Source organism: Crotalus tigris, unplaced genomic scaffold (assembly GCF_016545835.1).
Source record: "Crotalus tigris isolate CLP2741 ecotype Arizona unplaced genomic scaffold, ASM1654583v1 scf7180000019297.387313, whole genome shotgun sequence".
NCBI classification, from domain to species: domain Eukaryota; kingdom Metazoa; phylum Chordata; class Lepidosauria; order Squamata; family Viperidae; genus Crotalus; species Crotalus tigris.
The window spans coordinates 802-256,026 of NW_024097473.1; the positions used below are offsets into that span (position 1 = coordinate 802).

Here is a 255,225-nt window from a genome sequence, read left to right on the forward strand (position 1 = left end):
GCTTTAACCACTTAAAAATATATTATTTGGTGTGTGTGTGTGTGTGTGTGTGTGTGTGATTTGCCTCTGGGTTGGAGCCAATCCAGATGCTGCTGTCTGATGTAGTGGACTCCCCAGTATGTTAACTCTGCTTTTTGAAATGGACTCTCCTTTATTTCTGTTTCCCAGAAAACCTGGGGGTGGAGGGAGAGAGGAAAGGAGGAAAATGTGGCAAGAGCAGGAAGAAGTGAGAACTTTTTGAGTGCTGTCACCAAGAAAGTCTTTCTGCCTTCTTTTGAATGGTCTGTGTAAAGATAAGCACTTGTCAAATAAGTTATCCAACAAGATGTTTACAACTTGGAAATGTGTCATTTTAAAAGATAACAAGTGAAGAGGGATCCCTGCCACTGCTCCACAACCATATCTTTTTCTTTCCTGAGATAAGGACTTCCATGTTACTGGAACTATCTAACCAGTTACATATGAGTTCTTCACCGAATGCTTTCTTTTGCTGAACTCAGCAACAATGCCTTGATGCCAATTCCTTGTTCTTGTGGATATATCAAGCGTTCATTGTGTTACTAAACTGTAAGTTGGAGAAATCAAGGTTATCCTGTACTCTTGCATCTTATATAAATGAATAAGTGTGGAAATAAAAACAGGTTCCCATAGGTCAACAAGCTTTGTTGCCCTATGAAAGCAGTGTTTTATTATGCAGACTTAGAAAGAAAATTATATGTTTGCAATTCATGATATTCTTCTTGTAATTCTAACATGTTAATCCCAGATTATTATTATTAGTTGGTTACGCTGTCAGCAAGATATTTAATTTGGATTTGGCATTTTTATCTGTATCAAGTTTTTTCTAAGGATTATTATTATTACTTACATAATTAACCTCATTCCCCCCATTTTCAGCTTGCAAGTCAAACGAAAATAAGAGAATTCTGCAGAACAATTAGTCTAAGCAGTAAAATAGGACGATCTATCATTTGGTGGCTGGAAACTATAATTAGTATGTTTGGGTGAGCCAAGTACCACAGCCAGCAGAACAAAGATGCAAAGTGAAAGAGGTTGAATCATATATTGGTAAGGCTAGGATTTCAGAAGGTTTAGATATATTTTAAATTGTACTTTTCATCTAAGGGTTTTGTTAATATTCTGAGGGGGCTCAAAAGAGTCAAAATGGCGGCCATTAGACTGAAGCCCTGCCCATTTGTTTTAAAAAAGGGCAGGGCTTTAATTGTGTGGTGGTGACTCTTAGCTTGACTTTCTGACTTCTCTTAGAACGGATGCTTTGGATATTTTGTGTTTAAAATCTCAAAAGGGCAGAAAACTGTATCATCAATATAAAGATAGTCACATAAGTTAAGCTATTCAGACAAGATGTTTACAACTTGGAAATGTGTCATTTTAAAAGGTAACAACCCCTGATACTTACCACTACTCCACTATCACATGTTTTTTGCCTTGGAGATAAGGACTTGAATGTTATTGGAACTTCTCTACAACTCGCTTCCTCACTTCTTGTAAGACTGAATGCTGCTGCTGCTGCTGCTGCTGGAGTCAGCAACAATGCCTTGATGCCCAAACCCAAAAGCTTCTCTAAAAGAGGCTGATTTGACATCTTTTAAATGTCTGTTTAAATATTGCAAATATGGATACACTTCATATATTTAATAATTTTTTCCTCCTATCACAATTAAAACTAAAATTAAATAGCAGTGCTTGGGACCATACTCACAGCTTTTGAGGAGCTTTAAGTTGTGAATCTCTAATATCAATTCTATACAACTTTAACTAGCAACTTTCGAGGCAATCATTGGCAGATGCACAATGCTTAGTTATTATTTGGGCTTTTATCTTTTATTTTTACATCAATGTACTGCTTTTTAAAATCAGAACGCAAACATGATTCTCCTCCATACCATTTCATTCCTAAACCTGATTTTGGGGTAATCACTCTCTTTTAGTACAACCTACCTCACCAGGTTGTTGTTTTGAGAATAAAAGAAGGGGCATTTCTATGCTAACCATCTTTAAACCCTGAAGGAAAAGTGAATTATAAAGCCAATAAATAAAAATGATAATTTAGTATTAATCAGCTAGAGATACTTTGTGAATCACAGTGAATCTTGTTAATTTGTAGATCAATTCAAGATATTAACTTAAAAATCTCTATTAATCTTGGTTTTAACATATTTAGGTATCTTACTTATTTTGAGATGATTCCTAAGAATTTGATGGAGTTTACTATAAGCCCCTGTGTGGAGAAGTAGTTCTCCTTTTGCAATAATTAGTATGAATGGTTAATTTTCAGTCTGACAAATAGTATGAGGTGGAAATGATATCTAACAACTTTCAATAATTTCCTATAGGCAGTCAGAATGAAGCAATATTATTTCAATAACTATTTGGTGTCTTTTCTTTTAGACTGCTTCCTTATACCCATGTGCACACATGTGTTTTTATGTAAAAAGTTATAGCTTTGAAGATATTCTCCTTTTCATTCAAAAAGTTCACCTTGTTCTTTAAGTGATTTATGAAATCAACATGCAGCTTCATGTTTGGAGCATAAGTGTTCTGTAAACAAGACGCAAAGGTTTCAAATACCAAGTTTCAGTAAAATCAGCTTTCAACAGGAAGCTAAAATGAAAAGAAGACATCATATTCAACCTTCCTCAGTGGCTTTTGAAAAAGAAAAGATGGCCACTAAGGAAATGCCATTCGTACTTATTAAAAACTCATTTCTCTCAACAGGGTACAAGATAGCATGGGAACAGAAAAAAGAAAATGTTTGGGATTTCAGCCTTCCTTTTTTTTCAAGGAGTAATGTTTTGGTCATGATCAGAATGTGTTGTTTGGTTTTTACTTCCCCCCCCCTTATTTTTGATTTTTCTCTACAGCACTAAAGTTCCACTCCTGGTGTGGAACACCCTTCCCCTGTCCTGGGGGATGCCCTATTAACTTTAGTTTCCATCCTTTTATTTGGCTCCAGCTCCTAAGCAGCCCCTCCTGTTTGCTAAGCACAGCAGCTCTTTGTCTGCCAAGCGCTGCCTCTTAAATGCCTTGCCTTGGGCAACTGGGTGCCAATCTTTCATTACCAAGCTTCATCTCATTTCATAGCTTCAGTCTCAAAACGGTTGCAAAAATCTGGCAAAGACTGGATGCCAGGAAAGGGTGATTTTTTAAAAATATTTTTCTATTGTCATATGGAATTTTGCAGACTAGATCTACAAAATCTGTAAATCTACTATTTACCTGGAAAAAAGAACACCCTACATTTAAAATAAACCTTCTCAACCAGGAAGGTTGGACAGAAAAAAAATATCTTTCTTGAATGCTGTAGTCCCAGCTGCTCAAAAATGTAGTAGAGGATTGTTTAGTTAAAGAAAATAAAAAAAATGTTCTGTGACCTGAAATATCCTGGCTGATGTTTCAAGGAAATAGGTGGTGACTACACCTTATCCTAATAAGATAAAATACCCGACTGCTCCTTGGGATGGTTTAAGGATTACAGAAGAACACTATAAATTCTTTTTCTGGGGAATCCAATGGTAAACCAGTAGAGAAATCAAGCTGTGTAGAAACGGGGAAAATGAAAACTTGAACGGGTTTTTCCTAAACAAACTGGCCTCTGCCTCTGGGCTGCCTTTTAAAATCACTTTGCCTGCCTGCATTGTCAGGATTCCAGCAATTTTGCAAGAAGTCACTGGTGAGCAAGTTGAAGCAGTGCACAAAGTATGCAGGGCAATCTGGTGCCAGCCTCATTCTGGGCACGCACCACTGTTAGTGTTCTGCAACTGACAAAACACTTCCTACTAAGGTGAGGTTTAATCTGGGAAATAGAGCTGCTGCGGAGGTGGTGTTTTTTTGGAGGGCTGGTTTTGAAATTCCACCAACTACAGGGGAAGAGTGGAATATGTTGGTGCATGCCTTTTTCTGAGTAAATTGAAGGATAAGAATCAGACTGGCAATCATGTGTTATTTATTTATTTATTTATTTATTTATTTATTTATTTATTTATCAAATTTGTATAGTCTCCCATCTCACCGAAAGTGACACTGTGTCATAGACAACAACAATCAGATTATTAGTCTCCTACTATATTATTCTGGAGGCCAATTTGAGATTTGCTGTCTATGAGAGAAAGGGTCGCTCGGAGAGGGAGATGGGCAGTTTCTAAATAAGATAAACAAACAAACAAACAAATAACTGATGTTCCCCTCTCACCAATTCATTCCCTGTACAGAAGCTGACCAGAGCAGAAGTTGAATAATTTCAGCATGGTAATAAGGCTGCCTTATCAGTAATACTGCTGAACAGAAAAATAATGCAAGGATTGCAAGAGCAATTAAGCATGAATCAGGGTTGCAAGAGCAGGGAGTATGAAGCTTCAACACTTCTCTGCCTGCCTTCTGAGGCAGAAGTTTCTCATTCAGTGTCATAGCTTTTGGGAAAAATCCTCTCAACTCATACACTGACTGAGCTGCTGTGCTATGGAATATTCATGAACATTCAAGGTGAACAGGTCAGGAGTAAGAAGTTGAACATTGCTAGTGGGAGAAAAGTGTTTTGAATTGGCATTTGGAGGAGCTCTGCTCTGACCCTTAATTATAAAAAGATTGCATTGTCTTCTTTATTATTTTTATTCTATTTCTTAAACCAAAAATACTCCAGGTATTATCTTCTTATAACTAGAACAGGATAGATTGTTTTCAGATAGAGCAGTTAAGTGCAGCTTCAAGGAAACTAAACCAAAGAGAGAAGCAACCTAGAATTAAGGAGAAATTTCCTGACAGCTAGAACAATTAATCAGTGGAACAACCTGCCTCCAGAAGCTGTGAATGTTCCAACACTGGAAGTTTTTAAGAAGAGACTGGACAGCCATTTGTCTGAAATGGTATAGGATAAGGTTTCCTGTCTGAGCAGGAGGTTGGACTAGATGACTCCAAGGTCCCTTCCAATTTTATTATTGTTGTTGTTGTTAAAGAAATGCAGAGTTGGGTGTTGGGATTTGTGTTTGTGTGTGTTCATTTAATACAAATAAGCAGTTAGAGGTTTAGGGATCAGATTTGGCACTGAGGCCCAAATTGACAATCTAAGAAATTTCTGAAGTTTTATCTACACCCCATCCAGTTACATATATTCACCCTGAGCTGAATGGGGGTTACAGTTCAAGCCCTAACCTGGTGCCTGGACCCAGAAAGGGTAGAAACAGGCATTAACTCAATCAAAATACAGAGACTGTCAGTTCAGTTTGGTTGGTGCCTAATTTAGTTCTTGATGGGATTGTGTTCTCCCCCCCCCCCAAAAAAAAGCCGAATACAATTTGGGAGCAGGATGCAATCTAGGGACACATGGTTCCTGTTAGAGGAGTGGGGATAGGCAGTGATCAAGAGGAACTTTGCCCAGCTTCAGCTGGCACAGCTGTAATTTGGTCTATCTGGGTTTGCCTTGAAGACTTCTTGGATATTTCAGCATTATATAAAATTCAACTAGCCATGTGCTTACCGGTCAATCTTGGTCTGACCTTATTGCTACAGAAGCTGTGCTGGCTACTAGTCTATTCTAAAATTCAGTCCAAGATGCTAATTTTCATCTGTAGATCCCTACGTAGTTTGAGGCCTAGGTATCTTGAAAGTGGTTATCTCAGAAAAATGCTGTCCAAAATCTTGGCAAACAGAAGAATGAATAAGTGAATCAATGAATGAATGCAGATATCTCCAAAATGAACAATTGCAAACTGATCTGTGAACTTTGCCCTTTGAAAAGATCACCTGTGCAAATATCTGTCTTTCAGTTGCCATAGGTGGTATTTTAATCAGCAAGGAGAACATTCCCTCAATATCTCCCATCTCTAAACTCTGGGCTATATTAATTTGGAATTACGGAAACTGAAGTTTAGTCACTGACAAGGCCAGTGGTGGCAAACCTATGGCACGGGTGCCAGAGGCGGCACTCAGAGCCCTCTCTGTGGGCACGCGCACCATCACCCCAGTCCTAGGCCTTCAGCTTGGTTTTATAAAACCTTTTCGCTTTAGGCCTCTGCCACCATGTGCAAAAAAAAAAAAAAGTTCAATCAGTCAATTTCGACTTCTTGCAGGAAAAAAAAGATCTTGCAAAGTTGGAATTGATTGATTGAACTTTTTAGTCCCACCCAGTCTGCCGTTATCACTGCAGCCACGCCCACCCAATTGGCCACACCCAGCCGATGGACCACACCCACCCGGCACTCGAAAATGCATAAGTGGGTTTTGGGTTGCAGTTTGGGCACTCAGTCTCTAAAAGGTTCGCCATCACTGGACTAGGCCATTAAGTTGAAGAAAACTACTATACCGATTCATGGCTTGTTTACTTTGATGGATGTATTATTTCTAGTATACAAGATCAGTATAGAGAACAATGTCCAAATAGATCACTCCCAACCTTAAAAGAATACTTTCCTTTAAAAGTTCATAAAAGAAGATGCTTGAGTGCAGTTTCTGCCATTGCAAATAAAGATGGCTGAGCAACCTTATTCTTAGTCTGAAAATTAACCTGGGCTTTTGCATATACTTTTTGAATGCTTGAAAATCCCCCCCAAATCAACATATGTGGCAATTGCAGCTATGTAGAACTACTGTATAAGGGGAAAAAATCCTAATTATATCTGGAAACTGACATTGGTTATATTGGCAATAAATCCAATAAAATCTGCCCTGAGGCTAAATTTGAATCATAGACCTCATAACTATAATGTTTAGTCTAATTTTGGATTCCTCTTTTACTCCCTCCCATAGCTTCTCCTGCTTATAATATCTTCTCTAGAGAAAAATTCTGGAGAATTTGAAAGTTTGTCCACTCTTTTACATTTTCTCCATTGGTAGCTGCTAGCACTTGCCCCTCTGATCGTTTTCAAACAATCATGAGCAATGATTCTGCAAGCTTCTCCTTCTACAAGGAAGTTCTTTGCTGGGTACTGTCTCATATCTGGCATATTTTGATGTCCTTTGAAAATGGGGAGAGGATTAACACAGAAGAGATGGCAAGGGTTGCAAACAGAAAGCACGCAGAAGGCCTGTGTGTATGTACATACTTCGTCCATCCTTTCACTGCTTGGAAGAATTTGAGTAGATGCCTTTGCCCAGTTTAATAAATTGGATTGAATTTGCACAAGGCCATAATAACTGTGGCCTTGTGCTGAGCAAAAATGTGTGGGTGAAATTGTGCTTTTTAAGGTAATTATTGAGTCAAGATTGTCTTGTTACCAAACAAATCTAAATGCACAATTAAATGGATGCTTGCTGTAAAATAAGCAGCTGTTGAACTACTGTGGCAGTTGTATAGAGCCAGTTTCACTGCTAACTGTTAAAATATTCACAAGGCCTATATTAGTGCTGCATCATAGCAAATTGCCACGAAGAAGTCTTTGTCCTCCTTTTGGATCATCCACACCCAAAGCTGTGTATATGATTGCAATACTTCAATAATAATAAATTTACTAACATCATTACTTTTTTTTGTATGTCATACGGACATAAGTTACTTGCAAATCTTGTTACAGCTTTGCTAGGAGTGGATAAAGTTTTCATTGTCTCTTTTCTGAATATTTAAAATCTTGTGTTCTTCCTCTCCTTACACTAGGCAAATTTAAAAGATTCACTATTCCCTCATATAAGAACTAAACTCTACCTATCTTTGTTGTTGTTGTTGTTGTTAATTGTGAAGTCGTGTCCGACCCATCGCAACCCCATGGACAACGTTCCTCCAGGTCTTCCTGTCCTCTACCATCTTCTGGAGTCCATTTAAGTTCACACCTACTGCTTCAGTGACTCCATCCAGCCATCTCATTCTCTGTCGTCCCCTTCTTCTATTACCCTCAATCTTTCCCAGCATTAGGCTCTTCTCCAGTGAATCCTTCCTTCTCATTAGGTGGCCAAAGTACTTGAGTTTCAACTTCAGGATCTGGCCTTCTAAAGAGCAGTCGGGGTTGATCTCTTCTAGGACTGACCGGTTTGAACGCCTTGCAGTCCAAGGGACTCACAGGAGTTTTCTCCAGCACCATAGTTCAAAAGCCTCAATTCTTTGTCATTCAGCCTTTCTTATGGTCCAACTTTCACATCCATACATTGCAACTCAGAAAACCATGGTCTTGACTATATGCACTTTTGTTGGCAGGGTGATGTCTATGCTTTTTAGTATGTTGTTTAGATTTGCCATAGCTTTCCTCCTCAGGAGCAAATGTCCTTTAATTTCTTAGCTGCAGTCCCCATCTGAGATGATCTTGGAGCCCAGGAAAATAAAATCTGTCACTACCTCCATTTCTTCCCCATCTATTTGCCAGGAATTGAGAGGGCCAGATGCCATGATTTTGGTTTTCTTAATGTTGAGTTTCAAGCCAACTTTTGCACTCTCCTTCTTAACCCACATCAAGAGGCTCTTTAGTTCCTCTTCACTTTCTGCCATTAGAGTGGTATCTGCATATCTTAGGTTGTTGATATTTCTCCCGGCAATCTTAATTCCAACTTTTGATTCATCTAGCCCTGCCTTTCTCATGATGTGCTCTGCATATAAGTTAAATAGGCAGGGCGAAAGTATACAGCCTTGCTGGACTTCTTTCCCAATTTTGAACCAATCAGTGATTCCGTGTCCAGTCTTCACTGTTGCTTCTTGATCCATATATAGGTTTCTCAAGAGACAAATAAGATGGTCTGGTACTCTCATCTCTTTAAGAACTTGCCACAATTTGTTGTGATCCACACAATCAAAGGCTTTAGCATAGTCAATGAAGCAGAAGTAGATGTTTTTCTGAAACTCCCTAGCTTTCTCCATGATCCAGCTTATGTTGGCAATTTGATCTCTAGTTCCTCTGCCTCTTCGAAATCCTGCCTGTACTTCTGGTAGTTCTTGATCCACATACTGCTGGAGTCTAGCTTGTAGGATTTTAAGCATAACTTTACTAGCATGTGAAATGAGTGCATTGGTGTGATAGTTTGAACATTCTTTGGCATTGCCTTTCTTTGGAATTGGAATGTAAACTGACCTTTTCCAATCCTGTGGCCACTGTTGAGTTTTCCAAATTTGTTGGCAAATTGAGTGTAGCAATTTTACTGCATCGTCTTTTAAGATTTAGAATAGCTCAGCTGGAATACCTCCACTAGCTTTGTCGTTACTCAGATTTCCTAAGGCCCATTTCACTTCACATTCTAGGATGTCTGGCTCAAGGTCAGTGACCACCCCATTGTGGTTATCTGGGACGTTAAGCTCGTTCTTGTATAGTTCTTCTGTGTAGTTTTGCCACCTCTTCTTAATCTCTTCTGCCTCTGTTAGGTCCCTGCCATTTTGGTCCTTTATCATGCCCATCTTTGCATGAAACATTCTCTTCATATCTCCAATTTTCTTGAAGAGATTTCTGGTCCTCCCTATTCTGTTGTTTTCTTCTATTTCTTTGCACTTTTCATTTAAGAAGGTATTCTTATCTCGTCTAGCTATTCTCTGGAATTCTGCATTCAGTTGGGCATATCTTTCTCTTTCTCCTTTGCCTTTCGCTTCCATTCTTTCCTCAGCTATTTGCAAAGCTTCCTCAGATAGCCATTTTGCTTTCTTGCATTTCTTTTTCTTTGGATGGTTTTAGTTGCTACCTCTTGTACAATGTTGCGAACCACCATTCATAGTTCTTCAGGCACTCTGTCTATCAGATCTAATTCCTTAAATTTATTTGTCACCTCTACTGTATATTCATCAGGAATATGATTTAGTTCATACCTGAGTGGCCTAGTGCTTTTCCCTACTTTCTTCAATTTAAGCCTAAATTTTGCAATGAGAAGCTCATGATCTGAGCCACAGTCAGCTCCTGGTCTTGTTTTTATTGATTGTATAGAGCTTCTCCATCTTTGGCTGCAGAGCACATAGTCAATCTGATTTCTGTGTTGACCGTCTGGTGATGTCCATGTGTAGAGCCGTCTCTTGGATTGTTGGAAAAGAGTGTTTGTTATGACCATCGTATTCTCTTGACAAAATTCTATAAGCCTGTGCCCTGCTTCATTTTGTACTCCAAGGCCAAACTTGCCTGTTATTCCAGTTATCTTTTGGCTTCCTACTTTAGCATTCCAATCCCCTATGATGATAAGGACATCGTTTTTTGGTGTTAATTCTATAAGGTGCTGTAGAGCTTCATAGAACTGGTCAATTTCATCCTCTTCAGCACCAGTGGTTGGGGCATAGATTTGGACTACTGTGATATTGAATGGTTTGCTTTGGATTCGAACTGAAATCATTCTGTATCCCAGTATTGCTTTTCCTATTCTTTTATTGACTATGAAGGCTATTCCATTTCTTCTGAGGGATTCTTGCCCGCAGTAGTATACCTGATGGTCATCTGAGTTAAATTTACCCATTCCTGTCCATTTTAGTTCGCTGATTCCTAAGATGTCGATGTTCATCATCTCTTGTTTGACTATGTCTACCTTGCCTTGATTCATGGATCTTACATTCCAGGTTCCTATGGAGAAAAGATCTTTACAGCATCGGACTTTCCTTTCACCACCAGATATATCCACAGCTGAGCATCCTTTCGGCTTTGGCCCAGTCGGTTCATTCTTTCTGGCGCTACTAGTACTAGCCCTCTGCTCTTCCCCAGTAGCATATTGGACACCTTCTGACCTGAGGGGCGCATCTTCCAGCTTCATATCTTTTTGCTTTTTAGTACTGTCCATGGGGTTTTCATGGCAACGATACTGGAGTAATTTGCCATTTCCTTCTCCAGTGGATCACATTTTGTCAGAACTCTCTGCTATGACCTGTCGTCTTGGGTGGCCCTGCACGGCATAGCTCATAGCTTCATTGAGTTACGCAAGCCCCTTCGCCACGACAAGGCAGTAATCCATAAAGGGGCTACCTATCTTACTATATAATTATTAAGGCTAAGGCAACTAAGGAAAATAGGTGTCAGTATAGCTACAGAATGAAGGATTTGGAAAACCTGGTTTGATGGAAGTGAATGGTTCAAAATCCAGGCCATGGTTAGCAAACAAATGTGATCTTGCTACATGCAGTAAAGTATCCATGTTAAAGAAACCTTGTGTGTATGCATGTATATAAAGTGTGTTTTGTTCAGAGGCTTTTGGAAAGCAGCTATACCACTATTCAAAATCCTTATTTACCAGCATACTCACCCCTTTGAAGGAACTGGTCTGCCTTCCCCTCCTGTGCTGGCCCACATCAGCAAGCCAATGAATGAACTGAAGGTGAGCTCTTACTGAATTTTTGGTATTTCTCCCCTCTCCTTTCACCTGAAAGCAGAAGTAGGAACATTCTTTTCAGAGCCAAGAGCAAATACCAAAGTCATGAATCTCAAACTAATGTCTTGGGATTCCCTCCCACCCCCACCCAGACTTTAATTAAAATGATAAAGATATAAACAAGGCCAGGCAAGCCCAATGGCACTTGCCAGATGCTAGTACAGAACATTGCCTGATTTTGAGTAATGCTAACAGTGAACCAGAGTTTTTCTTTTCCAGTGTGGGACAAGATCAATGGGTGAAAAGGAATGTGTACTAGAACAGCAAGAGCTGGTTCCTGTCTTGAAAACAAAATGGGAAGTCCTTCTGGGATAGGCCAATTCTAAGTGCCCCCATGCCCATAAACCCTCAGGGAATCAGGATAGCAGTTTCTTTTTTACAGTCCCCATTCCTCTGTTGTTTGCAAACAGAAAAGAGACATGTTTGAATAACATCAGCCAAAGCAAGGACGGAAGAAAAATAATGCATGGTTTGGGGAGGTATCCATACTCGTTAGCTGGAAATAAACTCCTCTAAGGCACTGCTGGGTTTTCTGTCCTTCATTTTCACTGCTGTTTTATTCTATTGAATGTCTTGATGAGGAAAATCCATTATCCAAAACATTTGGCCTGTGTTTTAGTCCATTTCCCAGTTTGTACAGATTAACTTGAGAAGAATAATCTTTTTAGTTACTGCTCAAATGAATGCCGCAACTATATAACTAATGGGAAATGTTGCATTTTAATATGGCCAAAATATTTGCATCTAATAGGAGAGAAGGAAGAAAGGAAGGAAGGAAGGAAGGAAGGAAGGAAGGAAGGAAGGAAGGAAGGAAGGAAGGAAGGAAGGAAAACAAACAGACAATAGACAGATAACTTTTTGGAATTTTTTAAGTTGCCCAAGGATATTTCAATAACATTTTGAGCCATAAAAAAGGAACAGTTCCTGTTTTATAGTCTGGTAAATATTTTCAAAAGATTGTATTGAAATGCCTAATGAAGCAAACATCCTTGACTTTGTTAAAAAACACTACAGTTTTAGACTGATAATAAAAACATGATTATTGTATCTTCATCAAGGAGCAGCTGTGTAAATTTGAGGTATGTAAACTCTTGGTGCCAGTGTTGACTTTTGCTGCTGTTGTGAACAATCATTCAGGATCAATTATCAGACTGGCATCTGAATGAATGGCTGTTGTAAGGAAGTCTTTGTGTAGGTAAGATAGTATTTCACTAGTACAGAAGACGGACAAATAATCCATAAGTGCTCTTAACCCATTTATTTATTTTTCAAAAAATGACCTATCTAATGTGGAAACGATTATAACGCAGATATCTATAGGGTCACCATATCTTTTTACAGTAGAATTATTTGAAGTAAAAAGGGAGAAGTTTCTGGATCATTACTATGTTATTAATTTGTGTTTGTGTCTATTTTTTGGGGGGGGGAAATGAACAGGTATTTGAAAGTAACAAAAATAAGATAGAGTTTATGAACTTCAGTTATTTTTTTATTAAATAGGGATCTCTTATAGAGTAGATGCTGTGCAAGATTTCAAACACAATAGACCACTTTCATTGATTCTCTTGCCATCTGAGTATCAATTTTAATATGGCTTTCTACAATTCAACTACAACAACCTAGAACTATCATCACACAACTCATCTTCATTATGATTTGAAAATATCCATGCCTGCCATTGCTAGAGTCTAGGACTGTCAAATACAACGATATAATTCCATAAGTGTCTTTATATACAGTAAGTATTGATGGCAACTGTGAAATAAGGTTGTACTATCAAGAGTATGTATTAAGTGTGGATGACTAAAGCAGGTTTTTTGTGGCGATGGAATCAGGAGCGTTTGCATGGTATGGTCAAAAAAGACAAAATGCTGGCCACACTGATACAATTGAAGCTTCTCCTTTTATATGAATGTCACATGTGTGATATATATAAAAATGGGCTGAGTTCCAACTGCATCACTGAAGATACCATCCTGATTTTTTGATCATATCCTGTGGAAACTTTGAGCAAAATGGAGGTACGTTCAGCTTAAAATGAGAGAGAAAATGCTAAGATTCAGAATGTGAAATTTGAGAAAGTTCAAGCAATCACCAACTATGTGAGTCTTTCATAAATAGTGATCTGAACTATCTGTCTTATACATTTGTTGACTTACATGGTGCCATCAGTGCCTATGATGCATTTCAGGTGTACCAGAAAATATATTCCCGGCATTAAATGGACTTGGGAAACAGCAGAACAAGGAAAGGGAAAGGAAGCGAGGAAGAGTAATTAGCAAAGAACAATTGTTTTAGTTGTGAAGGCCTGGACTGAACTAAACCTCAGTGGGAGGCAAGGCTGAATTTGAAGCTAAATAAGATTATGCTTGTGGAGTGCTTGGATTGGAGAATTAATTTGGGCAGGGCAATCAAATATCCCAGAAGGTGGCACTGGAAAACCATAATATTCAATGTCATCTGCCTCATGGATAATTGTCTCACTTGATATACCTTGTATTTTCCTCCCCACCCCCACCCCCAGCACTGAGAGCAAATATCAGAGCGAGAGCCAGGAGGGCAGAACTGCCTCCCTTGTTTGAGAGTTGGGTGGGGCTTCTGAATGTCACTTTACAAGCTTTGTCCCTTCCGCTTCTGTGGGCGAAAGCCCTCTCTCTTCCATTCTGGGGCAGGGGGAGCTGTGCCCATCCTTTCTGCAGTAGCTGGGATTAAGGGTCAAGCATGTTCCTGATATCCATACTGTAGCTAAGAAAGGTAAATAGAAGTATCCATATATGTAATGTTTTGAGTTAAATTTGAGAATTGAGTTGCTTAAACTGTGTAATAACGGTCAACAGGTCACATGGCCAACAAGCCAGATTTTCTGTCTGCGGACTACTTGTTATGCATTTAAGCGGGAGAATATTGTGATCTTATTGGTTGCCGCTTTCTAGGCTGAATGTATAAATAGGGGTGGAGCATGTGCTTGTTTGTTTTGGTTTTGCCTTTGCAATAAAGAGAGTTTTGTTTCACCTGCTGCCTCTTAAATGCCGCATTGAACGGCAAACATAATAATATAGTTACTAGTTGATCTCCACTCAGACAATACTTAGTCTTACATTAGTCTCAGTAATAGTTGACCAAAAGGTCAATGGCAAGGGCAGATCTGTATCTAGGAGAACACAGGAACCTGCTGTAGGTGTAGGTGTAGGTGTAGAGAGAAATCCTGGTCATCTGGATGATGTAAATGAACAGATGATTTTGGCAAACTGGGAGCTGGTTAGGCCTGGGGTGGGTAGGGCCTAATGCAAGACTCTGTTCATAGAGGAGGCATCACAAGGGCCAAAGTTTATACTGAACGCACAGGGATGAAAAAACACATCTTCTGCAACATTAAAAAAGGAGAAGAGGCATGTCTTTGGCCAAGGGGAATGAATGAATAAAAGCAGCATGCCTGCTTAATCGGGTGGATGATTGCATTGTGAATGGATAATGAATTTCCTGTGTGCTCCTGGCATTCAAATCCCCTTCCTTCCCAAACAAAGTTACATCTGTGCCGTCTGCTCCCTCAGGAGAGACCTCTTTATTCTATGGGCAAGTGACATGTGTGCACATGCTGGGGGTCACAGGAGCCCCCGGTTTCTTTCTTCTCTAAAAGGCATCACCCCACCTGGCCTCGTTAAGACCAGGGACTTCACCCTTCGTCCTGCCTGACAACTGCTGTGTAGTGAAAGATTTTAAGGGAATTGGCAGATATCTGATACACAGCCAAGCAGCCCTGCTCAAAGGCTATATTTGATCTGTGCGCCTTTTCTTTTTTGCCATTAGCCCACCTGCTCACTGCAGCTCTTTTTATCAGATTGTTCCTCCAAAAAAGAATCTTATTAATCTTGCAGTGAAGTTCAAGTTACACAGGAGCTATGTGGTGACCTACTCAAGTGAAGACAGGGGCCCGGGATTGTTTTCTTAAGGTTTAAAGTCTCCAGATTAAATTCATATGGATGAGACAGTAGCAGATGAGAGGATGTGAGAAAGGAAGAAAGCAACTGGGCATGGGGATGGGGAGGGCTAGGCAAGACAGAAATACCAAGGAAAATTGTCCCATTGTTTCTCGTGTTAGACCAGCAGCACTTGATATGCTGGAAATCCAATGCCCTTTTATGACATTCTACTTCTGTATTCCACAGCAAAATGTTTTCTCTTCTTAGTTTCTTATTGATAGAAAGACAAATATAGAGAGACCTATTAGACCATGGTTTGACTACCCTCTCTCCCCTTGCTCACTGGAGGAAATTCAAAGGTAATGTTCACTATCCCTCTAGCTCAGGGGTGTCAAACTGCCGGCCTGCGGGCCGGATGCGTCATGCCAAAACTGCGCCCACTCCAGCTCCGGCAATGGGGAAAAAGTCACGATACATCGCGACACGTCACGTGACGTTGCGAGTTTGACACCCCTGCTCTAGCTAATTGTTTCCTTTGTTAAGCCATTATTATTATTATGAAGACAGTTCTCCTAATGGTCAACCAAAATCTATCTTCCTATCATTGGATAAGCAAGTTAATCTGGTTAAATATAATCCTATCCTCTGGAAAATCAAATAACAAGTTAATGACATAATCTTTCATGTATCTGAAGAAGATTATCATGTCTTACTCAATCCTCTCTTTTCCAGGGTTAGCCTTTCCCATTCTTGCTGGTCTACCCTGCACAGTGTTTTTTTTCCAGCTTGTCTCGTTTCAGGTTCTATAAAAGGAGCTTTAGAAAAAGCAGAGGCATTTGCCATCACGATGGGCATGGAAATAATTTTAACATCTCTCCAGACTTTTTCTTTTGTGTCCTAATCTGCTCTTGACTTCACAGAATTGTCTTTTCCTACCTGCTTTCCATTGATGTGTTGCAGAGAATTCTCAATTCTCTTTGCCCCAGGCTATATTCGAGTCACACACTGACTTACTCAATAGTTTTATTAACCCAGTTTGGAAGCCTATTGGGTTCATCAGATTTCCCAGAATGGTGGGAAGAGGGTGGAAAGAGTGAAGCTCTGTAGTGAGATGGTTTTCTATTTTCCTGTTATTGGAGTGTTCTTGACTTACCTTCTTTCAACTCTTCTATATTTCCAGGTAAAAGTGTTTTCCATGCAATGCTCATGAGCAGGCTTAGCTGGCAATTATCCTCTTACTTTCAATTAGAGATGCTGGCTATTCTGACTAGGGACCAGTAACTGAGTCTTACACTTTCCTGCCCTCAAACACTTCTATTTTTCATATTTACCTTTTTAGGGCATTTTATGTATAATCACAGGCTCCCCTTTATTCAGAGGGGCCTCCTTCTTACCTAATTTACCACAGTTGGGTTCCTTCAATCCCCTTTTGCTTTGCTAATGAACTACACAGCAAGCCATTTTTTCTTTTTCGTTTGCTCATCCTTTGGCTCACATGCTGCAGAAATTCTGGAAGGCCCAGGCAGCGCTCAGCACTTCACTTGGCCTTCGCTAAAATGATAAGGAAAAGCTGCAACTTCATTTCCAAATCTGAGCTTAAGGGCTAAACAAGGTCTACTTCTGACGTTGAATGAATAAGGCATGGAGTTTTTTGATTTTATTGCTCTTTCAAGCATTACTAAGGTGACCAACTTTTTTACAATGAAAAGGAGGACACAAATAAATTGAAGAAAAAAATATTGTAAATAAAATAAACATTTTATTCATTGTAACAATAATACAGACAACTTGCATGTGCAAAGTTTGCCATCCGGGTGTTTTGGCCCGCTCAGCAGCAATTCCTATTGGCTTTCGAAAGCCAATAGTGGGAGTAGCACAGCTCATGCAAAAGTTAAAAAAAACACATCAAAAACAGGTGCTGGAAAGCCGTTCTGAGCATTCTATGAGGGAAAAAAAAGCCCTGCAGATTAGTCTTCAAATATCAAAAAGGAGGACATGAAGGAGGACACTTTTTGAGGGAGGACAGAACTTACAAAAGGAGGACTGTCCTCCCTAAAGGAGGACGGTTGGTCACCTTAGCATTACTCAGCTGTGCAATACAAAATTGCATGTGCAGATGTGGCTTTTACTCACTCTTATCATGTTTGGTACTCACTATGCTTGGGTTCAGGTTGCTGTCCCTGACTTATTTTGGTTCAGATTTATGACTTCGATTCTGCTTTCTCCTTGCTGAACTGAGAACTATATTTGACTTGTTCTATCAGCCATTTTATTTTCCCAGATACTCTTAGTTGCAGCATTGTTCTGGAGAATTTTGAGTGCAGATGAGAAATGAATACCAGGGAGATTTCCCCTCCCCTTTTTCCCTTTTGTATCTGCCATCCCATCTGCAGATACAACCCCTGAAAATACCACTAAGTACAGAAAATTCAAGGGGAAAAAAACTAAACTCAATGGTACTGCTATTAGAGCTGTGCAGCATATCTGATTCAGATGCAAAACGATGCTTGAGTGTGTAGGAGTACAAAGAGAGAACCTGTATGCAACTTGTTTTCCCCAGGATGTCATGACTTGAACTCGTTGCAATCCCAGGAAGAGTCCCAAGCTCTGCACTTGTCACTATTCTCAGTAGTACAAATAAAATAAAATAAAAATTGGAAAGGAATGAAGAAAGCTGCCATGATTACCATGATGCCCCCATCAACATGGCAATGAATTTTGTTGCCTTCCTCTAAACACCAGTGAAAAGCTTCTTCTTTAGCAATGAAGTGCAGTGTCAACATTTTGGGGATGATAAATATGCATGATTCTAGCACGTGCAGAGTGCAAGTTTGTACACAGCTCTCCTTCTTCAAGCAGTCAGATTAATTGGAGTATTAAACATTGTTATAAACCTGCACTGATTCCTGTTAGCTTCTTTCGGAAATAGATTTAAGAGAAAAGAACTATGACCTAGATATTGCTCAATTCATACAACATCCTCCATGAATCACCCTCCCCCCCCGCAATGAGGCTACTACTATAGGTATAAACACTGATTAGGTAATTTGAGAACCTGCTTGTTATGTCCCGAGCCTTGCAAACGGCTCGGGCGTTTGCAGGCAGTCCCGGGCAGGTGCAAAGCTGCCCGGGACCAGACAGGCTGTCACCAGCGCCGTGCGCATGCGCGGGTGCTGGCGCGGGAAAAGTAACCCATTTACCCGGGAGTTGCCTATATAAGAGGCTGCGAGGCGTTTGGGCGAGGCTGAAGCCATCTTCCTGTAAGCTGAACGCTGAATAAAAGAAACTGAGAACTCCAGCTGCTTCTCGTGTCTATTTTCCCGCCACGGACTCAACACTGGCGACGAGGTTGGGATGCCTTGCACTACCTGGAAAGGAAAAAGTGTAAGCTTACCCAAGGAGTCCTGAGCGGCGGAAGAGGAACGGCGTCGACTCGGCAGCTGCCTGCCAATCCGGTGCGCATTCGGGGGTAGGCTGGCTGATAGACCCGTCTCCTGAAGATCCGAAGATGGCGAAAATCGGAAGGCTTTCGGAATTCGACGTCTCACATCCAGAGCGGTGGGAGTCCTACGTATCCAGAATGGAGAACTACTTCAAGGCAAACCAAGTGAGGGAAGATAGCTTGAAGGCTGCCACCCTGCTTTGCGTTTGCGGCCAAGACGCCTTCGAAATCGCAGAAAACCTTGCAGCACCTGTCCCAGTAGAGTCTGTAAGCTACGCAGACCTGAAGAAGCTGCTGAAGGAGCACTTCCACCCCAAGGTGTCCGTTATCTCATGGCGCCACACCTTCGAACAGAGGGATCAACGGTCCGGTGAGTCAGCCAAGGAATACATCGCCGCGTTACGGAAGGCCGCCAAGCCCTGCGAGTTCAAGGACCTCGAGGAACGACTGAGGGACCGATTCGTGTGCGGGTTAAGGCATCGAGAGCTACAACAGAGACTTTTCGCTAAGGAAGAATTATCCTTCCAAGACGCCTTAAGGGAAGTCACCACAGAAAAAGCAGCAGGCGGCGCCGTCAAGAACATGCGGCCGATCAGAAGCAGTGCAGAGGGTGCGTCCGTGCACCAGGAAGACGTCCAACGAAACTCCGAGGAGGATCCGGACGAGGAAGTCAACCGTCTACACCCCGCGAAGGAAGGAAACCAGAAGAGAAGCTCTTCGGCTCCGCTCAAGTGCATCGGCTGTGGAGGTCGCCACAGGAGAACCGACTGCAAGTTCCGCTCCGCTACCTGCCGGGCATGCGGCAAACTAGGGCACATTGCAGCTGTGTGTCTGGGCCGACGAAAGGCACAACCCCAAGAAGAACGCCTGAAGGGTACCAGACTCCCCAGCCAGAATAGGGTAGGTTTTTGCGCTTCGCGAAGAAGCATCTGTAGGACAGGCACACACAAGCCCATGAAGAAAAAGCTGTCACTCAACGTGAAGCTACAAGGGGTTCCATTATCTATGGAACTAGACACAGGGTCTGCCCTTTCCATCATTTCATTGCATACATTTAGGAAGATTTGTTCCAGTAGTGGGACTAAGGCCAAGTTAAGGCCTTCTGATATTGTATTAACAGATTTTCAGAACTCAAGAGTGTGTGTTAAGGGGGAGGCCACCCTTAACGTGCAATACAAGAGTTTTGAAGGTCCACTAGACTTGTTAGTAGTAGGGGGTGAAAGAACGAGTCTCATAGGACTCGATTGGTTTGAGGCCCTGGGGATACACGTCACAGGACTCAACAGCTTACAAACACTCGACCTACAGGAAGTCTGCAAGGAATTTGCAGATGTTTTCAGCCCCCAGCTGGGCACATTCAAAGGACCACCTGTGTCCTTAAAGCTAGACCCCACTGTCACTCCCATTAGGATTAAAGCAAGAAGGGTCCCTTTTGCTTTAAAAAGTAAGATTGACACTGAATTAGACAAACTAATCCAACAGGGAATCCTAGAACCTGTTGATTCCAGCCCGTGGGAGACCCCCATTGTCACGCCTCTAAAGGCAAATGGGGACATTCGCATTTGTGCTGATTACAAATGCACACTCAATAAGGCATTGCAGCAACATGCCTATCCTGTTCCTGTGGTCAGTCACATCCTGGCCTCTCTCAAGGGGGGGCGTGTTTTTGCAAAGCTTGACCTAGCTCAAGCATATCAACAGCTGCCTGTTGATGATGATGCTGCCATAGCTCAGACCATTGTGACCCACAGGGGAGCCTTTAAGTAAAAAGGCTACAGTTTGGAGTGAATGTCGCTCCTGGGATTTTCCAAAGCGTAATGGAAAACACACTACGAGGTATACCAGGGGTCTGCCCCTACTTTGACGATGTCTTGATTGCAGGAGACTCCACACACATTCTAGCTGAAAGGCTTAGGGCTGTCCTGTTAAGATTCAGGAAATCAGGCCTCAAGCTCAGAAAAGACAAATGCAAGATTGGGGTGCCTTCTACTGAATTTCTGGGATTCAAAATTGATGCTGCTGGGATTCATCCTGCTGAATCCAAACTAACTGCTATTTTAGAAGCACCCAGGCCAAAGTCTAAGGCCGAACTTCAGGCCTTCTTAGGCCTCCTGAATTTCTACAATTCTTTTCTTCCACATAAAGCTAGTGTAGCTGAGCCTCTTCACAGGCTACTAGACAAACAAGCTGTGTGGCTGTGGTCACAAGCACATGAGGCTTGCTTTAAAGAAGTCAAGGCCTTGCTCACTTCTAACAGTGTTCTTGCACATTTCAACGAGTCTCTTCCTGTGTGCATCGCTTGTGATGCATCCCCCTACGGGGTTGGAGCTGTCCTGAGTCACCTCAGGTCTGATGGAACTCAGGTTCCTATTGCATACTACTCCAGAACACTGTCTTCTGCCGAGCGCAACTACGCTCAGATAGACAGGGAGGCTCTGGCTGTTGTTGCTGGAATTAAAAAATTCCACGATTTTCTATATGGCAGGCATTTCACGGTCTTCACTGACCATAAGCCTCTGCTGGGACTGTTTACCACACGTAAGCAGACTCCCCACATCATTTCCCCTAGAATGCTTAGGTGGTCTATTTTTTTGTCTGCATATGATTTTTCATTACTCCACAAGCCTGGGAAAGAAATGGGCCATGCTGATGGCCTCAGTAGGTTGCCTCTGCCAGTAGTAGAAGCTGACCCCGCGCCAGCTGTCAACATTCTATCAATCCAAGCCTTGCCCGAGCTCCCTCTTAGTGCCAGGGATGTTACCGCTGAAACAGGTACAGATCACACACTTTCACGTGTCCGCTCCTGGGTCCTGTCCGGGTGGCCTGAGCACTGCCCTAGTCCTGAGTTTCAGAGTTTCTGGTCCAAAAGGAACGAACTGTCCCTTTCTCAGGGTTGTCTGCTTTGGGGAAACAGAGTTGTCATTCCCACCTCAATGAGGACTAGGGTCTTAGAATCCCTCCACGAGGGTCATCCTGGCATTGTTCGTATGAAGGCTCTTGCACGAAGCCACTTGTGGTGGCCTGGTTTAGATAAAGATATTGAGGCTAAGGTACACGCATGCCACCTGTGCCAACGATCTCGCCCAGAGATGCCCCAAGCTCCTGTGCATAGATGGGAGGAAACACAGTCCCCATGGTCTAGGGTGCACATTGACTACGCTGGGCCCTTTCAGGGCCAGTTCTTCTTGGTCCTTGTTGACAGCCATTCAAAATGGCTTGAGGTTGTGCCTGTCTCATCCACCACCACTGCAAAGACTATTCAGGTACTGAGGGGGATTTTTGCTGCACACGGGCTGCCAGATGTCATTGTGTCCGACAACGGCCCTCAATTCACCTCCTCCGAATTCCAAGCTTTCTTACAGGCAAACCTGATTCGTCATGCCACGTCTGCGCCTTTTCACCCGTCCACCAACGGTATGGCTGAACGCATGGTGCGCATCGCAAAGGACGCCTTGAAGAGACTCACCTACGGGGACTGGCATCACAGGTTGGCTGACTTTCTCCTTTCTTATCGCACCACACCGTCCACTTCTACAGGGAGAAGTCCAGCTGAACTTCGTTGGGGGCGCCAACTTACTACTAGACTTGACCGGTTGCATCCGGACAGACTGCCTTCATCTACCTCACATCCTAGGGCACCTAGACAACTACTTGTGGGTGCCCCGGTTTGGGCTCGCAATTACGGGCCTGGTCATACATGGGTCCCCGCTTCTGTGTCCAGGATCACAGGTCCTCTCTCCTACGAGGTTGCCCTGGACAACGGTCGTGTCCTGCGTCGGCACATCGACCAACTTCGCTCTAGGCGAGACTTTTCTGCTGAGACTCCTGGGTCTTTTCCAGGGGGGGAGGGGGACCCTTTGGAGCAAAGGGAAGGGCAAGAGCTACTGCCCATCTCCACTGAGGGAGCCACAAACGGCCCGTCCCAAGGTTCTGCAATTGCTCCGAAAAGAAAGTCATGGAGCTTACCCACACAACAGGCACTCACGCCTACTCCAGCCAGGGAGTCACCCCGGGGGCATACTCACTTTCCACACACATCACACAGCACTCCAGCAACGGAGGATACCCGGGGGCATCCCAACAAATCATTCCCTGCAAGAGAGCTGGCACACAATTCCCAAGGTTGGCCTGACCTTACCCCAAATCCTACAGGGGGTCAAACATACACAGAGCTAGTCGAGGAGCCAAGTCCCGACTACAACACCCCTAGCACAAATCAGGGAACACCTGAGTTTTGGGAAAGTACAGAAACCCACACGAGCCCGAGCACAGAATGGGGTTCAGGGAATGGACAGCCTCCTGACAGGTCTTGGACTGACCTAGGAGGTTCTACAGAGACGCCCAGCAGTGGCTATCACTTCAAGGGGCCTGAGGGTCTACAGCTAGGTAGGACAACCAGGTCACAAAGCAACAGAAGCCCTGGCCTGACGAGCCCGGTGGGCAAGCAAGCAGGCCAGGCATCGGGGCACAGTCCTTGGAAGACACCAGGGCACAATAGAGAGAACAGGCTCACGCCTCCCTCCAGTCAGGGAACTTATGCCAGTAACCCAGAGCTAAGAAGGTCACAGAGAGCAAAGAAATCTCCTAAGTACCTAGAAGATTACATAACATTGCTGGCAAGGCAAAAGCCAGTAAACAGTGGGAGCACTGGGGAGCAAATTGTCGTATAAAATAAATGTTGTATGTTGGTAGTAGTTTTAGCCCGGGGGAAAGGGGTGTTATGTCCCGAGCCTTGCAAACGGCTCGGGCGTTTGCAGGCAGTCCCGGGCAGGTGCAAAGCTGCCCGGGACCAGACAGGCTGTCGCCAGCGCCGTGCGCATGCGCGGGTGCTGGCGCGGGAAAAGTAACCCATTTACCCGGGAGTTGCCTATATAAGAGGCTGCGAGGCGTTTGGGCGAGGCTGAAGCCATCTTCCTGTAAGCTGAACGCTGAATAAAAGAAACTGAGAACTCCAGCTGCTTCTCGTGTCTATTTTCCTGCCACGGACTCAACACTGCTCTTAATGGTCTTGAGATGTGGAGATTGTGTTCTGGTAATGGTCTTGTGGAAAACTACATCTAGATCTCAAAACTGCTGAAATAGTAGATATTTGGCCATAAAATTGACTTGCATAGTAGTTCACTTGTGGGCTAAATGTGAAATATTTTCTCTGAGTGTTTATATAAACAGAAAAGCAGCATTTAAATGTAATAATATTAATACCTCTTAAGAAACACCACCTTTGATGCAACTAAAATGAATTCAATACATACATTAGACATAGTTGTTACATCCAGCTGCTTCTAAGATTGGAAGAGTATTGATATTATTTTTATTACAAGTAGTCCTCAACTTACAACAGTTGATTTAGTGACTGTTCAAAGATACAACGGCACTGAAAAAAGTGACCTATGACTGTTTTTCACACTTACAACCATTGCATGTCACGTGATCAGAATTCAGACACTTGGCAACTGACTCATATTTATGACGGTTTCAGTGTCCCAGAGTCACGTGATCCTCTTTTACAACCTTCTGACAAATAAAGTCAATGGGGAAGCCAAATTCACTTGACAACCATGCTACTAACTTAGCAGCTGCATTGATTCACTTAGCAACTGTGGCAAGAAAGGTAAAATGGGGCAAAATGGGGCAAAACTCACTCAACAACTGTCTTGCTTAACAACAGAAATTTTGGGCTCAATTATGGTTGTAAGTCCAGGACTATCTCTATACAAGATGTTTGTAAAATTCATGACATAGCATGAAATATTTTGTAAGGGCAAATATTCTGTATAATATGGGCATTACTAAGGCACAGTTTCAAGACATTATGGAATAGCATAAATTTGGGGTTGCGAAATATTTTTACTCTCTGGCACACATGAACTCACAATATGTCAAGCACAGCTTTGCAAATGTTTGAGTACCAAATAGCTCCATGCACACCTCAAATGTGAGGTGAGAAAATAATGGCAGACTCTTCTCGGTGTGGTAGAAATCTTCTCAATGGAGCTCAAGTGCTTGAATTTCTCTACTTTGGTAGCAGCCACTTCTGGCTCTAAGATAAAAAGTGTGTGTGATCCATATGTCAATTTCTCATGCTCCTATTGCAGCCAACACGAAGTTCTTGTTGATACCATATCGGTCTTATTATAGAACATATCCGTTTCCACATTCCTTGGAGTTCCATGTTAGAAAGCTTCTCTTCCAAGAATATGCTATCTATGATTCCATTCCATTAGTTACCCAAGAGGGAATAATCTAAGCTAATGCAAAAATTCTGGTCTTAAAAAACCCTCATTGTTAGATCATTTGCGCTTTATGGGAAAATAAGGTTAGATGAATGATTAAGCCTTGATTTACCAGATTAAAATTCCTGAAACATTTTTAACCTAACATTGATGTAGAATAGTAATAAAGAATATTAAACAGTGTTAAGAATGGAGTGGACACTTTGAACTAATACTGCATGTTTTAAAATAATTCTTAATTTTACTGATGTTGGCTTATATCCACAGTGGATGACTGAAACTCAGGTTCCTCAATTCAAGTAACAAGTTTTTTTTTGAAGAAGTGTGAATAGTAAGTTATCTATTTGCTGTTCTTTAGATAAGCATCTTGATGATAAAATCAACTTTAACTTAGAAATATTCTTTTTCTTTCCTTCTCCTTTGCCTTTATTATCATCACTTGATGAAGTAATTCATTTTTGGAAAGCATCTTCATTCAGCTCCTGAGAATGGGAATCTAAAGGTTGATGGACATCATTTGCTTACATGTTTTCAATAAAGGAGAATATTTGTAGCTCAAGGTTGAAATGGGGAGGGGGTCCTTGTGCTCTCTGAGCTTGGTTGTTTTCTTGCAGATGTTTCATTACCCAAATTAGATAACAACATCAGTGCTGGATTACATTGAGGATGTTATCTAGTTTGGGTAATGAAATGTCTTGCTATTACAGACTCATACATGGCTTCTATTATAATCTTTTTTTTTTTTTACTTCTACAGCATGGCTGAATTTTACTAAAACTCCAATATCTAAAACTGGAATCTCATTAAAAAGCAACAACAGTGATGTAACAGGAAAACTGGGTATAAAATTAATTACATGGTACCATTGGGTAATCTGGATATTTCAATAATTTGAAACCCTTACTCCTATAGATGTAAATCCTATTCCTATGGATAACTTATGTTTATGTAACATAAAACTGAAGAAAACATATAAAAATGGTTAACAGATCTGCACAAAAATCTGGTTAAAAGTACCCAATCAATCTCAAGTATGGCTTAGGCTGAGAAATAAAGCATTGTTTTAGTTTTAGGATAGGGGGGAAAAGAAGTGGGCTTATTCCATGAGTACTACTAAATATACAGCCTTATTCTCTACATTTAGGATTAGGAAGTAAGAGTAAATGAAACAGAAATGTCTTTATTGGATCAATGTGTCTTGCTTGGGTTCATTTTTATTGTGAATAACAAAATATTCAGTAAATGACAAAAAGGAATTATAGTGAAACAACACAGATAACATGCAAAAATTGTGCTGGTAAAGAGATATCAGCGAATAGATTGTTTAAATCTAGAAATAATCTTCTTTCATCTTCCCCTTATGTCATGCTGAAGCAGAGTCAAGAGCATGGATAAAATACTATTTTCTAGTGTCAATAAAGCCAGATAGACATTGATGGTTATTTGCCCTTTTTCTCAAAGTGCTTTTGAAACTGCTAGAAGACACTGTTCTTAATTCTAATGAGCTTTCCCTTAATTACTGCTCAATTAAAATGCTTTTCTCTCCTCCTCTAATTTTCTTCTCTTTTATATTTTTTGGGGGAAAGTCCCCCATCTCCTTCATTCAGCTTCCAAATCTCTTGTATAGAGATGATAGCATATACCTGCCCCATGGGGGAATTTTTTAAAAAGCGTTATAATAATCATTGGGAAAAAAAGCACTTTTAAATGGAAAAGAACTGGAAAACCTCATTAGTCCTTCAGGCTATAGTTTGCCAAAGCACTTCATAACTGAACGGGGAATTTTTCTTCGTCATATACTCTATCTACGTTTGAATTCCAAACTGTCTGGTGGATAAAAAGTGATTTGGTGGTCAGAGAGGAAAATATGAAAGTGGTACAGTACATTTGGATGATTATAATACCCGATTCATGTTAATTTAGAGTGGATATTGATTTGTACATCAATATATTTTCCTAATGTACATTTCATAAAATGCAGTAATTGGCTGAATGGATGAACCACTATTTTATACTGAACTCCTCCAGTTCAGCTAATATGTCACCTTGACCTGACTCTGAATACTAGACTCAGATTTCTATTTGTGTTTTTTAAAAAACAAACTTATAGACTAATGAGGTCCAATCAATCAATCTTATGGTTCAGTTTGGAATGGCAGCACTCTGAGTCAGAAAGGAGTTTTACCTAAAATTTTTTTTTCACTCATACACAGCATGTAATAACACCATTGGAGGACACCAGACTGGGAAAGGCTGTTCTAAGGCACAAGAAGGGTTTTTATATGAGGTCCATTATGTAAACACAGCAATGGTGTTCTTAATCTAGATAAGGGATTAAATGGAGTATTTATGAAAGATTAAACTTAGTTCAGGATTATGTGGTTCTGGAGCTAGAAATGTCCTTTTTTCCCCACAAGCAACATTTCTAGTCATAATGCAAACAATTAACATTGATGGAGGTGAAGATGTTCTCATCTTTTAAATAAAAAATGAAGGAACAGCACAAAATCTAATGATGATATTCAATGCTTTCATTGGAGTCAGCGATTGCAGATCCTTTTAAACTTATCTATTATTCACTACTCTGACTTCCTACATGCAAAAATAACTCAGTTCTCCTCCAATCTTCCTCTTGATAAAAAGAAAATAAGTATAGAGCAGGTTATAGAATCATTTGCTTAATCATTTGCTAAATATATATATATAAATATAAGTAATATAATATAATATAATATAATATAATATAATATAATATAATATAATATAATATAATATAATATAATATAATATAATATAATATAATATAATATAATAATATACAAAGGAAAAAACAGACCAACCTGCCTGCTCAGGCAGGAAAAACTATACTATTTCGAACAAATGGCTGTCCAGTCTCTTCTTAAAAACTTCCAGTGTTGGAGCCTTCATGGGTTCTGGAGGCAGCTTGTTCCACTGGTTAATTGTTCTAACTGTCAGGAAGTTTCTCCTTAGTTCTAGGTTGCTTCTCTCCTTGATTAGTTTCCATCCATTGCTTCTTGTTTTGCCTTCAGGCACTGTGGAGAATAGCTTGACTCCCTCTTTTTTGTGGCAGCCCCTGAGATACTGGAACACTGCTATCATGTCACCCCTCGCCCTTCTCTTCATTAAACTAGACATACCCAATTCCAGCAACCGTTCCTTATATGTTTTAGCCTCCAGTCACCTAATCATCTTTCTTGCTCTTCTCTGTATTCTCTCTAGAGTCTCAACATCTTTTTTACATTGTGGTGACCAAAACTGGATACAATATTCCAAATGTGGCCTCACCAAGGCATTGTAAAGTGGTATTAACACTTCACGTGATCTTGATTCTATCCCTCTTTTAAGGCAGCCTAGCACTGTGTTGGCTTTTTTGACAGTTACAGCACACTGCTGGTTCATATTTAAGTGATTGTCCACTAGGACTCCGAGATTCCTCTTACAGTTGCTACTATTGAGCAAGGTACACCCTATACTATGCCCATGCATTTGTTTTTTCTTGCCTAAATGTAGAACCTTACTTTTTTCACCATTGAATTTCATTTTGTTAGATAGCGCCCAGTGTTCAAGTCTGTCAAGATCCTTCTGTATCTTAAGCCTGTCTTATGGAGTGTTGCCTATTTCTGCCAGCTTGGTGTCATCTGAAAATTTGATGAGTTCCCCATCTATCCCCTCATCCAAATCATTGATGGAGATGTTGAAGAGCACTGGGCCCAGAACAGAGCCCTGGGACACCCCACTACACACTTCCCTCCATGTAGATGCAGTTCCATTCAGGACCACACACTGAATATGGCTGGTCATCAGCTATGAATCCATCCGGTGGTGATGCTGTCTAACCCACATTTTTCTATCTTATCAAGTAATAGGTTGTGATCTACTTTATCAAATGCCTTACTGGAGTCCAAGTAAATTATATCCACAGCATTCCTCTGGTTCACTAATTTTGTCACTTGGTCAAAGAATGCAATAAGATTTGTCTGGCATGATCTGTTTTTGACAAACCTGTGTTGGCTTTTGATAATGACTTTGTTCATCTCTAAGTGTTCTCTGATTTCTTGCTTGATTATCTTTTCCAGGATCTTCCCAGGTATTGAGGTCAGGCTGATAGGTCTGTAGACTCCTGGATCCATTTTTTTCCTTTTTGAAAATGGGAACTACATCAGCTTTTTTTCGGTCCTCTGGTAGTTCCCCAGTGCTCCAGGATCTTTGAAAGATATAGTTCAGTGGTTCTGAGATCACATCTGCCAGTTCCTTGAGATCCTTGGGGTGTAATCCATCTGGTCCTGGTGATTTGAACTCGTCTAGGTTGGACTGGTGCTCACTTAGCATTTTCTTGCCTATCTTAACTTGTGTTTCTAATCTGTTTTTACCGTACTGTTTTTGATAGGTTGGACTGTTTTTTCCTTTTGTGTAAAGACAGATGCAAAAAATGAGTTAAATAGTTCTGCTTTCTCCCTGTTGCTTGTCACCTTCTTGCCACTTTTTCCCACTAATGGACCAATCATTTCCTTAACTTTTTTCTTGTTTTTTACATGTTGAAAGAAGTTTTTTTTGTTATTTTTGACTTTTGCTACAAGCCTTATTTCATTTTGAGCCTTAGCTTTTCTCACTTCATATTTGCAGCTCAGGCTATTTGCTGATATCATCTGTATCTGTCTGTCTGTCTGTCTGTCTGTCTGTCTGTCTCTATCTATCTATCTATCTATCTATCTATCATATATAAACTAAACCAATTATTTGTAAACTAAATCCTATAAAGCAGGATTTTAAAAACTGAGGGAAAATGCTGTTTTGGGGTATATATCATACACACGTTAGTTGCAAAAGATAAACCTGAAGCAGCCTTTTTGTTAAGTTTTGAAAATCCTAGTTTATCTTCTATCAGCAAGAGGCAGCATTGAGTAAGGCAGCACTGAGTTGCCTAATTATGGGACCCAAATTCATGGGGAGAGAGGAATCAAGCATGAGCAAAAACAACAACAAAAAACATAATTTATCCCATATACAAAATGACTTACCTTCATGATTGAGATATATGCATATATATTGTAATATGATCAGGTTTGGTATTTAAAAGCTTTAGCACCTCTAATTAGCTCAATTTTTATACATTAGACATGCCAAAGATGCTTTCTCATGAGGCAACTGGACTTTCTTGTTTTTCTTTGAAGATGTTTTGCTCCTCATCCAAGAAGCTTCTTCAGCTCTGATTGGATGGTGGGGAATGGAAAGATTTAAATGTTTCCATTCCCCACCATCCAGTCAGAGCTGAAGAAGCTTCTTGGATGAGAAATGAAATGTCTTCAAAGAAAAACAAGAAAGTCTAGATGCCTTGTGAAAAAGCATCTTTGGGATAACTATAACCTGGATGACTGAGAATCTTCATAAGGGTTTTTCTTACACTTGCTTTCTCTGCTACCTTTGATAGACAAAGTCAAAGTAGCCCAGACAGAGTTGAATGGCTTCCACAGGGTGATTGATGGCCACTCTGGCTGCGAGAGTTCCTAAAATAATTCTAACAAATGCTTCCCAATAGCACCTGGCATACAACCAGGAGGCTGCACTAGCATTTCCTAAATTCTAAAAAAATGACTGTCACCACAGATGCCTGGTTTAAATATAACATCATTAAGATGATGGCCTTCAAAAGGTGGGAGAAAAGGAGATTCTTAAAAAATGTGTGTGCACTACCTATGGGATTATATATGCCACATCAACTCAGTCAGATTGGTTCCCATCTAGTACAGTAGGTTTTGATAGAACAAACTATTGGTGTCATCTTTATGGTTTCAATTTCTGCAATCTGAGCTGTTTAGGCCCAAAGCCTAACCAATATTACCATGTGCTATTAAATTTGGTGTAAGGGTATTGGATGACCCACTTTGATGAAAAAAAGAGATATCTGACAAAATATTCATTGTTCATTTTTGAGATGTGCAATTCATTTAGTTGACTGTTTGAAACTATAGAAGTTTATGCTGGGAACTGAAAGAGGAAGCTTGCACTGAAGTACCTCACCCACCCTTCGTGAATATTTGCATACATGATTTAAAGCTCTTCAAACTGCTTTCCAAATAAATCCATTTCCTTGCTGCTAACAAGGACCAAAGGAAAGAGATTTGCCAACCAGAAATGAAGAAAACAAAATCAATTTCCTAAGAGTAACACCAAATCAAACCTGGGCTCCTTCCAGATTGTCTTCAAATGGAACCTTTCTTGCTCAGATAGGATTTCTGCTAACTTTTATATACAGGAAAGAACGCTGCCCACTCTGCCAACTGATTCATTCCAGAGGGGGTGGCCAGCCCTGGAGGGAAATGGGGCACTATTTCAGTACTTGATATAGGAAAGGCAGGTCTTTGGCACTTGGTATCAATGGGATATGTGGGGGGGGGGAGGGAATCTTCTTTTGTGGAACCAAAGCAGATCAAATGGACAACTGAATTTCAGGAATATGAACAAGAAAGCCAAGAAATGGTTAGTCACCTGAGAGATATTTTTTTTTTTTGCCCTTCTCCTGGCTATCTTTGCAGTTACTAGAATCTTATCCTATATGATGTAACATCAGTATAGAATTTTAGAAGAAAAATATATGCCTGTTGCAAGGTTTGTTTAAAAAGATTTCCTGTATCATACTTGGTTGGGCAGCATGATCATGTTTAATAAGACTATAAGAACTCTTCTCTTATAGGTATGTGATTCTGAGTTGAAAAAATATTCTCACTGTCCCAGTTTCCAGCTACAACTCTTCATTGTAACAAGAACATTCATTCGAAGAATTAAAGCAGTGGTTCTCAATCTATGAGTTGCGACCCCATTTGGGGTCGATTGACCATTTCACGGGGGTGGCCAAGCAAGGCTGTCCGCCATTTTTCCCCTTTTCTGGTGGGTGCCTTACCTCCCTTGGGCTGGGCCAGCTGGTGACCCAGCCGGTGATCGGCCTGCTCCGTCTCTGCCGCTTGCCAGCTACGCCGCGGCCGGCACAGGGGGCGGCACCACGCATACGCGGCGCTTCCGGGCAGGGAAAGTCCTCGACTTACGACCGGTTGGGTGGTCCTCGACTTATGACTGGTTTAGTCCTCAACTTATGACCGGTTTAGTCCTCGACTTATGACCGGTTGGGGGTCGCGGCATTAAAAAGGTTGAGAACCACTGAATTAAAGGATCCAATTAATGGCTTCTGTTAAAGTTAACTGTGATATATGCTTAATAACTGGGATGTCTATACACACTGTAGGAATAGTTCCTACAAGGGCTATATTGGTATAAGTCCCATTTATTGCAATAGGTCCTGCCTTGGTTTAATAGTATATGGGAATGACCTTGGGAGAAGAGCCACAGCCAGGGCAACAGTCACATAAGAAGCAGCTTAGCTCTCTGCAGGAAGGTGAATGAACCAAATATCTTAGAAGGGGCACTCCCTAGTTTCTTGGGATGTAAAGGCAAGTGGGGACATATGTATTTTCAGTTTTGCAAGATTCTGCTAATGCAGCCTTATAATAAAATAAAATTAGTCCATCTGGTAATGCCTCCTGTCTGGTCTGTCTTGATAGCATGACACCTGTACAAAAAGATGGATTTAAGATTGCCAAGTATTAAATGAAACTGAGCAGTTTAGCCAATAAACAAGCCAATCAACCAATAAACAAATAATGAAGAAAGTTGATCCCAAACTGCTGCCATTTTCTGGAATTTAAATTCCATTATATTTTGAAAGTTTGATGATCACATACTTTAAAAATTCAAAATCATCTCCATGTCACCAAAACTTATTGTTCCTTTTGCTTCTTCTGAACACTGCTGCCTTGGCTTCTGCTAGCAGAGACCGTCATGGGAACTGTTCCTACAGCAGACTAGGTAAACAAACCAATATAGAACAGATTTACTCCACAGAACAGCTGGGAAGAGAAGCCGTAAGACCAGCCGTGGTGTTGCCATTTACACAAAAATAGCTAATTCGGGACCTCTGTACAACTTATGGGCTCCTGTGAGTTGCTGGCATGGGTTTATTATAGAAGGTGGCTTATAGCTTTTCTGTTTTTAGCATCAGTATAATCTGGATCATGCAGACTCATATCTCAAAGTGAAAGCACACAGAGTAGTCCCTTTGAATTACAACCAGCAAAAGATGGCTCAAGATATATATAAAATCCAAATGGAACCTCCTTCTCCTCCCCAAAATTATTATAGAACCAGAAAGTTCTTTCTATGACTTAGCATAGAAATAGACATGTACTGATTAATAGATTTCTGGATGATTTACAGGTAGGCGGGTGCTTCTGATTTTGAATTGCTTGATGAAATGACAATAACATTTTTCCATCTGTCCCCCCCAAATTAGGCTGAGAAAACTCCTGAAGTGTATGTAGTAGCTTAGATATATTTGTACTTCTGAATGGAGTTCAAACCATGCCTACATTTATAAAGCTTCCAGACTTACATGCATTTAGCTTCACTCTCTACAGTACTACTTTGCATGCAGTTTATTATACTGTGAAGTTTTAATGAAAATAAACTTGCACATGTTTTTAATCTCACATGCATGCTATTGCATAATAGATTATTTTTCATGTGACTCACATAATAGAATCTTCCAGATTAGAGTGCCCAGCCAATGTTTCATCTTATTTTCTAAAACATTTGCAAGAACTATTACTAATTCTATACAGTTTAAAACATTTGATGCAAATGAAGATTTTTTTTTTGCTTTATTGTTTGAGGGGGCATGGCTAATTAATACACTTTTCATCCTCTCATCTTGAAGACTATTACATAAATACCTTTAGAAGGGCAAAAGGCAGCAGTGCTGGATCTCACCTACCATTCTTTTACAAATAATCATGGCTCAGGTGCAAGGGCATCCTCAGAGAGGGGAGTCAAGATGGCAGTCACAACCATACAATCAAGGTCCCTCCCTTTTTACATGTGTCATTATTGTTCATGTGTGTGGCCACCATCCTGACTTTTTGACCCCCTATGGAAACCCCCAATAAATGGCTAAAAAGCTCAGCGCAAATAGATCTGTGGATTGCAGCAGATTAACATTGTGAATCTGTCCATAGTTACAACCACTGGGGGAAATATACAGTAGCAGTAGCAGAGAGTTGGAAAAAATATGGGATAATCAGGTTGAGAAGAAGTTTAACACTGGGGCAGGAAAGTAATTTTGGTTGTCATCCTTATTGTGCAATGGGTCTTAATTCAGTTACATATCAGCTTTATTTCTGACTCCTTCTCCTGAGTAAAGGCCTGGACCTCTGCCCCAAATATATGTTCTGAAGTTCAGGGACCCTTCTTTTCTCAGGCAGATGCTCCCACATCTTGCCACACTTTTTGACCTCATGTGCACCATTTTTTGAAGATCTGCCCTCTACAATGGTAAGTGCTCCTTCCCAAAACCTTCAACCCCACCAAGTCAGATGCTGTTGCAGCAAGATGTCAGGTGAAAGGTGGGCAAGCTTTGTCCCCTGAAGGGCAATAGTAGGAGTTGTGCATGGAGAGAGTCTTTACTACTAGGGCTGGCTTACTTGCTGGGGCTAAATATTAGAGAAAGGATAGGATAAGGCAAAATGCTGAAGAGGGCACTAGAGGAATTGCATGCTTTCCTTGTTCAAATTGTGATTAGGTACTTGAGCATTGAGCCTTTACTCAGAAACAGATATTCTGTATTGTTGTAGGTAACAAAAATATGTAGCCTTCTTTCCCAGCCTTGCTCCTGGATTAGGCTGGTTAGGGATTTCTAACCAGGGCTATTCAAGATACTGGGAAGGAAACTACAGCACAGTCCCAGTTCAGTGTGCTTGCAAGGAAGACAAACTTCAATCCCAGCGAAGGCTCCCTCCTTGTGATTACCACCCCTTTGGAGGGAATCTGTTTGGGGAAAATTACCACATAGGAATGCTTAAGTAAAATCAAATATTATCTATAAAAAGAGGGAGATACAAGGATATTCACAAAGGGGATGAAATTGTTAATACAGAACAGTCAAATAAGAGCCACACTTAGCTGTTGAATGGTATATATGCTCCAGGCCACATTCCAAAATATAATGGGTGAGACCATGGGAAAAACAAAAATTATTTTTGTTTCATTTTAGTTTAAATTTAATTAATATTAAATTCAGTAAATATTACTATTATTATTCTCCAGCCACATATTTAATAAAAAATACACTTTGGTAGCAACATTCAAAGATGTCTGGGCCCACACACAAGTTTTGTTTGTTTGTTTTTTTATGTAACAATAAAACTCAACTAAGATATCATTTAAAATGTTAAGAAAATGATCTGGTTTCTAGCCTTAATGCCAGATCTCATACAATGCAAAGTACAGCCTTTGGACATTTAGTGGATGAACTTTGACCTTTCAACCTTGCTGTTTTTCAACAATTGTCTAGAACAGGGGTATCAAACTGCCGGCCAGCTTAAACAAGATTTGTGAAAATAAGATATATGGTGAATCAATAAGATGACTCTTACGAAAATAACATAAGCTGATAAGAAAAAAATGCTATATATGGACGCTACTTTGGTGATATAAATATAGAAGAAAATGTTTTTATTTAATCATTTAAATATGGAAAATATCAAATATTGGAAATTATATTTGTTTAATGTTGTAGAAGGAGAATACTACTGGGTGAAGAGAAGATCAAGGGAATATATTATTAATTGATATACTAATTATGGAAATATAAAAATTAATTATTATTGTTGATTGTTTATTAACTATTATTAATTGTATATTCTTTTCTAAAAAAATTGTGAACCAAGACAACACGCTGTACACCAGGCACTAAGGTTGTTATTGTAAAAAAACCAATAAAACTTTAAAAAAATAAAAAAAATAAATTAGGCCTCTACTTTCAAGGATTTTCTAATTTGGCAAACAGGTGCTTGTAGTGCTATCAAATCCATAATCACTCCACGGTGAATTCAGTTTGAGCCTTTGAAAATGAGGAACTCCTTTGCATGAGGCACGGGTGAGGCTCGGGGCTGCCGTCGTCCAGCAGGTGCAATGTTAATGTTGTTTTTAATGCTTCAGGCAGTGGTTAACTCAGTCTTTCATGCCTTGGAACCAGTGATTCTGTTGTCACTCCTCAGTCTGAAGGAGGCAGCCAGTGCAGAAGCTGTTCTTAGCTCATGCAGTCTGTTATTAGAGTGGGAAGAGAGAGACCCCCCATCTTAGGGGAATTGGCAAATTCCTGGATTGGATGCTTTAATGGGAGGGGAGCAAGGAGGCGGGAAAATTGCCTGACTGACACCCAGGGGAGGATCTTTTCTCAGGAAAAAAGGATACGTTACTTAATAATCTTGCAAGAAAAACAGAGAAAACAACAACAACAACAAGTAGAAGTAGGGGCAAACCCCAACCAGTGTTTAAAGGGGGCCTTATGAGAAATGGGGGAAGAAGCATTTTTCTTTTCATAACTCAGTAATTTGGGAGAGAGAAAGAAAGTTGTGCAAGATCCTGTTGGGTGGGGAGGATGACTGGAAGAGCTTGCCTGTTTTTCTGATCTGGAGATGTGCATATTGTTTAATTGAGGCTCCAGTGCCACCATGCAGGCCGAGGGAGAGGCTCACAGTAAGTAGTAGCACACTAGTCAGTGAAACCTAAGTCTGAGGCAGCCATGGGGCTTTCTTTATTACCAACCTGGCTGAAATTAGGAGAGAGCTTATTCTCAGGATCCTTCCTTCTGATTTGCCAACGTGACAGGGAGCAGGTTCACTTCCCTCCCCCTACATAATCCTATCAGACCAAAAGAAGCTAGTCCTGCTCCTCCCCAAACAACCCCTTCCCTTGTTGGAAAAAAAGAAGAATGCTCACCATGAAAAAAAGATGGAATGAAATTGACCAGGAACAAGGGAGATCCATACAATTGACCAGGGCAACATTTCTTAAACATTTTTCTTCTCAGTATTCATTCCCACTTTTAAAACTTGTGGAAGAGTCCAAAAGAGCTTTTGTTGTATGGGTTATATTTATGTGTTAAAAATTAAAATGGACGCATTCCCTGCTACTACTGCTTCTCATGTTTGTTTGATGAGATTTTAATACTGCACTATTTTTTCAGCATAAACTGGCAAATAATTTTGATTTCAAGGATCTCTAAGAGGGTCCTGGAGACTCCCCCAGGGATCCCAGAACCACACTTTAAGAAACGCTGCACTAAGGCAAATCCAATTAGGAAACTGTAACCAAGTAACTGAATAATACCTACTTAATGCCCACCACTTCCTTGCTGGCTAACAAGAAACAATAGCTATTTTCAGCATAGTTGCCTCCTCTTAAATTCACAATTTTCCTTAATAATAAAATGCCTCTCCTTGCACAAATTTATTTGATTTTCTCTATATGATCACAAGATCCTGGAAGTAAATCAGACCCCTCCAAATTTCCTATTGTACAATTCAAAATTCTTTTAAAAGTTCTATTGTTCTTTGTTCCTCTCCTTGTAAAGCTGGAACCCACGCTGGAACCTAACCATCACTGAAATGAACAATTTGCTAATGTTGTGTTTAGTTCTGAATTTTCTATGATCTCTCCCTATTTGGCAGGCAGATTATCCTCTATCTTCTATTTGAAAGGTTATCCAGTGAAAATCCCACTTAATGTGTATGAACTAGAAGAAAATTGCTCAGAGTTCTTGAAGTTGGCCATCAATACTTAGTGCATGGAGGCTAGTAAGAAGAACTCAAGTTACCATATTTCCCCTGCTCTCCAGAAATGTACTGTATTTCTGTTAAAATTATAAGCATTGTTTCAGTATGAAAATGTTGGTGGAAAGCGTACTGAGGTCCACCTTCTTTGCCCTGGCAGCCTTCAGAAAAGTTGAGGTGCCACTCTCTAATGGCTCTAATGACAGTCAAAGAATTTCTGGTGGCCAAGCAGATGGGGGAAACAATGAGCTAAATGGTTGGATGCCTCATGCCACCAATTCATTGCTACAACTTTGTGCCATAAAATAAAATTTGAGAAAGATGTTCTGTCAATGTGGAAAATATTTTCTGTTGTTATTTTTTTTTAATTTGGGGACCTTAAGTGTTGGTTAATTCTCTTGGAACTGGGTACCTTACTGGATTTTGTCTGTTTATTAATTTGTCAGTTATTTAAAGATATGTTCATACACATCAGTCCACCAAGGATGAGTAATCTGTTGGTTGCCACAAAAATATAAAGATTTTCTTTTTAAAAAAAATTTAAACACATCAAATGCAAAATTGGCAAGAAAACTATCCAAGCATTTTTTTCATTTTTTTAAAATCTAAGCTAAGATTGATAAGTATCAAGTTGTGACATGCTTTCAAGAAAATGAAGAGAAGAGAGATAATAGTGAACAAAGATGCTTTTGTTTCTGACTAATTAAATACTGCCATGTTTGTCTTTTTACTGACGGTTAAAAGGTCACAAGATGTAGCCAATATTTCAGAGAGACACATTGTGGGCAGGAATGGTGAAGCTGGCTTAGCCATTTACTTTATTGTTATATTTGCCTAGTTTCACCCAGTGTCTACCATTATTTACTCATGTTTATATGTATGTATGTATGTATGTATGTATATATATGTGTAGGTCTTTGGTTGTTCGGGTTTTCTCCCGAACGCGGGAGAAAACCTGAACAACCAAAGACCTACATACAAACACCCGCGAAAATCTCAGAAAACGCACACACACACACACACACACACACACACACACACACACATGGTTAACATTGCAAATAGATGGTCACATCCCTCCCCTTGCTTTGTGATGTCTTTGGTTCCAGGTCCCACATCAGCCAGGCTAAAATCCTGGAATGAAGTCTGAATATTGCCTAACATGTTCTGCAGCTGTTGAAATATTACAGCTTCCCCTGTTGTAAGGTATAATTCTCAGAACTGACTTAGGCATTAATATGTCTCATCCTTTGGTTGTACAAAAGCTTCTATTCAATTTCACAATGCCATTTTTATGTGTAAAATTTCTGCTTAGAGATATGCCTAAACCCACCCTTTCATATCTAATTTGTTTGGAATGATAGGCATGTTCTAACCAAATAATGATAATTTAGGTAGGTGGTATAACTTGTTTCATTATGCAAAAATTTGCCATTTGATGGGGTGGTGAAAAAGAAGAAAAACATTTAATTAGAGTGTATTTTGAAAGAACTTAATTTGATCTTCCAGTGGAAGAAAGAAATGTGGGTCAAAGTGAAGATTAGGATTATATACTCACTAAGAAGAATCCACCCCTTTTTACGGCTTCTTCTTTAAAATGTTGAGGAAATTAGTTTTTGCTAGTGAAAAAAATCCTACTGAAAACCAGTATTAAATTCAACCTAGCTGGATTATTATTTTTATTCAAAAGCTTGATTTTAGTAAATGTTCTTGAATGAGGCCAAACAATTTGAATACTTATTGCCAGTGACAGGTTTGAAGGTAGAATCCTGTGTCCCACTCTCTTCTATCCTCACCTAATTTATAATAAAACCTAGAAGGCAGAAAATAATCATTCAGACAGTTAAAAAAAAGAAAAGATTTAAAACAATATTTAAAACATTTGTAAACACTTGTCACTGAGCACTTTAAAAGGTGAAATAAAGAGATGTGTTATAACTCCTTTCTGAATTACCATGTTGGTTTGGGATTCTGGGAAATGCAGTCTAAGTGCATCTGCTCCAGATCATAAAAGCCACTATTAAAAGAAGAAGAAAAAAATACATGTCAGAGGAGAAAATACTTCCTGATAGGCAGATAACTGTCTTTTATCTGCAGAACTTCAAAAGAAGTAATTATTTACTGAAAAATAACCAGAAATATCATTTCATTTCCTCATTTTTTTATTAGTGCCCTTCCAATTAAATTTTCACTCTTTGTCTTTTTTTGGTTTTTTAATTACTCATTTGTGGCTTTTATAAGTAGTCTTTCAGCTGAGACAAAGTAAAGCAGTGTTACATTCCATGCATGTAGAGGCTTAGTTGCCATTTAATTGTGTGTTCAACCCTGCAATTAAGAAGCAAATGGAAACTGATGCCCTTAAACCATAGAAATTGTAGGGTTCTTGGGAGAAGCCTTGGGCAACTGTACTTTGTATTAAACAGCCTCTGTGTATTGGGAAACATGGTGCTGGGGAAGGAAGGAAGGAAGGAAGGAAGGAAGGAAGGAAGGAAGGAAGGAAGGAAGGAAGGGACGGAGGGAGGGAGGGAGGGAGGGAGGAGAAGGGGAAGGGAAGACCACTGTGTTTGAGACTTTTAGAGTGAGGGTGGGTGAGGGCAGAAATAAAAATGTTACATAAAGTCATGCAAGGCATGAGAAATGTATAGAGAGAAACGTTTGGGTCATCTGTTGAAACTAAATGCAGAAATCACACAGAATGATGGTGCTCAACTTGGAAGACTGAGTGCACTAAGTAACTTTATAGATAATTTACTGCTCAAATCAGAGACACTATTCTGCTGAAAGAAAGATGTCACCCTCCTTTTCATATTTTAGCTTCTTGAATGCATAGAGTGGACCAGATAGACAATTGGTCTCTGAAGCAAATTCAAGCAGGTTAAAAATCTTCCATATCCTGAGTACAATCTAAAGCAGTGTTTCTCAACCTTGACAATTTTAAGGCATGTGGACTTCAACTCCCAGAATTCCACAGCCAGCAATGCTGGCTGTGGAATTCTGGGAGTTGAAGTCCACATGCCTTAAAATTGTCAAGGTTGAGAAACACTGATCTAAAGAGAAGCATATTTAAGATACTATAATTTAGCAAAACAGAGGAAGAAGATGGCCACTGATAGAAGTTCCATTAAGGAAAGAAAAATGGCACATTTAAAAAAAATCACTCTCCTAAGTCCTTCTATTCCTGAGTGTGTGTTGGGGTTTTTTGCAGTCACATTTTACTCATTGCATTACCAAGACTTTCTTGGAGTGTAGCTTAGAACTGTCACAAAGCATTATCTGGCCATTTGGCTGATACAAAACACAGCAATCAGGCTGTTGCCAGGTGAAATCCACTATTGCAGAACAACACTAATTTTACAGTTGCTGTACCAGTTACCAGTATATTTGTTTCAAAATGCTTTTTATCACCTACAGAGTCCTATCTTGCGTGCAAGGTGACCTGTTTTATTAAATATGATTTTGCCTGTTCTGCATGGTTATCTAGAGAGGAATAGCAGGGACACAGGCTTAGAAGAGAAGAGTTCCCCATAGTTCCCACATTACTACTCCCAGTAGTATGTCCTTATTCTCTGTGTTTGGAAAGGCACTGAAAACACATTTTTTAGGTGACAGATTTAGATTTAGAGGACGGATATAACATTGGGCAGTCTTGTTTAGCAATATGATAGTTTAGTGATAGTTTTCTTTATAACATTTATTATTTTAGGTTTACGTTAATGTGTTATTCTATCTTACTGTACACCATCTAGCTCTTGCAAGCATGTACTTTAAAAATGTTGTAATTAAATAAACTGAAAACTGTTCCTGTAAAATATAATCAGATAGCATAAAATCTTTACAGCTTGGAGCTCATGACTACTTTTAGTAACCAAAGCAGCAATTTCTAGCAAAGTTCTCTGGGCAGCTGTTTAATAAATGATGAGGCATTGAGACTCATCTTTAAAAAAGTCTTTTAGTAAATCAATACTTACAGAGGACAAGACATGCCAGTTCAAGCATTCCATCTGAAGGACAGACAGAAGATGAGAATGGAATAAATATGCGTGCTTATGAACTAGAAAATACAGAAATATAGTCTTTAAAAAATGCCAGTCTTTTTTGATGTTCAGATTATATTTCAAGATGTAACATTTTATTTTTGAAATACCAATTTTTAATGTCCAGTTTGTAGTTTGCTGGCAGTTTTGCGAGTACTTGATCTTCATGTGGGTGTTAAATATCAAATTCTCATCAGTCAGAGGTTAGTAATAGGCATTAAATATTAAATAGCATTGCATGTCAGTTCTAAATACTTCTGCATGCTGCCACCAGACCGAAGAAACAGACAGAAGAACAATGTAGCTGCTTAGCTCATAGGAAAATGGGAGCTGAGGAGTGCTGGGAGAATTCAAAGTCAGTGGCAGTCTTCCCTTCTCTGTCCTTTGTACATATGCTATCTGTCTACATGCCAGGTGAGAGAAAAATGGTAAAGAGCAGATCTGCCTGCCACTAGCAGCAAGCCTGAAACTAAACCACATGGAAAAATTAAATATTGAAAACAATATCCAAAAGAAGTGTACAAATGTGAAATCAAAATGCAAACATGGCACTTTGGAAGCTCTTTGCCCAGTAGGTGTATATTCATTGAACAAGTATTAATATAAGTTTTTACAGAAAAAAATATTTGCATGCATCTTTGATGCTAAATTAATTTCAGGTCCCACTAAAGAAGTCATGATTTGGCAATAAAATAACTTAAATCTAACTCCCTTTGCCTTAATTAGCTCGTCACTGAACTTCATGTTTTTTTTTTAAAGAGCCTGGATCTTATTTGAAGGGGTCTATGAATGCATGTGTATTTTTCCTAGATTCAACATTAGCTGGAGAAAGGGCATTGCCACTGAGATCCCTGGACTATTATTTCTTGAAGTATATGCGTTAACTATATTGCATAGTTAATAGTTATAGTTATAATAGTTATGATAACTATATTATCTATTAAAGGGACGTTTAAAAAAGTTTCTAAAGGCTTTTCCATGTGTCTAGTCTGTGTAAAAGTAAATGTAACTGTTCAGATAAATAAAAAGTAAATTTATATGCATTTGACTATTACTTTATTCTGTATCTCCTTAATAGAAGCCAGAAGATGAAGACTGAATACTGGTACTCAATGTTTCCCTTCCCCTCTTTTTTCAACATAAACTTTACTACTGGAAAGACTACACACTTAAGAAAGTGAACAAACAAGATTATGAGATCAATAATTCTGTCTCGAAAATGAGAATCTGCAGAACTGTGATGCTTTTGCAGAACTGGCTTGTCTTCGGTAAGCACTGGTTGAGCCACGGGATATCACAGGAATGGCATCTGAGCTGGTCCTCAGTTTCTGCAAGAAAAAGTATTTGTGATTTGACAGAGCTGTGTGCATTTATTAACCCTTTGTAGGATCTGGGAGAAAACACTGCAGGAGATATTAGAGTAGTCTGAACGTTTTCATTGAAATGATAGGAAGGAACATGCACAGGCTGTCACTGTTACCATGGCTACTATGCTCCATGTTATTAAGCTTGGAAATAAACAACTGTTTAAACCTTAACACTGCCATCTATCTAACACTGACTATAATAGAGGGGCTCCAGGATTCAGATACTTTATACATACACCAAGCTACTTTTTTTTAAATAACTAAGTAAATGCACACATGGTTTATTATGAATCTCTCACCAAAAGCTTTCCCCCATTCTCATTCTACTAGGAAGAAGAAAATGAAATAGTTACAGCTGAGGCCATGGGGTGGCCTTGTCTGCTAAGAATAAAAAGAATGGTTTAATTCTAGATAATGTACAACTGACCAATATCTGTAGGAAGCATTATCTCAGGATCTGAGGTAGCACTGAGCAGAGAGCGATTGCCCAAGAAATGCATTATGGAACAGACCTGGGTATTTGGCTGTCCATAACAAATCCACATGAGATTAATTGGAAAATAGAATTCAAATGTAAATAAGATGTAACATATATTCTTATCAGTAGCCGTAATCGAAGCCATATAATTTGATGCTTTTTATGAAACAGTAAAATTAATATTGAGCAGAATTAAGTTCAGTCTATTCAGTTTCTCATGTCATCCCTTGGGAAAATAAATTGCCCACTCCTGCCATAAAATAGCCAGTTGGAAGTGGCAGAAGAGCCCCCCCCATGTTCACCCAATTGTTTTTTGAAATGGATGGAAGCATGAAGGAGATGGGGGGAATGGGAAAACCCACCAGGCAGGCAGCTGTGCACCAATGGGTATCATATCCTGCAAACAGAACAGTGGCACCAACTTTTGTTGTATAAGAGATCTGAGATTCATACAGTTCACTAGATGACATGACCACTGGCTGTCTCTACCTTGTAGGATTGCTGTGAAAATAAGATGGAGCAAGAGAACCAATATTTGCCACTTACTCTCTAGCATTGGGGTTTTCAAACTTGGCATGTTGGCTGAGGAATTCTGGGAGTTGAAGTCCACAAGTCATAAAAGGGCCAAGTTTGAAGACCCCTGTTCTAACAGAAGGTCACAAGTCAATCGAACACTGCAATGGTGCTTTTCTGTCACAGCTAACCAACTGTCTCAACCTGGGAGGCTGTAAAACCTCTATTCCTTTCCAACCGATTTCCAGTTTTTAAGTCAGCTTTTGCCAATCTGACATCCTCCAGATGTGTTGGGAATGCAATTGTTAGAATTCCTAAGCAACACAGCCACAGTATGGCAAATTCACTGAGGTTGTTACATGATAGTCCTCAACTTGAAGACAGAAAGGATTGTCCAGTCCATATCAAACACTATAAGATGGAACAGAAAGAGTTCTGAAGTATCCCATTTGCAGTTAACATTTGGATGACAGATTGAACAACATTTATGTGTCATGGTTGGGACAATACTGTCTTTGTTTCTGATTGTGTAACTGAGGGTGAGACAACAAGGCTACCTATCTTCTCCAACACCCCCCTGGTCTAAACATCTCTTCCTTAGACATAGAAGGGAAGAAGAATACAAGGTCTTAATGCAGCCAACACAACAAGGCTAAAAGTGCAAGACTCTTCAAGACCCAAGGACTTTTAAGTATGCACAGCTGCATTGTCACTTGCTCCATGGAAGAACTTAGTTGGCTCAGCTCTTAAGCAACATTGTTATGAACTGCTCCAAGTTTTAAACTCCCTTTGGTTGTGCTATTCACAGATTTTCACTGTGCTACCCACTCTGATTACACCTTGCATTTAGGAAATTTGACTTTTGGTCTGATTCCTTTTGCATTATAAACACACATTCTCAATCTGCATTCATTTCTTGAGGAGGCTATTGTTGTGGTTGTACCACATGGTTTACCTTACAGTATTTTACTAAATGTAACCAAATTGCCTTGGTTCACATAACCTTCTGAACCACAATTCACTTTAAGTCATTTCTGCAATAGTATTTTCTAATATCTGCATAGCATCACCGAGTGCTATAGAGCCTGTCCGCAATCATCTGTAGCATGCATGTATGTTAGAAAAGTCAAGATGGCAGCTGCAAATCAAGTCAAAGCCCTGCTCCTTTTTACATGCAGTCATTTATGCATTTGTAGATAGAAGCTTAACTTTTTTTTACTATCCCCATGAACACTTCTGCAGGCAAGAAAAGAATTATCACCAGTCTGATTTTGCTTTCAGTCAACTGCTGTTAATTCCAGCCTCAATGTCTGAGACTTCTCAGACATTGAGGCTGGAATATAGAAAAAGATCCATGGAAAATGCGTATACCTCAGACACTATAACTTGGATGAGATTGCAATTTATATAGCTTTTGAGCACTGATGTTGATCAAGTGGGCAAAATTGTCTGGTAGGTAATTCAGAGTGATCACATTTAAAAAAGAGAAAATGTATTCCCAGAGGGGAGGCCAAAAAAGAAAAGATTTGCATGAAAAAATAGCATACATTGTTTATCTGTTTAGATGCAGTTTTAAACTGTTGGGATTTGTTCAGGCAGTCACCAGGTGTCCATATGTTTAAATGGGCAGGATAAGAGACAAATAAATGGTTGCTAAACCTGTGTGACAATTCTAGCCTAGCCATGTCAGGTGGACAGCACTATCAGTGATGATAACCTGGCAAGATGGTGGATTTACTCATGTTCTCTCATTTTTCCCATGTGACTCTCTCTCCTCACCCCTCACATCCCCCTGTCTGTTTAAAGCTGGCCAGATGCTATTCAAAAGATCACTTGGTTATATACCCTTTGTAGGCTCTGGATCTGTTGCTACCCTGCAGAACATTCCCATGCCAGAAACTTGATCTAGGTGTAACAGAAGCAACCATCAAAAGACCTTGGTGTTTTTTTTTTTTAATCAGTCACTCATTTTGCAAGGGTAGAATAGGAGCAAGCACTGACAAAAGAAATGGTTGAAATGCTTTAGGAAAGATCCTGCTGCCATCATTATTACTTTAAAGAGCAGAAGTTCAGCAACCACCTTGATTCAACTTTTTCCACAGAAAAGAGTACAATCATCTGGGTTATCAAGATGGCTCCTAAATCAATTATACTGTATGCTACTTCAATAAAACTGAGTGTGACATTTTCCCTTTCAGTGCACTGGCTCTGCTTTCCAGCTCACTTAATAATGCATTACCAGAAGCTGAGGCAGCTTGATCTCTGAGCCCAGTAATAACACAGATCGTATCCTCCTGTAAGGAATCAGGTTACTGTCATTTGGGAATCCAACAGATGGAAACTCTGGGATTCTTTCCATGGCATTTCAGCTTTGGAGGTCTCCTACTATAGTAAATTACAAACGTGTCATAATCCTGGTGTAAAACGGTCTGGGGGAGAGTGATGGGGATGGAGAAAGAGGAGGGGAACGGTGAAGTCTGAGGAGTTGGAATAAACTTTGCTGCAGAGATACCCAGCAGGTTTTGAAAACTCATGAGGCAGCAACCATGGTGAAAGAGTTAAGTAGGTTTGAATAGGATCTGGACCTGGCTGAGTGATAGCCTGAGGACTGGATGAGCCCCATGGAAGAAATGTGGTCTAGAAATAGCTTAGGTAAATACACAGTGGAATTTGCAAGAAAATCATAGATCACTGGCCTCGGCGTTTCAATATCTATCATGTTCCTGCCTAGTCTATTTTCCCCATTCCTCCAAGTCAAGATTTTTCATCTCCTTTCCCTTTTCTTGCCTTTCATTATATGCTCCTGTGCACTTCAGCCAACTGAAGGGTTGTCTCAAACCTGCTCGTTGCCTGCTGAACATGGAAATGTTTTGGCAAGAGAAGCAGCGGCACTCAATGTCTGAATATGAGAAATGAAGGGAATGACAACAGATACTCCTCATGGACCAGTCTTGTGATGAACAGTAATTTGTTGCAAGCTCTCCCTGCTCTTGATGTGAGTTTTCCCCTTTTTAAACAAATTTGGAAGTGAGAGTTACTTGTGGCATCTATGTCAAGGAGCTTTGGCAGTAATCTATAAAGTATTGTTGTTTACTTATTCTATTAATTTAACAATATATGATTTTTTTCAACTTTTAAAAGTTTAAAAATGCAAAGCAGGCCAGTGCAAAACAAACTCTTTCTAGCATTACCTGTATTTTGAAGCATAATAATGACTCAGCAGTTTGCCCACCTACCCACAAAAAAGCAAAGGTAGTCCCGGGTAGGGGGGGGGAGTCCTGGGATGGGGTTACTAAAGAGAATAAGAAACATGCTTGGAAATTTACACCCTGCTATTGGAGATAGCCATTTTGTTAGTGGGCATTCCCTAGCAGCCATTTTGTGAGTATAAGTAAATTGTAGTTCCAAAAGGTGCTATATCTATGTTACCACCCACTTCTGGGCCCCTCAAACAGGAATCAGGCCCTTCCCTTCTTTTCAGACTCTGTGAAATACCTCTCTTTTGTCACATCATACAACAGCCACTAAACCATGGTATCTGATGCCCAAATGTCCAAAAAACTTTCTTTGAGCCCATGAGCATTTGCCCAATCCTTGTTTCTGATGGAAACAGTTCATTATCCCCAATAATCAAATAAAAGCAGGAAGGCTCCCCTCTTTTTCCAGCTTTACTGCTCTTGGTTGGAGGCACAAATTAGCCTTTTTTGGATACATGTAAGCCAACTTTTTTTTACACTTTCTTTGATAATTATTTAGGTGCTGTCCCTCTTTGCTCACCCCCTTCCAGGATTCCAGCAGAATCCCTTATCATTTACATTTTGTGTGTGTGTGTGTGTGTGTGCAGGTAATTCTGACCTACGTACATTTTCCAGTCTAAAAAGTCTGTTTTGCCCAATTGTGAACCTGAAAAAATGATATTGTTTCTTTAGGAATTGGGAGCTAGGAGAGAGGTGGTGGCAGTTTGAAAGGTCAGCCAAGACACTTCTTTAGTCTGGCAGAAAAGCAGGAACAATCAGAGTTTCTCTTTCCATCCCCCATTTGTTTGGCCTACTTGGACTAGAAAACCTTCAAGGTCCCTTCCAACTCTATTATTACTATTACTATTACTATCTCACTGATTACTGTAGAACAAATTGGGATAGGGATGAGCAGGAAACTGGGAACCAGCAATATAATATATTGATGGAAAACATAAATTTTGAAAGCACAGTAAAAGGAATTCATACTTTCCAGCTTTAACTCATCCTATTTCCAAATCATCTCTTTTTTATCTTATTATGTACCTAAGGGATCCTCTGAAATTTTTATTGGTAGCTTTCATTGATTTTTCTTGAGCTCACAATCTCTCTGGGATCTCTTGATCTCTCTCTTTTTTTGACATATCTTGTATGCATTGTCTGTTGTTGCATTTGCTTACCACAAACTTGCTTTGTTGCTCAGGGTGCATTGTATAAACAAGAGGGTACTGCAAAAGAATTAGGCATAATAGGGTTGTTTGCATCTATAGTGCAACAACCAGCTGTCTCTTGTCTCTTGTGCTTGCTTGCCTGCAGATCTCCGCCCAGGATCACAGCATTGTCTTGAAGAATAGCTTGCGTAGGAGAGGTTCTCCAAGCCCGTTGGTTCATGCCACATTAGCCAAATTCTGCTAATCTGCTCAGTGTTGAAACTTTGACCAGGTTGTGCTAGTCAAAGTTGCCTCAAGCACACCACATTTTTTGATTTACTCAGCCAGAATTATGCATGATAAGACAGATTTCTGTAAGGTAGAAAAACTACACCACTTCAGAACTCAGATGATGGTTTTAGTGGTGTAACTTTTTTGATTATTGCTCAAAATTTCTTGAAAACAGAGACTTTGGACTTTTCCCCTCAAGTGTAGAAACCCCAGAATCAGGAAACTGCATCTATTGCCAATCAGAAAAACTCTCCTGCTTTCTCCTCCCACCCTGCTGCCCCCAATCTTTATTCTATTTCATGAAATAGATGTTTTTCCCAAAAGAGAAGGTAATTTTGCCGATCTTCTCATGGATGGTGTCTGGTGGCTTTTCGCTGTTACATATTATAAGAGATGACCAAGAATTGATGATGGATGCCCTCTCTTTTCCATATTTCAGATGACTCCCAAGGAAAGGCCTAAGGAGAACAAAACTTTTTTCTACTTGTTCAGAAATTGTGGGCAACAAGGGAGTTATCAGATGATAGAAAGATGTGTAACCAAAAACTAATCTACCACTAGTATTCTTCACAAAGTACTGGAAAAATTTTATAGACATTCCTATTGTAGGATTGTAAGAAAAAATAGCCCTATTGCAAGTAGTCACCAAGGGCCTGTGGTCACTATTGCTCTATTTCACTTTTTGTAGTACCCCAAGGAATGTAGGAATGATGCTTGCAATGTACATAGCACCATGTCATCAGACAAGGACATCTTTGGTACATTTGATATTGATTGCTTCTTTGAAGATCATCCATTACATCTGTGAATACCTTCTATGTTCCATGAAAGTTTAAAATTAAACTTACTACCATGTTTCTCTGAAAGTAAGATCTACCCCCAAAATAAGCCCTAGCTTGATTTTTTGGGGTGGGACTAATATAAACCCTACCCCAAAATAAGCCCTAATTTTTGGGCAAGGCACACACCTAATCAAGCTAGGGTGGGGGTGAGGGTGTGGAGCTGCCCATGTGCCCTGCACCCACTTACCTTGCAGCAAGGCCTCTCCTCGCTGGCCCACTTCTGCGGCTTGGTCCTTGGATGCATAGACCTTCCAGAAAAGCTTTAACTGTGAAATGCTCCACTCTCAGCTGCAGAATGAAGCTGCTCCTTTGGCTGCAGAAATAGGCTGACTGGGCAGGGCTGTTGGTGCCAGAGATGGGTGGAAAAGACACCCCCTCTTGAAAATAAGACCTGGTGCCTCTTTTGGTGCCTCTTCTACAGGAAGTGTCTCTCATTATTGAGAACTGTCTTGAATGCATTTGGGTCAATATAAAAGGGGGAGGGGGAATGACATTGCCATAGATCTATACTACAGGCCACCCACCAAACAGAGGAAATAGATGGACCTTTTATTAATCAGTTAACTAAGGTATGTAGGAAGCACATCACAATTGTAATGGGGGACTTTAACTACCCTGACATCAACTCTGCACCAAGTAGAAGATCAAACAGGTTCCTGACAAACCTAGCAAAGAGTAGAGTCTTTGGACTTATTGGACTTAATTCTCACTAACTGAGATGAAATGATAGAAGGTGTTGAAGCCACAGGAACCTTGGGGTGACCAGGCAAGCACAAGCAATAGAACAAAGTCAGACTATAGTCTTGAACTTTAAGAGAGCTAATTTCAATAAACTTAGAGAGAGCTTGGGTAGAATTCTATGGATGAGAATTTTCAAGGGGAAAACAGCTCAAGAAGCCTGGGAAATTTTGAAAAGTGAGATTATAAAAGCCCAGTCTAGCACAATACTAATGAAGAAGAAAAATAACAGCTGTCAAAAGAAACCAGCATGGCTGCATAAAGAACTCTCTGATAAATTGAAAGACAAAAAAAGGCAAAAAAGTATAAAAAAGTATAACTAAGGCAGAATATCAGCAGATAGCTTGAGCCTGCAAAGATGAAGTGAGGAAAGCTAAGGCTCAAAATGAACTAAGGTGTGTGACAAAAGTCAAAAATAACAAAAAAAAACTTCTTTCAACATGTAAAAAACAAGAAAAAAGTCAAGGAAACGATTGGTCCATTAGTGAGAGAAAGTGCCAAGAAGGTGACAAGCAACAGGGAGAAAGCAGAACTACTTAATTCATTTTTTGCATTCCTTTTTACACAAAGAAAAAAAAACAGTCAAACCTATCAGAAACACAAATTAAAATAGGCAAGAAAATGATAAGCGAGCACCTGTCCACCCTATTGTATTGTATTGCATTGCATTGCATTGCATTGCATTGTCCTGATATCCAAAGTAGATTTCCTACCCCAAATTAGGGAGAATGCTTACTTTCCAACAACCTGAAAATCTGTCCTTGTGTTATTGTGGCATGATTGTAGTTTATTCAATAAACTGAAGATAAGTGATAGTAAATTATGACTGAGAATGGGAACCTAATTCTAACCATTAGAGATGTATAGATGCACTAACAATTTCTTGATCTTTATTTTGGTGTCATGTGCTGCTTTTACAGTTGAGACAGAAATATGAGAATAGGGCTATTTTGAGTCTTACATTAAAAGAAACAAGACAGAGCCTCAGGAATGCAAATGTTTAAAAAACTGGTTTCTGAATGCAATGACATGAAATAACACCAGTGTTATTCTCCTGGAACTTTACTATGTTTGCTTTTTTGTCACAGTTGTTCTACTTCTATTTGCAGGTCTTTATATTTTGTGATTTTCTACAGTTCTTTCTCTTCTACAGTATTCTGCTTTCTCCAGGTACTGCAACACCCATTATCCAGAGTTTTTTGTCTTATTGACAATTGTTAAGTCTGGAGTATTAAGGGCAGGTGCTTGTCTGTTTCAATTCTAAAGTCCCAAAGCACTTTAAATTCTTTATTTTCTATTACACCATCATCATCATCATCATCATCACTACTGCTGCTGCTGCTGCTGCTGCTGCTACTACTACTACTACTACTACTACTACTACTACTACATGAAATCAGAGCTGCCAGTTCTTTAGCTGACGTTGGCCTTCATATATAATGAGTTCTTCCCAAGAATCTAGGATGAAATAATGTATTGGCATAGCATGTGTTCAGACCCAAACAGTAATTGGCCTTTTGTAATTGACAGATAGAAATTTTCTCAATGTACCCTGAGAGATTCATGCAGATTGGCCTTATTTATGCTTTGGGGCTATATTGCCCACTTCCACCTCACTATGCCAAGTCATAGCAAATTCTCCCCATGTCCTCATGATGTTGACTTTCTCTTGGCCCAACCATGGGTGAAGCATTCTTAAATTGTTATTAACAGTATTGGTATTAAAGCAGCACCCCACCCCTCATCCCCATCCAATTTCCTCCAGTGGTTTATAAAACCTATTAGGGCTTGTCACCCATTTCTTAGAAGGAAAGTAAAGTATGCAGAACATTTCATGATCACATAGTTTTTTGCCAAGTCAAGAATGAGTAAAGTGAACTTCAGTTCTATAGAGGGGAAAGAATTTGGAAGCAAAATATTTAAATTACAACATTACCATAGTGTAAATGGAGACCTGTTTGGTGCCTTTGCTAATTTTGATGAAATGAGATAATCATATCTGCTCCTGTCTTTGATTTATTCCTATAATTCATTGTTCCCTAAGTAGATGCCTACTAGATAGGGGCTTCAGACTTACTCCCATCTGAGGCAGATGGGGTTTATGGGAGTTGTAATCCAACACATTTGGAGACTATCTAGACCAGGGAAGTCCACTTCACTGGCAAATATACTCAGTCTGGCCTAGTCAGGGTAGCTGTTACTTCTTTGGGATGCTAAGAGGCATAAAACCTCTGTGTGAAGGCATATTATTGATTTTGATACATCAAATGCTCACTCTCTCAAATGCTATTTGGCTATGGAGACAAATTTTGAACTGAATTGGAGAAAAAGAAACAAAACCCAAACTTTGGAATTTGCTCTTTCTCTGGTTTCTTTTTACTGATATAGCCAGGCTAAAGCAAAAAAAGCTGAGCTCCTAAGTAACCTCTATGCCCCTGCTCAGAATCCAGCCTCTTGGATTCCTCCCAAGAGCAGCCTGATGCTCTTCTCTGGGAATGAGCTAGAAAGATCTTGTGAAGGTGATTTGATGAGAAAAAAGCCTCAGGAATAGTGGCTGACGTGTTTAATTAATTTTTTATTGGTAGCTTAAATATATTTTCTGTCGCTTCTACAGCTCTGAGAATTTCCTATGTGTTATGTCCCGAGCCTTTGCAAACGGCTCGGGCGTTTGCAGGCAGTCCCGGGCAGGTGCAAAGCTGCCCGGGACCAGACAGGCTGTCGCCAGCGCCGTGCGCATGCGCGGGTGCTGGCGCGGGAAAAGTAACCCATTTACCCGGGAGTTGCCTATATAAGAGGCTGTGAGGCGTTTGGCTGAGCTGAAGCCATCTTCCTGTAAGCTGAACGCTGAATAAAAGAACCTGAGAACTCCAGCTGCTTCTCGTGTCTGTTTTCCCGCCAAGGACGCAACACTGGCGACGAAGGTGGGATGCCTTGCACTACCTGGAAAGGAAAAAGTGTAAGCTTACCCAAGGAGTCCTGAGCGGCGGAAGAGGAACGGTGTTGACTCAGCAGCTGCCCGCCAATCCAGTGCGCATTCGGGGGTAGGCTGGCTGATAGACCCGTCTCCTGAAGATCCGAAGATGGCGAAATCGGAAGGCTTGCGGAATTCGACGTCTCACATCCAGAGCGGTGGGAGTCCTACGTATCCAGAATGGAGAACTACTTCAAGGCAAACCAAGTGAGGGAAGATAGCTTGAAGGCTGCCACCCTGCTTTGCGCTTGCGGCCAAGACGCCTTCGAAATCGCAGAAAACCTTGCAGCACCTGTTCCAGTAGAGTCTGTAAGCTACGCAGACCTGAAGAAGCTGCTGAAGGACCACTTCCACCCCAAGGTGTCCGTTATCTCATGGCGCCACACCTTCGAGCAGAGGGATCAACGGTCCGGGGAGTCAGCCAAGGAGTACATCGCCGCGTTACGGAAGGCCGCCAAGCCCTGCGAGTTCAAGGACCTCGAGGAACGACTGAGGGACCGATTCGTGTGCGGGTTGAGGGCATCGAGAGCTACAACAGAGACTTTTCGCAAGGAAGAATTATCTTCCAAGACGCTTTAAGGGAAGCCCACCGCGGAAGAAGCAGCAGGCGGCGCCGTCAAGAACATGCGGCCGATCAGAAGCAGTGCAGAGGGTGCGTCCGTGCACCAAGAAGACGTCCGACGAAACTCCGAGGAGGATCCGGACGAAGAAGTCGACCGTCTACATCCCGCGAAGGGAGAAAATCAGAAGGAAAGCTCTTCAGCTCCGCTCAAGTGCATCGGCTGTGGAGGTCGCCACAGGAGAACCGACTGCAAGTTCCGCTCCGCTACCTGCCGGGCAGGCGGCAAACAAGGGCACATTGCAGCTGTGTGTCTGGGCCGACGAAAGGCACAACCTCAAGACGAACGCCTGAAGGGTACCAGAGTCCCCAGCCAGAATAGGGTAGGTTTTGCGATTGCGTAGAAAACATTTGTAGGGACAGGCAACACCAAGCCCATGAGAAAAGCTTCACCAACGTCGAAGCGACAAGGGGTTCCATATATATGGAACTAGACACAGGGTCTGCCCTTTCCATCATCTCATTGCAACATTTAGAAGATTTGTTCCAGTAGTGGGACTAAGGCAAGTAAGGCTTCTGATTTGTATAAATGATTTTCAGACTCCAAGAGTGGTGTTAAGGATGTGAGGGCCACCCTTAAGTGCAATACAGAGTTTGAAGGTCACTAGACGTGTTAGTGTTAGGGGGTGAAAGAACGAGTCTCATAGGACTCGATTGGTTTGAGGCCCTGGGGATACACGTAACAGGACTCAACAGCTTACAAACACTCGACCTACAGGAAGTCTGCAAGGAATTTGCAGATGTTTTCAGCCCCCAGCTGGGCACATTCAAAGGACCACCTGTGTCCTTAAAGCTAGACCCCACTGTCACTCCCATTAGGATTAAAGCAAGAAGGGTCCCTTTGCTTTAAAAAGTAAGATTGACACTGAATTAGACAAACTAATCCAACAAGGAATCCTAGAACCTGTTGATTCCAGCCCATGGGAGACCCCCATTGTCACGCCTCTAAAGGCAAATGGGGACATTCGCATTTGTGCTGATTACAAATGCACACTCAATAAGGAATTGCAGCAACATGCCTATCCTGTTCCTGTGGTCAGTCACATCCTGGCCTCTCTCAAGGGGGGGGCGTGTTTTTGCAAAGCTTGACCTAGCTCAAGCATATCAACAGCTGCCTGTTGATAATGATGCTGCCATAGCTCAGACTATTGTGACCCACAGGGGAGCCTTTAAAGTAAAAAGGCTGCAGTTTGGAGTGAATGTCGCTCCTGGGATTTTCCAAAGCGTAATGGAAAACACACTACGAGGTATACCAGGGGTCTGCCCCTACTTTGACGATGTCTTGATTGCAGGAGACTCCAAACACATTCTAGCTGAAAGGCTTAGGGCTGTCCTGTTAAGATTCAGGAAATCAGGCCTTAAGCTCAGAAAAGACAAATGCAAGATTGGGGTGCCTTCTACTGAATTTCTGGGATTCAAAATGGATGCTGCTGGGATTCATCCTGCTGAATCCAAACTAACTGCTATTTTAGAAGCACCCAGGCCAAAGTCTAAGGCCGAACTTCAGGCCTTCTTAGGACTCCTGAATTTCTACAATTCTTTTCTTCCACATAAAGCTAGTGTAGCTGAGCCTCTTCACAGGCTACTAGACAAACAAGCTGTGTGGCTGTGGTCACAAGCACATGAGGCTTGCTTTAAAGAAGTCAAGGCCTTGCTCACTTCTAACAGTGTTCTTGCACATTTCAACGAGTCTCTCCCTGTGTGCATCGCTTGTGATGCATCCCCCTACGGGGTCGGAGCTGTCCTGAGTCACCTCAGGTCTGATGGAACTCAGGTTCCTATTGAATACTACTCCAGAACACTGTCTTCTGCCGAGCGCAACTACGCTCAGATAGACAGGGAGGCTCTGGCTGTTGTTGCTGGAATTAAAAAATTCCACGATTTTCTATATGGCAGGCATTTCACGGTCTTCACTGACCATAAGCCTCTGCTGGGACTGTTTACCACATGTAAGCAGACTCCCCACATCATTTCCCCTAGACTGCTTAGGTGGTCTATTTTCTTGTCTGCATATGATTTTTCATTACTCCACAAGCCTGGGAAAGAAATGGGCCATGCTGATGGCCTCAGTAGGTTGCCTCTGCCAGTAGTAGAAGCTGACCCCGCGCCAGATGTCAACATTCTATCAATCCAAGCCTTGCCCGAGCTTCCTCTTAGTGCCAGGGATGTTACCGCTGAAACAGGTACAGATCACACACTTTCACGTGTCCGCTCCTGGGTCCTGTCCGGGTGGCCTGAGCACTGCCCTAGTCCTGAGTTACAGAGTTTCTGGTCCAAAAGGAACGAATTGTCCCTTTCTCAGGGTTGTTTGCTTTGGGGAAACAGAGTTGTCATTCCCACCTCAATGAGGGCTAGGGTCTTAGAATCCCTCCACGAGGGTCATCCTGGCATTGTTCGTATGAAGGCGCTTGCACGCAGCCACGTGTGCAAATTGGCCCTGTCTGCTTTAGATAAGATATTGAGGCTAAGGTGCACGCATGCCACCTCTGCCAACACGATCTCGCCCAGAGATGCCCCAAGCTCCTGTGCATAATGGGAGGAAACACAGTCCCCATGGTCTAGGGTGCACATTGACTACGCTGGGCCCTTTCAGGGCCAGTTCTTCTTGGTCCTTGTTGACAGCCATTCAAAATGGCTTGAGGTTGTGCCTGTCTCGTCCACCACCACTGCAAAGACTATTCAGGTACTGAGGGGGATTTTTGCTGCACACGGGCTGCCAGATGTCATTGTGTCTGACAACGGCCCTCAATTCACCTCCTCCGAATTCCAAGCTTTCTTACAGGCAAACCTGATTCATGCCACATCTGCGCCTTTCCCACCCATCCACCAACGTATGGCTGAACGCATTGGGGCGCATCGCAAAGACGCCTTGAAGACTCACTACGGGACTGGCATCAGGGGCTGACTTTCTCCTTTCTTATCGCACCACACCGTCCACTTTACAGGGGAAGTCCAGCTGAACTTCGTGGGGATAACTTACTACTTTTGACCGGTGCTCCGGACACTGCCTTCATCTACTCATTCCTAGGGCACCTCACTCTTGTGGGTGCCCCGGTTTGCTCGCTGCGGGCTGGTCTACATGGGTCCCCTTCTGTCCAGGATCACTACTCTCCTACAGAGCTGCCTGGACAACGGTGTGTTGCGTCGGCATCGACCAACTCCTCTAGGCTGGATTTTCTGCTGAAACTCTTGGTCTTTGGGGGGGGGGAGGGGGACCCTTTGGAGGCAAAGGGAAGGGCAAGAATACTGCCCATCGCCACTGAGGAGCACAAACGGTCGTCCCAAGGTTCTGCAATTGCTCCGAAAAGGAAGTCTTGGAGCTACCCACACAAGCACTCACCCCTCCCCAGGGTTACCCCGGGGGGCCCACTTTCCACACACAGCACAGCACTCCAGCAACGGAGGGTCCCCGGGCATCCCCCAAATCTCATCCCGCAAGAGAGCTGGCACACAATGCCCAAGGTTGGCCTGACCTTACCCCCAATCCTACAGGGGGTCAAACAAACACAGAGCTAGTCGAGGAACCAAGTCCCGACTACAACAATCCTAGCACAAATCAGGGGACACCTGAGTTTTGGGAGAGTACAGAAACCCACACAAGCCCAAACACAGAATGGGGTTCAGGGAATAGACAGCCTCCTGACAGGGTTGGACTGACCTAGGGGGTTCTACAGAGACGCCCAGCAGTCTATCACTTCAAGGGGCCTGAGGGGCTACAGCTAGGTAGGACAACCAGGTCACAAAGCAACAGAAGCCCTGGCCTGACGAGCCCGGTGGGCAAGCAAGCAGGCCAGGCATCGGGGCACAGTCCTTGGAAGACACCAGGGCACAGTAGAGAGAACAGCTCACGCCTCCCTCCAGTCAGGGGACTTATGCCAGTAACCCAGAGCTAAGAAGGTCACAGAGAGCAAAGAAATCTCCTAAGTACCTAGAAGATTACATAACATTGCTGGCAAGGCAAAAGCCAGTAAACAGTGGGAGCACTGGGGAGCAAATTGTCGTATAAAATAAATGTTGTATGTTGGTAGTAGTTTTAGCCCGGGGGAAAGGGGTGTTATGTCCCGAGCCTTGCAAACGGCTCGGGCGTTTGCAGGCAGTCCCGGGCAGGTGCAAAGCTGCCCGGGACCAGACAGGCTGTCGCCAGCGCCGTGCGCATGCGCGGGTGCTGGCGCGGGAAAAGTAACCCATTTACCCGGGAGTTGCCTATATAAGAGGCTGTGAGGCGTTTGGGCTGAGCTGAAGCCATCTTCCTGTAAGCTGAACGCTGAATAAAAGAACTTGAGAACTCCAGCTGCTTCTCGTGTCTGTTTTCCCGCCAAGGACGCAACACTATGTAAAAGTGCAACATTTGAGATTCAAGTCTTATGGAACACCCAGAATAGAAAGTAGAAGGTTAACAAAAGGTCATGAAGAAATTCTCCTGCAGCAAATTCAATTGATCTGTAGCTCTATTTTAGAATGTGGTCAAAGCCAAACCAGAGATGGTATCATATTGATTGCAGTCAATATGCTCATGTTTAGAAATGTTTTTTTTAGTAGCCATTGCTTATAGTGGGTGCATTGCTACAGCAGGAAAAATTGAAGAGGAACATAGGTTCATAGACTCATAGGGATGAAAGCTACTTTGGAGGTCTTCTACTCCAAGGCAGGAATCTTCAGACCATCACAGACAAATAGCTATCCAACTTCTATTTGAAAGTCTATGGTCAAGGAGTATCCATAACTTCAGGAGGCAAACTGTTCCTCTGCTAAAAGATCTCACAGTCAGGAAATTCCTCCTTGATTTGAGTTTAGCTCTGTCTATGCAAAACTGCCCCCCATTGGTCCTTGTCTTACTTTCAGGAGCTAAGAAGAATGCATCCACATTGACTTCCTCATGGCAGCAATTCAAATATTGGAAGACTGGGGGTAACACATCCATCTTCACTCTAATTGACCTCTCAGCTGCCTTCAATACCATTGCCCATGGGATCCTTCAGGTTCAATTCAGGCAGTTGGGGGTGCTGATTGTCTTCTTTCTTTCAGGGTTGGTTCCATTTGGTGTCGATTGGGAGTGATAGGTCCTGTCTTCAGCCCCTACTATGTAGGACACTGCAGGGTTTAGTACTTTCTCTGCTTTAGTTTAATATCTACATGAAACTGCTGGGTAAGATTAGCCATAGCTATGAGGTGAAGCATCATCAGTATCCTGATCATACCCAGTGTCATATCTCCACCCCTGATGAAGTGATACTACAGTCTTGGTATTGGGAAGCTGTGTGGGTTTAAATAGTGAACAAGTGGTTTTGGGTTTTGGAGCCAGGAGGCTCCAGGAATTTACCATCTTTAGATCTTGGCCCCAGCAAACTCAATGCACAAATTGGGGCAATTGTTTCTTAACTCATGACACATGATCAAATAGCAAATGCCAGTTATGGCTTGGAAAGATTATTGGATTATTGTAATGTGGTCTACATGGAGCTTCCCTTGAAGAGCATGTAGAATGCTTTGGGTGCAGTTATTATTTACTTATTTACTTATTATTTTATTATTTTTACAAACAATCCAAGGCAGTGAACATATCCAATACATCTTCCTCCTCCTGGTTTCCTTAGCAATCTAGCTGAAAGGGCATTTGCAGGTCCTACCTATGAATGAATGTCATTTGGCAGGATCTAGAAGGAGAGCCTTTTCTACCTCAGAACCCATTCTTTGCAACATCATGCTTTCAGGATGAAATTGGTCCCAGCCTTATTAGTTTACCAAAAGAGCTTGAAAACATGGCTTTGCCATCTGGCATGGAGATCTAGTGACATTGGTGGAGATCATGCTAACTGGCTGCATTTCTAGGAAAATGACTAGTGCACTCCTGCAGCATACTGTGGTTAACTTAATAAACCTATTACAAAGCTTCTGTCCTTTTACAATTCATTAAACACTAAACTATGATTTATAAACAGAACATGATTTACCATGGCATGTAAAAGAAACCATAATGCTAAACCAAATGCTGTAAACACAGTTACTATTTCCTTGGATTATCTCTACTCCTTAATGCAGGGACAAATACCTAGGTACATTGAATAATAGTAATTTCTACTATTGATATATTGAAAAACTTGAATTGGTTCTTCCTGTTCTTACAAGGCACCATGTTCTTTGATTTTGCTTTCAGAGTTTGTCCAAAAGAAGATATTAACAACCAAAATGTTGAAATTATTCCAGAAGGAATGCATTAATTGTCATGGCAACAACTTGGTATGTGTCTGAGGTGACTGTGCATAAAGCAAATTCACTGTATTATCTTGTTTTCACCTATCAGAACATGTAAAACAGTCTCTAGGCAATTTCACAGTTCCACTGATTCATATTATCAGTATTAGTATTCATCAGTATTAGCTATCCTAACTCATCAGTTTTCTTGGCAAATCTATTGGAGAAGTAAATATGAGATTGTGAATCAGAATTTCAATCTCTTCCCCTAATTTGGCTTGCTTTGTTTTGTTGCTTTTATCTGCAATGGTAGATTTTCAAAGCTGAAAAGATAGCAAACATCATGATCTATGAGAATCCAATCCATCCTAGATTCATCAAGTGGGTCCCAGAAACAGGCTAATCTCTAAAGTACAGGAAGTGATTTCAGCTTGGAAGATGTAAGAATCAGACCATTTGTCTGCACGCCCTCCCTCTTTATTCCACATCATGGTGCAAGATCAGAATAAATGCCACAATGAAATCACTCCAGAGAATTAAACCCATTATGCATCAACTCCAGGGAGAGTGAGCCAAAGAACATAATTGCAGAAACTCTGCTGTGTTTTGTGCTCAGCTTGATCCCATCTTAAACATTTGCTTTGCATACATGGCACAAAAATCTATTAAGTGACTTTTTTGTGAACTACAAGGTAAGCAAAAATTTCAGAAGGCCGAAAAAAAGAAAATAAAAAGAAAATATGGGTTTCTCTCCATTGCCTTCTAGGTTTCTTTTTTAATGTTTTAACTTATAATGCCTTTAATAGTTCCAAGGCAAACTTAAGACACAGAACAGGATATGCTGTAGGGTATCTCTACTACCATAGACTTCAGTGTTCCTTCCAGTTCCTTTCTCCTGGTTGATCTTGGCAACAGATCATACAGCTCAATATAAACTATGTCCATTGTTAACTCAGCCTAACATTTCTTCATGGCTAGAACAAGACTTCTCTTCCCTGCCGCAAACACATTCAGTCAAACTGTTGCTGTACTTCTCAAAGGTTCTCAGCTATTTCTCTTTTCTCTGTGTGCATCTCTCTCTCTGTTTCTACACACACACATGTGCGTATGTCTGCATACCTCCTCCTCCTCCTCCTCCTCCCTACCCTTCCTCCTCCTCCTCTGCCTTGTTCTGCCCCCCTTGTCCTCCCTTCTCTCCCTCCCTTTCTTCTTCTTCACTATCATCTATCCTCCTCCTCCTCCTCTTCCTCCCTCTCCCCTTTCTTTATCTTTGTCTATCTAAAACAGGCAATGTGATGAGAAATGGATAGGATTACTGTACAGGTGTGCGTTGTTCTGGGTTTGTAGGGGTGGATATGCTTTTTTGAAAAACTGTGAATCCTATTTTGGGATTTATATTATAATTCATGATTCTCCCAGCAAGGGAAACCATGCCACCATATTTCAACAATGCAGTCCCAGTTTGGCTACAGCAGCTGTAGTGATAAGCAAGGAATGAAGTTTTGGAATTTAAAGGTCTCTGAAATCCAGTATTTGATGAGCCCAATGTGTTGTGTTTAATAAACACAACTGGGTGTCCCTACAATAAAAATGTGATAGTAATATTTATTGTGTATTTATGCATTAAATATACATTCTGCCTTTTCTCAGGCGTTCAGAGGGTTCTCTGGTAGAAGGTGAATTTGTACCTGAGTCACTCCAGTTTTACTCTCTCATTTTAACTAATATACTTTGGTAGCTATAGTTTTGGTCACTTTTACAGGAAGTGAATAGGCATCATGAATAGTAGCCAGCCACCAGTACTCTTTTCTTCCACAGATTTGTCTAATTTCCCCTTAAAACTCTCAAATTTGAAGTTTTCATTACTGATTTGGCTACCAAATTCCATCATTTCATGATGTGGTCTGTTTTGGGTCTCCATCTTTCACCCAATAAAAATGGGTGACATTCATGTATAATACTAGTAAATCAAAAAGAAATTTTTCTTTTGCCTAGATTTTTCCTAGATATTATGCATAATTTTATACATAAAGTTCTAATACATACTTTCATTAGTTAACTGATAGCTAAAGAGAAGCCTAAGTATTTTCCAAAGCAGAGCAACAAAATCTCTCTGTTATTAGTATTTTAAGATAAACTTCCATTGGTCCCAATAGTTGTTTTCCATGGAAATACAGCTGAGCACATTTGGCCTTTCAGAATTTTCCATTCAATTTGTGGTCAGAGAAATTGGATGGACAATTTCTCCACATTTCTTCAGAATTCTCCAATAATTGTTCAAGGACATCTTAACATTGGCAAAGCGAGTAAGAGGATTTTTCCTAACATTGTTAACTTTGCAATTTAACTGAAGAAGGGGAAACCAGGGAGGCTGAAAACCCTTGGAGAGATGCATATAAATGAAAATAGGACATTCAAAGCTACACGCCTTGGCTACTTTGTGATTATACGTGAAAACACCACTTTCGACTTATGAAAATCAATTCTAAAATTTCTCCACTTTGAAACAGTGGTAAAGCAAATTCTCTTTCACCAAACTGAAAGAGAACTGCTATAAAAATGTGCAAGTGAATTTGCACAACACTAATAAAATGCCAATTATGGTTTTGGAAAGGCTTGTGTTGAGATTATGTCAGGCCCCAAACCAAGAATGATATATACTGATTCTTCCAAGTTGAGTTCTTTATTGTTTCCAATCCTATATACAATCTTGCTAGACTAAAGACTCTGCTATCTGCATCAAGAATATACTCTGTAAATTATTAGGGAGGGCTACCTTTAATCCTCTTTCTCTCACACAAAACATCAGGACTGAGTTGCCTCTTGCTCCTCTGGAATGCACTCCTCCCTTTGAGGAATCCACACACATATTACATTCCATCATATGTTATGAAAAAAATTGAATTTGTGCCTTGCAAGATGCTGAAGTTGTTTGTCATGACTGCAATTTGAGCATATACTTGAATACAATAAACATTAATTAAATTAATAGACTTTATATTATGTCTAGTTTACCATTCAGCTTTATTCAACATGAAGAAATATGAAGTAACCAGTTCCTTCAAGGATATACTGCTAACATCTACATCTAATGTTAAATGACTAGAGAAGTTTTGGAAGCTCTAGACATGTACATTTACCATGGGGAAAAATGATATTTTATATTCAGATCACTCAATATGTTTCACAACGTCTAATTCCCCCCCCCCCAATTTATGCACCTTTTTCCACAGAATTCCTCATGTTTCTAATCAATAGTATAGCAGCTATATAGAAACTCTTAGGCTTTTGTTCAGATATTGACTTTATAAATATTTTTATGTTGTTTAGGTAGCATTTACCAATTAAAAATAAAGGTGAAAGTATCTTATTATTTCCCTTATTGGCCTCTTCTCACTAAATGCAATGAATCTTCAAACATTTCAAATCTCCTTTGGGGCTTTTAGCTATACTAACTAGGTCAAAAGTTGCTATTTTAGGAATTCTGAATCTTGCCTCTTATGGCAAGAAGTAATTGTGCTAGAAGAGTGCTGGCAAACTTCTCTATTGATCAGGTGAACAGGGACACCCCCAGGGAAATATGAATCCATGCCCAAAAAGTCAACATGGAGTCACAATGCTTATTAAATTAGGGCTTCAGTTATTTGGTAGCAGACATCAGCTCGACTTTTTTTTATCTCCTTCTCCTCCATACACATCCTGGACATTCTGCTGGTGAAATGGTGTCTTTTGGAGACAACATTTAATCCTTCAGAGTTACTTGATTGGAACTGTTTTGCAACTCACTTAATCCTCCTCCTCACCAGCCTGGTTAAGTGCATTGTGGCAACAGAACCATTTTTTCCATCAATTATGCAATGATAAGATTAATCCTTCTACCTTTTAAAACTGAAGATGATAATAATACCTTGATCTTTTATAGTTTTTGAATGTAAAAAGGGCAAATAATACCGTATTTTTCCATCTATAAGACGCACCTTGTATAAGATGGCCCAATTTTCTAAACAAAAATTCAGGAATCAACATTTTAAATATTAAACAAACCACATCTTTAATGGCAGTAAAACAAGTGGCCATGCCATCACACAAGGGAGGTGACTCTCTCCAATCAGATGGTGCTCTGCGGGCTTAGTCCCGCCCACCCCCTCAGCTGTCAATCTCTGTACTGAGGCAGTTTCCCAGGGTCTCTTGCGGCTTCAGCCCGAGCTGCGCCGGTGAAAAACATGTCATAGAAGGCAGCTTCAGTGGGACCAGCGGCATCCTTGGGGCAGCATGATCCTCCAGCACCAAGTGGCATCTTGGGCCGGCTTTCTCTCTGTCCAGGCGGCATCTCGGGCCAGCGATATCCTCCTGCACCAGGCGGCTTGGCAGAAGAATGTAAAGAACCCACACAGGCATGCCCTGGGCTGCGGAGGTTACCATTATTTTTTCGTGTATAAGACGCTGCACTTGTATAAGACGCATCTGATTTTTGAAAAGGGTGTTTGCAGGAAAAAATAGTGTCTTATACATGGAAAAATACAGTAATTAAGAATATGATAAGATGCAACTGCTTTTCATCTATCTATCTATCTATCTATCTATCTATCTATCTATCTATCTATCTACCTACCTACCTACCTACCTACCTACCTACCTACCTATCTTTCATATATATCTCCCTTATATATTGTACGTGACAAAAAAGGAAAACTGAGGAAAAGCGGTAAATGCTCCAACACTGGAAGTTTTTAAGAAGAGACTGGACAGCCATTTGTCCGAAATGGTATAGGGTTACTTGCCTGGGCAGGGGGTTGGACTTGATGACCTCCAAGGTCCCTTCCAACTTTATTATTATTATTATTACTATTATTATTATTATTATTATTACCCTGTGATCAGATACAACACAGAGTAAGCAGAACACAAGTTTGTCTTTTTTATCTTAAGACACAAACGTGATTTTTTTTAAAATGCAGCCAAGTTGTCTGGATTATGACCCAGGCACAAAGGTGTATGTGTGTGTGTGTGTGTGTTGAGGTGTGTGTGTGTGAAAGAGAGAGAGAAGTGGAAGAATAAAATCTGGAATAAATACATTAGAGCATAATAGAGATTATTGGTCACTCTGAAGTATTCTCTGTTTGTGTTGTGAATATCTGCAGAACTGAACAACAAAATGTAGTAATGCAAGGTGGATTCTACCTGAGGAGTCCAAGGCACAATTCCTTTTGTTCTCCAGCCTGAAAGCCATATGCTCTCTTCACTCCCTGCCCACCCCCCACCCGCCCCTTCACTCCTTCCCGGTTGCTGCTTCTCCTCCATCAGCACTAATGAATAATGGATGAAGAACAGTTTATAGCTAAAACAGATGAGTCTCCCAAGATCTTTAAAAGCTTAGTGATAATGGCTTTGCAGAGAAATTGAACATAGACTTCTATAACCTTGTTTTGTAACTCATTTCTTAAACATACGTTGTCTGTATATGCTGAATTAGCAGAGATTTCAGTGCCACCTACCTTGCTGAGCTGATTTCTTAAACTTAACAAATAGGTATGTTTGCTAATGTTGAATTAGTTTACAAATCCTATTGGAAGGATAAATTTTCAAAATACTAAATACTATTTGTCTTGATCAGCATTTACACCACTCAGCCAACTCCCAATTCCGTTTGCAACTCCTTGGTCTCCCTTTCATTTGGAAAACATCTCCAATAACTAACATAACTTCCTTAATGTGGTGACCTCGTATTCATCTTCCATAATTCTTGCCTAGAAAAGGCCTTCTGGTTGAATAATATAGATACTGAAGACCAAAACATGTAATTATTGCTATACCTGGTGCATTTCTAACTACAATTTCATAAAGTATCTGATTACATATACTCCTAATTATGTAGCATCTTGATATATATTTTGTAAATAATTTTTAAGTTAAATACTTTAATTTCAAAAGATAAGCATGAATTAAACAATACAAAAATAAGCCTTTGTAGGCAGAGAAACACCATATGAAGAGATTTTCCTAAAAGAAATTTTTTTTATTAAAGCTGTGCTTTGGAGTCCAAAAGATTGTTTGGAACATGTGGGAGTGCATATAAAATACCTCTTTACAGCTCATTAAAACAGCTGCATTTCTCTATTCTCCAAATCATTTTTTGGTGATAGAATCCGAAGCACTGCATAGTTCCATTATTTAAGTTTGGCTCATCCAAAATGATTCTGAATAATATCCCCCATCCCCACCTCCACCCTCCCCATCTGTAATTTGGATCATACTGTTTGCAGATATTAATTTATATATGCTTTATATATAATCTTTTATGGTTATGGTGGTAAGATGGGCAGCCAATAAATTTTGCAAATAAATAAATAAAATATTCAACATGAAGATCAAAATGTTAGAAAAAATATAGAAACTTTAAGACAAAAGTCTTCACAAATATAAATTGTACAACATAAATTGTACAAAATATAAACCTCATAGTAGCAAAATATGATTGGCAAGATGGCAGCATAGAAGTTTAATAATGATTTTTTTAAAACAATGCAACTATAGATTGTTTAACAATAAAAGATAATACTTTGTATCAGATACAAGCCCTTATGTTTCATATATACAGCAAAATTGTTTTCCTGGCAACATGGAAGTACGTGACTACTGATTTCTAGGATTTTTTTTTGAACTTTCCATTTTAGTATATAAACCCATTAGCTTTTAAAGATAAACCAAGATGTTATATCAAATCTAAGCATTTCAGTAAGGTTAAGTTTTTGGAAATAAGAGCATGTCTCAAATGATAAAATAGACAAGGAATTTTGGATACACAATTGAATTAGATAGATGGCAGCAACTATGGGAAAGAAACTATAAATTGACAATGGCGACTGCGTATAAAGAAAATATGTACAAAATGTTTTACAGATGGCACATGTCTCCTGAAAGATTAGCTAAAATGTTTAAGGACAGGTCTATGAAATGTTGGAAATGTCATCAGATACCAGGTTCCTTCTACCATATGTGGTGGACGTGTATAGAAGCTAAAACTTATTGGAATATAATTAGAACATGGATAGAAAAGATGATACAACAATGTATAGAACTAAGACCAGAAATATTCCTGTTGGGTATTCTACCAGAGAAATACAATAAAGAAAAAACATATTTAATTATTCATGTAATTACGGCAGCCAGGTTTGTGTTTGCACAAAATTGGAAAGCACTGAAAGCCCCCCCCCAGAGGGAGAGGTGATTGGGAAAATACTGGAATGTGCAGAAATGAATAGACTAACAATGACAATTAAAGATAAGACAGAGTCAGACTACTATGAAATTTGGGGAATTTTTTATGATTGGCTGAAAAGAGAATATGGTTAAAAGATAGTTAACATCAATTTAGATGGAAGAAGGAGCAGATAAGAAGGGAGACCCAGGCGACACAGTATTGAATAACTGGAGGTTGTATAAATGTTTATAGAAGTATATACCGAGAAGGTTAGATAAATAGAAGTATTAATCTTATTGTATATAATACAGATAGGGAAATTTGGAGAGAGGAGTTGCTCGGACATTACCCCTGAATTGTATCTGAAGAGGGATGAGAGGGAAGAAAGGAGAGGAGAGAGAAAAGAGTAAAGGAGGGGAGAAGGAAGTAGGAAGGTTGGAGGAGAAGAGGAGAAGGGGAGGAGAGTGGTGAAGGAGAGGAGAGGAAGAAGAGGGAAGTAGGGAAGAGAAGAAAGGGAGAAAGAAGGTAGAGAAGAAGGAGTGTGGATACAGTGAAAGGGGAAATGGGCGAGCAACACCAAAAGTCATGTGTATGTATGTATTTATTTCATTTTATTAAAAGTATCTTATATATGAATGTAAAAAGAATGTATGTTAACATCTGATAAATATTACGGTATATGTATGGGGGAGAGTTTGGAAAAATAAAAAATTATTAAAAAAAAAAGAGCATGTCTCAAAGGTGCTTTTTCAAAAGACAATTGGAAAGAAAACATTTCACTTCTCATCCAAGAAGCTTCATCAGTTCTGACTGTATATGGTGCGTGTGGAAGGAATCATTCCATTTCCCCCACCATCCAGTCAGAACTGACGAAGCTTCTTGAATGAGAAGCGAAATGTCTTCTTCTTCTTCCCAAGGAAAAAACACAATTCAGATGCCTTTTGAAAAAACACCTTTGAGATGACCATGACCTTGATGACTGAGAATCTCCATAGAAATAAGAGTATCTTTTATTCTTAAATTATAAAATTAAAAAAAAATATTTACCAGTTTGAAAAATTAACATTTATATAATGCAATTAGAGATCTATTGAGTTAACTTATTTATTAATATATGTCAAAGAAAAACTTTAAAGACAGTGAACTTTCAAACATTCACTATGTAATTCCTTTTAAAAAGATCTTTTATCCCACCTTTATTATTTTTATAAATAACATGGCAAATACACACAATACTTCTTCCTCATAATTTTCCCCACAACAACCTTGTGAGATGAGTTGGGCTGAAAGAAAGTGACTGGCCCAATATCACTCAGCCAGCTTTCATGCCTAAGGCAGGACTAGAACTCAGAGTCTCCTGGTTTCTAGCCTGGTGCCTTAGCCACTAGATCCAACTGGCTCTCTTTTTATGTTCTTAAGTGGACATAGCAATATTCTAGTAATGTTCTCTGTGTATGTACAGGAAACCCAAGAAGAAAATTAAATTTTCTTTGGCTGGATTTATACAACCTACTAGATCATAAAGTAGTTTGTTTGGTTATGTTGTGTAACCCAATTATTATAGCACACTGTATAAGCTTTAGTTAAGTTACTGTCTTTTTTGTTGTGTGATTGCAGTTAATGTTACTTTCCTAATATTTTGCATTCTCAGAATGAGCAGCTTGCTGAAATGTGCTGTGAACTCTAATATACTAGCTGAAAAGTGTTGCAGAAAATGGGGAAAAGCTATTCTATCAGATTGTCTCAACTGTAGATCACTCCAGGTGCACAGATGTTATTTTTATATCATGAAAAGATGCTGGTTTGCCCTGTACGAAGAACTTTCACTTCAGCCTTTTAGCCAAGTGATGCTGAAAAAAGAGAGGAAACTCTCAAGAGGCTGAAACACATCTAAAGTGCATCTGTGTATGATGAGACCCACAAGGAGATAAAGTGCATTGAATGCCACCATAGGTGCCATTAAAATTAAGCAGATCTGCCACAGACCCAATATCTCTGAGCTTCCCTGCCTAAATTTAGACAGTAGTCAATGTCAATTTCTGATCAAATATACCCTTGCACTTAGTTGCCTCTGCTAAATGAAGATTCTCTTCCAGAAGCAGAAGACCTAATTAAGCTATTTAAAGAAAGAGATTTGGCAAAATACAAGGGAGAGCCAGATGTTAGCTCAGGATAAGATGCCAGTATCCTTTGGTCTTTTTGAGGAATATTATAATTCTGACCCAAATTGGCCTATGGGTGGCCTTGGGAAATTGGATGCAGGTTCCAAGTCAACTATAAGCAATCTCTGATCATTCAAATGTTAAATGATATAGGTTATTTATTTATTTATTCAATCAATCAATCAATGACCAGCAAGATAGATAAAAAAATTGCTTCCAATTTTCCTAGCCAATTATAGCTTTTTAAACGTGGAAGACTAGCTACTAAGTTACCAGTCTTTTAACTACTATAAGGATATAATCACAAGGGTTGCATAAAAAATTCAGTTTCTGTATAAACAAATCATCCTTCTTTTGTTAAGGAAATTGTGCGGGTTGATCCACATAATCTGAAAAGGAACATTTTACCTGCCTTTAGGATTATATCTGTTCAGACAGCAGACTGAAGTGGTCATGAGGAAGTTAGTAGTGATTGAGGCAATTTAAACTATGAAAAACTTCATATTTTAATATTGCTCTGATGTTTGGTTGCTTCTTGAGTAAGACACAAGATGCAATGAATTTTCTGAGATATAGCTAACCTATACAGAACATTGTACCAGTTCACGTATTTGGATTCTATATGTACATTTCTGTAAAGAGATACTGGCCTGCTTTATTCCAAGATATCTTGGTGGGACTTTTGGTGCAACTTCTCAAATATTTCTGATTGCTCCTTTAAAGAAAGTATGTTTTAGTTGAAATTTGATTGTCCATATTTTGCTAAGAATAACTTTCAGTAAGACTGGCAGAAGAGAATGGCTGCCGGATTAGTCTAGCTGCATAATTTTCACTGCGTCTCCATAAGCAGCGTGAACATGTGGGCAAAGAGGTCATAATTCACAGTTCAGGGGAATCAAGCAATATCTGAGATTTAGAAGAGTGGTTCTAATAGAAGAGGGCAAGAAATGCATGGTCTTTGGGTTACTTCTTGAATATCTGGCCATAGTTAACAAGCAAGTTTTATATATATTATATATAAATATAATAAATAACCAAATACAGTAAATAACCAAATTTTTAGTTCCCAAACCCCTAAATTTAAGAAAACATTAATTCTAGTATCCTTTTAATGAATTGAATGTAATTTTTGCCAGTTAATGACCAAAATAAGGCTTTCCTATGATAAGCTACGATTGTTTTTTAAATATCTGTCCATAATTAAGTTGAACAAATACATTGTTTTAAAGCAAAAGGTCTATTCAGTTTTTACTGTATGCAATAGGTAAATTAGTCACATATTAAGATGGTTTTAAAAATAATGAGGTACATTTTAAAATATATTTATAATCACTGTAGGGTTGTTGTTTTTTGGTAGTGATAGTAACAGCAACAGTAGGAGAGTTTTCATCAGAAGACAGACTGCAGGAGAATAATAGTTTTGTTAGCATTCCTCATTTTGGATATTTGCTTGTCGTAATCCTGTTCTTCCTGGTCTTGTAAGCTCTTCAATGTAGCATTCCTGGCTAGATTTCACCCTAAACTAGGCCTTGCTCAAACTTGTCTTAAAATACCAAAACAAGGAGAAAAAAATATAGCCAAAATCTATTGTATTCAAGAAAATGAAGAGCTTGCAGAGTAATTCTACTATTTTATGATTAACTGTTCCTACTAGATTGGTCAATAATCAGAGGGAATGAAAACCTAAACTGTATCATTTAGCAATGGTATCCCAGATTCCACTTCACAATTAGAGGATCAGGATATAACCTATTATATCAAAGGAGCAAGGAACATGGAAGGCTGCTTTGCACTGTATGCAATTTAGCCCACTATAGTCTCCTGGCTAGTGCCAATTTTCAAAGTATCAGGTAAGGGGTTTTCCTGATTACCTTCTGCTATGTAGATTTGGCAGGGATGAAATCTTTAATGTACAAACTTCCAATAATCTCAGGCATCACTGTTCTGAGACATAGTTGCTAGGGAACCTAAGAGGAAGAGTGCTATTGTCTTTTTATCCAATTTAAAAGCTTCTCAGTAACATTTGGTTTGGCATTTGGGGAAACACAATATGGCAGAAATCTTAAAAGCAGAAACCTTAAAAGATATGCTGAAATTCTGAGGTAAAGTCTATCTCCCCAATAGTTTAGGAAATCCTGCTTGCTACATGACCTTTCATCCTATACAGTACAAATCCTCTCAAGTGAGAGAAGCAATTGGAATTAAGTAAGCTTTTAAAGTAAGCTTTAACTTTAACCTGGTATCTGGAAGCTGTGAAGGTCTGAATGGAGAACAAGCTTCAGTTGAATCCTGGCAAGACTGAGTGGCTTTGGGTTTTGAGGCTCACTAGTTCCACAACTATATCATATTTGATGCTGGCTGGGTGGCATTGCCATAGATTGACATAGTGGGCAGTCGGGGAGGGGCACATCTCCTGCTCAGTGAGCAGGTTGCAGTCATGATTAGGAGGGCCTTTGCACATTTGTGTGCCAATTGCACACGTTCTTGGATCAGCAGGTCTTACTCACAATCACTCATGCCCTAATTACTTTCAGTTTGGACTACTGTAATGTGCTCCACATGGCGTCGTATCTGGAAGTTTCAGCTGGTACAGAATGTAGTGGCACAGGCAATTATGTATGCTTGTAGAATATTATTAGCTGCATTGGCTGCTAGCTTGCTTCCGGATCCAATTCAAGGTACTAGTTTAACCTTTAAAACCTTTTCATGGCAAGGGACTATCTCTTCCCAATTACATCTGCCCACCGTATTAGATCTGCCATATGGGGCATATCGTGCATACCATCAGCTAGAGATGTACATTTGATGAGTTCCAGGCAACAGGCCTTCTCTGTCATGGTGCCTTATGGAACATTTTTCTCTGTGAACTAAGATTAACTCCATCCCTTTTGACATTCTGGAAGTCCCTCAAGACCTGATTATGCCACCAGGCCTGGGACTCCCAGGCAACTGGAGACATATCTAGATGTCTTCCTTGCTGAGGTAAATACTTTCATTCTTTGCCTATGTATTTTACTTTTAATATTTATCTTTTAATACTGATTCTTATATTTTTATACTTTTTTATACTGTTTATTATCAGATTGGTGTATGCCACTCAGAGTAACTTTTTGTGAGATAGATGGCCATACCAATTTGATTAATATATAATGAACTCACAAGAGGGAAAGGTGTTAGGTAAGGAAGGGAGGTATAATAGATGCCTATGGGTTATTCTTTGGGTTCAAAGAAAACATGTTGTTGTGCAATTTATTTGTGCATAAGGACACGGCTCTATAGTCCCAGTCTGGAAGTGAAGAATCTAGCAGATTTGGGGCACTGAAAATCCATTGTTGCAGTAACTGTTATTCTGCAATACTATACTACTCATGGTTTTCTATCAGTTTTGATAGGACTTATCTTTAAAGCTAGTGGAGGCTTTATAGCAAACTGGCATCCACCCAAGGAAATGAAATTTCAGGAATATTAAAACCAGGGGAAGGCATACAATACATAAGAATCCTTTTAATCAAAGCAGAAAGGTTTTCAAAGATTCATTAATAGTACTGAAGTCTAGTGCTCTCCTGAGGGTTAATTAATCTGGTTGGTGAAAGTACATAAACATACACAGAGAACAACAAAAGGCCAAAAGGAATACAATGTACCTAAGTTGATTGGGGAATGGACTTACTATACCTGATTGGAAAACAATTTGGACTGGATTTTGGGGGGGGGGGTGGAAGGATGTATTGACAACAGAATTTTTTGATTCTGGGGAATAAGATGCAATTGTTGAGAAAATTCTAAACTAAGATGACTGTAATAAGTTTTGTTTTTTGTTTTTAAATTCTGATTCCAGATTACTAAAATTTCTTTGTTCTGCATTCAAGAAATAACTCATTTATATTTGGCATAAAGGCTCCAGTTTCTCCCCTTGTCCTTCCAAACCTGAAATACCACAGGTGACAAGGAAGACATTTGAAAAGCACTGTTTCAAATGTTTTATATATATAAAATGAGGGAAATAGTTTTATTAGGCTTTGGAAGACAGCAGTATTGCAATACAAAATAAAGGTCAACGGCAAGAAAATTGAATTTTAAGAAAACTCTTTAAGTTGCATAGGGAAATCTGGAAAAAGACACTGCGGTTGTGGGAGTAAGAAGATGGGGTGATCAGAGATTCCAAATCATTCTGAACACTTAAGCACAGAGTCAGGGGCAAAAATTTCAACTACTGACATTGTTATAAAATGCTTTAATAAATAGTTTTCATCTGAAAACTACAGAAGAACATGTCAAACAAAATGTACTGCACAGAATTTTCTGCAAAGCAATTTCTGCGTTCATGTATAAAAAGTGGTTCCAAAATGGCCAAGCCATTGAAATATTTGTTTCCTTTGCAATTACAGGATAACCCACTTAACATAGGGTTTTATCAGTAATTAAAATAAAAGTAGAGCTCATTTCTTTAATAATAAAGCCTTTTTTAAAAAAAGAAACCCACAAATGATGCATAAGCCTTCTATTAAGAATAACAATTTCTCCTGAGATTTTCCATCATGTAAGATGGAACCAGATGTTACAACCAATGCAAAGCTGAGAAGAACAGGCCTCTATTCTCTCCGCATGCATCTAGTGACCCCAAACACATGACATAATGATGCTATGCTGCGGGTTTACCTGCCTCCACAAGTAGCAGCTAATGAAGTGACACAGAGGCAGGAAACTCAATTCAGTGGCATCACCCCATCAAACTTGAAGAAACACTAGTTATCAGGGATAAAGGAAAGAATCTCACAGCTAATTGATAATTGGCAGGTTTCTGCTACACCACCTAAATCCAGCATGTTTGCCAACATGTTTTCTAGCGTGAATAAGCATAACAAACAAGAAATGAGAATATTGTTCCCTTCATTAGGCCTGTATTTAAAAAAATGCAAAAAAGCAATACCACATGTAATAGAGACATTCACAAGAAAAAGAATATCGCTCTGTCATCTTTATGCTGTACAGGATACTTACTCTCTGTGTTCTTGAGATGCGAGGAAACACCTTGGATCTATTTACATGTGAAATGGTTGCAATACATTGAAAAAAAGTACAAAAAGTGACCAACAGTTTCCCAACATTAATTATAGTAACATCATTTTCTAATATGAACATAATACCAAAATAAGTTTTTGTATCTTTTTTAGAAATTGCCATAAAACTTCCCTTTCTGCGACATAAATTAAAAAGGAATGACATTTAAAAAGATCAAAAATATTTTTAAGTTATTAACTCAAATATACAGAAGTGATTCATTTAAATATATACATATTTACAAAAATGCACTTGCACAATCTGAAAATAAACTGTATCAGTCTGAGAGAACCAAATATCTTCTTATGGTAAACTTAGATGGGCATGGCAGTCTTTGACAGTTGCTATTGAGAAAGCAAGATGATATTTCAAGGCACTTGGTATGTGCTTCAATACTGCATTTCTAAGGAAATTAAACCAAATTGGCAGTCAAATTAAAAAGGCCACTTTTTCTAACCAATCACAGTTTGAAAGATCTCTATAGATTTTCTTTTGTTCACAGAATAAGGCAATCTTTTTTTCAAGGGGACAAACTTGTAGAAGTATAGAGAGAAGTTTTTAGTAAATATTAAACAAGAACACTTCATGTTTTCTTCCTTAAGTTTAGCAACTTCCTCAATCAGGAAGTTTCTAAGCCACTGTTGTAACAAGTAAAAAAACAAAACAAAACAAAAAACCCCCTCCATTTTGTAAACAGTGTTGAGCTTTCTGTGATAAACCTTATGAATTGAAAATACAAACTTCTCTCCTCTGCCTTACAAGTGTATTGTAAGTAAAATTTACAAAAATAGCAACTATCAAAGATTACTCTATCATCTGACAGTCATTGAATAATTTATACAAGGCTAAAAGAAACAAAATAATTTTTTTATTTTATTATTTTAATTTTTTTATTCAAAATAAAGTAACTATGAATATTTGACTTCAGACAGCTAAGTCCTTTATGCACAATGGAGATGCCAATTTCTCCAATTTTTTTTAACGTAAGCAATGTAGTCATGGTCCAAACACAGATTTAGTCTCTTCCACCTTCAAGGTTTTTTGTGTTCACATTTTTTACAGATCTGTTGTCCATTTTGGTTGTCTGAAGAGTGTTCTTAATAGGACTATTCTCTATTGAGTCCACTGCTACCTTTGTTGTCAAAGGTTTAGACAGTTTTTGAGAGAGGAATTTGTCCATTTCCATAACCTCTTTTTCTTCTTCTTCTTCTTCCTCCTCTTCCTCATACTCTGTATATTCCTCTACCCCATCGTAAGTTCTTTTTTGAGGAGATATAAAATTTTTCTGTTCATAATGAATGCCTTTATGACTGTAAGGTCTATCTATAGGGTTCCAAATAGGATTTAGAGGTGCCCACTGATTATTTGTAGCTTCTTCTCTGGATGGGCGATTTCTTTCTCTCTCTTTTCTTCTCTTTCGTGTCCACCACACACAAATTATTATGCAGGTTATCCATACAATACTAAAAACTACACAGAGGATTGGAACCAGATAATCTAGAAAGCAAACCAAACACAACTTAGAAAGGGAATCCTGAAACTATACGGAGTGCAAATGAAATCTCCAAAAGGCATCATAAACCCCATTTGCAATGAGCCATGCAATCAAAGAATTGTTTTTGCAAAATTAATGAATAAGGACATATGAACAGCTATTCATATTTATATTTTAATAAAGGCTGCTTTGAGACGCAATCAAAGAATTGTTTTGCAAAACTAATGAATAAGGACATAGGAAGCAACTATCATATTGACATTGAATTTTTAATAAGGGCTGCTTTGAGATGGCATTAAATGTCTGTTTCAATTTATCAACAAAGTCACAAAACATTATCATTATCTAAGCAAGTACAATATAAAATAGAAAAATGAGCAAACAGAACTTCTTAATAATCAAGATGTTATTTTTTTAAAAAAGGAAAATGGAAATCTGTTTTATACTATGTATCAAATTTGTCACTTGAAATACCTGTGTCAGTCATTTATGACACAATGATTTTAGACACACTTGGACACAGAAGAACAGCCTTTCAATGCAACATACTGGGATGATTTTTTGAACTAACATTCCTTTTTCCAAGGAGAGTGGCTTGAATGTTATTTTTATCACTCCCCTTTGTAGAATAGGAGAGAAATACTGTCATGATGAGGGGGAAGGGCATTCTCATAACACAATCATTAAATTAAAAGTGGAAAGTTATTTGAATAGACATGTGGAAAAGGCATTTATTTTAGTATTTACACAATTTCCTATTTATAATTGATTCCTTCTTTCTTCGGACAAGTATAAATATGAGTAAACACATTTCAATGAAAAAGGAAAGACAGAAATTTTACTTAAATTTTTAAGTTAAGCAACTCTACTGCAGAACATTAAAAAAAAAAAATCAAAACCAAACCTCAGTGCTTAAAAGATGTACAAACAAAAACTAAACATGATAGCCAATTCCATTCTATGTAAACTACTTTGGGATTTTTTTTTTAAATGAGAAACAATTTACAAGTATAGATAGTCCTTATTTAATGACTACAATTGAGACTGACAATTCAGTTAAGGGAAGTGGTTGCTAAGTGAAACCATGATTACAATCTTACTTCAGTTTTCCTTTGCCTTACAGACCTGCAAAAGTTATAAATGTAAGGCTTAGAGATAACATTACTTTCTCATGACCACTGTTTCTCATGCAAACAGTAGCTAAACAAGACAGTTGCTAAACAAGTAGTACTTGTACTATAAAATCAGTATATTCTGAGGTAGGCACACTGTCTCAAATGCATATTTTATCTTACCTGATGAAGAAGAATTCCCAACTACTATGGTCTCTATTTTGACTTCTGTTACTGCTAGCATAACTGTGCTGTTTTGCCGCCTTGTAATCGCATTTACTATAGTATTGGCAGCATTCTGTATGAGACTATTATCCGTCTCATCCTGATGCGAGATGAAAGACTAGGAAGAAAAGACAAACAGGAAACTTAAATTTAAAAGTAACTACTTTCTTGAGACTGATGATGGAGAACTTGAGAATTCCAGTTGATTGCTGTGGCATGAAGATTGGTTTCAAACCAATATGAAAGTAAGGTGCTAACGATTTCCCTCTCCGATCATGTCTGATTCTAGGGTGTGGTTCTTATCTCCGTTGTTTTGGCCAAGTTTTCCAAAGATATTTTCATGGTCATGTGGCCAGCATGGCTATATGCCAAATGCTGTTACCTTCCCAACAAAGTAGTACTTATTAATCTACTCGCATCTGCATTCTTTCAAACTGCTAGGTGGGCAGTTATAATATGAAAGTATTACACTGATATAATACTTATAGGTATAATGTTATACATGTATATTAGTATATACTATACTAATATTTAATAATTCAATCATTTAATCAACCAATCAATTTCTATAGTAGCCTAATTGACTCCTCCATCTAGTTGACTGAACTGGTTACACACTGAAGATTTCTTATTATTTACAGCAAGCTAAACTTTTAAATGTTGAATTAACATTTAAAAGTTTTTGATGTATTATCTGGCTAGATATTTGCATTAATGATATAATCTGATACATATATAACACAAACTTTCTTCAATTTGTATCACACTTGAGGTGGGTAAGTTAGCTAAGAATGATCAGTTAATATTACTCAGCAAAAACAATGTCATCAAGCAGTCTTCAGTCCTTTCAAACCACTTTTCCTAGTTTCCAGGCTGAACTCATATTATTACCTTTCTGGTAACCAAGGCACTTTAGCCAGAAAAGATAAATCTGATTTATATGGCTGCCCATCTTGTAAATGTTAATCTGGGCAGCTAACAGAATTTTAAAAGGCACAATCAATGAAATAAAAAATAAAGAGCAAAAGACAAGGACAGACAACATATAACTGAGAAAACCCTTAACCAATCCAACTGAGCTCAATTAACTTTCCAACCCCCACACCTGGAAAAATAGCTAATAGTTAGATTTCCTGAAAGCAAATCTAACATCCACACATTCTCTGCATTTTCTTTTATCTCTTGAACTGAAATACACTCCATTTCTATTTGCATAAATCTTACATCTGCCTTCAATAACTGAATAAACATTCACTTTACATGAATCTGAAGGGATATTTTCTCTTTCACTGAAGAAAGAGACAATCCCTTTCTTCTTCTGGGTCATACGAACACTTACATTCTTTCTTTGTTCAACTTCTGCCCTTTTCTTGGACAGGTTCATTCATAATAAGCAAGTCCTCAATAATAATTAACTCATTATCCAAATCTTGGGTAGTTATTATTGCATCTACTAAGCCAAATATAGCCTGGCACTACACAGAAAGGGCATTAATTTTAATTTAACAAAAATGTAATACTTACAACAGCAACTTCCACTGCATTCTCTATGGAGTAGGATAGGTCACACAACACTAACAATATTCTTTCACTAGAAACAGATCTAGTGGCTGGTAAATATCTTATTTCAGAGCATACATTTTCAACAGTAGTACCCTGAGAGAAAAAAAATGTAACAGGAAATAAAAATTAAAGTGCATATTATTTTATAGAAAACTTAACTATTAAACAAAAAAAGGAATCAGTGTTATAACTTACAACATATGGAAACTCCTTATGTTACAATGTACATTAGTAATATTAGAAACACTATTCTCATATTCAGCAATTTCACTGGACTGCTACTGGTATATACTTGACTGGAAATATGCAAGGAAATGGTGCATGAAATTTTAACAAAAGTATTCTATTTTCCCCTATCTCTTTAGCAAGGAGACATCATGGTCAGAAATGAGGTTCTGGTAGTCACCTGCAAAAGATGTACCCTTTCCTTTCTCCTAGGACAGAGGTCCTCAACCTTTCTAGATTGGCAGCCCAGAGGGAAAGGAAGGGGCAGGCATGGGGGTGGCGCGAGTGTGCGTATGATGCTGGGGCTAACTCCCATGCAATGCTCAAGATGGCGCTAGCGCGAGTGGGGGGAACCCTTGTTCTAGAAAACAAAACATTAGTAGTTAAAGATGCTGGCCTAGAAACCAGGAGACTGTGAATTCCAATCTAGAAAACTAGCTGGGTGATTTTGGGCTAGTCACTTTTTCTCAGCCCAATTCACCTCACAGGGTTGTTGTGGGGTAAAATGAAGGAAGAAGTATTGTGTTCACCACCTTGTTAATAAAGGTGGGATAAAAATCAAATCAGACCAGATCAAATGATAAATAAAGAAGTAGAAATGGTGGAGATTCTGAAAGCAAAGTTTGGTGAACTGGAGGCAAAGTATAATCGTTATAACTAATTCCCTTAAAATGAATATTTCCCAAATAATAGTGTGGATGCCATTACTTCTCATAAACAGCAGAATAATATGAAATGTACAACTTCAACAAAGGATAAGAATGAAGATAGCTGGCAATGTTACTATCACAAAGAAAACTAATATGAAGCAGAGTAAATTCTTAGTTTTGATAGCCAATTTCTACCTTTATCCAAGAGCAAGCTACAAAAGCTAGAATTTCCTCATCTGATTCAAGTGGACATGGTTTACTACCAATCACAAGAAGAATAAAAGAAAGGCTATGATTCTATATCACGGGTATCAAACTCAATCGTGTCACGTGACGTATTGTGACTTTTTTGCCTTTGCGGAGCTGGGGCAGGTGTGGCCTACACGTGACACATCCGGCCCATGGGCTGCCAGTTTGACACCCCTGTTCTAGATGATTCCTTCCGAGAGACACAGAAGCTTCCATTTGTCACCCAATTCTTCCATTTCCATACATACTGTATACTATCTTCCATGTGCCCAAATTCAAAATGCAAAGGAAAAAAAATGACCTGGCGCATCAACCTACCAGTCTGTGAGCATAGAAAAGGCAATACCTCCAGAATATCAAAAGCAACTTCATGGCTTTCAGGAATGTGAAAAAATGCAATAACTAGCAGACAGTTCTTTAATGATATAAACTTCAGGGATGATGGGCTACTTTTAAAAGATGGAATTCATCCCACTAAAAAGGCAAATTACATATTTGGATGATTGGCTATGTTGGGAGGATGACTTTAAATAGAAACAAGGCTTTGGCAGTCATAAGCGCATAAGTTACAAACTGGCGAATAATGGATTATATACAGCAGTAAGGTGTTTTGCATTAGTTTAACAAAGAAAATGCAGATAAATGGAGACTAAACTTAAGCAGATAGACATTACCTTAAATGTCTCTACACTAATGGACAAAGTTAGGCAAGGTCAATGGGATGTCATAAGGCACAAATAAAAATAAATAAATAAAAATATGATAGAATAGGAACTGTAAAAAAACATGGTGGGATGAATTCCTCCAGTGGAACATTGGGCTTGATGGGTATACCTTGTTTCATAGCAACAGGCAATGTAAGAATGGTGCAGTGTTGTATATCAAAGAAATGATCTATACAGAAGTCCAATGGAGTGTTGATAATGGAGTACTGAAAGCATCTGGGTTAAGATAAAAGGGCAAGCCAAAAAAAAAAAAAAAAGGATTTCTTACTAGGATTTGGCTATAGACCACCAAACCACTCAAATTTGTAAATGAAAATTTAATAAAACAGGTAACTGAAGCCTCAAAAAGCCATGAAATGGTTATGATGGGATTGTTAATGTTCTTGACTGTGAACAGAAGTTTGGTTTAATATCCTACCATAGCAGTCTCAAAGCTTCAGCTTGGAAAAACAGGAATGAGTTTACGAAGGCAAGGTAGAAAGTGAACTTAAGCTAGCAAGAGAAGCAAGAAGGGTTATTCATATCATCAAGACAACAAAAAGAAGTGGTGGGCTCACTGTTTACTCTGATGGAGAAGTCTTAAAAGAATGCAGAGGAACTTAACTCTTGTTTTGCTTTTGTCTTTATATCTAAAGGAAATGGTGATTTGATTATCATAGACTGGGAACACACTCAACAGAGAAAAATGCAAGTCAGTAAGGATATTATAAAGGAACTTCTAATCAATATAAATGAGGGGACAAGATGTCCTTCAACAGAGGAAAATATTAAGTATTAGGGAGAAAAATGGAGAACATGCATAAGATGAGGGATTCATGGCTTGAATACACTTCAATGGAGAAAAATGTGGGTATGGATCAGCAGCAAGCCAACTGCATTAGAAGAAATACTATACATAAAGGTCTCATTATCGTCTATTCTGCATTGGTAAGATCAAATCCAGAGTAATATGTACATTCAGGGTACTGCATTTCCAGTATACTAATGGATCAGAACATGTTCAGAGGATGGTGACAGACATATCATATACTCTATAAGGGCAAGTTGAAGACATTTAGGATGTTGCATTTAGAGAAGATTGTGGGAAGACATGATATCAATGCTTAGGTACATTAAAAATGGCATAGGAAGACGGTCAAGAAGTAATTTACATTATCACAGAATCAGAAATAATACATACAGTTGTAATTAATGAGATTTTGCTTAAATATAAGGAAAAACTTTGTAACAATAAAATCTGTACAAAAAAAGAGTGGTTCCATGGAGATTATGAGTTCTTCGTCTCTTGACATTCTTAAAAAGAGGCCAACAGCCACCTTTCCTGGATGTATTAACTAAATTTCATTTTTGATGTGTGCCGTTGTGCCCACAGTAAAAAAATGACAATAAAGGTTATCTTATGTATTTTCTTGTACATTCGTTCATTGAAATGATCATCATGGTTCCTTCAAATCTCACAATTATTACATTGATAGCATGTTGGTGAAATGGATCAAAATCAGTATACATGAAAAATGACAGAATTCTCATTTATATTATTTTCCTCACTTAAGGATTCCAATTCTTCAACAAAGAAAATATTTTCAAAAAATGAAGAGAAAGAAATGTACTTGTCATAGAATTCTGCCTCTATTCTCTTGAGTATCACAAGAAATTCATCTAAGAAGTATTCAATTATTAAGAAACCATTTATCTATAAAGCAATTTCACCCAAAATGTACTGACTGACCATGGTGGGAATGGATGGGTAAATGTGAACAGAATAAATTAAGTGTGATAAGGGTTGGATCCAAAATCTTTGTAAAATTGGGCCTGCTTCCAAAATTGTTGCATTTCCTTTCCAACTGATACAGATGGAATGGTAGCACAAGGAAGCTACACCAGCTGACCAAATAGAACCCATCCTGCCAAAAAGCTCATTCCATAAAAGGCCAAATAATAGGCAAATTTTGAAAAAGATGGTCACTGAAAAATAAGGTCATTCCCAAGAGAGTCTGGGGAATTTTGAAGTCTTAAATATATTCCAGGAAGAATATATAAATAATTTCCCCAATACTTGTAGCAGAAGCAAACTTGGAACTGATTATATATTGTTCACTATTTTTCCACACATCTACCTAATTTTTATATCAAAAACTGGTGGCAATTTTAAATAAGACACATGGAATCCTTCACAATTAGAAAAAATGATTTTGTACAAGAGAGCTGATCTTTATTAACATTCCACATAACCAGACAGGAATATTTTCCTAAGAAAAAGATCAATACACAATACCAACATATTTCAAAATAAAATAAAATTTTCTCTCTCATTGCTTCTAAAGCAGAGGACTGTAAACAGAAATGATGAAAGTGCTACCGGTTAATAACAATTAGAATTTTGCTAGCAATGTGATCAATTCCAAAACAATATGCTGTGTAAAACACTAGCAAAATCTAAACAAAACTTAAATGTCTTACCTGGGGTACTTTATCTCTGTTAAAAATCAGAGTAATTCTTGCACAGCTATTGTCCAAGTGGCCTGAATTGGGGAAACACTTGATGTTAACAGGTAGAAGTTCTGATTCACTGCATTCTCCCCAGTCAGAGCAAGGTGGTTGGAAACATTTGATGTATGAATTTTCTTGGCATTCTTGGCCTCTAGGACATTGATAACTAGAATGGTCCCCATGTTTGGTAAGCAAACAAGATTTCTTTCCACACCATACCTAGAATTTAATACAGACCTATTGATTTCAATGGATTGTAAAAGGAAACTCTAAAGAAGATTGTAAAATTAATTCTTATCAGTGTCTATTCATGTCATTCAAGCATGTTTTTCTAGGGTTATACTCATAACAACTTTTTCTTGTTCCTTATCTACATGTAGTCCTCAGTTAATAATGGTAACTGGAATTGAAATGGTGCACAGGTGAGTTAGTGAGGGGTGGGTCCAACACAGTTGGGATAGTTGCTGTTGGGCAGGGGAGGGGAAGGTGCCTGAGTGGTTGGTGATGTATGGTGCAGTTGCTACTGGGCAAGTGAAGGTATGTGGGTGGCTGAAGTGCAGGGTGAATGTGGCGGGGCTGGCTATTGCTGGGCAGGGGAGGACATATGGCGGTCAATGTGGCATGAGCACAGCAAGGCTGTTGTTGGGCAAGTGAGAGTGTGTAGGTAGATGATGAGGCAGGGCTGGAGGTGGCTGCTGCTAGATGAGAGAGAGTGCGAATGACTTGCCAGTCACTCAACAAGGATATAGCTTACTTTTTCCTAAACATTGTTGCTGGTGGCAGAATATGATTTAGAGGCTTGCACTGTGGCCCAATAGCCATGAATTTAAGATATCAATTTTAAAGTATTATTTCATCAGCCCTAGCCAGTAGACTAATTTCTGGGCATTGTAAGAGTACTTACTAAAAACATTCAGAGAAAGGTTGCCATAAAGATACATAATTAATAAATTCATTTCACATTGTTTAAAGTGGGAGAAGAATTCACTGAAAATTTACCTTGGTACAATCAACGTGGCCATCCAGACAATGGCAACTGTTGCATTCTTGATCCCATTTACTCCTGTGAGGAAAGGACTTTCCTTTAAACCAGCAAGATTTTCCAGAGCGTATAACTAAGAAGAAAGAAGGGAAGAAAAGGCAGCAATTTGAGAATGGGAAATTTAACCTAGGAAGAAAATGCCAAGTTCAATTTGCAGATAAAACCTGACAATCACGATTTGCAAGATGTAAACTTCGATATCTATTTTCTTATTTTAGTTTACAGCTTCAAATTACCTTCTTGGCATCTTGTTCCAGCTCGGCCAGCAGGACAAGTACACCTGTAACCATTTATTTCATCAATGCAAGTAGCACCATATGCACAAGGAGAGGATTGGCATTCATCAATATCTAAAGGAAAGGAAAATTCAAGGGATTTAGAAAAAACAAGTGCTCAATGCATGAATTGCTACTGATATTAGCAAGTTTTACTAGAATTTATTCAGATATTGTATTAGTAGCTTTCTTCAAACTTATGGCTTTGAGATCTATTGAATTAGATTGAGTCAGCATGACCATTAGTTGTAATGTCTGAAGATCATGGGTGCCATAATCCATTATATCTACAGATCTGATGCTAGGAAATCTTTATTTTTTAAAATATCTCTTTATATTGTTTCCTCCCATCGTTTATCCTGTTTAGCCGTTATAAACTTTCTCAGGTAAATTAAAGCAAGCATCCATTTTCTTTGAGACTATTTTACTAAGGCAGAAAATTTGGAAGTTGGTTTTACTTAGTTAACCACCTCCTTGCACATGGAAGCCAACTATTTGTAAGTGTTACAAAGTAGAGAAAATACAACCTCTGTAAGAAAATCAGTAGGCTTCCTATTGTGGCAAAGAATGAATCTCTGAGAATCCTAACCTGCTTTCTTTTGAAACCAGGGCTTTTAGGTACAAAAAAAAAAAAAGAGACAATTAAGTGAGAGTGAGAGATAAAACAGTATTTACCAATCACTAAACTTTTAGAAATTTGTACGTACACTATTTCAAAATTTGAATATATTGTTAGACTGCTGTGTACCAACATACATCGCTTCTAAGTATAAATTTTATAACATCTCTCATTTTTTATTCAGCTCCTCTTGCCTAGGCATTTTTTAACATCAGGTTGTCATACATTTTCTCTAATCCTAATTAATTTCAAACTCTTGAAAAATTTCTCTAATTCCCTATTCTGTTTTGAATGCTTGCTGTGCTTTTAAAGTTAACTGGTCTTAATTATTTCTAAATAATGGAATATATAAATTTATAAATTATCAGAATTGTTTTGAGTGAGCAATATTTACTCAGACTTGGGACTTAAAAGGCTAATTAGCAAAAGTCAGAATTATTTCAGCTGTAAAGAAAATTCAGAGACTTTTTGTTCAAACACAAATAAAAACAGGTTGTCAGTAATTCTTATATAAAGCAGTAATATTGTGCTGAGTATTAAAAAAAGAGCATTCTGTTCAAAATGTAATCTCTCTTTAGATAGAGTCATACTTTAACTATAGTCATAGAGGCTGGTCATGCCTTAACTATAGTCATAGAGGCTGGTCATCTGTGAATGCATAGATATAGAATACATATATACATAGAATCCTGACTTGCTTGTTTTCTTGCAGATGTTTCATTACCCTAACTAGGTAACATAATCAGTGCTGGTATGGAATGCTGTTTGCTGTCAGTTTATATTCTGGTGTCTTGCCTGTCTCTGTGGGTGGGGCCAGTCTTAGGGATTCTTTGATTGGGCTGTTTACTAATGGCGCTTTGGCAGTTTCATGATTGGGGTATTGCTTACTTGATTGTTGGTCTGAAGTTCACCTTGGAGTTAGCTATACTGATCTGAGTACTGATTACTGGTGAAGAGGTGCTGGAGTCTTTTTTCTCTTTTGGGCGGGTTGATTGTCTCTTTTACATAGTCTATAGAAGTTATTAATGTTTTATGTATCTATTGATGGCTGATTTGTCGGAGTGCCAGGCTTCTAGAAATTCCCTGGAACTTTTGGATTTGGCCTGATCTAGAATTGGCACATTTTCCCAATTGAAACTACGGTTAAATCTGTCTATATGTTGTAAAATTAAAGAATTTTCGTCATGCCTTTTGACTGCCAGTTGGTGTTCATGGATACATTCTACCAGTCTTCTGGCACACATAGAACCCTGTTTGGATCCATTTGGAATTAAGATTTCTATCTGTGTCTTTTAGCAGAGTTAGCAAGCCTTGGTCTGAGGTATCTCCTAATACAATTTACCATTTGTGCCTCATAGAATCTAGAATGGATGAGACTAAAAATCTTAGAACTTAGTTTTGTCTGATTTGGGACAAAACAAATATCTTATGCTTTAGAAAACTTAAGTTTAAAACAAAAATATGTTTGCAACCTCCCCAGTCTAAAAAAAGAAAGGAGCCCAAAATTATTAGCCCTGTCCACTCCAATTTATTATGTTACTGGCCACATCCATGTTACTCCCTGACATGGTAGGAGGAAACATGACTTTCAGGCAAATCATTGTTGTTCATCTCTAAGATATTCTGCCCAGTGTTTCCCTTCAGTGGATTTGAAAGTAAAATAGAAGTGATACCAACTGAAGTAGGATGGATAATTTTTAGTCATAAATGATGAAAGAACCCATTATTTCTAAGCAACTATTCTTTATAATGGTGTCTCTCATTCATAGTTATCAGAGAACTTAATTAATTACTTCAAAGAGAGCAAAAGACTCTATGAGATATACTTGAACTGCTCTACTAAAATAAATATTCTGATAAGTTCACAAATCAGGTTAAAGATGAGGGGTGAATGATATTTGCCAGATGTAGTCTTCTGAACCCTATCAAGAACACCTTTAACCTTTAGATTAAATAGGCCTTGGCCACTGCAGTTTCCATATACATTTGAACCATTCAGGCAAAACAAAAAGCACTCAAAACCCCCATTACTTCTAATTCAAAATGGCAAGCAGTTTCAAATTGTTGTGTTTCATCCCAAAATACTTCTGCATTTAATACATTTGCCAATTTTTTTATATATATTTCAGAAAATGAATAAAAAATAATAATATTTTCAAAGAGGTAATTCTTGGCCGTAAAGAAATTGATAGCTCCAATTCTAAGCAAAAAGGCTCAAGAAGAATAGGCTTCTTCTTGCCTGTGGGATCCACACTTTCTGTCTTCCTAATCCAAAATAGGTGAATTTTGTTTTTAACATTAAGAGGTCTCCAGGATGACGAAATGGGAAGAAAAGTGCTTAAGAGGAAGAACCAACCATCCTCTTGAATCCCAGAGAGGTTCTCCATCTTTTGGAAATGGGTATCATGGATGGAAATGTGGATTCTGTATCTTTGTGCATAAGTATGATGTCACTTTGAATCTAATGGAACATGGGCTGGCCAAGATGCCATCATCAAGTCATATAGAACTTCTTAGAACTCAAGGATGGTTGGTTTTCCTTAGGAGTGGGACATTCAAATAACTTGAATATACTTTGGAGAGAAGCATGGTGCCAAAGCCAAGTGATAATAAATCCTAAACATTGAAGATCAATTTATTATGCTGATAAGAGGTTACGGTAATAGAATGATCTAATAAGAACTGGCTCAACAAGTGAAAGTATAGAAGTAGAAGGGGAAAGAACTGGTTAGCTGCTTTTATCCAGGCATAAAAGAACAGGTTGAAAAAAAGATGCAAGTGGGACCATACCAAGCATTACCCTTTTCATAGCTTGTGCTGATTGTGCTGTGTGTATTGAGTAATCAGGAATCATCATAGTTGACAAACAAACTAAAGCCCTCCAAAACATCTTAAGTAAATCAAAAGATTCAGTAGCCCAAGAAGTAAAACAAGAGTCATCTACAACATACAATATAAGGAATGTTAACAGCCACAATGTAAGAAAAACAGGCAGAAGACTAGCAGAGCATACCCATAAGCACCAATTAGCAGAGATACAATGAAAACATGCTTGATTTCTTAACACATTAACAGACTTTACTATAGTTTCAAGTGGGAAACAGTGAGCATCCTAAACTAAGCAAAATCCAAAATCACTAGGGAAATCCTGAAAGCAAGGCACTCAGACAAATCAGCCATCAACCGGCACAAAGAATTCAAATGGCACACCATTGAAAAGATATCTAGGAGTTTATCATTTTTGATCTTGGATGGGGATGCAGTACTTCAGACAGAGCTGGTATATAACTTGGGGGTCCTCTTGTATTTGCAGCTCCTGCTCAAAGAGCAGGTGGCTAGGATGGCTTTTGCTGAACTTCGTGTTGTGTGCCAGTTATGCCCTTTCCTGGACAGGAATACTCTCCACTTGATCACTCATGCCCTGGTCATCTCCCATTTGGACTACTGCAATGTTTTCTATATGGGTCTGTCCTTCAAAAATATCCAGAAGCTTCAGCTGGTGCAGAGTGCACAAGATGTATTGGGTGCCCGAAAAAGAGCACATGTAACATCTCTGCTCCGTGAACTGCATTGGGCACCAATTTGTTTCCAGGTCCAATTCAAGTTGCTAGTTATGATCTATAAAGCCTACAGAATGGCTTCTTCCATCACATCAGTCCATCCCACCTGATCAGGAAGGGAAAGTATGTTGCAAACCCTGTCAAAGAATTTCAACTGAGAAGGTCTAAGAAGACTGCCATTGCCCCTGCCCTATGGAATTTTGTCCCCACAGAGATCAGGTGGGCCCAGACTCACCTGGCCTTTTGCAAAGGGTTAAAACATGGATTTGTTACCTTGAGTAGGGATCCCAAAGGAATACACAATTGTGGAGTTGTTGGTGCCATTAAGAGCCCTCCCTTTGCCTTACTAATTTTAACAGGATGTAACTATTCTTGCCTTCTTGAACATTTTAATAACTTTTATTTCTTAAACATTTTAATTCTAACATTTTAATTTTTATATGTTTTATATTTTGATGTTTTATTGTACACTGCCCACAACCCCTCTTTGAGGGAGATGGGCAGTTCAAAATGTAAAATATAAATAAGTAAAATAAAAAACATAAAATTAAAACAAAAAGACCACATACTTCCTCACCATCAACACTCAAATAAACATGGGTTAACCCCTGGATTAACAACTAGACAAACAATCAAGCAGTAAACAATACCCTAATCAAGAAACAACCAATTCAGACTAACAATCAAACAGTAAACAAAAAGAAACTGCCAAGGAGAAAACAATACTTCCACCAATATTGACAAGAAAAGCTACTGTATAAAAACAGAAAAAACCCCACTCCCTTCTAGCACTGAAAATGTTACCTAGTCAGTTAATTCCAAAGCTGTTGTTCAAAAGGCAACTAGACTTTCTTGTTTTTTTTTTCTTGAAAAAGTTTTGCTGCCCATCCAAGAAGCTTCTTCAGTTCTTGGATCTGGAGGGAAATGTTTTCAAGGAAAAAAACAAGAACAGCAGCTTTGGGACAACCATGACCTGGATGACTGAAAATCTCCATAGATATCTAGTCAGTTAATGAAATGTCTGCAACAGAACATCAAGGACTCCACAGTTTAAACCTGAGCTACATATATTCTCTTCTGTTGTTAATATAGTATGCTGGCAAGAAATGAGATGAACATGATAAAGTGCTAATAGTCATACTTGAGGTAAAATAATGCAGCAATTTAAAGTAAAAAATCATGATTGGTGTGATACTAAGAGATCAGGCTTCTAAAGACCTTAGTAAGGCCATAAACAAGTTTTCAGAATGGAAGCTATCTGGAGAAAAGCACTTTGACTGAGAGAATAAAAGATGGTTAGTAGGTGAGATGCTATGGACATATGTGTCAGGGCTTTCCAGGGTGGGTGTTCTAAACATAAGAGAGACAAAGTGTGTTTATTCAGTGGAGATAATCTATCCCCGCACTTGTTGTATTTGAAATAAAGCAGCATTCAAAGCCCACAGTCCCAAAACAGGGGAGAAACATTTAAAGAGGTGTGCATCCCAATATAAACGCAAAAATGACAGTTGAGAGAAAATTATAATTAGTAAAAAATAAAACTGCAAATAACAAATGGAATTGGCCATCATTATGGAAGTTGAAAAATAATTTAAAAGAAATATAATTTAAATAAAGGACAGGACAAGGTTCCTACCATCTTAGTTCTGGAATATTCTGAATGGTCTTTGCAAAGGGTTTATAACCCATGTATAAATCATAAACATCATAATGAAGAAATATATAGATAAATCTGCAGTAATAATAAACAAGCATACTACAGGACATTCTTAAGTTGAACTGAATATATATTAAAAGATCCTGGCTGAAAATGCTAGTATCATACATTTGTTTAGAAATAGCAGATAATTTAAATACAATTTAAACCACATTAATTTATAAAATGTTATTTATAACAGAATTCTATCTAATAACAAAAAGAGCACCATTCCTTGTAAAATAAACATCCACATCTATGAATAACTCAGCTAGTTTCTGCATTATTTGAGATACAGCTGACTAAAATGTAACACATGGGTAAAGGTAAAATGTAACACATGACAACAGCGTGAATTTTTCACTTCTTTTCCTATATAGATACTTACTAATTCTGCAGTCAGGACCAGCAAACCCAGGTGCACATTCACAGCGAAACCAATTCACACCATCAACACAGATGCCTCCATTATAACTGTAAAAATGATAAATCTATCATCACAATGAAGGCTGTCAACAGTTTTTTAAGCTGAGAGAACATTACTTTTTGTATAAAATAATGTGCTGAAATTTAAATTTATTTCTATCCATAGTCACTGTATTATTAGTCAACATTGCTAAATTCAAGTAGTGTAGTTAATTTATAATGAATGCCTATTTAATAAAATACTTGTGTTGTCTTAATTTGTTAATTTAAATTTAGTTAATTAAATCTTCAGTCACACTGAGCAAAGGCCTTACTTCTATTAACAGAAGCAGCATTTAAACAATGTCAATAATGGGTAATAACAACTTTGATTTAAACTCCCCAAATTCTATTAAAGCAGAGGAAAAAACAGGTAACTACATTGTATTTTATAGGAATATAAAATAGATTTTTTATTATTTCAAAAATAAAAGACATTTTAGTAATGTGACTATATAATTCAATAAAAACTAATCCAATCACATGATTTAGATTTTACTTCAAACAAGGATATGAAGTTTTAGAAATTTATGACTTAAGAAACAGGACATTTTGAATGCAATTATATTAAGTTGCACAATTTCATAAATTCTGTAACCTCAAGGAAGTGAGAAAGGTATGAGAAAGCCCTTTAAGACTGTTCATTTTGTGGTTGCTAAGTGTTGACAATAACTGAATGCTACATAATCAAGAGTATTGACCCATGAAGGGACACTGGGGAACTCTAATAATGAAGATGGAAGTAGGAAGTATTTTCTTAAAAATCTGGAAAAATACTGCATGTAAAGTTATGTAGATAAAGCTGGAAGAAAATGTTCAATTGCATATTTAAACATTTAATGCTGTGCACAAAACCAGAAAATCCAAAAGGAAACTTGCAAAGAGGCAAGCTAATACTGAGGTAGAACTATGATGAGTACATTACTATACACACAGCCAGAATTATTATAAGTAAACATGAAATCAAAAGAGACATATCAAAAAGAACACGTTTTTTAGAGTAGGCTTAATACTGTGTGATAGTGGAAAAAGCAAATTTATTACTCTTATTTATATATATAATTATTTATAATTTTGTCAGTTCCTTTGTAAGTGGTCATGAATGCCCCAAAAGGCAGAATACAAATTGAATGAAAAATTAAACACATGATAAATCCATGCCTAGGTATGCATGTTTACACTCACATACTTGCACTTATCTCTCTTCAAAACCAATATTGTATGAAAGGTATAAATAATGGTCTGTGCTTCATGCTCTAAAGCTAACGAGTCAAGATTCATAATCTTTTGACATTATTTGCAGCAAAGGAGCTTACTCTACTCTTTTACACTGTTTGAAATACATAAGCTTGTTTTTTAATTGTAGAAAATTTGGGCATGAAAAATCTTGCTTGCTTCCTCTTCATGTATGAGCATGCTATCACTTCACTAAGTTATACAAATATAACCTATAGCTTCAAATAGGGAAAACAAAATTAATTTAGGTGACTATAGATCCTTTCTGGACTCAAAATCAATGGTTAGATCAAAATGGATATTTGAATTTTTGGAACAATTTAGATTAACTTTCCTAACTTGATTACTTCCAAGTACATTAAATTACAACTCCCTGATAACATTAACAATGTATTCTGGAAGCTGCATTCAACACATCTGGAAATATAAGACATCTGGAAATATAAGTGTCTGAGGGAGGGTAATACTACATTAGTTTTTCACAGATACAGATAGTTTGCAACTTATGACTGGTCATTTAACTATTTTCCAATAGCTATTTATGTTTTTGAAGTTATGACACCCTCCCCATGGTCATATGATCGCATTTTGGGCACTTGGCAACTGGCACTTGGCAACCTTTATGGCCATTTGCAACAGCCCAAGTCAGCTGTCTTTTTGTCGGTTTCCAGTGTTTACTTCTGATTTCTGCCAAAAAGTGCCCATTGGAGAAAACTGAATTGCTTAAGATTCACTTAATTTCTACAAAAAACTGGATCTGGTCACGTTATGCCTTGACTTACAACTACAATGACTTACAAACATTAACTCCGGGCTCAATTATGGTCATAAGTCGAGGACTATGTGTATTATAAAAATCTGCATTGGTATTATATCAATATTTATCACTACTAAGATTGTTTTCTTTAATTTATAGCCTGTTCTGTTGTGGATAGGTATACAAAGTAGCTAATAAAAGTAAAAAGTAAAAAATTGCAAAGTTAGAAATATCAGCCTAAAATAATAATCAAATAAATATTAAAATAATTTGATAAATAAAATCTGGCATGCAGATTTCATATTCAGCAAGAAAGGGTAAGTGACTGGGGAAAGAAGAAAAGGCAAGCTCAAATTTCAAGGGATCGCATTCCTGAGTTAGGAAAAAAGTTACTTTCCCCCCCACTTCCTCTCTTATTCTAAACAGGGACATCAAACAACTAAATCCAAATAATTCTGTTTTAAATGGGATTATTCAAGTAATTTTCTTTTGAGCTAATTTGCCTTCACAAAAATTTTGCAACTAAGAAACAAATTTTTTAGGAGTAGAGTAAGTATAGGAAAGTTCATTTGGTAAGCCCAGCACAATTGCTTAAGATGGATATGAAGATTTTGAATCATGATCATTTATTTTTATTGCTGTATTAGAGTACTTTGAAAAAGATTGAGTACTTACCATGGATGTGGATTGCAATCATTAATATCTAGAAAGAGAAAAGTAAAGTAATTATTCATCTGAGGTATATAAACAATATTAAATGTAGACCATATCTGAGTAATTCCATCTAATTTTTTGCATATACAAAGTTTCTGTATAGTATGTACAAAAACCTTTCCCCAAAAACATACAATAGTAATGGCAATTCTATTCCTATATGCCAATTTGTTTTTATATGTAGTCACAGAAATATCAATTCTAAAGCTACCAGAAAGTGTTCTGGTGAAATAACACTACTGCATTGTTATATATGTAAACGGGAAACTTTTTTTCATATTGAAACATGAAATTGGATGATGCGAGTTAAAACCCTTGTTTGCCAGATTTATATCCCAATTTTTCTTGGGGAGCTTTAAGTGGGTTCTCTCTTCATCACAAGAGGTGAAGTTTGTTGGCTTGAGAATTTGTTACTGATCCAAAGATAGTTTCATAGTTAAAGAGGGGCTTGAGCCTGGGTCTGCTCAGTCCAATATATGAGCTCATGTAAAACACATTTCTTCCCAAGCCTCATTCTTTGCCTCTAGTTGGACTTGTTTTCAGTATTAGAATTTAGGAAAAAAATAGTTTTAGAAGTTAAATACAGTGAGGTCATAAATATTTTAATCTTATTAATAAATAATGATTTTAACCTTAAAAGTAGATTTTCCAGCCCTACTTTATAGATACAGTACATGCAAAAGTTTTACAAGAAATCCAACTTTGTTTTTGATCTTAGAACACTGGCCACAAAGATATTGAGATGACCTCTAGAGGTTTTAAAGCAGTTCTTCCACAACTGGGGTTCTCCAAATGCTCCCTTTGCTTATGAGCCCCTTCCCAGTATGTCTAATTAAGATAGTAGGTAGAAAAGATGAGGTATAAACAAAATGAGAAGCGTTTTGGGGGAGCAGATCTACGTGTACACCAGACTATTCACAGCATTAATGTAGGGATATTCTTTGTGTTGTTTTCCAATAAATAACTGGTAGAGATGACGGTACCTTTAAACCTTTACCTTTGCACCAATTAGCATAACAAAATTCTATGCCACAATGAAGAACCACAAAATAATGCAATTCATAAAGAAGCCAACTCTCTTATCTACCATTTAAAATTGAATAATGCTAACAATCATCACTGTTTGTGCTTTATGGCACAAAAACATAATAAAAATAGAGATTATTAAAATAATTTCAATGCAAAATTAGAAGATTTAGACCGGATGTAAAATTTTAAGCAAGTTTTGTCTTGAATCAAAACCTGAAGCTCAACCACATCTAAGAAACTCAGTATTGTGTATCAGAATGCTAATAAAATACTCAAATACAATATTCAATTAAGCTATTTTGATAAAATGTAAAATAATTACTCATCTGAAGTATATAAACAGTATTAAATGTTCACCATATCTGAGCAATTCCTTCTATTTTTTGTGCATATACAAAGTACTTTGTAACAGAATGCTAATAAAATACTCAAATATAATATTCAACTAAGCTGTTTTGATAAAATGTTTAATGCAATATGTAAAAAACTTTTAGTACAAAAGTCCACTCTTAAGTATCCATCATAAATTATCTGGGTATGCCAGAGGACTAAGAACATTATATTAAAACAAACAATAATTATACTTACTCTGGGTACATGTGCGTCCTTCCCAACCTTCTTTACAAATGCAAGAAAAAGAATCTCCACTGCCAACACAAGTTCCACCATTCAAACAAGGATTAGGAATACAGCTGCTGTTCTTTGCTATAATTGAATTTTTAAAAAAGGGTTTTTTTCTAACCATGGGGTCTTTCATTGATAATATTAACCGACATGCCAAATAAAAATCTACATTGTTACAATCATTTTAATCTAGACCACGAAGTAGATTAGCACTGTACTTAAAATAATTAGCAAATAACCCAAGTTCTACATCAGATGCTAAACCAAGCCTCTATCAAAAATTATTTATATTTTGTTTAACAGCTATCATTAAACCAGTCAGCCAGAGCCCTCTGATCAATGTCTTTGTTAGCACCGTAGATGAGATTTTTGATAGATTTCAGTTTTTCAATCTTACAAAGGAAATTCCCAGCACATTATCCAAAACTAGCAATCCTCCAAGTGTGACTTCCAGGAATTCTGGGAAGTCAAATAAATATTCTAAAATTTCTTAGTTTTAATTTATAACCTAATAACTATTGATGGATATGTATAACCCACATAAACCAAAGCTCTTTGGATCTTCAATCATTTTTAAGAACACAGATGGGTCCTGAGATCAAAATATTTCAGAACCAATATTCTAAACTATTCAAAATATTTAATTTTGCCATGTTAATCAAGTAGTAACCTGACCCATTATTTCTGCCTATCTACAGTGCATTCAGAAAGTATTCAGACCCCTTTCACTTTTGTCACACTGCAGCCTGAACTAGATTCGACAGGGAGAAGTGTGAATCAGGTATTGCACATCAGTCATGCAAGAATAGAAAGGCACCCAAAAAGAGAAGCTACCTTCTGGTAGGTGATTCAATTATAAGGGATGTAAATTTAGGAAAGGACACAGAGGCTTCGAAAGAGGTCAGGTGTCTTCCAGATGCTACTGCCAGTAGGGACAAGAAGCGTATTTCTAAAATAATCAAGAATGGCAGCAAGGACTGTGATGTGGAGGCTATTTATTTATTATTTATTTATTTTTAAAATTTATAAGCCGCCCCACTCCCGAAGGACTCTGGGAGGCTAACAATAAAAAACACATAAAACATAACAAACAAACAGTACAAAGACAATAATCCAGGAGTCAGGTTTTATAAACCCCAGGCTTTTGTACATCTTGACACTAACGATCTGTCCCAAAAAAATGTACTCTCTGTGCAGAACGATTTCCAGAACTTGGGGAAGGAACTTAGCAGAATAGGCTGTAGGCTTACTTTCTCAGAGGTTTTACCAGTGTATAAGGAGCAAAACGGAAAAGGCCAGCACATAGCACAATTCAATATTTGGCTAAAGGAGTGGTGTAAAGGGGAAGGTTTTGGATATATTAGTCACGATGTCAGTAGCTGGTCCAATCAAAAGATGTACAAAAGAGATGGCTTACATCCATCAAAAAAAGGGACTGAGTTACTCGGCTATAAATTCACAGATTTTCTGGAGGGAAATTTAAACTAAACAGCGGGGACAGGGAGTTAATTGATACAGAACAACCCTGTCCCCGGCAATTTAAAAATTATAGGGCTATCAGTGCATGTAGCATAGATGTGTGTGTGGACAAGAATACCAACCTTGCTATCAAGCAAAATGAAGCCTCTAATAGCGAGTGCCACATAAAGTGCACTAACCAAATAGGTGGTAAGACAATAGGGGAACTCAGGCACCACACAGGTTATGTAGAAAGGAAACACAGGGCCACTCACAAAGGACTCAAATGTTTATACACCAATGCACAGAGTATGAACAGCAAAGAAATTCAGGTTAATGAGGACAGATATGATATTGTTGCCATTACGGAAACATGGTGGGTTGAAACCCACACATGGAACACACAGCTAGAGGGATTTAAATTATTTAAAAGAAACAGACCAAATAAAAGAGGAGGTGGAGTTGCTCTCTATATAAGAAATAACTACATCTCCACAGAAATAGAGCACAACAATGATAAAAACTGTCTTGAATGCATTTGGGTCAATATAAAAGGGGGGGGGAAATGACATTGCCATAGGTGTATGCTACAGACCACCCAACCAAACAGAGGAAATAGATGAACTTTTTGCTAGTCAGCTAACTAAGGTATGTAGGAAGCACATCACAATAGTAATGGGGGATTTTAACTACCCTGACATCAACTGGGAGACAAACTCCGCACCAAGTGGAAGATCAAACAGGTTCCTGGCAAACCTAGCAGACAACTTTGTCTCCCAAAAAGTAGAGAAGGGAACTAGGGGATTAGCCATTTTGGATCTAATTCTCACTAACAGAGATGAAATGATAGACGGTGTGAAGCCATAGGAACCCTGGGAGGAAGTGATCATGCAATATTAGAATTCAACATTATAGAAGCACAAGCCAGAACACAGTCAAACTAGAGTCTTGGACTTCAAGAGAGCTAATTTCAATAAACTTAGAGAGGGCTTGGGAAGGATTCCATGGATGAGAATCCTCAAGGGGAAAACAACTCAAGAAGTTTGGGAAATTTTGAAAAATGAGATAATAAAAGCACAGTCTAGCACAATACCAACAAAGAGGAAAAATAACAGCTCTCAAAAGAAACCAGCATGGCTGCATAAAGAACTCTCTGACAAATTGAAAGATAAAAAGGACAAGTATAGAAAGTGGAAAGAGGGGAACATAACTAAGTCAGAATATCAGCAAATAGCCCGAGCCTGCAAAGATGAAGTGAAGAAAGCCAAGGCTCAAAATGAACTAAGGCTTGCGACCAAAGTCAAAAATAACAAAAAAAGCTTCTTTCAACATGTAAAAAACAAGAAAAAAGTGAAGGAAATGATTGGTCCATTAGTGGGTGGAAGTGGCAAGAAGGTGACAAGCAACAGGGAGAAAGCAGAACTATTTAACTCATTTTTTGCATCTGTCTTTACACAAAGGGAAAAAACAGACCAACCTATCAAAAATAGTGCCATAAAAAACAAAACAGAAACACAAGTTAAGATAGGCAAGAAAATGGTTAGGGAGCACCTGTCCAGCCTAGATGAGTTCAAATCGCCAGGACCAGATGGATTACACCCCAGAGTTCTCAAGGAACTGCAGATGTGATACCGGAGCCACTGAACTATATTTTTCAAAGATCCTGGAACACAGGGGAACTACCAGAGGACTGGAAAAGAGCTGATGTAGTTCCCATCCTCAAAAAAGGAAAAAAAATGGATCCAGGAAATTACAGACCTATCAGCCTGACCTCAATACCTGGGAAGATCCTGGAAAAGATAATCAAACAACGAATCAACGAACACCTAGAGGCAAACAAAGTCATTACTAAAAGCCAACATGGGTTTGTCAAAAATAGATCATGCCAGACAAATCTTATTGCATTCTTTGACCAAGTGACAAAATTAGTGGATCAGAAGAATGCTGTGGACATAATTTACTTGGACTTCAGTGAGGCATTTGATAAAGTAGATCACAACCTACTACTTGATAAAATAGAAAAATGTGGGGTAGATAGAATCACCACCAGATGGATCCGTAGCTGGCTGACAGGCTGTACTCAGTGAGTGGTCCTCAATGGAACTGCACCTATATGGAGGGAAGTGTGTAGTGGGGTGCCCCAGGGCTCTGCTCTGGGCCCAGTACTCTTCAACATCTTCATCAACGATTTGGATGAATGGATAGATGGGGAACTCATCAAATTTGCAGACGACACCAAGCTGGCAGGAATAGCCAACACTCCAGAAGACAGGCTTAAGATACAGAAGGATCTGGACAGACTTGAACACTGGGCACTAACTAACAAAATGAAATTCAATGGTGAAAAAAGCAAGGTTCTACATTTAGGCAAGAAAAACCAAATGCACAAGTACAGCATAGGTGGCACCATGCTCAATAGTAGTAACTGTGAGAGGGACCTCGGAGTCCTAGTAGACAATCAGTTAAATATGAGCCAGCAGTGTGCTGCAGCTGCCAAAAAGGCCAACACAGTACTAGGCTGCATTAACAAAGGGATAGAATCAAGATCACGTGAAGTATTAATACCACTCTTCAATGCCTTGGTAAGGCCACACTTGGAATACTGCATCCAGTTTTGGTCACCACGATGTAAAAAAGATGTTGAGACTCTAGAAAGAGTACAGAGAAGAGCAACAAAGATGATTAGGGGACTGGAGGCTAAAACATATCAGGAACGGTTGCTAGAATTGGGTATGTCTAGTTTAACGAAGAGAAGGACAAGGGGGGACATGATAGCAGTATTCCAATATCTCAGGGGCTGCCATAAAGAAGAGGGAATTACGCTATTTTCCAAAGCACCTGAAGGCAGGACAAGAAGCAACGGGTGGAAACTAATCAAGGAGAGAAGCAACCTAGAACTAAGGAGAAACTTCCTGACAGTGAGAACAATTAATCAGTGGAACAGCCTGCCTCCAGAAGCAGTAAATGCTCCAACACTGGAAGTTTTTAAGAAGAGACTGGACAGCCATTTGTCCGAAATGGTGTAGGGTTTCCTGCCTGAGCAGGGGGTTGGACTAGATGACCTCCAAGGTCCCTTCCAACTTTACTACTATTACTATTACTTGTTGAAATTCATTATTTCTCATTAATCTACACTCAGTGAAAACAGATTTAGAAATGTCTGTAAATTTATTAAAAAGAAAAGAATGAACTACCACATTGGCATAAGTAGTCAGACCCATCACTCAGCAATTACACACTTGAATCTTGTTCCTCACAGCCGGAGAGCCCTTCATGTGCTTTTTTGCAAACTCCAAGTGCGCTTTCATGTGTTTTGCACTGAGGAGAGTCTTCCGTCTAGCCACTCTTCCATAAAGCCCAGATTGGTATAGGGCTACAGTGATGGTTGTCCTTCTGGACCTATGTCCTATCTCCACACAGGATCTTTGGAGCTCAATCAGAGTGACCATTGGTTCTTGGGCACCTCTCTTACTAAGGCCCTTCTCCCCCAATTGCTCAGTTTGACCAAGCAACTAGCTCTTGGAAGAATCCTGGTTGTGCCAAACTTCTTCAATTTGAGAATTATGGAGGCCACTGTGCTCAGTGCAGCAGAAATCTTATTGTAGCCTTCCCCAGATCTGTGCCTTGCAATAATTATGTCACTGAACTCTGCAAGCAGTTTCCTTGACCTCATGGCTTTTGCTTTGCTCTGTATGCATTGTCAGCTGTGAGGCCGTCTATTGAGATATGTATGCCTTTCCAAATCATGTCCAATCAATTTAATTTACCACAGATCGACTCCAATCAAGGTGTAGAAACATGTCAGCAACAATCAAGAGAATTGGGAAGCACCTGAGCTAAATTTCATGTATTGTTGCAAAGGGTCTGAACACTTATGCCAATATGATATTTCAGTTTTTTCTTTTTAAAAAATTTACAGACATTTATAAAATTTAGTTTTCACTCTGTCATTATGGGGTACTGAGTGTAGTTTAATGAGAAAAAATGAATTTCAATAACTCAAGATCACGTGAAGTATTAATACTACTTTACAATGCCTTGGTAAAGCCACACTTGGAATACTGCATCCAGTTTTGGTCACCACAATGTAAAAAAGATGTTGAGACTCTAGAAAGAGTAGAGAGAAGAGCAACAAAGATAATTAGGTGACTGAAGGCTAAAGCATATAAGGAACGGTTGCTGGAATTGGGTATGTCTAGTTTAATGAAGAGAAGGACGAGGGGTGACATGATAGCAGTGTTCCAATATCTCAGGGGTTGCCACAAAGAAGAGGGAGTCAAGCTATTCTCCAAAGCACCTGAAGGCAAGACAAGAAGCAACGGATGGAAACTAACCAAAGAAAGAAGCAACCTAGAACTAAGGAGAAATTTCCTGACAGAATAATTAATCTGCCTCCAGAACTGAAATGGTGTAGGGTTTCCTGCCTGAGCAGGGGGTTGGACTAGATAACCTCCAAGGTCCCTTCCAACTTTATTACTACTACTACTACTATTAACTGTAGAATCAGGCTGCAGTATAACAAAATTTATATTTAGGTAACTTTGTTCACATTGTCATATTTCAACAGGGCTCCTAAGGTGTTATTGTGTTGCATTTGTTGTTTAAAAACTATTAGATCCTATTTTAGAGCTTCTTTCTTTCTTTCTTTCTTTCTTTCTTTCTTTCTTTCTTTCTTTCTCTTCCTTCCTCTTCCTTGCTATTTATTTATTTATTATTTGGCGCGCATTCAATTCTGGGAGGATTACAGCATAAAAATAATAAAAACTTCAATTATAAGATGACAAAGCAGATAAAATAAAATCATTAAGACAAGATGGATTTTTTATACATTTTCTGCCTCAAAATAGTGAGAAATGATATCTTTCAGTTGGAATAATGATAATTAGAGCCATAAAAAAGGATTGGTATCCTTAGGACTGATTATTCAATTCTACCTTAATGGAGGATAACCATCTCAATTCCCCCTTTCTTCCCTTCCCCCCCCCACCCCATACCCTTCATTTTAATGCCAAAACAGCAATCCTCAAATATAATCAACACTAGTACACTGTTCTACATAATAAAGACTTTTTCTAGATCACAGAATGAAGAAACAGACTACTTACATTAACTTCTCAACCAAGTCATTCTCTCGATTTAAAGACAATATAATTAGATTAAGCACTTACCAATATTGCAAGTGCTTCCTTTCCATTCTGGAGGACAAGAGCATCGAAAAGTGTCACCATCATCGTAACATGTTCCTCCATTTGTACAAGTATTTGCATCACACTGGTACTTACCTAAAATATCATAAAAGCAAATTAAAGCAGCCTATCAAATATACTATAGAATTCACTGCTATAGAAGGTAGGGATATTCTTTGTTACATGCGATTATGTACATTAGACCCTGAATTCAACTCACTTCCTATGTGCAATGCTTCACATTCAAAGACAAGAACACCTTTCTTCTTGGGATAATGGTGCAAGCTATGTAGGGCCTAATCCCAGGAAAATATGGAGCTGTTTTAAGAACCTGCAGAGAGGTGCTATTCAAGTGCTACTACCTCATATGAAGCATCATTTTGCTTTTATCTGATGTGAAGCGCTATTTTGCTGCATTGCCCTTTCTAAATAAAATTATATGTGAAAATAATTTCAAATGGCATTTTATGAACATTAATTTTAAATGGGGACTAGACAGAAGCTATAATTTATAACTTGATATTTTATTATACTCTTCCCTATATCCAGATCGTTTCATTTGTTAGACTTAATTGTAGATTACTTTTTTCATCACATTTTTTTACAATTCTTAAAAGTTTTCTTTTCAACTTTTGAATATTTTAAGTGGTAAACCACAACACACTTACTTGAATGGCATGTTTTCCCCTTCCAGCCATTTTTGCATGCACAATAGAAATCATTCTCTAAATCAATGCACTGGCCTCCATTGTGACATGGATTTGGTGAGCAGTCATTAAAATCTGTAAAATTCATAAAGAATTGAACAAAAAATGTCTGTAAAAAGAAGAATCTTCATAAATAACAATCCATTAAGCCATACATAATCTAGTCTCATTAATCTGGATTTAAATGCTACAGATCCTTGAATAACTTTGAGTAAATTAATGTGGGTCACAACTTAATCTGTATGATGCAAATCCAAATTCTGTTAATTAAATTGTAATGAACAAAAAACAACTGCTGAGTTTGTACAGTATGTTAAAACCAAGCTGAAATACTTTATTACTTAGCTTGGTAGAGAATCAGTGTAAAGATATTAGACGAGAGCTAAAGAGAACCATTCAAAATTCAAGTATTTCTTAACAAGAGATTTTAAAATATCAAATTCTGTCCAATTAGTTTTTAAGATAATATTGACTGTCTCAGATCAGCTAGAAATTCTTGTCAACTTCATGTTTCTTTTTATTTTGGTTGACTTTTATTGATCTTTAACTTTAATAAATCTTTTAAAGCATGTTTGATATGATGATTATTAAGATATATAATCATATATCTATTATAATAGTATAATAGAGGAATGATCTTTCTTATTAAAAATGCACATTCTTATCTAATTTTTATAGTCTTTAAATCCTTTTTTGTATTTCTTTCCCCAGTTCTATTCTGTTTCTTTAAAAATAAACTAAACTAGTTATCACATATCTTGACATGTGATTGAGAATTAAGAATACAAATCTAAATTTCTTTTTAAGTATCATAAATAAAATCGCTAAGAACTGCAAGTGATAAAAAGATTTCAATGTCTAACTTAAATATATTAATATTTAGTACTCACTAATGTCACACAATTTTCCTTCCCAGCCATTCCGACAGAAGCATCTGAAATCATTGATTTCATCTATGCAAGTTCCACCATTCTTGCAGGGTTTTTCAAGACAGTCATCAATATCTAAAGTATAATAATAAAAAATTACTAGATTACTATCTGTTTGTTTTATAGTGACTGTTTGGAAGAAACACAAACACCTTAAACAAAATTCTTCAACAATCATTCAAAATTAGTAAATATAAAACAAATATGAAATTAATGTGAGGAACAAAATGTTCCATTTGTTTCAAATAATATTGTACCTCAAAAGATCCTTTCTAAATTAATCTGGTGCTTAACTGAGCCCAATGCGGTGAGTTTTGTTTTTCTACTCCAATAAAATAAGTCTGATGTGATGACTTCAAAAAGCTACCATGTAACAATTGTTTATTTAAACAGTCTAAAATCTAGCTACATTTAAGATGTTATCTGAATGGGCTCTTGCTTTGTGAAGTCTTTATTACTTTGTGGGGTTTTCCATAATCTGAAAAATGTTAGCTTGTTACAGAACAAGAATCTCATTTATAAATACTATTTATGACTCTTAAAAGTTTTACTACAAAACCTAAATTTTATCAAATGTGGCCAAGTGTAAAATGGCAGGTTGTGGACCAGGAAACCAGATACCAGGCTGCTCTGTTTTTTATTTTCTCTCTAAGCTCTCTTCACTCAGCAATGATGTTATCATTACTGCTGTAAAGCTAGGACAAGCTGGAAATTCTTGCCAAAAATCAACCAAGATTCAACATACATTTCACTACAAGAGTGAGCTCTTGTAAATTTGCCAAACAACAACAATCTAGTCATTATACAGTGGATCTTTAAACAGCTCACCAATGAAAAACTATCATTTAGTATTTGTACAACACAAAAGCTGTTTGTACAAAGCCACCTGCCCATCTCCCTATTGAGAGCAAATGGCTACTATTCATAGAAATAGTCATTAACGATCAAACTCTAAGTCTTCAACTAACTTAGACCTCTAAATCCTATTATGTACTTATGGAATCACTTTAGACTGTTAAGAAACAACGTTTTATAAAGTAAGGCCAAGTACTTTGTTTTTTTAATAATATATTTTTTCTTTTACATACTTTCATGACAGTACGCTCCAGTAAAGCCCTTTTCACAGGCACAAGTAAAATTTCCTCCTGGTTGACTGATGCAGCGTCCATGAGGTCCACATACACTGGATGAGATTAAACGAATGCCATTCCGAGTGGCATTTGTGAAGACTTCTATTGTACAGCTGTCTATTACTAGGAATAAGAGAAAATTATGCATATAAGCTACTCTCTAGGATAGAAGGCCACCACAAAGCTGTGGTTTCTTAATTCTGGCACAAAATATTTCATTTAGGCTTCATATTTAAGTTGTACTAACGTTTAGCAAAAAAACAACAAAAAAGTCTCTTTATGACACATCCTTGCATAGATTAGGGAACAGATACATTCTAAATATTACTTGCTAGTACTTAGTATATGACATACAATGCTCTTATAAAATAATAATTGGCTAATCATTATCATTATGAAGGAACTTTGATATGTATTAGAACTTTCCCTCTGTACGATCTTTTAAATCTGCTCTAAATAGTTCCTAGTTCTCTGAATCAGATTTGGAGAGACAAAAAGTGGCTACAGAAAGACAGATAATGTGATCCTCTACTAATGTCTTTCACTGGCACTCAAAATAGAATTCAATCTATAGCTGGGAAGCAAGTTTGATAATGCAAACAAGGTTAGAACAAGTGTATAAACTGATTATCTCATTTTATCTAAGAAAAAATGACTAACAGATCCTCTACAGATAAGTAAAATAATTCATGTTCATCTCCATATATTTATTTTCTGTGGAAGGACTGAGATTTGTTAGTTCCCTTTCTTACTCTATTGGTTTTATTTTTAAAAAATCAAATTTACATGCATTTATGTTTGTCCTTTATATTGTTGAAATCTCTAATACTAATTAAGGAAAATCACTGAACATGATTTTTTTCTGAAAGAATTCTATTATTGTAATATTTCTGGCATTTGGATACATGGTCAAACATTCACAGGCAGACAGTACCTTTGCAAGAGTTATTTTTACAATGATCCTTGAGGTGAGAGCAGTTCTTTCCATCGTAATCATCAGAGCAAGCACAGTAATAGTCTTCTCTCAGATCATAACACTGAGCTCCATTTTGGCAAGGGTTAGGCTTACAGAGATCTATATCGATCTACAAAAGATTTAAACTGCATTGTTAATTTTGTAACAATATTCCACAACATAGTTAATTTTTCCAGATTAGTTATGGACTTAAAAGAGAATGGTTTTCCACAGAGAGAAGTAGTATGTCTCTAAAATTAAATTCTAATTTATATCAAGTGATAATTCAACCTCTAGACATTTGGCGCTCAAAGTGACTTAAATGGGGATCTCACTTCATTGAATTGGCACAAAAAGCCAACACAGTGCTAGGCTGCATTAACAGAGGGATAGAATCAAGATCACGTGAAGTATTAATACCACTTTACAATGCCTTGGTAAGACCACACTTGGAATACTGTATCCAGTTTTGGTCACCACAACGAAAAAAAGATGTTGAGACTCTAGAAAGAGTACAGAGAAAAAGAACTAAGATGATTAGGGGACTGGAGGCTAAAACATATAAGGAACGGTTGCTAGAATTGGGTATGTCTAGTTTAACGAAGAGAAGGACAAGGGGGGACATGATAGCAGTATTCCAATATCTCAGGGGCTGCCATAAAGAAGAGGGAATTAAGCTATTTTCCAAAGCACCTGAAGGCAGGACAAGAAGCAACGGGTGGAAACTAATCAAGGAAGAAGCAACCTAGAACTAAGGAGAAACTTCCTGACAGTGAGAACAATTAATCTGTGGAACAGCCTGCCTCCAGAAGCAGTAAATGCTCCAACACTGGAAGTTTTTAAGAAGAGACTAGACAGCCATTTGTCCGAAATGGTGTAGGGTTTCCTGCCTGAGCAGGAGGTTGGACTAGATGACCTCCAAGGTCCCTTCCAACTTTACTACTATTACTATTACTTGTTGAAATTCATTATTTCTCATTAATCTACACTCAGTGAAAACAGATTTAGAAATGTCTGTAAATTTATTAAAAAGAAAAGAATGAACTATCACATTGGCAATTAACCAGTGGAACAAGCTGCCTCCAGAAGCCATGAAGGCTCCAAACACTGGAAGTTTTTAAGAAGAGATTGGACAGCCATTTGTTCCAAATAGTATAGGGTTTCCTGCCTGAGCAGGGAGTTGGACTAGATGACCTCCAAGGTCCCTTCCAACTTTATTATTATTATTGATCATCGCACAGTCAGCCAGATGTTCAGACTGGATTTGGCATTTTGTCTACCTATCGAGTCCTTATCAAGGACCTGGGATAGGCAGATGTGGATGTTTGATGGTATTACAGATATCGTCGCAGGATGGAAGCAGTTCCTAGTAAGGCCCTTTGCAATTGACTAATGGCGAATTTGTCAATGCTAATGGTGTTCAAGTGGTGCTCCAGTTGTTTTGGGATTCTACCCAAGGCACCTATTACTATTGGTACTACCCTTGCTTGCTTTTGCCACAGTCTTTCTATTTCTATTTGTAGGTCTTTGTATTTTGTTATCTTCTCCAGTACTTTCTCGTCTATTCTGCTGTCTCCAGGCACTGCCATGTCCACTATCCAGACATTTTTGTCTTTCTTATCGACAATTGTTAAGTCCAGGGTGTTATGTTGTAGATGCTTGTCTGTTTGAATTCTGAAGTCCCAGAGCAGTTTAATTTTATCATTTTCTATGACTTTCTCTATTTTATGATGCCACCAGTTCTTGCTTACAGGCAAATGATATTTCTTGCAGATCTTCCAATGCACCATTGTTGCTTTGTCATGCCGCAGCTTGTAGTCAGTCTGTGCAATCTTCTTACAGCAGCTTACCAGGTGGTCCACTGTTTCTTCAGCTTCTTTGCATAGGCAGCACTTACTGTCTGTTGCTGTCTTCTCAATTTTAACTTTATATGCATTTGTCCTTAAGGCTTGGTCTTGTGCAGCCAAAATTAGTCCCTCGGTCTCTTTCTTCAATTTTCCTGTTCTTAGCCATTGCCAGGTCTTCTTATTATCTGCTTTCCCAGCTATTTTTTTTTAATGTACTGGCCATGTAGTGCTTTGTCTTCCCATGCCTCTATTCTGTTCTTCATTTGGTCTTTCTTGTAGGCCAGTTTGGTCTCTCCAGTAGTATATATCTCTTCCTGATATACTAATTTCAGTGCATCTTCATCATTGTCCTTCAGATATTCTTCCAAAGCCATTTTTTTCTTCTTCAACCATCTGATGTACTTGCAGCATTTCACGCCCACCTATTTGCCTTAATAGATAAAGTCTGTCAATGTCACTGAGTCACTGAGTGGATGAAGGGCACGATTCATTGTCATTATTTTTCAGGTCTTCCTATCCATTGCTTTTAGTTCTGCTTGAGTCCAGTCCACTATTTCAGCTGTGTATCTAATGACTGGAATTGCCCAAGTGTTGATTACCTTTCTTTTATTATTATTATTAAATTTGTGGGTTAACTTTGGGAGAGTATGAGTGAGTGATTCAAAATCTTGGAACAAATTTTAATGGATAAAGGCAGGGTTGAACCTGGATCTTTACTCTGCTAAGAATTTCAGTTCAATAGCTTGATTTTATTAATCTATTTCTCTACCACACTCTCTAATAAACCTGCCTTTTTCTATGCATAAAACTTAAGGCTAAATTCTAAAACATAGACATATAGACCCTAATTCTTACCTGAAAGGCTTCCTATAGAATTTCAGATAAGATGCATCTCACACTTAAGATATATTTGGTAGTGCAGCTGATAATAATAATAATAATAATAGTAATAATAATAATAATGTTGGAAGGGACCTTGGCGGTCATCTAGTCCAACCCCTGCTCAGGCAGGAAACCCTGCACCATTTCAGACAAATGGCTATCCAGTCTCTTCTTAAAAACATTCAGTGTTTATGTATGGCTCAGCTGCTATGCATTTGAAATCACTACAAAGCTAGTTTGTTTTTATAAAATTTGTAGCTCTGTGGAGTTTGTGGGACCATTTTGAGAAATTCATTTACATCCTATTTCTTATGCAGCAGCTAGCAAGTTTTCCAAAGAGAAAGGTAGCTTGACTGCTTTTCAATCCCTTGCCTCAAAAGAACTGCTAGATTTATTTTTTGCAGAAACAATTGTTTTCAAACTGCTTTGGGATTCTGGAGGTGAAAAAAGTGTAGAAAATATTATAGGGGTGGTTCTTCTTTAAAAATATTTAATTTCCAAGCTAATCATTTTAATTACTTTCTGCTAAACAGATGTAAATTTGAAATGTATTTTGTTTATGAGAGCTGGACAAGCTCTTTTACTCAATTGAAAGTTCACCTAGCTTTGGGGTGGAAATTATTACTTATGGCTTGTTGTAAGATGAGAAGCAAGTTTGTTTAATTGCATTATGGGTATATTTAAAATATCTTGAAGGTGATTTGTTATAGAATTTTTAAAATTTGCCACCTTTATCATGATAATAACTACAAAACTTATTGAATTGCACATACAAATTATTCTAAGGAACCATAATCTTAATATAGTTCTTTCTGTCAACTATAAGTATTTAAAAGAAGCATTTATTTGCATTAAGCTTTTCCACAAATTCCACCTAATAATCAAACATGTAAAAACACAACAAAACGATATTACAGCATTAAAACAGTTAAACGCCCAGATAATCCATTAAAAGATCTGGGAACTGGGATCAAGCTTAGCTACATGGGACATCTTCCAATATGAGATTGATACAAGTTGTTTAGGCATACCTGAAAAAACTGTTCTCTTAAAATGAAGGTGCCCCTTTCTACAGATCTTAATGAGCCAGGCATTATTTTAGTACTAATGCTACGAATGAGCCAAAAACAATTAACAAAGAGAAATAATCTAGCATCATTTCTCATTTATGTTCTAATACACAGAAAAAGTTATTTCAATAAAAGCACACTCAATTCATCAACAAAAAGGAAATGAATCTAGAGCAGCTGTTTGCTCCTAAATCACACATTGTGATTATAGCAGCATAGCCATATTAGAATGCCTGCATACTATCCAGTTGCTTATAAGATAATATACAATACCTTTTTCCTTCTATACCTAACAAATAGTATAGGATTTTTTCACAGAAAAATACCTTGGCCTGCTATATGCCAATGTATTAATTCAAACAGATTGACCGATGGAATGGTATTAGATGTCCAGATTTTTGCATGAAACAATTGCCAGACAAGAGATTGGCCCTAACAATTCATTAGCCTGTTCAAATCTGAAGCAGATTATGATTTCCCCCCTGCAACAGAAATTAGATGTAGAGTATTAATCAATACTTCCCATCAATAATTCTATTCCTAAATGGACTGGAGTGAAATGCAATAAGCATCGATTTACAAATCTACCCATTGAACATTAGGGTTAGAATTTGATTTATAGTCTGTAACAGTGATGGTGGAAAGTATAGAAAAGGGGGGAAGGAAGGAAGGAAAGAAGGAAGGAAGGAAGGAAGGAAGGAAAAGAAAGAAAGAAAGAAAAGAACACTGTTGTATATTCCAAATATGCTACTGCTTTAAAAAAAATAGTGCTCATAAGAGGGAAAGATTGAGAGCATCCTGAAGAAGTGTCCTTCTAAGTACTTCCTTTCCTCAAAAGGCTTATAACAATAATTAATTTTTACTGCAGTAGCTGACATATGCTATGAAGCAAAATCACTTAACTGGGATCTAGAAGAATTTGGGGGAAAATGAAAGGACAGTTTTCTGTTGTAACAAAAAAAAAAGGAAGAAAACGAAAAAGGAGAAAGAAAATGAAAAAGAAGAAAAAGAGTGTTGGTGAGCTCTTAATGGGCCTTCTTTTGTTTCCCACTGTGCTTAGATGGCAGGACTATTTTGCACGAAATTTGCTTGTTCCTGTGGGGCAGTAAATGAACTGTTGCATTCATCCACAACAAACATTCAAGTTGCTCTAGAATTCAGCTTATTCAAGCATTCTAACAAGTCTAAAGTATCCTTCACCTCACAGAATTCTCCTGAGAAGCCATGAGGGCAAAGACAATGGAATCCATTGACGAGGTTAGTACAATGACCTGCATTCTGACATGGGTTGCTCGTGCAGTCATCAACTTTTTTTTCACAGTTCTTGCCTATGAAAGCAGGAGGACATGTGCAATGATAGCCATTCACTTCATCCTGCATGGAAAAATTGAAAAAAAAATATTATAATCATTTCCAGAAGGTACTAGAAAATTTTTAATAAATAAAGATTACAACTTAAAAGACATTCCAGATAGTTTCTAAAAAGAATGACTGGGCCAATGGATCCTCAAGGCTGATACTCCTTTAACTTTAAATCGAGGCCCATTGATTAAAGTACTGGAACGTCTACTTGTCTATAAAAGTAACGTGACTAATTTTTGTCTTAAATTTTTAAAACAAAGCTGATGAAGCACATTGGTTTAAAGAAGAAACCATTAAACCCATAAGAAAATTGTTTGGGATGAGTCCAGTGCTAAGCAATTCAATGCCACTAAAGTTTGATTTCTAGAAAAAAGTAACTTAATGGCTTTGTTTATGCTTTAGATTCATTGCTTCCACCATTATGCTTATTTATTATTCTAAGACAACTGTTATGGTCTGTTTAGAAAAAGCGCCCATCTGAATATTTCTGTTTTAACTTATTGATATAGAGACTATGCCACACAAAAGGCACAGAAGAAAGTTAAGTTGCCCAATAATTTTGCATCTGAAATTTTAGAATTACTGTACAAATGCTTCATAATCAGTTTGTTCTAAAATAAACTAATGAATATTTTAGTAGGATTATTCCCAGTTAACCTCTAAATGCTCACATATGGATTTGAATTGACTTTCCTTTTTAACAGTGTTTAAATCTTAATTTGCATTTCTACTTTCTAGTGTCATAAACATTAGGAATACATACCCTAATAAATATTTTCTGAAGTACCTCAGAACTCTTCCTTATGGTCTTAATTACATTTGAGAATAATGTCATCCTCAAAATGTAAATAATCCTCTTATTTACAGAAAGGGGGCAATTAAAAGCCAGATAGTATCCTACCCTACTGGTTTTAATATACCTAGTCCATGTTATCAAATACCTGGATTTTATCTCCTTGATTTCACTGGATGAATTTATTTATGTATATGACTTCTGTGGCTGCCTATCTGCTACAGGTAGCCCTTACTTAACAAACATTTGTTCAGCAACTATTTGAAACTATGATGGTGCTAAGTGAAGCATTTACAACCTGTGTCCTATTGCAGTGCCTGTTGCTGAGACATGATTGCGATCAGGTGGTCTTCACCTAATAACTGATAGGATTCAATTATCAACAGCAATAGAGACTGTGATGTCAGTGATGGAAATTCAGGTCCCAATTACTGTCACAATTCAAGGGCTACCTATACATTACTGAAAATATATTCCTGAATGGCTGCCGGCTATGCATTTGAATTCTGAACTGTGTAATGTATTGCCCATACATGAACAATTGCTACGGTATTATTCATCTACAAAGATATAAAGAATTAAAAGGGTGAGGTTAAGACAAATGTTGTTAAGGTCCAATTATGATTGTCCTGATAAATTTTAAATTTAAAAGGTTGCTCAAAAAATCATAAAACAACAGAAAAAATACCTTGCAAGTCCCTCCATTTTGGCATTGCCCATGACAATAATTAACATCTAGGGATAAAATAGGAAAAGCATTAAAAATAATGGAAATAATAGACTGAAGCATAATTAATGTTATCTGTTGATTTCAAATATTCAAACTGATGTTTTCCAGAGGAAAGGAAATAAGAATTTTATGGGTGATGCAAATTTGAAAGAGCCCAAATCATAAAGTCAAGCAATATTTAAAACATATTGACCCATGTGAGTAATTTCTCAGAAACTTTTAGTTAGTTCATTCCATAATTCAAAAGCTAAGGCTTTAGATGCAAGGAAGTATGTGATAAAAGTGTCATTGTAAAGACTTGCATAAAAGTTAGGTTTGGAAATGACACATATGCATTAATTTGTTTTTAGTCTATAAATAAGAGACCCTTAGGATCAAGGGTATACACTAAATATTAAATACTGACTGATATGACAATTTACTCCTTTCCATCCTGGAATGCAGTCACAATAATATCCACCAATAAGATTTTTGCAAGAATGAGCATTAAGACAGGGTTTCCCTTCACAGTCATTAGCATCTGTGAAAGAAGAGAAGAAAAGCAGAGAGTGAAGAACAAACCCAGAAAGAGACTGCCCTTGCACCAAAGCAAAGCTTCCATGCTTTCCAAATATCAGCTACATTTCATTAGCTACTTTGATATGATTTGCTGATATTTTCAATATGCATGCTGCATTCTTTGCCCTAGGAAAGCCTCAATGACTATTTAAATAAAATTCAGGGAAATAGCTGCAATAAAAATGATTTGAACAGGTTTCTTCCAACTTTTTCTAAAAACTAACTAAATCAAACCACACCATCCTGGCAGCTGCATTAGGAATTTTTCAACAAACAACTTAATTGTGGATTAGATATAGAATAGCCAACAAATGTGGACACCTTGGATAACGTATGGCTATGCAGCATTTTTAAAGAATGGTTAGATATCAGCATCTATTCTATCTCTTATGCAACCATTCAATCCCTTGCTCAACAGAAAATTGATTAAGATATCTGGGGCATTAAGATTAGTGATCTCACTGACCTGATTCTCCTCTAATGTCATTACCTATTTCCAGTGCTCTTTTTGTAAAAAAAAAAAAAAAAAAAAAAAGTGCCAAAACTCAAACACATCATACAACCCGCCTTGCCTAGCCTCCAAGGTTTACCTTTGTAGTTGAAAAAAAACCCTTTCAATTTTTACTGTATCTAAAAAGACTAGGATTTTGTTCAAGGTAAGTTAATACTATTAATGTTACCATGCACTGTGTGGCTTTAGGCATTTTATTAATCTTTTGAGTCGAGGTGGCGCAGCAGTTAGAGTGCAGTACTGCAGGCCACTTTAGCTGACTGTGTTCAGCAGGTCAGCGGTTCAAATCTCACCGGCTCAAGGTTGACTCAGCCTTCCATGCTTCCAGGGTAGGTAAAATGAGGACCCAGATTGTTGGGGGCAATGTAAATATATATATACATTGCTTACTGGTATACACTGCTTAGAGAGTGCTTGCACTTAAAGCAGTATATAAGTCTCATAAATAAATAAATAAATTTACCACTGGTATACCCATTTAGTTTAATGAGAGGAAATGTCAGCTTTCTATGTGGAATGAAATTGGTCCAATAAAACAAACTTTGGTTGCTTGTAAAAGATTGAATTTTTTTTAAGAAGTTGTCAAACAAGGTAGAAAAATTTACATTTGGAGTTTAATATGGATATTGACTTAAAACAAATTAAAGTTGAAACTTTTGTCAGTGAACAGATTACTCTTAATTTAGCTTTAAGTTAAAACCCAATTTAATAAGTGATCTGATTAAACCTCATATCTAGGTCTACCTTTACATCTGACCAATACATAATTATATTATTATTATTATCACTACTACTACTACTACTACTACTACTACTACTACTACTACTACTACCTCCAAATCACAAGACATTGGCTTTATTCCTCCCCTCTGCAGTTTGAATATAAAGTATAAAAGACTAAAAAGAGATTTTCGTAGACATCCCAATATTTGAACTACCCAAGGAACTGAAACAGCAAAGTTTTCCTGTCAGGCAAGCTTCCACGCCTTGCTTTGCCTTTCTTTCCTCTGGCTTCGCCACTTTTTAACCTCACACCCCACCTTCTGTAAGGGAAGGCAAAAGGCTCGCTCACCCTCTCGTGAAAGATGGCTTCCATGTTTATATGTCTCCCATCGCCACCATTGGCTTTCACACCACATGATCTGACCCAGCCAATCAAGCCATGCTCTGGTTGTGGTGCTCAGGTGCCTCACGGCACCGTACCGCCAATGGGGCATTTTCAAAAACGAACAAGAATAGAAGGGAAACTATAGGAAAAGAACGCAACTCTGGAAAATCCATCGAAAAAAGGTGCCAGAACTCTGTTCTGTTGCGTTCTATGACAAAAAAGCCCTATCTATTTCCCTGGCAAAACAGTAATTGTGGAGGTTTTTTGGTGACTCCAGCCTGAATTATGCATTCAAAAACATCTGTACAGAAAGCTCCATTTTTCTGAGTAATTCTGCAACATGCACATACCACAATCATGAAATGAGTCAAGCAAATGAAGGAATAAGGAAAACTGAATGGCACAAAAACTTTCAGGAACAAAAACTTTCTGCAGCGAAACACAGTACCTTAAACATTTAAATGCCTAATTTATCCACTCTTATTTTGCCAAAGATAATTATCTATAGCAGGGAAGAATATTACAGATGAATTTTGATTAAATGTTGAACAGATAACAATTTATACCCTATTTTATGAAGTGATATAAGCAGTAGCTAAATAATAATTTGGTGAAGATGACCTTAACATCTTTAAAAATATTTTTGAAGTAATAATTTGAAACACTTTTAAATGTTAAGACTTACCAAGATGGCAGGTTGCTCCAATCCACTGCTGTGGACATATACATTCAAACCCATTAATGCGATCAACACAAGTACCACCACTAGCACAAGGGTTAGATGCACACTCATCAATATCTGGGGAGGAAAAAAGTTGTTTGAAATAGCTTTAGAACTGTAAAATATCTTTCAAGCAAAGAAAGACGCTAATTTATTCTGACATGTAATCCCAGAACTGTCTACAATTGTCAAAACTGGCAATAAAGTAAAACAAAATGAGGTTCAAATCCTAAAACAGGGTTAACATAGTTTTAGGAATCCCAATCAAATAAGGGAAAATGCTGGCCTGTTCATGCACATGAGGAGTGCTACACTTTTGCATCTTTGTCTCATCTCCTGTGGTTCTCCCCTTCATCATGTTAATTACTTTTCATTCTCTGATAAACTATTTAAAAAAAAAGTTGCATCCAAACTTTTTGAACTTATGGGTCTATTTAGAAATTTTTTAAGTACTGTATAATGCAACTTCATATACTGCCATTGGGAAAAGTAATTTAATTCAGAAAAAGATATATGTTGAGCATTACAGCATTTTGTAGTAAATAAACTGATGAGCATCCTTCCTATCAATTCTAAAATCACTTCTCTCTCTCATTCGGATAGATTGATACCATTCTTATTGTAGTCACATACCACAATAATTTAAAAGAATATTTCTGGGTGGAATGTTATTTAGTTTTAATTGAAAGAATCCAAAAAATGATATAGAAAACCTGGGGGGTGACAAAGGGGGAGTCCATGTGTGAATTGCAGAAATGGGCACTTTCTTCAAGATATCTCTAAGGGAATGGCAACTGAGTTGCAAGAAATTTTCAAACACCAAAATGAGTTTTTCATCAGCAAGGTACAAATATTATGACTCAGACAGTACCTACCAATTGCACATGTTGGTCCACTCCATCCTTTAGGACACTGACATTTAAACCCGGATGAAATTTCATGACAAATTCCGCCATTAGCACAAGGATTTGAAACACAAGCATGCTCAGCTAATGGGAAAAAATAATAGTTTTTAAATCCAGACTGAAACCCTGTTTATAGTTTTTCTATAAGAAAAGTCACCATTAAATTTTATGCATTTAGGGTGTCCCATATCTGCCAATTTCATTTTCTCTTGGTTTCTTGTTTTTCTATTTCTCTTGGTTTCTTGTTTTTCTACCTTGCTTTGTTTCTTAATCATTTAAATATTCAACATGACTGTTTAAAAATTTCATGTATGTTCATGAATATTTTGTAGATTGCCAGTTTGCTTCCAGATTCAATTCAAAGTGTTGGTTATGACTTTTAAAGCACTTCTGGCATACGTCCAGGTTATCTGAGGAACTGGCTCATCCCGTTGGGATTAGCCCAGTGCACTCACACTGGCAGAAGAGGCATGCTGCTAATCCCATCACTAAAGAAATTTTGGTTGGTAGGGTCCTGGAGAAGAGCCTTTTCTGCCATGATTCCTGCTGTAACATCCTACCCCTTCCAAGGTGAAATCTACATCCCTTCTGGAGGTGGTTAATTGATTAGATAGACCCTACCTCCTCCCCATGCATACTTTGCTCCTTTCTTCCCATCTTGGTTAACTGAATTTTAACTGAATTATAAATATGCTGAATTATATGTATTTATTGTTTTAAGGTTTTATATCATATGCAGATTATCAGCTGCATAAAGTTGCCTCGGTGAGATGGGTGGCATAGAAGTTTAATAACAATAAATATTTTTCCTATTGTTTTCCTACTGTAATAAGATGAACATACTTTCCAACATTTCTCTATTACATTTAGTGTATTTCCTATCATTATTTGTACAGTTTGGGGGATTATCTAAGACATAGTTGTCATTTGTAAAAAGCAAATTCCAGCCTGCAAGTATGTATTAACTTATATATAAGTTCTTGAAGTATAGATTAATATTTTCATAAAAGACAGTGGAGAGAATAGAAATTCATTTAATTCTAATGCATATAGGAAACAGGAAAATGCCATACATTTTGAATTTTTCCTATGTCACTAATTAATAAAATTTCTAGAGTAGAAAATGTATTATTAACTGTTGTATGTACCAATTTCACAGTTCTTTCCAGAGTAACCATCTTGACAAGCACAGCTATATTCATCTGGTTCTGTATTCATGCAGGTTCCACCATTTACACATGGATGATGATTTCCACAGTAGTTTAAATCTAGGATTAGAAAGAAGGATTAAAGTCATAAAGCAAGGCTTTTCAACCTTTTCACCCATTGTACCAATTTAAGGATATGGCAACATCTGAGTACCACCAGTCGCCTAGCAAGGTGTCAAAAACTTGATGACCAAAAAAAAAGTGATAAAATACAGGTAGTCCTTGACTTACAATGGTTCGCTTAGTGACTGTTCGAAGTTACAATAGCACTGAAAAAAGTGCCCTCCCAAGGCACAGCCGAGCAAGACACCTGCCTGCGGCGCTGTTCCTCCTGTCCGAGGTTTTCATTGTTGTGAGGCATTTCTGTTGAGGATTGGCAGCAGGGGTGGGGGGTGGGGTGTTTGGTTTTTATTCCCCCCATCTGCTGGATGGTTGCAGCAGGTTTTGGGTCACTTCACATGACCCTGGGACACTGTGACCATCATAAATATGAATCAATTGCCAAGCATCTGAATGTAAATCACAAGACCCTGGAGATGCTGCAACATTCCAGCTGATCGGCGCTTCTTCTGGGCTCAGCAGAAGCGTCAGGATCAGTGCTGCTTTCCAGCTGATTGGTGCTTCTTCAGGGCTCAGCAGAAGCACCAGGATCAGCACCAGCTGGAGCCTGGCGCTGATCCTGGTGCTTCCACTGAGCCCTGACAGCCCCGAAGAAGTGCTGATCAGCTGGAAAGTGGCACTGATCCTGGCGCTTCCACTGAGGCCTGACAGCCCTGCAGCTCCAGCCATCTCTCGGCTCAGGCTTGTGCAGTGCTGCCACCAGTTCAGCTCATTCCCCTCCCCCACTACCACTTTTCCAGGATGGTCGCGTACCACCTGCCAGGTGCCAATGTACCACAGGTGGTACCCATACCACTGGTTGAAAAGCTCTGTCATAAAGTACAGAATATTATATATATATATATATATATATATATATATAATATGTATATATATATATTAATATATATAATATATATATTGGAAGTGTCTTGGCGACGTTTCGACAAGTCCCATTCGTCATCTTCAGGCTGGTGTTTTCAGCTTCGTGCTTCTAGGAGCACGAAGCTGAAAGCACCAGCCTGAAGATGACGAATGAGACTTCGTCGAAACGTCGCCAAGACACTTCCAATTTTACGCGGGAGAAAACCTGAACAACCAAAGACCTACATACAAACACCCGCGAAAACCTAAGAAAACATATATGTGTGTGTGTGTGTGTGTGTATATATAGGTCTTTGGTTGTTCGGGTTTTCTCCCACGTAAAATTGGAAGTGTCTTGGCGACGTTTCGACGAAGTCCCATTCGTCATCTTCAGGCTGGTGCTTTCAGCTTCGTGCCTCGAGCAGCAGTGTGTGGTCTTGGCTGTTTCTTCCTTTTAACTGCCAGTGGAGGTATGAACTGATTGGGTGGGAGCTTGGCTGTGTTCTGATTGGGTGGAGGTGTGTTCTGATTGGTTAGGGGCTTGGCTGTGCTCTGATTGGCTGGGGGGTTGGCTGTGCTCTGATTGGCTGGGGGGTTGGCTGTGCTCTGATTGGCTGGGGGAGTGTTCTGTTCGGTTGTGCTCAGGTTAGTCTGAGTTGCAGAGAGATTCAAGATTTTGGACAACAGCCAAGCCCCTAACCAATCAGAACACACCTCCACCCAATCAGAACACAGCCAAGCTCCCACCCAATCAGTTCATACCTCCACTGGCAGTTAAAAGGAAGAAACAGCCAAGACCACACACTGCTGCTCGAGGCACGAAGCTGAAAGCACCAGCCTGAAGATGACGAATGGGACTTCGTCGAAACGTCGCCAAGACACTTCCAATTTTACGTGGGAGAAAACCCGAACAACCAAAGACCTACATACAAATACCCGCGAAAACCTCAGAAAACGTGTGTATATATATATATCTATATATATATATATATCATCTCCATATCTAAATTCTCTTTTAATGCAGCTGATTTCATGTAAGTTATTGCATATACTGTCATTTTTGTGACATTTATAATGGCACATAGAGAAACATCCATCAAGCTACCAAACAACATCTTACAGAAAAGTTACCTGATACAAACTAGATTCTGCTGAATGCTCTTAAGTAAACATCTTTACATAAACAAGTGTTACTAGATTTTTGTTAACCTTGAAGCTTTAAAAGTATTTATTACAAGTAGAAGTTCAATACCTTTATTGCAGAGCAGGCCTCCCCAGTTGGTTTCACATTTGCATTCCCATGGGTTGTTACAACTCCCATGAGCACAGCCTGGGTAGGGGACACAATCATCGCAGAATTGCCCCTGCCAACCATAATTACACCTAGACATAAGTGCATATTAAATGTTAGCAATATGTTCATTTTCAGTCGACAACTACAATGTTCATACAATTTTAAGTTGCAAACTTGCATTCAGTTATGTTGTGTAAGCAGTCTTTAACATCAACAAGCATCTAGCCACCATGGATTGCCGTAATCTTAAACACACGTTATCTCTTACTATATCTGATGTATGTCAGTGAGAAGTTACAAAATTATATACCTGTAGGAGTTTTTTTTTAGTATCAATGGCCTTTCTTATATAAATTAAAAATATTTTGGGTTGCTAGCAGCCTGCCTGATTTATAATTTCAGCATTCATCAGGAGCTAAGTATTGCTTACTAATGTTTAGGTTTACAGTACAAATTATTTTTTAAAAACCATCTGTATTTTATCATCTTGAGTATCTTGAAATACTTGTGAATGTATCATTGTTTTATTCTGTAGCCAAGAGATTATCGCAAAACATTTTCGATGCTGAAGGCAATTCATTTCCCTCTCTACTTCCAATCTTTGAAATCCCTCCCACATCAGACAAGAGGTTCATGATGTCCACTGTCAATTATATTACTTATTATTAACTTTACTGGCTGCCTATCTTACCACAGGTTAACTCTGGGTGGCTTACAATGTTAAAAAGGATAAAACTTACAAAACATAATAGCAATAAAATATATAAAATTATAAATTATTAACTAATTTGTATCAATTTTCTAATATTGGTTCCAAAGCTATATACACATTGAAAGTAATATATAGCTGATAATAAGAATACATTATTTTATACTAGACTGTAAAATGGAGGTATTTAGATTCACCTGGAAACAGTATTTTTAATTAAGCACTAGAAGCAGACTTACTGTTTTTACAGACATAGAAAGGAGCTACCTGTCTATATAAGCTTGATTATGCTTGAATGAGCTACTTGTCCATATAAGTTCGATTATAGCACACTTCCTAAATTTCTGCAGGAACCAAGTAAATATATAAATAACTATTTTTTGGGATTTCACCCCATGTAATTCATATTCCACTATGCAGCTGTCTCAAGGGACAGAAGTTTCATTTCTTGTTCATTCTGAATTCATTTTTCATTCAAGGACCCAACATTCACTGGATAACAAGTTGGATAAAGAGCAGTTGCCAACAGCTTTTAGTTTTTTAATACATTATAATATCAAATAGCAAAGCTATTGAGTTCAGAATAAAAATATGCAAGGAAAAACAGTTTATATTAGTGATTCCCATTAACTAGGCTATAACTTGGGATGGAGACAAAAAAAGTCAAAATATTAAGATTACTTGGGAGTATTTGGTTTTCAGCTCTAAGTGTATTATATATGTAAGTGAAACACTAAAACTTGAATACAGGATGGCAGCGAGAGCAAAGCTGCTCATGAGTTGTTTTCTGTGCTACTTGAAATAGTTTTATTTCATTTTATCTGAAGGCTGGCCTAAATGCTCTATTTGAGCAGACAGATGGTATATAAAACTATTTTAATTTATACATTTGACAACAATGTCTATATTTGAAAATATAAAAATATGTGCTAAATTTATTGTTAGTTGCTTGCAATACAATTTTATAAAAAATTATCATTTGAAAAATAGAAACAATCTCTCAAATTCAGAGATTTGTTTAGCAATTAAGTATCTTCTCCACAAAATTATTATATGCCCATAAAGATGCATATAAACAATGATCTGGAAGTTAAAGTTAGGAGACCCAGTTTCCTTAGCTACGGAGACTCACTAAGTAACTTCGAACCAAACCTTTTTTCTCAATCCAACCCACCTTACAAGATTATTGTTTAGGAGAAAAATAAGTAAATTGTATATACTGCATCTGAACAAAGACAGAATGTAAATCTAATACATATCGACATAAACTTCATACTGACAAAGAGGTGATAATGAGTCCTGTCCCAAGAATCTACTATTTGATCAAGATATACTGGACAATTATACTCTCCAACCCTTATAGAAAAAGTGACTGAACTGCAATTGTAGAGAATCCTAGAGGAAGTAATTTTCAGTACCACAGAACACTATATTCTTCTGAACCATCTTGAAAGGTTACAGTGAATTGCAATTTCTCCTCCTTCCTGAAGTCACGATTCTGGGGTTGTGGTAGTTAAGGAGATTGAATCATAGGCCTTTTAATGGAGAGTGCTACAGGGCTTGATGCTCTCCCACTTTTATTCAGCATCTAAAGGACATTACTGAGTGAGATCCTCCAGTAGCATAGGGTAATGTTACATTGGTATACAGATGATATTCATTGTTGTATTTTGACCCCTCATTGAGTAGTTGATGCTTTTGAAATGCTGCTCAGGTGCCTGGAGGTTGTCTCAGTCTGGATAGGATCAGGTAGAGACTCAATCCAAGGAAGATTTTTGAGTGAGATTCCACTGTTAATTCCAGAGTTCTATTGCCTCAGGCCAAACTGGTTTGCAGTTTAAGGAGAGCAGGTACAGCTGTGGTCAAGAGGGCATTTGCAAGTTCCATCTTGTATGCAATCAACAGTAAATTCTCTTGGAACAACAGCCATTGCTCATTCTAAGCCTGTTACCTGTTGATCTGGCTGTTGTAATGAAATGGGCTATACTTCCAAAGAGTGTGGAAGTTATAGGTGAACTAAAATGAAACCACTCAGTTAGTGATGGGTGCATCTCAAAATATCCACATACGACTTCTATTCTGAGAGCTGTTACTAGTTAGCTTCCAGATGCAATTCATAGAATGGCTGTGAATTCCTTATGGTATATTTCGTTATAAGATATCTATGGAGTTTGAATAGCTAAGGGAGTATCTTTGCCTTGCCTGTTAAGATCTACGGTAGCTGGGTAGGCTTGTTGTATTTCCCTTAAAAATTGTTATTTTAAGGGCAATATAAGCACTCCTTTTAAGTTGCCATCTCACTCCTTTGGAATAGCACCTTCTTCCCAATTGTGTAATCTGCCCCTTCCCTCTGGTTTCTATGAAACCTGATTGTTCTATCAAGCCAGGGAAGCTGGTTTGCTATAATTGTCTTTCAATCATGAGATTGAATTCTTCAAAGTTGTTAATGTTTTTATTCCTGATTCCATAGGAATGTTTCTATTTATTTTTAACATTGTATGATTTGAGTCTGAATTACATATTGGGGAGTTCTATGCCACTCAGAGTAAGTAAATAAGCAAGCTTACTTGCACTCCCCAGGTACACTGCATCCTCCGCGGATTAAATTACATCCTTGCTTACATACAGCTATGAAAAGAAAGAATTAAACATCAGTTAGAACTAACTCTTTAGAAAAAGTGATTACTGTAATTAAATGATACTACCATTTTATGCACTGATTTTTTTCTTGAAGGATAGTTTTAAGAAAAAGTGGAACAGTTTTAGCTAAAACTATCAATTACTATTATCATATCCATCACCTCCTGAATACAAAAAACCAAATAGATTTTTTGTGATTTTTCAGGTCTAAAAATATCTATTTCAGGAAACACAGAAAGATACAAAGGAAGAGGAAACATAAAGCATTATAAAAATATCCTGTCAAAAAGCTATTCTTACAAGATATAAATATAATATAATATCTCAGATGCTGTGCCAACATTCTAATTTTGGAATGGATGCAGATTAAGTTCTATAAAATGAGGAACAGAACAAAATAGAATAACAGAGTTGGAAGGGACCTTGGAGGTCTTCTAGCCCAACCTCCCGTCAAGCATTTCAGACAAATAGCTGTCCAATGTCTTCGTAGTGTTTTAACTGTGAACTATAGATAAATGAAACAATTGCACTATGGTCAGCTTTCAAAACACAAGCCCAGCATCTTCAAAAGAAATTTCTAGAACAGTCTAGTCTCTTAATATACTCGATCAACCTACACAAATAAGCTGTTAAATATAGTAATACTAGATTTGGTGAATATAGTAATATAGTAATACTAGATCTGGTGAAGTAATATTACTATAGTAATATAGTAATACTAGATCTGGTGAAGAAAGCAAATCACAGCTAAACCCCACTGAAATATAAGATGTGTGAAAAATAGCAGTCATTATAGCTTGCCTACTATAGTAAGCAGTGCATATTCTTGAATGTTTCAGAAGAAATGTAGAATAAAAAACATTTTAAAAATAATGAGCTTCACTGAAGTAGGCAGTGGTTCAAGAGCTTCTATGGTTAAAACTGTGTGATTATGTGCTTTTTAAAGACTTGCTGATTCAATACAGTATCTCTAATAAACAAAATCATATTAGTTATTTTACAAGAGGCATAACTCAATGATGGACATTATTTTGCTTGCAGAAGTTATAAAATTGAGCCCCTGTCTTTTTCCTATTTAGAAAGGGCTCCAAAACTTAGAGACAGTATTAATTGGAATAACAACATGTAGCTTAAAGGTCCTGACTGCCTAATTGAGATATGGCATCAACATAATGTACTGGGTTAATAATAGTGCAGATATTCTATGCTGGAGAAAAACAACTATTTATTTATTTTGATCTTCAAATACTGCAGTAGATGGCTTGATGATATGAACTTTGTTATCACTTATGAATTCCAGAAGCTTAATACATCTACTCTGGAGGGTTAATATACATGTGTGTATAAATAAAGCGAAGAAAATAGTGCCACCTAAAAATGGATAGTTTGCTACTACATTTAAGTCATGAGTGTTATCTAATAGCTACAAAAATAGGCCAAGGAAGCAGTCAAAATCCTTAGTTTGGCCACTTCTCCTCTTTTGCCATAAAAATATGTCACAATTTCAGTATACCTGTTGCATTATAAAACATGAGAAATACAATACCTTGTTTACATTCATCACCTATCCATCCTTCCATACAAGCCTTATTTCCATTTTGGTCACATGTATAATGGCCCACAAAATCATCACGGGGCCCACAAAATTTATTGCACTGTGGTCCATAATAGTTTTCATCACATTTCACTCTTATTTGTGCTTCAAAATGAGCAACATGGCCATTCAACTGTAGTGTTGTCCATCTATCCTCTGGATTGATCATACCCGCATATGATACTCTGTCAATTAAAGATTTCTCATCTAAAAATTGAAAGAAGAATTTAAATAAACATATTTTAATACAGAGCATGTTAGCAAAGAAGAGCACTCTAGTTGCAAAAGGACAAAATGTGACCAGAAGTCCAGAAAATGTTAATTTTTGTACTAAGAATCAGCACACCCCTTAAGCCTTTCTAGGTTTCCACTTGTTTTAGAAAGCAAATTATCTTAAGAATGAAGGAAGTCATGTTAAGGGTGCTAGGAAGCTGCTACTGGTTAGAAATGGATTCCTATTTTCAGAAAAGGAAAAGATCACTTGTGAAAAACAAATAAACTGAAAGAAGTAACCAGTGGCAAATGAACTACAAGATTCCTGCATGTCCCCAATACAGAAGGGTAAAATTGTGGTTCAACCTTCTCTTGTTGCACTTTTGCCTTCCATCCCATATTTTTCTATAAATTGAGAAGGCAGTATAATTTATGTTGTGATTTAAGACAAAAGACTATGGAGTTCAGTACTTGCATTGAATTCCCATTGCTTTCTATACAAAAATTAGAATGGGAAGGGGGAGAATCTTGAGAAAAAAGATCTCTACTACATTATGAAATATTTCCTCACATTTTTCAATGCTTCTTCAATTTTCCTCAAAGCTTCCAGAGTTTTAGTGGAAACACTAATAAAACAAGTTCATTTATTTGGAGCATTGTGGTATTCTTTTGAGTTTGAGATCCCTGATCTAAGCTATTATATTTTGATTTCCTGGGAAGAAATATATTTAGATTTTTTTTTTACTCAAACCCCAAAGACAAGTTAGCATATTTCTGTTTTCAAACATCTGAGACACTAATGATTCAGATGTGGTGATATCAATAGTTAAAATAGGTCAGAAGAGTACTGCCAGAATTACTGTTGAATATGCTTAGCTTTCGTCAGTCCTCTGCTGACATCGTCCGAGTAAAAGCCATATAAGCAGGTCTTCCGACCACCGGCTGATGAAAGCTCTCTCTCTCTTTCTATGTAGGTCTTTGGTTATTCGGGTTTTCTCCTGCGTCAAATTGGAAGTGTCTTGGCGACGTTTCGACGAAGTCTCATTCGGAAGAAACAGCTACGATCACACATTGCTCCTAGAAGCACGAAGCCGAAAACACCAGTCTGAAGATGACGAATGAGACTTCGTCGAAACGTCGCCAAGACATTTCCAATTTTACGCGGGAGAAAACCTGAATAACCAAAGACCTACAAACACCCGCGAAAACCTCAGAATATATATATATATATATATTTATACACACACACACACACATATACACACATACATACAGACAGACAGATAGATATGTATATAAGGCACTTATAACCTTTCATATACTGTTCATAGTATTTTTGGTTAATCATTTCTTTTTAGTGTCTCAGATGTTTGAAAAGGAGCGTTGGCTTACCTGAACCCCTCTTCTCAGCATGATGATGAAGAATCCACCAATGGGTTATTTCAGTCCTCCTGCCCAATCAAACTAAGTTGTCAGAGTTGTCATGCCCATCCTTGCCTGGGACCTCCCGGTTTCATCAATGGCGGAGCCAATGACAACAGTTCGACGTGATGACTCTCCAAGAAATACAAGGTAAAACAACACCCTGACATTGACCTAACTAATCTCTATAGGGGCGGGCGTGGATTCTTCATCATCATGCTGAGAAGAGGCGTTCAGGTAAGCCAATGCTCCTTCTCCAGCATGATGACTGAAGAATCCACCAACTGGACTTACCAAAGCCCCCACAGTCCCTACGGGAGGGAATCAGTTGGGGTCTGTGTCTCTAGTCCTGTCACTACCTATTGTAATATTCGTCTACCGAAAGAGGCCTCAGCCGAGGCAAACTTGTCTAACTGGTAATGTCTAATGAAGGGGGAAGGTGAGGACCATGTCGCCGCCCTGCAAATATCCTCTATGGATGCCTGTGTTACCCACGTCACAGATGTAGCAGTGCTACGGGTGGAGTGTGCCGTCAGATGACTAGGAACTGGCAGGGAAAGTGACACATATGCTCCTGCTACGCACGCCCTGATCCATCTGCCTATGGTAGAGGCGGATACCTTCTGTCCCATGGAAGAGGGTTGAAATGATACAAACAGGGCTTCTGATTTACGAAATGACGCTGTGCGCTTGATGTAAAAGCACAGGGCTCTACGTACATCCAATGTGTGCCATTGGCGCTCCAGGTCATGTGATGGACGGGGACAAACGTTTGGAAGAATAAACTCCTGTGCTCTATGAAACACCATGTTAAGGAAGGATCTAACCTAAGAACCACCCTATCCTCGTGAAATGTGCACAGGTCCTTCCTGATAAAGCGGCCAGCTCCAATATACGTTTGGCGGAGGTGATGGCAATCAGGAAGGAAATAAGTGACAAGTATCACAAAGAACAGGTTCTAGTGGGTTCAAAGGGTGAGGCGGCTAGGGCCTGTAGAACCCGGGGTAGCTCCCAGGAGGGATACCTATGGACCACAGGTGGTCTGCTATTTGTGACTTCTTTGAGGAAGGAGCTGAGCATGGGATGCTGAGACAAAGGTTGAGAACTGTCCCAGGACAGTACCGTGGAAAGGGCTGCTACTGCCTCCGAATGGTGTTGGATGACAAGCCCTTATTAACACTCTCCAGTAAATATTCTAAGACCTTGGGATGGTCACAATTGAGAGACTCAGGTTGTTCCTGTCACACCAGTGACAGAAATTCTGCCAAGTGTGATCGTAGGTGCGGTTAGTCGCTGGTCTCCTGGCCGCCTGAATCATGTCAATCACACCTGACAAATATGACTGCTGAGTCAGGGTGCGGCGTTCAAGTGCCAGGCAGCCAATTGGAGCCATTGGGGGTCTGGATGTTGCAGGGACCCCTGTGTTAACCATATTCGACTGTCGGGAATCTGCCACGGATGAGTTGCGAAGAGGCTCACTAGGTCCGCAAACCACAGCTGTCTGGGCCAGTGGGGTGCAATGAATATTAACTCCGCCCGTTTCTCCAAGACCTTCCTGATAGCTGCTGGGATCAGAGGAAGAGGAGGGAAGGCGTACAATAGGCCTTGCGGCCATAGGCTGCATAGTGCATCTGTCCCCTCCGCCCCCCGAGAGGGGAAACATGAAAAGAACCTGGGAAGTTGGGTGTTCTCCAGCGAGGCAAAGAGGTCCACGATCGGATGGCCCAATCTGTCTGTGATCTCCTTGAAGAGATCCGGGTATAAGCGCCACTCCGAATGGCCCACAATTGACCTGCTGAGAAAATCTGCCTGCCGGTTCGCCTCTCCTGAGATATGCTCGGCCCTGATGGAAAGCAGGTTCTTCTCTGCCCAGGAGCCCAACGTTCGAGCCTCCGACATGAGGGACTTGGAATGGGTGCCCCCTTGCTGGTTCACGTGGGCCTTTGCAGCTACATTGTCCATGAGGACAAGCACATGTTTTCCACCAATCACCTTGTGGAAGTGTTTGAGAGCCAGATGAATCGCCCTGAGCTCCAACCAGTTTATGTTGTGCCTCATGTCCGAACATGACCACTGGCCCTGAGCCATCTAGGTTTGGAGGTGTGCACCCCAGCCGAAGAGACTTGCATCCATGGTCATAAGAATGCGGTGAGGCTCTTTGAAGAGAGTCCCCTTGAGCATGGCTGAAGATGTCCACCAATTGAGAGAGCATAGCACCTGACTGGGGACCTGTACCAACCGGTTGGAAGAGCTGGTGTGTAGTCTCTGGTACGGGAGCATGAACCATTGGAAGGTCCGAGCATGTAGTCTGGCCCAAGGTACTATCGCTATGCAAGATATGAATTTCCCCAGTAGCTGGGAAAGCATAGCCAGCGTCACTACCCTGTCCCTGCGGACTCAGATGATCAGGTCTCGAATGCTTTTCTGATGTCCTCTGACAGAAACACGTGACAAGAGTCCGTGTCTATTACCGCGCCCAGGTGTAAGAGGTGGGTTGAGGGGACCGTCTGACTCTTTTTGAAATTTATGGAGAACCCGTGATCCTGAAGAGTCCTGATTGTGAGGGCCAGATCCGACTGGGCGGTCGTGACAGAGTTTTATTGTATCAGGATGTCGTCCAGGTAGCATTGGACGTGTACCGGGGCCAATCTTAAGTGTGCTGCCAGAACTGCCAGGGTCTTGGTGAAGACCCTGGGAGCAGAGGAGAGACTGAATGGTAGGGCTCTGTATTGGAAGTGGCGGTTGAGATGACAGAACCGCAGGAATTGGCGATGATCCAGGAGGATGGGGATGTGCAGATATGCCTCTATGAGATCGACTGAAGTCATGAAATCCCCTCGCCTGACCTCGCCCAAGATAAAATGGAGCGTCTACATCTTGAACTTCCGATGCTGGAGATGGAGGTTCAGGGCCTTGAGGTCCAGTTTTGCCCTCCATCCCCCTGATGATTTTGGGACTACGAATAAGATGGAGTAGAACCCCTGTCCCACCTGGTCCGCTGGGACGTCCTCTATTGCCTTGATGCTTAGTAGATGCCGAATTGCATCTTTTTGTTGGGTTTCTCAGGGCTTGACAAGAGACCAAATGGTTTATGAGTGTGAATTTGAACTCCAGGGACAGACCTTCTCTTATGGTGCGCAGAACCCAGGAGTCTGTGGTTGTGTGTTCCCATTGGCGGAGAAAAAGGGTAAGTCTGCTGCCAATGGGGGGGTTCCCTCCTAAGTCACTTGGAGCAACGGAAGGGACGACCCTCTCTGCCTCAAAAGGAAGATTTGTTCTGGGTCTGGTGTCAGGACCTCCCTGTAATTCGTCCTGTCGACTGCACGGTCTGCCCTAGGAACAGGAGTACGGTGTGCTTGTCCAGTCTCCGTTGTTGCCGTGGTCTGAAAGGACTGGCGGCGGCCATAGGGAAGGAAACGCCTGTTTGCTCTCCTAGACAAATGAGAAATGACCTGCTTTTGTTTGTTCTCCACTAGGAATGGGGTTAATGCCTCCCCAAATAAACTATCTCCCTTGAATGGAGCCGTGGCCACCCGCCATTTGTGTTTGCTCTCGGCCCTCCAATTTTTGAGCCAAAGCAGCTTCCGAGCAACTACGCTGGAAGCCATTGCTCGGGCTGAGTGCTTGGCGGCGTATTAGGACACATCCGCCATATACTCTGAGGTCGCTATGAGTTTGGTCAGGTCCTGGCGGACTCTGACCTCCTCCAGGGGAATCCTCTCCTGAAGCTGTCTAAGCCAAGTGAGGGAAATCCTAGCAAAAAAGGAAGTGGCAGTAGCCGCCTTCGCAGCCCACGCAGATGCTTGATGAGCTTTGCAAAATGCTAGCTCAGATTTCTTATCCTCCGCCTTAAGGGCATTAGATACATCTGCTGGAAGACTGGAGGCCGAGAATAGTGGGGCTATGAATTCATCCACTTTGGGTACCTCCAATAGGTCAGTCAAGTTTTGAGCCATGTCTACTATCTTACGTTCAGCTCCCCCCTGGGATGGTTGTGCAGCCGGGGATTCCCATTGTCCCTGAATATTCTTCAGGAATAAAGGGGGGCAGGGAATTTGTTGACACCTAATTACTGGTTCGGAGAACAGGGGATTCGTGTCCTGGCCAGTGGAAGTTTCTGGGGTGGGGCCGGGTCAGAAGTGATCTTACCCGCTGCACATGCCCTGCGAAGTAAGGAGGGAAAGAGCGAAGCGTTGAAGAGCTCTGCCATGGGCTGGGAGTCTTGTGGAAGCTCCTCACAGTCTGACCACTGGTCTGCATTCCCGTCATAGTCCGAAGCACTGGAAGAATTGGATTCAGGATAGTGGGATGGAGAAGCTGCCCCGGTGTAGTCCATCAGTGCAGGTCATGATGAGGTGGTTGGCACCGATGGGGATTTTTGGTGACCTGAGGAGGTCATGGCTTGAATGACTGCCTGTGAAATCAATGACTGCAGTTGGTTGGTAAAGGAAGGTCCCTGTGGGAGATGAAGTCCCGCTGCAGTCGGTGTGAAGGTTGCTGTGGGTGCCGTCTGGTAGCTCGAGATCCTCTCCAAAGAGGGGTGTGCCTCCCTGGCCAAAAGTCTGTGCTGAGACCTGCTGAAGCTCCCACTCAGGCAACCAAGCTCTTCGTGAAGTGAGCAATTGTTGGACCATCTAAGGAGCTGCAATCGGAGGAAGTGGTGATTTCTGCCCCTCCCCCTCAGACAAGCGTTGGGCCCGAGACAATTGCTTCTCTAGGGCTTGGTGCGTGTGATCGGCCTGTTTGTCGCTAGCCTTGCTTGACCTCTTGCCGTATTTGGATTTGACCTTACCCGTAACCTCCTCTAGGCCGGGAGCTGTGAGGCTGGGTTGCTTGTCTGCATCCAAAGACTGTGGCTCAGTGATGTCTGCCATGGTTGATCGAGAGGCGTTCCAAATGCGGCTCTGGAACTAACTTGCTCTGCAAGAGACATCAGTTACCCCCCCCCATGGAGGGACTGCACGTGGATCAGCATGGTCCGAGCCACTGGCCAAGCTGGACACATGGGCACAGCAAGGCGCTCGTCACCAAGGCAAAAGGCAAAGTTAATGTGTCCATGTGAATAGCTTTGCAGCCAATTGGTGATGAAATCTCACGTGTCTCACAATAGTGGCAATGGTCAGGTCCTGATAAGCAACCACTAGATGCAGAGTGGCAGAAGCTAAGATGAAGGAGTGCTAAGCGACCAAGATCTGAAGAGCTTGTTGCCAACAGATCGAGTAAAGGGATCCTCAGCTCGTTGTGAGACCAAGTTGTTGTTGTAATTGGTGAAATTAAGGTACAGTAGCTGTGCTCCAATGGGCGAGCTTGCTAATGTGGAATGTCAGAGGCCTATCAGTGGGGTTGCAGGCCTGCAGATCACTCAAAATGGCACCTGTAACTGTGAGGCAGCAAAACCTATGTAGAATATTCCCGAAGGAATACTTGCTGCGTCACAAAATGGCGGCCACTCTTTTTTTTGTAAGGGGAGGGTGTTGAAATGATTGTAGACTAACCTGCGATCGTGTAGTAAGGCGCTCAAGGAATTCTTGCCCCAAGTACGATTAAAGTGGAAGGAAAGAAGTAAGGAAAAACGGCTCTCTCCGGATCACGCCTAACAGCTGATAGGCGCAATGGCCGTATCGGCGTATTCCGGCGGAGTTGGAGATTCCTTAGTCAAAAGGCTGTCAAGAGGCAAGGCTCTACTAGGCCTCTTCTCCTCGTATCGCTTCCAATAATTTAGGCCAGTCCACTCGCCTGAGGTATAAAACCTTTGGAAGGGGGCTGACGGCCTACGGCTTCAAAATGGCAGCCGCGAAAATGAAATGGCCTCGGAATGGGCCAGAGGTGTTTTGGGGATAACAAAACCCCCCCAAAAAACTGGTTGGGGAGAAGGGCTCAGCTGACTGCTGAGAAGGAGAATCTCTCCCCCCCCCCAGAAATTGTTCAAATGAAGAAAGGGGAAGGGAAGTTTTTTCCCCATTAAGGGAATGGGTTAGAGTTCGCTGCAAGGGAGATGATCAGAGACTAGAAGTCTCCAATCCTCCAGTGAAAAGAATCCACCAATGGGTAAAATTGAATAGTTTCTAAAAGTCTAACCTGCCTTAAGAGTAAGCTTTGAGAGTCAAAGTTATCACGTCCTCATGGGTGAAAGACTAAGATGAAACTGGGAGGTCCCAGGCAAGGATGGGCGTGACAACTCTGACAACTTAGTCTGATTGGGCAGGAGGACTGAAATAACCCATTGGTTGATTCTTCAGTCATCATGCTGGAGAACAGAAATATGCTAACTTGTCTTTAGGGTTTGAGTAAAAAAAATCTAAATGTTTCCTACAAGTTGTCTTATTTCCTCATAACTGTCAGCTCCAAGTGTTCAAATTCTTTAAAAATATACTCACCAGCTTTTGTTTCATTATCCCAGTCCCAGGCTTCTATTATTAATGTGAATGACCTCTGAAACAAAGCATACAAATCAGTTACTGGAGAGGCTAAATCAATATCAGAATCCTCTGAAAGTGAAATGCAACATGAATCAGATTTAACACTAGCATCATGTATTCCAAAACAATAGCCTGTTTCTTCCAGAAAGTTTAATTCGTTTATACAGTGATCTGATCTGTTGCAAAGCAAATTTACAAGACTTAGTCAAGAAATATCTGGTGGCAGATAATACTTGCTATTCAAAAATCCAGTCACTACTAGCAAAATAACTATTTAAGAAAAATTCCCTAAGATTGTATCTGTATAATTGATTTTTTAAAAATAATTAACTGTAAAAGTAACTTTGAATTTTAAAGTAATTCTAAAATAATTCTAGGTTAAACAAAATATTGGACTGTAGAAAAGAGGCTTTATAAGAGTAAATAAGTTATCAATGTTCTGCAAATGTAATCTATACCAAACCAGATATTTTAGGATTTAATAATAATAGTAGTAGTAGTAGTAGTAGTAGTAGTAGTAGTAGTAGTAAAGTTGGAAGGGACCTTGGAGATCATCTAGTCCAACCCTCTGCTCAGGCAGGAAACCCTATATCATTTCGGACAAATGGCGGTCCAGTCTCTTCTTAAAAACTTCCAGTGTTGGAGCATTCACCGCCTCCGGAGGCAGGATGTTCCACTGGTCAATTGTTCTCACTGTCAGGAAGTTTCTCCTTAGTTCTAGGTTGCTTCTCTCCTTGATCAGTTTCCACCCGTTGCCTCTTGTCCTGCCTTCAGGTGCTTTGGAAAATAGCTTGATTCCCTCTTCTTTGTGGCAGCCCCTGAAATATTGGAACACTGCTATCATGTCCCCCCTCGTCCTTCTCTTCATTAAACTAGACATACCCAATTCCAGCAGCCGTTCCTTATATGCTTTAACCTTCAACAATATTTTGGAAGAAGAAACATGCTAGAATACCTCTCTTATTCATGAAAGAAACTCTTATTTTGGGGATTCTGAAAAGGAAAAAGAATCTGAAAAAGATGCCATTGCTTTTAAGAATCCTTTCATTAATGTTAACGCAATTCTTAAAATGATGGCACATTATTTTTCACACTTATATAATAGCCTCTCATTCTATGATTGGGGCCTTGACTAGGCAAAGGGGCTTGTGTGGGTAAATGAAATTGTGGGCTATGTCATTGGACATTTATATATCCAGAAGGTCTCCTAAGGCAAACAGGCTATAATGGATACCCTGGACTAATACCGATCACATCTGCCAACCTGCATTGGACCAGAGTGGCAGATTATGGTCTATTCCTTCCACATGCCAATATACCAATATATTGGTTGGAATCATGTCTAATTAAAAGATCCTAGTTTATATGGAATAACCTGAACAGACTTGGGATAAAACTAGATTTTGATTGACTTTATGGTAAAGATAAAATGTGTGAAAACTGACCAATCAAACTGAATATTGCATGTCAATTGGATATAAATAAGGATTCCATCTAGCCTATTCATCCACTATGTCAGGGGTAGGCAACCTTGGCTCTTTTATGATTCATGGATTTCAACTCCCAGAATTTCAAGTCAGAATGTTCCATCTTCTGTAGTCATCAGATGATCCCATAGATACTGACTTTGAGTGCCCAGTTTGGTCAATTGGGACTATATAAAGTTTTGTTAACACAGTGCAGGGGTAGGCAACCTTGACTCTTTTATGACTTGTGGACTTCAACTCCCAGAATTCCTGAGCCAGCATGGCTGACTCAGGAATTCTGGGAGTTGAAGTCCACAAGTCATAAAAGAGTAAAGGTTGCCTACCCCTGCACTGTGTTAACAAAACTTTATATAGTCCCAATTGATCAAACTGGGCACTCAAAGTCAGTATCTATGGGATCATCTGATGACTACAGAAGATGGAACATTCTGACTTGAAATCTAAGAGATTAAATTGAAATCACAAATGAATAATGTGAATTTGAGAAACTAATACAGAGAAGTGTAGGTCAGAAAGTATGAATTGAAAACCATTTGCTGTAGAATGTTTTGAATGCATTATGGAAATAGAAATAATTTATTGTTTGTTGACAGTTGCATGTTATACTCTAGAATGCTTTTTGTAGAATCTCCCATTATTCCTGCACATGACTTTCTTAAAGAATATTTAATCATTACATCCACCCTACATTCCCTTGGAGAAATTAATCAAAATTCACTCTTCTGAAACTTTGTATGCAGGTCCTATCTCATTTCCTCCTTCTCTGGATGTCACACTTTCAACAATAATGAAGACTCGTGGTTGGCAGAACAACTGTACTGAAAGCGTGCTGATTAAAGGTTCCAAATAGGCTTAGAGGGATTTGTGTGCTGCTACTGTGCTGCTATGCCTAGGTTCCATGCCATTGAATATTTTTATCAATGATTTAGATCAGGTATGTCAAACTCACGATATCACGTGACACCGCGCAACATATTGCACCTTTCCCCCCATTGCTGGCAATAGGGTGGACGCAGTTTCGGTGTGACACATCCGCTGGCAGTTTGACATGCCTGATTTAGATGAGTGTGTTGAAGGATACTTATAAAGGTTGCAGATATTATGAAATTGGGAGGGACAGCTAACACTTTAGATGAAAAATTACTACTAGCTTGGTAGTAGCACATTTGCAGACGACACCAAGCTGTGAGAAATAGCCTACACTCCAGAAGATAGGCTCAAGATCCAGGCTCAAGATCCAGAAGGATCTTGATAGACTTGAACACTGGACCTTATCCAACAAAATGAAATTCAGTGGTGAGAAAAGTAAGGTTCTACACTTAGGCAAGAAAAACTAAATGCACAGTAGAGAATAGCTGATACTAGTAACTGTGAAAAGGATCTTGGAGTCCTAGTGGACAATTACTTAAATGTGAGGCAGCAATGTATGCTGCAGCAACCAAAAATCTAACACAGTCCTAGACACTATTAACAGAAGGATAGAATCAAGATCATAGGAAGTGTTAGCACGACTTTTAAAATGCCCTGGTAAGATCACATTTGGAATATTGCCTCCAGTTTTTGTTGCCACAATATAAATAAAAAGATGTTGTGATTCTAGAAGAGCGCAGAATAGAGCAACAAAGATTAGGGAACTGGAGGCTAAAATATATGAAGAACGGTTGCAGGAATGGGGTATGTCTAATTTAATGAAAAGAAGAACTAGGGGCGACATGATAGCAGTGTTCCAATATCTAAGGTGCTGCCACAAACAAGAGGCGATCAACCTATTTTCTAAAGCACATGAAGGCAGAATAAGGAGCAATAGGAAGCTAACCAAGGAGAGGCCAATCTAGAAATAAGGAGAAATTTCTTGACAGTTAGAACAATTAATCAGTGGAACAGCTTGCCCTGACGTTATGGGTGCTCTATCACTGGAAATTTTTAAGAAGAGATTAGACAACCACTTGTCTCAAATGCTATAAAGTCTCCTGCTTGAGAAGAGGGTTGGATTAGAAGACCTTCAAGGTTCCTTCCAACTCTGTTATTCTGAAAGAGACTTCATTTCTTATTGACTATGAATTAAATATGAGCCATCAGTTGGATCCAGGTTCCAAAAAAAGCCATGCTGAGATGTATTAGCAGAGTCAGAGTCCAGATCATGAGAGATGTTTGTTCCATTATGTGCCCCGATTAAGCTCTATTTGTACCTATATGTTCAGTTCAAAAAGAACAGTGACAAAACAGCTGTAGGTTATGAAAAAGGTTACTAAGACAGTGAAGAATATGGAAACTAAGCTCAAAGAGAAACAATTAAAGGACCTGGGTAAGTTTAGTCCATAGGAAAATTGACTAAGGGAGATGTCAGAAGAACTTTTACAAAGAATAGGGACGGGACCAGTTCTGTATTGGCCAGAAGACAGCATCACAACTAATGCTTTAAAACTGTGATGATGAAGGTTTAGGCTAGACATCAGAAGAAAATTCCAGACTGTATGTGTTCTTAGTCCATATAACAGGCTTACATGGTATGGTGAATTCTTCAAAAAAGAAGTCTTCAAAAAGCATCCTGATGGTCATCTGCCAGAGTTTTTCTAAAAGATGTGGCACTGATCAGAGGTTGGATTAGATGACATATAAACTCACTTCCAACTTTATGGGTTTATCTATGTTGACTCTGCTCATCAATTGACTAATAGAAAGACTTTTCACTATTATATGATCAAGGTTTAATGTGTTTAAAACTGAGTCTTTCACATGTATTATAAACTTTTTTTCATTTCTGTGCATTAAAGCAAATGAATAATGTATATGGAGATAATATTCTTCCCAAGTAAATATAGCAAGAGCAAATGCTAATTTTAATCCACAATAAGATCAAGGGACCCAACTATAGTTGAAAGCAGTGGGAAGGAGAAACTTAAGGAATGTGAAAGATAAAGAAAGGAGAGGATCAAGAATGACTGAGGTGCTGACTGAATGTGGACTGAATATAAAATGAATGGCCAATACAACTGTGAGATTATTTGGTCATACACAGAAAATGAATGAGAAATAAACTATGTAACGAGTATATACAGGAAAAACAAGAGCACTGGAAAGATTTAAAAAGTTGTACAGTACTTGGATGGAAATAATGAAATCTTTGAAAAAAGAATAGTGAGAATGTTAAAGTATAGAAGAATAGTTCTCAAATTCTGCAGTACACTGTCTAGGTATGGCCTCAAAAGGTACCAGCTGAGGCTGATCAAAATATATATTAACCTTTCACGTTAGATGGGCAAATTGAGATTGAATAGCTCTGATATATTAGAAGTAGTATTCTCCCAATGCTTCGAATGCTATTACCATTGGGATGGCACACAATTATAAAGTTTGAAATATAATTAACAAGAATCTGGAAACTGCAGGTTTGAACTGAATCACTAAATAACAATTTTAGACTCAATTCAGTGAAAAAGAAAGCATGTTCAAAAATTCCAGAAGTCACTGAGAGATAAAGTAATTACTCTGCCATTCTCTTAAAAAGGCATCCAATTAAGAAAATCAAGGATGATTCCTGAATTGTATTTGTATTAGATCAAGACAGTTGCATTCAAGTGTTATCGAGACCATAATGCAATGCCTGGAATTGATAGGACTCTTAAGTCTAATACATATATATATATATAACCTAAAGTATAAATCCAAAGTATGTATAAGATACCTTTGTCATAATAAAAAAGGACCAACTATAAAACAGACACAAAACTATCAAAGAGCCGAGGTGGCGCAGCAGTTAGAGTGCAGTACTGCAGGCCACTTTAGCTGATTATGTTCAGCAGGTCAGCGGTTCAAATCTCACCGGCTCAAGGTTGACTCAGCTTTCCATCCTTCCGGGGTAGGTAAAATGAGGACTCAGATTGTTGGGGGCAATATAAATATATATATACATTGCTTACTGGTGTACACTGCTTAGAGAGTGCTTGCACTTAAAGCGGTATATAAGTCTCATAAAATAAATAAATAAATAAACAAACAAACAAACAAACATCTTCAAAGGAATAAAAATCACTAGGGAAGAAGAAAACAGCAACATGCTAATCTTTCTGGATACCCTCAACAGCAGAGGCAGTGATGGCAATTAGAAACATAAGTTTACCATAAAATCATCCACACCAACCAAATGATCCACTACCAAGATAATATCCCAACCTCCAAGAAGAGAAGCTGTGTAAGAATACAATTTAGAGAGCACAAACATACTGCAGCAACTCTAAACAGCAGAAAAAGGAAAGAACTATATAACATCTTCCACCAAAATGGATATCAATACAACTGTCAAAAAGTGCCTGACCACTCAACCCAATGTAGTACAACCAACACAAGCTGTGAAAAGGATAACACTACCATACATCAAAAATATCCCAGAAACAACCAACAGACTATTATAACCACGTGGCATCACTGTAGCACACAAACCAACTAAAACTCTCCAAAACATCCCAAGTAAACCAAAAGACCCAGCAGCCCAAGAAGAAGAAGAAAAGGAGTCATTTACAAAATAAGAGTGTAAGGACTGCAACAGCCACTATATAGGACAAACAGGCAGAAAATTAGCAGAGTGCATCCATGAACACCAATTAGCAATTGGAAGAAATGATGAAAAAAAACCCCTCAATTTCACAATACATGGACAGACTTAACCATCGTTTCAACTGGAAACTGCGAGCATACTAACATTAGACCAACAATCAAGAAGCAAACAATATCCCAATGATATCCCAATGAAGGGACTCCCAAACAGGGTGGATTTGATTTAAATCCAATTTAAATAATGATTTAAAATCACTAGTAAAAAGGCTTGATTTAAATTAATTCAATTTAAATCATAATTTTTAAAGAGCAACTGTCATTTCTGTCCTGCAGTGGATTCTCTGACCTGCTGTTGACTCACCAATAGTCCCATTCACTTTAATGGGACAGCTGGTGATGTGGCAGTGACACAAGGTGAGGGATGTGGTAGGCAGCAGGTGAGTGGATGCCCACTAACAGGCACTGCAATGATGGATCTGAAATGACAGGTGCTCTTTAAATGTAAGGACTCATTGTTGCTGGTAGTTAGAATCTTTAATATTATTATTTGCAAACAAAATGAAGGTTTCCTATTTAGAATAATAAGCTGTCAGATTTATTATCGCGATACCAGAACTGATCTTAGGTTAATAGGTTAATTACACATAGTTGGAGAACTACTCAAATACTTTTATTTAATTAAAACACTTAGAGCCTGGTACAGATGCATTTCTCTTCAAACAATCGTACAGTTTGTAGTGTATATAGATTTGCAAAACAATGGGATAAAGGAATATTCCTGAACTTTGTTTTATGATTTATCTCATGGTTACTGTGAAATTGTGTGAATGCATCAATGCAGTGCATGTTATCTCAGCTTGCAGAGCTTGGATTTGTTGAATGAGTATACCAAAAGTGGAAATATTGCAAAATATACAGTCTCATGCTACATAACTAAGCTCCATTTCATGCTAAATAAACTAAATTATTAATGTATATTAAATAGAAAACTATATTTAGATGGATTTTTAGACCAAAAGCATTTTATAAAAATAAATTTGATAAAAATAAAAAAATGATTTAAATAAAAAAATCTGATTTTTTTTTTAAAAAGCATTGATTATTATCCACCCTGCTCCCAAACAATCTAACAGAAACCAACAGCCTTATCAAGGAACCATCAAGACCATTAGTATACAGTATAAAAATGAGAGCAAACCCCAATTCTTATTAGGCACTATTACCCAGTTTGGTAATGAAACCTGTAAGTTTCAAGTTCAGAGAGAACCAAGGACCCACAAGTTCAACCCTGAGCTATAAATATTCTCTTCTAATGTATTCCTTTGCTTACAATTTTTTAATCTTTATCTGTCTCTTTATGTAAGCAGCTACAATAAGTCAATTATTGTCAATTTATTAGCAGAAAAATTTTTTAAAGCACAAAAGTAAAATTGGATTACCTTACAAGAAATTTGAAAAAATAAAATAAAATTAGTAGTATCCTATTTTGTCCAACCAATGACTTCAAGTTCCAAGGAATGTTAGATATGTTTTTTATTACTTATTACTTAAATTACTAAATTTAACAAGAATAACAACAATAGAAAAACACTCCATGTTTATTGGATCACTGAATGTTTAAAAGTAGTTAGCTATCTTTCTTTTACTACTGGAACTGTAATTCACAGTAAATGACAAAATTCTGATTATGGGAGACCACTGTACTCTCCACTAGGGTAGACTGCTCTTGAAGTACCAGGCCCAGCACTGAGCTCTGAATTTTAAAAGTTACATGGAGAAACTGCCTTTAGAAGAGAACCACCAACCTGATAAAGCATTTGGAAATTAAGTTCAAGGAAACAGTGCAAGGGATGGAAATGTTTACACTACAAAAGAAAAGACTGAAGAGAGAAACAATAAAGACAGTCCTTGTTTAACATCCATTTGTTCAGTGATTGTTTGAAATTACGATACAATACCGAATGAAGTGACTTATGAATTGTCCTTGATGTTCTGGCTCTTACATCATTCTTGCTATCATATAAACAAAATTCAGGCCCGCCTGCATTTATGTCCATCTGCTGCCACCTGCCATCCAACTCTGCCACCACCATCAAATGCCATTGCTGTACCAGCTTGGGCTTCTTCATGCCACCTTTTGCGCATGCTACCAAGGCTGTTCTCATACCCTGGAGATGACCTCTGTTCAAGCCCAGTCAGGCCTTCTTCATTCAAGAAGAACCTGCCTATAAGGGTCTGAAATTGAAGCCAGCACACCTGCCTTTTTCAAGTATTTTTGAGAACTGAGTAAATAATTGTTTTGTCAGAAGTAGCATACGTTTGCTGGGGGATAAACATTGATCTTACCATCCTTAAATAGTAAGATGTAACAATTCTTAACCTCATGTTCCCTTCTGTATTATTAACTTTTTCCCTGATAGCATAGTATTTTATCATGGAGAGGGGGAATATTTCATTTACTCCAAAGAACACCTGTTTATAAACAATAAAAAATTAACAATAGCATTTCATGAAAAGATAACATGCAAGCTGTTTGAATGTTTAGACAAAATGTAATGATTTCAGACTGATAGTTCACTTTGTTACAAGTGCCAATAATTTCTGGTTCTCTACATATTGTTTATCTTCTCTTCCTTTTTTCTCCCCTCTTCTCAATCTATTAACTGCCTCTCTCCAAGTTCTCTTGGCTTCTGCCCAAACCTTTGTTATTTGTCTTGTAGAATATAAGTAAACTACCATTTCATTAGAAAGACAATGATTAATGAGGCTGTTGGAAGTAATACGGCCTTTATCCTGCTCCTGGTTAGAACTAGGTGAGGCATGTCTCTTAGACGACAATTCCTCAGTGCCAATAATGGCACAACAGAAATTTGAGGACTCCCTGCAGAGAGAATGTTTGATCACTCTCCCCAAGAGATGAAGCTATAGCTATAGTAGGAAGCTTAGAAAATGATGAGGGAGTTATAATGGCATTGTAGTTTCTTTGGGAGCTTGCTCCCAGATAAGGCTTGAAAATAGGAATAATAGTGACCGTTTAGAAAAAACTACCAGTGTTTTAGTTTGGTAAGTGCTGTTTAGTTATATGGTTTATACTAGAGGGCAGCCGAATAACTTTACAAATTTTGAATGGGCTTGGTGTAGTTGCATAACCCATGTGTAAATCACAGAGACCCAGCCATTTTGTTGCTAGAAGCCATTTTCTTTCTAAATAAACATTTCCAGAAGATGAGAACTGCAGATGGTAATAATGATGTAATGACATCCAAAAGGATGGACTGGGATTGTTGTTGTTGTTTTTAAATGACAAACCTTTAGGGTTCAGTAAAATTATTTTACTTGCTGTAAAAATAGAAATAAAAATTGCATCGCCAAATTTCACCGACTGCAAAAAAATAAAAAGACTTGAAGGCCACATGTAGTCTACCCATTTCTTAAACAAAGCTTCACTGCTTATATAAAATAACACTTCACAGACCAAGAAACCAAATATTTAGAATGCTAATTATTTTTAATTACAGGTGTATTTACATAAACTCCCTTCCAAAACAGCATATATATTCTTTGACTTCTAAAACAATAGGAAATTTTAATAACATTAATTTTATTAATTTTGGACTTTACAAACTCTCCCTGAAGCGTAATTACCCCAGGTGTTTAGTTCCTTCAATGGGTAAGTAGGATACTGTAATGAAAAGATATTCTACCTTGTATTATTATATTCAAGCTAAGAGCAGATACTACACATAATACTAGCCATTCAGAAATCATTTATGCAGCCAAAATATTTGGCCAGATAACAGACACATCACACTAATTGTATATAAATGTCTCACTAGGACCTAATTGCAGAGCAACAGTTGGCTTAATTTAGCATTAATCTAATTAATCTGTCTTCACACAAAAGGGAAAAAAATAATCCAGCCTATCAAAAGCATTACTGTAGAAGATGGAACTGGAATGCAAGTCAAATAGGCAAGAATATGGTAAGAAAACACCCATCCATTCTGGACAAGAACAAATTGCCATGACCAGAGGGATTACATCCCAGGGTTTAAAAGGAGCTGGCAAGTGTGAGCTCAGAATCAAATCTTTCAGAGTGCCTGGAATACAAAGGAACTACCAGAAGATTGGGAAAGAACTGATGTGATTCCAATCTTCAAAAAGGATAAATCATGGATTCCCGCCAGAGAAAATTCCTGAGGATAAGAACAATTAATCAGTGGAATAGCTTGCCTCCATAATTGTGGGTGCTCCATCACTGGAGGTTTTCAAGAAGAGATTGGTCAACTATTTGTTCAGAATGGTATAAGTTCTCCTGCTCCAACAGGGGTTGGACTAGAACACCTGCAAAGTCCTTCCCAACCTTATTTATTCTATGTTCTAAATTAACAAGGATACAGCTCATTTGAAGGCTATGTTCCGGTAATGAAGACATTAAAGAATTTTTTCTTTACTTACATTCAGGACAAAGTCATTCTACATCATGAACATTTTGGGTAAAGTTAAACATTTTTTACATTTGAATTTATATGCATTCATTTCTCATATAATAATAATAATAATAATAATAATAATAATAATAATAATAATAATAATAATAATAATAATAATAATAATAAAAAAACGTTGGAAGGGACCTTGGAGGTCATTGAGTCCAACCCCCTGCTCAGGCAGAAACCCTACACCATTTTGGACAAATGGCTGTCCAGTCTCTTCTTTAAAACTTCCAGTGTTGGAGCATTCACCGCTTCTGAAGGCAGGTTGTTCCATTGGTTAATTGTTCTAACTGTCAGGAAGTTTCTCCTTAGTTCTAGGTTGCTTCTCTCCTTTAGAAAGCAGCAAGCAGAAGGCACCAGGCATTGGAAAAGCAATTTTCCAAAGCTGCAAAACAAAAGGATGTTGCAAGCGTAGATCAGAGTACCCCTGTTCCCATTGAGGCATCCGTCTTTGGTCCTCAACAACTCCGTCATCTTTTCCTGCTGTAAGTGCCTGGTCCCCAGAATGGGAAACAGGTCAGTTTGATTTTCCCATGGCAGAACAAGTGGAGATGGCTCCCCTTTCCAGCGAGGGACTTGGCCTTCAGACCACCGCTCCTACAAAAACAGCTAGACCTCTGGGCCCAGAGGCCACATTCACCCCTACAGGCAGCAGGGCTTCGCCCTCCAGAAACTCGGGATAGAATTAACAGAACTGCAGGTCCTGATTTTTCAGGCTATTGCCCAAGGCGTGGCTTCGACCCTATATCAGAGAGCTCAACCTGAGTCAATTCTGTCAGGGAGCCCTTCTTATCTCTTCCAGGTGGAAGCTACCACATACCAAGGATCAGTTTCTCCCTCCCATTCCTTTCGGAACGGAATGTCGTTCATAGGGGACAAGGAACAGACAGTACAGGGAATGTCAGAAGATGAGGACTTATGCCCTGATCCTCCTTTATTCATAGGCCTGTTTAATCCGGTCCTCTTTAAGTCCCTGCTCCACAAGGTTCTGAGGGGGTTCCTCAGGCTGAACTTTCCACCAGCCAGGGACCTACCAGTCGGGTTTTTTCAGAATCTACTTTTACTCAGCAGGACATTCCCTGTCCTCCACTTTTCCTTAACACAGTCCAAAGACAATGGGGGACACTTGGTACCTTTCCATCTCTTTGAAGTTGTTTAATGTGGCACCAGCACTGTCAGAGTTGCTAGCAGTCCTTGCAGTGGATGAGCCATTAGCACCATTGGTTTCTTCCTTCACTATCTCCGGAGATATAGCAGAGACCTTGAAATCAGAGGATAAGAAGCGGAGCTTAATTTCCGCAGGATCCATCAAACCTTAGCATGGGCGATAAAGGCAGCTGCATCTACTTCCTTTTTCATCAGAACTTCACTTCTCAGGCTCTGCCAATTACAAGCTAGGGTCCCGCCAGAAGAACTACAGATGCATCAAGACTTAAATAGGTTAGTGGCTGCATCAGACTACATGGCAGACTCATCCTTGCATGCGGCCAGATTTTCCTCTCGGGCATTAGCGTCTAATGTTCCTTTTGGAGAATTTTGTGGCTCAGACAGTGGCGAGTGGATGCTAGGTCCAAATGGCGGTTGGCAGCAGCCCCTTACATGGGAGGCCAGTTATTTGGAGAGGCATTAAACCCTTTTCTAGTTGACAACAAGGATAAACGTAAGGTCATGTCCCATCTTGTTAGGAGGGCAGACAGGAAAGTTACTCCTTATGCCTGCAGGCAGTCCTTTCATTCAGACATGGGGTTGGAGTTCACTCATTACTCCCGCTCTTATCATCCCAGACCAGAACGTCAATTCGACAGACCGGGCAATAGGGACAGGCCCAAACAGCAATTTCAGGCCAAGCGGCCCTTTCGAGGTGCAGGAGGCTGTCCCTTTAGATGGTCCAACTGACTGCACAGGTATCCCTCCCATAGGGGGCAGGTTGGCTCTCTTTGTACACAAATGGGAGGCCACCACTATAGATCTTTGGGTCCTCAACACCATCAGATTTGGACTAGCTCTAGAGTTCCACTCCATCCCTCCGAGGCATTTCATCCCTTGCCCATCATCCAAAAATCTGGTCATGAAAGAAGCCATTCAACATCTCCTAGAGATCCAGGCCATAGAACCAGTACCGGCAGGGCAGAAGGGGCGGGGGGTTTATTCCATTCTGTTCATCGTTCTGAAGACCTTGGGAGGATGAAGAGCAATCCTAGATTTAAAGAAATTAAATATCCATTTGACATACAAAAAGCTCAAAATGCAAACGCTCCAATCCATATTGCAAGCATCAGAAAGGGGGAACTTCCTGACGTCCAGTGACTTGACAGAGGCCTACCTTCACATTCCCATCCTTACAGGACACTGGAAATTCCTCAGGTTCTGCTACTCAGGCCACCATTTTCAATATAGGGCTCTACCATTCAACCTATCATCGGCTCCCAGAGCATTCACAAAGGCGCTGACAGCACATCTAAGGGCCATTCCGGTGCGTGTCCAGTGTTATCTGGACAACATCCTCATTCAATCCTCATCAGTCCAATTGGCTCAGTCAGACCTGGCATTGTCCATCAAGACCCTCCAAGACCACAGGTTTTTAGTAAATTTTCAAAAAAGCCAGATAGTTCCCTCTATCCGCATCCTTCACCTGAGCATGGTTATAACTAAAAGGAAGTACGAGGTTTATCTGTCTCAGGAACGTCGGGAGAGCATCCAATCTCTAGTCACCCAGGTTCAAAGGGAACAGATAGTCACCTTAGCAGCTCTTTCTCAACTGCTAGGAAAGATGATTTCTTGTATAGCGGTAGTTCCTTGGGCCTGACTCCACTCCAGAATCCTACAATAGTTCTTACTACCATTCCAGAGACTAGCACCAGTTCCTCCAACCACAGGGTACGGGTCCCGTCACCAACCCTGAAATCCCTCTAGTGGTGGGTCTCCCCAGCGATGACCAAGGGAACCTTATTCAAGGAGCCCAACCTCACATTGGATGCCAGCTTGTTCGGCTGGGGAACACACTTACAATCCCAGTTGGCACAGGGTTGGTGGTCCCGATTAGATCTCAAGCACAACATAAACTAGTTGGAGCTCAGGGCTATACATCTGGCTCTATGCCATTTTTGCAACACAGTGGCAAAGCAACACGTTCTAGTCCTCACGGACAATGTAGCGGCAAAAGCCCATGTCAACAGGCAAGGGGATACCCACTCCAGGTCCCTCATTGCCGAGGCTCAATTATTGGGAACCTGGGCAGAGACCAACCTCTCTTCCCTCAAGGCCGAACGCATCTTGGGAGAGACGAATCGGCAAGTGGACTTCTTGAGCAGGACAATAGTGGATCACTCCAAATGGCGCCTGCATCCGGATCTCTTCAAGGAGATATTGGAGAGGTTCGGTCATCCAGTGCTGGACTTGTTCACTACCCCGGCGAATTTCCAGCTCCCAAGATTCTTCTCCCGATTCCCATCTCCAGGGGCGGAAAGGGTAGATGCCCTACACAGCCCGAGAGCTCCTGTATGCGTTCCCTCCTCTCCCTCTGATACAAGCAGTCATCCAGAGGGTGCTGCAGGAACTGGCAGAAGTGATAATTGTTGCTCCACATTGGTCAAGACGGGTGTGGTTTGCCGACCTCGTAAGTCTATCGATCTCTCCTCCATGAAGGTTACCTCAGGATCGAATCTCCCTCAGCCAGAGGACTCTACAATACCCAGAGCCTCAGTGACTCCAGTTAACCTGGCATTTGAAAGGAGACTCCTAATGAAGGAATCCTACTCATCAGATGTGATTACCATGATTCAGGCTTCAAGGAGGCCGGCAACAAATAGAATTTATGATTCCACTTGGAAGAATTTCTGCAACTGGTGTGGAAGGCAATAGTTAGACCCGGCTACAATTACTATTCCAAGAATTTTGGATTATTTACTGGAGGGACTTAAGAAGGGCTTAGCACTTAGCAGGCAGGTAGTTGCTCTATCCACAGTGCTCACATATGGCAACTCAGAGCCCTTGGCTCAACACCCCATGGTACGTTCCTTTGTCAGGGAGGCAATCAACAGCAAACCGCCCGTGGTTCACAGATATCCCTCTTGGGACCTGTCCAAGGTCTTACAGGCTCTCACTTTACCTCCATTTGAGCCCGTCAGAACCTCCACTCTATGGTTCTTGACACCCAAAGTTGCCTTCTTAGTAGCCATCACATCGGCTAGGCACATTTCGGAATTGGCAGCTCTCTCAGTTAGAGATGACTTATGCATTTTCCATAGTGATAGGGTGGTCTTACGCTTAGACCCCTCCTTCATTCCCAAAGTCAATTCATTGTTTCACAGGACACAGGAGCTTGCGTTGCCAGATTTTTGTCCTAAGCCATCCCACGATTTGGAACATAAATGGCACACCTTGGACGTTTGTAGAGCCTTGCGTTATTATATTAAGTGAACTGTGTCCTTTCGCAAATCTGAAGCCCTATTCGTCTCATTCCACCTCTCTTCGCTGGGTCAGAAAATGACTGCCTCTACTGTTGGCAGATGGATTAAGGCTTGCATAGTAGGGGCATACCAAATGCATTCCTTACCAGTTCCAAGACGAATCTCCGCACATTCCACTCTCAGTGCGGTACTTCTGCAGCGTGGGCGATGTAGGCGTCCATCGACGAAATATGTAAGGCAGCGACTTGGTCATCTCCTTCCCTATTTGTGAGACATTATATATTAGGTAAGTTTGCCTCCATTGATGCCTCCTTTGGCAGGAGGGTTCTCCAAAGAGTAGTGACAGATAGTGGGATACAGGCCCAGACTTCTTCCTGCCCCTAGAGACAGTCAGGCTTTGGTATGTCCCATATGTGGATTCTCCGTTCATCATGCTGGAGAAGGGATGTTGTCTTACCTGAACGCCTTTTCTCAGCATGACGATGGAGAATCCTTGGATCCATCCAGTCCTGTGTCAGGGGATTTTGAGCCAACACCACTTTGTAAAATCATCAACTGCTGCGCCTTCGTCGTGACTGGGGATTCCTAGCCGGAGGAAGAAAGGTGTCAAAAAGGTTGATTGACTTAGTCTCTAGGGCAGAAGAGGCATTGCCTTACCTGAACACCTTTTTTCAGAATGGAGATGGAAAATCCACGAATGGGTTTACTCTGTCTTCCTGCCCAATTAGACTAAATCAGTCAAACTTGCCACGCCCGTCCTGGACCAGGACACTCCCAGTCCCGAGGGCGAAGCTATTGATGACAATCCAACATGTTGGCTCCCAGACCTCTGACCCTGACGGACCCTAAGGGGTGGGTGTGGATTCTCCATCACCATGCTGAAAAAAGGCATTCAGGTAAGACAACTCCCCTTCTCTAGCATAGGAGATGGAGAATCCACGAATGGGACATACCAAAGCCACATTGTCCCTATGGAAGAGAAGCAATATGGGCCAGTGTCCCGTCCTTTGGCACTACTTGCTGAGCACTCTGCAGCCAAAGGAGGCATCTCAGAGGCAAACGTGTCCAGTTTGTAGTGACTCACAAAGGGGGAAGGTGACAACCATATCGCCGCCCTACAAATGTCCTTGATGGATGCCTGGGTTGCCCATGCTGCCGAAGTCGCAGCACTGCAAGTGGAATGAGCCATAACATGACCTGGAATAGATAGTGAATGCGACTGATACACCTCTGCAATGCAAGCCCTGATCCACCTGCCTATGGTAGAGGCAGACACCTTTCGCCCCATACAAGAGGTTTGAAAGGAAACAAAGAGGGCTTTTGACTTGCGAAAAGCCGCCGTCCACTTGATGTAACAGCATAATGCCCTGCGGACATCCAGCGCATGCCACTGACGCTCCAAGTCATGAGATGGATTAGGGCAAAAATCTGGCAGTACGATTTCCTGCGTCCTGTGAAATAAGGAATAAAGGCAGGATCTATGAGAAGGACCATTCGGTCCTGATGAAAGATGCACAGGTCATCTCTGATAGAGAGAGCTGCCAGAGATCTGCCTAGCTGACATAACAGCTATCAGGAAGGCGACCTTGAGAGACAAGGACCGCAGGGTACAGGTTCTGATAGGCTCGAATGGTGGCGTGGTGAGGCTCTGTAAGACCCATGGCAACTCCCAAGAGGGATACCTATGAACCATGGGCAGTTTCGTGTTGGTGGCCCCTTTGATAAAGGAGCATACCATGGGATGTTGAGCCAATGGCTTTGAATTGTCACAGGTAAGTATCGTGGACAGAGCCGCCACCTGCCTGCGGATGGTATTGGGCGCCAAGCCCTTGTTAAGGCCTTCCAATAAATAATCCAAGATTCTTGGAATAGTCACATCCGAGATAGCCAAGTGGTGTTTTTCACACCAGTGGTAGAATTTCCTACATGTGGAGTCATAAATGTGATTCGTCACTGGCCTTCGGGAGGCCTGAATCATGGAAATTACGCCTGATGAGTAAGATTCCTGTGTCAGGATCCAGCGTTCAAGTGCCAGGCGGTTAAGTGAAGCCACTGGGGATCTGGATGTTGCAGAGCTCCCTGGCTGAGTGCGATGGGACCTGAAGGAATCCTCCATGGAGGAGACCTGGAAAGGTTCACAAGTCGGCAAACCATGGCCGTCTTGGCCAATGTGGGACAATGACTACCACCTCCATCCGCTCTTGCAGTATCTGGAAGATAATTGCCAGGATCAGAGGAAGAGGGAGGAATGCGTAAAGCAGCCCCCCTGGCCATGGAATGTGGAGGGCATCCACTCTCTCCGCCCCGGAGATGGAAACTGGGAAAAGAATCTCGGGAGCTGGGAGTTCGATGGAGAAGCGAACAAATCCAGGACCAGTTGACCAAACCAGTTGATATCTCTGTGAAGAGATCTGGGTGCAGGCACCATTCGGAAAGATCCACTGTCAACCTGCTCAAGAAATCTGCCTGTCGATTTGTCTCTCCCGAGATGTGCTCGGCCCTGAGGAAAAGAGGTTGGTCTCTGCCCAGGAGCCCAACAACTGGGCCTCGGCCATAAGGGACCTGGAATGGGTACCCCCTTGCCGATTCACATGGGCCTTCGCCGCCACGTTGTCCCTAAGGACCAGCACGTGTTGCCTCACAACCCTGTTGCGGAAGTGGCGGAAAGCCAGGTGTATGGCTCTGAGCTCCAACCAGTTGATGTTGTGGTTCAGGTCTAACCGGGACCAACGGCCCTGAGCCAACTATGACTGAAGGTGCGTTCCCCAGCTGAACAGACTGGCATCTGTAATTAGGGTGAGCCGAACGGGTTCCTTGAAAAATGATCCTCTGGCTACCGCTGGGAAGGACCACCACTGAAGGGAATGTAGGGTCTGAGGAGGAACCCTTACCCTTTGGTTTCAGGAGCTGGTGCCCAATCTCTGAAATGGGAGCAAGAACCATTGAAGGTTCCTGGAATGCAGTCTGGGCGATGCACAATATCATCTTTCCCAGCAGTTGGGACAGCATAGCCAGTGTCACTACACGCTCCCTGCGGACCTTGAGGACCAGAGCTCGGATGCTGTCCTGACGTTCCTGAGACAGATAGACCTGGCAACGGTCTGTGTCTATCACCATGGCCAGGAGGCGGGTTGAGGGAACTGTCTGGCTCTTTTGAAAGTTCACTGAGAACCCGTGGTCTTGAAGGGTCTTGATCAACAAGACCAGGTCCAACTGAGCGGCCAGAATGGAGGGCGACTGGATGAGAATGTCGTCCAGATAACACTGAATGCGGACCGGCACCAGCCTCAAGTGGGCAGCGAGCACCGTCAGGACTTTGGTAAACATTCTTGGAGCTGACGAAAGGCCGAACAGCAGGGCTTTGTACTGATAAGGATGGTTCATATAACAGAACCTGAGGAACTGCCGATGATCAGGGAGGATGGGGATATGGAGGTATACTTCCGTGAGGTCTATGGATGTCAGGAAGTCTCCCTTCCTTATGCTGGCCTCAAGGGACTGGAGCGTATGCATCTTGAATTTTTTTGTATGCAATATGGGAGTTCAGACCCTTCAGGTCGAGTATCGCCCTCCATCCTCCAGAGGCCTTAGGAACCACAAAGAGGATGATTGACCAGCTAGAATTGGTTCTATGGCTCTTATCTCCATGAGATGTCGAATGGCCTCGTGCATGAGGTCCTTCTTGTCCGGATTTTTTAACGGTGGGTAAGAAATGAAGGTTGGTCACAAATTCCAGGGACAGACCGTACCTGATTGTGTTGAGGACCCACAACACAATCTGTGGTGGTGGCTTCCCACTGGTGGGCAAGAAGAGCCAGTCTGGGCTTCCCAGGAGTCACTTGGACCTTCTGAAGAGGCGACCTCCCATACCTCGAAAGAGCCGTTTGACCTGGTACTGCTGCCTGGGTCTGGTGCCTGATCTCTCAGATGGGCTTTCCTGTCTGGCCGTGAAGGAACGGGAGGGCTGCACAGGGCCTGAGCCTGCCCCTGACTGAAAGCACTGCCCGCGGACATATGAATTGGAACGTCTGTCCGCCCGTCTGCTGAGGTGAGTCATCACCTTCCTCTTATCCTTATTCTCGATCAAATAAGGTGCCAGGGCCTCCCCAAACAGCTGGCCACCTTGATACGGGGCTTCTGCCAAATACCACTTAGATTTTAGGTCAGCCTGCCAATGTTTGACCACAATAGCAATGGTGCTGTGACATTGGAGGCTATGGCTCTGGAAGAAAAACTGGCGACATGTAAGGACGCATTAGCCATATACTCCGAGGCTGCAACCAATTTGCTCAGGTTGTGGTGCTTGCGTACCTCCTCTGGAGGAATTCTGGCCTGGAGCTGGCGGAGCCAGAGGAAAGAGGTTCTGGCAAAGAAGCATGTGCAAGTAGCCGCTCTTACCACCCATGCTGCCACCTGGTGTGTCCTGCGGAACATCAATTCCGATCTCTTATCCTCAGCCTTCAAAGTTTCGGCCATATCCACCGTAGATGAGGACAACAGGGGGTCAAGGATTCATCTACCACTGGCACCTCAAAAGCGTCATCCAAATCTGATGCTGCACTAAACAGTTTTCTGTCCATTCCCCCCAGGGAGGGAAAGGTGCCAGGCGTAGCCCATTACTTCCGAACAGTGTTCAAGAGTAAAGGGAGACAGGAAACACGGTGCTGAGTCACAACAGGCTCAGAAAACACCAGATTTGGATCCGAACTGGTTGAAGGGCTGGGTTGAGGAATGTGATCAGGACCTATGCTGGCCGTGATGCTGGCCTTGCACAGCAATGGTAAGAAAAGGGCTGGGTTGAAAAGGCCCCAAATGGTGGATGGTCCAGAGAGGGCTCCTCCTCCTCCAACAATGGTATGTCCATTTGGTCGTACTCTGCAGAGGATGATGCCCTGCTATGAGAGGACCGAGATGGTTAGGCAGAGGCATGGTACTCAGGTGCTCCCAACTGGGGAACATATGGAGTCATGGAGGCAACCGATTCAGGTCTGGACCTATGGTAAGATCTGGAGACGAAGGCCTGGTTGACAGCCTGAGAGATCAATGCCTGAAGTTGTGCAGTGGAAAACGCTCCATGGGCTCTGTCGCCCTGAGCCCAGCTGCTGTGGGCGTAAAGGTAGCCTCTGGACCTGACTGTAGAGCCCGAGGCACCGGGGATGCCTGTTGGACGTTTGGTGCCTTGCTGAGAGGAAATAACTGTTCCTCATCGTCCATGGAAGGAGAAAAGTGGCTGGGGATCCCCTCTGGGGACCAAACCCCCTGGGTAGAGGCGGGGGTCCTCAGGGGGAGGTCAAAGACCGAGACCTCTGCATGCTCCGTTTCCATCATGGCCTGCCTTTGCGCTTTGGAGAATTCCTTCTCCAGGGCCTGATGCCTACTACTAGCCTGTTTTTCCATCATTTTGGAAGGTTTCCTTCCTGAGATGGTTTTGGCCTTGGCTTTGATATTGCCTGCCGCCTCCTGCCTGGAGGACTTATGCCTCTTTTGGCTAGTAGATGCAAAGGTGGTGCCTTGCGAAGACCAGGGCACTGTATTGTCCGCCATCATATGATGAGATATCTCAGTACCATGCTGAGAGGGATCTCAATCAGCTGGGAGCAAAGTACTGGTTGTAGCTATGAGTCACGTGTTGGGAACAGACAAGTACTGTTGGCAATGGTGAATGCCGGACCAACTTAATGGAGCTGGCACACCTGCCACGCTCCTGATGGCTACCAGACTGCTAGGTGCGCAGTTAGCGTACGGTTGGGTCTACGGCCGCGGCAAGATCACGTGTATGATTACAGCCAGCTTACTTGTAGAACACTTAGTGGCGACAAAGCCAGGAAATGGCAACAGCCAGCAACTTGCACGATAGTTTAAGACCTATGGTGGCGGCAAAAATCACGACCGTGATGACAGCCAGCACATGCGTAGTCCGCTTAGCGGCAGCCAGACCAGTGGGTGGTGACAGCCAGCACGCTATATAAAAGTAAATGAGCTGAGGCCTATCTTTGTTTTTCTGGATCTGTATGAGGCTGACCTGTTGGGAGGCTTCGCGTTAGCCTGGAAGGGTCTGGCAGTTAATAACCAAAGGAATTGCCCAGGAGGCCTGCGAAAAAGCGTTTGTTGGCCTTCAGGCCGCCAATCCCTCAGGTGAGGGGATAGACTGATCATCCGTTCGCTATCGGTGGGCGGCCTGAATGCTCAAATTGTGCCCAGTGAGGGCAAATTCAGTTGACTTCACTGATGTGATCACCCTCCGTCCTCCCTTCGTCTGGAGGAATTGGCCCCTGGCTATTAAAGCTGTTTGAAATGGCGGCCATGGTTATTGCTGCCTCTGTGAGGTTGGTCCCGGGAAAAAACGGATGGATCGACCTGTGTTCTGGTTGAAAACAATCATCTGCCGATTGTCGTCTGAAGCGGGGGAGTTAGAAACTCTAAATCGGTGATTAAACAGTTCGGCAGCAGTGGAGAAGCAGCTCCCCACATGGCGTCCAAAATGGCGGCTGTGATGATCGGCTGCGCTAATTTGAGAAGCGGAGGCCTCCACAATGAATGAGGAGCTTTGGGGAAGTCCCAACCCTCCAGCAAAGCAATCCAGAACAATGCTGATCCCAGCACTGTTGAGATGGCAATAGAGAGCAAAAATCCACGAATGGGAATAAAACTGAATACAACCTGTTGCTAATAGACTGGGAGCCTAATCTGTCATGTCCGTCTGGGCTGCAGACTAAGTCAAGACTGGGAGTGTCCTGGTCCAGAAGGGGCATGGCAAGTTTGACTGACTTAGTCTAATTGGGCAGGAAGACAGAGTAAACCCATTCATGGATTCTCCATCTCCTATGCTGGAGAAAGGCTAGATCAACCCATCTGTGGATTCTCCATCATCATGCTGAGAAAAGGCGTTCAGGTAAGACAATGCCCCTTCCATCCCATTTCAATATTGCAACCAAAAATTCCTGACCATGCTCATATAAAGTATACACTTGCATCTGTTGTGTAAAGTACCTAACTCCTTTTTTGTGAGAAGAAGTAAGTATTGGTAATTGAAAGAGTCCAACATTCCAATGTTGGTGATGGTTTCCTGTCAATCATATTATCAATAATTAATTTACAGTTGAAGACCAAATGCAAAATAGAACATTATAATACATGAACTGTATAAAACAAATAGAAAGACAAATGATATAATTCCTATGGATAATGCCACCAGTAATGACAGAGCCTCTTTGGAAAATACCACATGTAGCTGAAAACCTCTGATGGCAATAATGATTGAACAAAACTTGAACAAGTTTTTGGATATTTCTGTTGAGAAATGTACAAATAAGCAAGTAAATTCCATACGAGACCAATTCATACAGGAGAGAAACTGGAATTTCAGCACACTATGATATACCACAAAGTGGACAATGGAACAAGGCATGTGTTCCTAACATACTAGTAGCATCAGAACATATAACAGCGTTCCACATAATGAACTCTATTAAATGTATCTTCTATTATCCCTGAAGGTAAAACATTAAATCTTGAGAACACGAGTACTATACTATTTTCAGACTAGCACAAATAATATCTTACAAATACTTGGAGGCCTTGAAACAGAATTTTATTGCAAATCTCTAGCTCTGCCCCAAAGGATCATCTTTGGGTACAATTAAAATGTTTCTTTGAAACATTCAAAATAAAAAACTGCTATCTAAAGAATTGGCTGAGATGGGGCGTTGTTTTACCTGAACACCTTTTCTCAGCACGGAAATGGAGAATCCACCAATGGGTTTGCTCTGTCTTTCTGCTCTTGAGACCAAGTCAGCCAAACTTGCCATGCTCCCTGTTGCTAGGAGAACCCAGTCTTGATGAGGGCGAAAGCAGCTGACGACAGTCCAAGGTGTTTTTTCTCCATGCTGAGAAAAGGCGTTCAGGTAACAATGCCCCTTCTCTAAGCACAGGAGATGGAGAATCCACCAATGGGACATACCAAAGCCTCACTGTCCCAATGGGAGGGAAACAGGTAAGGCCGGGTCTGCATCCCCAGACACCACTTGCTGAAGGACTCTTCAACCAAAGGAGGCATCCGTGGAAGCAAAGCAGTCAATTTTGTAGTGACGATCGAATGGGGAGGGCGAAGACATGTCGCAGCCCTGCAAATCTCCTCGATGGATGCCTGAGTGGCCCATGCTGCAGAGGTTGCAGTGCTGCGAGTGGAATGAGCCATGATACGAATTGGAGCCGGCAGGGAAAACGACTGGAATGCCTCCGCAATACAGGCCCTGATCCATCTGCTGATGGTGGAGGCAGACACCTTCTGTCTCAGAGAGGCAGGGTCGAAGGAAATGAAGAGGCCCTCGGACTTGCGAAAGGACACCGTTCTCTTGATGTATCAGCGTAGTGCCCTATGGACATCCAATGTATGCCGCTGTCGCTCCAAGTCATGGGAAGGATTAGGACAAAAATCCGGTAAAACAATTTCCTGGGTCCTATGAAAAGTAGAGTTGACTTTGGGCACAAATGTAGGATCAAATCGCAGGGCCACCTGGTCCCGGTGGAAGATATAGAGGTCATCCCTGATCGACAGTGCCACCAGCTCAGAAATGCGCCTGGCTAACGTGATAGCGACCAGGAAGGCAACCTTGTGGGATAAGGACCGTAGAGCACTAGTTGTGAGAGGCTCAAACAGCGGTCTGGTGAGGGCCCGTAGGACCCGAGGTAATTCCCAAGAGGGATACCTGTGTACCATGGGTGGTTTAGTGTTGGTGGCGCCCTTGAGAAAGGCCCGTATTCTGGGATGTTGGGCCAAAGGGACCGAATTGGCACAGGTAAGTAATGTTGATAGGGCCACTACCTGTCTACGGATGGTATAAGCCCCTATTAAGGCCGTCGAGGAAGTATTCCAAGATCTGTGGAATTGTCAAGTCTGAGATCCCCAGTTGCCGCCTTTCGCACCAATAACAAAAATTCCTCCATGTGGAGTCATAGATGTGATTGGTCGCCAGTCGGCAAGATGCCTGAATCATGGAAATCGCTCTAGCCGAGAACGACTCCTGGGTCATGATCTGGCATTCAAGTGCCAGGCGGCTAACAGTAGCCATTGGAGTTCCGGTTGTCGTAGAACCACCTGGTGGAGAGATACACGATTAGATGGAATCCTCCATGTAGGAGAGCAGGAGAGGTTCACGAGGTCGGCGAATCATGGTCTTCGAGACCAATACAGAGCCACAAATATTACCTCTGCTAGTTCCTGTAGCAGTTTGTGAATCACTGTTGGGATCAGGGAAAGAGGGGGAAACGCGTAGACCAGACCCCCCGGCCATGGGACTCCATCTTATTTTCCCCTGTCAGGGCTCCTGGGTACCACGGCCCCTCCTCACCTTCTCGCTCTTCGTATAGTAGAGCGTCTTCTCCAGCGGACGACCAGCCTGATATTCCATGGTCGGAGGAGGAGGATCCCTCCTCGGACCCTCCTCCACCTGGGGGTCTTTTCAATCTGGCCCTATTTTTGCCACTGATACGTAAAGCCAGCACAATGGCCAACATAGGACCTCAGCCAAAAGAGGGACCCATCCCTCCTACTTCAGAAACAGATCCTATGTTCTTTGAGACTGCTGCAACCAAACACCATGTCCCTTGTCCACCCCTCTTCCTCAGCACTGTCAGGAAGCAATGGGCCTCACCGGGTACCTTTCCCCCTCTGGGGGGATAAGACAAAATATTATTTAGCTCAGCGCCAGATTTAATTGACGTTCTGGAGGTACCTAAGGCGGATAGCCTTTGGCCCTTCTTGTGTCCTCGTCTACAGTATTAGCCAAGGCTCTGAAGGCGAAGGACAGGAGATGGGAATTGGCCTTCCGCAGGACCCACCAGGCGGCTGCGTGGGCGGTAAGACTGGCCACTTGCGCTTCTTTCTTTACCAGAACCTCTCTCCTCTGGCTCTAGCAACTTCAGGCCAGGATTCCCTCAGAAGAAATACGCATTCACCAGGACTTGAGTAAGCTGGTCGCAGCAACAGAGTATGCCTCTGATGCAACCTTGCAGGTGGACAGATATTCCTCCAATTCCATTGCATCCAATGTCTCAGCACGTCGGATGCTGTGGCTTAAACACTGGCAAGTTGACGCCAAATCCAAGTGGCGTCTGGCTGCGGCCCCTTATCAGGGAGAGCATTTATTTGGAGAGGCCCTAAATCCTTACTTGATTGAAAATAAGGATAAGCGGAAGGTCATGACACATCTCAACAGGCGGACTGACAGGTGCGCTTACCTGTATACCCACAGGCAGTCCTTTCGGCCTGGAACAGGCATGGGAGTCTCACAGCCTCGCCACCCTTTCACGTCCAGACAGGATTGTCCATCTGACAGACCTGGGTTCAGATCCAGGCAACAGTACCAGGGTAAACAGCCCTTCTTGCCGCCTCCTGCATGGAGGATTTATGCCTTTCCTGGCCAGAGGATGGGGATGCAGAGGACGTGAACTGGGGCACATTGAATCCTCCATCCTGAAAGGAGCTATCTCAGACTGAACTGAGAGGGAGCTCAGGCAGGGGATCAGTTAGTGGGTTGGTTGAGACAATTGGAGCGGGAAAATGTGAGCTGCTCCCCTAGCCACCTGACCGGTAGCTGAGTGCCCCTTGGGGCCCAGTTGTTAGTCTATGGCAGCGGCCTGACAGCCAACTGGAACGCAGCCTGCTGAAGTCTCTCAGTGGCCAGGTCAAATAATTGCACCAGGATGGCCCTTGTTGGAGCGCAGAGCGGCTGTGGTAATGTCTTGAGACTGAAATTTAGTATGGCCTAGTGTAAAAAATGGCGGCCGTACAAAGTGTTCTTTGGGTGGGCAATCCTGGCCTGTGAGTGCTAAAATGGCCACTGCGCGAGATTGGGCCTAATGGACTCACGTGCGAACTTGGCAAGGAAAGAAAGGTACAAGACCGGTTCAGAAGAGGCCAATCCTATTGTGCTGGAGGGTTGTCTCTGAAGCCAGCAGGATGAAGAACAGTATTTCCTCCTCAGAGCAAGAGGATCGGGCGCAGCCAAAATGGCAGCTGCCCCAATCGCGATAGTGTGCCCAAACGGCCTGAAAAAAACTGGCTCTGTGGCGCAGTTCTATCCCCCGCTCAAAAAGGGCTAAGGACAGAATTAGGCCAAGACCTCCTGCTGTGTGCCTTCCCGCCTTTCAGAGGCCTTCACAGCCGCAGCGGTTCTTTTGCGGTGGCCAAAATGGCGGCTGAGACAAAAAAATGAGAGGCAATTCTTCCGAGGCCAAGGAACCCTGTGAGGCCTCTCTAGAGCGGCAGAATTTAGGCAGGAAACGTCCTGCAGATAGTTTCCCCAACCTCAGGAAGCCCCAACAGTTGCGGCGGTTCGTTCGCGTCACCCAAAATGGTGGCTGCAATGGAGAAAGGAGAGAAAGAATGCTCCGGAGGCCAAGAAACCTTTCTAGCCTTTCCTAGAGGTGGGAGAAGTCCAGAGTACAGCGCTGAGCCCAGCGCTGGAATGGAGAGGGGGCTGGAAAGTTAGGAGGCAGAAGCCTTAACGATAATCCCCAGATCCCTGGGGAAGGAGAGGTGCGCCCCCCCTCAACCTCCAACAGGCAATTCCAGGCAGCGCTGATCCCAGTGCTGCTGAGAAAGCTGTGAGGTTAAGGAGAGAAGAATTCACTAATGGGAAAAAACTCTCTACCTGCCAATTTTTCCAAGAGCCAAACTTGTCACGTCTCGACAAGCTGGAGACCAAGTCAAGACTGGGTTTTCCTAGCAACAGGGGGCGTGGCAAGTTTGGCTGACCTGGTCTCAAGAGCAGGAAGACAGAGCAAACCCGTTGGTGGATTCTCCATCTCCTGTGCTGGAGAATATCCTTTTGGGATGAATCATTGGTTCATCTGACTTTTGATCACAAATGTCTGCCTGAAAAAAAAAAACTTTTGCAAAACATGTTTCCTTTTACAGTTTTTCTGCTTCGATTTTAATATTACTTGGTCTCAACAGAAGCAATGCAGGTATGTAACCAGGAGTCTTCAATCTGAATATGCAAATAGTCCTTGATTTACAAGCATTCATTTAGCGACCAATTGAAGTCACATCACTGAAAAGGTGACTTATGATTGGTGCTCATATTTACTACCATTGCATCTCCACAATTATGTGGCTACTAGCATGTATTTACAATGGATGCAGTATCCTGGGGTCGTAATCACCATTTGCAACCTCCCCAGCTGGTGTCTGAAAAAGTCAATGGAGAAAGCCAGATTCATTTAATGCTTACATAATTCACTTAACAACTGGAAGATCCCAGAAGGTCATAATCTGGTATATCTCTCCATTGTGAGAAATGTTTATTTTTACTCTTTGTTTTCTATTCTTTAGCCAATTACTTATTAAGAAGAGGACCTGTCCTTTTATTTCACTGCCGTTAAACTGACTAAGAAGTCTTTGATGAGTAACTTTATCTAAAGTTTTCTGGAAATCTAAGTAGATGATGTCTACTTAATACCAACGGGGAATCAAGCATAACAAAGATTCACAGTTCTATACGTAAATCCATAGATCATGGATTGTATGTTGACTACCAGATTTTAAACTATGCAATTATTAAAGATGATGGATTAGAACCAGAGGCATTCATGTTAAATTTATCACCTTTGGGTGAATTGATTCAATTGTTCACTCAACTCTTCCTACTTAACCCCTATAGAACTGTTGTAGAAGGACCTGAAGTGACCAATTCACGATAGAAACTGAGATTGTTCTGTCAAGAGGAATAGGCTGAAATTCCTTCAAGCCAATGTGCAGTGCTGATCAACATTATCAGTCAGAAATGTTTAGGTGCAGTTGGTGCCCAGCAACCAGTTACTGAAAACAAAGATTCACATACTTTTGCCACATACAAATATAGATAGTCCTTTGTTAACTATAGCCTGCTTTAGTGATTGCTGTTTGGCACTGAAAAAGTAGAGCTCACCATTTGTGAGCTTCACAGCCAGCTTCCGACGAGCAAAGTCAATGGAAAATCTGGTAGTAAGTCTCAAGTCATGATTATGTGATGCTGCATTTAATGACTGCTTATAATTTGCTTAATTACAGCAAAAACTATGTTGTAAGTCCAGTACAAACATGTAATGTTTCACTTAATGTCACTTAGCAATGGAGATGCTAGTCCCAATTGTAGTTGTTAACTGAGGACCACCCTATATATAGCTTTTGATCATCTCCCTCAATGAACAAACAAGAATAATATTTTTAACTCATATGTTTAGTTGGGCTTTCTTTATCTAGTTTTAGAACTTGTATAGAGAATAGATTACAATTTAAGCCAAATTTATGCAGAAATATTGACAATTTCAAAGGCTTCACAAATTTTAAGCACCACTATATTTGACAAATATGAGATTCAGTTTTGAATAAAACATGCTATTTTACAAAACAAAGGTCTATGTTATTAAGCGAATTTGGGTAGTAAGACTGGTATATTGTTGATTTAATCATTAATATATTAGCAATGAAAGTTACCAGCTGCCACAGAAATTGATTTTGCAGCAGGGAACACATAAAGCCTCTCTGATGTAAGGGAGGAGAGATCCTCTTAATAACATAAAAATATCATTTATAGCAGTGGTGGCGAACTTATGGCACAGGTGCTAGAGGTGGCACTCGGAGCCCTTTCTGTGGGCACACATGCCATGGCCCCAGTCTCGCCTCCCCCTGCGACCCGCTCCTCTCCAGCAGCCCCCCTGAAGTAGAGTCACCCCTGAGCGGGGCCCACGCAGAGCAGTGCAGCCAAGGACATGGCAGCTAGGCAGCGTAGACAAGACTCTGCCCTCACACCCCATCATGTACAGTTGATGCTGCAGGGTGCAGGCAGAGGGCATGACCGCCATAGCGCTGCTTGGCTGCCTGGGCTATCTGTGGCTGGCTCTGGAGGCAGTGAGTGGCCCTGCAGGCAGGCGGGGTGGGGGATGGGGGAGCGGAGTGGGGTCGGGGGCAGTTTTTGGGCACTCGGTCTCTAAAAGGTTCTCCATCATTTATTTATGACCTAAATGAAAGTTAAGCAAGCCAAGAAAGAAATTGTTTACACACACATACATCTTCAGAAGACTTTTCCTTTCATACGTTATCTAATAATGACCACAGAAAAATGCAAGCAATTCTTCCTTTAAAAAAAAATCATTTCTTGCAATTAAATAAGCAAACAAGCAATCTCTAAGCAATCTCTCCTATGTCTGACCCCACCCACCCCACCCATCACAGAGCAGAGGGAGCGTTGGCTTACCTGAACGCCTTTTCTCAGCATGATGATGAAGAATCCACCTATGGGTTATTTCAGTCCTCCTGCCCAATCAGACCAAGTTGTCAAGTTATCATGCCTCCTCATTATCTGGGACTTCCCAGTTTCATCGACGGCGCAGCCAATGACAATAGTTCGACGTGATGACTCTCAAGCAGGTATTAGGAAAAAAACCTACAATAACGAGTGCCCAACCAAGACCTGACTGACTTTTAAAAGGGAGGGTGTGGATTCTTCATCATCATGCTGAGAAAAGGTGTTCAGGTAAGCCAACGCTGCTTCTCCAGCATGATGACTAAAGAATCCACCAATGGGACATACCAAAGTTCCCAGAGTCCCTAAGGGTGGGAGGCAGTTGGGGCCGGTCCTCCAGATAGTGTGACTACTTGTTGTAAAATACGTCTACTGAAAGCGGCTTCGGCCGACGCAAATTTGTCCAAATGGTAATGTCTAATGAAAGGTGATGGTGAAGACCATGTCGCCGCCCTACAAATGTCCTCAATGGAAGCCTGGGTTGCCCACGCCACAGTTGTGGCAACACTGCGGGTAGAGTGAGCCGTCACATGAAGAGGAACTGGCAGGACAAGTGAGACGTATGCACTTGCGATACAAGCCCTGATCCACCTGCCTATGGTGGAAGCTGACACCTTCTGAGCCACTGAGGAAGGCTGAAAGGACACAAACAGGGCTTCCGACTTACGGAAAAGTGCAGTGCGCTCGATATAACAGCACTTATATCTCCTTATATCAAGGGTGTGCCATTGCCGTTCCAAATCATGTGACGGGTGAGGACAGAAATCAGGAAGAATGACCTCTTGTGCACTATGGAATACTGTATTTATTTTTGGAATAAATGAAGGGTCTAGCCGGAGAACCACCCTGTCCTCATGAAAGGAGCACAGGTCCTTTCTGATCAATAAGGCAGCCAATTCCGATATGCGCCTAGCCTAAGTAATTGCAATCAGGAAGGAAACCTTGAGTGACAGGTATCGTAGTGAACACGTTCTGAATGGTTCAAAGGGTGGAGAGGTTAGTGCCTGTAGAACCTGGGGTAGATTCCCATAGGAATGAACCCCCTGTGGTTCATTCCTATGAACCACAGGGGGTCTGCTATTAGTGACTCCCTTGAGGAAGGACCGGATGGTAGGGTGTCTAGACAAGGGTTCTGAGGAGTCCCATGAAAGTACAGAGGAAAGAGCCGCTAGCTGTCTGCGAATAGTGTTGGGCGCCTACCCCTTCTTGATGCCCTCCATTAAATATTCTAATACCTTGGAAATGGTCACTTGTGACAGACTCATGTGATTCTTGTCGCACCAGCGACAGAAATTCCTCCACATATGGTCGTATATGTGGTTAGTCGCCGGCCTCCTGGCAGCCTGGATCATATCGATTACCTCCGCCGAATAAAATTCCCTGGTCAGGGTGCGGCGTTCAAGTGCCAGGCGGTCAATTGAAGCCATTGGGGGTCTGGATGCTGAAGATCCCCCTGCGTCAGCCGTACTCGGTTGTCCGGAATCCTCCACGGGGCTGAGGCTGAGAGGCTCACCAGGTCTGCGAACCATGGTCTTCTGTGCCAGTGAGGAGCTATAAAGATCACTTCCGCCTGTTCCTCCAGGATCTTCCTGATAACTGCTGGAAGTAGAGGCAGTGGGGGAAAGGTGTACAACAGGCCTTGCAGCCACCGGCTGCACAGGGCATCTGCCCCCTCTGCTCCCCCGGAGGGGAACTGAGAAAAGAATCTGGGCAGCTGGGCGTTCCCCGGTGAGGCAAACAGGTCCATGATCGGATGACCAAATCTGTTCGAGATCTCCCTGAAGATATCTGGATGTAACATCCAGTCCGAATGGTCCACTATCGACCTGCTGAGGAAGTCTGCCTGCCGATTTGCCTCTCCCAAGATATGCTCGGCCCTGATAGAGAGCAGGTGTTTCTCTGCCCAGGAACCCAATGCTCGAGCCTCTGTCATGAGGGACTTGGACCGGGTACCCCCTTGCCGATTTATGTAAGCTTTTGCAGCCACGTTGTCCGTCAGGATCAGCACATGTTGCCCCCTGACTACTGTGTGGAAGTGTTTGAGAGCTAGGTGGATCGCTCTGGGCTCCAACCAATTTATGCTTTTTGAAATTTATCAAGAACCCGTGATTCTGTAGGGTCTTTATTGTGAGGGCCAAATCCAACTGGTCAGTTGAAACTGACAGGGACTGGATCAGGATGTCGTCCAGATAGCACTGGACTTGTACAGGGACTAACCTTAAATGAGCTGCCTGCACTGCCAGGATCTTGGTAAAGTCCCTGGGGGCTGAGGAGAGGCCAAATGGTAGAGCCCTGTATTGAAAGTGGTGGTTGAGGTAGCAGAATAGCTACCTGCGATGGTCCAGGAGGATAGGGATGTGCAGGTATGCCTCCTTTAGATCTATTGAAGTCAATAGATCCCCCCCATCTTATCCTGGTTAAGATGGAATGCGACATCTGCATTTTGAATCTCCGGTATTGAAGGTGGAGGTTCAGTCCCTTGAGATCGAGGATTGCCCTCCATCCCCCTGAAGATTTTGGGACTACAAATAAAATGGAGTAATACCCCAGTCCCGCCTGATTCAGGGGGACCTCCTCTATAGCCTTCATGGTGAGTAAGTGTTGGATAGCGTCTTCCATAAGCCCTCTTCTTATAGAGTTTCTCATGGCTGGGCAAGACACTAAATGATCTACTGCCATGGATTTGAACTCCAGGGGAGTCCCCTCTGAGTCACTTGGTGCGACGGAAGGGGCAACCCCCTCTGTCACAAAAGGAATGTTTGTTTTGGGATTGGTACTGTGTCCTGTCCCTATAGCTTGCCCTGTCAAAGGAGCCCTCATTCTTAGGGGCTGGGGGTCGGTATGGTTGTGCAGACTCCGTTGCAGTCCCAGTCCAAAAGGACTGCCGGTGACTGTAAGGGAGGAAGCGTCTGTTAGTTCTCCTTGCCAAATGAGAAATAACCTTTTGTTTTTGTTTGTTTTCAATGAGATATGGCGTTAGGGCCTCCCCAAATAATCTGCCACCCGTGAAGGGGGCAGTGGCCGCACGCCACTTATGTTTGCTCTCAGCCCTCCAGTTTTTGAGCCATAGAAGCCTCCTAGCAACTACGCTGGAAGCCATTGCTCGACCTGAGTGCTTGGCCGGATACAGGGAGACATCCGCCATATACTTGGATGTGGCTATTAGCTTAGTTAAATCCTGATGGATTCTGACCTCTTCCAACGGAATCCTGTCCTGCAACTGATGAAGCCAGGTAATTGAAATCCTGGCAAAGAAAGAAGTGGCAGTTGCCGCCTTTGCGGCCCATGCAGATGCCAAATGGACCTTGCGTAAGGCCATTTCAGATTTTTTTATCTTCCGCCTTAAGAGCGTCCGAGACATCTGCTGGGAGACTGGCAGTCGAAAAAAGTGGAGCCAGTGACTCATCTAGTTTTGGTACCTCCAATAAATTTGCCAAATTCTTAGCCACGTCCACTATCTTGCGCTCAGCTGTTCCCTGGGTCGGTTGAGCAGCCGGTGACTCCCACTTCCCCTGAATATTTTTGAGGAATAATAGGGGGCAGGGAATTTGTAGATGTTCGTCTACAGGCACGGCAAACAGGATTAGCGTCCTGATCAGAGGAAGGCTGAGGGGTTGGAACTGGATTGGAGGAAAGCTTGCCCGCTGCACAGGCTCTGTGAAGCAATGAAGGAAATAGCGCAGTGTTAAAGAGCTCCGCCATGGGCTGAGATTCATGGGTAGGTTCCTCACAATCCGACCAATCATCCCTATCTCCCTCATAGTCCGAAACGTTGGAAGAGTCGGATTCAGAAGAATGGGATGGGGAAACCATACCTGAACGATCCAGTGGACGTTCTGCAGAGGTGGTCGGTGCAGAAGACGACCCTGGAATGGGAGACGCCTGCTGTTGACCCACTGAAGCCATGGCTTGGAACACAGCCTGCGATATCCACACTTGGAGCTGGTCGGAGAAGGACTGCTCTAGCGGAAGCCGTAACCCCGTAGCAGTTGGTGTGAAAGCAGCGGTGGGTTCTGTTGATGGGCCGGGCAAATCAAGGTCCTCCCCAAAAAGAGGTGGTTGTTATGGTTCCAGCTAATGAAACATTCCAAAGAACTTCCAGGCATTTCTTTTCCTAAAAGTCTTTTATTGTTACAAAATGTCAGCACAGACACAACGGAGGGATGCTAGGATCTAAGTTCTCTTCCTCTGAGCAGTTAAATTATCAGCATGTTCCCTCCCTAAATTAGTCGTCATATCTCACATTATCCAATTAGTGTGAAGGTCAAATGTTTTATTCCTCTTTCTTTCCCGGGCTTTATCCCCAACCCCCCCTTCTGCTCTGTATTAACCCCATAATTACCAGACAATTCTGCATATTGTCAAAAGCAAGAATATACAATATTTGCAGCGTTGACAGTGGCCCTCCCTGACCAAACGTCTGAATTGAGACCTGCTGAGGCACATTCTCAGGTGACCAAGCTCTTGATGTGATTGGTAGAGGTGCCCCCGTGTCAGGTGGTGTGGAGGTTGACAGTGTATGACCTCTTTCAGCAGACAAGCGCTGGGCCCGGGAGAATTGCTTCTCCAGGGCTCTGTGTGTTCGGTCGGCCTGCCTGTCACTTGCCTTGCCAGCCTTCCTACTGTACTTCAATTTGGCTTTGGCCTTACCTCTAGGTGCCTCGGGTGCCGGCTCAACTTGGACGGAGGTGTTGTCTATGTCCAAAGGCTGTGGCTCTGTGGTTTCTGCCATATCTATCGAGATGCAACCCAGAGGTGACTCTGGGACTGACTCGTTCTGCAAGGGACATCAGGAGACCCCCCCTGAAGAAGGACTGACTTTATGTGGATTGGCGTGAGCCGGCCCACTGGCTAACCTGGACTCACGCTTGGCATTGATGTGCTCGTCACCCGGCAATATTGGACCTGAGACCAAGTTGGTGATGAAATCACACGTATCCCACAATAGTGGCGATGGTCAGGATCTTGAAGCAACCACTAGATGCAGAGGGACAGATATAGGCAATGTGGCGAGCAAGTCCTGAAGGACTGTCGCTTCAGCAAGGATTCCACACTTTTGTAGAGATTTGATGTCTTCAATTTGAATAACTGGTCATGAAGCACTTAAGCTTAATGACAGTTAATATAGAGCTAAATCAAAATGTATATATGTATATGTATATGTAAATAAACCAGTTATTACTATGTAGAACAGAATGAGCTTGCAGGGATTATTTAAGCCCGCTCACAAAATGGCATCCTGGGTGTGTTAACTGGGCGTTTCCCTGTGGAAATGCGCCTCAAAATGGCGGACACCCTGAGATCTGATGAGGGAGGGAGGGGGCGGAACTGGAGCAAATGGCTTTTTTGAAACACCAGCAGAAGATGACTAAAACAGAGAAAACGAAATTTGAGGCTTTTCTGTTGAATACTGGCTCCGGAAAATAAAACTTCAATAAACAAGTCGCGCCTAACAGCTGTTAGGCGCGAAACGGCTCGCCAATGTGAAACGACGCCTCGTTTCCTTCAGCAGCAACCAGAAAAGAAGCAAATAAAGGCTCAGTAATATTCCCCCACCGTAAACTCAAAAGTATTGAATCAGCTGATTTTCGGCCGAAGAAACCTTCAGCGGAGAGTTGGCTCCGCGGAGCCAAAATGGTGGCCGCAATGAAAGCACTAACCGGGCCCGGTTAGAGAAGAAGCCATGTGGCCTCAAAATAGTGGCCACTAGTCAGAACAACGCGCGCCTTACCAGGAGAGTGGAAATAAATCAATTCCCTGCTAAAAGTAACAAAGGAAAAAACTCCCCCCCCTCCTACCAAGTAATGATTTGGGAATAGTTTATCATACTGCCGAATTCAGGGCAGAGCCACCACCACCACCCGTCCAGGGAAGGAATATTGCTGTGGCCCTAGAGGGAATGGGGAAATAAGGATCTAGATCTCCCAGAAGAGAATAATCACCACTAATTTCCCCAAACTAAAGAAGAATCCACCAATGTTTTTCTAATATCTAGTCTGACCTGCTATCAAACAAACGGAGAGTCAAGTTATCACGTCCTCATGGGCGAAAGACCAAGATGAAACTGGTAAGTCCCAGATAATGAGGAGGCGTGACAACTTGGTCTGATTGGGCAGGAGGACTGAAATAACCCATTGGTGGATTCTTCAGTCATCATGCTGGAGAACAGAGCAGACTGTAGTAGAAATGATTATTAGAGAGTAAGCAGACACACAATGAGGAATACATTGCCCTGCTTTAGCTGCACATTCTTTTCAATGTGATTTCTCCATTGTGTGTCCGCTTACTTTCTTGTAATCCCTTTCTCTCCAATGAATAAACCTTATTTCTGTTCTTACTGATTATCTGAGCAAATCAACCAACATTATCCCAGACATGATGCTAATCCAAGACTACATATACCCCTGAAATCAGAGCCTGCTTGAAATCCAGACAGGATTTTACAAAGGCTGTTAGATGAAATGGTTAACTAAATATTTTACATCATACCATCTGCCAGAAATTATATTTGAAATAGTTATAGTAAAATAAAAAAAATAAAACCACACAAATCAATTAAAATAACCGAATAAATAATGATTTAATCACTAGAGATGTGAGATGAAATATTGTATCAACTCATTCTGACATTCACATTAAATTAAGCATATGGAGGGTTCAAAATTCAAAAACAGGAAGGAAATCTTGTATGGAATGGGGAGTTAATATATTACATCAAATTGTTCCTATATGAGTAAGAGCAATACAAATATAATCATCTGAAAAGCCTAGATCAAAAGAGCTCTCTAAGGTCTTAAGAAATGTAACAGATGTCCAACAATTGGACACAAATCTTTTCACTCTCTGGAAAATCATCTAGAAGTAGAAATGTTTTCAAACAACTACAATTTCCACAGGTCTGGATATTTCTGGAAGTTCCACTGGAGTGCAGAGTGAAAGATGCAAGAAGTCTCTGGAAAACCAGAATTTCATCATATAACCTAGTGATGGCGAACCTTTTAGAGACAGGGTACCCAAAAACTGCCCTGGCCCTGGCCCACCCCCACACCACCCACAGGGCCACTCACCACCTCCATGGCCCACTGCAGATCACCCAGGTGGCCCTGCAGCACCATGTTGGCCATGCCCTCCGCCCGCACCCCACAGCATCATCTGCACGCAATGGGGTACGAGGGTGGAGTTTTGTCCCTGCTGCCCAGCTGCCATGTGTTTGGCTGTGCTGCTCCACACGGGTCATGCCCAGAGGCAACTGTCCTCTGGGGGGGGGCTGCTGGTGAGGAGGGGGCCATGGGGGGAGCACGGCTGGGACAATGGCATGCCTGCCCACAGAGAGGGCTCCAAGTGCCACCTCTGACATAACTATAGGTTGATCTCACTATTACTGATGTCAAAATGTATGAGTTTACTATTAGAAAGAATCTGCACAAATTATTCCTACACTGAAGGAAACCTAGATCCAAAAGAATACCAGGCAAGATCAAAGTTTGCTTATAACATCTAGGCAAAGACTGAAAATATGCTACAGATATATGAGACAAAGTTAAGAGTTATCTGGTCACAGTACCAGAATATATGTTTGGTAAAAACCAAAGAAAAGCATATTACCAGGAGAACCTGATAGCATCTGTAAAGCATGGTAGTGGAAATGTAATGATTTGAAGATGCTTTGCTGCATCAGAGTCTGGGCAGCTCACTATGGTAAGAATCCACTATGAATACATGTCTTCTGGTACTGTGGTCAGATAACTCTTATCTTTGTCTCTTTTATCCAGAGCACATTATTCCAGGGAGTGCTCGAGGATAATGTGAGACCACCTGTTAGAAGACTGAAGCTCAGCCAAAAGCAGACTTTATATAACATTAAATCCACCAAGTAATGGCTAGACTGTATATTCAAGCAAATGGTATATAGGGTTTCCTGCCTGAGCAGGGGGTTGGACCAGATGACCTCCAAGGTCCCTTCCAACTTTATTATTATTATTATTATTATTATTATTATTATTATTATTATTATTATTATTATTATTATACAGCTGAAAAAATTCCACAAGAAAAAGTGGGGAAAAAATCCTCCCAGTTAATATCTGAAATTGGCAGATAGCTATAAGAAATATCTACTTAATATTCTTTTGTCAAAAGGAGCAATACTAGAGATTAGTGCCAAGGATATATCACCTTTACTTCTGTATAATGTTTGAATGAATATAAAATGTTGATGTTTCCACATATATTAAAAAAAATTTTTTCACAACTGTATCATTTGCCAAAAGCAAGTAGCAATACCTTCAGTTAAAAACAATTTTACATTTAGTTATTGTCCTAGAGTCTTAATTATTTCAAAATGCTCTCTATTATTATGATATATTCTCTTCAACTATATATTAGCTGAAATACTAGATTATGCTAAAGTATAACATATAACATCAAGGGAAAATTTACTTTGGCATATATACTTTACATTTTAATTTAGTTTAAAATTGCAGATTAAAATTTGTTGATTTAAAATTAAATCAACAAAAGTTATTTCATGTATGCCAGACACCCATATGATTTTAAAGATGAAAATTTTAATGATATGTTCAGAAACAAAACATTTAAGCACATATGACCATGTATATAGTGGTTCTTTTTTTGTCAATATTTATGTTCATCTTAATTACATACCAATAGTGTGGAAATCAACAAAAGGACAAAGGAAATAGATACTGTTTTTGGTTACAATTGCTAAAGAGTTAAAAAATGATATCTACATTTTTTTATATCTGAACAAGCATCCTATCATCAGGAATTTTGACTGCAGGACTAATTATACATTTGATTTGTTTTAACTCCCATTGTTCCTCTCTTCTAAAAATAGCTAAATAGATAAAAATGTAACAATAAAAATTGCATCTAGACAACTCAAGCCAACTTCAGCAGAACCAACCTTTAGCAGTCTCAGTCTCAGAATTTTTGCTAACTCAAGGATGGAAGACATGCTATGATGAAATGTTCAAAGAGAGTGGCTTACGTCTTTAACTTTTCTTAAATTAACCTGTATCTTATCTATGAAATTTCTCTTAATGGCCTTGATTAAAAAATCTTTTATAAGACAGAGAGTTTGTAGTAGTGATTAAGGAGCTGGCCTGGAAATCAGGAGACTGAGAGACTTTTTTGCTGTTTTGTTTGTAAATAATGTTGCTGTTTTTGCTTTTTTTTCTAAACAGAAAAAAAGAGCCGAGAGTGGCGCAGCAGTTAGAGTGCAGTACTGCAGGCCACTTTAGCTGACTGTGTTCAGCAGGTCAGTGGTTCAAATCTCACCGGCTCAAGGTTGACTCAGCCTTCCATCCTTCCAGGGTAGGTAAAATGAGGACCCAGATTGTTGGGGCAATGTATGTGTATATATTATATATATATATATATATATATATATATATATATATATATATATATAACACACACACACACACACACACACACACACATACATACATACACACACACACATTGCTTACTGGTGTACACCGCTTAGAGAGTGCTTGCACTTAAAGCGGTATATAAGTCTCATAAATAAATAAATAAATAAATAAACAAACAGCTTGCTGGAAGAAAAATAGGTGCTTGATGTTTTATTTATATATATATATATATAATAATAACATCAACATATCTCAGAACACACCTCCACCCAATCAGAACACAGCCAAGCTCCCACCCAATCAGTTCATACCCCCACTGGCAGTTAAAAGGAAGAAACAGCTAAGACCACACATTGCTGCTCGAAGCACGAAGCTGAAAACACCAGCCTGAAGATGACGAATGGGACTTCGTCGAAACGTCGCCAAGACACTTCCAATTTTACGCGGGAGAAAACCCGAACAACCAAAGACCTACATACAAACACCCGCGAAAACCTCATATATATATATATATATATATATATATATATATATATATATATATATATATGAAACATCAAGCACCTATTTTTCTTCCAGCAAGCTGTTTGTTTATTTATTTATTTATGAGACTTATATACCGCTTTAAGTGCAAGCACTCTCTAAGCGGTGTACACCAGTAAGCAATGTATATATATATATATACACATATACACATACATACATACACACATACATACATATATATACATACACACCTATCATCTTAACCCCTTTGGGGTTTTATGAAGTTATTGGGGTGCACAAAAGGAAGAAACAGTAAGCTAAGGAAATTGGAGACAAGTTATAAAAACAAAGAAAAGGTAGTAAGCTAAAGTTTACTTTACATCAATATAATTTCCCATACTTCTCTATACCATTGTATTTCTGCAAACTGTCCTTGCTTCCACTATTCAATCTATATCCCACCTTTTTATAAACAACTCAATAAAATGCCTTGTTCTTATCATTATCTGACCTCTTAATTGTATAAATAACCCTAAATATTATTTAAAAATATTACAAAATCATGTACAGAATCCCTTTAGAGCAGGGGTGTCAAACTACCGGCCCACGAGCCAGTTTCATCATACTGAAGCTGTGCCCATCCCATTGCCGGCAATGTAAAAAGAGTTGCGATACGTTGTGACACATCATGTGATGTGGCGAGTTTGACACCCATGCTTTAGAGCAGTGGTTCTCAACCTTTCTAATGCCGCGACCCCATAATACAGTTCCCCATGTTGTGGTGACCCCCAACCACTTATACATCACCGGGTGCCAGGGGCATGGCCAAAGAAAAGGGGGGGGGAAATGGCGAACAGCCTTGTTTGGTGACCCCCATTAAATGGTCGTTCGACCCCAAATGGGGTCCCGACCCACAGGTTGAGAACCACTGCTTTAGAGTTTACAAGTCAACGCTTTTCTGCTTTAAACCTATTTGAATCTCACACCAGACTGCATGTGAAAAGTAAATGCAAACTGAAGTTTGACAAGTCAGTGTATTAGAAATCTTTATATTTACTGAATGTAAATCAACAATTGCCATTACCTGTTTGCAGAATATAGCACAACACAAATATAATCTATAAGGTTTACCCACATGAACTTTAACTTCCCCACCGTATATTTTCAAAAACAGCAGTAACTTCCCAGACTGGTAGACATGTAGCGATAAACAATTATTTTCTATCTAGCCATAAAGTTAACTCTTTTTTCCAATCAACACTCTATTTACATATCACCAATTCAAATCCAACTGTCCTTACTGATCAAAAAGTTGGCTGGAAAATGTTTGAAAATAGCAATCAAACCATAAGCTCTTAAACAATAGCCTAATCACCATGTTTGAATCACTCATAACAGTCAGCTTTTATGTGATACTCCATTCATATGGAAAGCAAACCTGGAGGAATTCAAGATAAAATCAAGACCCCAAGCTTTTCAGAGACATAGATGCTTTTCCCTTTCCTTTTTGAAGTTTTCAAATAGGGGATATTCAGGATAGTTTCTATTTTTTCCTTGAGAAGGGAAATGGACAATTCATAAAGCGCTTCCCAATTCACATATAAGACTAAAACGAAAAATCTTCAACAGAAAAAAATATAGTCCTTAAGGCTTTGGTTATGCTCAAATATCACTGATTAATTTGGTTATACCAATTGAAACAAATGTAATCCTTGATTATGGTCACAGAGATATTCAGCTATAAATACCCAGTAGAGAGCTAATGATTTAGGACTTACTAGAGCAGGGGAGCAGCAGTCTGCAATCATGTATCTCTAATATAGAGGGAGAATCAAGATCACTCCTTTTTGTTGTTTCAGCAGCTGAACAAGGGATCAATATTATAAATAGTGATCACTAATCCTAACCCTGCTTCTTGCTCAATGGATAACACAAAACATCTGGGAATGCATCACTAGTGAATTATAGGCAATAATTGTCTGTGGCTATCCACATGTAAGATAGAGGAGAATCTTTTAATTAGATGTGTGAAGGTAAATATACAGCTAATACTGAAAACAGGACTTTTCTTTCCAGAATCCCCTTTAGAAATCCTGACATAGTTATAATTGATTTCACATCATCTAGTGGACTTAAAGTCTAACTGGAACATTTACAACTTTGATTTCAGAATCACGCTGAATTATGCCAAACTTATGCTAGTTGATTTGAAATACAGAAAAGAACATGGAAAGCATGTGATATCTACATATGCCACATCTCATTTACCATATCTCTAAACAGAAGTGATATAAAGGTTAAGTTTAATGGCACTGAGTATCATATGTGATCAAGTTCACACTTGAAAGTCCAACTAATTTATTGCTAATTATGCCTATGCACAGGAATCTTCCCAACTCAGAAGATTGGACCTAATCTTTCGCATCTGACAGGGATGTGTTTAATGTTATAGGAGGGGATGAATTATTAAATTTGTTTATACAATATTTGTTGTGATTAAGGTTGGAAGTTACTTGTCAAGCGCAGGAAAATCAGGGAAGTCCAGGCAGTTCAAATGTATATAAAAGTTTATTGCAAGCTTATGCTCTCTACAAGAATCTGAAATACTAATGGTCAAAGCAAAAAGATAGTAGATAAGAGTCAATGAAATTCAAGATGGGCTGAACTTACCAGTAGATCTCTTCTAGGAATGGACTTGAGACTGATGACGCATTTAAGCCCTTCCTTGGGCTCAGCGTGGTCATCTCCTACGTCTTTATATATTTACCTTTTCTTTTTACTTGCACTTTTTCTGCTTTCTTTTCACTCTTTTCTTTCTTAAAGTTTAGTTTATATTAGTGCTTATTATTGTAATTAAAATACATTTTGTGATGCTAAGATCAAAGGAAAAGAAGTGAGAATTTGCTTTAATAATTCCCACTGAGTTTTCTTCTGCTATACAAAGGCATGTTCAAAATGGTTTGAAGGTATTTGGTGTTGCTATCTTTCAACACTGAAACCAAACATTTTTTCATTGCTGCCTACCATTTCTACCTCCAGATAGCAAAGTCCTCATACTGTTTGCCAAGATCACTCCATTCTCTCAGAAGGTGGAAATGAGATCTGCTGGAGGACTGCTATCAAGTAGTAACATGAGAGGGATTCAGCTTTTCTTCACCTAGACTTTATCATTCTAAATCAAAATAATTGGAGTAATATTGCATTTGGGACTAATCTATTGAAATTACATTGATTTGAAACTAATTTATGCAAGCTCCAGCAAAGATAGTGGGTTCCCACATACATACAGGGCAAACATAAATGAGAAGTCATCTGAAGCCTGTACTTTGAATTCTCCACAGGTTTCCCCATCTCCACAGGAACAGTAATATACTTAAAATAATATAAACCTATAAAGCAGAATGGGAAGAGCAACTGAATCTTTCCACCTATTTCACTTTCCAAGTTGTCATTCTACTCAAAGCTTAGCAACATGGGAAACATTTTATAGAATAATAATACAGAGACAGCATTGAATGAAGTTAAATATTCTTTTTAAGAGGTACAATGCATTATCCATGCAATATTACTTTGCAGCATTTACATATAGCTCTCAATTTGAACCTGTTTCTCTCACAAACCTATGCCCCTTCTTAATTCTTTCTAGATTTCTCAGCAGTATTCCATTATCACTAACCTTGGTTGACTGCCTGCAAGAGTTGATAAAGGAAATGCATTACAATGGTCCTTAGGGACAGTTTCAGTCAGTAGTTATAGGAGAAGACAACCTTGTGGCTATAAATTTGTGAAGTGTCACAGAGCTTAATATCTCTCCCTTGTTAATTAACATCCACATTAAGTTGCTGGGAAAGCTCACCTGATCATTTGAATGACAGTCATCAGCATGCTTACCACCTCAGGGCATACAAGTGATATTGGAACTTCTGCCCTGGTGTCTAGAGGCTATTAAGATCTAGATACAATTAAATAAGCTGTAATTAAACTCAAGAAAGATGCGATTACTGTCTGTCCAATGAAGAATTAAATTCCACAAGTTGTTTCTTGAACAGAAGACACCATTCTTCAGGAAGCCACAATAGTAACTTGGGGATCGTTGTTGGAAGGAAGTGGAAACTGGTCAAGGGGTTTTTGTTCAGCTCTGACAAGTGTACTAGTTGTGGATCTCCAGTTATAAATGAACATTACATTTACAGGCCTTTCAGATGTAAAAAGCTCTATGTAACATGGAATCAACATCGCTCCAGGACCCATTTTTTTCAGACCCATCGATTGCAATCAAATAAGGACAGGTTCTTAAGTGTCTGGCGTTTTCCAGGTGAGGAGGTATTACCTTTCTATAATGGTACCAATTTGTGTAAAAGTTTTCCTTTAGATATTAGATTTTCCCCACAGGGGAATCTATAAGAACGCAACGAAAGACAGAATTATTCCAAAGAGCCTTTAGTAATTAATTGATATCCTAATGGACACAGTGTATGTATTTTGATACAGATTTTAGTCATGAATGTTTTTTAGCATCTTAATACATACATTTGAAATTAACAGAGCAGTTAATATACTAAAATTTATTATAGACAAATGGTTGGTGTATGTTACTGCTATTTTAATTGCTATGTGTTCATGTGGATTCAGTTCATGTAACTTTAATAAATGGGGAGGTTTTTTTTCAAAATATCAAAAGACTATAGTTCTAGGACCTGTGGAAAGGAAGAATTAGATTCAGAAACTTTACTATTACTGTGGTTTCTTGTTGTTGTTGTTTTTTTGCTTAGTATTCTTCCAAGATTTTGGTTTATAAAACATATTTTATGGTTTCCTGTGTTGTATCACCCAGCCATTTATGATTTATTTATCATTTAAAAAATCATGATGTAATGCAATGTCTTAACTAGACCACAACTTTGTATTTACTGTTGATACTTAATACCACTTAGAATGTTCAAAATTATCTCTTTCCTTAAACATTCAGAAAGCAAAATTTTATGTTTCTGGCCAGACAATATCCACTTCCTCCAGAGTCTTCAGTTTCTTAGCAACCTCATCAAGCAAAAACAAAAACAAAAAAAAAACCCTAAATTTTCCATCTTTTATCGGTGTTTTGTGACACATACATAGACATATATATTTTTTATATGATGAGTTATGGGCTTAAAATGCTCCCTCATCCTGCAAACTAACATATCCCCATTTTGTTTTTACAATCAGTACTTACTTCTATAGAATAATTTTAAGTATCAGAGGTATGCTTTCAATGGCAAAGTGAGAAGTTATCAAATTTTCGAAGTAGAACCAAATGTATCTATTATTTTACTGAATTATCAATGGGTAGTTTGGGTATAAATAGCAATTCAGTAAAATAAAAATATGATCATTCAGTGCTAAGAAATAGTACAGTAGCCTTTTATAGTTGCAACTCAACTTGTATATCAGTTTACATTCCTCTACATGTAAAAAAACAATATTATGCAACTTTAAGCATCCTGTAACTTTGCGCCAGTCACTTTCCCATTTTATCCCATAGAGTTATTGCTGGATGAGAGAATATTATGTAAATCTCCTTGAGTTGTTGAATGAAAGGTTCAATATAAAACTATTTTTTAAAAAAAAAAGTAATCATAACTCAGCCATATATATAATCTAGGAAGAAAGAAAAAGCCCCAATGACTGGTGATCAAGAGATATAAGCAATATTTTATGTCAAAAAAGTATTAGCATATCATTGACACAATAACATTTTCATAAATGGTCACATTGGAGAACCATTGATAACTGAAAATCTAGACTGCCTCTTTTAACTAGCAACCATAATGATTACCTAGAAAGAACGAACAAATACTAATATCTGCAGACACAAACTAAGCAGGAATCCTCAGAATCTCAGTCAATTATTTCTATAGGTTAGCAGCAATAATTTTATCTAAAATTGCACAATAATTTATTCAATTTATACGTTCTCCTAATTTTCACCAATATTTAATACTCAGTATTTTTATGAAACGTATTTCAGTTAAGGCTTGTAGGAATATTGGATAAAAATAAATCATTTTTGTTCTTTGGCCCGTATAATGTATTTATATACTGTATTTCTATATAATACAGATATAAAACCTACAGATCAAGAAAATATACAGCACAAAGTACTTTTAAATTCCTTGAAAATAAAATCCTGTTTTTAATTTGCTTTGTGAAGCTTTGTTTTGTAAACATTTATTAAATCAAAAGGGAAATACAGAACATTTAATATTTTATATACCATTTATAGTATTAAAAATATTCAATTTCTAAAAAGTGATTTTTGATTTAATCTCATTTCAAATAAAATGCAGACACAAATTGACAGCTGAGTTTTATTTATTTTATTTCCATTTGTGGACTTTTAATTCTGTTACTGTTTGTTAAGAAATACATAGTATTTGGACAAAGAAGATGACTTTCTGATCTAGGCTCTCTCCGAACTGTGGCTGTTTGCCAGATTAATATATTAGCATTTGATTGAAAAACATTGTGAGATAATTATTTCAATGTATTAGTTGCTGAGTTCCTTTAGCAATAATATGTGTTTGTGTGAATTATAACATTACATTTCATTAAGACAGCGGCCTCCAACCTTTGCTGCTTGGTGGCCCGGCTAGGGGGGGAGGGGAACTGGGCCATGTGAGTGGCAGGCCAGCATGCGCACGCGCGCAGCCCTTGTATGAATGGCAGGCAGGCATGCAGCTCAACTTGCGCTAGTGCCTGCCAGTCTGCCACTCATGCAAGTTGAGCTGTGCACGCACACACTCCGGCCAGCTACTCACGTGGCCCAATTCCAAATAGGTAACAGCCCGGTAATGGGCCACAGCCTGGAGGGTTGGAAGCCCCTGCATTACGACAATAGCCTTACTATAGTGGCAAAGAAGTATGTGTATATACATGCAACTAAATTAGGCAAAGTAGCCCATGAACATAAACCTAATGTAGAACACATCAAAATCCAAGAATATTACATAGAATTTTAAAAAATAATCCCAACCATCATAAGCTAATTTATACTGATTTCTTAAACACCATACCTCCTAAATAAATTAAATGTTCTGTAGATATCAATAGAACATTGCCACCTTCCCTACTCTTTTACAGAATCCATGGGAATGGGAATCAGCACATAAATAACCTCTGGCTTCCTTTCACATTTACAAAAACATCTACTGGATAAGAAAGAATGAAGTAGGCAATCAGAATCAGGTTTGCCATTATTTATTATGTGCCATTAAATTGTTTTTAACTCCTACTGGCCACATAGTTTTTCTCTATATGAATCTCCCCAACCTGGTCCTTCATATCTTCCAATGGTACATTCTTCACCACTGTAACAGAAGCAAACTATGTTGCTGATGGTTGTCCTTTCCTTCTACCTTACTCAACATTTGAGTTCCAGATCTTTTCATAATGTATCAAAAGTAGGATAATGTGAGCCTGGTCATTTTTTCCCAGAATGAAAGCTCTGGGTGTATTTGTTTAATGATCTACTTGTTTGTTTTCTTGGCTGTATACAGTATCCTCAGGAATTTCTCTAATACCAAAGTTCAAAGGCATCAACACATTGCTTTTTCAAAATCCAACTGTCACTTTCATAGTTTCACAGTTAATATCATGATTCCATGGTTCTGATTTTTGTCGGTACAATTACAACATGGCATTTGAATATCTTATCCAGAGTCATCATGGCTACTATACCAAGAGACAGTCTGTGGCATATTTCATGACAGTTTATTCCTTTACTGTTGAAGATTGATACTAAAAGACAGAAACTATACATTTTATCTTAAAACTTCCATATTATCAGCTGAATTCTTACATCAATTATGCAACTTAAAAGTTCTCCTTAGAGGAAAAAATAGTATTAATAGTATTAGTATTGCTTCTATTTAATGTAAGTTTCATTAACCCACTTTGAAATAAAAAGTCATTTTAACAAATTAGTTTGATTACAATACTCTATATTTTTAAAGTCTTAAACAGTTATTACAGGCATTCCTGTAATACTTATAGCAACCATAGTTAGGCCTGGCAACTTCATCTTTAAGAGATCACATCCACTTACTCAATGACTTTAATGTTTGAGTTTATCAAAACTTTACAAGGATACAAGGCAGCTCTAATAAGGTTATTTTGTTAATTCTTATGAAATAATAGTCTTCAAAACAAATCTGTAATAAGCTAGACAACTGACCTAGTCTTAACCTGACTCTCTCATGCCTGACTTCAAGATTCCTTTTAAGAATTTACGGTTTTGGTTGGTATGTTCAGTTCCTGAACAGCAGCCTTTCACTATCTACCCAGTAAGAGCTATATCCTCCCCATCCCACATAATAAACAGTGCATAGATTTACTCTTTCAATTAAGAACCACATTCTGAGCAAGATAAGAGAGCTTATCTAACATTATTTAATCATGAGTAGTGATAGCATACAATTTTGGGAGGTTGAAGTGAGCTATCTCCTAAGACTGCAAAGGTACAGGACTCATTGCCATGACATGTTGTGAGGTAGTTTCAAACACATTCAGACAATGTTCCAGAATGGCTTCTGAATGTTTAGTTTATTTAGAAGTTAACTTAATTGGTATATTTTAAAAAATTACTAATTTGCATGAGATATTTAAACTTCACACTGCACTCATCTTTCATTGCAAATTAATGTCTTAATAAGAGCAATGTTTTACAAATGTTGCTTAAATTTATATTAATCATTGTAATTGTTCACCATCCTGACCACTTTCTATGATTTGCTTTTTCACCCATTCTATTCTAATAGATTCTATTAGCTTATTTCAGATTTACCCTATCAGTCCTATGCAGAATACAAACTTGAATTTGCTCGAATTAAAAAATAAACTTTTTTAAAAATATGGAAAGGAAAGCATGAGCGAAGTCATCATTAGAAAATAGGCAATCTAAAACACTAATTAAAACTATGTAGATAGATTAGTTGTTTTAATTGCATTTGAATCATGACCCAAGACAATGTTTAATATATTTAATATATTAATATATTAAATATATTAATATATCAGAAACAATTTGGATCGTATATTTCATTTCTATAAAAATAACTGCAAAATAATCCAGAAAATACAGGTAAAAATATTATTGTTCTTTTTTCCAAAACTATAGCAACATTATCACCATCACAGTAAAAGCACTGAAATTATCATTAGTCTATAAGTTGAAAAGTTGGTGCTGCCCTTTTTTGACCACATATTTCTCCATTCTAATTTGTACACATCATCTGATTCTTCACCTATTTCAATCATAAGCCCATCACTATTATATCTAAGTCCATCCACCTTGCTGTAGGTTGCCTTCTTCTCTACTTTCCTTCCGTAATGTGTCCAAAGTAGAAGAATTTGAATGTGGTCATTTATGCCTCAAGAGAAAATTCTGAATTGATTTCTTCAATAATCCATTTGTTTTCTTGATTGTCCATACTATTCTCAGCAGTCTTCACCAACATCAAACATCAACATTGTTTTTATCCTAATTCCCACCTTACTAAAAAAACTTTAAATATATAAGACCACACATTGCTGCTCAAAGCACGAAGCTGAAAGCACCAGCCTGAAGATGACGAATGGGACTTCGTCGAAACGTCGCCAAGACACTTCCAATTTTACGTGGGAGAAAACCCGAACAACCAAAGACCTACATATATGACAAGTTATATACAAGCATATATATGACATGCCAAAACAAAAAAATGTAACTCCTTCATATACAGCTGTGATAGTAAAATCCCGTCCGTGGTGGTGAACCTATGGCACGCGTGCCACAAGCGGCACGTGGAGCCATCTCTGGTGGCACGCAAGCCATTGCTGGCTGAGCTGTTCCCTCCTCTCCGCGCATGCGCAGCTCTCCGCACATGTGCAGTCTGGGAATAAAAGGAACAACTTTCAGCGGAAGCAGCATTTGTTGCAGACAGCGAGCACGAGTTGGAGTGGACAGCAAGTGAGTGAGCAAGCACGAGCCGACAGCTTGGTGGCCACGCCCACCTGGCACCCGGCGATGCATAAGTGGGTTTTGGGTTGTAGTTTGGGCACTCGGTTTCTAAAAGGTTCGCCACCACTGCCATATGTGTTTTATAGATTTCAATAAAATGTTTATATAACAAATTTATATAGTTACCCATCTACCCAAATAATTGTGATTTTTCCACATTTTACAGCAATTTAAAAAGAGTAAAAAATTATGGTAAATTACATCACAGGACAGATACCTCTATTGCATTCTACACATATCCTAACAAATGCAGATGTTCACTCATGTGAAAACACTATTAGTTGATGAAAACTCAGCATCACCTAAAGTGAGACATTTCAGTGTAGTCAGACTTTCTTAAATAAGGTGAGAATTAAAACTACAGACATGATATAATTGAAGATGTATGCTTAACTGAATAATCCCAAAAAGATAACTATGCTGTGTCCGACCCAGTTTCTTAATTGCAATATTATGCATACAAAAAAGATTAACAGGCCATTACATTTTATTACTTATCAGAGTGTAGGAAAGAACAAACCTAAGGTCAGACTTATGTTAATCACTATAAAAGACAATAATTCATAAAATTTTATCAGGAAAAGCAGTGGTAAGTTGCATAGAAGTCTTATCTTCTGTATTACGGGAAACATTCTTCCCATCTTACTTTGCACAGTGAAAGAGATTCATGTTTTCATTTCCACTGCCTTTCCTCAGGTTAATTTAACAATTTGCAGACTGTTCATCCTGTGGGATTGTGGTTTGAGTGATATGGTTTTGTTAAAACATATCCGTTACCCTTCAGGCAAGTATGGCTGCTTCTCATCTTTCTTGCACTGTTACTAGCATACCCCCAAATCAGCAGATATGGTCTGCTGTACCATTATTTTTGAAGAGTGATTTCAAAGAACCCTAGTGTGACTCTGCCTCATACTTCTGTAAGTAGCAATATATATATTATGGCGATTAAGAATGAAATATTTTAATGTTCATTCTTAAACAATTGTGCCTAGCGATTATTTAAAAAGAATTATATTTAGAATAAGGAATTCAATAAAATGTTGTTTCAGTTACCCTCTTATAAACAATAACATGGGAATATTTTAAAAATAAAAATATTATATGTAAAAGGAAAACCTGAAATATTTTTATAGATTATCTTGCTATTATATAGCTTTTAAATAACCTTTTGGAAATGTGATAAAGCCAGGACAAGCATTTATGGGTCCTAGTCTCATTACTTCAGCTAAATTTGACTTTTTCCCAACTTCAAACACTTGCACAATGATTTAAACAATGTATTAATATTGCAAAGTCAACAGGTTGAAAAGATGCTTATTGTCAGATCTTGAAGTAAAGCAATACATCAAATTAAAGGAAATTTTAAAACGGTTAAAACATAAAAAATATTATCATTAAAGCATATACAAAGTGTTTTAGTCAAAATTAGTGCTGAAGATAAAATATGACCTTTTCAAAATGTGATTAAAAACTAAGCCAGTTAGTCAGAAGACTGTTTTGGCATCCAGATCTGTATAAAGGCAACAGAATATACTGAACAATGACCCACTAGTCCAGTGATGGCGAACCTTTTAGAGACCGAGTGCCCAAACCTCAACCCAAAACCCACTTATGTATCGCCGGGTGCCAGTGGGCGTGGCTGCCAGGTGGGCATGGCTACAGTGGTCATGGCAGACGGGTAGGTGTAGCCAGGGTGGGCATGGCCAACTCAGTGTTGCTCCTGGGGAGGGACGCCTGTGAGGGCTGGTCAGGGTTGTGGGAGATCCAGAGGTCTCTGGCGGGCGGGATGATGGGCAGGAGGCTGGTTCTGTGGGGTGAGGAGAGGCAGGGTGGGGGTGCCATGTCGCAGGGGAAGGTGAGGCAGGGGCCGGGGCGGCTGCTGCCTGACACCATCGGCCCCCACACACAAAGGCCAGCAAACGCATGGGTGCTGGGATGCATCCGGCCACGTGGGATCTCGGCAAGTTAGCAGGTGGCTGGTTGAAGAAGACAGTTGCCATCTCCGGGGCATGGCGCGCGTGCCCACAGAGAGGGCTCTGAGTGCTGCCTCTGGCACGCGTGCCATAGGTTTGCCACCACTGCACTAGTCTCTATCCCTTCAATTAAACATGTATGTTATAATATTAATTATAACTTAATTATAATTAGAACAATTAACCAATGGAACAACCTGCCTCCAGAAGTGGTGAATGCTCCAACACTGTAAGTTTTTAAGAAGAGACTAGACAGCCATTTGTCCGAAATGGTGTAGGGTTTCCTGCCTGAACAGGGGGTTGGACTCGATGACCTCCAAGGTCTCTTCCAACTTTATATTATTATTATTATTATTATTATTATTATTATTATTATTATTATTATTATTATAGACCTTAAGTATCAAGATAACCTAAATTAGACTCATCAAAACCAGTATTCAGTATTAGCAACTACTTTTTTTTTCAGGCAACAAAAATGACAGTTGCCAATAAAAACTGCTCAACCTTTGGACTAAGGAACAGCTTTCTAAAATCCTTAACTTGTATGGGTAGACTGTAAGAGTTGTGTCTCATCAATGAAGGATTATTCATCACAATTACACAACTATATTCCATACAGAGCATACTCAAAGCACTGTTTTATTGTTCCAATTTAATGCTAAAAAATTCCATCATAAAGGAAATCTCATTACGGTATCTGGATCTCCCACAAATTTTGCATTTATAATTTTTTCCTCTAATAAATGCAATGAAAATTATATTTCAATCAAAGGAAATATTTCAAGAATTGAATAGTTTTGATTATACAGTGTACAGTACCTTATAAGAAAACTATGAAAATATAAATTGCTAGCTTCTAATAGCAACAAAATAGATTCAACAGTGAATGCAACAAGTACAGTCAGCTATAAAAGTGACCATTGCAAGGAACTGCAAACTTCATTTAAAACTGAAAACAGGATGGATTGTACTGTATTTGGTATGCTATCTTTGCTTTATCTTCTATTGTTAATTAGTTATTTCAAGACTAGCCACTTTTACACACCAATAGAAACTATTTTAAAAAGTACAAATGACAAATATTCCTATACACCTGCTGTATTGTTAGAATTCAGCATGAGTTTAGGAAATATCTTTTCCTTTTACTAAAAAAAATACAGAGAAATCCATTCCACATACTAACTCTTTTGTGAAGACTCTTTTTTGTTAAGCATTCTAAGGATCTCTCATTCCTTCCTATTTGTTCTCTGTGGTGCATATAATACTGTATTCTGTTTTGCAAGCAATCATACATCTAGACATACTCTGGTAAACAGCCAAAAATTAAAGTTATTTACTGTCATACAAGTACTCAGGAGCAGAAATCAAATGCAGCTATAGTGAGGGTGAAAATATGATCCTACAATTGTTGGGCATTTGATCTGCATGCTTTGGAAGTGCTGTAAAAACTCACAGGGACAACTCCACAGTAGTTTTATATTCTATCTATTTAAATTATATTAAAATTATGTGCTTTCAACACATACACTGCAAGCCCAACTCATCAGTTGAACAGAAAAAAATGTAGTCCAAAAAGTTATGGATAAAAAGATTTTCTAACTTGGCTTTTATACAATTAAACTCTCAGCTCAGTGTCATTTTAAGTTATATTGTCTGATGTTTGCCTTAATATGTATAAGTCCAGCTACTGCGCTTTGAAATCATGACTAACTTGTATCAACTCGTCCTATCACGATTAAAGTCAAGAGTGAACTTTAAAACCACCACAGCTTAACAAGTGAATCCAGTCAGTTATGTCATGATAAACCTTCCATGATAGAAAAAGAGGGGGGGGAATGGGAAAGGAGGGAAGAGGGGATGGAAAAAAATTATAAAAAACTAGAATATGAAGTGAGAAATGAAGTCTTAAGCAAATTACAAGTTCTTCCTCCTTTGAGTTATTGGTTTCTTACCCTTTTTGCACTGAGTGTACCACACTTCACATGTACTCAAAGGATTTTATACCACGAATTAAATTCTGGTATAAATTAGAAATCGATTGCAGCAGTTATTGATTTCCTAATAGTGAGCAGAGTTGAATTAAAAAAAACATGAAGCAAGGAAACAAGAATGCTATGGAAAATCAGGAGCGGGTTTCCAGCTGTTCCCTCCCCCTACTAAGCCTGAGGAGACCAAAGCAAGAAGCGAGGCTCCTACGCGCTTCGCCCTTAAGCGCTCTTAGTCCAACGGTCGCTGTTGAGGCGCGCGCCAGGCGGGTGAGTATTCTCGCCACGCCTCCTCCCTACCCGCCAGGTCTAGTCCCAGGAGCCAAGTCGCTCGCGCCTTTCGCGAGCAGCAGCACGCGCCCCGCGCTTTCCCGTAGCTTGGGGCTAAGAGCAGCTGCTTGCTTTGCAGCGGCAGCAGCCACCGCCTCCTTCCACGCCCCGCCGGCACAATTTTTTTTTGCGCACACGCCCTGCGATACATGTTATTTCTTTAAAAAGAAAAACAAAGTAAAAAATAAAAAAATAAAAATGAAGGCGCAGCCACCCGGAAAACTAGTTACACGCGCCCTCTGCTGGAAAGACGCTTTTGCAAATCCAAGAAGTGTTCTGGAAACGAGGTGTATGTAATACAAATATATTTTAACAGGGTTGGGCAGCAGCACTTTTCGCCGGAGAGAGAAGATGGGGAATCCGAGAATATGCAAGCCGTAAGTATCTTCATCTAGGGGGGAATCCTGAGCAATAACAAAAAGGTTTTGCGCAGAGGTCAATTACTCGCACCTGGCCACGCGAAGAGAAGCTATCACACACTGGGCTTCTACTTCTCGCCTCCCCCGCTCCTGGCAGCTGCTCCCACCAAGCGTAGACACGCCCCTACGAGATGCCTCTAGGTGCGCCGTTTTCCATTTTTCAAAGTAGTCCCCTTTCACAGTTTATTGTCCCCATCAACTGGCTCATGGAAACTAAGCTTTATTACCCGCGCCACACAAATCCACGTAAGGTTCCCATATATCCGCAATACAAAACGTGTGGCTAGGTTTCGTGGATATTGAAGGAAAAACTCTAATGAAACGGGGGAGATTGCCATGCTGCTCTTTTTCCAACCTCAACTTGGTTACCCCCCCCCCCATCCGCGTGCTAGGGGAAGAGCAGGAAGGAAAAGAAGGCCGCCCGTTAGACACTCTATCCTCCACAAACCAGAAAGGGCGTAAGAAAAACCCAACTCAAGTTACAGTTCTGTAGTTACCCACAAAGTAAGAGTCAAAAGCGGCAGCAAGATAGCCCATTTAGCAGCTACTTATAAACACGGCTGCAGAACCACGTTTGCTTATTAGAAAAATAGACCAGGAACGAAGAAACTGGACTTACCGGCCAAGCAAACTGAAAAGGTATAACAATCCTCCCCATGTCGTGGTTTTTACCCTGATGAAAATTTCGGCTGTTCAGATAAAAAGTATTTCCACCAAGAACAGGAGTAGATCCGGAGCCGTAGCTGCATGTCCCAATAGGAGTGATTTTAGCCTGATATTCCTTCAAACAGACTTTCACGTAAGTATCACACTCATCCCGAGTACAGTCCACGTTCGTTGGGGGTTTCATGCCATCACAACATTCCCCATTCAACAATTCGCCGTTTACATTCTTTACCGAGTTAATCTGCAGCTCGAAATAGCCCGTGGACTGGGAGACCTAAAAATAAAGAAGCAAAAAGGGAGAACCTCATTAACTGTAGTGTCTAGGGGGAAAAGTGCATGGAGATTTACAAGCGGCCACTCCAGAGTTCCCAACGACAAAGTAGCCTTCTGATAAAACTTAAAACTATAGGCACTATTAAAAGATAGGAAACAGTTCCGCAATTCCGGCTTATCGCAGTAATAGGAAGGCTGATTGCAAGCCGCGCAAAAGACCTGCAGAATGCTCCACTGGCAGCTAAAATAGGCACTTCGAAATTATTTAATACCAGCTGAATAGGCACTCCCCATTTTTAAAAGTAATTGGAAGAGATGCAAACCGTGTTACTGCTTTTTAAATCAATGCGTTCGGAAAATGGATTAAAAACAACGCCGAGGGTACTAACGCGCAAATGTGCAATGCAAGTTTGCCTCCGCGTTCTTCCAAAACAAACATACAATTGGAAGCATCGACTAGTTAAGGGAGCTTGCAAATAGACATCAGTAAAGCCGTAGCTTTCCAATCTACCCCGAAGGAAAATCGGGTTTCTTTTTTGTAGTTTCACAAAACAGAATGTATCTTTTTCTTTCAAAAGGAGGGAGCGACAAGGTACTCAAATCTCATCACCGGTCTAAGTGGAAAGGTAAAACAAACCGTACAAAAGTCGCCCCGATCAATTTCCGCCCAAAGCTAACCCTCCCCGCGCTCTTCCTTTGAAACAATTATCACCACCACAAGCCAGTCCTGCCGAAACGCAGGCAGTTCTTTTACCTGCGTCCATAAAGTTAGGAGCAGCCACAGCCTGAGCGCCGCAGCAAAAAGAGCCCAGTGCCGCCCGCCACAATCCAGCATGCCTGCCGCTCCGAGCTGAACGCCTTTGGATCAGGGAAAACAGGCAAGGACGCGACAAGCCATCGGCCAGCCGCTGCTGGGCGCATCGGCGGCAGGAAGGGCAGGAAGGCTTTCGCCGGGTGCAAGGTGAAAGCTCTCCCGAGCCTTAATCACCCCTCCCCCGATGCTTAGCCTAACAGCCTGGGACCGGTGGAGGCGCAGCCAGCGCTCGCCAGCGGGATCCACCTAGATTACAGCACTCCGCAACTGAAAAGGGAACGGTCTGCCAGCAGCGGCGGCAGCCGTCCCTCGCAACTCTGCTCGCTCCTCTGTGCGCCTCTGCTGTGCGAACACCCAACAAGTAGGTGCCAGAGTGACAGCTTCATCGCCCATTAGTCAGCAGCGCCTCTGCCTTCATATTAATGAGGGGGAAGGGCCCAGAGCAGCAGCGGACGGGTGTGGCCACGCGACTTCTTAAAGGGCGGGGAGGGGGGGGGGAAAGCGAAATAAAAAACGCTGGAGCGTGCGCAGCCGTCGGAGGTTTTTCCAACCTGTCATTTATCTCCCGCCCGGCAAAGGCCCTGCGGCGGGGAGTTGCGCAAGCGGTCTGTTGCGCGTGGGCAAGGCCCTGCCCAGTACGTGCGCGGCGCTGTGGGGGTAGAAAGGGACGTGTGCCTTCTTGCCCCGCAACGTGTGCTAGACTTCGCTTCGCTGCCAGTAAAGGAGTGGTATCTCTTGTGCTCAGCAAGCGTGGTATGCCTATGGATGGCTGTTTACAGTTATACCTGTCCTTGCGCGTTTATTCCAAGATAAATTGCTCTGAATCTAATTTTGAGTGCTTTTTCGATTTCCCCATCCAGGAAACTATACCCCATTCTTCGAGCCTTCAGTATCCAAAGGAATCGAGAAAAATAGGCTTAGTTTACTGCTAGCGTTGGAACTGAAACATAAAAGGCCCGTAAAAGAAGTTTTGTGATGCTCGTTTACCGATAAATGTTCTATAGATAAGGAGAATGACATTATACTAAAACAAAGCAAACCAATTATGGCTTGGCATAATTTTTGAACCAATATTGAGCTCTACAAGAACCAAGGCTAGAACAAGAATAATCGTCATTAAATGGTTGGACTGGATGGGTCACATGATAAGAACCAAAATTTGCAGGTTTGGCAACCTGCTAAAATGTGCTAGGCTAAAATGATATTTGTTAGTTTGTGGTTGTATTGTACAAATTCAACCAGTGTGGTTTACAATTTTATTTTTGCCTGGCTTCCATAAATCATAGCCTAGCGGGTTGTGGAAAAACAGTCATTAGCATTTATTCATTATTCCTTCAGGATCATAAAACAGATTTAACTCACCCAATCTGATGCCTATAGGTGAAGGGTTAAAATCCTCAGATTTCCTCCCAGCTAACATGGGCATTGATTGAGACTTGTAATTTAGGAACACTCTTTAATTTCCATTATTTTGGTCCCTGCCCCCATAACTAACCCAGGACAAAGACTGAAAATAAACATGTATTCTACATCCAACAGCTGCAATTTATAATGAGTTCTTGGTTAATAGTTAAAGATTAGTGGTTATAATAGCACAGCATGTGTGAATGTGGCCTATTGTGGTTTAGTGAACAAACTAAACTGGGTTGATTTCTTAAGCCACAATTAGGGTTTACACATGCTAAGTTATAATGCATGGGTAAATAGACCATAATGATTGGATTTATACAACAATTATATTAAATCTTAATGTACTTTGTGTTTGACATTTGTGTGAATCATATTTGTGAACCATGGTTTATGGCTTAGTGTATTGTTGAGCATATTTATATAAGAAAATGTATATGCCCCCTCCCCAACTCACTCTCAGTCACTCCAGGCAGCTTACAAAGATAAAAACCCAATATAAAAAGCAATAACCCTTCAAATCCCCCACACCCCCACAACAACAATCAGTCAAATAAGCTCAGTCTGAATCTGGCTTTCCCAGGCCCATTGACAAAACTAGGTTTTCAGGGCCTTGCAAAAGAATGTCAAAGTGGGAGTCAATCTTATATCCGTGGGGATGATGTTCTATAGGGAGGGAGCCATCACAGAGAAAGCCCTTCTTGGTCATGCTAGATGTATCTCCTTAGGAGAGGGAACCTGAGACATTCCCTGCCTCCCCCTCTTATTGATCAGGTAAATGTGACTGGGAAAGGCAGTGCTTCAAATAACCTTACAGTCATATAGGGCTTTAAAGGTGATAATCAGCACCTTGAATTGGACATGGCAAATCAGCAGCTCACATGTGAGCTTCAAGTCCTGCTGTATTTTGAACCAACTGAAGCTTCTGGATACTTTTCAAGGGCAGGCTCATGTAGGACCCTTTGAATTTGTGGCTAACTGAGCAATAAAAACCAACTAATGATTCAGTTACTATTGGCAGATAGAGATGAAATGGAATTCTATTTACTGATTGCATTCTATAAAAGCCTTGTCCAAGTGGCACCTTCCAGATGCTTTTGGACTTCAGTTCCAGTATCCCAATCTCACCTTATTTGGGAGGCACCAGAATGAGACAATTTAACAAGTAAAATCAAAAGCAAGTCCCAGTATGGCCATTTCCTTGAAGGGGCTTAAAGTTTCTTCATTGCATTACACAGCTATCACTGAAGTAATACATATGCCTGTTCTCATTACTACAAATTATTTTAATTATTTAAAATGGTTGGATGATTCTAGAACAAGGGTGTCAAACTCACAACATCATGTGATGTGTCATGATGTATCGAAACTTTTTTTCCATTGCTGGCAATGGGGTGGGCACGGTTTCACCATGATGCATCTTGTCTGTGGGCTGCCAGTTTGACACCCCTGCTCTAGAAGATGTTATAAATTGCTATTGGGGAAATGACTGTTGTCTACAAGATACTGAGCCACAAACCATTTAATTGTAATTTAATCTAGGATGTTGTATAAACCGAGCCTATAACTTACCAAGATTAGTTAGTTGTTTATAAACTGATTTGTGTGAACCTGACTTCTGTAAAACTATGATTTAGCTTTATGAATCTAAACAAATAATGTTTGGCTGATACTTCACATAAATGCTTAATATATTTTTTTCAGTTTTGGCTTGGAGCAGTATATAAACTCAACCAATAAAACAGATGTTCCATGTTAAATTGATGTGAAAAATGATATCTACCCAAAAAATAGCATATTATCTCATCTTAACAGAAATGTTTAGAGTGCCAGTCAACTAACAATAGTATCCTTCAAAATAACATTAGTTGTGTTAGCTGGGAATTATGGAAGTTTGTCCAATACAGCTGGAGGGCATCAGATTGGAAGAGGCTCTATAAACTTGTCAGTCACCTTATTCCCTGTATTGCATACCCCTTCCCCATCTACTTCCCTATCATTTTTCTTAACTGTAATATATTAATAGTTTCTGTGACCATTGGGTGCTCAATTCTGTTGACATTGGAGGAAAGGCAGAGATAAGATACATTTCTATAAATCTTAAGGTTTCCCAAACTATGTTGATAAATTCTTGATACTTTTTGTTTCAGCTTTTTGTTGTTGTTTGAAAAAAAATTATTGGAACAAAGCTGACTGGATTCCCAAATTGTAGTATTCATGCTTTGCTATGTAAACCCCAATGTAGTTACCACAAACCAAGCACTTGCATTACCCCAATTTGGTCTAGTGCAGGCATGTCAAACTGCCAGCCCGCGGGCTGGATGTGTCATGCCAAAACCGTGCCCCCCCATTGCCAGCAATGGGGGAAAAGTCGCGATACGTCGTGCGACATCATGTGACATCGTGAGTTTGACATGCCTGGTCTAGTGGCTAGAAACCAGTAAACTGAATTCTCATCCTGCCTTAGCCTTAAAAGCTAGCTGGGTGACTTTGAGCCAGTCCCCCTCTCTCAGCCCATCTCAGAGGGAGGTTGTTGTGGGGAAAATAGAGAGAAGAAAGATTATTAAATAAGTTCACTGCCTTATTTATCAAAATAATAAACATGCAATAAAAAATCTGAAATTAAAAAAGATTAAAAATGCAGCCCAAATTCCTTGCAGTTAAGGATTATCACATCATTACTGTAAATCACCTGTAGGAAACCATTCTTTTCCAGCTGTACTGTGAGTGCTGAAGGTATCAGAGTTGATTTATGTCAGCTGCTTGGGCATCCACACAGTTATATGATGTACTCAGCAGCTTGTAAATCTAAAAAATCTCCCTTTCCTTCATCATTAACCCTTTCATCCTCCGTCACTATTAGAGAAGCATGTTGGGAACAGATAACCAAGAAGTCTGGTTATCACTCTGCTGGGCTTGGAAGCGCTTCATAAAGCAAGCCCTCTGCCCCCCTTTTCAGAAATTCAGCCTGATTCCTCAGCTGCCAACCGGCACACAACTCTTCTGCTATTCATGGTCAGCGTATAGCTGAGCTACAGTACCTCCTTCAGCTGACACAAGAGCAGCTGCTAAATGGGAGCCAGCTGGCCAGCTGCTCACCCCAGCTCAGCTGCTTCTGCTGCACTTCATCTGTCCCATTACCCCTTATGACTCCTGTCTTTTATCTTCAGACTGTGATGGGCTTACTTGTATAGTTGCTGATCCTCACTTTGGAGTCTAGGAACCTTCCTTATCAAAGTGGGTCGGAGAAAGGTAAGAGGAGAGCCAGGATCTGACTTCACTAAGACATACTTTAACCATGGTTTTCTAATTAAGTAAAAGGCAAAAGAGGTATGTGAACTGAAGGGAAACCAGAGTACAAGACAAAGTAGTTGGGTTTACAGCAGTAAACAATAGTTTGGAATGGTTTAGAAATCCCAATGGCTGCATTCACTCATTGCATGTAGTGTAGCTTGTAAACCCAAATCAATGATTTAGTTTCTCTAACATAAGCTATGTTGTGATCGATATTATCTGCTCCTGTGACTAATTGGAGGCAATCAATATTTTGAAATGGTGTGTTTTTAGTAAATTTGTTTGCTGGTTAATTAACTACATCTTAACTACAATTGAGCAGAAAGTGTTTTTTAAAGGGCTACTATATTCTTCATTCACTGCAACTACCACGCAGCCAGGAGTTCATGTCTTCCAAACACTGTCTACCTACAACACTTATTCCTTGTCTTCTTTCAGACCCATCTTATTTTTCAGCCTTCCCAAATAGCAAAGAATGTTGCAGAAATTCTTGAACATTCATATCATTTGTTCCTCCAAATACAATCTTATGCTCTCTAATAAAACCTTAGCTAAGAAGTACAGTACTTGTCTATCCTATCATTGCTTTTCCTCTTCTTATGCCAGGATGGAATGGATTCCCTAGAATCTGTGCCATCCATGGCTGGTAGGGGAAAAAAAAAGATTTGGAGGTGTTATCATTCATGGTCATCCTTCTTCTCTAAGGATCTTGTCATCTCATTTGTAGATGCCAACAGATCAGATACCATTCATACAGGAGCACTAGCTGGCATATGCCCAGAAATAGCATGTCAAGCATTGATGCCATTGGATACTTCATAAACCTCTGGGTCAGTTCAAAATTCTATTAGAACTCAAAATCTTTATTCAGTACTGAGGCTGTTAAGTGTAGAATACCACAACAGTTTATCAAGTTGAGTTTTCTATGTACTACCAGCCAGTGAGAAGTTGAACAGGTTGTAGAAGTTCAATAAATGTAGTATGCATAATAAATGGCCTGGAGGTAGGCTGAATACCTGCTGGCCTGCATGCTATTAGAGTGGGTTTAGGCACCATCCCAGGTAACTAATTGTGGTGATGGAAGATACTAGTCTTAAGCCTGATGCAGAGCTAACATTTATGGTTTGAGATCATGGTCTTCTTACTACTGACCTTATCAGGTTCTGTTTCTCACTGCCACCTTATCAAGATAGAAGGCTCTAAATGCCTCTATGGATCTGGGAAACATCTGAATCTTGATTTCTCTTATTTTAGCTACTGAAGGGATTTTCTGTAATTGGAAGTGCTATGGACTTCGATGCAAGACTTTGAACAATGGAATGGTCATTGCTTCACTACCACTTGCTGTATTATACCTGTGGTACCATTAGATGTTTTACTATGGCCATTGGGAAATTTTTGAATAGAAAGAAAAGAAAAACTGGTGTTGAATTTAATGTTGCCTGTTTTCTCTTTGCAGTGTACTTCACATGGAGAAATAATGTATCAGTGAGTATGTCCACCAGCCATGTCCTGTGAATCTCATGTCAAAAGAACTTTGTGGCAAGAAGTTCATCCTATTGTCTTTTCATTCATTGGGTTTATGTAGGCCCATTATCTACATATTCAGTGCAGTTAACTGACAGAAAACAATTAGCCTCTTGGAAGATGAGTTTGATTTCCAGTCTTGGCTACATGTTCATGACTGCAAATATATGCTGTGGGTTGCTAGCATTATCTCTGTTTCCTCTTGTAGTGGGTATGGGACATATATCTTTCTCCATCTAGCCTTTTTCATTAGAGACCATGGAATCATAGAATCATAGGGTGGAAGGTACCTTGGAGGCTTTCTAGTTCAATCCCCTGGCCAAGGCAGCAATCTTCAGACCTCTCAAGACAAAATGTCTAAATAACCTTTGTTTGAAAATCTCCAATATTAAAGCATTCCTAGTTCCATGAAACAGGTGGTTTCAGAGCTTATTTCAAGTTTGGGTCTCTTGGTAAATTTTCTACCCATTATTTCTTGTTCTTCTGCTCTTGGCATTATTGAGAAAACATATTTTTTCCGTGACAGCATTTCAAGTATTAGAGGACCGTAATCATCTCTTTTAGTCTTCTCTTCTTTAGGCTTAACTGTTCTTTGTAGCATTTAGCCTCCATGCTTCTCACCATCTTTGTTGGTCTTCTCTGCATACTTTTCAGTTTTTCAATAGCATTACTGCAGCGGTTGTTCAAAGGAGTAGTGCAACCTTAGATCACTAGGTGAGTGCAGGAGAGAAAAAAATAAGCATAGATGATTCTTTGATTAGTTATTGACTATAACTTTAGATAGATACATAACCATGGATAACGGTCACTGAAAATATTGGACAACTTTGTCATCAAGCATAGATCCAAGATGAAAGCAAGTTATTGTGTCAGAATACTTCTGTTCAGATTGTCCCTAAATCCAATTCCTATAAAGAAGCAACTATCAAAGAATATGCTAGTAAGTATATTTCCTTTCAGTGCATCGTACATTATCTATCTATCTATCTATCTATCTATCTATCTATCTATCTATCTATCCATCCATCCATCCATCCATCCATCCATCTCTCCATCCATCCTGATATACATCTAATGCATGTAGATAAGTCAGCCCTTAGTCATCTACCCGATTAGCCAATGGCTGGTTCCCATTAATTCTACTTATCCAGGACATATACATTTAGAGCAGTGGTTCTCAAGCCGCGACCCCCAACCAGTTGTAAGTCAAGGACTACTCAACTGGTCGTAAGTCGAGGACTACTCAACTGGTGTAGCACCGTTTGCAGAATGGGACTTTTGGCGGGCTCAGCAGGGCAGAGACAGCCTGGACAATTCCTAATGGCTTTTGAAAGCCAATAGAATTAGACTCTATTCAAGAGAGTCTATTCTATTGGCTTTCAAAAGCCAATAGAATAAAAGGGAGTGGCACAGCTAAGGAAAAGGGGAAAAAATGGCCGACTGCGTTGTTTGGCGACCCCTGTGAAATGGTTGTTCGACCCCAAATGGGGTCCCGACCCACAGGTTGAGAACACTGATTTAGAGCCAAGTATTTCTTGTGTTTTTGAACTTTGTTGTTGGAGAAGATTCCTGAGAATACCTAGGACAGCCAAGCAAACAAACAAATGGATCATTGAACAAATCAATCCGGAGTTTCACTTAGCACACAAATGGCCAAACTCAAATCCTCCTTTAGACACAAAATGCAAGACCTATGTCTCTGGAGGAGGCTGTAATGCTGGGAAAGGTGGAAAGGAAAGAAAACAAGAGGTTGCCTATTAGCAAGGTGGACAGATTCATTTACAGAGGTCATTGGTGATGGGTGCTCTGTTGGAAGGTCAGACAGACCGGGTTAGGGATAGATTGTTATGGAGAAAATCTAGAAGTTAAAATGTTTTGATGGCACATAATTTCTGACAGGCAACTGCTGCTGTTTTGGCCATTGTATGAAGTCACTTATTTATTTAAACATATTTGTATCCTGCTGCAATCAAAACCCACCTGTGATGGCTCACTTTTTCTAAGAGTAAAGAAGGGCAGACTAAGTGGCCTTCAGTCTCCTGGTCAATGGCAGAGATGAATATATATGTTGTCGATAAAAAAAAAGAGGTAATATCTTCTTAGGATTGTGGCACTCTTGGCCAAAACTCAGGTTTACAGCCTGAAGAACTGATCTAACTGGTCACTGGAGGGCCCACTTGACTGCAGAGCTGTACCAAATTACTTTCAATAGCTCAAACTCTTTTGAAGTCAGTTTTGCACTTTCTTCAACTTTTTTTTATCTCACAATATGTTCTGTTTGGAGCCATCCTTGAAGATTACTTTAAAAAAACATAAATAATTCATTGTATTATCAGTATATTGCTAAAGTGCTTTTGGTTATTGGTAGCACATCTCTGTATACAGAGATGTCCCCACAGGGAAGTGCAAGTGGGGCAAATGACAGAATGTGTACAGGGAAGTCATCAATGAAATGATGACTTGTTTTTTATCAGATTCAGGGCAATATTACATAATTGTGTATTTTTGTGTTTTATGTCATCATGTTACCATTTTGACATCATCTTTGCTTGTTTAATCTAGACAATATTGCATTCTGATCTGCTTCTGAACATCATTCCAAGTGCTGTTTCTTAGCTACACATGTTTACATGACTTTAAATCTAGATATCTGCCCAAGGGATACGTCTTTTCCCTCATCAGCTTGCCTTATACTTTTTTGCAGTGATTATTTTGCTGCTATTGCTATTATTGTGCTACTATTACAACTAGTGCCCTCAAACTATTGCTAGCTTTTATTTTATCTGGGAAGGAGGTTGATAACTTTAGTATCTTCTGCCTTAACTTTACCAGATGCTTAATTTACCTGTCTGCATGTTTTTTCTGGCTGGGTTAACATATATTGTGCTAATATGATATGTTAAACTGATTAATTGACTGATTTAGTATGATATTTGATCCCAGCCTCTATCTGAGAATTATAGAGTGACCTCATTGAAATATATTGCTAAGCTGTTATTTTTATTTCATGTTGAAAGAATCTACCTATTGTGGTTCATTAGTATATACAAATTAGGTCATTATGGCTTGTTCAAAACATGATTTAATAAACCATTTTAACTAAAGTTATTGGCTTTATATAGCACAGTAGATAAACCCGACCATAATCTGTGAAACCCATAACTGAAGAAAAACAAATTGAATAAGGACCATGGAATAGATGGAAAACATCTTAACGTTTTACAAACTTCCCACATGAATTTCTGCTAACTATGAAATGCAGGCATACAGTTACTGTATGTACAAAGATGATGCACATCCATTCTGCAAACCAATAGAATATGAAGCTGAAATTATTAATATGGATGCAACTCTTTACCTGTGAGCAAACTGCTTTGATGTAAATGAATTTGCATCTGAAAAAAAAAATGTCTAAAATTGTGGAGTTCTGTGCCTGATCTATTGCATTAAGCTATCCCACAAGATTGATAACAATGTAGTCGAAGTGTTTATACAAGGCTAGATTGCTGGGGAAATGTCAGTATGTAGTAAGAGAAAACATTAATAGTGTGCAGCACCATGGAAGAAACAGTCTGCTAATAGCAAGAAAGAGATTGCAGATGAAAATATAATATAATAATTTGCAGTAGAGGGAACCATTCAGTGATGTACACGAGATTAATTTCCAAAGCGCCTCGAGGCTTTTACCAAAGGCAAGCTGTGCTTGGATATTGAGCTTCCATCCATATACAGAATTACTTTGCTCTCAATGGCAAGCAACTGTCAGTCTCTGTGCAGCTGCAATTTACTGCAATGTTTCAGTTCTCCAATAAATTTTCATAGGTGCTTAGAAAGACTCACAGCAGTTGTTGTATCACTGAGATAAAGTGTTACCTTGGAACTTGTAAGGCAAGAGTCCCATGAAAGCACATTTTCTATTTCTAAAATAAGGTAAAAGACCTTCAAGCTGCTCTCACCTCCAAGTAACTACAGTACATAGACACTTTTATATTGTTTTCTTAACAATATTGTGGATGTAATTTGCTGTTGTCTTCTCTCTCTCTTTTTTTTTTACTTCCCAGTTTAGACTAAAGCCCTGTCTTTCTTAGAGCTCTCCCTGCAAGAACTCCTTTGATTAAATTGTAGGAAAATTCACAATAAATGAAAAATCTGTGCTTGCTGAATAATCATGTTATGAAATGTATAGCCACAAACTACAATGATGGCCACTGACTTAGATGACCTTGAAAGAATCAGACAAATTATAGAGAAGGTTTATTAATATTTGTTTAGTGGTAGTAGTTATTTCATTTTTAAGGAAAAAGTGGGAGGGAGTTCTCTGGGTAAGCCAAGGAGGAAGCTTCACTGGAGCACTTCTGAGGATCATGAAGGAAGGAGAAACAGTGCAAGCCATATTACAGGTAGAAAGAATGACCCAATGACTCAGGGTTGTCTCTTGTGTCTATGTGTATCTCACACACACAGAGGGAGGGAGGGAGGGAGGGAGGGAGGGAGGGAGAGAGAGATGATACAATGTCATATAGGAATCTTCATGGTTGAGTAGGGTTTAGATCTAGTACATGTCCCTTCCTACCTAATTTTCTAACATTCAGGTCACGAAGCTATTTTGGGTCTCTGGTCACGACTGTTCAGAAGCTACACACTGCCAGGTTTTAAAGATAGCTAATAGAGAAGGATTTTTGCTTTTATGTCATTTTCCTTTGGGCCCCAGGAGTACTAGCTGAATTCTTATCTAGGTGATTAGAGGATCTAGAAGATTAGATTTACAATTATCAGCTTCACACGTTGTCCTGGAAGGGAAATGAACAGTTTGCAAGGAAGAATAATTGCTTAGGAAAAAAGTTAAGCAGCCTCCTTATACCTACAAATGCTTTGCAAATGTACATTTGGCAAATGTAAGCATGGTAACACATAAAGTAACATATTGATCCAGTCTGGAACAGTAAATCTGAGGATCATCACTATTTTTTTTTCCTGCCTGTCATTATACTGAGAAAAATAAATAATTGATATTGCTATATGATGTAACGAAGTGGGAGAAATGTGCTAACTGTTCACTTTGGGGGAGTTATAAGGCTGAAATTAGTTATTAATTTTGTTGAAAAAGTAAGCCGACTGAGTGATTTTGGGCCAGTCTCTTCCCAAAACAACTCACAAGGTTGTTGTAGTTGTTGTAGGGAAAATAGGAGGAGTCTTATATCCATTTGCTGCTTTGACCTAGTTATAAAAATGATAAAGATGGGATAGAAATAAATACAGAAAAATAAATAAAAAATAAAATACTGTATAGCTCAATGGTTCTAGGAAATATTAATAGGTTAATACAGTTAACCCTGGAAAACTCATATTTTTATTTTAATTCCTCCAGAAATATTAGAAACACACACGCCCCTGAATACAAAAATAAAACAGTGAAATACACAATGGCATATTAGAAACACTTAATAAATTATTAAAATATCTTAAAAAAACAAATAAAGAAAAAAATCCAAAATAAGAGAATGCAGAGAATTTTTTAAAAAAACTAACATTAAACATCTCAATATATGTATTAAACATATAAAAATCACTGTTTACAAAAAAGGCCTTATAATATTATATTATTATCAAATAAATAAAAAGCATCCAATAACGGAACCTTGTTACTCTAAAATATCATGAAATCTGTACCAAAGCAAAACATACTTCATTTTCTGATTAGTAGAAAATACGGCTTTTTTTCAAAAGAGTCAAATTATAGATTTTGAAACAAGAACACCTAAAGAATTCTAGTTACCACAATTAGAGATCTGTCACCATCAGCATTCAAAGTAATTTTCACTGAATAAAACTGATGCGTTTTATTTTGCAGTTCAAAGGCATATAAACTTGTTCCTATGTTTTCTCATAAATCTTTGCAGCAGAAACAAAGAAGATTATTACTGTAATATTATTACAATTATAAATATGTTAATCTTTAAAGATGCCACAGATTCTTTGTTTCAGTTGCCTAAGTCACCCACATATTTCTATGAAACTTACTCCCTGCTTAGTATTTGTAGAGCTACAACTTTTTTTAATCTTGAAAACTTGGGTGTAATGCAAGCTATGTATAGATGTTTCATATGCCTAAAATAATTCATTATTTAAATATAAATAAATGTAAAATTAACATTGTAGATCTTTTTAGCAGGTGGAACAGAAAAGCTATTGTGATAAAATTAAAACAATAATGCTACTATTTATTTTTTGAAGAAAAGAATATTTTTGTATATTTAAAATTCATCCCTTAATTTCAAAAGATAAAGGCAAACACTCTTCAGTCTTGATTTCTCTGATTTATCTCATTAATTAAAAGTTGCAGTTAATCATTTAAAATTTCAGCTTGTATTTCTTTCATCCATGTTGTAATCTTATCAACTCCAGACTGTTTTCAAGGGACAAATAATAACAACAATATGTTTCTCTCAAACGTTTGGATATTCTTAACCACATCTTGTGGATCCCCCTGCATTGTTCAAATGTTTCTGTCCTTGCTTTTATTTCTTATGACTTCTCTTATCCTGAGAATTGGTCCTGAGCTTTGATTCAGTGTTAATCTTGCAATCTGCAAATATTTTAAAAAGTAAATAGCTGGTGGCCTGGAGTCTCCTGAAACCATTTTATCTACCTTCTGATGGACTTAAGAGCTTGGGATTTAATCTGAATTGATTTTTTATGTGTTATGCACATAAAACAATAAACATTGTTTTCCCACAATTATTAATATCTGTGTACTGTATGTAATTTTGTCTCTTAAATTAGTTTACCTTTTGTCTAATTTCATCCTATTACTCTCACTTACCAATAACATTTTGAATTTTATTTTTCTGCTCTTGCAAAAAACAGTTTGTGTCATCAGCAAATCTCATCAGTATTTCTTCCATCTCTTCAAGTCATTAATAAATATATTGCACAGCAGAGAAGCCAGGATTAGATTATTGTGACATCTTACTTGATATCTGGTTCCATTGTGATGAAGAATTATTATTGAGCACTTCTGAGTACAATATGAAAACCAGTTATGTATCCAGTTAATTTTCATGGGATACTTTGCTAAACAATTTACTGAAAAAAGGTGCATCTCCTGAATTCCAAAAAATAATTAAAGAAGTTTTCCAGGAAAAGTCTAGCATGGCTTCAGAAGTCATGCTCAGCTACCATGTTGGAGAATAAGCTCTTTATGTTGTGGCTCTAGAACTTCCCAAGATATTCAGATGAAACTGACTGTTCTGCAATTTCTGGAAGTCTTCATTTTCGTTTTATAAAATAGGGATAACAAATGCCCTTATCGTGCGTCACTTCACCAACTTTCTGGCATTTCTTAAAGATTATAAGTTTTCAGCCAATCAACTAATTTGTTTGGTACCTGACAGCCCTACAAGATAGATAGCTCAAGAAACTGATTCCACAAGACTAAACCTTTCTGAGGTGGGCTCCAGTAATAGAATCTTGCCAAGTCTGCCTGGGCCTCCTTTTCCCTTCTTTTTACAACCCAGGGACTTGGGAAGAACCAGTCTGAATCTCTTTCTGATAGGTTCCTGGCTCCCTGGCTTAATGCATATTTTTTCTGCTGCTGTTCTAAAAGCCAGGTCATCTGGCTCCATACAATTGCACCTAGGATACAATTCCTCTGGCCCTTTACATTTGCAAATAAAGAGACATTTTCTAGGTTTCTGTCAGTCTCTAGCTTGAATCCTATCTCTGGATAACATTTCTTTTAAATCACATCACTTTTAAATTCTAATAAATAATTGCTGGAGGTGCATTAATTCTCTTCATACATTTCCAAAATGTTTTCTTTCTTTCCATAAAAATTGCTTTAAATTTTTTCCACTTCTTTTAATCTTAACTCTTCTTTGCTCTCTTTGAGCAAATTCTACAACTATCTTTTTCCATTTTCCATTTATATGCATAATGTAATCTTTTTTTCATAGTATTTTGAAAAAAAACATTTTCTTATATGTATTTTTCCTCATTTACAAGCTCCTCATTCCACCAAGCATTCTTTTTTATACTTCCCATTAATGTAACTCCACATTGTTCTATAGTACTATACAATAGATTGCTTTTCACTTTGTACCAAACAAATTCCACATCCTCTTTCTACCTGGCCCTTTCTACCAGATTAAAAATGGTCTGTCCAAATTCAAAACACTCTTCACCTTTGTCCCCTTTGGCAATTCCTTCAGTCCTTCATCATCATAAAAATACCCAAATCAGTTGTGCTTTTAGATTTATATTTATTTCTTACTTATATTTAAGAATAAAAAAGACTACATATATGAAACCAACAGATTATTTTCTAAACAAATATTCACCAAACCATTCGCATTCATTCCTGGATTTCTGAATGGCCCCCACTTTTTTGCACCTTCTCTTCTTGCTCCCATTTATTCAATCACATATTCCAGCAAAATACCCCCCATTGCATTATTTCAGAATGTTTCCAACTGTAGAAGTTATTATAAAATATTAAAGAAAAAGGTTTAGGTTTACCTTATTTGAAATCATATTTTGCAGCTTGGTTAGTTTGGATGAAGGAGTGAGTGATGCTGAGAAACAGGAAATTATTGGAATTAGAAGAGCATGCTTTGAGATTTAATTGGCATGGCTATTTATGGTATGATAAAGCTCAGGTTGATTTAGATTTCAAAAATCTCTTTACTACACATGCCATATAGAGAGTATGGGATAGATATAAACTTAGGTTGTCTCAGAAAATACCTTTATGGCTGTCACCACAAGAAGCATATTATGCAAGATAATTAAGCATAAAGGTTAACTATGGCGGTATATTGGAATTCTTCCCAAGAAAATTTTAAAATAAAATCAAAAGAGATCTGGTATCAGAAGAATATATAGTATGCATCAGTGGTTTTCCTATGTACAATTATTAGAAAGATTCAAAGTGGATAAAAAGTCTTTTGGTTTTGAACCAAGTAAGATGGAATTCAAAATGAAACGTTGAAACAAAAGATGAACAAGTGAACATATGAAAAAATGGGCTAAAAACTTTGGGTATAATATACACATGGGAGTATATGTATATGGAAGGATTGAAATTCACATTGGTTTACAAGATAAATTTTATAAAATTATGTACCTTTGGTAGGTATCACCAGAAAAATAGTCTAAAAAGTATCTCAAATATATGCTTAGAATGTGAACAACAAGAGGTGACATGTTATCATGATTGCTGGACATTAAAAAAACTTTTTTTAAAAAGATTCAAATGCCTACATTAATTCAGAAGAGATTTAAAAAAATATACAATAGTATACTGTACAATTGAAACCCTTTGGGACTTATGGATAAACAGTTGGGAAAAAAAATCTATGGAACTTGTTTATGAGCATGATTTTAAAACTGGAGTGGTAGGAACATTAGAAAGATACAGAGAATCATAAAAAGTTAGCATGTGAAAGACTATATCTATTATATTAGAGAGTACTGTAATGTAGTGTATATTAAGTGCCCATTGAATTTAGTTTATAATGTTGACCATGAAACACAAGCCAGAAGTTATCATCTGAGAAGTTGACTGCTGCTGCAGAGAACCTGGCAACATTGTATGTTGGAGCAGATTTAGTATCTGAACCCAACAGCATGTAGTAAAATTGTACTAGCTGATATTAACTAGTATAGTGTAGTGCAGGGCTTTTCAATCTTTTCACCCATTGTACCAATTTTAGGATATGGCAATATTCTAATACCACCAGTCGCCTAGCAAGGTGTCAAAAACTTAATGACCAAAAAAGGGAAAAAAGTGATAAAGTACAGGTAGTCCTTGACTTATAACAGTTTGCTTAATGACTGTTTGAAGTTACAATAGCATTGAAAAAAGTGCCCCCCAAGCCACAGCCGAACAAGACACCTGCCTGCCCACCCAGCGGCGCTCTTCCTCCTGTTCAAGGTTTTCATTGTTGTGAGCATTTCTGTTGGGGATTGGCAGCGGAGGTGGGGTGGGGGGGTATTTGGTTTTTAATCCCCCCATCTGCTGGTGGTTGCAGCAGGTTTTGGTCATTTCACATGACCCTGGGACACTGTGACCATCATAAATATCCTTACATCATAAATATTCAGTTGCCAAGCATCTGAATGTAAATCACAAGACCCTGGAGAGGCTGCAACATTCCAGCTGATTGGTGCTTCTTCTGGGCTCAGCAGAAGCACCAGGATCAGCACCGATCTTCAGCTGGAGCCTGGCGCTGATCCTGGTGCTTCCACTGAGCCCTGACAGCCCCGAAGAAGCGCCAATCAGCTGGAAAGCGGCACTGATCCTGGTGCTTCTGCTCAGCCCTGACAGCCCTGTAGCTCCAGTTGTCTCTCACTCAGGCTTGTGCGGTGCTACCACCGGTTCAGCTCATTCCCCTCCTCCGCTACCACTTTTCTAGGATGGTCCCATACCACCTGCCAGGTGCCAATGTACCACAGGTGGTACCCATACCACTGGTTGAAAAGCCTTGGTGTAGTGTAGTGCAAGTGTAGTATGAGCATTGGAGAAACACATGCTCTATTATTTTTATGCATTCAGAGATGCAAGGATATTTTGATTCTTAGTGAATATTGACTTGATGGCACACAATAATTATATCGAAACTTTTACTTCCTTGCATGTATTCATCATTTCCACTCTTGATGATATGATCACCTACATTCATACATATCCTTCTTATTTTAATGTAATTTAATAGCTGCATAATATATTTTTCTGTCTTTTGGTTATCAGATCATGCTTTTTTACATTTAGCTTCTCTTACATTCCAAGTCACAATTTCCTATCATTGGATAATCATTGGATGGACCTTAATAATACTAATACCACTACTAATAAAAATAATAATAATAGATATTGAGATATTGGAACACTGCTATCATGTCACCCCTAGTCCTTCTCTTCATTAAACTAGACATACCCAATTCCAGCAACCGTTCTTTATATGTTTAGCCTCCAATCCCTAATCATCTTTGTTGCTCTTCTCTGCACTGGAGTCTCAACCTCTTTTTACATCGTGGTGACCAAAACTTTAGATACTGACTTTTACCACTCATTATGGTTTTGGTCAGTCACGATTTTTGCAAAATGTTTTTAGTAAGAGGAGGTAGAGACTAGGTTACTAGTCTTAAACCGGTGCCACATACACCATTCCTTGGTAATGGTACAGACAACACAGCCAATGTCCAGTTTTGTTTCAACCACAGTCATACCCATCTTCTACCTAGGAATGGTGGCTGCATCTCACCACATAGGAGCTAGATGCAGTATATTGATGCACACTCAACATGTGTCCCCCTCCTACCTTCCAAGTTGGAATAATTTTGGTTTGTTCCTTTTTACCATTCTATAATAATTATATTCCTTATGTTCAAAGATATTTTAACCAAACTGCCCATTTCATTTTCAGTTTTGCTACTTTCCTCTTTTCTACTGATAAAGAGCCTAGATTATTTTACCATTTTGCTTCTTTTCATAAGTAGCAAAATTCTAACAGTATTGGTAGTTACTATGATAAGGATTTTCTGGGTTGGCTAGCATTACATGAAATATAAAGGATGAAACTTGAAAATGCTCTCTCTGTGTGTATATTCAAAAATGTAATATATATATGCGTGTGTGTCTGTGTTACTACATATGTATATACATATACATATATGTTTTCTGAGGTTTTCGCGGGTGTTTGTATGTAGGTCTTTGGTTCGGGTTTTCTCCCGCGTAAAATTGGAAGTGTCTTGGCGACGTTTCGACGAAGTCCCATTCATCATCTTCAGGCTGGTGTTTTCAGTTTTGTGCTTCGAGCAGCAATGTGTGGTCTTAGCTGTTTCTTCCTTTTAACTGCCAGTGGGGGTATGAACTGATTGGGTGGGAGCTAGTAAGATCCTCCATAAACACAACATCAAAACAGCATTCTGCACAAACAGAAAAATATCCACCATCCTTAGAAACCCCAAAGATAAAATTGAATTAGAAAATCAAGGAGTATACGAAATCCCATGCACCACTTGTCCCACCACATACATCGGACAAACCAACAGAAGAATAAGTGCACGCATTGAAGAACATAAGAACTCAGTCAAAAAAGAGGAACCAACATCTTCCCTGGTCCAACACCTTAAAGCCACAGGACATGAAATTGACTTTAAAAATACCAGAACCATTGCCAAAAGTGAACATTTTAATAACAGAATAATCAGAGAAGCCATCGAGATAGAAAAACGCCCACACAGCATGAACAAGCGAGATGATACCTCCCGCCTACCAGCCATTTGGAAACCCGCCCTTATTGACAAACGACTCCCTAACACAAAAAATGATACCAGACCCACACTCACAAAAACCACACAGGATGTCACCACCACACATCCACGCAAAAAACAAACCCAAAGCCACATCGATGATGAGGCACGACCACAAACCAGAAGCCAGACCACAGCTGCATCATTAGCCACTTTAAACCCCTCCAATCCATACATGAAGCAAACTGACACCCTCCATGAAGAGGAGGCACGACCACGAACGCGAAGCCAAAAAATAGCAAGGCAGCCCAAAATCTTAAACCCCTCTGCAACTCAGACTAACCTGAGCACAACCAAACAGAACACTCCCCCAGCCAATCAGAGCACAGCCAACCCCCCAGCCAATCAGAGCACAGCCAAGCCCCTAACCAATCAGAACACACCTCCACCCAATCAGAACACAGCCAAGCTCCCACCCAATCAGTTCATACCCCCACTGGCAGTTAAAAGGAAGAAACAGCTAAGACCACACATTGCTGCTCGAAGCACGAAGCTGAAAATACCAGCCTGAAGATGACGAATGGGACTTCGTCGAAACGTCGCCAAGACACTTCCAATTTTACGCGGGAGAAAACCCGAACAACCAAAGACCTACATATACATATATATATACACATATACTTGAGTCCTTAACAACTAATGAACAAACATCATTATGAATTTGAAATAAATGGGTATATCCTAAACGGCAAAAATTTGGATCTGCATCACTCAAGGGCAGGAGATAAAAACAAATTTCCCTTTCTGTATAGCCCTGTTCAAAACACACAATTCACCTGGAGATTTCTATTATGACTGCTTACAGAAAGGGTAGAGTAAAGGTGATAGGATCATTACAGAGTCAGAAGAAATCATTTTCTATTTTTAAATATTCCCAGAAATGGAAGCGAGAAAAGTCCAATTAAAATAGTACAAAAACTGCACTTTGGTGTAGTTTCTGAAGTTTCTGAAGATTACTTTGTATTCTTCTTTGGTTATGATATTCTTCCATTTCCTATATATGTCCTTTTTCACACATCAATATTTTAGATGAATGTTCATCTGTACACACCAGTCTTATTTCTCATGAGGATTGTTTGTGATTGTGCCTACTTCATAATCTTTCCTATCCTTCAAGATTCCAAGTCATTAGAAACAATTTATCTTCACATGGAGTTAATGAAAATATCTTCTATTGAAGTCCAGTATGCAAGTCTGATTGTTCATCCTCTTCTGGATATACAAATTCAAGGATAATTCAATAACTTTTCTCCAAGGAATCAATTATTTTCACTTTTTCAATGAAATATTCCTTGGTATGGATAAAATTCAGAATAGCAGGTCCAATAGAAGTTGTCAATGAGAGAAGATAAGAATTTGTTGAAACCTCTGCCACTTCACAGAATTAGTTTCCCAGCAGATGTCAGAATATTTAAAATCCCTACTGATCACTACTGCATGCATCTTTGAAAAGTTGGTCATTTGGAGTAGAACCTCAATGGCTGCTTGGTGAAGAATGCAGTGAGAGACATGCTGCCTAGCGAGCCAGCCCACCTGCTAACACATAGAAAGAGGTTGCAGAAGACAGACGAGAAAAATTGAAATAGCTACCATCCTTCAGCTATGCTTAAAAAAATTATTTGTCCAAGGAATGGTCAAGCAATGTAGTGGCAGAGCCAAGACTCACTGCAAGGTAGCTTAAGAGGCAAGGACTATCTGACAAGACCACAGCAGACACTCTACCATTACAGTAAGAGAAAAGGGTTTAGGTCAGTGGTCTTCAAACTTGGCCCTTTTACGACTTGTGGACTTCAACTCCCAGAATTTCTCAGCCAGCGTGCCTGGCTGAGGAATTCTGGGAGTTGAAGTCCATAAGTCATAAAAGGGCCAAGTTTGGAGACCCCTGGTTTAGGTGACTCAAGGAAGCAATAAGAATCCAGCTCAGTCTAAATTAGACAGCTCTTAGGATTTTTTGTGGTGTCAAGTCTTACTGCTCACCTTTGATTTGATCTTTTGCTTTTGACTCTTTTAAACTACTGAACACAAGGGCCCTGTTTCAACAATTTTTTTTAGTCTTGGATCATACAGGTCCTGACACCACCACTGCTGGTGCACTGAATCAAAATGTTACCTTCCTAGGAACAAAGCACTGGCAGCAGGATTCCCTGAAGGAAAAGAAAATGTCCCAAGATCAAAAGGCATCCTTCAGGCAAGATGATTAAACTTTTTCAAAAAGTCTCAACACATAAATTCTTGTATAGAAGGAAACTGTGGAAAGAATAAAAATAGATAGTGGTTTGAGTACAGAGGTGTTTGTAGGAGGGGGAGGGGTGTCAAAAATATCAAGGGGGGGGACATGACTGAATGTATGTGTCACATATATTAAAAAAGAAGTAGGGTTTCAATTGCATGGTTATGGTCACCATCTTGATTTTATTTATCTCTCTCCTCCCCCTCTAGACTGCCTTCGTTTGTAGGTTGAGAGCATTGCATGGCTTAAGAAGAAATTATGTCTTTCAGGAAGAGTGAGATAAATTGGTGAGAACCTTGTTCAAGAGGCAAGATTGCTATTTTTTATTAATTATTATTTTATTTCCAAATGCAATAACTTGCATTAAGATCAGGCTTTCATATTTGCTTGGGTAGTTCTTTTTTGTTTTAACATGCAGTTTATTGATCTGATCTGAATAGATTTATTCAGTAAATGTGGTCTCCATTATATTTCTTTCTATCCATAGTTTTTTTTTCAGCATAAGGAGTCTATGATTACAGAGGTACAATTAAAAAGTGCTGTCACCTTTCAGCACCTCAACGATGGCACTTACAAAATGGCTTGACTTCAAGATCCAACCCATTAGAAGCAGGGCAGTTAATTTGCATTTAACGTGATATCTGAGAATATTCTCAGCAAGAGAAAGGATGTGAACAGTCCTACTACTAAAAGGCTTTTAACTGCAACCATCCTCTGTAACAAAATTACACAGGCAGTAGTTTCCATTTTAATAGCATTCTCCTCCTTGGTAACCTTGTTTTGGTCATGGGCCAATAATTAATAGGCCATGAGTAATGCTCCATTCAGGTTATTCCAGGAAAAGAGAGTGAGGCTAGAAGCCTCTCTTTTCTTTCTCTAAAAAAATAACTCTCTATAAAAAGTCCTCTTTACAATCTCCTTCATGAAGTGCCTTTTGCATTTGCTATGCATACAATATTAAGGATCCAGTCCAATGACAGAAACAATTGTTGGAGAGAGAGTACAGCTTATCAGAAAAAACCAAGCATGGAAAAGTCTGAACCCTCCTATAAAGTAAGGGAACATCAATGGTCACAGTCAACCTTCTTTAATGTGCTGGATCCCATGTTGTTAATTCTCTGAATACTATTGTTGGTAGCACTAGCTTGGTGATTCTGTTAATATTATGGAAGGCATTTCTAGTTTGGAAAGTATTTGTTCTGCATTAACTGAGCCCCTGCTTGGCATACAAATGCTCACAGATTCAGTTCTTTTTTTTAATTTTTTTTTATTGAAAATTTTTAAATATTTTTACAAAAACAAAAAAACAACCCTAACCCACCCACCCCAACCCTCCCTCTCCTCCCCCCCGACCTTCCCAGAGCTGAATATAGGCTTAATTAAAATTTTTAAGAATCTTAAAAAAATTGAAAAAGTATAAATCATGAATATATCTAAATACCTTACATAAACAACTTATAAAGTAATTAACAATAAAATATATGTAAGAAAAAAGCATAAGTATTAAAAAGAAAAAATACTTGAAAGAAAAAGAGATAATAAAAAAAAGAAAAAAGAAAGAAGAAAAGAGATATAAAAAAGTACAATCTATAAAATATTAAAATTTATATACAAATTATTAAAAAGCTAAATGATATTTTTTTATATCCAGTTTATATTGTATAAAATTTATCCATTTTTCCCATACCGCATGGTTCAGTTCTTGATAATGTTGGCAGTCCACGTAGATACTGTAATAAAAGTGTAAAACAAGCTTCCTCTAATCTAGATTGGAATATCCAGTTTTATTGACCACAAATATATATTGTATCCTTGGTAGAATAGATATCCTTAGGAAAGTGTGCTACTTAGAACAGAATTCAGTCCTACAACTGTTCAGAATTTAAATGCCTTTGAACAATGTTTTTTCACCTTGGCAAGTATGGAGAAGAATTCTGGGAGTTGAAGTCTACATATCTTTATCTTGCCAAGGCTGAGAAACACAACCTTTGAATATTACTGAATAGCACTTAAGGGATGATCCCTATTGTCAAGTTTTAAAGAAGCCAAGGTGTTTATTTTAATTCCAAAAACAGCCCTTCCACTCCCTAGCTCCAGGGAAACTTATCCTGAAGAGATGCATTTTAGAAATACAAGAGAAACATAACCCACCATTTTGTGTTTTGTTGAATTCAAATAATATGCATGTTTTGTTGCTGTATAACTAAAAATCCCTACAACTTGTACCCCTTGGACTTCTAAAAAAATGTGATGGCATTTTTTTGGTCAAAAGTTATATAAAAGAGGCTTGCAAACTGATGTAAAAATTGAATGGGCCAGATCAATGAAACTGATATGGATTGAAAATTCAGGCCTCTGCTCAAATTTTACACATGTAATGCTTGCACATATGTAAAATGATGTGGAAGTAAATGTAACAGACTACAATAAATGCCTGCCATTTTTTGAGAAATCTGATTGAATCTTCCATCCCTAGGTATGAATTAAAATGAACTCTCCAATATGACACAATCATACAACGATTTAGGTGGCAACAGAGCAACATAACAGACTGAAGAGAACACAGGAAAAGCCAATAATATGTCCTTTTCTCCTGGAGCAGGTGTTCTGTTTTGGCAAAATCTTTTCATGCGGGAATTCTGCTTAATCAGTAAAGGTGTTTCACATAGCCAAGTGGCCTCTTGTCATAAATTCTGTTAGCTAGAACTCCCTGTTCTGCTTTTCTTTCCCCAAATCAAGCTCAAACATCACCATCCCACCCTAGCATGTACTTTGCATTTGTTTCTCAGCACCCTGTGAATCTGTTTCTTGGTCTGATAAATGCTTTTTCATAGTTATCATCTGGTTCTGCTAAGCATTCCGCCCATCTGTACTTCGTTCCATTAGCAGTACTGTCACTATCAATGAAATGACATGAATACCAGTCTATCATTGCCAGTAGGATTGCTGGAAAACATTAATTAGCCTTCATTTGCATTTGTCACTGCCACTTTTGTAGAGATAAATCTGTCATGGCAAAAACACTTTCACAAACAATTGCTGTTTATGTGATAAGTAGAAGTTCCACTCTGTTCATGCAGCTTTAGGTAGTTAGTGTCAGGGACTTAACAATTTGCAACTGTGTGGACAAACTTTCACTCCCTTCACCTGTTCTGAGCAATCACCAGTAGCTTATCCAGGGTTATTTCAGTGGTCTCTTCCCCTCCATCCTGCCATTTTACACATTGTTTTCAGATATCATCATCTTCATTCCGCTTTGCCAAGCATGCGCCTTTTTTTCAATCTAGTAAAAAAAAAAATCAACCATGCAGCACCCTACAGATTCTAATATGAACAGTTCAGTCAATCACATCATGCAAAAATAGTTCCCAGATAAACTCTGCCAAGATTGTGCACATAGTTATCTTCTGTAGATCTGGATAACTGAAACTACCTTGAGGCGCTTCATCTGGGAAAGTGATTGAATCTGAAAAATATAAGACAATTGGCAAATAATCAACAAAAGCCCAGTTTGATATTCCTATTATTTTTCAGGATTACTTCAGTGAGAAAAAAATAGATATTTTATTTAAAGTGGAAGACTATCCATTAATCTCATGTCAGAATTGCACACATCCTTTTCTTCCATAAATATACAGTAATAGCAGAGGTTTAAAAGAAAAATGCTCTTGCCAAATGAAATATAATAGCCATTTCCCTCTGCTAACCAATTTTCTTCCCCAAAATGCCCTCACTGTTTGTCCCAAGTAGAGATTGAATATATATTTATATGTTATCAAATCTCTTTGGGAAGTACCAAAGATAAAGAGCTGCCATTCATCACATTAATCTCTTTTGAATGTAATGTTTGAAGAAAAATTATAATAGTTATCCACAGAACTATATTAAATTACTATACTGTAAGCTTTCCAGATAGTGGATATCGTAGGTGAACAGGCCCAATTCTGAAGATGGCTTCACAAGAACAAAAACTCCCTGCCCCATTTTATCAACCAGACACATTCCCAAATCCTCACATAACAACATGATGTGAGAGATCTGCAAAAAAAGAAAGAACAACCCTAAAATGAAACAAAGCTGACAAATACCTAGATGGTTTCCTAACCTAGATAACATGCTGGACTGGGACTTGTACACTACTGTGAGTTCCTAGAGAGAAAGCAGGAAATAAAAGTATTTGAAAAATAATAACAAATAAAAATTTGTATCAGTGGGGGAATTCTCAGTTAAGAATGGTGTTCATTAATTAGGGAATTGATAGGAATGGATGTAAGCTGAATTCTTCCGTTTTCCAAGAAATCCAGATATAAAACATCTCTTTGCAACTGTCTTTCTAGGAATCAATCTGGATTATAATATCAACACATGCTAGTATAGCTAGAGATTTCCCTTGAAGCAGGCATATCAGTGAAACTCTAGCTGCAGGCTCTTGAATCTGCACAAAAACGTTAAAATTATACAAATCAGGAGTCCCTGGAATAGAAGGGTTTTTACAAGGGATGTGTACATACATACATTAGGCTCTAAAGCCTAATATGGACAGTCTTTACCATTTGTTTAAAGGGATGATAATTTATGTTTTTTCATATCGTAGCAGGGAAGACTACTTTCTTTTTGTTTATGTCGTCACTTTTTAATGTGCTATTTGTACATTTCAGGCTGGCTGAAGAGCGACATGTTTGAGAGCGAATATTGGATAGATGAAGAACAGGCAGCAGAGAATTGTTTATCTCCATGAAACAATCACACATTCATAATGCATAGCAGGAGAGGCACAGAGGATTGCTGGCAGGTGGGCTGAAACAAGAAGTTAAATACATCTCTACACAAATGCTGGTTTTCTAAACAGTAAATGAACATGCCCAGTTGACTCACCCATGTGTGAGCACAATTATTCTGCTTTCTCAAGCATATGAAAATGATGGTCTCAGGCCTGTAGATGTTAGGCAGCCAAATATCTCCAAGAAGAGCATGTGGTTGGCTTGATGCTGATTATTGCAAAGATTATTGATTTTATAAATGTAAGTGAGCAATCGTCTTCCATTTAATTGTGTCTAATTCTTGGAGACTGCCTGGAAGAAGTCCCTGCAGATTTCTTGACAGGTTTTTCAGAAATGAATTGTCATTGCCTCCTTCCTAGAGCTGAAACTGACTGCCCAAGGTCACCCACTGGTTTCATGACTGTGAACTCATAGTCTCCCAGTTTCTAACCTGATGCCTTAATGACTACACCACTATTTATTTAAAAATGGTTTTTCAAATAACCCACATTTAGCTTGATTTGTGCCAAAAAGCAATTTTAGCATAATGTCCTTCAAATATTAGAGAAGTATTCTCTTTTACAAGCAAAACATTCCTTATTATTTCCTTATTATTATTAGATCCTGTTATGCTCTGATTCAATTTATTTATATCTATTGTCCAGAACAAAATACAGAAGTTAAGATATGGTCTGTGGTTTAACTGATGTGGCAAAAATTGGAAGCATTTCTAGGGGGACCAAAAATGCAGTTTACTTTAATCTTTTGCAACCATATTATATTGCAGAATTTCTTCAATAAGCATGCTTTGATGTGGAATTAGAATGTGTTGCCTGCCCATTATTGACATGGTTTCTTGTATGGTAAACAAGCACTGGGCAATCTATGAAGGGTTATAACTTTCTAAAACATGCATTGCAAAGTATACCCACGATAAGAAAATACCTATGTGTAATTCTCCCACTCCTTCAAATTAGAAATCTGTAATATGTGTAAATCATCAATGCTGCCTGTTCTAGTCAGGCCATAAGCAGAACAAAACCTAGAAGCACTCTCGCTGAGCAGATGTAGCAATGAGACACAGGCAGCATGTTTTAGATAACAGATGCTGATTCAGCAGGCAGCTGTTTCTTTGATCTTGGCTACAGCCCAAAGGGCTGGCATGCTGAGTATTTCAGTTCAGCTTCTCAGTTGAAGACAACCAACAATGGACTAAACTCTTGAAGCCAACATCCTTAGCTCCCTAGACTTTATGATTATGATGGGCTCATTACTAGGCAGTGTTTTAGAAAAAAAAATAATTATCCTGGATGTTTGGAGAAATGATGCTGTTTCAATTCCAGTTTCTTCCTCGATGACTTTAAGACCTAACATAAAGGCCAGGATGGGTTATTTCATGTTCTTGCTCCAGGCAATGCCTGAACCATATCTTGGGTAGCCTGGAAAAATATGGGACCCTATTTAACCTCTACAAAATATGGCCGAAGTCATTAGGTAGCTGTTACCATCACTGCATTCAAACAACATTAAGAATTGGAAAGAACATGGAGACAACCAGCTTTGGTAGCAAGTCATCATTTCCAACTCAACTTTCCTCATTTGATGATGCTTTGAAAAACATCTTGAATTCCTGAAGGAAAAGTGGGATGTAAAATAAAATAATAAATACAAATTAAAAAAATAAACCAATGTGCACTAATTAAATGAATATGAATATGTTTAAAACTTCGATGTGATCTCTCTACAACTAAAATTGAAATTCAATTTTTAATCACAATTCCACACCATGAGTAAAAATGACAAGACCATAAAGAAGATATTTTTCTTTTTTTAAAAAAATCCCTTACTGGGAGAACTGCTGACCTTTTACTTTGTTCATCAACCCCAGTTCAAACTGTTTTTATTTGCTATTGTATCACTAAGGAGCTCACTGCTGAATTATGTTTTTTGTTGCTGTCAGAAATGATGAAAGTATTGTTTTGTACTAAAAAGTCAAAGTGTCAGTTTGGGCATATTGAAGTTATAGCTAAAAAGTGACTCATGCAGTTGATTTAAAAAAGATTTAAATCTCTTGCAACTAGCAAAAGTGGTGTGCCATGCTGGTCCCTCTTCTCACCCCTCGGGAGACTCCGAAGGATGGGGTGTTCTCTTCTCCTGACATCTGTAGTTGTTTTCCTTATCCCAAATATATGAGTGGACTGATTACAAACGGGGTCAGCAGAGCTACTTTTCTCCAGACTTTTTACAAGAAAAGATTGCACTTTGCCTAATATGGCCTGCTTGATGTACCCTTTGCTTACAAGTATAATTTTAAACAGAAGGTTCATGCTTTCTACCTCCCTCTTTCTACAAGCTGGTTCATTTCATCAAGAAGAAAATGTGACATTAACTCTTTCTTGAGTTGTTTAGTTCTTAAATGATTAAAATAGCATGATCTGCAGTTTTTCCATTGTTTCCTGCAGTCTGCAGATGAATGGATTTAACCCAGAGTCAACATCCTTGTTGCTTTTTAAGTACTGGTTAAAAATGTTTTTATTTACTATATTTTGAATTTTGAGTATAATTCATATATGAATTCAAACCATGTATGATTACTTTTAGAGCACCAAAAGTTTATAGGCAAATTGTTGAGTCTATAGACACTGAAAGAGCCAGCTTGCTCCCTGAGTGACTGAACTTGCGAGAGCAAAACCACATCTGTAAGTTCTGAGCCTGATGCCCACATCCTTATTGGCCATGAGTGTTCATGAGGAAAGGGAAATGACAATACATGTGCACTTAAATGACAGTTTATGTACTTGCATCAGATTCCTAACACAAATACATTAAGGTGTATGATGATGTCAAGTCACATTTTTCATTATATTATTATGGATTTTAATACATGTCTATAGTATTGGCCATGCAGTCATACATATATCACTGAGCAAAAGCAACCTTACTGACCAGTAAGCTATGTCAAGTTTTTTAGTAGATTCAAAGCTCAGACAAAACACTAAGCCCAAACTGGACTACAGCCGAAACTTTAATGTCAATTGGATATGCAGAATTTTAAAATATATGGGATATGTGTGTAGATTATGAACTATTTGCTTATAACATTCAGAAGTTTGACAGTGAAAACAAGTACAGCTCAGTGGCAGAGCATGTGTTTTGGACAGGTCCATGCATTAGTATTGTCCTATCTCAAGAAATCTCAGGCAAACGAACTGTGGAAAGCTTTAAGACCTGGAGAGTGACTGTCATTCAGAGATGGACAATTAAATAGTTGTACTGTTAGAAGTGTGGTTTCCTAATTTTCTTGGATATAAAAAAAGAGCATGGCTCAAGGGAAAAAAGAGAGGGGGGAGATAGAAAAGGAAAGCTATGGCTGGGGGGGGGGAACTAGCAATTTCAAATAAATTGCCTAAAACAAAAACCCTTAGATCACTTGCTATGTATTTTAATGTTGCTAAGGTCATCACCACTATATACAATTTCCAACTTTTTCTGGGGGGTGGGCTATTAAGCAGGCTAGATTCCACTTTTTTCCTTTATGCATAAAAGTTGTTGCATTCCAGAAAGTCATCTTTCACACCAAACATGTATAGCAACACAGAGACAATAGTTCTCTTTCTGACCCTTCCTGTGCTGACTGCACAGCACAGGAAACCGACTTTTAGCTCCAGCCGCTACGATCTCTGTGCTTTGTCTGCTGCTAGAATCCTGTAGGAAAAACTGTAGAAAAGTCCTGCTTCTCCCAGTGGATTTCTTGCATGAGTCTTCCTGGAATCAGCAGAGATCACTGAGAGGTCAGTGCTGTGTGCCACAGCATACAAAAATGATACCTGTCATCAGAAGGCTTGAGAGCTTCTGAAAGTAGGTAAGGAAAGTATAATGAATGTACCAATCACATTTATCTAAGAGGAACTGGGGTTCAGGCATCCCACTAATCCATGACTTGCGTAATCATATTGTAATAAGATGACCAAAATGGCCAAACAGCCTGCATGCATGCCTTGGTTTTCTGGAAGGGAAGGGAAGGAAAGGAACTGGTCCTTATAAAGAGGAACACGACTGTCTTGCTTTTGGTGGGAGGGACTGTTTGATGGTGGAGGGAAGGCTGTTTCAGTGAAGATGCCAAATAATAAGTATGCACAGCTATGGCAGCAGAGCCACAGTGCCACTACTCTGTGGCAGAGTTTAGGGATAGGGAGTGGTGGCAAAACGAGAGGAGTCCACTGTAGAGAGCACTGTCAGCCATGGAGCAGTTGTGGAACCAGCAAGCAGAGACATGGTAGAGCAGTAGCCCAGCTAATATGAGTTGCTGAGCAAGGAAGTGCCAACAGCCCAGATGCTAGCACTTCCCTCCCCCCCCCATATTATTCCACAGCCATCTAGACAAACCCATCATCAGAGACAGGAGAAGTGCTTGCATGTGACCAAAGACAGTGAGGATTAGCCAAAGGATGCTACGATTTCAGTGGCTGCCAGTAACAAAAGACAATTAGGGCAGGGGAGGTTGGCAGTACTTAGGATTGGGGTGAGGGAAAGAAAGGGCCATGAACTCTTCCCTATCCCTTAGTTGAAACATTAGTCAGGCAGGCTAAATTACTGATAAAGGCCAATTGGTGGCTGCAGGAGCTGGTTGACGGCAAAAAAGGAAGGGAAAATGACAAAGAGAAAGATAATAGGAGAAGTGGAAGATAAAAACTGATAACAGACAATAAGTATAAAAGTGAAGTAGATTACTATAGAAATAGGAAATAGAACAATAGGAAATTGGGAAATAAGTATAAGCGCTAAGTGAGATAAAATAGCAAAACAAAGACAGCCCAATTCTCTTCTACCTCTAAAAATTCCCCATAGGAAGGGGGACCCTGGAGCTTACAAAAGTAAAGATGTCCACTACAATCATGAATTAGAAAGCATGTAAAAAGGTGCCATGATTGTGGGCCAGCTTAAGTTTTTGGGCACAACCACAATCTGCAGACATCCTTGGGAGAAGACAAGGTACATGCTGAACTGACTCATATATGTATCTCCTATATTGCATTACTGTCTGGTGTGGAAGCATTGCTGTGCAGAGAGTGCTGAGGATGGCAGAAAAGATTATTGGTATTCACTTCCTTCTGTCCAGGACATAGCATATAAGCACTGCTTGAGCAGGATACGCAGGATTGTCTGGGATACTATACATCCTCTTTATGACCTGTTTTCCTTGTTACCTTCTGAGAGGAGGCTTTGTGGTATCTGAAGCAGAACATCCAGATTCAGTCAAGTTTTGTTCCATATGGCATCAACCTTGTGAACTCCACTATGTATTCAAAATGGACAGTGATTAATATTTATATATGTATGAGTGTAGGTATACATATCAATCAATCAATCAGAGTAGAGCTGGAAAGGACCTTAGAGGTCTTCTAGTCTAGTCCCTTGCTCAAGCAGGAGTCCCTATACCTGTCCAGTCTCTTAAAAACCTCAAGGCAAGCTGTTTCACTGGTTAATTGTCCTCAATGTTAGGAAGTTTCTCCTTAATTCCAGGTTGCTTCTCTCCTTGATTAGTTTCCGTCCGTTGTTTCTTATCTTGCTTTCTGGTGCTTTGGAAAGTAAATTGACCTCCTCCTCCTTGTTCCCAGTCTCTCAAATACTGGAATACTGCTATCATGTCCCCCTCCCCAGTCCTTCTCTTCTCTAGAATGGTTATTTCCAAATCCTGCAACCATTCTTGATATGTTTTAGTCTCCACACCTTTAATCATCTTAGTTGCTCTTCTTTGCACTTTTTCCAAAGTCTCAACATCTTTTTTGTAATGTGACCAAAACTGGATGCAGTATTCCAGATGTGACCTTACTAAGGCTTTATAAAGCAGTACTAATACTTTATGTGATTTTGATTCTATGCCTCTGTTTATATAACCAAGGATTGTATTGGCTTTTTTGGCTGCTGCCGCACACTGCTGACTCATGTTTAAGTGATTGTCCACTAGGATTCCAAGTTCCCTCTCATAGTTACTGTTTTTGAGCCAGGTTTCACCTAATCTGTACTTGTACCTTTGATTTTTCCTGCCCAGGTGTAGAACCTTGGTTTTCTCCACATTAAATATCATTTTGTTAGATAGAGCCCATTATTCAAGTCTGTCAAGATCTTTTTGGATTCTGAGCTTGTCTTCTGGGGTGTTGGCTATTCCTGTCAGCTTAGTGTCATCTGCAAATTTGATGAGATCCCCTTGTATTCTCTCATCTACCATAAGCCATTTATGAAGATATTGAAGAGTACTGGGTCTAAGACAGAATCTTATGGTACCCTGCTTAAGATGAAATCTTGTGGTACCCCATTGCTTACTTCCCTCCATGTAGATGTAGTACCGTTAAGGACTATTGTTGAGTATGGTTTGTCAGCCATTTTACAAATCCATCTAGTGGTGATGCTGTCTATCTCACATTTTTCTAACTTACTAAGAAATAGGTTGTAGTCTACTTTGTCAAATGCCTTACTGAAGTCTAAATATACTATGGCCACAGCATTTCAGTGGTCTACTAATTTTGTCACTTTGTCAAAGAATGAAATAAGATTAGTTTGGCATGATCTGTTTTTAACAAACCCATGCAGGCTACTAGTTATAACTTTATTTGTTTCTAGATGTTCACAGATCTGTTTTTTTGATTATTTTTTTCCAGGTATTGATATCAGGCTGATTAGTCTGTAGTTTCCTGGATCTGGTTTTTTCCTTTGTTTTTTGAAGATGGGAACCACATCAGCTCTTTTCCAATCCTCAAGTAGTTCCCCAGTTCACCGTCCTTCTGTGCATTTTATTTTAGATTTGCCTGGAATATGCAATTCAACTCACATGTTGAAGTCATCCCAGCTTACCTTCTCTGTGAACACCAACAATTCTAACAGGAGAAAAGGTATCATGGTAGATGAATCTAATGAAAGGGTAACAAATTATGGCTCTTGGAAACATGAGAGACCACATGCTGTTAAGTATTTCATTAAAGCCTGGAATACTATAGAATATTTTGTTCATTTCCACACCCCAAGTTCCTATGCTTGAATACAAATATACAAGATCTGAATAGGTAAGTCCTGTGAGTTAAATTGCAAAAATAAACTGTGTACTGCATTTCAGTTTAGTTATGTGTTTAGAACAGATCTGATATTGAGACCATATCTGCACATTTTATTACAGTTATATTATCATACACACAATATATTTATCACAGACTACTCAGTAGCTAGTTTTAATGTTGATGGCTTTCCGCAGGTAATAACTGAAACGTTTCTCAGAGTTTAGTGTTTAGATATTTCAAGAAAATGACAGTTTACAATTTACAGTTTGTAAATAGAAAGCTGTGTCAAAAGCATGTGAAGTTTGTTTAGGCATCAAATATAACTTTGGGAGAGTACATCTTAAATTGTAATTGTGAGTGGCCTGATCTTGCAGTATGTTATCTTTCTTAGATAATAATATATTATTAATTAAATTTAGCATTCATTTCAAGGATTTTTCTGATGTTTAAAGTGTCTGTTGATATAGCTGCACTATGTGCTTCATGACTATATGTTTTTATAATAACAATTATACCGATGCCGGCAGAATAATTGGTTTAGCCGTTGTGGGCCCTGATGATGAAGCTGAGCGTCCTCCTTCAGCATGTTTATTTTATTCTGCAGTATCGTGTCAGTGAGTCTGCCTAAATATAGCTCCTATGAAGAGCATTAAGTTTCCTGTTACACAGTCCTCCTCCAATTTACCTTACAGTAAATGGAAGGGTAGTGGTGGAGAGAATGAAATCAATGAAATCTCCATTCTCTGATTCTTACTGTGGCTAAGTAGAAAATCCCATTGTATTGTTAACTCTTTCCTTAGAGATTTCTTTCTTTTCCTTTAAAATAGTTTAAAAAAACCAGATTGTGATTATGTTGATTTTTTTAAACAGTGTACTTTTTAATTTTATATTTATATTTGGATAACAAGTTTGCCAGGATTTTGAATTGATGCCACCTATGAATAGAGTCCCAAAACTAGTGTCATGTCAGGAAAAGAAAATTCATGCATAGAAATCTTGAAATGTGGAGGCAGAGGTTAATGTGGGAGGGTTTTCCTCTCACTGAAAGATCAGAGAGAATTGTACCTCAAAATGGAAGTCTGATGGAGCTGCAAAAGTTCTACATGAAATAAAGGTATTAGTTCTAATTAGGGACTAGCTTCCTTTACAAAACCAAGTTATAAATCTGTTACATTTCATGTATTTTCATTTTTTAAAGCACTCCTAGGCAGTATCCTGTTAGCAATACAAATTAAATTGCAAAGCCAGTTGAATTATAAATTCTACAAAACAAATACATTGACCTTTGAAAACACTGATGCAAGGAAGGCATGAAAACAAGTAGACCTCCAGGCTGAGGTTTCCCTTGGCTTCAGATAAAAGCTCTTCTCATTAAAACTGTCTTGACATGCTTTTAAAAGCCAGACAAAAGAATGAGTATACCTAGTACCATGGGCTTAAAAGTCTTTAGATTCTGGTTAGAAAAGAAGTCTGTTAAAATGGAAATAGGCAGCTTCCTTATGCTAAGAACATAAACATGCTAACTTGCAAATTGAAGGTACTCTTTTGCAGCTTAATGAAACATGTGAACCCAGCTATTGGGATGTATAAATCATGGCTTTGAAACCAGCCAACCGTGATTCATTTAGTAAACCATAATTGACCAAACCATAAGTAAAAAAAGAAGTTCTCAAATTGTGGAGTAGGACACTCAAGATATTCTGAACAAATGGGAGATGGGGCTGCATTTAAAAAAAAGAAAACTTGATCAGACCAGCATAGTTAAAGCAGAAATGACATCAAACTCACTCTGGCTTTGCTCTGCACTTTGCCTATACAACTGACAGTAGGTATTACATTATCAAATTTGACAACTTCTGTGATATATAAATTAAAATATAATTATTAAAAATAAGCAGAATATTTACTGCTTATCTTGCACCCTGACCCATCATTAATTTCATTCATGTTGGATGAGTTCCACAAAATGCAAAGCACTAAGAATTTCTTGAAGGGAGGTTTGTATGAAACAGGTTGTAGGTCTTTCTCAGCTTGTTCTGCCTAGCTTAGGATTGGCAACTATGATGTCTCGAGAATCTCCAGAATTTCAGTTCACTCAATGAAACATTTTTGTTTAAAGTGAGAGACAGAGAGATGCTGAAACATGCCCTTTGTTTCCCAGAGAACAGAAATGAAAGAAAAGCAAACTTACAGTGTAAATTTCAGTTGTTGATGAACAATGGCAGCTATGAAATAAAATACTTGGTCAGGTGTGATGCAACAGATGAAGAAACTAAAATAGTGCAGCTAAGCATTCTTGCTTGAGGCTCTGTTACACACAGTTTCTCACGGCATGCAATGTCAGTTCTGCAGTGCACTCTCTGAAAAATGCAATCCCTTTCTTGGTACTGACTTTAGTTTCTGTAGTGTTTAAATGCATTAAAAAACTAGAACAAAAATATATAGCACAGCCAGCATAATGTGCAGATCAAATATTCTTGAAAGCCCTTTGAAATCAAAATACTGTATAATGGATACATAGTGCAATAATTGCTGTCTTGATAGAGCCACATAGACTCAAGTTCTGTTCTTAGTCAATGCACCAATCCTTAAATAAGGGGGGGGGGGGGATGGGGAAGAATTTCCTGAAAGGGATTCAGGGAATGCCGATGAACTAATAGAAGCTGGCCAGCTTGATAGCCATGAGGAGTATATGCAGTTTATGAAATGCAGATTACCCATCTCTGATCTCAAGGTACAAACTGTGCTGAGAAGGATTTATGCAGTAGGAAATATTTTTTAATTATGAGAGTTTTCAGTTAGCATGTAGTTAATAATGGTTTTCAACTTGAAACCTGCATTCGCACATTGCACTGAGCCAATTTGTTTAATCATAGTTTATTAAATAAGTAACAACTGATTGAGTTTACTCAGCATGCTGAGTCATCAGTCAAGGATTGTAAACCACAATGGCCGAGTTATGGAATAGATCAAAGCCAAACAAACCATATCGTATGAAGTGTGAACAGAGATAAGATTTTCAAAAAATTGCTGACATTCAGCTTCAACAAAGTCTTCTGAATGAATGTAGCTGATAGAATTATTGACCTTTCTATGAAGCAGGAACTGATTATAAGATTAGGAAGAACAATGTAGAATATATTGATTATTGCTCTTTCACTTGTTCATAACAGATTCGAAATCAGGAATGAGCAATATGGTGATCATGTTTGACTTCAGATTAGAGACAATGATTACAATAAAAATGGGCTGAATTCCAAAAGAATTTCTTCCAATGGGTATAATAGTGACAGATGTAGGAAATGTTTGCACATTAGGGAAAACATTCTTGCTTCATATCTTTTGGTTTAGCAGGATATAAATAGAATGAATGAAAGAATGGCTATTAGTCATCATTTATTCAAATAACCCAATTTTGTGGTTTATTTATTTATACAACTTAAATGCCATTCAGCTCCAATCAACTCTGGACAGCTCATTACATTAAAAAACCAAATGTTATCTCTCCTCTCTCCTCTCACTCTCTCTTTCTCCCTTTCATCTCTCTAAACAAGATGGTGAATCTGGTCAACAGCATACATACTATGCACCCAAGACAGACCTTCAACCAGTCTCATCTAAAGTCTAGGACAGAAGCCAGATCTTTAAGACTTTCTGGAACATCCTCTGGGGGTGGGGGTGGGGGTGTTGAGACATCTGGATATTTGAGGAAAGCCCATTCTAGAGGGCAGGCACCATAACAGAGAAGGCAAGCAGTCTTAGTAGATAGCTTAATCAAAAGGATGCAGAATACACCAAGCCATAAGCACAAATCATTAGCAAAATGCAAAAAAAAAAAAGAAAAAGAAAAAAAAGAATAGTTGGATAGTTTTTCAGTATAGAGGAGTGTCCAGAAGGTGGTGAAAAAAGTCAATCATGACAGTGTGATTGAAGTTCCACTCATTTTTAATGCAATACATATAGAAAGAGGCATAGTTTCACTTGCACTACATTGGCTGCCATTTTGATTTTCTTGATCATAATCTACAGATAGAGTTGTGCAGATGCATGCACACATCAGAAAGGACATTGTATGACCAGCATCTGCAGAATCCTGCCAATTTTGTTATAATGACAAAAACAATGTTGTCATAAAGACAAAATGAATATATACCTTTTGTATATATGTGCACAATGCCACAACATGTAAAGTTTGCTCATTTAATATCAAGTAAGTAACTTATGTTTTGGCTTAACCTAGTCTCTGTCAAACTAAATAAGTCCCACAATAAGACTTAACCATGGTCAACAACTTGGATGGCTTTAAAAAGATATTAGAGAAAAAATATGGTTATAAACCACAGTGAGTCACAATGGCTGTATAACGCTGCTTCCGTTTCTGTTCCCCAAAAAGAATCTTACATATTCTTAGTATTTTTTTGGCAAAGTATTTCTTCCAAAACATTTTCTGAGAAACTGCCTATAAAGAACTAATTCATTTCATGACCTTGGTTTAAAACAAATATAGGCTGTCCAATACAGCAGGTGCACAGAGGTTCATAGACTGCATGTTGTGTGTGCTTATGTGTGTGAATGAACTGGACTCTTTTTTTTCCTAGAAACGGGCCATTAAATTAGATAAACAAAGAGGCTCCTCATTAGCCTCCTTTATGGTGCAAAAGTAGTAATGAGTCCTGATAAAACAAAGTTATTGTTGAGCATAGGGAGACTGGAGTTTAAATAAAGAACTCCAGCCATTTTCTGGCAATGCCACAAGCTTTTTGTTGATTGTAAAGTAGGCAAGAATGTAACAGGTGAAGCTATTGCCATAGATCTGTGCCAGGAAGTTGTTAGCTTGCCCGCTTTTATTGGCACATTTAATACTATGCCATAACGTTCCCAGGGGATCTGTAAGAAGCCAGAGAAGCTGTTGTCCACTGGAGAAATGATTGTGCAATAAAAAAAGTGCAGATTCAAACATACCCTACAGCAGTGTTTCTTACCCTTGACAATTTTAAGATGTATGTACTTCACTTCCCAGAATTCCCTAGTGAATGGAGTAACTGACTGGGAAATTCTGGGAGTTCAAATCCTCCCATCTTAAAGTTGCCAAGGTTGAGAAATATTTCTCATATTTTAGGGATATGGAAGAATCTTAGCATTTCACTACAAATTGGTTCTTTTGTTTATTTATCCAAATTTATTATAGCTGCACAACTGCAATGGACTCTGAGCAGTTTACAAACAGATAAAACCATACTAAAATAATTAGAAACAATATAAAACAAAGAAAACATTGCAATAATTCACCAGCCCCAGGCCTGTCACCAAGCCAGGTTTTAAGAGTTTTCTGGAACCTTAGCAGAGAAGGTACAGTCCTTATTTTTGGTGTTAATGCTGTTCTAGAGGGTGGGGACCATGACAGTTGGAGGAAGAAATGGTCTCTCTCTACCTAGCCACCACAAGTCATAATGCATCAGTATCAGAATAGTTATTCTGACATCTGAGGAAGTCCATCCGAAAATGATCTCTTCCTGATGATAAACATTCAGTCATAATGAAATCATTAGCACTGGCTTGCCTTTTATAAGCAACCACCTTGGAACACCTAAAGTGGCGCCTCATTCTACCAAATGTTTACCACCATTTGGGGGATTTCACATTTTGCAGATTCCAATGTAAGGGGAATGTGATATTCAGGATAGAAAGAAGTATTGATGCATTTGGACTTTGTTGTTGGACAATGCTGTGGACAGCTAAATAAATAAATAAATGGATGATAGGGTAGATCAATCCAGAATCTCATTCAAGGCACAAATGACCAAATTATCAGATCTGAGATATATTACACAAAGACCGTAACAAGGTGGATGGATCCTATTACAGGAAACCTGAAAGACTAGGATTGGGACAAATAATACTGGGGGAGACCCATCAATATTGTCGCTAAAAGTTGATACTATTTTGATGACACATAATCAAAGGAGAATGGCAAATTAGGATAAGGGATACTGTCGGTTACTTCCCCTGAAACCCCAACTTGCAATTAAGGTTCATTTTATTTAATTTATAAACTGCCTTTATTCCCTTCTTCACAGAAAGAATGGAACGTAACACTAACTAATGTCACATTTCTATATTCTGTTGAACCATCCTCTGTACTACTGTTTCTCAACTTGGACAGATTTAAGCTGTGTGGACTCCACATGCTGGCTGGAGAATTCTGGAAATTGAAACCCCACAGTTTAAAAACTGCCAAGGTTGAGAAACACTATTCTACACAAGTGTTATTGTTGAGATGCCAGAGGCTATGGCTGTTTTGTAAGTTATGACATGATGGCAGGAAAACAGGCACTTCCATGTCAGGCATGCTGGGTTCTCCATCAGAGACAGCAGAAATTATGTGTCCTAGCCTAAGGAACTGCATTTTGGCAATATGCAGTGTATTGTCTTAAAGAAAACTTCCCTTTTTATATCACTGAGTAATTTTTGGATCTCTCCCATCCCCAAACAACCAAATAAATAAATCAAGTTAGAAATATTAGCTAAATACTAGAATCACTCTTGTAAATATCTGTTTGTCTGGATTCATGTACTTTATTTACGTTACCAGGTCTATATATGAGATAGCATATATTATACGTACAATTAATGACAGAGAGACAGAGGCTGCATGTCTGAAATCTCAGAGGAAAATTTCTGGAATAAAGGGATGAAGTAAGAGTTGGAAACACACACACAAACAAACATATATTTTCTGGTGTTGATATCAACAGGAAATGGAGTAGGAGGGAAAACCTGCAGGAGAAGAAATATATTATGGAAATAATATAGTATAGATCAGGGGTATCAAACTCAATTTCATTGAGGGCTGTATCAGCATTGCGGTTGCCCTTAGGTGTGTGTGGCCAGGATGGGTGCGGCCTGAGTGGGCATGTAGTGGGTGTGGCCTACTGGATGGGCATGGCCAGCTCTACATCATTTGCATCAAGGATGCCTGTGGGGGCCTGGGCAGGAGTGGGACAGATCTGAGGGTCTCTGCCAGAAGGGGGTGGGACCGGAGCAAACACCAAGTCATGGTCCATTTCTTCATTCCTCACAAAGGGTGACACCTCCCCAGCATGCACCTAGGGGGCGGAGATCACATGGCAGGGACTGGTTCCTCGCTGTTTCTAGACAGCCTTGTGGAGCTAAGACTGAATGCATTTCAGCATAGATGGCCACCAGAAAATTGTACATTGGCTCCCGGCCAGCCTGTTTCCAGAATGGCTTCGCGGGCTGCATGAAACCACTTCACGGGCCGCATCCGGCCCCCGGGCCTTGTGTTTGACATGTCTGGTATAGATTATGTATAATCTAGTGATTGAAGATAAGAGCTTTGAGGCACCATGCCTTAGGTTCAGTTCTGTTTTCCATAATGAAATCCTATTCAGTTTCTAAAAGCAGCTCTCTCAGCTTTAGCTTTATGCGTTAATATGGGAATAGAGCCCTGAGGCTAGAGGTGGGTGTAAAAGATAACATATGCAAACTATGCTGAAACTGTTAATTTAAAAATATGGTAAAAATGCTAAGTGGAAAGAGAATGTAGCACCGATAAAAGGGTGCAAAATTTTATGAAGAAGATTGCAGATTCAATCCAAGAATATTTTTTGCTGCTTTTAGATTTGTAGTACATGTTTTAATATTATTCATGATATAGGAGAGAAGTCAAACTACAGAACTGCCCTGATAGATAATTTTCCCAAATGTTTGCAATAAAGACATATAGAAAAGAAAGCTTGGGAGGGATAAGTATATAAGCACATGCTCAACATATGATTCATCCAAATGGGCTGGGGACATATAGGATGAATGGAGACAATAAACCTTGTCTGTCCGAGCAACTCTTGGCATGAATTCACAGGAATGCAAACTGGGGTGGAAGATTGGGCTGTCTTCTGAAGAACATGTTTGAGCAAGAAGCAGAAGGCATGTCTGCTCCTTGGTCCTGGTGACTAAGAATATTTCAAAGAAATGCAGAGGAAATACAGGGGTAGGTCTTCTAGGAATTGTGGGATAGAGTTTTGGAATGTGATCTTCCAGACATGGCTTAATTTCTTAAAATACCAGGTAACAAAAAAACAAAATATTAGGGGACTTAGAATGGCCCCCACAGGTAGCATAGAATAATTTATGCATTGCCATCAAAGTTCATACTTTCTGTTAAGTAAACCAAGAGCAAAAGAAGGGTGCCATATCTGAAGAGCTTACAGCAAAATGAATAATGTTATAGTTCTGCTTTTTACAATGGTATATGTTACAATTTCCAACTGTACTGTATTAGGTGAATATAGTTATATTATGAACAACTTTGTGAAAATATGAACCTTGAAAAATGGGATATATCTAGATAGCTATTTAAAGATATAGTCAGTAAATCATATAGTAAAAGAGTAAGAAACCTGAAGCCATCAGATACAGTATACTGTTGGGCTGAAAATGATTCTCTTTCAATTTTATGAAAAATTAATGGCTTATTAAAAAAAAAAAGAAAATCCCAAAAGGCAACTGGACTTTCTTGGGTTTTTTTTTCTTTGAAAATGTTTCACTTCTCATCCAAGAAGCTTCTTCAGTTCTGGCTGAATGGTGGGAAAACCATTCAGCCAGAACTGAAGACCTTCTTGAATGAGAAATGTTTTTAAAGAAAAAAAAAACACCAAGAAAGTCCAGTCGTCTTTTGAAAAGCATCTTTGGGACAACCATGACCTGGATGATTGAGAATCTCCATAGACACCCTAAGGATAATATTGCAGGTTGAGATATGAGATTCATATGGTACTTCCTTGAGTTTGACAGTTAAAGATGATGAATTAAATCTTATGCAATCATCTTTTTAGCTCTCTGATAGTCTCAATTTAATTTGCATCCCCAGGGAAAACATTGTAAGAAATTCCTTCTGTGAAGCTTTTACAGATGATGGTGCAAGAGATGGGAAGTTATATAGTGATGAAGTGATGGATAAGAGAAAAGAACTCTTAAGATCATTTGCAACTTTGCAACAATATCCTGCTACCTTGGCACTTCTAAATTAATTCCATAGTAGTTTAGAAGTGACCTGAGAATGATGAATGGCTTTTCTGGAAGACACACTCTGGAAATCAGATTTTGGCTAGTGTTAAATAGTTCAGAATTCTTTTGACAAACCAGCCCTTTCACTACTGATTAAAACAATAGATTAAAGCAAACAATCATGGATTGGGGCAGGGTAGGTGGCAATTGGAAGCATCATATCAGAAACATCTAAAGAGTAATTAACTTTATCAGATTATTCTAGATAATTTGTCTTTTCTGCTACTCATCTCACTTCTTGCTATGATTGTGAGAAATATATGGGCTAACAGAAGCTCATATAAAATAAAACCAAGTCTGTTAGTCTCTTTTGGTTCCATACATCCTTCACTCACTACAAATACAGCACCTAAGACACTAAACATGATGAAAAGCATTTATAAGATCTGCATAAGTTGGCAAAACAGCTTGGATCCAATAGTCTTGTATGGCTTGATCTAAGAAGATCTGCAGACTCCAGTAAAATGGAAAGTGTCTATGGCTTATTTGGATTTGGCGCAAGCAATCATTCAATCTTTTTAATAATTAAATGATATTTGAGTTGTCTAAACTTCAAGAAGGACATGAGCAGCTTTCTTAGCACTAGAATCCAGATCTGAAATATGCCCTTGGTATTTAACAGCTCACATTTTAGATTGATTCTTCAGCTAGAAACTAAATGCACAAACAGATTAATATTTTAGTTTGAAAGTCTGTAGGATACCAATTCAAATTCTTCCAGTGAATTGAGATCAGGTTGGATTTCAATGAACATTACAAAAATCTTTCTGATGTATTCATTAATAGAGGTTCAACTAATGCTGATTTTAATGTACGTATGTGTGATAAAAGCATTTTAAAATGACAGGAATTTTCATTGGCTGATCTGATTGGATGGTTTGCTCATCTGCATACAGATGGCTGATGGATGTGCTAAGTACTGTATCACTTTATGATACTGAATACCTTGGTTTGAGCCTTTATCTGATGCTACTGCAGGTGCAATGGATCAGAATACCTCTGGATTACCTATAAAAGACGGCTAAACATTTGTGAACCAGAATAAAAGGAGCTGGTTCAAAAACAAGAAGAAAGGCAGCTTTAACTTACCCAGATGGCATCATTTGATTCAAATTCTTACTAAATCAGTCACATTAGACTCCAAACAAGTACACATCCATATTCATACATTGTAGAATGAACCAATGGCATTTTTGTATGATATATATATATATATATAGATAGATAGATAGATAGATAGATAGATAGAGAGAGAGAGAGAGAGAGTGAAAAAGTGCTTTAACTCTAGAAAAACAATGTACAAATGAAAAAGAACATGTGCTGTGTTGCCTGTCTTCCATAAAACCAAGCTATCCTGACTTTCCCCTTTTGTCTATGCCCATTGTTTAAAACACTGACAGCTAAAAAATAATGGTGGTTAAGCCAATTATAAATGACACACGAGATTCCAGTACTTATAGCATATGACCAATGATGCTCAGGACCCAAGTCTCCCACTTACTCTTCCTTTCCAAACTTGGATCTGGAGATTAATGGAATCACATGGATCAGCCATGAGTAAGGACTAGAAATGGGGAATAGATTTTGTCTCTTTTTTGCCAGGGTTGCTCTTCTTCATCACTTAGGTTCCATAGGATGTTAATCAGCTGTGATGGGAGCTTGGGAGACAGGAAGAAGACATGGTGCTTAGACTGTGGGTCTTCCTTATGTCTCCCAAGATCATTCTCATATACAATCACATCTGCTCAATTTGCAAAGACCTACAGAAGCCCCATGGTGTTTTGGGGATGCAAGGGTCTTGGGAATGAACTGAACTCTGATTGACAGAGTCTTCATACATAGAAGGGATTGCATCCTAAAATAAGTATGATACATTGTAGGAATAACTCTCATATTAGACTATTAAACCAAATTTTAGAAAATATTATGGGTAGAGAAATGTATTTTGGCAGAAATATTAAAAGATTGAGAGAAGCTGCATGATATCTCAGTTTCTTTATCTGTTTCAAAATGTTTTGGCTTTAGGAATTCTAGCTCCCTGCTCAGCAGACCACTGCGGCAGTGCCCATAGGATGGCTAAGTAATCACTGATTGTCCTACTTAAAATCTTCAATTTAAAAACTTTGTCAATTGATCCTCAGAATTGATCCAACAGCCAAGCACTTGGATAAACCATGGCTTGCCACTTGTCAGCAGGATAATTTAAATCTCTTATTTTTCCAAACCTGTTTTTATTCTTCTGTTTGTTAAATAAATGTTGCTACAAATCAAGGCTAACAGCCTTGTAAGCAAGATGGAGTTTTAGAACAACAGCAGCCTTGTCAGGAAGAGCCAATAAAGTGAGCCAGATCAAACACTGATTTAAAAAAAAAGGAAAGAAAAGCCTAGAACAAATGTTGAGAGAAGGATGTCATCATCCAATCGATGGATGCACCTCAATTTTCTTTCATATCAGGTATTCAAACTAAGAACATTCTGAAAAAAATATTAAGGTGTGTGTGTGTGTGTATGTGTGTGTGTGTGTATGAGAGAGAGGGGGGGAGGGAGGGAGGGAGAGAGAGAGAGGGGGGGAGATAATTTCAGGAAAAAAGTCATTCAGTTAGGTCCAGATGGAGGGGAGTTTACAAATCTTGATATATAACAGTGGCATAGATTGAATCTCCAGTGTCACTTGAGGTCTCAGCTCCAGAACATCATGAATTGCTGGGACAAATTCCTGACTAAAATAATCTGTAGATATTTCTTCTAATCACAACCTCAGCTAGAATTTGATCTGCTGATAGTCAAAAAGCCTCATTTTCCAAATTTGTGGGTGGGAGAAATTAGGTGGATAATAATGTCAACTTTCTCCAGGGAAAGAGAAATTCAACAATTTGTCAACAGTCAGACTTTGCCTTAGTGGTGATTGAACCATTATTACTAAGGGCTTATACTGTATACTCTAAAGTGATCCTTGCCCAGATTAGAACGGCAGCCACTTTTGGAGAGGAGAAATGGTGCTCTTCTATAAACAACGTCATTAGGTGAGGACTTTGTAACAGCACCTGCCTTCTGAGACAGCCTATCTCCCAGCATGTGGATGACCCCAATGTTGCTGATGTTTATACATCAGCCTGTCTGTAATCGTTCTTATTGAATTATTATGGGCTGGCTATTATGATCATACTTTTCAGTTATTTTGATTTTTTTGGGAATTGTATTGGTTTTTAATCCTACATCAGTTACCTAGATTCATAACTTGTGAGTTGAGTGGCTATACTGTATAAAAATTAGAAAAGAGGATGTGGGGAAAATAAAAGAGAAAGTTGAAATGGACAAGTTCTCTCCTGATATCTTCCTTTGGGCTTTAATGAAAGTGAAAGAAACCAGGGAGGTTGCAGGTTACCAGAACAATATTGTACAATGCCAAATGATCATTTATGTTAATATCCCTTAGTAGATACATAAATTGCAAGTACAAGAAAATCATACTCTTTCAGAACAATTTCTCCAAAGTTCTCTTCACTTTTGAAATAATTTCTAAAACAAATATTCTTTCACCAGACTGAATGAAAAACTGTGGAAAAAATTGAATAATTTTGCCACCAGGTACTACTCTGATTCATAAAGCAGCTGGGTTGAGTTTTGAGATTCATCTGAAATATGGAGAGTAACAGATGCAAATAAGAGTTACAAAAACCTAGTTGGGAGCAAGGAAAGAATGTAAGCCTCTTGCCTCTATTTTTTCCTTTATGTGATTTCAGAAATGCTTTCCCTAGTCTGAAGAACTGCTCAGCTACTCTGCTCATAACCATGAGTCTACACAAATCCAGAGATTGTCTTCAGCAAGGGACTTGCTTCAAAATCTCTTGTTTTGGGCCATGATATGATGTGGCACAGCTCCATAAACAGCCCATTTCATGTTTTTAGATGGTAAAAACTATGCTGAGGAACAATAGCCAATGGGTGGGACCAAAATGTTCATTTGGGGCATATCTGTGATGCATCTTCTTCCCAGTTTAGAACAACCAATAAAGTTGGTTGATTTAAAGGACCAATATGTCTTATGTAGGTCAGAAGCTCATGGCTACCATGAGAACTATGGACCTGTCCCAGGTCAACAGAGCTTTGGGGGTAGTCTTGGTTCTGAAGACATAGCTATTAGTCCATTGTCATGGTTTGGTCACTTTCTGATTTCTTTTCAGCCTCCTTGTGTCGCTCCATGTCACCGGGACAGGGCTTACTAGAACAGCTTACTCCAGCCTATTGATAGATCCAGAGGAAGCATAGGGCTTTTCCAAAATTCTGGTGGAAAATTTGGATAAGACCCTTGTTATACCAGGAATAGTCACGGGGTGTCTTGGTTAAGATCTTAAGTTAAGATCACCCCTATGTCATCTCTCTATGCAGATCGCATAGTACACATTGATTTTCTAAAGAGGTCTAGGAAATGATGCACAAGAAGAAATGTCTGGAATTTTTCTGCTTATTGTGTCTGCTGGTAGTATGATATGCTCTGGGTCCTATCAATTAAAGAATGTCATCTTCCAGGACCCTAAAAATGTACCCATTCCTGACCTCTGAAATAAGGTCTCCCCACAGATTCATATGGTTTTCACTCTTATGTTGATCAAATAGTTGAAAGTTGTTGCCTCAGGATTTGATTTTGTTTTGATCTGTTCTGGGTTACTTTTACTCTTCTTGTTGGTTATGTTCTTTTATTTGTTGTTTTTTTAGTAATAAACCATCCACAGTCATTTAGGAGTTGATGGGTTATAAAGTAAATAAGTTAATGAGCACAGTTTAATAATACATCTAGTATCTCTCAGAAAATCAGTATCCCAAAGTATACAAAGAATTGCAAACTGATAGCAGTTTGCAAAACGTGGGCAAACATTAAGCATATAAATATCTCCTTGGAAATCTGATGTCCACTCTTTCAGCAGTCCAAGGCAAAATGGACTTACAGAGCAGTATAGAGTGACCAATAAGAACAGGCAAATCTCAACTGTCCAATAGGAATTTGCCAGATACCAGACTCTGACCAAGATTGTAAATGAAGCACCAGAGATCATTCGTGCACCAAGAAAGACCAAAAACACTACTTTAAAACTGGAGTAGCCAAGAAAAAAAATAGTTTGCTTTTATGGTAGGTTGAAGCTAAGATGAAAACTTCATAATTACTGAGGCATTTTTGTGCTGTGGATAGCATGTTGTGAGGAAGCATGCTTGAGTGTGAAATGACCAACTGGATACACAGATGATACCTTAGAAGTCATGGGATGTAGTGACATAAACTACACTATGGCACATTTTTTTCATGAAGACTTGAGTGGATTCCTTAGGACTAGGGAGGGGGGAAATCACTCTCAGAAAAGCTTTTCCTTAGGCCGTTGTGGGGAGGTTTTTTGACCCTTAATCCCTTGCAAACAATTCCCCCTCTTCCCCCCAATCACTAAGGTACTGTGGGAAGGGTGGGGCTTGTTAACTGACTTTCAAAAATTCTCACTAGGTTTTTCTTTTTTAAAAAATAAGTTCTGTGGCATGAAAAGCTTTAAAAACCTCTATGCCAGATGCAAGACAAACTTTCTCCTGAGCAGGGATCTGGGGCAAGAATCAGACATTGTGCTGCCTGAAATAGAAGAATAAATACTTCCAACTCCACCCCACCAGACGAGGCAGCAGGTGAAACAAGCAACTCTTTATTAAAGGTTTAAACACAGGCTTGGATAACTGCCGCTGTACCCCTTTATATACACTCAGCCACTAGGCGGCGGCCAATAGGATTCAAGTATTGTTCCCTCTTTTAACACTAGTAATTAGCATGGAGACAGAAAGTCTGGCTTTTAACTGACAGAGTCTTACGACCATTTTTTCAACATTTATAAGTAATTCACCTCAATACATTACAAATAATAATAATAATAATAATAATAATAATAATAATAACCACTTGAACACCATTGGCATTGACAAATTTGCTATTAGTCAATTGCAAAAAGCGGCCTTAACTAGGAACTGCTTCCATCCTGCGACGATATCTGTAATACCATCAAACATCCACATCTGCCTATCCCAGGTCCTGGGTAAGGACTCGATAGGTAGACAAAATGCCAAATCCAGTCTGAACATCTGGCTGATGGTGCGATGATCCATACTAATAATAGTAATATAATAAAGTTGGAAGGGACCTTGGAGGTCATTGAGTCCAACCCCCTGCTAAGGCAGGAAACCCTACACCATTTCAGACAAATGGCTGTCCAGTCTCTTCTTAAATACTTCCAGTGTTGGAGCATTCACCGCTTCTGGAGGCAGGTTGTTCCACTGGTTAATTGTTCTGTCAGGAAGTTTCTCCTTAGTTCTAGGTTGCTTCTCTCCTTGATTGGCGTTTTAGTTTTGTAAAGCCAAAAACTATGTTAAAAATTTAGAGTTCTGAGGGGCAGGCTGGGTTGCTCCAAGGATTCCTTAATAGTGATGGAAACAAACAAACAAACAAAAGATATAAAAGCTACTCTTTTATTTTTATTTGAAATCAAGATTGCATCATTCCGCTTAGTAGTAGGACCAGCTCTGAGCTCCTTCTTGGCTACGGAAAAACAAAAATAAGAACCAAGCTAATGATTTCAAAAAGAAAAAGGAAAGGGAGGGAGGGAGAGAAATTGATATCAAAGAATAGGGTTTTTTTCCTGAAAATAAAGAATATAATTATATGATGAGAGAGATCTCTGCCCCCTGCCCACCCGCCCCTACTTTATGACTTCACAAATCACCTCCAGCTTGCAGACTCTGTATCCCTTCTCTGCCAAGTTCCTCTGGAAATGCATGGGTAGCTCTGGCTCTTGTCTCTCCTGTCACCCCCATTCTTCACATAAGCAGGTGGAACAGCTGCAGCTTTACAAGGAGACAGCCAGTTGGAACTCATCCTTTTCCATAGAAAATTGGCAGAGCAGCCGCTCCCTGTTCAAAGCAACTGAAGGAGGAGGTCAAAAAAGGAAACTCTTTCCCAAACAACTGGTCAAGGCTTGATTACTGAAAGTGGCAGTGGTGCCCCACCTGCTAGAGGGGTCAGGACAAAAGGTTTTGAAGATAGCAGGCTTTTTGGTGATTGGAACTCCAGATTGATCTCAGTGCTATTTGGGAGAGGGAAGGCACACAGCTTATGAAAATCCTCAGGAGGCTGCAAAGGAGATCTCAGGAGAGATTTAATGGGAGTCCTACTGGGAGCAGGGTATCCCAAACTGATGAATATGTTGCCCTGTGTTTGGTAAATCTATAGTTTTTGGTATGGTGATAATTCCAAATGTTTAATTAATTTAATCAGTCAATCTCCCCTTTCTTTGCAACAACAAAAAGCTGTTCAGAGTCACTTTACAGAGTGAGATGGATATTATATAAATTTAATAAATAAATCTGTAGAGTCCCTATCCTGCTGGGTTTTAGAATGGTCATTAAAACTTGGCTTTCTCAGCAGATCTTATATCAGGGCAATTAAGTTTGGTGAAGGAGGCCACATGAGAAACTGTGACTGTTGAGGAGGGCCAAACCAATAGGCTTCCTGTTGCTCTTTGTCAGAGATCTCATTGGCCCGGTTATTGGTTGAAGTTGAGCTCCTTCTTGGTATCTTTGGTTGGCTGCAGGAGGAGGGAGCGCAGAGCCTCGCTTCACCTGGCTTCAGATCAGCCGGTCTGGCCACCACTCTTCTGCCATCACCCCAGTGCTCCCACTAGCTTCCAACTACGTTCCTTCTGCTCACCTGCAAGGCCTTGCTTCAACCAAGGTGATGGTGGGTGGCCGAGCCCATGTCCCTTCAAGCAATGAACGCTGTCGCCTCCTCAGGCTTCTTCAGGTGAGGGATGAGCACTGAACAGGTGCAGAAAAACATTCTCTTTCCTCTCCCTTCCATAGCCACCAGCTGAGTGAAGGAGTGTACGGCAACTGCTCAGAGCCAGACCAACTCAGCAACTTCTCCCACCCCCTGCAGTGCATTTATTTACATTTGATTACTTATTTCTGATTGATCTGGGCAGGGACAGCCAAAGAGCTGTAAAATACTCAGGTTTGCCTTACATACTATATATGGTCTTGTCTTTCACAAAGGAACCACTTTTGTGTAGTGGTTAAGACACCAGGGTAGAAACCAGGAGACTGTGAGTTTTAGTCCCACTACAGACACAAAGCCAACTGGGTGACCTTGAATTAATCACTCTTTATGGCAAACCACTTCTGAAATCTTGCCAAGGAAACTACAGAGGATTTTGAACATTAGTTGTGATAGCAGGAATAATGTATTAGCAATGGAGGCACACCGTATTAGGCCACTGCTGTTAATAGACAACTTCCAGGACATAAAATATGCAGACTTTCAAGATCTCCAAATCTTTTCTCAGGCAAGTTGGTGGGGAAAAAAATATTCTGAAGGGGACTGAAGATTTAAACTCTTTCAAAGTAAAGTGGCATACCTTTATCATGTTTCTGTCAATCTCAAGCTTATGTTTGGCTCTTCATCTTACTGGTTCATAAGTTCCTGCTTTTTTATTGTTGTTGCTGAAGAAGACTGAACTAAAATAGCAGTTCAATAGCTCTGCTTTTTCTTTATTATTTGTTAGCATTTTTTCTGTCTTCACAGTACTGAGTAGCTGGCATATTGATTCTATTTCCTTTTATTTTGAACCTATCTAAAGAAGGCCTCTCAGTTAGTCTCCTACAGCAGCCTTGATTCATTCTAAGCTTTTGTTTTCCTGAAATGAACTTTACAGTTCTGAGCTATGATTGTACTTTTCCTTTTGTGACATGGCCCTCTCTCCTGTATGTGTACTATTTTATTTTAAAGTTTTCAATAACTTTTTGTATACAGGTTGTCGCCAACTTACAATCACAACTGGGACCAGCATTTCTGTTGCTAAACAAGATGATTGTTAAGTGAATCACTCCCAAACTTTCCAGTGCTTGCTATAATTGTGAGTGGGGCAGGGGTTCAGCTCTAAAAGTAGCTGGGGCCTTGCTGATTGGATCTATTGCATTTAAACTTCCTTGTAAAAACTATAGCTATAACTTGCTATAACAGCAGCAGTACATTCAGGGCAAGTGCATCTGTGATTCCTTGTATCTAAGAATGTCAGGCATAGTTCAGTGCAACACTTGTTTTGCAGCTGTCTTTCGCAGTACCCTTTTCAATCTTGGAAACTGTTCTATCTGTAAACAAATCACTAGTCTACAAGGACAAATTATTTATCTAGGGTCTGTAATCTGTGCTCTTCAGGCAGAAATTAGGTGCCCAGTTCAGCCCTTTTACTCTATTGAGCCTCCATGGTATCAGCCCCCTCTACCACGAAGATATTGCAGGAGAAGGGCAGTGTGGACAACCATGGGATCTGGCAGGGTGAGAGCTGTGAACCATAAACACAAAGCTTTTGCTGTGTCCCTGCATAACATACAGTGCCCTTGCTGACCTTAATAGGGACATTAAGAAGACAGGTCAAGGTAGTTGTGATGATAACTCAAATAAGCAGGGGATCATGGTCCGAGATGAAGAACTTGTTTTTGATAGGGAAGAAGTGCGAATCAGGTATTACACATCAGTCAAACATGAAGAGAAAGGCATCCAAAAAAAGAAGCCACCTTCTGGTTGGTGATTCAGTTATAAGGGATGTAAATTTAGGAAAGGACACAGGGGTTTCAAAAGAGGTCAAGTGTCTTCCAGATGCTATTGCCAGTAAGGACAAGAAGCATATTTTTAAAATAGTCAAGAATGCCAACAAGGACTGTGATGTGGAGGCTATTGTACATCTTGGCACTAACAATCTGTCCCAAAAAGATGTACTCACTGTGCAGAATGACTTCCACAGCCTGGGGCAGGAACTTAGAAGAATAGGCTGTAGGCTTATTTTTTCAGAGGTCTTAATCAGTGTATAAGGACCAAAATGGAAAAGGCCAGTGTATAGCACAATTCAATATCTGGCTAAAGGAGTGGAGTAAAGGGAAAGGCTTTGGATATATTAGTCACAATGTCAGCAGCTGGTCCAATGAAAAAATGATGGTTTGCATCCATCAAAGAAAGGGACTGAGTTACTTGGCTATAAATTCACAGATTTTCTGGAGGAATATTTAAACTAAACAGCAGGGACAGTGAGCTAACTGATACAGAACACACCTGTCCCTGGCAATCTAAAAATTATAGGGCTATCAGTGCATGTAACATAGATGTGTGTGGACAAGAACATCGACCTTGCTGTCAAGCAAAATCAAGCTCTTAATAGCGAGTGCCACACAAAGTGCACTAACCAAATAGGTGGTAAGACATTAGGGGATCTCAGACACCACACAGGTTATGTAGGAAGTAAAGACAGGGTCGGTCATAAAGGACTCAAATTCCTATACACAAATGCACAGAATATGAACAGCAAACAGAGTGAACTAGAAATTCAGGTTAATGAGGGCAGATATGATATTGTTGCCATTACGGAAACATGGTGGGATGAAACCCACAAATGGAATACACAGCTAGAGGGATTTAAATTATTTAAAAGAAACAGACCAAATAAAAGAGGAGGTGGAATTGCTCTCTATATAAGAAATAACTACATCTCTATAGAAATAAAGCACAACAATGTCCTGAATGCATATGGGTCAATATAAAAGGGGGGGGAATGACATTGCCATAGGTGTATACTATAGGCCACCCAACCAAACACAGGAAATAGATGAACTTTTTGCTAGTCAGCTAACTAAGGTATGTAGGAAGCAGATCACAATAGTAATGGGGGACTTTAACTACCCTGACATCAACTGGGAGACAAACTCTGCACCAAGTGGAAGATTAAACAGATTCCTGACAACCTAGCAGACAACTTTGTCTCCCAAAAAGTAGAGAAGGGAACTAGGGGATTAGCCATTTTGGACCTAATTCTCACTAACAGAGATGAAATGATAGAAGGAGTTTAAACCATAGGAACCTTGGGAGGAAATGATCATGCAATATTGGAATTCAACATTATGGAAGCACAAGCAATAGCACACAGTCAAACTAGAGTCTTGGACTTCAAGAGAGCTAATTTCAATAAACTTAGAGAGGGTTTGGGAAGGATTCCATGGATGAGAATCTTCCAGAGGAAAACAACTCAAGAAGCTTGGGAAATTTTGAAAAGTGAGATAATAAAGGCCCAGTCTAGCACAATACCAACAAAGAGGAAAAATAACAGCTCTCAAAAGAAACCAGCATGGCTGCATAAAGAACTCTCTGATCAATTGAAAGATAAAAAGGACAAATATAGAAAGTGGAAAGAGGGACACATAACTAAGTCAGAATATCAGCAAATAGCCCGAGCCTGCAAAGATGAAGTGAGGAAAGCTAAGGCTCAAAATGAACTAAGGCTTGCGACCAAAGTCAAAAATAACAAAAAAAGCTTCTTTCAATATGTAAAAAAACAAGAAAAAAGTGAAGGAAACGATTGGTCCATTAGTGGGTGAAAGTGGCAAGAAGGTGACAAGCAACAGGGAGAAAGCAGAACTATTTAACTCCTTTTCGCATCTGTCTTTATACAAAGGGAAAAAACAGACCAACCTATCAAAAATAGTGCCATAAAAAACAAAATACAAGTTAAGATAGGCAAGAAAATGGTAAGTGAATACCTGTCCAGCCTAGACAAGTTCAAATCACCAGACCCAAGGTTCTCAAGGAACTGGCAGATGTGATCTCAGAACCACTGAACTATATTTTTTCAAAGATGCTGGAGCACTGGGGAACTACCAGAGGACTGGAAAAGAGCTGATGTAGTTCCCATCTTCAAAAAAGGGAAAAAAAGGGCCCAGGAAATTACAGACCTATCAACCTCACCTCAATACCTGGGAAGATTCTGGAAAAGATAATCAAACAATGAATCAGTGAACACCTACAGGCAAACAAAGTCATTACTAAAAGCCAACACAGGTTTGTCAGATCATGCCAGACAAATCTTATTGCATTCTTTGACCAAGTGACAAAATTAGTGGACCAGAGGAATGCAGTGGATATAATTTACTTGGACTTCAGTAAGGCATTTGACAAAGTAGATCACAACCTACTACTTGATAAGGTAGAAAAATGTGGGTTAGACAGCATCACCACCAGATGGATCCGTAGCTGGCTGACCGGCCGTACTCAGCCTGTGGTCCTCAATGGAACCGCATCTACATGGAGGGAAGTGTGTAGTGGGGTGCCCCAGGGCTCTTTTCTGGGCCCAGTGCTCTTCAACATCTTCATCAACGATCTGTACGAGGGGATAGATGGGGAACTCATCAAATTTGCAGACAACACCAAGCTGGCAGGAATACCCAACGCTCCAGAAGACAGGCTTAGGATACAGGAGGATCTAGACAGACTTGAACACTGGGCGCTATCTAACGAAATGAAATTCAATGGTGAAAAAAGTAAGGTTCTACATTTAGGCAAGAAAAACCAAATGTACAGGTATAGTATAGGGGGTATCCTGCTCAATAATAGTAACTGTGAGAGGGATCTCGGAATCCTAGTGGACAATCATTTAAATATGAGCCAGCAGTGTGCTGCAGCTGCCAGAAAAGCCAACACAGTGCTAGGCTGCATTAACAGAGGGATAGAATCAAGATCACGTGAAGTGTTAATACCACTTTACAATTCCTTGGTAAGGCCACACTCGGAATACTCCATCCAGTTTTGGTCACCGCGATGTAAAAAAGATGTTGATACTCTAGAAAGAGTACAGAGAAGAGCAACAAAGATGATTAGGGGACTGGAGGCTAAAACATATAAGGAACGGTTGCTGGAATTGGCTATGTCTAGTTTAACGAAGAGAAGGACGAGGAGGGACAAGATAGCAGCGTTCCAATATCTCAGGGGCTGCCACAAAGAAGAGGGAGTCAAGCTATTTCCCAAAGCGCCTGAAGGCAGGACAAGAAGCAACAGGTGGAAACTAACCAAACAGAGAAGCAACCTAGAACTAAGGAGAAACTTCCTGACAGAACAATCAACCAGTGGAACAACCTGCCTCCAGAAGTGGTGAATGCTCCAACACTGGAAGTTTTTAAGAAGAAACTGGACAGCCATTTGTCCGAAATGGTATAGGGTTTCCTGCCTGAGCAGGGGGTTGGACTAGATGACCTCCAAGGTCCCTTCCAACTTTATCATCATCATCATCATCATCATCATCATCATTATTATTATTATTATTATTAATTTTTCCCCATAGTTGTTAAGTGAATCACTGCAGTTGTTAAATGAATCTGGCTTCCCCCATTGATTTTGCTTGTTGGAAGCCAGCTGGGAAGGTTGCAAATGGTGATCACATGTCCCTAGGATGCTGCATAAATATATGCTGGTTGTCAAGCACCTGAATTTTGATCACACAACTGTCAGGAATGGTTGTAAGTTACTTTTGTTAGTGCCATTGTAACTTCCAATGATCACTGAATGCTTGTAAGTTGCGATCACAGTGGCTTCTTCTGTGTCCTCTTATTACTTTATCTCACAATTATGCATTTAGTATCTCCTTAGAACCTCCACCGACCTTGAGCATCTCTTCCATTTCATATCACCTGCTTTAGAACCTTATTTGTCATTGCTCAAATTTCCTGTCTTGAGTTGTGCATTCAACTATGCTTAGTTTTTGTTTCTGTAAAATTGAGGAATCCATGTCATTTATGCTCGCTTTTCCCTAGTATCTCCCAAGAGGATGTCTAGTAGGATTGCCTGGATTTGGATTTGAAGGGGAAAAGGTGTTTCAGAACATGTGGCAGCACACAAAGAGTGTCTCTTTGCAACTCCTTAAACTGAATGTGTATTTTTATATGATCATATTGCAGCTGCAGAGGGCAGCTGCATGATCCTAAGAAAAGATGTGGTTGCTTTAGCAAATTACTGACAGGTGCCATACTCTGAAACATCTTTTTTCTGAAACTTTGAAATGCTGCATAGCCCTAATACCTATGTGTAAAAGTCACATCTAATAGTAAATTCCTTTCCCACAAAAAGTATGTCACAGTATAGTGGGAACAAGGAACGCTTCCCAGGAAAAATGAAGGAAGCAACGAAGTTATGCAGACAGATACACACGGTGGCTCTCTTGTTTTACAGTATACTGTCCTTAGGCTGAAAGATTGGCAAAGGGCAGCCTTCTCTTTGGGAATTCCTCTCTGTATAGGATTCAATCTTTAAACATCAATTTTAAAGCTAAAGACTTAATGGTACTGAAAAAAGTGGCTTACAACCAGTTTTCACACAACTGTTGCAGCATCTCCATGGTCATGTGATCAAAATTCGGATGCTTGGCAGCTGACTCATATTTATGATGGTTGCAACATTCTGGGTCATGTGATCCCCTTTTGCACCCTTCTGACAAGCAAAGTCAATGGGGAAGCCAGATTCACTTAACAACTATGTTACTAACTTAACAACCACAGTGTTTCACTTAACAACTGTGACAAGGTCGTAAAATGAGGCAAAATTAATTTAACAAATATTTCACTTAGCAACAGCAATTTGGGACTCAGTTGTGGTTATAAGTCGAGGACTACCTGCATTTCAGAATTTTTTGTACAATTAAATCAATACATATAACTCAGCAAATGCTAATATCAGGTTCTTCTGGCTTAATTTTTTTCAATCATATATAAATGCCTATGTTAATCAAGCTCACTGCTAGGGACAACTAAGCACAGGAGGAGCCTAGCATAATATTATCTATTCATACTTGCTCTTACATCAAGTGAATGGCTTCTAGGTTGTGTATTGTCTAAGTGCAAATCTCAAATCCGAAGTGGCAAAGGGTAATTTGGAGATGCTTTTCTAAAACTCCATTAGAGTTTGCCTTATTGCTGATTCAAAGACTTTAACTCCACCTCTAATATATTGTTTAGGATCTAAGCATGTTGGATGAAATGGGAAGCACCTTGCAATAATGAGCATGGAAAATTTTTTCAAAAGTCTGACAGATTTTAATGCTTCCTGATATTCTTGAATGCCTGGGTGGGCAGTCAAATTCAATGCTTGACAAGTCTGTCCTTAAATAATTGCAATCAAGCTACCATCAGCTGCTCTAATCACAGCATCTGTGATTAAATCACAGATGAGGGAGAACTTCTTACAAGCTGACCTGATATTTAGTAGTAGCAGCCGCAAGCCACGGCTTCTGAAAGTCAGGCACAAGGGTTGAGGTCAGGGAGCTGGAACACAAAATGGTAAAAGGCACTGGGCTCATTTTCCTTGAGAATGGCCTCCTCCCCATCCCACCATATTTTTCTATGCCCATCACCACCATAATTTTCTGCGTCCAAGGTATCATCCCCAAGGCTGGAGGTCTCTCCTTGGCCCTGGCTCCAACCATTCCAGAGAATGGTATAGAAATGGTGTAGAGTTTCTTGCCTGAGCAGGGGGTTGGACTAGATGACCTCCAAGGTCCTTTCCAACTCTGCTATTCTGTTCTGTTATTCCTTGTCCCTTCAGTTATGTACCAATAACAGAGAAGAGATTTAAGAGACTGCAAATTATCACATAATCTTTTCAATTTTATAATAATAATGATGATAAAGTTGGAAGGGACCTTGGAGGTCATCTAGTCCAACTCCCTGCTCAGGCAGGAAACCCTATACCATTTCGGACAAATGGCTGTCCAGTTTCTTCTTAAAAACTTCCAATGTTGGAGCATTCACCGCTTCTGGAGGCAGGTTGTTCTACTGGTTAATTGTTCTAACTGCCAGGAAGTTTCTCCTTAGTTCTAGGTTGCATCTCTCCTTGCTTAGTTTCCACCCATTGCTTCTTGTCCTGCCTTCAGGTGCTTTGGAAAATAGCTTGACTCCCTCTTCTTTGTGGCAGCTCCTGAGATATTGGAACACTGCTATCATGTCCCCCCTCGTCCTTCTCTTCGTTAAACTAGACATAGCCAATTCCAGCAACCATTCCTTATATGTTTTAGCCTCCAGTCCTCTAATCATCTTTGTTGCTTTTCTCTGAACTCTTTCTAGAGTCTCAACATCTTTTTTACATCGCGGTGACCAAAACTGGATGCAGTATTCCGAGGGTGGCCTTACCAAGGCATTGTAAAGTGGTATTAACACTTCATGTGATCTTGATTCTATCCCTCTGTTAATGCAGCCTAGCACTGTGTTGGCTTTTTTGGCAGCTGCAGCACATTGCTGGCTCATATTCAAATGATTGTCCACTAAGACTCCGAGATCCCTCTCACAGTTACTACTATTGAGCAAGGTACCACTTATACTATACCTGTACATTTGGTTTTTCTTGCCTAAATGTAGAACCTTATTTATTTCACCATCGAATTTCATTTTGTTAGATAGCGTCCAGTGTTCAAGTCTGTCTAGATCCTCCTGTATCCTAAGCCTGTCTTCGGGAGTGTTGGCTATTCCTGCCAGCTTGGTGTCATTTGCAAATTTGATGAGTTCCCCATCTATCCCTTCGTCCAGATCGTTGATGAAGATGTTGAAGAGCACTGGGCCCAGAATAGAGCCCTGGGGCACCCCACTACACACTTCCCTCCATGTAGATGCAGTTCCATTGAGGACCACAGGCTGAGTAGGGCTGGCTGGTTAGCCAGCTATGGATCCATCTGGTGGTGATGTTGTCTAACCCACATTTTTCTATCTTATCAAGTAGTAGGTTGTGATCTACTTTGTCAAATGCTAATTTGACAAAGATGCTAATTTTTAGATGCTAATAAACTAATGTTGAAGATCATCCAAGACAGATTAGAGCCCCCAACGGAATGGGAGTTGCCAGATGCCAGATGTTCAATCTAGTTTTGGAAAAGGCTGAGAAACAAGAGACATTAGTGCATACTGGATAATTGAGCTAGCCAATGTATACAAAAAAAAAAAAAAGAACACAGTATCTGCTTCAGTGGTTCTAGGAGAGCTTTTAATTGTTTCAACCATGTTGAGCTATAGAATACCCTTAGGAAAATGGGAATCCCAGAACATTTGATTGCCTTCATGCAAAACATACCCACAACAGGAATTCATAGTCCAGGGGAAAGAAATGGTGGAGTGAAGATGGCTCCACAAAAAGCAAAGCCAACAATTGCAGAATGAAGCATTGGCAGATAAGAAGAGAACTTGAGATCACTCACAAGTGCTCCGGACAGTTGCTCCTTGTAAGGAGATTGAAAGACAGCAGTCTCTGGTAGGTTTAAAGCTCTGGGAAATGAAGAAATTACCATTTTCCTGAAATGATGCTTTAAAAAAGGCACTGGATTCACATGCTTCTAATTAAGTTCAGAAATTGCTTGTTAACTGCTTTTCAGTATAAGGAATCTTTGGATCAACAAGTTTTAGAGCATGCAGTGAGTTTCCTTTGATCCTTAGCAAAAAAAAAAAATCAAAATACAATTTTGAGGGCTTAAATAAACAGCAAAATCATGATTAAACATTGAGTTTAAAAAGTTACAAACAGGCTAAATGTCCAGATAAATTTGAAATAAAATTTGGAATTAATTTTTCCTTCTTGTGGGAAAATGCTTTTTTTATTTTTTTAAAAAATAAGAGTTAAAAAATTGGACACTAAAGAGGACTAGAAAGAATTAAAGATGACAGTTAAAGGAGAACACTCAAGCTTGACTTACAAATACAGAATGAAACAAAATAGTTTAACATTGGACATATTTTTGAACAATGGACCTAGAGATTAAGTTTAATAGCATCAATGTGTAGACAGTGTTTTAAAAATGTTGTGGAACAGGAACAAGTTTTACTAATTCTCAACAAAGATTGAGCCTATTTTGAAAATGGACTTAACATGACAGGCTGCAAGAATGACAAGGAAAAAGATATTACATTGAACTTACACAGAAAACTGCCTGATCTCTTAATAATTAATGATACAATTGGATGCAAAAGAAATAAAAATAAAATGATGTTATGGGAAAGTATATAAGAACCAATTTCAGCCATGCTCCACAAACCAAGTCATATACAGTTTTACCAGAGGAAGAATAGAATCTATTCTTCCTAATCAAGACTTTAACATCTTCCAGACACTGAGACAGCACCTCCACAACATCATTTGATTGACCAGGGATTGAGATAAATAAATGTGTATCATCAGCATACTGATAATTCATAGAGCCTGGAAGTAAGATGATGAGGCAACACACTGGGGAGGGAAGACTGAGCACTGATAGGTTGATCTTCATCAGGATGTTGGGCAGATGTTCTCTGCACTCAGCAATTAGCTAATTTGGGCTGAGCGATGACTGGATAAAAGTGCTGTTTGAGAGCTGTGGATTTGCAGGAATGTGAACAAAAGCCATTCAAAAGAATCTCTAGTAAGTGAAGGAACAAAGCCAAAAAGTGAATTATTAGCTGATAATCAAAGATACTGCAATGTTACAAAGCCCTATGACAAAGCTTTTCTTCTCTTTAAATGGTTCTGCAAAATGATAAAAAGTAAAACATTTATATATGTTTTCCCCATGCTAGAGAATGCAGGGTTATCTGGAATATGGAAACTCAAAAATAACTTGTGCTTCTTTCTGAATTTAGTCACATTCATTTTTTTTCAATAATTCTATTGAGAATTAAATCACATTTATGAAGAAATGTGGATGATGTGGATTAAAGAAGATATGAAGCTTATATTTCTGTCAAAAGTCTCATTCTCTTGCTTGTAATATTTAGAGTATATCCACACCTACATTGTGTAGGGTTTAAGAGAGTGCACAGTGGCTAGGTTGCCCACACCTCTTTCTTGGTGAGAATTATTTTGCTATCTTCATAAGAACCTCACCTTTCTCTTCCCTGCCTAAGACTTACAATCTTGCCAGAATTTCAAATCAATGGCTTTCAGGAAGAAACTGGACCAAGGGCTGGTGATAGATTTGAGGCCACTTGTTGCTTACCTCTGGGAAAGAATGAAAGATTATAGAAGCAACCTTAGTATGTAAAGTGGTGCAAAGCTCTGAAGGGTGGGGGATGCTTTGCTTTGAGAATGCTTCTCATAAAGTATCTTTTCAAGGTGGCTTTGTGAAGCAGTGTGATACACAAACACACACACTTGCCTCTAGAAAATGGAACGGTTGCTGGAATTGGGTATGTCTAGTTTAATGAAGAGAAGGACGAGGGGGGACATGATAGCAGTGTTCCAATATCTCAGGGGCTGCCACAAAGAAGAGGGAGTCAAGCTATTTTCTAAAGCACTTGAAGGCAGGACAAGAAGCAACGGATGGAAACTAACCAAAGAAGAGAAGCAACTTAGAACTAAGGAGAAACTTCCTGACAGTAAGAACAATTAACCAGTGGAACAACCTGCCTCCAGAAGCGGTGAATGCTCCAACACTGGAAGTTTTTAAGAAGAGACTGGACAGCCATTTGTCCAAAATGAGGTTCAAAGCATTCCGCCTCTTACCACCTTTGTCTATTAGTTCAAAGGCCAGGAAATATAAGCTGTACAACACCAGGTTTCTCCCTGAGCAGGGGATTGGACTAGATGACCTCCAAGGTCCCTTCCAACATCATTATTACTATTATTATTATTATAATAAAAGCAAATTAAATTAAAATTAATTACTCTTTCCAAAAGGAATGCTAATTCAAGATTCGAGGCACAAGGATTTCCAAGTGTATTTCGTGCAATAAATTACAACTGCGTAGTCTTTTAAAAAGCCTTTAATATATGTTTTTAAACCAGCTCTAGTTAATAAAGCACTTCAAGGTTTTGTTTATCTTTATCTCCATTTACCAATTAATGTCCTCATGGTTGTGTTTGCATGACATATTAGCTTACCACACTTTAACATGGCGGCTGCAGTTAATTTATGTTTCAGCATACCATGCAATCCCAGAAAAAGGCATGAATAAATATATAATATGAACACAATTGATGTTAGGTAGGTGAACCCAGCATAGTGTGAGTTTAGAAGCAATAGAGAAGGATATAGTAGTGTTTCTACTTTTTTCTTTGTATATATAAATTTCCTATTGCTTGAAAGAGTTTCTTAACAAGCTTCATGAACTACATCTTGTGAGTTTTCTTTCTTCTTTTCAATCATATTTAATTCTTGGAATTAACTGGATAAATCCCTGCAGTTTTCATGACAAGGTTTTTCAAAGTGGTTTTCCATAGCCTCTTTCCTAGGGCTGAGACTGGCCAAGGTCACTCATTTGGCTTGGTGCCCAAGGCAGAACTAGAACTCACTATCTCCCAGTTTCTAGCCTGATGCTACTACATCAAATTGGCTCTCATTATTTTGTAATAAGATACAAATTGAGCAGTTTATCTGCATTAAAAATTGTAACAATTAAAATAAAAAGAATAGCCCACCCTCCCTAGTCCAGTCACTGTGGAGAAAATGAGCAGTGGCATGTTACAGATAAAATAGTTTTGACAGAAAATCAACTGTCTGACAAAGTGGAAGATAACATCAGGTCATCTCCAGGTGTTGTATAGCTTATATTTCCTGGCCTTTGAACTAATAGACAAAGGTGGTAAGAAGCCAAATGCTTTGAACCTCGTGTGGACCCAAAGATCAAGGGAAGTGCTACATAGCAGCCAATGGGCTCCAGGGGTACTGTCTTTTGACATTTTGGGGGTTCCTAACAAGTTGAAGGGATATAATCTGATATATTTTCTTTTTCCTCTGTAACTCTCTTAATCTTGTTGTAATCCACCCAGAATTATGATCTATAAGATGGGTGGCCATATGAGTGAGTGAGTGAGTGAGTGAGTGAGTGAGTGAGTGAGTGAGTGAATGGTTTGTCCTCAATAAAATATCTTTGGCTTTCACCCTAGTATGAGCCTACTGTTCTTGAATCCCAGAACCCAATGGCTACTGGTGCCAACAGATTTAATTATTTGTTTACCATGATTCCTAGCTCAGGTGCCTTTTCCTGAGGATAACTAACTCACTCAGAATACTTTGGGCCATGCTCTGTTGTGTTCTTGATGTTCCGCTAAGTCTGCTTCTCTTCCTGCAAATACTTTATTACCAGGGTAGATAACGTCATGCGTATATGAAGGAGTGGGGTTGCTGAATGTTTCTGTTTGACAGTTTGTTCTACCAGCTTTTATTGGGGTATTGTTCTTCTCTGATTGCTTTTGGGTCAGTTACTGTTTCTTCTGTGATTGTTCATGTTTATCTGTTACTGTTCCTGCTTATCTTCATGCCGGTTAATTAAAGTTTGATAAGGAAGGATTTGTTTGCCTCTTTCCTTGACTTTATTACGTTATTTCTACTCTTAGATTTGTTGGCAGGTACTTGCAGTTTCATTTATTAATTTATTTAATTCAATTTAGGTGCCACTCCAAGATGATTCCAAATGGCTCACATTATAATAAACCATAAAAACACAATGCAAAACAAGATGGGATCCAGTCACTTTATATAAAAAAACAGAGAAAACATTCAACAAAGACTTCATCCATCTTAAGACACGGCTTGGGACAACAACTATATCTTACAGAATGACAAGATGGGAACCATATGAGTTTCAGGAACAGAGCAGGAACATTTCCTGAGTCCTGATAGATGACAGTGTTTGATTAAAGAAATCCAGAGTATGTCAGATCTGCTGGCATGTACTGGCTACACAGAAACCATGGGAGACAGACAGTCTGTCAAATATCCCAATGCTATGCCAAGAAGGGCTTTATAGATAATTAACAGCATCTTGAATCACAACCCAAAGTACACTGGCAACCAATTCATGAAGCAGCAGTGTCACATGGGCTTCTTGAAGCATGCTTATTGTTAGTATTGCCATGGCATTCTGGGCTAACTGAAGCTTCTGAGTAGATTTCAAGGCAGTCCATGCATAGCACATTGTGGTAGGTGATTATGGCATGAGTGATTGAATGAAGGGCACCCAGATCCAATACAAATGGTGCTCCAGATGGAGCTTCGCAAAGATTCTCTCTGACAAAGCTGTTTTTCAAGCAGTAGCTGTGAATTCAAAAGGACCTCAGTTTGTATACCTGTCTTTATTGGCAAGTGCTACTCCATTGACGAGCATAGTTGGACAATCCTTGGGTCCAGAAGGCTCTAATATCCATAACCACTTGATCTTGGTAGAACTGAGTCCTATTTTGTTAAGCCAGGCCTGCAAAGACTCCAGGCATTGGACAATCACTAGGCTGCACTTCCTATAATTTCTAATCCTTTGGCAGTTGGGAATCATAATTATTTTATGGGTTTTGCAATAAGCGTTACTATCACCTGGTGATGCTACCTATATTTGTAGGACCAGAATTTTTAATTAGGTGTATAAAATGTTCCTTCAATTTTCACTAGTTAGCCACTTCATTAGCAAATTAGGATTTCTGGTATCCCACCAATACTATAGTTCATGGAATTCCCTTTTTCATAGTTGAAAACATAACACGGGGGAGGTATGTTTCCCTACAATATTTATAACTTGAAGAGAAAAACAATTTGGGCTAGTGGCTAAGGTATCAGGCTAGAAACCAGGACACCATGAGTTCTAGGCCCACCTTAGATATGGAAGCTAGCAGGGTAACTTTAGGACAGTCACACTCTCTTAGCCCATGACAATTAACTTGGGTGACGAGCCAGTTGGTTAGTTTATTTATTTATTAAATTTATATAATAGAATAGAGCTGGAAGGTACCTTGGAGGTCTTCTAGTCCAACCCCCTGGTTGAGCAGGAGAACCTATACCATCTCAGACAAGTGACTGTCCAGTCTCTTCTTAAAAATCTCCAGTGATGGAGCACTCATGATTTCTGAAGGCAAGCTGTTCCACTGGTTAATTGTCCTCACTGTCAGGAACTTTCTCCTTAATTCTAGGTTGCTTCTCTCGTTGATCAGTTTCCAACCATTGTTTCTTCTCCTGCCCTATGGAGAATAATTTGACCCCCTACATAGGCCATCCATCTCATTGTCGAGCAACTCTGATCATCTGATGACATATGGCTTCCCCCCCCACAATCATAGTAATTGGTGATAAAGTAAGGAATCCTGGTTTTTTTTCAATCTGGGAAATATGAAATTAATGCAAATATGGATTGCAGAAACAGGAAACCATAGTGCAAAGTTATGTGTGCTCACTCTGAAATATCCAATTCAATGTCCCTCAGAGTCATGCATAAGAACAAAACTATACTCTGATCTTGTTCAGGCATGAGCCAAGGATTTTACCACCTTAAACCAATTAAATTGTACTTGTCTCTTACCCACACCCATTCCCCTGAGGTTTGATTTACTAAGCAGCATTCAGAAAACAGGACTAAGAATATACTTATCCAATATGCTTAAAACTAGCTGCCTGTATGTTGCTGGGCCTATTCTAATAATGAATGTGATGATTTGGAACAGAGCCAAAATTAATGGAAAGCCAATGATAACATTCCTCGAATAATGTAAACTTAATCAGTCTGCATAACAGGATACTATTTGTATTGGTTCCAGAGACGGGATATCAGCAACAATGGATTTGTATAAAATACTGTTTGCATAGACCTTTGCTGATTGGCACAAAATGCATTCTCCTATACATTCTCTTGATATTATGCATCCCTTAATATTTTAATTGTTCCCATTCAATGTTTATGACTTTTCCCCTAGTGACTGATATTTCAACATCTGTGCCAAACTAGAAACACTGCTGAAGAAGAAGAAATTTATGGGAAATTTATTACTGGACATGCTTTATTGGGAAGAGGTTATGTTTCACTCCTGAGTGAACTATATAAATAGGGCATAACTTTTTGCAAACACTGCCAATTCATAGACTGTTATTGTCATTGAAAAACATATAACAAGCAAAGCACTATGGGATGGTAGCCTTTCTATCAAGATTTTGACAAAGTGGCTTGTTGGTGAAGCTCTGGAAAGCAGCATCGCACTTTGAACAAGTGCAATACCCCATGTTGAAGTGGATTTTTACTTGCCTCCAAACAGAAACAGAAGGGGAAGCATCAAGGCATTGTGAAGCAAAGCTGCCAGGCGTCATGCAGTCCAGGGCATTATAATGTGACTATGGCATATGTTCATATTAAAGCAAGTAGTAAATAATGATGATAATGATGAGGATGATGAGGATGATAATAATAATAATAATAATAATGATGATGATGATGATGATGTTGGAAGGGACCTTGGAGGTCATCGAGTCCAACCCCCTGATCAGGCAGGAATGTGTATACTTTTAAATTCAGAAATTACAATTCCTGCAAAAACCATACTAAATTGCAATGCCTGAATATAAATTTAGTGGATGTTAATGCATGCCCAAGAAACTGATAAGATAGCTAGGTAGATAAACTTTTATTGTCATTTTTTACTGTGAGCACATTGGCACACATTTAAAAATCAAAATTTGTTGCTTGCTCTCAAAGGTATACACATACATAACCCACATTTAAATATGCTACATATAACATATGTATAAACCTACACCTTTACATATAACTAACAATAAATATTAATCACTGTCCATCTTGAATTACATAGCAGAAAGAGGAAGCCTCAGAAATAAAACCACACAGACACCATACAAACGCGTGTGTGCGCGCATACACACAATATAGATCCTGTAGATGCTGCCTATATTTGGTGATAGGAATATGATCTTGCACATTACTCTGGGCTTTAATTCAGTACTGAGTAAAGCCAATCGTCTATTGCTAACAGCCACAGAATACCAGTGGAGAATGGCCTTAGCTGACAGCATTACTGAAGAATGTCTGTCTCTTGTACAGCACATCTCTGGAGATAAGTTGCTTTGGAACATGCATTTTAAATCACCTTCCTGACACAGATAGCATTGCGATGGTAATTAATGCTAATGCAGTGAGTGAACAGCACATTTGAGATCAGGAGAAGCTTTCCTTTCCTTTCATTTGCAGATAATTTAGACTTCTTCTGCTGTGAAGGATGGCTGTTCTATTCAGGGCCTGGAATCATGGCACATTTCACAGCATTACTGAAGATTGTAGTTCTAAAGTTAAAATATAATTTTAGCTGTCAGCTGAATGATCCCCGTGTCTTAATTTGGAATTGAGAAAAAAACCCACTATTTTATTTATGAAAATAATGAACATGCCACACTGTTTATCCTTATTTTAAATGGTTATAATGTTTATAATATCCTGGGTACCACACTGTAAAGAGAAACACTTGTAAAGGAAGATTGAGGTTGGCAAATGGAGCTGCCCTAGTTTTGCGCTCTCCCACTGGCCAGCTGAAAGGAGCACTGGTTGACAAGGGAGGTCAGTGTACCCACTATAGTGAAGCTGCTACATTGAATAATGGACCGAGTCCAGCGTCTGTCCCAAAGGGCCTTTGAAGCAAACAGTGTGCAGAAAAGAGAAAGATAAAGCATCCTTCCCTCTTTGTCCATTCTAGATTCCCTAAGCTCTGGTTTTTGTACATACACGTGCATAAGTTTGGTTTTACTTTAAAAGTATTTAAAACCCCACACAATTTTCTTAAATATTTTTTAAAAAGATAACTAATACAAATTAATATAAAGTAAGAAAAAATTCAAAGAGAAAGCTAAAAGTGCAAGAAAGGGAAAAATAAA

General features: G+C 39.3%; 1 protein-coding gene and 1 long non-coding RNA gene across 4 annotated transcripts; one reads left to right on the forward strand and one right to left on the reverse strand.

Annotated features, from left to right (window-relative positions):
- Positions 1-42,610: 42,610 nt before the first annotated feature.
- JAG2 (jagged canonical Notch ligand 2) lies at positions 42,611-188,407 on the reverse strand. Of its 3 annotated transcripts, none has more exons than XM_039361492.1 (26): positions 188,016-188,407; positions 186,942-187,262; positions 132,417-132,471; positions 124,357-124,611; positions 122,738-122,798; positions 119,420-119,550; positions 117,145-117,264; positions 115,967-116,080; positions 115,056-115,169; positions 112,600-112,713; positions 112,152-112,198; positions 110,509-110,682; positions 105,489-105,639; positions 104,513-104,677; positions 103,386-103,499; positions 102,457-102,570; positions 101,771-101,884; positions 95,109-95,225; positions 93,453-93,480; positions 90,708-90,793; positions 84,406-84,519; positions 84,127-84,242; positions 83,098-83,346; positions 78,750-78,881; positions 77,184-77,343; positions 42,611-42,899 (listed from the first exon to the last, which is right to left on the reverse strand). In XM_039361492.1, exons 1-26 carry the CDS (start codon positions 188,094-188,096, stop codon positions 42,763-42,765), a joined length of 3,384 nt encoding a protein of 1,127 aa, XP_039217426.1. In that variant the 5' UTR covers positions 188,097-188,407; the 3' UTR covers positions 42,611-42,762. The 3 variants fall into 3 exon arrangements, with proteins under 3 accessions (XP_039217426.1, XP_039217424.1, XP_039217425.1); XM_039361490.1 differs by lacking the exon at positions 42,611-42,899 and adding an exon at positions 73,552-75,890 and having other exon boundaries at positions 188,016-188,405; XM_039361491.1 differs by lacking the exons at positions 42,611-42,899; positions 112,600-112,713 and adding an exon at positions 73,552-75,890 and having other exon boundaries at positions 188,016-188,403.
- Positions 188,338-213,886, forward strand: LOC120316188. Its single transcript, XR_005558884.1, has 3 exons — positions 188,338-188,436; positions 209,058-209,135; positions 213,507-213,886. It is a non-coding gene; the product is annotated as an uncharacterized LOC120316188 (long non-coding RNA).
- Positions 213,887-255,225: the final 41,339 nt, after the last annotated feature.

Excerpts from the sequence above, each read along its gene's own strand:
- JAG2 (XM_039361490.1), bottom strand. The coding sequence starts at position 188,096 with ATGCTGGATTGTGGCGGGCGGCACTGGGCTCTTTTTGCTGCGGCGCTC. Across the intron at positions 124,612-132,416 it reads GGATAATGAAACAAAAGCTG|ATGAGAAATCTTTAATTGAC; the intron begins GTGAGTATATTT and ends TTCAATTTTTAG. Across the intron at positions 84,520-90,707 it reads TGGTCCTGACTGCAGAATTA|ATATTGATGAATGCCAATCC; the intron begins GTAAGTATCTAT and ends CCTTTCCTTTAG.